At 47.0% G+C, this 271,431-nt stretch overlaps 3 protein-coding genes, 2 long non-coding RNA genes and 2 pseudogenes across 21 annotated transcripts; 4 read left to right on the forward strand and 3 right to left on the reverse strand.

Annotated features, from left to right (window-relative positions):
* The first annotated feature begins 2,683 nt into the window (after positions 1-2,683).
* LOC107507637 lies at positions 2,684-3,587 on the forward strand (annotated as a pseudogene).
* Positions 3,588-21,422: 17,835 nt separating this feature from the next.
* RAP1GAP2 (RAP1 GTPase activating protein 2) lies at positions 21,423-216,793 on the reverse strand. Of its 12 annotated transcripts, none has more exons than XR_001596195.2 (26): positions 216,606-216,792; positions 206,184-206,300; positions 183,313-183,348; positions 121,577-121,661; positions 80,787-80,822; positions 76,069-76,113; positions 75,243-75,275; positions 74,662-74,874; positions 73,356-73,459; positions 63,191-63,269; positions 62,443-62,496; positions 59,858-59,941; positions 54,227-54,327; positions 52,004-52,133; positions 49,610-49,765; positions 43,910-43,981; positions 43,373-43,459; positions 41,812-41,946; positions 33,656-33,793; positions 31,855-31,985; positions 29,251-29,364; positions 28,915-29,032; positions 28,329-28,450; positions 25,169-25,245; positions 24,751-24,789; positions 21,423-23,882 (listed from the first exon to the last, which is right to left on the reverse strand). XR_001596195.2 is itself a non-coding variant. In XM_016138875.2 (26 exons), exons 1-25 carry the CDS (start codon positions 216,653-216,655, stop codon positions 24,781-24,783), a joined length of 2,331 nt encoding a protein of 776 aa, XP_015994361.2. In that variant the 5' UTR covers positions 216,656-216,791; the 3' UTR covers positions 21,423-23,882; positions 24,751-24,780. The 12 variants fall into 12 exon arrangements, 11 of the variants coding, with proteins under 11 accessions (XP_015994361.2, XP_015994362.2, XP_036079619.1 ...); XM_016138875.2 differs by having other exon boundaries at positions 28,329-28,455; positions 216,606-216,791; XM_016138876.2 differs by having other exon boundaries at positions 28,329-28,455; positions 31,855-31,973; positions 216,606-216,790.
* On the reverse strand, positions 102,044-102,162 carry LOC118604500 (annotated as a pseudogene).
* LOC118604018 lies at positions 215,652-217,156 on the forward strand. 2 transcript variants are annotated; one of them, XR_004951617.1, is made up of 2 exons: positions 215,652-215,951; positions 216,131-217,156. It is a non-coding gene; the product is annotated as an uncharacterized LOC118604018 (long non-coding RNA). The 2 variants fall into 2 exon arrangements; XR_004951616.1 differs by having other exon boundaries at positions 215,932-215,997.
* Positions 217,157-221,022: 3,866 nt separating this feature from the next.
* Positions 221,023-225,709, reverse strand: LOC118604019. Its single transcript, XR_004951619.1, has 3 exons — positions 225,127-225,709; positions 224,462-224,546; positions 221,023-222,978 (listed from the first exon to the last, which is right to left on the reverse strand). It is a non-coding gene; the product is annotated as an uncharacterized LOC118604019 (long non-coding RNA).
* CCDC92B (coiled-coil domain containing 92B) lies at positions 223,658-239,075 on the forward strand. Its single transcript, XM_016138743.2, has 4 exons — positions 223,658-223,765; positions 231,611-231,763; positions 235,600-235,647; positions 238,055-239,075. Exons 2-4 carry the CDS (start codon positions 231,634-231,636, stop codon positions 238,639-238,641), a joined length of 765 nt encoding a protein of 254 aa, XP_015994229.2. The 5' UTR covers positions 223,658-223,765; positions 231,611-231,633; the 3' UTR covers positions 238,642-239,075.
* An 8,225-nt stretch (positions 239,076-247,300) lies between these two features.
* Positions 247,301-268,419, forward strand: CLUH (clustered mitochondria homolog). 5 transcript variants are annotated; one of them, XM_036223668.1, is made up of 26 exons: positions 247,301-247,443; positions 254,599-254,801; positions 255,652-255,823; positions 256,836-256,979; positions 257,177-257,301; positions 257,400-257,554; positions 257,628-257,753; positions 258,070-258,217; positions 258,436-258,528; positions 259,352-260,046; positions 260,757-260,980; positions 261,170-261,274; positions 261,425-261,525; positions 262,624-262,776; positions 262,862-262,924; positions 263,029-263,273; positions 263,506-263,590; positions 263,767-263,920; positions 264,002-264,141; positions 264,909-264,989; positions 265,069-265,194; positions 265,277-265,398; positions 265,691-265,784; positions 265,878-266,012; positions 266,100-266,173; positions 266,937-268,419. In XM_036223668.1, the coding sequence occupies exons 2-26, from the start codon at positions 254,613-254,615 to the stop codon at positions 267,121-267,123; spliced, it is 3,936 nt and encodes a 1,311-aa protein (XP_036079561.1). In that variant the 5' UTR covers positions 247,301-247,443; positions 254,599-254,612; the 3' UTR covers positions 267,124-268,419. The 5 variants fall into 5 exon arrangements, with proteins under 5 accessions (XP_036079561.1, XP_015994374.1, XP_015994375.1 ...); XM_016138888.2 differs by lacking the exon at positions 247,301-247,443 and adding an exon at positions 247,607-247,810 and having other exon boundaries at positions 266,937-267,357; XM_016138889.2 differs by lacking the exon at positions 247,301-247,443 and adding an exon at positions 247,608-247,810 and having other exon boundaries at positions 261,173-261,274; positions 266,937-267,123.
* The last annotated feature ends 3,012 nt before the right edge of the window (positions 268,420-271,431 follow it).

Below are 271,431 nucleotides of genomic sequence, written 5' to 3' on the forward strand. Positions count from 1 at the left end.
TTATATGTTTTGGATAGTAGCCCCTTTTTGGAGGCACTGTTTGCAAATATCTTTTCCCATTCAGTTGTTTGCTTCTGTGTTTTGTTGGTTTCTTTTGTTCAATTTATTCCTAGGGATCTTTTTTTCTTTTTGATGCTATTGTAAATGGATATGCTTTTCTTAATTTCATTTTCAAATTGTTTGTTGTGAGTATGAATAAATGCAACTGGTTTTTTTATATTGATCTTGTATCCTACAACCTTTTTTACTTCATTTATTAGTTATAGTGGTTGTTTAGTAAGATGTTCTAAATACAAGATCATGTCATCTGTGAATAGAGACGGTTTTACATCCTCCTTTCCAGTCTGTATGCCTTTTATTTATTTCCATTTATTTATTTATTTCCCTTGGGCTAAATTAAATTTTAATTTTAATTTTTTTGTATTCCTTGAGTTACACTGAAAATTTTTATTTTTAATCAACAGAGTGTAGTATAATAAAAAAACTATTTATATTTGGACTATCTTTTTAAAAAGTATATCTTAAATTATTGAAAAATTCCAACGAATTCCAAATAATAGATATTGATAGTAAATGAATACATGTTTAATACGGTTTCTAATGTAAACCAAATCACACCGAAAAGAAGATAATGATAACACACATACAAAATAAACTATAGATAAACCTCATTTATAAATATGACTAAAAAGCCTAAACAAAATATGAGAAAATCAATTTCAGTAATTTATTCAGGGAACGTTGGTATGTTTCACCAATAGGAAAGCTATTAACATAAGATATCTTGATAGGCACTGAAAAGCATTTGATGAAAAATGTAGGAGCCATACCTGATCTTTGAAATTCTGTTGGTAAAATACAAAGAGAAAGGTAGTAGCTAAATATATACATCCACTCTGCTTAAATCCATTTTCATTCACTATTCTGTTTAAAATTCTATACTGCATGTAGAATAAAGTTTTAAATCTTACCAAGGCTTGCGTGATCTGGTCACTGTTTACTGCACAATCTCATATCCCATTGATATCCTCTTCACCCAGCCATACTGGCCCCCATTTGGTTCCCGAAACACAAGACCTTTCTCATCTCAGAGTTTTTGCACATATAGCTCTTTTTCAGAAATGCTCTTTACCCAGAGCTTGACAAGACTGGCTTTTTAAGTCCTTCAAGTCTCAACTAAAAAGCAGTGGTTAACTGTCTCTACGTGGTAGAATTCGATATATTGATACTTCATTTTTTGGATTAATATTTTATTATATATACATTAAGTTTCAAAAGGAAAAAGACAAGTTATTTTATTTTTTCAACTTATTGAAGTATAATTGACTTAAAATTCTAAGTTATTTAAACTATACCTTACAATAAATTATTTTAATCTTTAGTAAATTCGAAATGTGTTTTGTAAGATACAAAACATTGATTTAAATTTTCTCCAAAAATAATTGACAGTTGTCCCAATGCCATTCAGTACAAAATGCAAACTTTACCTGTTTTCATAATATTCCATGCAATCCCACATGTAGTTGGCTCTGTTTCTGAAGTTCCTGTTCAGTTTTATTGACCTGTTCAGTCCAGCACCAGTACCACACTGTGTTAGAATCTTTTATATTTGACAGAGGAAGTGTCTCCTTGTTATTCTTTTTCAACATTTCCCTAGGTTATATTCATGCTTATTTTTAGATAAAATTTAGATTAGCTTTTGTTTCTTAAAAATCTTGGTAGCATTTTGAATAAGTTAATAGTAGAACATGCTCCTTTGCAATATTTTATCTTTCTATTTGGAATTTTGATATGTCTATTCACTTATTAAATTTTTACTCTATGCTTCTCTGGAGAATCTGAAGATCCTGCTTGACTGTTGTTAACATACTAATGAATAGATTTGTTAATAATGTGAATGGAATTCTTTCACATTATATTTTAACCTTCTTATTCCTTATTATCCTTTACATATAATAAAAGTCGATATTTGTTGAGTGCTTACTGCATACAAGTTCTTTGTGTTATTACTTAATTTTATCCATACCTGACTTATTTTTCAAATAAAGAAAGAGTCTTAAAGAGCTCTGGTAACTTGCCTGAAGTTTCACAACTAGAGAGTAGCAACACTCACACTTGAATTCCAGTGTTCGGACAGCACAGTATTAATCACTCACTATATGGCCTGCTGAGAGCAATATTAGCATGGGTGTAAATGGCTACTTTACTGAAATCTCTCTGTGTTCCTAATGGTATTTCAGTTGACTGTCTTGGGTTAGATCATTTGATCAGCAAGTGATAATTTTTTCTTTTCCCTTCTAATATTTTTATTTTTCCCCTTTGTCCAATAGCGCAATATTCATTTCCTATAATGCATATACCATTTTAAATATTTAAAATCTATACAATATCATAACATAACATACTAATCTGTATGCACTTCAAGAGTATTGGAAGATGAGAGAATTTAAAATAAGACATAGGCATTATTTCTATAATATTGAATATGCCAGATTAAAAGATTTTCCATGTAATGCTTTTATATCAGTTGTTACTTTGTTGCTTATGTAATATATATATATATATATATATATATATAATTTACTGTTAGTTTTAATGCTAAGACAATAGCTGACTGCTTATCTGAATGTTCTTATTCAACTGAGTACACTTAATGTTTGTTGGTGCTAATGATGCAGACAGTGAGGAAATGGATGGAGGCAATCACAGTAGGGTCTCCAAGTTCCTGCTCCCAGGGACCTCAGAGAGTCCTGAAGACCAGAGGGTCCTATTTTAAATGTTCTTATCCATGTACCTGGTCACAGTGGTGGGAAATGTCTCCATCATCCTGGCCGTCGGCTCTGAATCATGCCTGCACACTCCCATGTACTTCTTCTTGACCAATTTCTCCTTCACTAACCCCTTATTTGTCACCAACACAGTCCCCATGACATTGGTGAACCTTCGGTCCCAGAACAAAGCCATCTCTTATGTGGGGCATCTGATGCAGCTCTACTTCCTTGTCTCCTTGGTGACCCTGGAAAACTTCATCTTGGCAATAAAGCATATGACCATCTGCCGTGCCCTCCACTATGTCACACCCATGAGCCTTGGGCTCTGTATTTTGCTCCTCTCCTTCTGTTGGGTGATTTCCTCATGACCAGAGTGACCTTCTATGGGTCCCGGAAGATCCACTACATCTCCTATGAGATAAATGTCCTGCTGAGTCTCGTATGTTCCAACACCCAAGTCACTAACACAGTGCAGATTATCCAGGCTGTTTATTCTTCTTCACCCCTTTAGGGATCATTATTATGTCCTATGTCTGGATTATCAAAGCCATCCTCCGAATACAATCAGCCTCTGGCAAGTACGAAGCCTTCTCCACCTGTGCCTCTCATTTGGCTGTGGTCTTCCTCTTCTATGGCACTCTTTGTATGGTATATCTGAAGCCCCTCCATACCTACTCCATGAAGGATTCTGTAGCCACAGTGATGTATGCTGTGGTCACCCCCATGATGAACCCTTTCATCTATAGCCTGAGGAACAAGGACATGCATGGGGCTCTGAGAAAACTCTTCCTAGGAAAGGCTTCCCAGAGAGGTTGACATGAGGGTACTTTTGGAAAGGGCATTAAAGTGAAGACCAGGAATTTCCTACACCACGTGCAAAGCATTATCCTATGGGGGACACAGGAGTGATTAGGACATAGCTCTAGCTTAGAATGAGCTCATATAACGGTGATGAAGAAAAGACATGTTTGTGTAACCTAACGGCCCCCAGACCTCACAAGCCATGGCAATAAATAAGGTCACACTAACACTAATACTAGAAGTTTGCAGGATCAAATCCTTCAACTTACCTGACACAAGACCTCAGTCCCAGCCTTATCCAGATACATCCAGTTATAGCCTGGGGACGTCACTTGTGTCCTCTAACACACATCCACTCATGTTGGCCTTCTCTAAGGAGCCTACTGCCTATAAGCTATTTACAGAAGACTCTTTGTGCCACCCCCAGTGAAGGTGTCCTGGGTGAGGCCTCCCCTTGCCTGAAGCACTGCCAAGTGGAGCTCCCTGCTTCAGTACTGACCCACAGTGCCGCTGAACACAGCCCCTGTGGTTTAGACAAAAATAGTAAAAAGATTCCTCCCCTTTGCTCTGGGTTGACGTTTATCTCTTGAGCTCCAAAGCAATACTGCCTCTCTTGACTTTTTCTTGCATTGTTTTTCTCTGAAAGATGTCAGTCTTCTTCCTTGGGAAGTCTATCTTGTCTTTCATTTATGTGGCTTCTCACTTCTCATCTCTTCTTCATGCAACAATTCCACCCTTCTCTCGAAAGAAAACTCTCTAGCATATCAACAAAAATTTATGAACAGGAGCAGTGGTGAAGGCCATAGAAGAAGAGGAGGTAATTATGAGACCCAATCTCTACTTAGCTTCAACCTGCCCTGTGAAAATGCAATAAATAGAAAGTGAACAGTAACTGATAAGATGGTTAGTCCCTGGATTGTGGTGGTTTGAAAGCAAAGCAATCCTTTAGAGATCAATCAGCAGAACCAGCATTTGACCTTGACTTTGATAGGAAGAGTTGAACTGATTTGATGTTTATTCAGTCATTCATCAATTCACTCAATTGGTGATTACTGAATGCCCATTAGGGGCCTCAAATTGCATTACAAACATGAATAAAGATCTCAAACTCTACTGAGGGAAGTAGACAAAATTATAATAAATATAAATAGACCTAACTCATCAGTTAATAGGAACATTTAACAGATTGATTTAAAAATTAAACTCGGATATATGTATTTGAAAGACACACTGAAAATATAATACATAAAACCTGAAAGAATAGAAACAGACATGTTTAGAAAATACTAATCAAAAGAAAGCTGAGTATATTTTTTTGAATTATTTTGTTTTCTTCAGACAAATACCCAAAAGTGGAATTGCTGAGTTGTGTGGCAGTTCTATTTTTAATTGTTTGAGGAATCTCCATACTGTTTTTCATAGTGGATGCACCAATTTACAATCCCAGTAGTTCACAAGGGTTATCTTTTCTCCACATCCTCACCAACACTTGCTATTCATTGACTTTTTGATGATAGTCATTCTGACAGGTGTGAGGTGATATCTCAGTATGGTTTTAATTTGCATTTCCCTGGTGACGAGTGGTTTTGAGCATCTTTTCATGTTTTCTGGCCAGCTGTATGTCTTCTTTGGAGAAAAGTCTACATAGGCCATCTGCACATTTTTTAATTGGATTATTTGTTTTGGGGGGATGCTGAGTTGTATGAATGCCTTATATTTTTTGGATATGAACCCCTTATTGAATATATCATTTGTAAATATCTTCATTAAGTAGGTTTTCTTTTCATTTTGTTGATGGTTTCCTTCACTATGTAGAAGCTTTTTAGCTTGATGTAGTGCCATTTATTTACTTTTGCTTTTTTTGCCCTTGCCCAAGGAAACATATCCAAAAACATATTGCTAAAATTGATGTCAAAGAGTCTACTGCCTATGTGTTCTTCTAGGAGTTTTAGGTCTATGGTTTCAGATCTTACATTTAAGTCTCGAAACCATTTTGAGTTTATTTTTGCATATGGTGCAAAAAACTGGTCTGGATTTTTTTTTTTTTACCTGTGTCTATCCAGTTTGCCCAACACCATTTATTGAAAGGACTATCATTTCCCTATTTTATATTCTTGCCTCTCTTGTCATAGATTAATTGGAGGTCTCAATGTTTTTAAAACTCAACCCTTCCCAACCTGCAAGGTCACATTCCAGGACTGAACCCAGCCTATTGCCCCCTTATACAAATAGCTGCTATGGTCCTCTCAGGTCTACCCTCCAGCCTCTCAAGCTTTCAGCAGCCTTCTCTTCTTCAGAAACCATGTCTAACAAATCTACCATAAGGATCCAAAGTAGCAGCCACCATGGCTTCAGTGCCAACTAAGCCAGAGTGCCTGGGGTCTACAGCTCTAGCTTCAGCAACATTTGTGTCCTGATCCAGGAGTAGTTTTTATTTGAAGTAACAACTGACTGACAAACAATGGTTATTCAGATGAGTACTTAGCAGATAGCCTCAAAAACAAATGAAGTGAGCCTATCTCTGTTAGGATAACAACTGACAGCATCCATTGCTGATAATATTTGAGCTTTCAAGCAAATATCAGAATTTTAGAAAATTCATATCCAGCATGGTGAGCTTGACAGCTTCCTAATACTTTAGACCTTTTCTGATCAGACCAGTGACAATGACGATGATGATATATATAGATGTATATTCAACAACATATAATAAAATATATCAACAATATATAATAAAATGTTCTAACATTTGGAAGGTATGCACAACTCAGATAATTCAGTGAGCCAATATTTTCCAAATAACCAATGCATTATGTAACAAAGATCAATTCAAAATGCAAGAAAGACCAATGGATTTTAATGTCATACAAGGTAAAAAGTTCACTGATTGGTATCAGATTCCACATTGGTACTGACCTTTAAGAAATTACCATTTCTCAAGTTTTGATGTAGTATAATAGAAAAATATCCACAGTTAACTGAAAAGGCTGTTAAAATATTTCTCCCTTTGCCAAGTATTTATACATCTAGATTTTCTTTATATACTTCAACCAAAATAAGATATCACTACAGAATAAATGCAAAAGCAGGAATGTGTATCCATTTATCTTCTATTAAGCCAGATAGTTAAAAGATTTGAAAAAAAAAAAGCCATTCTTCTCACTAAATATTTTTTTTGGAAAGTATATTACTTTTCATTGAAAATCTTACTTATGGTAACATATAATAGGCAGATCACTGTTTTTAAGGTGAATTGATAAATAAATATATTAAATGTCCTTCTAATATGGCAATATTGGTAGATACAATCCATGTAAACAAAAGTTCTTTGGGTTTCGGGGTCCTCAAAATTTTTTAAAGCGTAAATATATCCTGAGACCACAAGTTTAAGAACTGTCTCCTAAAATACAAACATGCTTGAAAATGATTCACATCAAATTCAGGAAAATGGTTCCTTTGAGAAAGAGGACAGAATGGGAGGGAAGGAATTGGGATAATTCTTTAGTAGTATCCATAACATTTTAAACATTTTTTTGAGAGACATGACAAAAAAAGTAACAAATTAATATCATTAATTTTTGTAGGGAGTGCCTATGTGTCTAGAATTATTTCTCAAATTTTATTGTAAGTTTGAAAGTATTCATATTTTTTTTTAATTTTAAATGATCTAAAAGCTTGATTTGCCATTGATTTATTTCACTTCTAAATGGGAGGAATGACCAGATGTGGGAAACACTTTTTCCCTTCCAAAACATAGAAAATCTGGATAATATACTTTTAATTTTGAAAATAGTCAAGTTTGAAAGCCTAGAAGGAAAAACAACCAGATGCCAGAAGTGATGAGTCAACCCTGAGCAGTAAGGAGTTAAATCGGTGGTGGCTGGGACTACTGGGAACTTTAGGAGATGGAATTTTAACTCCCATAGCCACAGGCGTTAAAGTTAGAGGACTCATGTCAGTGAGATCTGGAACTGGGCTTCCTGTATACAAAAAGTAAATTAGCTGCGAAAACTCTGTGCATTCATAAACAGAGCTTAGTTTCCACCCTCTGACCCAGGGTCATAGCTGGAAGTGAACCACTTGCCCTCGAACATTTCATATTTCACATCTCTTTATCCCAATGTGTCATGTCTTAGGAAAAATCATCAGCTTGATTTTTACCTCATTACTTTATTCTTTGGCTGAGTCCTTTCTGCTACTTGGGCCATTTATTCACTTTTTAACAATTACAGTTTTCATTTGCACGATGGCTAATCAATACTTTTACATAATGACTGTTTGTTTCATGGATGTGCTACCCTCCCATATTTCTCTGAAGATACTGTTATACTTGTCTTAAAATCCTGTTCTTATGCTTTTTTGGGTCTATTTCCTTGGCAAGCTTCTCCTTTTTGTTTGTCTGTTGTTTATCATCACACTTTCATGGATTTCGTGCTTTTGAAATGGCTGGTGATTTTTAATGTATGTACTTTTGTCTGTAGTTGAGATTCCCTATTTAATTATCCTTTGTTTCTGGAAATCACCTGCTTGAGTCGGGGTGGAAGTTAATATGGAGACTTGCATTCCACACTGTTTTCTTAAGGATTGGGTGTAGATAAGAATTTTGGTTAGGATACGGGAACTCAACAGCTGCCTTCTGGGCAAGTGTTCCCTGTCTGCCCCAGATTTCACTAGCTACTCAGGGCATTTCTCTGTCTCCAAATCACAACCTTCCATTCTCTTTCCCTCCCACCTATAGATAATAAACCCATCACTGCTATCTGACCCACCGAGTTATATTGTGCCACTACAGAGCCAAAATTATTTGCCCTGTCAGGTAGTCCGGAGTCCCTTCCCGCTCTAGAGTTCATTGCTTTCGGGCGCAAAACACACTTCATACGGCACCCACCAAGTACAGCAGTGTTCTGTAAACACTGGTTGATGGGAGAGCAGAGAGAAGCAAACCGAGCCACCGGGCAGGACCAGGCAGGGGAAATGTACTCTGAGCCGGGTCTGGGAAGACCGAAAAAAAGGAGTTATGTCAACAAAAAGAAAGTAAGAAGGAACGGTGAGGCCGATAGCCAATGAGGAGACCGGAAAGGCGGGTCTTCCGCAGAACCAACTAATGAAAAGACCAGGAGGTCGGCGCTCTGTCCCGCGCTGTGCCGCCCGCTGTCTCACGAGTTCTGTGCGCCATCCAGTGGCTGACGGGCAAAGGTACCAAGCGTCATTTTTAAAAGCAAAATTCCGTTCTTCCAACATTTCTCAAATTCAGAAAAAAGGATGATTCTGCCTACCGTCCCACCCAACAAGAAGCAAAATAGTCCTACCCACCAGCACCACCACCAGGCACCCGCTCCCACAGCCAGGCTTTCTCACGAGTGAAGGCATTTGATGCAAGGATCTAAACGAAATACTATTGGATTAAGTACAGGATTATATTAAGAGAACAATGCACAATGACAATGATCAATCAGATCCTTAGACAAGCAAAGGCACTTGATAAAATTTAACATTGATTACTGAGTTTAAGAAGAAAAATGAAATTCTCAGTAAACTAGAGATTTAAAGAAACTTTAATTTAATAAAGGCTCAGAAACCACAATTTCATGATGTGTGAAACACCAGAAGCATTCCTAGTAAAGTCAAGATGAATACAAATATTTCTGCTCTCATCGATTTTATTTAATGTTTCGGAGAGCCTGACTGAGCTATAAGACCTTACAGAGAGCAGGACAGTAAAAACTGGAAAGAAAATATCATTTCAGATGAAATGATTTATACCTGAAAAATCAAAAAATCCAATAAAAACTAAAGAATTCAGTAAGCTATCTGGAAGAAAGATATTTTTGGGTGTAGAATGTGTTGTGTGTAGGTATAGATAAATAAGGGGAAAGAAAAGAAAAAGAATACTATAACTTTCCTCTCTGCTAGCATCAAAAACTTAAAAGATGTGGAGGAAAAAGATCCCCTTCATTGGAAGAAGGATGGCAAAAATGTGTAATAGGGAGGCTATGTGAATTGTATACTTGAAAAAAATAAAGTCCTTTGGAAACTACTACTAGTTACAATAATGGAATAGCATAATTTGGCTGGGGCAAAAATATCCAAAAATAATAATGTTTCCACATGCAAAGAACTGGGTAGAAAATATAATGGGAATAAAAAGCTCCCATGTATAACAGCAGCAAAAAAAAAAAGGAAAAATAAATATAAATAAATTTTACAAGAAATGTTCAGTTTCTTCTATAGGCCACTGAGATGCATAAAAGAAAACTGGAAAGAATAGAAAGATATATATACCCTGTTTGTGGACAGGAAAGCTGAATATAATAAAGATGCCAAATCTCCCTAAATTAAATTGTAACTTTAATGTGATCCTAATAAAAATTCAAAAAATTTGGGGGGGGGGGGGCTAGAAAAGTTGATCTTAAATTTACATGCGATTATAAACTTGCAATAAAAGCAAAGAAATAAAAATTTCTCTACCTTAGGTCACATACATCGAGGCTGAAAAGTTCACTAAGTGCCCAAAACAATGAAAGCAATCTATGTAAAACTCACACCAGGACTCATATACCACCAAGAAATTTCAGATCAACTGCATGTGCAGATGATAAATGCATCCAGAAAAGAAATACAGTATAATCAACTATCAAAGCTCAAGAATCAGAATGGTTATTCTGGTTGCTAGAAGACAGTAGAGCAATGCCTTCAAAATTCTGGAGAAATAAATATTTTCAACCCAGAAATTCCAGCCAAACTAATAATCTAGTATTATAGGCAGAACAGAGATATTTTCAGGTAAGAAAGGACTCAAAAAGTTTGTCCCCCATTCTTATTTAGAAGCTACTGGGGGACCAGCTCCAGCAGAATCAGGGAGTAAATTAACAAGGAGTTCATGTGATCCAGAAAAGTCACAGATTTAACCCAGGAGAGCGGCAGAACAGAAGTCCCAGGATAACGGCTGTACAGGAGGCTGAGAAAGCAACCAGGCCAGATGAAGCAAAAAACAAAGGGCTCCATGCCAGGATAAAAGGAGGTTCCAAAGCAAAGATCTTCAGGAAAGAAACTAGTCTACATATGAAAGAAAGTAGGCAAAGTAAAATCGAGGTAACTGTTCTCTCGGGGGGAGGGGGGGAGTAGACACAAAACTGAACAAGAAAATGAAATTCTACTTATCTTTATCGTGAACAAAATTTATATCATTATAATGACTAGTAAACCCTGATTGCTCACATAACTGAAAATACTGTTACATTTTGGGGAAATGAAAAACGGAAGAAAGCTATGAAAACTAACTCCGTATCTGTCCTAAGAGAAAGACGATGTCTAAAACTGATCATTCAATAAATAGCAGAATGCACATATTATCAAGCTATTTATTGAATGATCAGTTTTAGACATCGTCTTTAACAACCAGGGGGAAAATGGTTAAGGAGTTAAAAGTGACTGCCCCTGGTGCCCCTGGGTAGCAAAATCTAGAGTGGGAAGGGTGAAGTAAGATGACTACTTTTAAATCTACTTGTAGTATCTAAATTCTTTAAATTAAAATTTTTATTTTAATTTAAATAATAATATAAAGAATAACTAGGGGGCGGGGGTCTGGGAAATCAGAGAAATGGAGGACAGAAGTCCAACTCTGACAGATATTAAAAAAAATATTTTATTGAGTTACATTAAGTTAAATAATTGGGACTAGCATAGACTAATGTAAGAGAGTGCAGCTATGAACCTATGTATGAAAATTAAATAAATGACAAAGGTGACATTTCCAATCAATGAGGAAGCATTGAGATATTCAATAAATAGTGCTTGAGAAATTAGCTAGCCATCTAGAGAAAAACGAGTGAATCTCTACCTCACTTTACCCTTGATATCAAATCCAGATGAAACAAAAAATTGTTTTAAAAAAAATCATAAAAGTTTAAAAACACATGGAAAAAAAATTTTATAGTCTTAGATTAAGGAAAGCCTTTATATTTTAGCTATTAAACCATGAAACCGTTAAGACTGGTTTGGCAGGTGCTGCTAGTTGCCTCCCTAATATCCGTTCTCCTGCTCTTCCTCACTAATAAGCCCTGATTTTGGTGGTGGAAGGGAGTGAACCATGTGCCCAGAAATAATTTTCTTCTTTCTAGATTCCCTGTATTCAGGGGTAGCCATGTCACACAATTCTGATCAGTGACATAAATATGACTAAATAAAAAATAAAAAACTTTACACAGCATAAAATAGAATAAAAAGAGCCAAAAGGCAACAACAAGCTGAAGCAATACTTCCAACATGAATGACAAAGGACTAATTTCCTTAACATTTAAAAATCAAACCAGTAAAAGGCTAACAACCCATTAGAAAACAGCAAAAGGCATTAACAACTCACAAGAAAAGAAATGCAAGCAACTTTTAAAAGATGTTCAATCACACTTACAAGTTTTGAAAAATGTAAATTAAAACTACAGTGCAATACTATACTTCACCTATCAGATGTTTGACATTCTTGTAGAGGAGTAAATTCACATAGCTTATGTGAAGGACAGTTTGGCAAACCCTATCAAAATTCAAAATGTACATTCCCCTTGTCACAATATTACCACTTCTAGGCATTTATCCTATATACACTTGCCTATATACACAAAGACATGCATAGAAGAATATTCTTTGTAGCGCCATTTGGACTTGAAAAACTGATTAAATAACAACTCCTATATCCATAAAGTAGAATTCTATGCAACTATTTAAATAATAAGGTAAAGCAATGTTATAAAATATCAGTAAGACGTCTCTTTTCTCCACATTCTTCCCTTTACTTATGTTTCGTCTTTATAATAACCATCCTAACAGGTGTGAGATGATAGGTCACTGTGGTTTTGATTTGCATTTCCTTGATGATTAGTGATGTTAAGCACCTTTGCATATACCTGCTGGCTATTCATAACTATTCTTCTGAGAATAGTTTGCCCATTTTTTAAATCAGGCTATTTAGAATTTTTTTGCTATTGAGTTGTATGAGTTCCTTACATACTTGGATATTAAGCACATATCAAATACATGGTTTGCAAATACTTTCAGGTTTCTAAAGCAGCAGTCACATTAACATCTAAGGATCAGGCCACAAGTGTATTCTTTTGGAAGGGAATGACCTTCCCATACAAGTTCCTTTTAAATATATCTTTTTGACCTTAGGCTTCTGTGCTCCCATGATATCCAGTCACAGAATAGACACACAATGGAAATACCTTTCTTCAGTGGGCCCACATATGTCTCGCAAAGGAACAAATCCAATTGCTTGGTATGGGGCCAGCTGCCCCTCTCCAGCTTGTCGGAATTACCATGATGGGCATCACCACTCCAGAGGGGACTGGAAGGCCCTAAAGTAGTGCATTAAGGAAAAGCAACCTGGGACTCATACTCTTAATTCATCTGATATTCTCAACACTGATCCAGAAACCTGTTCTGTGCCACACACTATCAGTAACACTGACCATGGGTTTCTTTTTCTGTCTCTCAAACTACAGCAGCCCATCAAACTGCTGACCAAGGGGTCCTAAAAATACCACCATTTGAGCCATGACTGATCAGATATGGGAGAGATTTATATGGCCACCCTGGGTTATGGACACTTGAGCCCCACTGGGCAACCCTCCTACATTGGGAACAAAAACACCACTCTAAACAGAACAAAACCAGTTGCACTAGAAATATGAAATGGCTATCACTGGAATTATGCAGTCATTCTGTCACACTAAAGGATAGCAACTAGTCTGACGCTGACTGGTCACGCCACCAGGTAGCCCCAAGTGGGACCCAGTAGTTACATGGCACAAGTCTTTGGCCATGGCTTCCACCTGGGTGGTTGAGCTCCGTACCTGGGTTTTCCCTCAGCACAGCAGAGAATCTGCCCCCGGTAACAGCTATTGCCAACCTCCTTCTTCTCAAGTCCAGATGGATACATTCTGATTTCCACTGGTGTGATCATCTGGCTACCATTTTTGTTCCTTCCATTGGTCTAGAGGACATTATAACACACATAGAAGCCCTTACTAAATTCACCCAGCAAGCCTTACATGAGAGCCCACAAAGACTGTCCTTATTGAACACTAAAATATCTCTAATTTAAAAAGCTGTCCCCCAAAATAGGAAGCTTTGGACCTCACAAGGAAACACCTGTGCCATTACCCAAACAGGATATTGTATGTTCATACCTGATAAATCTGCTAATGAATCACCTCTATTAAATTTCATAAAGACAAAAGTAAACAATATCCCAAGTGATCTAATCCTAACCAAGGGGACTTAATAAATCAATAGTTTGGATCATGGAGCTCTTAATTTAAAAAGTTATTACTTATTTTGGAAATCACTAATTTGATGTTTTTGTTGTTTCTGCATGTGCCTATACTGTTGCCTGGGTATCTGCAGCCAGATAGCCACCAAACAAGCCACCTTAATGTCAGTGAAAGCCCTTGCTGAGCTCAGGGCACATAACAAAAGAGGAGGACAGGTAAGACCTTAAGAGCCAGTCATAAGAGGTAAAGTGTTGGAGGAGGTCATCGAGAGGACATGACCGCCAGTTGACCTTGGAGCAATCAGAAGCTCCTTACCTCCACCAGCCCTTGGAAAGGGCATTCTGCCTGCCTTCCCTTCACTAGAAGCTGCCCCAGGATCACTGCCTTGAGATAGTAATGTGTTGTTGAGACCCCCATCTGGACTGACTATATGCTTGAACTAAGGTGAAATCTCTATAGAAACATTTAAGATTCTGGTGGGCGGTTATAGAGAGCTACCCATGTTGGGGCTGCCCAAAACAAGCCTTGTAAGTAAGTTCCCTTGCTTATTAAAACTACCACCTACCAATCTGGAGTGGTCTGTTCTTTCTTCGGTCTCTCTTTGACCTCACTCACGTATGGGGGTCAATTTCCAGATTTCCCCCGGGACTCCGAGGTTACGAACCAACATGGCACAAGAAGAGGTTGTTACCAAGAGAAGCTGCTGGCCACTGAGTGATGCTGGCTGTCACGCATTGCAGGAGCTGGGCCCTGGAGAAGCTGCAGGAATCTGGGGCTGGAAGAGCAGACCGTGGTGCAGGAACCCGACCTAAAGCCCAAGCATGCTCCTGTAAGGCAGAGTTTACCAAGCAAGCACCGCAGAACCAGAAACAAAACTCCTCCCCTCCAGCAACGTCTCTCTTGCACCCTCTACTGACAAAGTTTAATATCGTGCCAACTGGCGGGGGGGAAAAAAAAAACTTTCCAAGGACCAGGTCCATTTCACTCACAGTCTAGGCAGTGCTAAGACCAGCTCAGCTGGTCTTCAAAGAGAGACTAAGGCTAAATAAAAAAAAAAAAAATTATCGCAAATCCGTAGGGAAAGACAAAATACTCAAAAGAAAGAAAATAGAGAGAGGCACAGAGAAAAGCCAAAAACAGAGGCAAGAGATAGGCAAGAAAGCTGATAATCTTTGTGACTCTTGCAGTGGCTTAGCTGCATCTCTGTCCTTGGATTCTAGCAGACAACCCAGTCTCTTTTTAATAAATGCCTCCTTTTTTTTCAGCTTAAACTAGCTTGATCTGGCTTCAAGCCCTGCAACAAAGTCATCCTAATAAATACAGGCTGGCAATAATAAGTCACTGAATTAAAATCTTAGATAATTTTATCATTGCTGAGTCCTTGTAATAGGTTGCAGATGTTTGTATCTGCTGGAATTTTAACCTTTCCAGTTTTTAGAAACTCTCTTCCTTAGTGGAAAATTCTATAATTAAAAAGCTTAAAATCTTTTCCATTATATTCACCATTGCAATCCAAGTGGTATAACTGGATTCCATCTGAGCCTTGTCCATTTTTCCTGGACTTTTCCTCAGATCCCTCACTAGTGATAAATTCTTGTAAAGCCTGCCAATTGATATTTTAGAGCGAAGCTATAAATACTTCCTTTTTAGTCTTATATTTAAATTTTTAATGTAATGTCTTACAGGGGATAAAATTTATCTGATCTAATAATTTGAGCAAGATTTCTACCCTCTTTCTCATAAATGCACCTTTCCATAATACAGTCTTGCCTGTGTCTATCAAATCATTCATTTTTGTTTAACGTGGAGCAGTTTATGTTGTAGCTTGTTTGTACTAGTTCTTTTATATGGGCTGTTTCACATTATCGTTCCACTTGATAGAGTCAATTCATCAACCGCATTCTTTACCTACTGTAGTTACTAGGTTATTTTGCCTTTAACATCATTAGTGACAGGGAACACTTTACCGATGGGTGTTCTCTTCGGCTCTTTCCAGCAGTTCTGTTTTGCTCCTAGGTTGCAAGTAGGTTTCCGCAGTCTCACATAACATCTTTAATCTAATAATTTGCTTTGGTTTGGAGAAGGGGGCTCTTGCTGTATCTTAATTTTCAATTTTCTCAGTATTTGATTTTCTTTCCACTAGATTCTTTCTGTTTCATGCATGGTGCTCACCTTTTCTCCCAGTGTTTCTTGTTACAGGATGCCCTTATCATTCACATAGCCATAATCCATTTCCACCCTCAACTACTACTTAACAAGCTTCATGTTTTATGTATATTTCTCTATTCTGTTCTCTCTAGTGATTCTCGTTCATTTTCCTGCAAGAACTTGTGTCTTACTGGGACATACATCTCTCCCACATTTGTGATAATGATCATGACATTGTGGGGGGACCAGCATCTCTCAACCCACCTGTACCCTTACAGTTTCCCACACCTTTCTCATTGGACCTGAGATAGAAGAGAGACTTACATAGAAACTGCAGACTGGACTAGTGGTTGCCAAAGTGAAAGACTAGATCAGAATCCTCTGTGTACTTATTAAATGCAGATTCCTGGGCCACACCCAGCCCAATTGATTTCTAACCTCTGAAATGGTGCCTGAAATATGCATGTTAATGATCTCTCTGGGTGATTTTTATGCACCTTACAGCTGAACTGCTAGAGAAGAAGGCTTTCCTCTGCAGATGGGAGCTGTACCCTGTTCTGGGATGGGGTTGCTGGTCTAAATTCGGGAACGACCATCTGCAAAGTTTCTCCAGACCCTGGTGCTTTCAGCAGGTATTCTGTCTGAAGAAATGGATACCAGATGTCCCCTTTCCAAAGATCACTACCCTTAGGTGTCACAACCACGCCTCAGAGCTCCTCTCTGGAACCTAACCTTGGCTCCCATAGTGTCTGCCATAAGAACACAATGTACACCATTAAATGTTTGAGGGCAGGTATTTGAAAGGGCCACAGCAGTAACCCACCAAATTCACATCTCAAATTCAGAAAAACATTGTAGTCACTGAAGCCAGCCATGGAGTCTCACCAGGCTTGCAGAGAGGCACCATCTCATCGGAACTAGCAATAAAATGGGGGGAAATAAAAAATAAAAAAAACACCTCATTCCCCAGGGAATTAAAGAGGAGGACTGGCTCCACAAGGAGGGAGAGCATTTGACCTGTCTCTCTTTATTCCTGCAAGATTGAGGGCCCTCCAAACACATCCCCCAATGGGTCATGGTATGGTGGTTGCCTTAACATTGCCAAGACGACCTGTTGCTGTTAGGGTCTGGAGAGAGGAGAGGGTAGACACAGAGTGAAGAGAAAGTGCTGGGATGCAGCAAAGAGCAGCAGACACTGCTTCCCACTGGGGTGATTAAGATAAGGAACATCCTGAGAGTTGAGAGGACACCAAGGAGGTCGCAGGGCTTCAAGTTCTTATACCATTAACCAAAGACTGCAAGGCGGACTTCTTAGAGCAGGGGCTGAGGAAGGGGTAGAAGTGGGTCTAGCCCAAGCCTTCTCTCTCATTTGAATGCCTACCAAGCAAAAGAAACCAATGGAGGATGGGTATTAGAGAGAGAGGGAACTAAGGAAAAGGGAGTTTCAGCCTCCCTCTGCACTAATGTGGGCCTAGTCACAAATGAGCCCCTAACCTGGAGGAGTGCCTCATCTAGTGGAGGACACCTGAACACAGACCTAGACTGAAAGGTGAGTCTGCAGGGCCCTCGGAGGGTGAAAGTTTGGAAGAACAGGAACTGGCCCAGCTGAAAGTTGTCTGTGCCTCCTACAGCACTTACCCATAGAGACAGAAAATATTCAACCTCCACAAAGACTCTGGGGAATCTGTGATCCCCCAGCTTCTAGAAGAAGGCTTGAATCCAGGAAGCAGCCAAACCATGAGGTGCAGATGGGCATGGGTTGTTTGTATAAAACATGCAGCTTCACTCAACAGACAGAACCTAAAACTCTAAGGAAGCCTGAAACCATGGGCTCAGGTGAGGTACCACGTAGCATGGGTGTGATGACAGCCGCCCAGGATGCTGCTGACTCTAAGCTGGACAAAGAAACCAAAGAGGGCTGGAAGGAACTTTCTCCAGAGCATCGCTCTGTATGTGGAAGCCACAGTATGAAATACAGCTTCATACTGAAGTCAGCACATCCATGTAGATCTGCATCAAATTTGGATTCCAAACTGAAAAAAATTTGATTCTGATTTCTTAAACGAAGTGGGGACGATAATATGCTTTAATGATGGGTTGTTTGGATGACTAAATGAGATAACACAGTTCTGCAGGAATACTTGTTTTAAAAATGGGAATTTGGTCCAATGCAATTAATATATTAGAAGAAAAATCTGAGTATAACAAATTGCTCTTTGATAATGCAACTCTTCCACGAGAAATAGTAGAGGAATACAGAAAATGCACCCAACTGAACTGTGCTGTATAGGAACACACAAAACCCACATGCGCACACCTCAGACATCCACCAGCTACCTCCGCACACCATATATTGAGCTACGCCCATCCATGTCTGGTGTTACTGCTCTCCATCTGACTTCAGAAAACCTCCCACTCCACTTTTTCACAATAACAAGCGGCAACCCTCCCAACACTCGCTTCCCCAGTCAAACTTCAGGTCTGTTTCAAAGTAAAATGCTGTGTTTATTGTAGTATTTATATATTTCTTAGTCATTTAAAATGTGTAAAAACTGTGCTACCATTTTCATTGCGTGGTGAATAAATTTTTATTTTTACATGTCACTGACAAAGATTGTGTTATATGCCTAGCCCTATTTTTTCCATTTGCACAATTCTGCATAGTGTTGATTTTTTTAGGAACTAGTATGTCATGTTATAGCAAAACTGACTGCATATGTAAAACACTTAAGCTCATGGTGAGCATTCAATAAGTTTCAGCTGCTGTTATTGTTTGTATAATAATAACCATTATTATTGAATAACACCTGTCATTTTTTCAAAGTTCTTTTCCAATTATAAATTTACTTTTTATCATCATGTGAGTTATTTTTCCAATTATACCTAAAAGAAAATGCCAATCCAGACAAGTTAAGTAATTTGCCAAAGATCACACAACCAAGTCCCAGCAAATAAAAGCCTGGTCCTTGCTTTAAAATTTCTTAAGGAAAAAAAAAAATACAGATATTACTTCTAAACTTACATCCAAATGTTGTAAAACAAAGCGTATGTACATAAGGGTGTGGCCATTCAGGAGTCAAAGAGGATAGGAGAGAGGGCACGTAATCGTAAAAGAATTCTTGAAGAAGTGAATTGGATATCTGGAAAAAAAGCATGCAGAAGGAAGACAATCCTAGGCTGCAAATATATCAGCGAATAGCAGTATAGCAGCGGTCTCACACTCAGATGCCCACAGAGAACAAGCAAATAATAATGCTTCGGGTGTAGACAATAGGGAATGGTGGGGACTATGGCACACTCAGGTCCCACCAAAGGGGTAGGATCTAGTGCGCTCTGACCAATTAGTCCCATTCCTAAGGGGTAGATCCAGCATCTAATTTTTAAGAGAAGCAGAAAATTCAGGTTTGCTGTAAAATTTCTAGGTTTTTAAAAAAATGTTAACGGCTGTCAGTTTTAAACATCAGGAACTAATTAAAACTTTTTAAAACATATCTACAGGATATGGCCCACGGGCTGCTGGTATTCAAACTCTGGTGAACTGAAAGGCGATGCTCAGTACTGGGGCCTCAAGCAAAGAAGTCTGAACACTGATGGACACAAAATATGTTATTTATTGTCAATTTCTGCAAAGACACATTTAAGCAACAAAATATACATTTGTTGACCTTTTAGAATTTGTTTTATACATTAACAAATACAATATGCTACCATAGCAATAAATTAAATGTACACTATTTACATTACATAGGCAGTCAGGGTCTACGACTCACCTCACAAAGAGGAAAGAAAGAAAAGTCATCACCACATGGATCATCACTTCCAAGCTACACTTCTTAGGTTCTATCACGCAGGGGAATCTCTTCACACTTAAACATCAGCACCCCCCGGGCTGGAATGTGGAAGGGGAATGCCATGACAGGGGAGAGTTGGCACACATGCTAAGGAGTAGGAAGTGGGGGACTGACCCCTCCAAGCGAAATGTCACAAAATCAAAGACGATGGCATTTAAACTCTAGTCTTCCAGCCAAACATCCTCTCCCCTGGTTGGTAAGGCACAGGACAGAGCCACTGCCCCAACAGCCTCTCACTAGGCAGGGCTCTGCTGTCCTTGGCCCTAGCAGGGGCTGTCTTCTTCTCTCAAAAGGGCACATGGCCAAGCTGAAGGGAGGGAGATGTGGGGTGGGGCGGGCAAGGGGCTGGTGGTAAAACAGATATCAGAGCTTATAGAAGTACACCCCAACCAGCACCCCCGCCCTGGACTACAGAAAGAGTCTTGGCAAACTCCACTGACTCACCCTTGCCTTTGAGAAAGGAGTGACTAGAGGCTGGGGGAGGAGCCGTGGGGTCCCAAGTATGGCTGAGTGGCCAGGTCCCTGCTGGCTACCAGCAGCCATAAGACCTTCCTGAACCACCACCGTTCCCCCACAACAGAACTGTCTCTGTCGACTTTGAATTGAATGAAGAAGGTAGTGTCTGTGTCGGCACCTTTAACAGTCAGGGTAAGAAACTGAAACAGGCTCTCATCCCACTTTGTCACTTGAATCTACCTTTGTTTAAGGATCAGGAAGAATCAAAGAGTTTTCTTCTACACTTTTCTTCCTAACTTAAAAAGGGGAAACCGAGGGTTGGTTAATTGCACCTTCGTCCTGGCCTCTAGCCCCCTTACAGACCAGGGATGAAGAACCGATGTCTCTGAGGAACAATCCATTGAAATCTCTTTCCCACTTCCTTTGCTTTGCCCAAGCTGCATCCAAAACCCCAGGGCCCTTACTGAAAAATCCGAGAGGATATCCCTCCTGATGGAAGGACAGAGATTGAGACCCTGCCAGCACCCTTGACTGCTGACACCTCCCAGTCAGTGCCAAGACACCAGCTAACAAAACTCAGGGCCCCAGGAAATGCAGTCATTTGTTTAATCGACCATGTAGGTGGTGCCAAAGAAAAGGCCCTGGGTTATGTGTTCTAATCCCAGCTTTGCCACTAGCTGGTTATGTGACCTCAAGCAAGTTATTGTCCCCTCACTGGGGCTGCAGCTACTCATCTGGAAGATGACATGGTTGCTAAAAGGGGCAGGAAAGCAAGGACATCAAGATGATACCAACAAGGCTGAACCAAAGAATACTTCCCGAAGAATACCAGTTTCCATTCATTAGCATAGACAGAGACTCTAGCTAAGACCTTCTATCTTGAGCTCTTTCTGAATCTGTTTTTAAGCATCAACTCAGCAGAGGCATATGGGTGCCCTACAGAGGCTGACAAACACAGCTTCTTCTATGAGTCAGGCAGTTCCCAGAGCCAGAGACATGCCAGGAAACACTTCTCCTGTGTCCAGGAGATCACATGCAGAATGCCCTAAGTACCAGCATGAGCACCATCAGAAGGAGTCTAGTCACAAGGACCGATGAGGCTTGAGCAAATCTTTGAGCCCCAAGACTGGGTGCAGCAATAAAAGGAAAGACATTTGGGGCCAGAGAAGATACAAGGGGAGCGTGAAGGAGGCAGCGTCCAGGAACACAAGCTGCCTGCCCATGGTCCCGAGGGGTGAGGGGAGACAGTTCTTATTCTCTTCCTCGCCTTTAGCCCTAGAACCTCAGGGGGCATGGAAGCCATCGGATGGACACCTCGAGATGGTGACACAGGCCCCAGAGGGAGGGACTACCATGAGCAAACAGAGGGTAGATACCAGTTCTCAGGTCACAACTGTGCCTCTCCGTTGCCCTGGATACACCCAGCCATCCTGGCCCCTGGCTCAGAGGTAGGAGAGAAACCCTCCCAGGAGGTGGGGGCTGCAGGGAGAGCAGCCGGAGCAGCAGGGGAAGGTGGGTATGAGGTTTCCAAGTAGGACAGAGTGGGGATGACCTGGAAACTCCAGGGGACCTCCAGACCACGACACAACACAGCACGACCACCAAGAGGCTGTAAACACCAGCTACCCAGAGAAGCGAGCCAGAACTCTAGAACTGTTTTCAAAGAAATGCAGGATGACCTTCCAAGTTCCTTCAGAAACCCAGCCAACAGAATGCTGCCAGAATCCCCGGGCCTCATTCCAACAATGGGTGCTGCTACAGTGATTTTTAATAAAAGCTAAAGACATTTGTTGACCTTCTAACTAGAATAAATTTTACTGGACTAGTACTTTAAGTAAACACAGTTCCCAAACAATGTGAGGGGAGAGGTCCGCCAGCCTGCAGATAGGGTCCCGCAATGTCCACGTGAGTGAGGGACAAAGGATCAAGGTTTTGCTCTAATGTCCAAAGCAATTGGGAAAATTGTCACATCAGTCAAAAACAAGTATAACATTTATTATGTGCCTTGACTTGGGAATAGGCCCAGATCCTATTGGAAATCCTTGTCATCTGCTCGTTAAAGCAGGAGCCCAGCCAGAGTCACCCTGGCAGCCTCAGGGTCACGGAGGCCCCATATACATTTGAAGCTGCAGCACCTCTAAGGGCCTGCTTTTCAGATCTATATTTTACTTGGAGGATGCCCACCTGAAACCCCACCAGGGCCAGTCAGCAGAAATGACCTGCAGACTGCAAAGGGTGAGAAGTGAGGAGAAAGCTGCTCCTCAGAGACGAGCTGGCTCACCCCAGTAAAGGTGGCTCTGGCTGAGGGTGCAGGGCGGCGGTACCCCAAATGCAGCCAGCTAGTGACTGGGTGGCAGGTATCCCACCAATGTGACAACTGCCTACAGATCCACAGTGGGAGAGGGGAAGAGGAGGATTGGGGAATCAAGCTCTGACATAGGCAAAGAGCACAGTAGCTGGAAAGAGCCCCCCAGGAAGCACCGGGCCCCCCACAGATGCTGGGAATGTAAAATGCAGAAGTACGCTCCCTTTTCCCCACACCTAAGTTCTATACTCACACCACACTGGCCTGACAAAACCTGACAAGTTACCCCCACCTCACCTCTCTAGCTCTCACCTAAGAGGTGGGTTGAAGTCTCTCTCACAAACTTCCACAATCAGCTGAGACCTGCATCCCGGCCTAGCCCTCGGGTTTGAGGTTCTACTCAGCCAAGGCCCTGACACTCACTGGATCGCTCTCTGCTCTCCGGGAATTCCTTCTCACTCCTGGCTGCCCACCCATTCATGGGAAAAACATCTGCTCAAAGGGGAGAGACTGACACAGGGCTCCTCCCACAGCAAACACACTGGGGCCTGTGTGAATTAGGCCGGCAAGGAAGAAAGTGGCGCCGGCTCCCACGCACACCCAGCTCTGTCTCGGCTTCAACCGGCCAGGCCGCTCAAGACACACTGGCGGCAGGGACGGAAGCGGAAGTGGCCCCGGGCCCGGTGTCAGCAGGTGGGCAAGAAGCTCCTAGCACAGAAGCAAACAGATTTTGGGAGCTCCAGAGATGTGAGAGCAACAGAGCCGATTTCTGTCAGGACATCTTTGAGGAGCTACAAACACTGGCTTCTGGAAGAGTGCCCTCTCCACCACCACCAAATGCGTCTGCTGTGCCTGCCACATCCAGGACTCCGCGCTGAACCTCCCCAGGCACAGTCCTGCTGTTGGCCTCGGCTCCCCACATCCCACTCTCTCTGCCTCTCTGGCCTCTGAGTCCCCAGCAGCCAGATACCCACCCCCCTTGCCCAACTCTTGCCCCTGCAGACAAAACAAGATGACAGTTGACCCAGTCACACAGCACACTGGGCGGTCAGGAGCCGGGGAGCCTGGAGGAATGAGGCCTTGTCCAGAGATGGGAAGAGGCTGTCAGGGTGTCTTGATGAAGGATTGGGCAGGGCTGTGGCCAGGCCGGGACACTGGGACAGACAGCTGATCTGGTGGGCAGGTGGCCAGCGGGGCAGCAGGCCTGTGATGGTCAGAGTAGTGGACGGCACCCCCAAACTGCTGGAATAGGAGCCTTCTCCGAGACAGAATCGGGGCTTCCCTGGAGGAGACAAAGAGGTAGGAGATGATGACCAAACGCTGGGTGAAGGAGGACGGGAGAACACATGTGCCCATGGCCACAGCCCACCGAACGTGCTTAGGACAGGCGAGGGCCGAATACAAGAGCACCACACTTTACACAGCCTGAGAAGCTGGGCGTAAACATGAATTTGGTGAACAGAGGCATGAGACGTACAGGATGGGAGCTGGAGGTGAATGTCAGCATTTCCACTTTCTCTTCTGATTTTTCACTGATCAGGTTTGTACAAAATGGGCTCAGCTCTGTGCTTCCCCTTGTTTCCAACTACAGCTCACACCCCTGGAGCCCCATGGCAGGGTGGGAATTCGGATGAGTCTCAAGTAACTTCACAGCAATAATTCTGGCCTTGAGGCGAGCTGGACCCAACGTCCTGCTCTGCTGAAAAGCGCGCGTTCCCCTGACTGAGGCTGGAAGCAGAAGTCCTCCCTAAGGTCATCCTACACAATGTTTAGGGGGCTAAGGCATCTCTGGGTGCTCAGGGAAGATATATCTTACCCCAGAGCCCTTGCCAAAGACACAAAGAGGGACAGGCTGCCTGAAGCAGAAAGGCCAGGGGGCAAACTGTGGACTCCTCCCTCCAGGGAAGGAAGGCAGGCTCTGGGCTACTGCTCCTCAACCAGCCTCCTCCAGGACAGGGAGACTGACTCAGTCAGTCTGGCCCAATCCTATCGGACAACCCTTCCCATCCACGCCTGAGGCCACCTGCCTTTCTCTCTATCACTGAGGCTTCCGAAGAGGCAAATGACCCTCCCCCAAGCTGTGAGAGTCTCTGTGGCCATTCTCAGGTTATCAGGCCACGTGGCCATTGCCGGACAAACACTTGACCTACCTTTGACAGGCAAAGGACTCCTCTTTCACATTAGTGACCCTGTTTCAAGAAAAGTCCATGTAAGAGTTTTAAAAAGCTAAACGACATAATCCCCACCAACTGCAGCTTCCATGTACTTAGTTCTTAACTCTCTGCTGAGCTTAGGAAGGGACTGGAGGCCCCAGAAGCCAACAGTTCACAATTGACATCTGTGTATGTCCAAGGGTGTGGCTGTCACACAGGACATCAGAGGTGGCTGGTGACCCCCAGGCTGATGCCTTCACCTTGCAGGGACTGACAGTATCGTCCCCAGTTCTGACCAGAGCTTTCCTTCCACTGCTGTGATGTGCCCCCAGGAAGGAAGGCTGGCTTTCGGAGGAGGTTAGAACGCAGAAGGCGGGAGGCTCCCCCTGGCACCCCCACACCCCAAGATCCTTACCGCACTAGAGCTGGCATGACTGAGCTTATCAAAGCGGAATTTCAGGTTTGACCTCGGGGAGTTTCTGCTTTTGGCATCTGGGGAAAAAAAGAATGCCATGAAGAGAGGGTGGGGCTGTGAAGGTCACTGGGGCTGTTGAGGGGGCACTGGACAGGGAGGCCAGGAGAGAGCGGCCCCCTCCCCTCCACTAGGCACTCTAGCAGACTTGCACCAATTCGCAAGAGCCAACTCTTAAATTTTTAGATATGTTGTGAGCTGGTTGTTACACATATTTTTAAAAAATTAAATTATGTAGGTTCATAAATAAATGACACTTGACAAAGGTAAATACTCAAAAGTCATCACTCCCTAGTTATTTCACTACATTTTACTACTACCTATTCTTTTAAGCTTATTTACATTGTTTGTATCTGTCCAGTAGTTCTTCCCAACTCCACATCACAGTGGTAGCTTGAGATCAGTCAAGGTAGGACTATTTATACCACAGAAATCAGCAAATGCTACTAATTAGAGCTTGATTTATTTTGTTGTCTAGAGTTAAACTAATGGAGAAAATATTAATAACATAGATTAAACTTGAAAATGTATTGTATCTATAGCTATTACATTATGAAGAGCACAAAAACCTGAGTAAATATTCTTCCAGTATTTGAAAACTATTGTTTGATTCTGCAAAGTTGCTCGTGTCGCTGACAAAATAATATCAATCACCACTCATGTCGGAATTACACTTGCTTGTCATCTGCAACCTTAAGCTGTCTACAAATACAAAGGTTCAGCAAACATCAACAAAAGTGTTTTAGGAGCATCAATTGGCTATGTGGGATTTATAGTAAAGAATACTGTATATATTATCATTGCTTATAAATTGTGTTCAGATCCTTTATATCAGTAATATTTATAATAAACATATATATGGGGTGTGAGGCAAGGGAGCTACTTGTTAAACATTTACCAGCACACCACTGGCAGGGGGGCCATTTGGCTTTCTGGTTCTCCTCTGGCCCAGGGAGGGAACGTACAGCTCAGTACATGCCGACTGGAGGCCGCTGACTTAGTCCTCGTGCTTCAATCAAAGGGTTCCACCCAGCACCACGAGCGCCTCTGTGTGACTCACCAATCCCTTCTCAGAGACCCAGGGAGCCCAGGTATGAAATGACTGACGGTAGGAGTGTCTGAGATTATGGAAGACTGATAGGCCCTTTAGGCCACCTCCCTCCCCTCAACCTCATCTCTCCACAGATACAGCCAAATAGCCTAAAACAGGTTTCCAGGTCTCCGCAGGACCAGAGTGGTTCTGTCGGTACCCAGAGCACGACTTCTGTAGGGTCGAGGGTGAGAGGCAGCCCCTTGGGGTTAAATACTGTGTGGGGAGGGGGTCATGTGGTACAGTAAGCACTGGGCAGGAGTTGCCAGAAGCATTTTAGGTCCCCTTCTTCTCTGGGTGACTTTCATACTCTCTATATCTCCCTTTAATCAAAACCTTATTTATTTTGAGACTGATTTAACAACAAGTAGGAGCCAAGCTTCATGACAGATTCTTTCATTTATTCCTTCAATAGTTAATTAAGCCTTACTTTTTTAAGTCAGGGAATTTGTATGACTATCCCACTTTATAGATGAGGAAACTGAGGCTCAGAGAGGTGGGCCTGTCCATGTCGCAGCCAGGATTAGAACCCAGCTCCACAGCTGCGCAGCCAAAGGGAACCGAGTGAGAGGAAACACCTGAGCCGCGTCTCCACCAATTAGAGTTTCTAACCTCAGCCTATTGACATTTGGGGCCAGACAATTCTTCACCACGGTGGCTGCCCTGCACGCTGCAGGGATGCTTAGCAGCATTCCCGCTAGATACCAGCACCACCCTCCTCCCACAATCCTGAAAATCAAAAGGATGTTTTGTCCAGAGATTGCCAAATGTGCCCTGGAGAGTGAGATCACTCCCAGTTGAGGGCCACTGATTATGCTATTGTTCTATTCCTATTATTTAACAAACACTTAGGTTAACAGTTGTAAGTTTCATGTAATCTTTACACAACCAACCATGAGATAGAAACTACTCCCCTCCCTCCATTTTTTGCTTGGGGAAACTAAGGCACAGAAAGGCTCGTTAACTGTCCAGTGTCACACTGCTAGCAGGTGGGGTATCCAGGATTAGGGCCCAGGCTCCAGAGTCCTACACCGGCCTCCACATGGGCTGCCCTACCCAAAGGCAAAACTGAGGTTCTGATTTCTGGACGCCCAGCAAGGCCTACCGTACACGTCCACCTGGATGCCCCTCAGGTGCCGACCCTCCATCCTCTCCACAGAGCTGGCTCCTCCTGCTCTGCCCAACTGCAGGGATCACAGAATCCGGAAAGGTCCAGACTCTTTACTCCCCCTGAACCTACACTACTGAGCCCAGAAGATTTTAATTCCTTGACATCTTGAATCCACGAGCTTCTCGCATTGCTCCAGACACTGCCCCGAGATCCACAGCCCATCACCCCTCACTGATTTCACTTCCCGTACCTGCTCCCCACCAATTTTTCCTCCTCAACCAGCTGCAGCTGCCCAGAATGGTCTTTCTCTAACTCCAAATGATGCTTCTCTGCTTAAGAACCTTCAAAGACGTAAGACCCTCCAGTGGCTTCACCAGAGTCTCTTGGCAGCCCCAGCCTGGCGCTCTGACAGCTGCCTCCGCTGCCTCCGCTGCCTCCCGTCCCCTCCATGAGCTCCAGCAACACTGACCCAGGTCCGGTCCCAGAACACAGCCTTTCCATGCGCTGTCCCCTCCACCTGCAACACTCTCCCCACCTCGCATCCTTGCATATTCAGGACCATCACTGTGACAGAGGGGTCCTGGGTCGGTGATGGGTGGAGTGAGAGGTCAGTGGAAAAGTCTCAGCTTTTGACTCCCACAATCCCATCTCTTTCCACAAATCACTGAATTCTCTGAGCCTCAGTTTCCCCCATGAGTAAGGCAAGGACAAGAACACAGGCCTCTTAAGGTTTGTGAACAGATGCAGTGCACTAGCAGAGTTCAAAGGCCTCGCCGCTTGGCATTAGAGAGAAAACTGGCCAGTTCAGCATGCCTGGGGCATGCGCCCCACAAACGGTGGTCAGGGCACAGCTCTAGCTCCTGCCCCTGGTCACATGGCACATACTGCCAGACGCCACTGACCTGTAGGACTCCGGCTCATGATGATGGGGGTGGCAGCTGCCCCCTGGCTGGGGCTCTCGCTGCTCGGGGACGGGCTGTAGACAAACACCTCCTGCTTGAAAGGCGAGGTCGTGGATGGCTGGCTGCTCTGGGGAGAGAGGCCGGGTGAGTGAGGCCAGCCCACCCTCGGCAGACCCAGGGCAGCCCCTGCTTCCCACTCCCCGCTTGAACAAGCTCTTTCCTTCTGCAGCCTCCAACTCTGGCTCCAACACCTCCCCTCCACCCCCTAGGAAGTGCCCCTGAGCCAGCCCCGTGGAACACAGACCCCTCTGCTTTCCAGCCAGGAACCCCATGGGAGGGATACCCACTTATTCTTGCCTCCGACCTTTTGCTGCTGCTCCTATGTCACTCCAGGGAGACCCCCTCAACAACTGGTCTCAGAGGGTAAAGACGGCTGACTGGGCCACCTCCTATTTCTACACTTCCCCTTTATCCACAGAGCCTGGATGCAGCTCTGCCCACAGCTGCTAGTTTAATGCACAGAGCAGATGTCTGGCTGGGCCCAGGTACCTTCTTGCTCCCCAGGGCTGGACAGGGCCACACCTACCCCACTGTCACACTCCTCCATGGCCTCGCCCTCCCCCGCCGTGCTGCTGAAGCTGCTGGTGCTGGAGGAGGAGCGGGAGATGTTGGCTCGGCCGTTCTCCTTCAACTTTATAAAGGGCCTGCAGGGAACAGGAAGGCCCACCCTGGTCACACGAGGACAGAGGGCAGGGCAGGCCTCACATGCAGAGATTGAGCTTGCCCACCAGCAGCTCCCCACACCCCTGCTTGTTGGCTTTGGTGCTCCAGAAAGTTCTCAAAGCAAGCGATGCCTGGGGCAGAGACATATTTCAGGGCTCCAAGTGGCTAAAGCTAGCCCTTCCCCCACCCTCACTCTTACTTTTCCTTGTTGGGACAGATTTCTGGAGAGCTGGGATTGGATGAGGTCTCAGACTTTATCTCCTGAGAAGAGTGTCCGCCATCCGGGGTCTTGGGATTGCTGGATGCACTGTCACTGAGGAAATGAGGATAAAGAAAAGTGAGGCCTGAGGGCCCATCTCCAACCCCTACGTCACGGCTAAGCCAGAGCCAGAGCCACCACCAGCTCTCAGCACAGGCCCCTTGCCAGAGCATGGCCAACGGGACTTCTGTTTCCACCCACGCCCCACCGAGATGGGGTGGGGTGGGGGCAGACAACAGGGTTTCCTGCTTTGCAAGGGGCTGTGCCAGGCTCCTAAGTGAGAGCCAAGAGCTCCCAGGCAGGAGCCCTGGCTTGACGCCCCCAAGCCCAAGTCCACCGGCAACCAACAGAGGCCATCCACCTGGCAGAGTGCTAGGTCAAAAGTGGGCCACAGAGGGAATGGAGTGGTGTCTGGGACATCCACCCCCACAGCCAGGTACACATGCTGGTGGGCCTAGGGATTCTGGCAGGGCCACTGCTGCATAAACCCAGGGGACACCGTTCACACGGACAACATGAGCTCCCTGGACGTGGGTGCCAACACAGCCTCGAGTGCTAGGAAGGGCGTCTGGGTAAACGGGCTCCTCCCAGCCCAGGGCCCTGGGGTTTCCTACCCCTGTAGTTTAACAAAGACCATGTACCGCTGCCCACTACTTGCCCTGTGCCTGCTCTTGAGGACATGATAGCCTGTCCTCAAGGCTCTTTTGTTTTTTTAACAGCTTTATGGAAATATAATGCATACACAATTCTCCCATTAAAATGTACAAGTCAATGGTTTATGCTATATTCACAAACATCACCACTATCTAATTCTTGAACATTTTTGCTGCCTAAAAGAAACCCCAGACCCATTCGCAGTCACTCCCCATTATCCCTCCCCCAGCCCCTGACAACCACTAATACACTTTCTATCTCTATGGATTTGCCTATTCGGGACATTCCATCTAAATGGAATCATATAATCTGGTGTGGATTTTTTTTTTTTATGAATGGCTTCTTTCACTTAGCATAGTGTTCTAAAGGTTCATCTATGTTGTAGCATGTATTCGTACTTTACTCCTTTTATGGCAAGATAATATTCTATTTTATGGATATACCATCTTTTATTTATCCATTTGTGAAGTGATGGGCTTTTGGATCATTTCCACTTTTGGCTATTGTGAATAGTGCTGCTATGAACATCTGTATGCTAGTTTTTATGTAGACACATGTATGCTCTCTCTTGGGTACACAGGAATGGGATTGTCGGGTCGTATGGTAACTCCATGTTTAACCCTCTGAGGAACTGCCAGACTGTTTTCCAAAGCAGCTATACTAGTTCACATTCCCACCGGTGATGCCCAAGGGTTCCAATTTTTCCACATCCTTGCCAGCACTTGTCCTTTTGATCATAGCCATCCTAGCGGCATGAAGTGCCCCAATGCACTTTTAATGAGGTCTCTAATGACCTCCTAATTGTCAGCCCAAGCAGGGGTTTGGGTCATTATGCTGGACTTCTCTGCACCACATCTCACCCCCCCTCCTGGAACGTCTCCTCTCCTGGCTTCTGAGGTTCCCCCTCTCCAGACTTTCCTACTCTTCTCTCATCTTCCTTCCCAGTCTTCTTCACTGGCTCTCCTTTCTCCACTTGCCCTTAAATGCTGGTGCTCCCCAGACAGTCTACACACACTCTCAGGTGATCATATTCGGTGATCCACCTTTAACCACCACCTCCACCCCAGCAACTCCCACCTCTCCTTCTCCAGCCAAGGCCTCTCTCCTAAGCTCAAGACCTGCAATTCTGACCACTCAGAATTCTGGACTTCTGTGGGATGGCCCACAAAGATTCATTCACATGTGCAGGTTGGAAACAGAGCTTTTCACCCTCCTCCATAAACCTGCCCCTCATCCTGCATGCCCAAGCTCAGGGGCTGGTGCCACCATCCAGCGCCATAGGCAGACAACTGGAAACCTGGAAGTCAACCTAAACACCGTCTTTCCCCTCATAGGACTATAAGCTTCTGTGGGCAGGATTATGTCTTCTGTAGCTTCTGTCTGAGCACTGAGCCCACCACATGGCAGACACTCAAGAAATGCTGCTTGCTGAGTTGAACAACGAATAGGCTCATTGATTAAAGGGTCAGAAAGACAATTAGCAAAAACAGGTTAAGTATGATATGAGAGTTGATTTAAAAAAAAAAAAAAAAAAAAAGCCCCAAAGGAAGATTCAGTTAACTCTGCCTGGCAGAATCAGGGAAGGCTTCCATAAGACGGGACATTCGAGTGAACTTTGAAAAAGAAAGCAAAGAGAGAAAAGAATCTAAGCAATGTTTCTAATTTGAGTAAAAATGCAACAAGAACAACTTTGAAAGTCTGATGCAGAGGCTGCCAAGGCTGCCTCAGTGGAAAAAGCTGAGCGAGGGACAGGGGACATTCAGGGGCCTGAAGTGGGAACCACACTTAGAAGAAAGCCACCTCCCGAAGCTGTGCAAAGCCTTCCCTGAGGTGGCCATCTTACAGCTGTAGCAGTGGAGGGAACTAACAAACCCCACACTGGACAGTTACCATCGTGTCCGGCTGTCCCCTTGGCCTTCAGAGCCCGTGTGCAGACGGGGGAAGAGCCCTGACCGCCGCTTGATGGGGCTCCGTGATTGGTTCTTCACCGTTGCCGCTGCCACTGGAGGCTGCCAATGAAACTGTCAAAATGAGTGCTCACACCCCAAACCCAGATATCCTTCCCTCATCCCCCTTCTGGTCGACGACTAGCCCCTGCAACCCTCCAACTGGTCTGGAGGAGATCCCAGGAAATAGCAAGACAGCTAGGAAGGTTGGGATCTGTGTAACAAGAGCTGAGACCCGAGGCTCAAGCCACTTGCAGCCTGTTTTCCTATCTTCTTAGGTCAAACCCTGTGGCCCCAGGTAACATTTTACCAAAAACTTCTTGGAGGAACACAGGGTCAGAGCCACGCTGAGCCCCACATTTTGAGAAGGACAGGGTGATTCAGAGGGGTCACAGACTGAAAACCACAGAGCGGAGAGAGCTCTGGGGGCGACCTGGCCCAACCTCTGGCTTTACCAGTGAGGAAGCTGAGAAGTGGAAGGGATTTGGCCAAGGTCACAGCAAATCACCGGCAGAACAAGCACACAAGAACCCAGGGCTGCTGACTCCCCACCCATTCCTTGCAAATAAATGGGCCCAAGCTGGATGTCACCAGCAAGACAGAACGACAGCAGCAGAGCCAGGTCCACACACACCCACAGGCAGGGGGTGCCTGTCAAGAACGTGGCTCTGCTTCTGTCACATGTGGGGGACAACAGAGGGGTGGGAGATTGAGAAGGGCGATATGAGAGCCTGCAGCTGATCTTCAGACCCCGCCAGACCTCTAACCCAGGCCCCAGCTTCTGCGACTCGCATGCTATACAGCCCTGGGCCAGTGGCAAAACTCCCTGGGCTTCAGTCTCCTCATCCACAGAATGAAGATAATTGCCCTGTCCTGCTTACTTTATAGATCTTCTGGAAGGAACAAGATTAATCTCTATGAAAATATTCGATAAATTAAATGAATTATGCAAGCCCATTTACAATACTAATTGTTAGTATCACTGTGGGTAAGCTCCGCTATTAAAAAAAAAGAAAGAAAAAGAAAAGAATACCCTAATCTACACAAATCCAAAGCCACTTTGCTTCATAAAAGGACCAACTATGTGGTTCTTTCACCTGGCCAGTCCCTGGTGCAAAGTGACCAGATCCAAACTCACAGACCTGCCAGGCTCTTTTCTTAGAGTATACACGATCACTAAGAGCAAAGACATGGGATCAGGTCAACCTGCCTTCAAATCCCAGCTCCTCAGCTTAACAGGGTGACCTGTAGCAAGATACTTAACCCCTCTTCGCCTCCTTTTCCTCACATGTAAGTGGAAAACACATCAGTACCTAACTTAGCTGTTACAGGGATCGGATGAGGTAATGTCCATGAATTACTTAATTCGGTGCCTAGCACACATTAAGCAGAGGACAGCTACTCTTAGTATTGATGACAAGGCAAGGACACCCCTCTCGCAGTCATGGGTCCCAAGTCCCTGGGCAGAAAAATGCATCCCAGGACCATTTTTGCAGGGTTGGCCCTAAGAGGGAGGCCCAGTTGTCAAGGAAATTCAGAGGATAGGACAACAGGAGGCTTCTAGCCTGGGCTGACCCCGGGTGCTGCCTGGGATGGAGGCGCCACTTCAGAAAACAGGGCCTGGGGTCACCCCTATGCAGCCTTGGTTTCCCTCCATCACCTAGCTCACCCTGACCTAGCTACCTGGTCCAAGGGTGGGGGAACACACCCCTCCCCCACTGGTCTAGGGGACCCCAGTGACTCACCGAAAAGGTGGTCTTGGTGACCTCCGTGCTGTTGTGAGAGATGCCTCCGCTGAGGCTGCCGGGGAGGCCACCACCGTGAGGCTTCTTCTGGCTGCTCACCATGGTCTCCATGGAGTGACTGCGTACGCGAATGGCCCTCTGTGCGGACGGAAGGTGACAGGGGCCTGAGATTTGGAGTCGGTCCCCTCCGATGACCCCGCCCTCTTGATGGGGTCTGCAGACAGCCCTCGACATGTGTGCAAACTCATGGACACACACTCTCTCTCAGTGACCCCACGCTCCAATCACTATAGTTTGCAGAGAATTTTCGTGCCGGCCAGGGAGTGTTTGAAGGGTCAGGGTCCCAGCTTCCCTGCAAGGTGGACAAAGGTTTTTAGTCCATCTTACAGGGAAAGAAAATGATACTTGAACAGCTCACCAAACCTGTGTGACCATGGTCAAGTGACCAACCTCTCTGAGCTGCAGCTTCCTTCCTGTAAATTGGAAATGACATGGTCCACGCAGGATCATGGGGGAATTAAACAGACATGTGCCTAACCCCAATTAGATGTTTTTGCAGAAAATTAAGCATCTCTCTATATTTAAACACAATTAAGCATCTCTCTATATTTAATCACTCCAAAGTGTGCTTTGTGCAACTTGGAATATGTTCACTGGTGGCGAACCGTGGGAGGGGCTCTTCCTGATTGGGGTCTTGGGCCACTGGGCCACTCGCTAGGGCTAAAAATGTTGTCAATATGAGCCTGCCACCTGGCACAGCTGTTGAAACAGGACATGCATGCTCAGGCTTGAGGTGCAGGGCCTCAGAGGGCCTGGAGTTGTTCAGGCCACATAGAGGCCTATGCCTATTTAGGGCTACCAAAGAGCAAAAGGCACACTAGAAAACAGTGAAGTGTCCAGGAGAGGACAGCCAGGACAGTAAGTGCATGCAACAATGAAAAAAACAGCTGAAATGAAGACTGCTGAGCCCACGGCAGGGATGGACCTGGGAGCCTGCTGCTCCAGATTGCTCTGCATTCTTTGGAAACCTGATCCAAGGATCTCAGCTCGACTCAAGGGAGGATTTCCTGACAGGGCAAGTCCTAGAGGATTCCACCTACCACATAGGTGATGCTCTCTGGTTTCAGAGGACTTCAAGACGACATGAGAGTTCTAGGAGGGCAAGTTTCTCCCCAGTAACCCCCAAACCCCACATCACTTCTCTTTGACCATTCATTCAGTCACTCAATAACACAGTCAGGTGCTCATGCATATAAAGCTCTTGGCAGAGAGCCTGGTATATCATAAGTACCCAATAACTGTTGCTTCTCTTATTGTTAATAACAAGCACTTGTCATGTGATTCCTGTGTGCCAAGAGCTGTGCCAGGAACAGGGAGACTTACAGGAGGGGAGTCAGAAAAGTGTGACACATGGTCCCTGACTCTAAGGAGTGTACAAATGAGCAGAGGAAATAAGACATATTCCTAAAATTAGGGCAATGCTAAAAGACCCAGGGCGTGTGGGGGTGCTTCCTCTGCATTAATTAGCTCTCCAGGGCCCCCAGGGCTTCAGAGCCACATGCAAAGACTCGTGGATGCAGATATTATTAGTTGCTCACATACAAGCCCCATCTCCACCTCATTCCTTGCTAGCAGAGCTACTGCCTGGTCCAACGACCCCTTTTCCTCCATGGGGCAAGGGAGTAAATTATGATCCATTTAAGGTGGTCACATAATCCTTCCCCTTGTTTGTAGAACATGAGGGGACATCTGCTAGGGCCTCGGGGAAAGGTTTCCTTAAGGATTCCCAAAAGAGATGTGACATGTCTGACCCTGGAATCACAGCAGCCACGCTGGGGCTGTGAGGGGCCAAACTTGAGGAACAAAGCTGACAAGCTGGAGATGGCAGAGGGGAAAGGGACAGGAACCTGGATTCTATGACCATGCTAAGCCATGAGTCGCCTTCTTACTAAGTGAGCTAATGGCTTTTCCTTATTGTGTAAGGCAGATGAGGTAGGGTGTCCTCAGAACCTCAACTTCAGAAAACTGTCACAGAAGGACAAACGTGTAGACATTGACCCCATCCTCACTAGGTTCATACCCACACGTACAGGAATGTGTCAGATTACACAATCCATGTACCAACATATAGACAGTATCATATGGAAGAATGAACCCCCTTCCCTCCCTTGAAGCGTCAAGGGAAGAACCTGGTCTACAGCACAGCAGTCCCAAGAAATTAGCAGGAATGCTGCTCCCAGCCCAAATAGCAGAGCCCCTGGCAGTTCTCCCCAAGGTCAAGAATTCTCTAAGGTTGGGAATAACCAAGGACCGCATTCTGCCTAGTTTTCTATCAAGGAAAGCTCATTCAGAAAGGAGGATCATTTGTAAATACAACCTCCCCACAGATGGGCAGGTATATTGAATGAGGCAGGGAGTCGATCAGCCTCGTACTCCTGATGTGACCTAGTCTTCTGAGCCAAAGATGCCCTCTGGAGAGACATGAAATCTCTCCCTTTCTAGACCACAGAACGGAGGAACTTAGCAACAGTTTCTAGCGACATGGTTGAGCAGCCAGCACCTTCTATTCATTCTGCCACTCAAAGATCATTAAGTCATATGCCCTTTGGAAAACTGAAAAGGTGTGGCACCAGTCTGAGGTGGCCAGTTTCCATAAATGAGTCAAGTGCTCCATCAAGCTCAGCATCGTTACATTCCATTGGCACCCTCCTGTGCGCCACCACCACCATTATCAACTGTGACATGTCAATTATTCATTCGTATTCTGATGTATTCCTCATTATCTGTTTCCAGAAAGGACTCGATGTGAGTCATAAGCCCTGTGCGATGGTATCCGGTCTTCTGAGCTTCACATACATGATCTCACTGAGTCCTTACAACTCTGAAAGCCATGGATAGAAAAGGTCCTGAAAGGTAAATGATTGCCCACGGTCACACCACAGGTAAGAGAGGAGCCAGGACCCTGGGCTTCAGGTGAAAGAGTATCAGTACCTCAAAAAGCAGTCCAGAGTTGGACATATATAATTCAACAGGTTGATGGACTATATGGGTGATTAGAAACCAAGTGGTTTCAGCCTCTCCTCAAAAAAAAATTCCCCAAGGCTCATGTCAAGGAGGAATCTTCTCAAATGCCCTTGGTGCTGCTGAGTCGGTCAGAGAAGTTTGAGGAGATAGTGGGCTGACAGGGAATTCCAGGGATGTGCAGAGTGGCCATCTGCCGCTCACAGCAAACAGGAAGGGGTTTGAGTCCTGGTTCTTCCCAGCATGGTGCGTGAACCTCTCTGAGACACAGTCTCCTCATCTGTACAATGACATAATGGTCCCTATGTGAGGATGGCATGACGTGTGCCAAATGCCTGGTGTGACACCTGCTTTCTCAAGGTCAGCTCTCATCTCCCATTCTTAGGGACAGAAAAAGAGAGCGATGATGACTACCTCGAAACCCTAAAATAATGCTCTTTTCAGATGAAATCACTCAGTGACATGGTCTAAACTATTTCACATTTCAATCTGATGTAGAGTTGAAAGCACTGCCCTTCTCAAACTGGGCAGAGTGTCAGATACAGGGTGAGAACGAGGACAGTGATATGGAAAGAGGGAGGCAGAAGAGATAAGGAAAGGCACATGAAGCCTTTGCATGGGCATCAGAAGGTCTCCAAGGACCATCCAGCCTCTCTCCCGCCCAGCTCTTTGTACATCCAGGCCACAATCCATCTACCCTCTTCCCAGGGACGGGTTGCCTGTTCCAGTAGTGGACAGCCTGACCTTTGGAAAGGTTGTCTATGCATCAAGCTGAAATCTTAACATTTTTAAACCCTGGAACCTGAGACAAGTCAATTCTATATTTCACAAGACTGTCCATAGCTCTCCTCAGATTCTGCTCTCCACACAGCTAATCATCTCTGGTTCTGCCACCCACCCTCAGTCACCACGATTTCCCAGCTCTCAGCACACCTCACGGCTTACCTTTGAACAAGTTCTCCTTTGGGAGAGTGAGAAAAGAGGAGTGGGGTCACTTTTCCATTACTTGTTTGTGTCACCTCATTTTAGCCAAGGGTCTGAACACCAGTTAGTGTCATGGAGGGAGCTCATCTCCTCTGGGCCAAACATAAACCTCCCTTCCTTACAAATGGGTTTCATGAGTTGCTTCAATTTAGCAAAGTCAACTTACAGGACCCAATGCACAGAGATGACCACTAAGCAGGATGTGCCTCTTTGTACCACGCAAGCAACAGAGGCAGGGGCCCTTGAAGAGAAAGATACGAATTTCTTGCCCTCTGTGATGCTCCTAAATGGGAGGTAATGAGGTCCAGAGCGGGGTGTTCTGTTCTATTAGCAGCACAAATAAAGGACGAAGGCTGAGGGAAGAAGGAATATCCTTCCACACCTCCACTAGTACAGACCTGCGCTCCAATCCATCCATGAGCAGCCCCAACCTGGGGGACTTTGCGAGGATTATCTGTAGCCTGGTGCTCCTCTTCTGCCACTAGGGGTCAGGTCAGACCAGTGCATTAACTACCACAGTTGCTCAAAGGCTGGGAGAAATTCACCTAACAACTCCCTGCTTGCAGGGGTCCCAGTTCTGGGTCCACTGTTTGGTCCTCTCCTCCCTGGTCCTCCATTCCCCCTTCTGCATGATGAGGTCGGCAGATGATTGGGCTAGTTCAGAGTTTCTGAAACTGTGGCTTACACGTGCTTTGTGTACATATCATGTTGATACCTCCTATAACATCACTGTTTCTTTTCATTTTATTAGAGACCAACAAAAACCCCCACAGCTGGCAGTGACTGAGAATGGCACTGGAGAACAATAGTCTAGAGATCAATATTTTTCAAAGGTGAGTAATGTACAGCTTCTTTATAAAGAAAAATATCCTTGCAAGACTCCAAGAATATGTCCACACACCCCCAACACCGGTGGTCCCACGGCTACTTTTGCAACATACCTACTTATTCATGTCTTTCAATTGTGAGCTTCACTGCAAAAGTTTAGTCTCTATAATTAGAAAGACATTTTTTATATCATTGGCTAAGTGGAAATGCAAAAATTTAAAGTGTTGTAGAACTTGCAGATTCCTGAGAATATCTCCAAGCACCCCAGTTTGAGAAGTAGGTCTGGATGTCCACAAACCAACTGTTCTCTCATGGAAGAAACACTTAAAGTAAAGGCAGTGGAACTGAAGCAAGATGTTAAGAAGAGCTATTCTAAGTGGCGTGAGGTGCCACGAGCACAACCTAGGACAGTCACAGTTCTGCTTCTCAAGAGAGAGACAAAGGGTCATCGCACTGCAGGGTGGGGACAAACAGTCATAAGAAGCAGGGGACAGATGGCTGTGATAGCTTGTAGCCCTGGGAATGCTCAGTCATGTTTCCATGTGCCTGTGAGATGAGAACTTTGACAGGAAGGAGATAAAACATGCCACTTTTCTTCCTGAAATCATTTCATGCACCACTTCTTGCAAGAGGGATTTCGTGGTGTCATGAGGAATGCCAATAATTCTGACGCCATAGCACTACCCAAAGTGCCCATGAAGAAATACCAAAACTAGAGACAGTTTCCGGAGCTGGGGCAGACCACAGACCCAGCCACGGGCTCGGCCCAAACATGAGAATCCCTCAGGCCACTGCGTGCTACTGTGCCTCGCCTGCCCTCGGCTCCAGCCGCCACGGTTCGGAGGACATGAGGGAAGTGACGGAAGGGATAGGGCAAAAGAACTCTTGTTCCCTGGCAGGGAGGAATTTTAAAAAGCTGCTCATAACTATCAGAGCCCCGAAGGCTGGCTCTGTGCAACCGAACGTGACAGCCTCCTCCTTCACTCCACGGTGCCACCTTGGACATAAGCATGGAGCAGAATGCAGAAACTAGTCTGTCTTCAGCTTACAGTTGGAAGGATTTGGGGTTGAAAAGGAAAATTCCCTGGATTATTGGATCAAAGAGAAGTAATGATAACATCTTGAAGCAGCGCGCGCGCGCGCGCTCGCTCTCTCTCTCTCTCTCTCTCTCTCTCTCTCTCTCTCTCTCGGAAACCCCATTAGTCAGCCCCGCTGGCGTCCAAACAGAGCAAGTGCTACTCCTGCCAGAGGCAAGGGGACTGGACAAATCACCTCAGGCCACTCTCCTTTAAACCCGCAACCTGTATGTAGCTGCTAGGCCATTTTATCTATTAGGCACCATGGGCAGAGTGCCCACAGCCTACAAGCTTTTTTGGGTTATAAAAATATTTGAAATCTGGAAAAACAATTGTTAACTCCAAAATATAGAAAGAAACCTGCAAAACTGAAAGCAACAAATATTTCATTAAATGTCTGCAGTCAACTGCAGCTCAAGTCATATATAAATTACATTTACTGTGGGATGTGGAAACGTTTGATAATACTTGATATGATGTGGGGAGGAGCCTATGAAGATGTTCCTATTTACAGGGTCTCGCATTCACCCCTCTCAGCGGGGCTACTCGACCTGGCTCCCTCTTTCCTCCCTGTTCCTCTTCTCCCTCGTCCCCCTTTCGTCTTGATCTCCCAGTTTCTCCTATTTCACCCTGGCTGCCACTGTCCATCAGGGCTGAAACAGATGCCCCAGGAATCTCCCACCAGCCTGGACAAGCAGCTCGCCTCCTGCCCGCACCCTCATGAGGAATCTCAGCAGCTGGCCCTGACTAGGCCCAGCAGAGTCCTGTCCTGCTCTCTGCGGTCCAGCCGGGCAGCAAAGGACAAACCCCAGGCTTGCCCAGGCCAGGCTAGAATGGGTGGAATTTTAATTGAGTCGGGAACTGGGAGGCAGTGTCATGTAGCCAGTAGGAACACAGGCTCTGGAATCTGGCAGACCCGGATTCAACTCCCGCATCTGCTGAGTGATTTGGGACAAATTACTGTGTCTTTTTGAGTCTTAGTTAAAATTACACTCATAATTAAAATTGGATATAAATTAATATACCAAAATCAGTACACCCATAATAATAGCCCTCCCCATAGGGCACAGAGGCCAGTTGTGAGGTTTTAGATGGGATAATGTGTGTTAAGCTTTTTTTTTTTTTAACAGGACAATAACAGCTTATACTTTCACTGAGCATTTACTGTATTCCAGGCTATGTGAACCTTTCTGGACTTTATTTCAATGAATTCTCCCAACAACTCCAACACAGAGCTCCTATTTATCATTCCTGTGTTGTTGATGAAAACAACTTAGTTCAGAGACTTTAAAGCCTGTGCCCAGGATCACACAGCTGGCATTCTAGTAAAGGCAGTTCTAACTCTGACCCTACACACCATCTCCAAAATGGTAGCTTTACAAATCACTCTGCAACGGGCAATTTAGCTGAACATTTGACCCAAGAACCAGAAAACCTGAGTACAAAACAAGGCTCTACCTCTAAGCAGGTGTAAGGTTTTGAGCAGTCCTGCAGCCTCTCCTCCTGTCCCCTTGTTTGTAAATAGAAATAACAAGACCCATTCTACCAATGGCACAGGGTAACAGCCAGACTCAGATCAGATGCTGAATGTGAGTGCTATGTGGACCAACGTGCATGTGGCAAGCGCGTGATGAGGAACCTTCTTTATGCCATGCCAGCTAAGTGGCTGTCCAAGCTCTGCCTGAATCCTTCCAGGGATGGAGAGCTCATAACTTCTTTAAGCAGCTCATTCTGGTTAAAAAGTTCTCCCCTTTGCAAAGTCCACAGGGACTTAACTGTAACTCCATTCCATTGGCCTTGGTCAGTCCTCAGTTGAGAAGAATCCTTAGAGTACCCCACACTGGCTACTGAAGACCCCTAAGACTTGTGTCCTTCCTCCTGCCATCCTGCCTTGGGTTTCCCAACCACAAAAGGAAGCAGGTGGAAGCAGTAATGTTCTTGGTTTACATTGGCTCTTCTCCTGCAACTTTCTCTTTCCTTGCCCCTACTCATCAGACTCCTAGCCAGGGGAAGATGAGCCAGACCAAGGAAGGATGTGGAGAATGCAGCGAACACTGTTGACTGCTTCGACCACTCACACTTCCCAATGCCCCTGTCTTCTGCAAACACCTGCAGTGTCCCTGTGGCTCCCGCCACCTCTGGCTGGCACTTGGGCTCTGGGATCAGGAATGTGGACCTTAGATCTCTTCCCTTGTTCATCCCATCTCTCCCTGCCACAGCAATCCTCAACCACTCTTGTACCCGTACCTTAAAAGACTCCAGGAATCCCCCATGGCCCCCATTCTCAAACTTGTCCTCTTCTGGGCCCAGTCCCAGCATGGCCTGTGTGTGGGCGTGGAGCTCATCGTGAAGATTGTCCAGGAGAGCGGCCCTCGTCCGGTCCTGGAAGAGAAGAGGGTAAGAGTTGTGAAACTGGGACTGAGGGCAGAGATGTGCCTTCTCCCTGGGAGCTCCAGACACCTGGCCTGGGGGTTGCTCTCCTGGCCAACTACATCTCAGTGACAGTGTGGACCTAAGGCCAGGCTAAGCTCCACGCTCACAGATGCTGCAGTTAACACTACAACTCCATGCCCAGCCCTCTGCTCTCTTCCCTCTACCCCTCCTCCCTCCCGGCTCTACCCCTGCCGACTTCCAGATCTCTGCCCCAAACTCCTTATCCATGTACCCAACTACCCACTGCTCCTCTCCATTTAGATGTTTAACTAGAGCCACACATACAACCTCCAGGGGGCACCATCCACTCAGACTAGGACTAGCCCTTTCATCAACCCCGGCTTTGCAGCACCTCCAGATCTGCAGGTCCTGACCGAGCTCATCTCCCAGCGGTCCCCATGTCAGCAAAGCTGAGACCTAAGATCCACCCCACAATTCCGCTTCCCCCCCCACCATTATAAACAGAAGTCCATCAAGTCCTCTTGACTGACCCCAAGTCATTTCCTCCTATGCCCGGTGTAAGTGAGCTGTCATCGTCTGTCTTAGACTTCTGTAATAGCTTCTAACTGGCCACCCATCCTGCCCTCCTCCCCTTCAATCTATCTTCTCCACCACTGTCAGAGTAATTGTCCAATATGCAAATCACTCTCCTGCCTAAGCACTTCATTAGGGCCCTGTCACCTCTAGCTCAAAGTCCTGCTTGATCTGACCCAACCAACATCTCCAGCTGAGTCTCCCACCATGCCATCCCCCACAGGAGTCCTTCCCTCAGGCCACATCAAATCCTCTGGAGCTCCTTCACGAAGTCATGCTCTGATTTTGCTCTGATTCTTTGCTCATGTTGTTTCCCATGCCTGGAATAACCCTCCCCATTCTATCCTCCTGGCAAAAGGCTCATCGAATATCCAGATACAGCAGCTCTAGGGCCATCTGCTCCAAGAAGCCTTCCCTGAACACAACCCCAGTCCCCCATAAGCAGAGGCAGTCACTATCCTGAGTCACAGCCCTTGTGCCGGCCTCCATCAGGGCGCAGTGCTGGCTACCTGTCTCTTTAGCAACAGCCCCTCCCACCAGCCTGTGAGCTCTGGCAGGGCAAAAACAGAGTCTCACTTATTCCCAAATCCCAGGGAACAGAACAAAGCCTGGCACACAGGAGGTGCTCAATAAATGACTGGTGAATGGTTGACTAGACCTGAAGTTTGGATTTAGCTGCTGAAAAACGAACGAGTTCCAATATCAACACAAGGCTGAAGTCTTAGAGGGGCAAAGATGGTGCTCCCCACCTTGAAGGCCCCCCCAAAACAGAACCCAACAGAGGCTGGCTAACAGGCAGCCAGGAGGACAGGAGGAAGGCCGTCAGAAATCGCACTCTCACCTCCAGCTTCGCAAACTTGTCCGACTTGCAGCAAGCATTCTCTGCGTTGGTGAGCTTGGTAAGCAGGAACTCCCTGAACTCCGGGCCCTAGAACAAACAAGCCCCGGGACTCTCCCGGCCTCAGCAATGGTGGCAGAACACGGAGTCTGGGACAGCCCCTGAAAGGCCCCTTCTGACACTGATCGTTTCTAGTCCAGCCAAGCCCACCTGCTAGGATGCCAACGGGAAATCAACCCTCCACATCCACAGTGGCGATGCCATGACTAGAGGTGATTTTTGCCCGAGGCTCCTGGGACTGGAGCATGGTATAAAAATGCTTCTTTTAGCACAAGGTCAAACACCTTGACAAGAGGTCCTGTGCTAGGCCTGGTTGGCAGCAGCAGGAGAAGGGGGGAGAGACCCCAAGTAAGGAGATGCCCCAACCCTGCCAAGGTCCGCCAACGTTCCCAGCCCAGCTTCGGCCCCACTCCAACCGCCTGTTCGGGTGTGGGGAGTTGGAGTCTTGGAAATGAGAGGAGCAGAGGGAGAGTTTCTTACCTTCTGAAACACAGGGGGACTGGGCAGAGGTGGGCCAAAAGCAGGCACGTCTTCCCGCGCAGTGACTGACACCTGAAACAGAGTCGGTGTGGGCCACGAGGGAAAAGATCCAAGCTGAGGGTGGTGACGCATTCCACATGCTGTGCCTGGCCCTCGTGGAGCCCCACTTCCCACAGCGGACCTGCCCCTACTCTCCCTTCACCCTTTGCCAGGATACAAATAAAATGCCCCTGTGAGACTCACAGACACTAAGAACTGGTGATTGCCAGATGGAAGGGGGATTCGAGGGCTGGGTGAAAAAGGTGAAGGGATTAAGAAGTACAAATTGGCAGTTACAAAATAGTCACGAGGATGTGAAGGACAGCATAGGGAATACAGTCAATAATATTGTAATAATGGTGTATAATGCCAGGTGGGTACTAGACTAGTGAGAGAAATCACTTTGTAAATTATATAAATGTCTAACTACTACGCTGTACACCTGAAACTAATATAAAACGATACTGAATGTCAACTCCAATTGAAAAATAAAAATTTTAAAACAAAACAGAACAATAGCAACAACAACAAAATGCTCCTGTGAGCCATCACCAGCAAGGCAGTTCCTAGAAGTGGGGCTGGACGTCATGGAGCCATTCACATGCTCTCATCTGCATTGCTGGAGGCCAGAAGCAAGTTTGGCAAGATGACTAGATAGGGCTAAGGAGCAGCCTGGGATCCTAATTCTAATGCAGCAAGAGCACCCAGGAGGCCTTATCTCATTACCTCATTGGATTGGGATACTAAGCCTATGAAGAAGATACAGTGAGAATTATTATCCCTGTTTCATTGATGAGGAAACAGATGCCCAGACACAGGAAGCGATCCCCAAAGGCACACAGGTGATTAGCCAGAAAGATAAGCAGAGAATCCAGACTCTGGTAGAGGGTTCTTACCGCTAACGCTGACTACCGAACCTGGCCACAGGTGGCCAAGAGGGCAGGAGGAAGACCTTGAGAAATAGCAGAATCACTTCCAGTGTTTAAAAAATAAATACCAATTGCATGGGCTCCACCCCAAACCTACTGAATCAGCGGCTCTGGGGTGGAGCCAGGAATTTGCAACTGTTAAACACTTCTGAGAGCTTCTGTGTAGCAGGCTAGTGTTTGGGAGCCCTGACCCAACACGCAGGGTCAGTCAGGCTGGGCGAGGCTTGAACTAATAAAGCTCAGGGTGCAGGCTTGGAATGGGGGTGGGGGAGACCAAAGTGTGCCGCCGAGGGGTGTACCAAGCTCTGGGTGGGTGTGCTCCTCTGGCCAGCCTGGCGAGGCATGAACCGATAGTGAGAGCACCTTCAACTCCCCTCTGCACGCAGGTGCCCTGGCTGCTTCACCTGCTTTCAGCCCGCGAGGCTGCAGGCCTCTCTGGAGACTCTGCCCTCTCCCTTCCCCAAGCAGGCGGCTGCTGACGTGAGCCTGGCCCTGGCATGCCGCCAGCCTCCCTGGCCTGTGAAGTAGGGCAGATGCTGAGAGTCTGCCAGACAGGGTGAGCAGGCCGCTCGGAGCCAGGCCAAGGAAAAGGCCCTGACAGGGTCTGGATGGGAAGGGATTGGGAGAGGGCTGGTCATTATTACCATGCTCGGAGTGGGAGAGGACTGATCATTACCACGCTCGAGGCTTTCTCTCCCCAAGCTCAAGGCTGTCTGCATGGCCCAAACTGCAGTGCCCAGAGTCAAGAGCTGGGGTATGTTTGGCTGCTTTGATTTCTGGCTGGTTCCAACTGCCAAACACAGTTCCCCACCACCACCCACAATGCACCTGTGACACAAGAATCCCACCCACAGAGCCAGAATCTGGGGAGGGAGTGGTGGGAAGTTCACTGAAAGGCTGCTGACTGGGACAAAGCCAGAGGCTTTCCCCTTCCTCCCACCTCAACGAGCCCTTCTTCTCAGGCTTGCATCAGAGTGGGCTGTGCTGCCTGGGTAAGTGACTTCATATATGCTCTTAAATCCACCAAATCTCCCGGCCAGACTAACTCACTGCAGTAGCCATGCCAGAAAAGAGGGGACAGAATCCTTCCTTGTGACAACAATTCATCTCCTATCTCCACTGTGTTCCTCTCCTGGCTCCTTTCTAACGAAGCACCAGGCCCCTGTTGTTCCGCCTTCTTGGGGACAGTTGGGTTGCTGGGCTGAAAGCAGAAGCTGCCTCAACACAGCCCTACCTTCCTGTTTTCTAAATGCAGTGTGGGCCTCCCAGCAGGGGCCAGGGCAGGGCTTAGAAGGAGCCAGGAGAAAAAGCCTTGAGCATGGTACTGACCAGCCCTCTCCCACTCCCTTCGCATCCAGACCCTGGCAGGGCCTCTTCCTGGCAGGTGACTCTGGGGAAGAGACTCAGCAAGCCTGGGAAGTGGAAGGAGGCTTGGGGCGTGTGAGTAACGAGGAGGATACACCAGGAGGTGGGGAACCTGAGGGCTCCAGACTTGACAAGATCCCCACAGTCAAGTGTGGCCTGGAAGCCTCAGAGAACCATGGAGGTCACTCAAGCACTGGATCGGCAGTGAGGTAGAAAGGGCACAAAGCCAGGACCCCTCCGCAATGGTCTGCTGCACATAAGATTCCTGAGACCTTTGCAGGATTTCAGGGGATAAGGGACAGGGTGACCTCAGGCAGAGAAAGGAGAGTGTCCTGGTGATGGCTCAGATAGAATTTCCTTCCAATCTGGCAGGATGGAGACAAAATTTGTCTGAAAAATAATTTCCTGTGATATTTCATGCACACCCATGTTTTAAAGGCAACTTCCCATCTTCTCCAATGGCTCAGTGATGACGACCACAGGCAGACCTGGACAGGGACTCTAGCTCCACTATTCCCGTGGCCTCGGGCCTTAAATGCCTTGTCCTCTGCCTCGATTCCCCACCTCCCACCCCCCTATAAAATAGGACTAATGAGAGGCACTGCCTGGCCAAGGGCTTATGAGAATTCAAGAAGAGTATGCTTTTAGGGGCCTAGCACAGTGCCTGGCATGGAGTAAGCACACAGTAAGGGGTAACCATTGTTACCCACTGCTTTTTTCCCCGCTTTCTCTACTGATCTATACCTAATAAAGAACACCTAAAATACTATAAAGTTCCCCAAACAACTTCTTAATCAATCTCTCTCTCTCTCCCTCTCCCTCTCTTTCTCTCTCTCCCCTCTCCCCTCTCCCCTCTCCCTCTCTCCCTCTCTCTCTCTCTCTCTCTCACACACACACACACCTGATTCTCAACTCCCCTCCTTCCTCTCCTGCAGTATGTAAGGGCTGGAAGGAACTCAGATTACCTAGTCCAACCTCCTCATTTCACACAGATAGAATCAGAGGCCCATAAAGGGACAGGAAGAAAATGGCCCAAGGTCACACGGCAGTCAGAGGTAAGCCCAGGCCCAGAACCCCAGGAGTCTGAGCCTCTCAGTATAGGGCCCCTTAATGGAGATTCCCATCCCATCCTTCCCCACTTTTCTCTTCTTTCTGTTGTCTGTTCTTCCCAGTGGGGGCCTTCCTGGGGCATTGCTCAGCCCCTGGGGAAACCCCACCCTCCTTTGCCATAGCCCCTAAGCCCACAAGGGTCAGCTAAGGTATCATTTCATCCTGGATCCCCTGAAGGATCGAACCGGCTCCTCCTCAGTCTGCTGATCACCTGGGATGCTGCCAGGGGTACAGATGAGACAGTAGAGGCCATGAAGCCTAAAATATTTACCATCCAGCCCTTCGCAAAGAAAGTTCTACAGCCTTGGAAGGCTGGCCTCCCCCACTGCCCCTTGACCCCCATTCACAGGTCTTCCCCTCCAACCTCTATGTTTTCCTGGCAGGTAGAGACAACCTGGCTCTTCCTCTGGGTCCTACATATCTGCTTCTCACCACCTCTCTGAGGACGGTGCTTAACCCTGGACCACGTACTGTGGCTGGGAAGACTTGGTTAAGACCTCTAGCACCAAAGCCAGAGGTGGGATGGTGTTTTTTTGGACCTCTGATTTTTATCCATATTGTTTCACTCCACGAAACTCTTGGGAGAGTGGAAAAGCCAGTTAGCTGAGCCCTATTTCCTATCAGAAACTAAAAACAAATACTAAGTTTCCATCGAAGGCCCCATTCTGCCAGCAGAGGCCCAGCAGAAAAGCCACACATATGTAATGACTGCCTGGCTGGGTCCGGGAGACCCTCCTATCACAGAGCTTTACTTTGGGGATCCCAATCAGAAGCTCTCCGCCTCTGCTGCCAGTTGTCTGTTTAAACAGCCAGGGGACTGAACTGCACTCGCTGCCTTTTCTGTCCCTTCCCTGAATGCTGGTTCTGCATGTCACTTCCACGTGCCCCAACCATGGCACACAGTAGGCACTGACTGAATAAAACCTGCTTCCAAGAAATCCCACAGCTGTTTAAAGTGAATGCCCATTTCAGTCAAAGCAGGTGATCCCGCAGGCTTCCGGGAAATACTCAAATCATGGCTTCTCCAACTTTTCAGCTAAAACTGCACAATGACAGGAGTATGAACACGGGCATGGAAAAGAATCAGCTCTCCGCAATGGGACAGAGGTGTGCAGGTCTGGGGTTCTTTTTTGAAGCCTCATATTTGGATTTAAAGTTGATGTGAATTTTGCACTTAATATATCTGGCTCTGTATTGATAAAATGATTACAGAACACCACTTCCCAAAATCTGCAAGCAAAATTGCTATTTTGTGAAGATGGCCATGAAACATTATAACTTCATGAACCCTATGAACCAGCATTAGCCTACGTTACGATACAGGAAACATTTTCAGGCCTCAGAGCCTCTCATTAGCAATGACAGGCTCTTTTTCCCTTCCCTATAATAGAAGTTCCTAATATTTTGGGGAGCAGGCAGTCCTTTGAGAACCTGAGCTATGGCCATTCTCCCCCAAAATGCAAAGAAGCACATAAACTCAACATTTCTAACATCCACCTTAAAAACCTTTCCTCATTCCATCTCCCTTGGGTCCCATCCTCCCCAATATCAGTGAGATATTGAGAAACTGTTCCCCAAGGTTGGGATTGTTTCTCGTGGAGAAGAGGAGGAGTGGAATGGTGATACAGCCGTCAGGAGCGGGCAGCGTGAGGGCTTCTGAGGATGATGGGCTCATCTGCAGTAGAGGATTTTGAGCCAGTCTGAAAGGCCACTAATTGGTCAGGAGACTGAGACCCAGGTATTCAGTCCCCCTGAGTCTTCTAATTAAGACAGACCATTTATTCCAGAACAGCTAAGCCAGAGAGCCCACCCAGTGCCCAGGGTCTACCAAGCCCCTGTTCTCCACCCTTCTCACCATAAACACTTCTCTTTCTTCCTTTCCTTTGGTTATTATCACCCTCCTTCCTCTTCCCTTCTTGACAGTCCTCTCCCCTTTCTCTTTCTTTCTCTCCTGCGGCTCTGCCTTACTCTAGAGAATGGCACTACCAGATGCCAAATAGGTGTAGCTGGGCTTCATTGAGCCTGGAGACAGCCAGATGGATGAGATGACCTCAGAAGGCACTCTCCACCAAGAGTCTAGCTCCCAAATCCCAGAAACCTGAGAACCATGGAAAATCGAACACCAAAAGCTAGAAGTGCCATTTTGGAGAATGGCCTGAGGAGCCATTGAGAGCTGGTATTCCTTGATACCACTGAATTCATAAAGTGTGGGGAGGTGCCTGGACCAGTACTTCCCCCACCGAGACTTCTTCTTTACCTTGTAGGATGGGGTCTCTGTGCTTGGGCTCTCAGCCTGCACCACGATGTAGGCATGCAAAAAGTTGGAGGCAATCATATCTGGGACAAATGGTGTGTTTTCTTCTTGGAAGATGATGGCCACGATGTCATTCCCAATGTGTCTCTTTCTCTGGAGCTAAACAAAAAGTGATCCATTGTTATAAGCCAGTTAGGAACATCCTGAAAGCAGACTAGATCTATACAGGAAATTCCTCATGATTCTATCTTTATACATAAACCCTGGAACTGTGAGACCTAGCTCTCCAGGACGCTTTTTCTTTTGATCTTTAGAAGACATCAAAGAGAAAAAAAAAAAAATGGGGAAGATGTCTAAGTTGTTAGGTAGAGGTTAGCAAGCATCTCACTGAGCTCTATGGCGTGCAGAGCCCTGACTCAGGACTGAGGGAGAAGAGTTAAAAGGTGAGGGCTGGCTTTCGCCTTGGTAGAGACTATACCTGATCTGGAAGAGACACAAACACAGATGAAGGCACCTGAGAACACAAAGCAAGCCACAAGCCAGCAAGCACTAAATCAGCTCCTGAACACGAATGCCCAGTAGTATGGGTACAGAGAAGAGGGCAAAGTCAAAGGCCTGATAGTAATCTGAGAAGGCTTCCTGGAAGAGGAGACTGGGGAAGGGGTGCGCTTGATGGAAATGTGTATGAGTCAGGATAAGAGGCAGATAATTCTATACCAGAGGGGAGGAGAGCCATGCTTAGAAAAACATCAGCAACCTGGCTTGGTGGAGGTCATGGGGGAGAGAGAAATCCAACCCTGACTCATTATCCCAAACTGCCAGGTGTTTCACAGGAGATCTTGATCACCAGGCACCTACTATGTGTCAGGAACCATGTTGAGCTGTTCCATGCGTGACTGCAAATGTTAAGGCACTCCTGAATACCAAGTCTTGTCTAGGTGCTTATATATGTATTTTTTCTTTATTGAGTACCTACTGCATGCAGGTCCTATGTTTCCATTTGAGTTGCTCATTTATTGAGCACCTGCTGTATACTGAGCCCCATGCTGGGCATTTTTACACAATCTGTCTCACTGATTCCATACACATCATCCCATTTCTTGGGAACAGAAAATTAATATTCGCTCAGTCCCTGCTGAGAGCCAAGCTCTGTATACTTCCCATTCAACATAGGTGAGACTGAACGAGAGCCAGGCAGAGAACAGCCTTCAGCCTCAGGCTGGGGGCGGGGGAGGGAGGGCTGTGAGGGAAAAGAGACTGAAGGTGGAACACTGAGAGAAAACCTACTTAGGATACGAAAGGAATCCTGCTCCCATTTGTTTCTGGAACATTCAGTAGTTATTTTAGAGCCAAATCGCAGTCTCATTTGCCAATTTCCTTTTTTCCAAAAAAGTCAGGCACTATGTTTACAATATGACATCTGTGCTCCCTCCCCAGTTCCCTGCTCAGAAACGGATGGGTCAGAGTCTGGTGAAGGGACTACCTTCCTTTTTTATTTTCCTAGAGACTGAAACGCCCTAAAGAGTGAGGTGGGGCAAATGGTACAACAGCCAGGGATCAGCAGCTGGTTTCAGGGCTAGAAGTAAAAAAAAAAAAAAAAAGCCAGGCCCTCCCTCGGACACGCAGCTGTCAGAAGCAGCAAAATAGAGGGTGAGCAGGAAAACCCAGGGAGCAGAGGTCTTGTCCAGGGTTCCCTGGCTGAGGCAGAGGCTGAATTCCTGCCCATGGGCAGGTATGATGAGGCTGTGAGCCTAGAAAAGCTGAGGGGCAGAGGCTATCTAATATAAAAATCAGCTTTCTTACTGGGATGGAAAGGAGTGTAAAAGTCTGTGGCCTGGAGAGTGAACAGCCTGCCACCAGCCAGGCATCGTACTGAGTCCTAAATTCAGAACCATATGTGATTCCCACAACTACCCTCTGAAATACATGGGGTTATCCCCATTTCACAGATGAGAAAAATGAGGCCACATGGTTAACCGGCTTGCCCAGAATCGCATACCCCTAAGCGCAGAGCCAGCTTCAAGCTGCCATCTGCAGACCCCACCATGTACTCTTCACCACCACTCTACATGATCAGGACACCCAGGCTCTCCTCCCAGCTCTGCCCCTAATCTAATGGGAAACAGTCCTTTAACCATGCTAAGCTGCATTTTCCTCATCGGTCAAAGTAAGATAACCATGAGGCCTGTCTCACCTCCCACACAGGGCTGTTGACGTGTGGCCTTGATGAGATAACGCAACAAAACATGCTTTGACAAGAAGAACACAGCTGAACAGACTGGTCTCTTGATTATGAAAATGGGGAGGCGGGCCGCAGTCCCTCAGGTAGATGGGACCAGAAGCAGGCTTTCACCTCACACAACTCCGGGCTCCCAGAGCCCTCCTGACCCAGGTTACCTGCTGGGCGTCTCCCTCGGTAAACGGCAGCTTTGTGGAGACATGAAACATGATCTCTCTGTCCCGGAATATTGTGTACACTGATTCCGTGCCTGTCTGTCCATGGGTCACATCCAGGCCTCCTCGGAAACTGTCAGTAAAGAAACAGGGCAAGTGTCAGAGAAAAAAAGACAGTGAGTGTTAGTGGGCAACTTGGCAACCTTCCCTAAGGACACAGGGGTGGAGAACGAATGAGAGGACATGCGTTGAGGGCTGAGAGACCGAGATGCAGAGAAAGCAGGCCGATCTGCTCTTCTGAGCAGACAAGCCCTGGCATTCTAACCATAAGCCCATTATATAAAAGACAAACACAGAACTTCCATTTCAAGCCTTGGCTGTGTCCCCTCTACACCATAAGTTCATGTGGAAAAGGAGGTTATCCACCCACAATTCTAGGCAAATGCTCTCCCAGGTGCCAGAGGCCCTCGAGGCTGGGCAGGAGCTTTCACTCTCTGCGCGGCCATGTTCAAATCCTCAGCCTAGAGCCAGGGCAACCAGACATCCTGCTGGATGATGGTGAACCTGTGGTAGCATCTAGAGTCTCCCTGACTTCTACCCAGTCAGTTCCTGATGTGGAGACCCAACTATAGCAGCACCCAGCCTGGAGGTATCCAAGGAGGTCCCTTCTCTGGCTATCTCCTCACAGGCAGGACAGAAAAGTACTAAGGAACTAGGTGGGCTTCTGGAAGCTGCCCCTTCTTTCTTTATGGAATAGGGCTGCTAGAATGGCTCATATTCTTCAGCAAGAAGAGGAGGGTACAGGTTCCTTTAGGAAAATGAAATAAAATAGACCCTGGACATCGGTCCCACCAGGCACTATAATATGAGCAAGAAAATGTGCTTGGTCCAGCACAGCAGAAAGCACAATGGGCCAGGAGTCAGGCACTCCAGGTTCTAGACCTGCTTCTGCCCCTAAGTCAGCACATGACGTTGGGCATATCACTTAATCACTCTAGGCCTCAGTTTTCTTTCTCTATAAAACAAAGGGACAGGATGACAAGATCTCTGGTGTCCTTCCTGGTTTTAATATATTTCATCAAGTCTGAGACACGTTTTTTCACATTTTAACATCTCTGAAATCAGAATGCATCTTATAAAGATGGCATCTCAGAGTCAATGGAAGGTGCTATAATTAGAACAATAACAATAATGACAATTAGTGCTTACTCTGTCTATAGCACTATGTTAAGCTGGTTTATTTTAATCCACCCACATTATCTATTTTATCTATTTTAATCTTCCAACAAACTGTGGGCTCAGTACTATCTTTATCTCCCTTTTTTACAGATGAGGAAACAGGTTTGCCAGAGGTTAAGCCACTTGTCCAAAGTCATAGAGCTAATAAGTAGTGGAGGTGGAATTATAACCCATGTGTGACTGATTCCAGACAGCAATGATGACCTTAAAGGGAAATAAAGATGGAGACAGATGGGGAGAAAGGGAGAAGTAAGAAGAGGAGAGAAGGAAGCAGAAGAAGAAAGTAATTACTGAACACCTACTACCTGCCAGGCACCGAGCTAGTTGCTTTCACATGTTAAGAAATCCTATTAATTTGGCTGCTGGAGTGGGGAATTCTAAGGGCTCAGCCATGTGCCAGCCAGAACTGGCCAGGCTGGCCAGTTCTGAAGGCCCTTCACAAATATTACCTTTGCCAAGGAAAATCAAGGGCCATAGTTTTCCAAGCAATAGCCTTGATACCGTTTCTTCAGGATAAATGAAAGAACCACAGACTATTGCACAGATTCCTGCCAGATGGATTACTGTATTTCCACCAACTCTTAATTACTCATTCTTTTTGTTATCCAAAATAGGTCATTTCCCCAAAAACTGCACAGAGCCCTCTTTCCTGAATGTCTGGCAGGTGAATGATAGGGAAGATAGATTCGTTTCACTGTCAAGTCTGAGCCAAATGTAATTAGGAAGGCAAACCTGAGGTAGAGCAGTTTCATCATGCATCCCAAGGCCAAATGTCAAAACCTTTCAGATAATCTGCCATTCTGGATTATCTCCTAGACCACTGTTTCCTTAGAAATGAGTGTTGATCATCACTTGCTGAAAAACAATCTCATGTTTCTTGTGTGTGTTTAACTCTCATATGCCCTCCCTGAAACTCGGCTGTTGCCCCTTGTCCTTCCTCTAGGGCCTCATCCATGGAGCTGGAGCAATCACTTGGCTAAAACTTACCCTTTAAAATCCTGCAGCGTGATCATGTTCCCCAGCTGGTCCAAGAATTCCTTGAAAGCCGGGCTCTCCTCATTGTTCCCAAACAGCTCCTCCTCCAGAGTCTGGAATTGAAACAGGATCAGGGTAGGAGTTAGGAAAAGTGTTTTTGGTGCCAAAGGAAGAAATGTGGTTTTCCAGATACCTGGTCCCTTTCTCCCAATCCTCTACCACATTCATCATCCAGTGGCTCTGTCCTCCACTGAAGGAAGGACTGAGGCTCGCTCAACACAGCCTGATTTTCAGGGCTAGTTAATGAGGGCTTTAGCTTTGAACAAAGGCTGCTGGTTAGTTCAGAAAGCCAAGCTGAATCAAAAAGTTCTTAGACAATACAAAAAGCACAATCCATAAATGAAAAATTAATAGGTGGACTTCTGACAAAGGACTAGTACGTAGAACATATAAAGAACTCTTAAAGCACAATAGTATACAAAACCACAATGAGATACCACTTCACAACCACTGGATGGTGAGAATCACAAAGAAAGACAGCAGCAAGTATTGATGAGGATGTGGAAAAATACACTGCTAGTGGGAATATAAAATGGTGTCATCACTTTGGAAAGCAGTCTGGCAGCTCCTCAAAAGGCCAAGCATAGAGTTACCATATGACCCAGAAACTCTACTACTAAGAATATACCCAAGAGAAATAAAAACAAGTTCACACAAAAACTAGTACCCAAATGTTAACAGCAGCATTCTTCATGATAGCCCAAAAGCAGAAACAACCCAAATGTCCATCGACTGACAAATGGATAAACAAAATGTGGTCTATCCATACAATGGAATATCATTTAGCCATAAAAAGGATGAAGTACTGACACATGCTACTACATGGACGAACCTTGAAAACACATACTAAGTGAAAGACACAAGACATAAAAGGCCATATACTACAATTCATGCATATGAAATGTCCAGAACAGGCAAATCCATAGAGACAGAAAGTAGATTTGTAGTTGACAGGAGACAGAGTGGTGATGAGGAGTGACAGCTAATGAGTATAGAGTTTTTTTGGGGGGTGAGGAAAATGTTCTGGAGTTCGATAGTGGTAATAGTTACACAACTCTATGCATATGCTACAAACCACTAAAATGTATACTTTATTGAGATGTAATTCCCACACCATTGTGCATGGTAGGGTGTATGAGTTATACCTCAATAAAGCTATTATAAAAAATTTTAAACTTAACAGTAAAAAATAATCCAATTAGAAAATAGTCAACAGTCAGCCTTCTTAATCTAGATTCTTTCTCTCATAATATTTCTGTATTGTTCAGAGATATATAAAATTGTGATTGTAAATAGTGGCCTCTTCTGCTTCTATTTTCTAAGGATTAAGATCTATTCCAATTAATCTTCAAATTAAAGTTGCTATTACCACACTAAAGGGGAAAAAAAGAAACCAGTCAAAAGACACATACACTCCTTTCACTCAGGAGAATATACAGATTGCAAATAAGCACATGAAAAGATGTTCAACATCACTAGTTATTAGAGAAATGCAAAGTAAAATAATGAGATATAAAAAAATGAGATATCTCTACATATCTACATATTTAGCATTATCTGCTAAAATAAAAAATAGTAACAACAGCAAATGCTGGCAAGGATGTGAAGAAAATTGATCAATCATACACTGCTGGTAGAAATGTAAAACGGAACAACCACTTAGAAAACAGTTTGGCAGTGCCTTACCAAACTAAATACATAATTATCATATAACCTAGCAATTGTACTCCTGACCATTTATTCCACAGAAACGAAAACTTACGTTCACACGAAAACCTGTCTATAAATGTTCAGAGCAGCTTTATTCATGATAGCCAAAAACTGGAAACATCTAGCTGGATCTCAGTGGGCGAATGGTCAAACAGACTGTGGTACATCCATACTATGGAATATTACTCAGCCAAAAAAGGAATGAACTATTGATATACTCCAGCACTTGGATTAATCTCATTGAGTAGAAAAAAAAACAATCCCCAAAGGTTAAATGCTGTGTGATGCCATTTAGAAATCACTTTTGAAATAACAAAGGTTTGGAAATTGGAGAACAGGTTAGTGGTTGCCAGGAGTTAGAGACTGGAGGAGGAAGGGAGCCCAGAGGCAGGAGGAAGGTTGCCATGGTTATAAAAGGGCAACACGAGCTCTCCAAAAGCAAAAAGGGTGATGGAATTCTTCTGTATCTTGACTGGGGAATCTAAACATGTGATAAAACTATATGCAATGAAACACACACACACACACACACACACACACACACACATACACACTCACTCACTCACTCACCTACCAAATGAGTACATATAAAATTGGGGAAATCTGAATAAGATCCAGGGATTATACCAATGTCAACATCCTGGCTGTGATATTACACCTAGAGGTTATTATCTGTGGGGGAAGCTGGGTAAAAGGTATACAAGATCTCTCTGTATTATATCTTAAAACTGCATGTAAATCTACAAATATCTAAAAATAAAAGTTTAATAACTTTTTAAAAACCAGAAAGCAAAGCTTAAAAACCACAGTAAGCTCTGCAAATGTGACAGACTTAAAATACTGAGTGGCCCTCCCTTATCGATAGGCTCTGCCCTCAGTGGCTCTGCAAACACCCATAGATGCCAATGAACAGCTTCAGATGACACAAAGATGCTGTACAATCACTTCACGGAGAAAGTCTCCAATTGGTGATTCTTTAACACCCCAATGCCTATTTCATAACAAGAAAAAACAAGATCCAAAGTTCCAAGCACTCAACAAGCAACAGAATCTAGATAGATTTCATTAACTTTTATTATTTATAGTATTCCTGCTTAAGATTACCTTTGTTTCATTCAAATGATACCAATTTTCCAATTAGGGTATCAATATAAAATTTCCTTTAAAAATAACAGCATTTAGAAATCCTACCATTTGCAATGACATGGATAGACCTAGAGGTTATTATGCTGAGTGAAATAAGTCAGACAGAGAAAGAAAAATACCATATGATTTCACTTATATACGGTATCTAAGAAACAAAAAGAACAAACTAATCAAAAACAGACTCACAAACATAGTGAACATTTTGGTGATGGACAGAGGGGAGGGAGGCTGGGAGGCTGGGAGAATGGGATGAAGGGTTAAAGAAGTACAAATCAGTAGTTGATAGTTGGGCACGGGGAGCATGGCAGAGGGAATGCAGTTAGCATTAATATGAAGGTAAGTGGAGGGCCAGAGGAGGGAGGGAGCAATTGGGGGGAATCGTTTTATGATCATTATAGATGTCTAACCAATGTACTATATACTTGAAATTAACTTAAATAAATTTATTTTTTAAAAAATTAAATTTTTTTAAAGTTTTAAAGAACACATTAAGTAGTTTATAGCAGAGCTGTAATAAAATCTATAACAGTGGAACAAATGATATACAGATAGTGAGTATGGTTTGTGAATATCTGAAGTTTGGGACACACTTCTCTCTAGCAGGGGTCTGCAAACTATATGTCCAGTAGGCCAAGTCTGGTCTGCTGCCTGTTTTTATAAATAAAGTTTTACTAGAATATGATCAAGCCAAATCATTTATGTATTGTCTCAGGTTGCTTTTGCACTACAAAGGCAGGGTTGTGTGATTACAACAGAGACAGTAGAGGCCACGAAGCCTAAAATATTTACCATCTATCCCTTCACAAAGAAAGTTCTACAGCATTCCAGGAAGGCATCCCAACTCTAGTCCAGGATCCTGTTCGCCCCAGGTCATTGGGGTAGAGTGTGGGAGAACAGCTGCCTGCAGGCAATCTACACTTTTTACTGGGAAAGCAATCCAGTTTATGCTCTGGGGTGTACACCTCTCTCCAGGATTTACACCCAGCCTGCTAACCTGGTTTTAGCATTGTCTTTATTTTTGTGCTGGCCTTGAACTTGATCATGAGCTCATGGAAGGGAGTTTTAGTTATCACTGTATCCCCCACAGTGCTTAGCATGGTACCTGACAAAGAGGAGAGTTAGATGAGCTTATTTATATCCTATGACTAGCATGCGGATTTCATGCAACAAATGTTCATATTAAATGTTTTTAAAAAGGTTTGCAAAATAACAATCTGCCGAGTTTTTCAAAAACATTATCTCCCTGCACGCCCCTACCTTGCCTTAGCAGCATCAGGTACATAAACAACAGACAGACAGACTCCTTCTCAGAGGTGGATGGTTAATGTTCTGTAATTATAACTTTGCTGGAACATTGGATTGTAATCACCTTATGAGATTTGCTATGGTACATTTCACAAGCAAATAACTTTAATTAGGTGAGTTATATTAGCAGAGCTGTAGAAAATAAAGATGCAATATGTGAAAATAATCAGAGCAGCTACCTAAATAATCTCCCTTAAATTATAAAGTTTATCTGTGTTGGTCTTTCAGCTCCTAAACTCTTCATTTAATTAGAGTGTTTTTTAAGCAAACACATGTCTCTTGTGGTCTAATATCTTTGGACAAGAAAGTCAGCTACCATCTAGCCCAGAAAGATACTGGTATGCAAAAAAGAAAAAAAGAAAAAGAAAAAGAAAGCATAGATAATACCGAAAGGTACTACTGACCTACCATTAGCAGGGCTAAATTTTTACTCATTCATCAATTTAAAAAACTATGAGTATATTTACATAAAGTCACTATGCTAGGATCTTGGATGATACAAAGATAAAATAGGTGTGGATTCTTCTTTCGTAAAACCTAGGTGAGGAAACATCGGAGTGTTCAGCAGACCGCTCTCAGGATGTTAACAAATATTCATGGTAGGAAAGGTAGGAAGTACGCGGTCAAATAAGTATGGGAAACACTGAGTTCCACAAAGTGGTAAAGAGTTCTTTACCTTAGGGGTTCTTAGAGTCTTTAAAATGTTCCTACACGACTGAACCCCCTCCAAGTCACTTGTTCACAAGAGTATGTCACCGGACTAGTGTCTCATGGAACACAGTTAGAAAAACATCACTCGGCCAACTAACTCCAAAGCAGCATGTAAGTGCTACAGAAGACAGGGGAGGGTGAGCGGCGGTGCACTGGTAAATTTTTTAACAACCAGCTCTCCAATGAGGGAAAACAGAAGCCCTAATGTTTACTGATTTTCATGGTAGAAATACTTCCACCACGGCTAATGTCAAGCTACAAATGTGATGTTGCTGAACACAGATTTGGGAAGAGAGGCACACAGTTGGCTCCAGCATACTACTGAAGTCTGGGGAGAAAAAGCTATTTCCAGGTGGGAGACGGTGATGGGCAAGGAGAGAGCTGCTTGTGCTAATCCAGGCCCTCTAACCAGTCTGATTTCTCGTATGACCAACAGGCCAGAGATAAAAATAAACTGAAGTAGCTGAAAGAATTAGAATTTACTGTATGGAACACTACATTACCATTTGAAGGCTTTGCAGGCCTTTGTGTGAAGAGTAGTCTGCCTTGAAGATTTTACCACCTCCAGTCTAACTCATACTTGAAATGTGATCCTTGTAACCAGAATATTTAAGAACTTAGTGCAGGGCTCCTGTGCTTGGGGGATGGAAAAATGAGTCCCCAGTGAGAAACCACAGCATCTAGTGACCGGTACGAATTTGAGGTTCTTACCTGCCTGGCTTTCTGATAAATGACTCCAAATTTGTACGTGTTCTTGACATCATGTTCATCATAGGACACAATCATTTGGGAGGCCTGGAAAATGTGGGAAGAAAAAAATCAGATTGTTAACTTGGAGGCAAGTGAGGAAGCAAATGGAAGGGGAAGCACCCGTTTCAGTGGAGAATGTGCCCAGCACAAGATATCCACACATGGAAAAGAAGAGAAAGAGTGAAGTCAGAAGGAGATGACCAGGATGACGCTCCCAAGGTCTTAGCTAGTTCTCAACACTGGGCGTCCCCCAGTAAGGGCCAAACCTCTGGCTTACCTATTACCCATCCAGATGTGCCAGCCAAGGCGTGGGCACACAGGGAGTCCGGCAGGACTCAGGCAACTGACTTCACCCCAGTGTTTTATCTGTGGTGTAAAAAGTGAAGCCAGGACCCCAAAACTGACAAGCAAGGATGATATTAGCTCTAATTCCACCTGCCATCAGCGATGTGACTTTGACGAGGTACTGCTCCCACCCAGACTTTAATCCCCCTTTATCCATAAATGAGAGGCCGAAAAGGAGACCACTGTAAAGAGGGACACACTCCAATACAATATGCAAAGAAAGGAAAAAAACCTGACCACTGGTTCTATCTAATTTTCTATTGTACTTCAAAGAGCTGGTATCACTAAACTCTAACTTTGGATCTGCCGCTTTTACCTGTGTAGCTTTCAAGTGAGCCAGTAAACTTCTCTGGGCCTCGATTTCCTCATTCATGAAGTAGAGATGTCAGGTTGTGCAGATTCATGAGATCAGGCACATAAAGTGCTGAGCACAGAGCAGCTGTCATTATCATTATCTATGTAACCACCACCCCCCTCCCCCTAAAGATCTGAGTGGAACCAGCTTTCTGGGAAAGAGAAGATTTGGATGCTACAGGAGTAACCTCTGAAATAAAAAGGAGGGATCTGACCTCGTGTTATGCTACAGAAAGAACAAACCAGGCACTACTTGTCGGCCAGAATGTGTGGCCCATGTTAGGTAGCCACCCAGTACATCCCTCTGTGAGGCTCTCAGCCGCCTGAGGAAACAGACGCATCTCAGCTCCCCCTGGAAGAGCACTGCTGGCTGACCCCAGAGGGAGCCTCCCACGCCAGCCTGGGATGAGTCAAAGGAGCAGAGCAGCTGCCCTGCCAGGGAAGAGGCGCCCAGCCATGGAGACGTTCCAAAGAACGTTCTAAACTCTGTGAATTTTAAAAACACACACACACATACACATATCTCAGCCAGATTCACATCCCAGCCGGACTAAGCAGTCCTTCAAATACAGAAAACATGAAAATACAGCTGTTCCTCCATTATTACCAGAGCGGGAGGCTTTCCAGCTTATAGAAAGAACTATGCAAATGAGCGTCATTGGGTTCTCTCGGTGGATACGATTTGACAACAAAAATTGCCAAACTTGTAGTTAAGTTAGGCCTTTATGATGGGGTTTAAATGTCTAGTTAAACCTCACTAATTCAGCTTTAATTATAAAAAGGAGGGCAGTCTCAATGATAGAAAACGTTCAGTGGAGTGTAGCATATTACTGCTAAGTGCCTACAGATGCTCCGAGGGCTAAAAAGAGGTGCTTGAGAAAAGAAGGGCTCTGGCACATTCCCCGTGCAGGAGAGGACCATGCCATGAGCTCAGCCACTGCACAAGGATAAATAGAACGTCCTGCCCAATCATGAACTTACAGCATTTGTTCCAGGCAGTTCTAGATTTCCCAACCAGGACGGGGCCTCTCTTTCCCACCAAACGTTTCACCTCGTAGTTCCTGGTGGTCAGAATTGGGACTTGGGGAATGGATTGAACCAGCCCCAGCAAGCCTCAGCTGTCGCCGAGCTGGCCCACAGTGCGAGCTCAGAGGCACAGCTCTGCTTCCATTTTCTCTCTCCAGACCCTGCTGGCTCATGCACGGGCTCTCTTCCTGTGGCCAATCTAAAGCAGTGCACTGTCCGTGGGTGATTTAAATCCTGTCATACTATAATTGTTTCAAGTGGGTTTGTTGGTTTGTTTTGTTATGATTGCTCCTCTCCCTACTCCCACGCCCACATCAGAACTGGGGTCAAGATCAGGCCAATGCTCAGGAAACTGATAACAGAGAACCAGCCAGTTTAATAATTAGGGCCAGGCCGGGGCCTGTAAGGGCTCAGAGCTGTGGTAGCATTGGAATTCTGCCTCTGCCCCCGACCCCTCCATGAGGGCTGGCTGGGTCTGCACCAGCCCCCCAGCCAGAAGTAGAACCACTCCCCACCCCAGCATTGGTCTCAGGGAGGTATGACCAGAATGAGGTGGAGAAACCGCGACATTGCTACACTTCTGCCACCCCCACACAGCAGGGGACCAGTTCAGGTGGCCAGAGACCCAGACACGGCTGAGGATGGGTTCTCGGTGGGTTGGTTTGTGAAGAGGTGGGCAGGAAGAGGGGAGACATGGAAGTTCATCATGGAGACCCCACAAAACCCCACCAAGACACAGAGACCTTCCTACAGAGCCACGGGTGTGCAAATCCATGCCAAGATGTAGAGCCCTGAGCAAGGGGAGGGGCAAAGGTGCTCACCTTGGGGTACAGGACAGGGCTGAATTTCAGTCCCACTGCATCATCACAGAAAGCCTGAGAAGGGAAAGAGAAACACACGGTTCAGGGGCCATGTCCTGGAGAACAACTGGGCTCTTCTGCCCATGAAAGAGTATAGGAAGCCAAGACCTGCAGAGCCAGGAGGCCTGGGAATTAATCCTGCCTCTGCTGCTCACTAACATGTGGACAGGAAAGTCGGCTTACCTTCCTGGTATTTCCTGATGAAGTGAGGCCAAAAGGTATTGGGCAAAATTCTGCCAGGCATTCCCACTCCCAGAGTGTGGGTCCAACCCAACCTAACTGACCATCCTTTTCACCCCACTTCGCTCAGTTCCCAAGTTCCCAGGGCTCGTCCATCTGAATGAATAGCCTGACCATCCTTTAGCCCAACTCTCTGCTGTGAAGGCTCCCTGGCCCCCCCCCCTTTCCTCCTCTGAAATCCTACTCTCCATATTTAGCCTTGTCTTTCTATGTCTCTGTATCCTGAACCAGCTGTAAACTTGGGGGCAGAGACCAGGGATTATACCAAGTAGCCTCAGCAGCAAGGATGAGCTGGGGGTGGTGTTAGAAGACAGAGGATCATCCACGCAGTCAAGGGGCATAGAGTAAAGTGGCCTACCCCTCCCCAAGGGTAAAGCTCCCTCCCCCAGGTCAAGTCTGTACCCTTTTCCCCAGAGGCCAACCATAGGCTAAAAGAAAAAGACACCTTATCTCAGGGGTTGGTTTTTACCTTTGCAATCTGAGGGATGCTGGGCAACTTGCTTAGTCCAGCCAAGGGGATCCGCTCATGCACTGTCTTCACCTTGGACCTGAAAAAACGAGAAAAGAGTAACCACAAGAAATGAAGTTGGCGAGGAAGGTGTCTGAGATTACACCAGACCACAAGGCAGGGACACTTGCCTCATGTCTTCCCAGGATCAGATCTGCCTCATTTCATCCAACCCATGCATTGGGCACCACACTCAAATGGGAGGAAAATGAAATCCTACTCAGTTAGGTACATCATGGGAGGTGGATACGTAAATAACTTGCTTGGTAAAGCTGCCCAAAACAAAAGTATGGGAGAAGCAAATAGTCAACTTCAAGTTCAACAATATTTTTTCCTTTGTGGGGGATTTTTGTGTTCTCCCAAAGAATTGGGCACAGCTTCTGGACACATTTGGGTCCTCACATACAACTAAACCTTTATGTAAAGAAAATCTAATATTTGAAAACCTGGGTTTACTCAAAATATAAATGGGATGAACGTTGCCTTATAAAGGGATTCATCATGAGACTCTAAATTTAGCCTGTTCCCCTGATTCATCTAGCACATTATGGAAGTGTTGAATTTTACTGAATGCTTTTCGGCATCTGCTGAGACAATCATAGGGTTTTTAATCTGTTAACCTGGTGGATTACATTTCTGGTGAGCCGTCTTTTCATTCCATGGGTAAAACTCCACAGGCTTATGTGTTATTTTTTCATATCGTGCTGAATTTGTTAATATTTTATTTAGCTATGTTCAATAGCAACACTGGCCTTTTTTTTTTTTTTTTTTTTTTTCCTTATACATCCCTTGTCAGGTTTCCATATCAGGGTACTATTCTAGCCTCAAAAAAATTGCTGGGGAACTTCTCATCCTTTGAACTAGTTTGTATGTATACCGTGGGGATTTTCTGTTCCTTAAAGGTTTGATAAAATTTACCTGGTGAAACCTCTAGGCCTGGGAGGACACTTTTGGCTACCAATTCAGTTCTTTAATGATAAATGTTTAGGTTTTCTATTCCTTATTGAGTCCATTTTGGTAATTTGTATTTCTCTATAAATTATCCACCAAATGCATTGATATAAAGTTGTTTTTGGTATTGTCTTAGGACTTCAACTCTATCTGTAGTTGTGTTCCTGTTTTCATTGCTATAATATAATATAATATCTGTATTTTTTCTCTGTTTTCTTTAATCAACCCTTGCTGGGGTTTATCTAGTAATCTTTTCAAGAGATAGCATTTGGTTTTGTTGATTGTCTCTTTGTTATTTTGCCTTCTACTTCATTAACTCATTCTTATCCTTTTAATTTCTTCCTTCTATTTTAAGTTTTTTCTACTATTCTTTTTCCAACTTCCTGATCTGCGTGTTTACACATTTAATCTTTCTTCTTTTTTACTTATGCATTTAAAACTATATATCTTTTTTCTAAGTACCACTTTATTGCATCTCATACATTGACAGGTTGTATTTTCATTGTCATTTAGTTCTAAATATTGTCAGTTTTTTTGTGAGTTCCTCTTTAGCCTATGAGTTATTTAAAAGGATTTTTTTTAACTTTCCAAATATATGGGTTTTTTCCTTCAGTATTTTAATTGTTGCTTTCTAATTTAATTTTTTTTATATTCAGGGAACATAATCTGTATGATATCAATAATTTGAAATTTATTGACTTAATACAGGAACTTTTTTCATGTTTAATGTGGACTTTAAGTTCAGGAAAGCATGTTATGAGATCAATTTTGTTAATTTTATTTTTCGAATCTTCTACAACCTCACAATTTTTTCTCTGCTTGGTTCATCAGTATGTGAAAGATGTTTTTAAAATCTCCCATTATAATCAAGGATTTGTCTACCTCTCCTTATATTCCTATCAGTTTTTGCCTTTTTAAATCCAAGCCTATGTTATTAAGTACAAGTTTGCAAGTTCATGACTGCTAGATCTTCTGGGTGTACTGTTCTCTTTACTGTTATATATAGGCTGAGGCCCCTGCAGGGTCTAGTAAATGGCATCTTTCCCTGCCCGGGTTATAAACAAATTCAAAAATAAATCAGAAATTAAGAGCAAGGCAGTTGGAAGTCAAAATAACTCTTCTGTTGCTGATGCAGGCCAAGAGGAAGCATACACAGCTTAGCCTGAAGATGAAATGAATGTTTTACCTAAACTCCATTTGACCCGCCCAGTCACAGGTAGTGTTGGGCAGGGGCAAGCCCCCTCTCGTGAGTCTGCTCAGGTGGACTTTTAGTACAGGAATAAAAAGAAGCCCTGATGACAGCAAAGTCCAAAAGGAAAAAGGGAAGGAACATACCTACACATGTCAAGGTCTTGCTCCCAAAGGCAAGAGATGCCAGAGAGCCAGGGGTGTTACACAGAAATGTTCCCTCCACCTGGCAGAAAACAGGAATAGGAAGAAGTGTTCCCAGTTTATAAAGGTGTGCTCCCTTTATCCCTGTTAATGCCTTTTTCCCGAAATTCTATTTTATCTGATATTAATATTGCTATGCCGCCTTTCTTGGTTAGCATTTTCCTGCCATCTTTTTTTTTCATTTCTTTATTTTAATTCTTTCTACATCATTTTTCTTTAGATATGTCTTTTATAAGCAGAATATAGCTGTATTTTTTAGTCCAGTCAGATAGTCTGATATTTTCATAGGCTACTTTAATCTATACTTATTATGATTACTAATGCATTGATTACTAATAATTTGGAAATTATTTCTATCATTTGGTGTTTTCTATTACCCTGTGTATTTTCCCTTTTTTTCTCATTTCCTGCTTTCAGTTTAATAAAGTTTTTTAAAATACTCTTTTTATCCCTCTGCTAGTTGAAGAGCTGTAGTGTGTATTTCTATAACTTCTAATACATATATTTATCTATTTTTCCAACAAATGCTAAACTACTTGATATCTCTCTCCTGAGGAGGGAAGAGTAAACAATAACTACTAAACTCTTCCTTTTTCACTGTCCTTCCTAATTTTGTTTATAAATTTAGTTCAAGTCTCCTTTTAAACACACAAAAACTTCTTTTTCTTGCCACTTTTTAATTGTATCTTTTCTTTTGATTTTTTTTTCTTCTGGCTGAGGTACATCCTTTAGTAATTCTTTCAGCGAGTCTGTGAGTGGTATACTCCCATTTTTTTATGTCTGAAAACAATTTTATTTTGCCTTTGTGAATAGTTTTTCTGGGTGTCGAATTTTAGGTTAAAAGGGTCCTTTCTCTCTTCTTTCTTCCCTGCAGCATTTTAAAGATATTCCTACTGTCTCATGGCTGATAAGAAATCTGCTCTGAGCCTTGTTGGCATTACTTCCTAGGTAATGTCTTTATCCTTAGATAAATTTAAATTTTTTTCGTTATCTCTGATGTTCTAATGTTTCACTTCAATGTGTCGAGAAGTATTGTTTTGTTTTAATGTCTTGCTCAGCACCATAGTGTGTGTTTTCTTTCTTCAATTCTGAAATATTCTCAGCCATTATCTCTTTGGATATTTCTTCTCCACTGGCTTCTCTATTCTTTCCTTCTGAAACTCTTTTAAGACAAATGCTGGGGCCTCTCAGTCTATTTTCCACATATCTTCTTTTTCACATACTTCATCACTATATCTATGCTGTGTTCTGGATAAATTCCTAGAAATCATCTTTCGATTCACAGATTCATTTTGACTCTAAACAGATTATGTTAGAGTAGATTTTATCCTGTGTATTGAGTTTCTTTTTATTTCGACAATTATTTTCTATTTTTGAAAATTCCAATTGTTTTCTTTTATACCTATGTATACCCATTCTTGATTCATGTCTATTCATTCATTGTATGATAATTCATTATCCTTTTTATAGATGCTATTCATTCTTTATTTTTTGAGGATCTTAAATATATTTAAGTCATTTTGAAAGTGTACCATTATTTCCATTTCATCAGAAGTAAATCCATCTCTCATTTGTTGATGTTTTTGGCTGTCCTTAATGTCAGTTTTCCCTGGGTATTTTAAATTTTTCCACCCATTTTTCTCAATTCTCAGTACAAGGCACCTGGGTTCCAGTTCCCATCAAAGCTTTTGGTTAGCATAGCTCTGGGGACACCATTCACGTTATACAAACTTATAGCCTATATAATCACCAGTGATAATCACCCGACTCTTCAAAGCAGCCTCTTGACTCATCTTCCTGCTGCTGGCTTTGCCTTCCCTTCAAGCCATTCCCCTTACTCTAGCCAGTGGCATTCTACACTGCAAATCTGATTGCAATACTCTACCTTCAGGAGCTCTCCTATTGCTCATAGGATAAAATCTAAGTTCCTAGAAACAGTCCAAATATGATTTAGCCTTTCCTTACCTTTCCAGCATGACTTCTCAACCTTACACACATAACACCACGCCACACACGTACACACTCAGACACTTCACATTCAAGCTCTTTTTGAACTGCTTTCGGTTCTCCCATACCATCTATCTTTGGATCACCCTCACTAGCCTATAATAATTCATGTCCACAGAAGACAAGTAAGACTAAGGAATAAGAATATCTAACATGTATGGAATGCTTACTATAGCCAGGTAACAAGAGCTTTTTCCTCACATTATCCCTATCCCTACAGAAAGTCTGCCATATATTATGTCTTGGTCAAAAAACACTGAATGAATAAATGAATTGTTAAAATCAACCATTTTTGCATTCCTAAAGTAACTCTTTCCTGGCTATAGTGAATTATTCAGTTAATAGACCACTTAGATTTGAGTCTCTGGAACTGGTATTTTTTTTAGACTCTTTACTTCTATATTCATAAGGAATACTGGTCCCTATTTTTCTTTCTTTTTTCATTTCATTGGTCTGATTTTTTCATGAGAATCTTTTAAGCATTGTTAAATTAATTGGGAAGCTTTCCATATTTGTTTCTCTTGAACAGTTTAAACACAATTAAATCTTTTCCTCACGAGTTCAAAATAACTACCTGTAAAACATCTAGATCTAGAAACTTTTGGAGAGATAATTCTTTGAGAACTTTTACAATTTATTCCAGTTATTGAGCTGGTCAGGCTTTTTATCTTGTGTTAAATTTGGCAATGTATGCTTTCCTAGAAAGGCATCTGTTTCAAATAAAATTTCAAACATAATAGTGTGGGTTGAATATAATATCTATTAGTAATTGTTTAATCTTCTTCACATCTGTTGTCATATGCATTTTCTAATGCCTAATTTTGTGTCTTTTTATTTTCTCTGTTAATCTATATTTGACTATCTAGTTACCTATTTTGTTGTTGTTTTTGTTCTCCCAAAAGAAATATATCTTTTTTATGCTATAAATAAATCTGTTATCTAGATTTATTTATCGAGTCTCACATTTTTTTTATTTCTAATTTATTTGTTTTGGCTTTAATCTTTATTAATTCTGTCTCCTTTTTTTCTTTAAGTAATGTTTATAACAGCAACTACCATAGTTGAGTAGCTACAATGTATCAAGCTCTGGCACATAATAAGCATTCAATAATTTTAAGGTGGAAACTACCATCACCATTATACAGATGAAGAAATTGAGGCACATTTACTAACAACAACTATAACAACTTGCAAGTATTATTATTTCATGTTTAATAAGAAACTATTTAATACAATTAATTTTCTTCTAAGTACAGCATTGGACACAACTCATAAGTTTTTATATGTAATATTATGAATGTCATTATTTTATAAATATTCTATAGCTTAAGTTCCTCTTTGGCCCAACAGTTATTTAGAAAGTATTCAGACCGTTTATTTCTAAGTGGTTAAACAGGTTTTTATTTTGTTATTAATTTCTAGTTTTAGTGTCAAAGTGTAAACAAATATATTTGGCAAAGTGTCTTCTTATTGAAATTTATTAGAGTTACTTTGTGCCTCAAAAGACTGGTTCCTAAATCTACCTGCTATCAAGAATTATCTGCAAGATTTTTAAAAATAGAAATTTGGACTAACAATCCAATAAAAAAAAATAAAATAAAAAGCAAAGCTTATGAACAGTTCATAGAAAATGAATACATGTAGTCCTTAAATAAGAGATGCCCAACATAATTCAATAAAATTATTGTAAATTTGAACTATACTTAAATACCATTTTTGCTTATCAGATTGGCAAAAATCCAAGTGTTTTATAAGATATTCTGTTGAAGAGGCTTTGGAAAAATTGGCAGTCTGATATATTACTGGTAAAAGTTCAAATTTATAGAGCTCCTACAGAAGGTAATTTGGCAATATCTGTTAAAATACAAATATATTTATGTTTTGACCCAGCTATCTCACTTCTGAGCATTATTTTAATCCATACAAATTGAAATTTGTACAAGGTTATTCATTGCAGCTTACCTGTGGTACCAAAATACTGACAATTACCATTAACAGAGGATCTATTAAATAAAGTATTTCACATCCATGTAATGAAATAATATACAGCAATAAAAGAAATTAAGATCTTTACATAGTAATGTGGAGTTTTAGATATATTGTTAAGAGAATCAAATTACAGAACAATATGTTCTACAGAGTGCTAGAAATAAGGAGGAAATAGGAATATATACTATTATCATGTCTTTATATATCTTACATATTAACATTGAAATATATATGTATGTATATGTTTAAATTTATATTGCTTTTAAAATGGCTGAATCTTAGAAGTCTGGGTTTTGTTTTTTGTTTTTTGCTTTACTTTAAAGTTCCAAGATGATTCTCTTGTAGCAGAGTCACAGAAAACCATTGCTCTACTTTACAATCAATTTGTGTAAACATTGCATAAGCACTTGAAAAGAAGCAGAAATCTCTGTTAGAGGATCAAAGTTTGATAGGTAAATATAGATATAGATACAGATAAAAATATATATAATTGGCATAAGTAATATTAAGATAATCCATATCCTCCCATTTCCTATCCTAGTAGATCTGTAAATGATAAAGTGTGTTAAAATCTATCACTACAATTGTATTCTGTGAATTTCTCTATATTGTATTCATCATATATGTATATACACTATATATACATATACATGTATATACTATAACAATAAAAAGGCTCATCAGATATCTTCATCGTGGATTTTATCTTTCATGAAAAGACAATAACCCTCTTTGTCACAATGATTGCTTTTTTGCCTTGAATTCTACTTTTCCATATTAATATTGCCAATGGTTTTAGTTTTGTATTTGATTGTTACAACTTTTTCTCAATGCTTTTCTTTTAATATATACTGAGCTACTTTATTTAGTAAAATGTAGATAGATGATAGATATAGATATAGATATAGACATAGACATAGACATAGACATAGACATAGATATATAGATATAGATATATAGATATAGATAGATAGATAAATTTGTGAGGTATTTTTTGAGAAATGACCAAAATGAGAATCTTTGCTGTTTAATAGTGGAATTTAACTATGTATTACACATCATCTATGTGCTTAGACTTACTTCTATTATCATATTTATTTGTGATTCCTTTATTTTCTACCTTTATCTACATGTTATGTTTCTTCATCTTCATTATTTGGAATGTTTTCATTCTACCAGTGATTTTATACCCAATGAAATATTAAATTTTCATCAAAATATGTCCAGCTACTAGTTTCCTTTTATTGATTTTTGTCTGATACTAGATGAGTCATTTTGATCCGCATATCTAAGTCTTCAGTTAGCTTAAGAACATCGGTTATTTATGTTTATTTCCTGTTCACTATCTTCCATATTCATTATAATTTTGCTTATCATTTTAAAGTCACATTTTCCTTTTAATTATGTCAGAGCTGTTTAAGCATGTTCTCAATGGTAGTAACTGGGTTTTCCACCAAATAGATTCTGTTCTTTACTGCTTCTAATGCTATTTAAAATTCTTTATGGACATTTTTAGTTTTCTTGTTTCCTTAATTTATCAGATTTTAATCTCATTTTGTTGCTTTATTTGATTTTTTGTCTTCATAAAGTTTATTTTTTCTAGAAGTTTCCTGAAAATACAAAGTTAATAGATATCTAAATTTAACTTGGCTTTCTATAATGAATCCTTTCCAAAACTCAGTTATTTTTCTACCTTCTAAGTGCTAGGTTGTACTTTTTTAGATGCAGAATCTTTTCTTTCCCCAACCTGTGAAGTTTTTTTCTCCTTCTTCTTTATATTCAAACTTGAAAATAAAGAAATCTACTCAGGCTTGTTATTTGTTTCCAAGTTGTGGGTAGATTCTTCTTGGCCACTCTCACAACACACACAGAGGCTATTAGAATATTATTCTCAGATTTTAGGCTGAAGAGTTGATTGTTATAAGACATCAGCTAAATAATACAGAAGCCTCTGGGGAATGAGGAAGAAGCTAGGACAGGAGTCACTGCCAGCAGGGGAATTTTATCTCTGCATAATTTCTTCTTTGTATCTGGTAAAGCTGCTAAGCCATGGAGTCAATTTTTTTATGTCTGGTGTTCGATTTGGCCTGGCCATCATTCCAAGTACACAATGGGATTGTCCAGCTTCCTAGCTGGTGTACAGTTTCTCTCCACCACTCTATTTACTGGCTCTCTATGTGAGAAAGCCACACTTGAGCTTGTCCTTAGGCTCCCCAGGGCAATGATTTCAAATGCAGTTGACTCAAAACGACAAAAGTGTTTCCATGTAGAAAGACCCCAACTGTTTCAGGGCTCACTCTCACTTCTAAAGGGTAAAGGATTCCCCTAAGAATTTCATATATTTCCATATTACATTGGTTTCTAAGGGGATCTTGGGTTCAACTCTCAATATCACCTACATTAGAGACCTAACTGCCCCATAGATTACAAAAAAAAAAAAAAATCATCAATGCGTGTGTTGCATTCCTGGCATCTTTCTTTAGTTTTCAGTCCTGATGCAGCATTTCAGACAGGATGTAATATTCAGAAAAGGGGGTGAGATTCTTATGTTCAACTGTCATCTTACTCAGAAATCCTACCTAATCTGGGTCTGATTTTTTTTTTAAGCAAGGAATTTTCATTACAGAGGTTCACCTAGCTCCAAATCCTACTCAGAAATGGGCTCCAGGCAGTATTCCCTCAGAAAATTGGGTCTAGTGGTTTAATCGACTCTCCTATACCTTGCAAATATGATTTCTAGGTAGGTTAACTTCAGTAAAGAAAATTGCTCCCATTCTCAATAAAAGCAAACCAAGATTGGGTGGGTGCTGACAACTTCCTAGTACCACCCCACCTCCCCCAAAGCAGGGCTCTGTGTCCCTCACCCCTCCCATATTTAACTCACCATTTGGGCAGAAAAAAAAAATATACATATATTGTTGTTCTTTTCTAAATACTTTCAAGGACTTCCATTAGATTCAACAAATAGGGACTGGGAGTTTGACAGATTGACAGCACCCTGCTAAGCACCAGCACGTGGCCTTCACACACGGCCCTCCTGGCTTCTCCACCAGGCCAAGGACAGAGAGAAACAAGACCCAAAGAAACAAGACACAGATTCTCTGTGCTCCCATAGTATCCTGTGCATATCACTTAAATAATACCTGTGACACATATTAAATTTCTGTTTTTCTCTCTCACTAGACCATAAACCTTCAAAGAACAGGGACCATGACTCAGTCACCATGGCATCCCCAAAGCCTAATCACAGTTCCTGGTACAAAGGACATTCTACAAACCTGTTAGTCAAACCAAACAGAAGCCAGTTCCAGTTCCTGCCCTTGAGGAGGTTATAACCCAGGGAGAGGTCCCTGGCTTAGTTGTAAACTGGAGCTCCTGTTGTGACTGTCATTCTGTCTTGGGAAACCCAACATACACAGATGCTTTGAGATCTATTTTTCCCAACTGGATGCCCACGATTGAGAGTGTTCTGGCAAACCCTCTTCCAGGATGATCTAGAGTAGTATCTCAGCAGGAAAAGCCATCCCTACTTGTTCTTCCCATCCTCCTTAGAGCCACAGTCCCCAGCAAAAGAGTCAGGTAGGGGTTTGGTCTAGGTGGCCTTGAGAATAGAATACCAACTTGACTCCAGAAACCAGCCAGTTGGCACAAGCACCCCATCTCCTGGACATAACCCCAGGATTCCAGCCAGTCTGTTCCCCCAGCACACCCGGAACAGACTGGCCAGACTGGTATTTCTGGGTCCCCACCACCAGGGGTGTGGCCTCCAACAGTACAGCAGCCCCACCTGAGAATGATCCGAAGGTATTCAATGCCCTCAGCCTCCTCGCACTTGATGGACAGGAGCAAGTTCCCCAAACTGCTGCCAGTACAGTAAAAGTTTAGATGATCCTAGAAACAGAAATAAAATGTTAGCAGGGAGTGAGGGGACCTCCCAAGCATTAACCCCAAAATCACTTTTTCACCATAAGTGAGTGGGAAGCCCCACAGCAAGGAGGAAGGGAGGGAAGCTACTGCTGTGGCTGGAACTGAGGAGGAGGAGGAGGCGGAGGAAGGGGAGTGGGGAGGGGAAGAGGATCACGGTAATGGGTTCTAACTGCCAAGTCCTCAGGATATGTCAAGTACTGGGCTAAGAACTCAACACTTATTATCTCCTTTCACCTAGACCACAACGTTATGGGGGAGATAACATCATCATCACCATTTTACAGATGAAGAAATCATGTTCAGGGGGGTTAAGTAACTGTCCAGGGTCACACAACTAGTAGGTGACAGATCCAGGGTTCAAACACACATCTGTCTTGACTGGAGGTCAAGTTCTTCACCACAAGATACCAAGTCTACTTCCTTGCTCCCAGGGGGCAGCTCCTGCCACTTCAGACTATATGTGAGAATAAAGCTAGGAGAAACCCTAGCATATCAACCCAAGTGCAGCAGGGAGGTCTCTGGACAGTGGGTCTCACCCTGGCTCAGGGAGCCCACCTCAGACCTGCCATATCAGGCTGGGGCCCTGGAGTCTGAATTTTAACAAGCTAGGGGTGAGGGGTCCTGATCCATCTTCTTCCTATGAGACTCAGCAAAGTTGCCTTAGGCTGGAGACTTCCAGAATCTGCCTTGGGACTTCCAGAAGCTTGCAAGTCTGAAGGGCAGAATATATTTAAAGAAATGTAACTGTCACTGCTAAGCAATCAGAGAGGCTCACAGGACACCATCCAGTACAAGTACCCGGGGGACCTTCTCAAGCGAAGACATGAGATTCGCATTATTTAGATGGAAATGGAGACTTCCAAGGTATTAGAACATAATTTTTCCTTCCACCCTCCTTCACCCCCAAACACTACCCCTTCCATCACCTCCTAGAACATTTGCTCATGGTGGTTCCCACAAGGACCTATCACAGAGAGCCTTCCAGATTTCCCCCTACCCAGGAGCACAGGCAGTCAGCCGTCTCCAGTGAGGACAGAGGCAAGCAGCAAGGACGGGGGCAGGACCAGGAAGGAACGGAAACAGAGAGAGGCACTTGAGAGGGTCGCTGGGCTCCTCACACAGTCCCACTCCGGCAGCTATTTGCACCCAGGGCCCCTCAGCCTCACCTTCCCTAGGAAGTGCCTGCGGTAGGCCCTGGCTTCGCTTTTGCACTCAAGCTTGTAGCCGAAGGTGCTGGGGCTGAGGTTGTCCTCTTCCTCCTCCTCACAGGTGCTGCTTCCCAGGGAGGTTGGTGTGCCTACATTCTCTGGGTCCTCGATCCAATAGCCCCCAAACTGGGGCAGGACGATCAGGGGGTATGGGCCTCCCTTCTCCACAACCTGGAAGCAGAGGGAAGGCCTCACGCTGCAGTCTGTCCTAGGTCTGCAGGGGTAGGGGAGGGGCGACAGTGGTGGTGTCTCCCCAACCTCTGAGCTGCCCCAAGAAGGGGGTCTCAGTATGTGAAGCCAAAGACAGTAACAGGAACCCCTCCTTTAAGTTCCACATTTCCAACTTCACTAGCCCTATAGCCCCAGGATTTCAAGGACCAGATTGGCACCCCTCAATTTAAACCTGGAAAAGCCGAGATCACAAAGGGGAAGAGGCCTCGGGCCCTAGGTTCTCTTCCATGTGGGGTGGGACAGGGACCGTCACCATCATCACCATCGGCTTTCCCAGCCTCACCCCAGAGACAGGATTCAGCTCCTACCTCATCGATGCTGGGGTATGGGATATAGTCATCCTGCAAGACAAACAAATAATGCCATCTTTAGTCCCAGCGGTGCCCATGAAGTTCGATCACTATTTCCATTCCCTCTCCCCAGCCTGGGGAGGGGGTACATTGGGGAATCCGGCAGTTTGCACCAGGGCTTTGTGAGCATCAGCAGGAAGAACACCAGATGCACAAACAGCATAAAAGCAGCCCTGGGATCTGGCTTCTCTTGAGTCCTTCCTTGAATTGACAGAACCTGAGTGCAAACCAGCCAGCCAAAGATGCAACACACAGAGGAAGCAAGATGCAGTATGAACTTTGTATCCCTTCTGGCACTAGCTTCTCACCCTTGGAGGCTCCAATAAAAAGCTTACCCCTGGTTCCACCCAGCAACTTATCCAGGAAAGGGGGCTGACTTCCAAGTGATGAACTGTACCTTGGAACTGCCTTGGAAATAGCCCCTGAAGCTGTAAGCTGATGCCTGCTGGATCCTGGAGCACAGAGCCTGACACCCCTAAATGCTGTGTGTGGTTCCCTCACAAGAGCGGGTGTGGAAGACCCAGGCGGAGCCACAAGCCTTAGGTCTTCCCTAAGGCCTCCACCCAGCCTCTTCTGAAGCTGCCCTAAAGGCATCAAGCCAGGGCCCGCCTTGCTGCCAGCCATGTCCCAGTCAATACACAGGCAGCCACTTATGTGGCTCTTGGTGAAAATCGGAGTTAGTGTAAAATAGGAGACCCCAGCATGCCATCCGCTCCACTCGCCTTCCTCTCACTCAGCCCCCTCACCGGGCCTACCTGGCTAACACCTCACCCACCCAGCCCACCTTGTTCTTCTGGGGTCCCGGCTTCTGCTCTTCGAGCTTGATCCCCTGCAGAAACAAGGAAAAGAGGATCCATAGAAAAGCAAGCGTCACAAAAAAGAGGCCGAACAGAGGAGTCCCTTGGGAGCGCCTGCCTTAGCTGCGCATTAGTAACAACAGGAACAGCTGCTGTGTTCTGGGGCCCTTACACATCACATACCTTGTCATCCTCAGACCTTACAGCAGTCCAGACGAGACGGCAAGGCAAGGGGCTAAAAGCATGGACTCAGCCAGATCCAAACACTGCCACTTATGACCTTATGACCTTGGGCAAGTCATAAACCTCTCTGTGGCTCAGTGTTCCGATCTGCAAAATGGTAACACCATAGCACCTACTACAGTTGTGAAGGTTAAATGTAGATAATGTGTTATCTACATTGGAAGAGTAATTGGTCTATAGCAGAGGTTCTCAACCCCTGAGCGGCAGACTGGTACCAGTTCATGGCCTGCTAGATACCGGGCTGCACAGCAGGAGGTGCCCAACAGGCAATCGAGTAAAGCTTCATCTGTATTTGCAGCCACTCCCCAGGACTAGCATCACCACCTCAGCTGCACCTCAGGCATTAGATTCTCATAGAAGCATCAGTCCATGGTGCCAAAACGGTTAGAGATCGCTGGTCTATAGCAAAAGCTAGGAATTATTATTATCACCAGGTAGGCTGTATTACCATCCTGGTGCTAAAACATCTCCCCCAGGCTCACGGTGGGATGAGGGGAGGGCAGAATGGGAACCCACATCTATGCAGCCCAGAGACAGCACTCTGGACCTCACACCACACTTCCCTCCCTGGATTACAAGGGTTCACCTGCAGGTATCTGGAAATTTCACTGCTGGAGCACAGTGCCTTGTCCAGTGGTCCTATAGTCAGGTTGACTTAACTGGGTTTTGTGGGACGAGAGCACATGGTGGTCCCAAAATTACTTGAGTCAATTCAACGAGAGTATGAGATGGTGGGACAACTAGGAGAAACAGGTCCCCTCTGGGGAGAGGAGAGTTTGGAAGCAGCGCTGCCTAATTATAACCCAGCGGGATTTGAACCTTCTACAGTGAGCTCCCTCTGTTGTCTCCTTTGAAGCCCTCAGCACCTTTTTGCCAATGAGGAAACTGAGGCCCAGGGAGCAAGTTGCTCCCCTAATGTCACACAGCTAGTGAGTGGCAGGGCCTGAATTTGAAGTCAGGCCTTCTGTTGACCAAGTGACAGGACCTTGATTTGGAGCCAGGACATGTGACCACACCCGGCAGCCCTCAGAGCCCAGTGCTCCTGCTCACTGGATTTCAGCTTTTCCGGATTTCTCCAGGCTGAGTCATCCTGCAGCACTGTTCAGGTGGGCGTGGGAAGGCCCGTCCCCCTGGACAGGTGCTCCTCTCCCCACACGGAGAAAACCACCTGGGTGGCCCTGCAGACCCTGTCCAAGGAGACAAACTGGGCAGATGGGGAGAGGGGTGATATCAAGAGTTTGTTTTATTTGTCCAGCCTTAGTCATCCCAGCCTAGGAACAGCCCCTGGGCAAGAGAACAAACCTTCTCCCGACCCCTCCCCCATGACAGAGCCACCGCCCAGCACTGGGCCCTCTCCCCTCCATGTGTCATCCTTTATAATAGGTATTATCATCATCTCCTCTTCCCCTGCCATGAAGACACTGCGGCTCAGAGAGGTAGACTGACTTGACCAAGGACACTCAGCTAGAGAGCATCAGGGTTAGAACTTGAACTCAGAACAGAAGTAGCTCAAAACTGTGCACTTAGCCCCTGCTGCTTCACAGGGACTGCACCCCTGTTCAAATTCGTAGACTCTTGGGCCGGGGGTTCAGGAGTCCGGGATTTTAGTTTCAGCGACTCACAACTCACAGAGCACCCTGGGCACCCGACTGCTGAGCCTGAGTCTCCACAACTGCAGCATTAGGACAGATGGCACCCACACTCAAAAACAGAATCGGGCCACACCACCCGCTTCAGCCTCGCTGGTTCCGCATATGTGTTTCCTATAGTCAAAGGAGCTGGAAACCATGCGCCCCCCAGAGGCTGGGGCCCAGTGGGCACATGGTAGGGACCTAAACCCTGGGAAGTCTGATTTCAGCCCCCAGCAGTCTCAACTAAGATGGAACTGACAAACCACTCATGGTGTCAGTGCTATGGAGACAGTGCTAAGGGAGCAAAACACCAGGCTCCTGCCCTCCAGAGGCTCCCAATCTAGTTACCAAGTTAAGCCCAGCAGCTCGAAACAACAGAACAACATGAAGCCAGTTAAGCTGAGCTGAATTATGTGCTCAAACAGAGAAGCCCTTTGTGGGGGAAGCAGCACACTCCACCTGGGGACGAGGGATGGATGGATTGTGGGAGCAACCAGGGAGAAGGCAGGGTGAGGACAGGGTGAGACACAAAAACCCTGCCAGCTTCCCAGAGTGCTGGGATTCCATGGGCTTGGGGTGAAAATCCCAGCTTTACTGCAGACAGCTGAGAACTTCATTATACATGGTCTCCCGCCACTCGCTGTCAAGGCACGTGCCATCCCTGTTTCCACAACCTGATTGAGTGTAAGTTCCCTAAATGCAAATAAACGCACATGAAATTAGTTTGTAGTCCACACATTACTGAGCACAGAAGAGGATCTTAATACTTTGCTCATGAAAATGACACAACCTCTAATATTTTTCCCTCAAACAGTCCCTCCCCTTCCCCATCCTTAGGGAGACCCAGCTTTCCCATGAGGACCTCACTGGCTCACAGCAGCAGCCATCTCAAGTGCCTGCATCTCAGGACCAGAGTGGGCACCTTCCAGGTCTCTCCTCCTACAGCTTCCAGACCATTCCTACAGAATCTTTCTTGCTTGAGCCTGGAGCCTCTACTTAGGGTAAAAAACTTCATAATATAATGAACGGCTAAGCCTTCTGGCTCTGAGCTGCTTGCTCGTCAGGAGCCCTTACACTGATTATCATTGTGCTTCTGCTTTCTCATCTGTGAAATGGGGATGATAACGATAATATAACTACTTCCCGTGGGCCTTGTCAGGAAGAAATGAGATAAAACCTGTCAATCTCTGACTCCAGACAAATGTTTAAAAGTACGTGTTATCAGCATCTTCCCAATCTTTTCGACTGTGTTGATTAACCTCTGGATCTCTCCCCATATTCCCTAGGGCAGTAGGTGTTACCTGTGAGCCCCGACTCCTCGGTAGAATTATAAAGGCTCCCCAAATCCACATTGAATACTGATTTCTTTTCATTGCTTACCAAATATTTACACATATTATCTCATTTCATCCCAGCAACCATGTAAGTGGATATTTTTATTCTTACTTATTCATAGAGTCTGTGATATTGTGATTTATAATAAGAAATATATATTTTGGTCTTCATCCCGTCCTTGGCACAGAACTCCTAAAACCCTTAGAATTTCCTACATGATAAGAGCAATCGAAGTATTTTGGAACATTTTTGTTACAGTATTTGGCCTTTTGCCCTTGGTTCCTAAAACAGCTTGAGAGCCATAAAGGTAAAAGGAATGTTATTCATAAGTTTATGTTAATGATTTTATGTTGATGAAGTGACTTTTGGGATATCCCTAAGGATGGAAGCTGGTCAACAGGGGAACCAACCACGATTAGAGAGTTGGAACTTTCAGTCCCAACTGGAAGTTGAGGGTGATATCAATGGAGGGTGATATCAATCGCCAGTGGCCAACAGTTTCATGAATCATGCGTATGCAATAAAACCTCCATAAAAGTCCAAAAGGACGGGGTTCACAGAGCTTCTGGGTTGGTGAACATGTGGAGGCACTCAAAGCGTGGTGTGTCCAGAGGGCACGGAAGCTCCAGGTCCCTTCCCACATACCTTGCCCTATGCATCTCTTCATTCTGGATGTTCCTGAGTTATACCCTTTTATAATAAATTGGTGATCTAGAAGGAAACTGTTTTCCTGAGTTCTATGAGCCACTCTAGCAAATTAATCACACCAGAGGACAGGGGCATGGGAACTTCTGATTTATAGCCCGTGGGTCAGAGGCACATATGACATCCTAGACTTGTAACTGGCATCTGAGGCAGTCTTGTGGGATCTGACACCAACTCTAGGTAGATAGTGTCAGAATTGAGTTGGATTGTAGGACATCCACTTGATGTCAGAGAATAGTTTGGTGGGGAAAAAAACAACCATGTATTTGGGGTGAGAGTGAGGTGAGAATAGTGCTGTAAGCAGACAAAAAAAACAGGAGCCAGAGACTTAGGAAAGAGAAGTAATTTGGCAAGCAAATGTTAGATGCGACATTTGGACTCAGGTCCGTCTCTCAACGGCCTCTCTGCCTCCCAGACACAAGGTGACTTTCCTAAAAAGGATCTTTCTTTTTCAGGCTTTCTTTCCAACTCATTCCAGGTACAACAGACCCTCTCAAACCCTCCCCAAATCTGTGGGGTTGATTGATGGCACCCCATCTGCTCTGCTGAGGGTTCTGTTTTTCATCTTCTCCCTGATCTTCAGGCAGGAGCCTTCCCAGAGTACTCTCTGCCACTCAAAACGGAAATGGCCTCAGGTTGGCTGGGCTATCAGGGCTGTGAGTTTTCTCTTCTCTGTCCCTCCCTCCAAGGCCCCCAAATTCTGTCTGTGGGTTCTGCCTGGGGTCATGTTCCCCGAGGTCACTACAGCACCCCCAACCAAGGCTCAGCTTCCCTACTTTTGGGATACTCACCTGCATTTTCTCCAGCATCTCGAAGAACTCCGCAGACTGAAAGACACAAAGGGGGTGAGGAGAGAGAGGTGGGGCATCAGCAACGAGGTCTGCTGAGAAAACCTCCTCACCGATTGTCTGGAAGCTTAGCCCAGGGCTTCCCCAGGGACAAAATCCATCTGAATCAAGAAAAGAGATAATTTTATTCTGCCTTTGCAGGGCTGGAGGGCCAGAACACCCCACACAACAAAAGAAAAAATAAAACAGCCCAGCTGGCAAATGGCCCTGGGGAGAGCAGCCACTCAGTCTCTGTCAAAAGAGAGGAGCCTATAGAGCCCCTGGGAAAAGCCAAATTCCCCCAAAACGCCTGTCGGCCCCAGGATTTGGCTTCCAGCAGGATGTCTTCAACCCAACAGCGGAGCCGAGAGGTCCACCACGAGTAGTTTTCCAACTGTTGTGCCAACACAGCTCTTCCATCTCCTTAAACAAAATCTCACTTAGAACTCCAATATATGAAAACAGTAAAAGCGGAATCACCCTGGCCAGGGTGGCTGTCGGGGCTTGAGCCCTGGATGTACCACCTCTGCCTGCCCCTGTCCCCTGCCTCCAAGGCACCTCTTCGGGACACTATAGCTTGTGAAGCAAAACCTAAAAGCCTCCAGGAGCCTGAATGAGTTATTTTAAAAATCTCAAACTATGTAAGTCCAAACCTTCGACCTACTTTGGTGCCACCTTTGTAAACACCAGGTAAGACAAAGAGGGAAAAAAGGAAATAGAATGCAAGGGTGAAGGGGCTGAAAGCTTTACCCTAACAAAATACATGCAGCAGTCCCTCAGACCTTTTCCTCCAATTCCTGCTCACGAACACAGGCACACTCTGCTGTCCTAACACCACTGCCCATATCTGGGCACTGGCAAGTTATGAATTAATAAGTGCCCAGAACAGACGGTACTCGGATGAATATGAGAGAAAAGAAAGCAGTAAGAAGGATGACCAAGTATGTCCTTGTCACTTCTTCATGCAGAAGTAGAACATCCAAATGCTCTCTCTCTCTCTCTCTCTCTGTAGGCACCAATGACCAAAACTGTCTGGAGTCTCTGCTGCCCTCAAAATTCTCAAAAGAGAACCTCCATGGGAGGGACCCCTGAGGAGTCACTTGGGGAGACCTAGCCTTGCTGCAGCTCCAAATGACCTCTCCGAGACTAAAGCTAGCCTGTCACAGGAAGAGTCTCTGACTCACCAGCAGTTCAGGTTCCAAAGTCTGGAAACACCACATGTGATTGTACAGGGTTGAGGACAAGCTTGGGCACCCACGTCAAACACCCTTGACCACGAGCAGCCACCAACCGCCCAGCTCCCAAACCTATCCTTCTACTCGCTCTGTGCATTCTTACCAACTCCAGGTTCCAAGAAACCAAGATCACTAGACATAAAGAACTTATACAAAGCAATAAGACTAGAAAGATGAGCAGAAAAAGGACGAGCAGGCAAAAACAATCAACATTTTAAATATACAGACCTCGGATCTAGCAATTCCACTTCTAGGGATCTAAACACACTTACACATGTACACAAAGATAGATACAATAAAATGTTCATTGTTCCATTGTTTGTAACAGTAAAAAAAAAAAAAAGAAAGAACATAATTTAAATGTCAATCTATAGGAAACTGGTTACGGTAAGCTACACTCATAGAATAAATACAAATATTATGATCAACTCTGTATCAATAAATTAGATAACTTGGATGGATGAAATGGTCAATTTCTAGAAATACACAAACTATCAAAATTGACTCAGGAAGAAACTAGAAAAATAAAAAAAGACCTATAAGAAACAGATTGAATTAGTTTAAGCAAAAAACTACCCACAAAGAAAAAGCCAGGCCCACATGGTTTCACTTATAAATTCTACCATTTAAAGAAGAATACTAATTCCTCACGAACTCTTCCAAAAACAAGAGAACACTTCCTAACATATCCTATGAGGCTAGTATCATCCTAACACCAAAACCAAAGACATTACAAGAAAACTACAGACCAATATAGCTTATGAACATAGATGTAAAACTTCTCAACAAAATAGTAGCAAACTCAATCCAATAACATATAAAAAGAATTACACATCATGACCAGGTGGGATTTACCCCAGTAATGCAAGGTCGGTTTAACATCCGAAAATCAATAAATGTAATATACCACATGAATAAAATAAAAAATAAAAACCACATTATCATCCCAATAGACATAGGAAAAGCAACTGACAAAATCCAAAACCCTTTGGGGATTAAAAACAACAACAACAACAAACTAGGAACAGAAGGGAAGTTCTTCAGCATATAAAGTGTACCTAACAAAAACCTCACAGCTAATATCATATTTAATAATGAAAGAATGGATACTTTTCCCATAAGGAACAAGACAAGGATATCCACTTCCTCATTTTTATTTAACATTGTACTAGATATTCTGACCAGAGTAATTAGGCAAGAAAACTATATGAAAGGCATTCAAATTGGAAAGGAAGAGGTGAAACTATATTCACAGATGACATGATCTTATATATAGAAAATCCTAAGGAATTCACTAAAAAAACCTTTAGAACTAATATAAGTTCAGCAAGGTTGCATGATACAAGATAAATATATAATAATCAATTGTATTCCTACATACTGTCAGTCAACAACCTAAAAATAAAATTAAGAAAACAATTCCAGTTACAATAGCATCAAAGAGAATAAAATACTTAGAAAGAGACAGGGAAAAAATGGCGTAGAGCATAGAGGCTTTCTTCATTCCTCTTGCAACCAAATCAAAATTGTCACAAAAACGCAGAACAAACAGCAAAGAAAGTCACCTGGGATTTAGACAAACAGAAGTACTACAACCAGGGAAAGAAATAACTAATCAACCTGCAATGGCAGAAGGTAGGAGGTGATGAGACACCGGTCCTGTGCGACTGAGTGGGAAGAAGGCTGCACAACGAGCAGCTGCAAACGCTTCTAAAAAAGGCCGTGTCCCTGGGCAGACTTTCCTAGTGATGGACCTGCTCTGAGCACCAGCACTGGGCTGGCTGCACGGAAGGCACCAGGGACTTACGGGGGACACTGAGTTACCGGAGTGAGGGTTGAAGGTGAGGCTCTCTCCTTGGCAGAAGTGCCAGCGGTATCCATTGTTCTTCTGTTGAGCCCTCCCCCTTCCCAGTGTGCAGACACAGCACCACCACAGCTGAGACGTCATCAAACTGGATAACAGAGGTCACTTACCCAGAGGATTCCCTGAAACTCCGCCTACCCCAACTAGAGGCCCCATCCAAGCCACATCCAGGTGTGTCCTCAGGGAGTCCTATGAAACTTGCTGAGCAACTCCAAGAGCCATACTGGTGGCAGCTGACCACAGCTTCCGGTGTGGCTTCTTGAGGCAACTATAAGCACAGCATCTGTTGATTGCTCACTGAATCTTAACAGGTGGCCCTGGAGGGGCACAGGCTGGGGCTAAACTTGGCCTGCAGCTGAACCTTTCTCAGGACTGTGCCACTGGACACCTACTAACAAAGCCATGCTAATAACACTGGGAGATTTAGGCACTTTGCCTAGTACATAGAAACAGACACAGAAAGGCAGCCAAAATGGGAAGACAAAGAAGCAAAAACCATATGAGAGAACAGAACAGAGATCCAGAAATAATGGAGTCAAGCAATCTAACAGATGCAGAGTTCAAAACACTGGTTATAAAGATGCTCAATGAACTTAGTGAAAGTGTAGATGAACTCAGTGAGAACTTTAACAAAGAGATAAAAAGCAAAAAAATGGAAATGGAAATTATAAAAGGGAATGAGTCAGAAATGAAGAACACATTATCTGAGATGAAGAGTATATTAGATGGAATTAACAGAGTGGATGAAGAAGAATATCAAACTACCAATATAGAGGGTGGGGAAGCCAAGGTCGCTCAATCAGAACGGCAAGAAAAAGGAAGCCAAGACTATAATAATAATTTAAGGAGTCTTTGGGACAAAATTAAGTGTAAAAAAAAAAAAAAAGACGTGTAATAGGGGTATCTGAAGAGGAGAGGGAGAAGAAGAAGTGGAAAAGCTGTTTGAAGAAATAATGATGAAAAACTTTCCTAACCTTGTGAAGGAAATAAACATACAACCCTGGGAAGCTCAGAGAGTCCCAAGAAAAAGGAACCCAAAGAGGCCCACACCAAGATACATCATAATTAAAATGCCAAAGGTTAAATACAAAGAGAGAATCTTAAAAGCAGCAAGAGAAACGTGGTTAGTTACCTACAAGGGAGCACCCATAAGACGGGCAGCTGATTTCTCAGAAGACCATGCAGGACGAAAGGGCTTGGCACAAAATATTCAATGTGATGAAAACCCAGGATCTACAATCAAGAATACTTTATCCAGCAAAGCTATGATTTAGAGTTGAAAGACAGATAAAGAGCTTCCCAGACAAAAATAAGCTAAAAGAATTCATCAACGCCAAGCCAGTATTACAAGAAATGTTGAAAGGACTTCTTTAAGAAAAAAAAAGTATCAAAAACATGAATAAAGAATGATAATAACTACATTCCTATCAACAAGTACCTCAAATGAAAAAGAATTAAGTGCCCCAACCGAAAGATAGAGTGGCTGAATGGATAAGAAAACAAGACCCCTACAAATCCTGCCTATAAGAGACTCACACCAGATTACAACACATATACATACTAAAAGGAAGAGGATGGAAAAAGATATGGCCTTGATGGACCTAGAAGGTATTGCACTGAATGAAAAGCGTCAGATAAAGACAAATGTTGCATGATTTCACATACATGTGGAATCTATAGAACAAAATAAACAACAACAACAAAAGCAGAAATAAACTCATAGATATAGAGAATATTTACAGGGATACTAGATGAGAGGAAGGTTGGGAGGGGAAAAGGCAAAGGGATTAAGAAGTACAAATGGATAGTTGCAGAATAGACATGGAGATGTAGAGTGTAGCATGAGGAAGATGGTTAATAATGTTGTAATAAATATGTAAGGGGGATGAAGGGTACTAGATTTAGTGGAGTGATGATCACTTTGTGAGTTAAGTGGATCTCTGATCACTATGCTGTACAACTGAAACTGGTATATTATTGTATGCCAACTATAATTGAAAAACTCATTGAATTGTACAATGTAAATACAAGCAACAAATTGTCTACTTTTTAAAAAGAGAATAAAATATTTAGGTGTAAATTTAACAAAAGTAACACAAATTTATACTCCGTAAAGTACAAAACATGGATAAAAGAATTGAAGAGGCTCTAAATAAATGGAAATAAATGCCATGATCATGATTAGAAGAGTCAATATGATTAACATAGCTGTTCTCTCCAATTGATCTACAGATTCAATGCAATCCCAGCTGGATCCTTTCTTGAAACTGAAAAGCTGACCCTAAATTTTATATGGAAACTCAAGGGGCCCAGAGTAGCCAAATCATTCTTTAAAAAACAAAAACAAAAAAACGAAAAACAAAAAACAAAAAAAAAACAAAAACAACAACAACAACAAAACAAAGTTGGAGGACTCATACTTCCCAATTTCAAAACTTACTACGAAACAAAAGTAATTAAGACAGTATGATACTGACATAAGGATAGGCATACAAATCAATGGAATAGAATTTAGAATCCAGAAATAAGTCTATATATATATGGCAACTGATTCTCAACAAAAGTGCTGAGACTATTCGGTGGGGTCTTTTTAATAAGTTGTGCTGGGAAAACTGGATAGCTACATACAAAGAATGAAATCAGACCTTTATCTCACACCATACACAAAAATTAAGTGAAAATGGATTAACAACCTAAATATTAAGAGCTAAAACTATGAAACTCTTAGAAAAAAATATAGGAGTAAATCTTCGTGACCCTGGATTTGGCAATGAATTCTTAGATAAGACACCTAAAGCATAAGCAACAACAATAAAAATTCAACAAATTGACTTCACCAAAATTAAAAATGTATGTCAATGGACACAAGAAAATGAAAAGACAACCCATAGAATAGGAGCAAATATTTGCAAATCATATATCTGATAAGGGACTCATATTTAGAATATATAAAGAATTCTTAGAACTCAATAATAAAAAGATACCTCAACTTAAAAATGAGCAAGGGATTCGAATAGACATTTCTCCAAAGATATACAAATAGACAGCAAGCACATGCAAAGATGCTCAATAACATTAGTCATTGAGAAATGTGAATCAAAGCCACTTTATGCTCACTGGAATGGCTATAATCAAAAAGACAAAATAACAAGTGTTAGTGAGAATATGGAGAAATTAGAACTACCATGAACTTCTGGTGGGAATGTAAAATGGTACAGCCACTGTGTAAAACAGTTTGGAAGTTCTTTGAAAAGTTAAAAATTTAACCCAGAAATTCCACTCCTCAGCATATACCTCTGGAGAAATAAAAACATATGTCCACACAAAAATGTGTGCTCCAATGTTCATTACAGCACTATTCATAATATCCAAAAAGCAGAAACAATCCAAACATCCAAAAACGCATGAATAAACAATTATGGCATATCCGCACAATGAAATAGTATTAGGCCATAAAAAAGAATGAAGTGCTGATACATGCTATAACATAGATAAACCTTGAAAATATTATCCTAAATGAAAGAAGCCACACAAAAGGCCACATATTATATGACTCCAACTATATAAAGTGCCCAGAATAGGTAAATCCATAGAGACAGAAAGTAGATTTGTTTTGCTTAGGGCTGAGAGAAATGGGAGATTTCAAAGGTGACAGTCAAAAGGCACGGGGTTTCTTTCTGAGGTGATGAAATGTTCTAAAATTGATTGTGGTGATGGCTACACAATTCTGTGAATATATGAAAAATCACTAAATTGTACATTTTAAATGGGTGACTTTGTAGTACACGAATTATGTTTCAATAAAGCGGTTCCGAAAAAACACTACGCAGCCACTCAAAAAGAAAGCAATAGATCTATATTGTTTACATAAGATGCTCTCCAAGATACATTAAGTATGGGGGGGGCCACAAATCAGAGATCAACACATAGAATATGATTCCGTTTTTATAAAAACAAAACCTAAAGTTACCCATATATGTGTACCTATGTGCATAGGAAATAATATGGAAGAATGTAACTCACACCGTCAAAAAGTGATCACGTGGAGAAGAAGAGGGAGAGTGCTGAAGGAGGTTTTGCTTTAGGTGCAGCCTGCTCCACAAGCATGTAGACCTACGTTACTTGCATAATTAAACTTCAAATAAATAAGTTTTGAAAGGGAAACGGAAAAATATGCAAAGGACATAAACAATTTGCTCAAGAAGATAAAATGACCAATAAACACAAGGAACGTGCCCAACTCCTCTAGTTATTCAAGATATTAAGAAACATGATAACATCTTTCATCTCTCAGATTGGCCAAGATTAAAAAGAAATCCCGGTTTTGGCAAGGATATTGAGTTAAGGACACAGGAACAATAGGTAAGTATGCGCCTGGTACAACCTTTCTGAAAGGCAATTTAGTACTGTGTGTCCAAAGCCTTAAAAACATTCATATATTTTGGTTCAATAAACCCACTCTAGGGAATTTACTCTAAAGTAATATTTGGGCAACTACACAAAGATATGTATACAAGGATATTTGTCAAAACATTGTTTACAGGCAAAGAAGTACAGACAGACAGCTGAATTATCCACCAATGAAAGAAAGAGTAAACATTACATAGGAGTATGCTTGTACAATAAAATACTATGAGAGGAGATCTGTGTTAACTCTGCTCGGGCAAAGATTCACACTGCGTGGCTTAAGGGAGAAAGATAGAGTTTAGGACATGGTCCCATTTTTTTCAATTAAATGTAAAAACCTATTTGGAGATTCATATACAAATATGCACATAGCACATCCAGAGAACTATATCTTGAAGGATACATGCCAAAATGAGTTATAGGTTAAGAATAAATTTTTTCTTTTTTGATTTTCAATATTTTAAAATTTTCTACAATTATAAATTTTTTTTTTTTTTTTTTTTGTAATTAATCAACATTTTTAAGACTTGAACACATAAGTGGAGGCTCTGGCATTCTTTCCTTTTCCCAACCTCTAATATAGGTCCTTCCCCCACCTTCATGACAGGGTATGTTCAGGGACACAAGGATAAAGCCAGAAGAAAGTCCCTGGATTCAGGCCAATTCAGGTCTAACCTGGGCTCTGCATATTATAGACTAAGAGGCTCTCTTGAGTCATCCCCAAATCCAGCTAACTCTGTTATTCATGCAAACTGGCAATCAAAAAATATTTTAGATGTCTTCTTAGACAATGTCTTTGTATTGGTTAATGAGTTAACTGCAAGGCAGGGGCTGGACATGGCAAGTACTAGGCAAAGGCCTGATTTCCAGGGTACTTGATCTTAATTATGAGACGAAATTGTCCAGGGTTTTATTACAGATGACAACTGCCACAGTGGTCCAGAGCAAGCATGAAGTGCTTCTGACTAGGAAGTCAAATGTATTCATTCTCTATTGCTGTGCAACAAATTACTCCTAGTGACTCGAAATAATTTCTGTGGGTCAGAACTTCAGAAATGGCTAAGTTGTGCAGTTCTAGCTCAGGGCTTCTCAGGTGGTTGCAGTAAGGATACCAACAGCAGCTACATCATCTGAAGGCTTGACTGGGGCTGGGGAATCTGCTTCCAAGATGGGATCACTCACAAGGCTGTTGGCAGAAGGCCTCAGGCTCCCATGGGCCTCTCCAGAGTGTCTTCAAAACATGGCAGCTGATGCTCCACAGAACGAGCATCCAAGAGAAAAAGCAGAAAGGAAGCTACAGTACCTTTTATAACCTAGTCTCTGAAATCATACACCATCATTTCTACTTTATCCTATTCATTAGGAGCAGGCATCTATAACCAGCCCACACTCAGAGGGTAGGGGAATTAGTTTCCACCTCGAAGTATCAAAGATTTTCTGAACATATTTTAAAACCACCACATCAAGGAAAGCTTCTTGCAAAATGTGGAATCCCAGGCAGATCTTAAAAACTAAGCAGAACATCTGATAGAGAGGAGTGAAGAGGGCATTATAGGTAATAGTGTGGATAAAGGTGGGAAGGTGGGGAAGCATGACGTGTATTCAATGAACGGTGAGTAGATCAAGTTGGCTGAACTGAGGTCTCTAGGTTAAAATCCTGAAGATCAGACTGGAAAGGAGGGCTGAGGTCTAGGCCTGAGAGACTCTAAATGCCAGGAATTCAGGCTTATTCTAGAAGGCAGTGGAGAGCTACTGAGGTTTGGGATACAGAAGCAGTAGAGTCCAATGGTCATAGCCAACTCTGGGGAGTGCCCACCTGCTACTGCCCAGCTGTGTGGCATGAGACATGTTATTCAATCTCAATCCCCTCACCTGGAAATGGAATAACATGACCTCTGCCTTTCAAGGCTCATGTGAGGATGAAGCGAGAACGTGAACAAGAGGTACCCAGCCAGCGCCTTGTCCACAGAGAGTGCTCAGTAAATAGCAACTACTGAAGTAACGATTAGAACGCTCCCTCTGCAAACAAGCCTTGTCCTGCTGGGAGGTGGTTAGCAGCTTTAGAATAGTTAGCTTTTCCTGATTTAGGACACTGAGCTTTTCGTAACTTCATTGGTCTTTCCAGAAATGGTCTGCTTAAATTACTGTTAAAAATGAGTGTTTCCTGAATGACAATGCTCCAAGGCCTTGGGCTGGCACAGGTGGTGAGATAAAAAGACTGTTTCGGCATCAGCCCTGAGTGACGCACTAGGTGGACGATTCCTGCGGGGACAGCGCCCAGGAGCAGAAATCGCCAGTGGCAACTTGGCCTCAGCTGGACTGACCCCACTTCTTGGTGACTAGTTGAAATTTCCAATGGGACAGTTCCAGCCTTGGCAAAGAGGGAGTCTCCTTTTCTACCCAGAAGCAGGGTGACTCAGGCCAGCCTGGAACAGCAGCAGCTCTGGCCACTTGGACCCACCCTTGTCCACACCCCCTCAGACTGCTGCACACAGCCAACGGCACGCAACAGGCACTCAATAAATGCTCACTGACTCACTGCTGTTGTTCCACAGGCCCTCTAGGACAGAATGAAGTCCTGCCTGGAACATCCTTAGGAAGGGCCCCCCATGGGAAAGCCGGGTACTGGACTGTCACAGAGAAATGTGATTTGGACTCATCAATCGCAGCATCCACTCAGCTGTCTAATTTATTATTAGCAACAGCTGTTGCCACCCAAATCAGAACCATGGCCAGCATTTCCCCGTGGGCTCTGCTTTAATAGCCAGTCAAGTAGGCCGTGAAATAATCGCACAGAGCCAGCACTCGGCCAAGGAAATTGCAGGCTGGGCCCCAGGGTTTGGTTTGGGTTCAATCCCTGTTCTCCTTGGCTCCCAATATAGAAACTTCCTGGTCTTCCCTTGGAAGGCCAAAGCGAGTCCTTCGGGGTAGAAAGCTGGAGGAGGTCTGAGGTAGCAGGAGCAGAAGAGAATAGGAGTTGCAAAGCCAGTCTTGAGAAATCTTCCTCATGTCCCTACTTGCTCTCTCTGGCACTAGTCCTCTGTCCAGGGAGGGAAGAAGAAGCAGCAATGGAATGTTCCAATATAGGAGGGGGACCACCACCCCTCTAACCACCCCACACCCTTCCTGGGGCAAGACCAGCCTGGCCTTCCTCCTTCTGGTCCACAGCAGCTCAACCCATGGATGTGGCCTTTCCCTGCAGACAGATGGCCACCTGTTCTTTTCTCCTTTTTGCATCGAAGCTCAGGAGTCCCTACCAGCACACTCCCCTCTCCATCCTCCTCTGATCCTAGTTGGAGAAGTGACCCCCACTGCCACACACCCAGTGCCCACCAGGCCCCCCCCTAGGCAACCTGCGCTAGTTCTGGGCTCCTCTCTTCCCATCCTGGAAGAGGGAGAATGTTTGTGTACGAGCAGCCTTCCTACACCTCCTTCCCAGAAAGTACCACACACCCACCGCTCACAGCACCGGATGACATTTTCTGGCACCTTGGAACAGGGCTAATAAAGGTGCTGACACACAGGGCTGTGATGGGATAACGTGAGCCAGTCTGCACAGCCTGGAAGAGCACCCGACACAGAACATATTCATGCACAGTTGCAACTGCCTCCTCATTCCTGCCCACCTGAATCCAGAGCACACACCAAGGGGTAAAGCCATGTCAACAGCAATGAGAAACACTAAAACAAGGATAAAGGACAGGCTGTTTTCCACCCCACACAGATCCCAGAAAAATGGGATGGAGATGTGAGCCAGGCAGTCCTGGGGTGGGGAGGAAAACAGGGGCCAGAGCAAGTTTCTCATCCTCACTGAGAAGGAAGATATCACAAAAGGATTGCTGGAGAGTTTTTTTTAAAAGAGAGTTCTAGAAAGCTGGGGGAGCTAGAAACCCCCAGCACACATCCCATTGAAAGCCAGATCAGATGTGTCCCAAAGATGCCTGTCCACAGTACACTCCACACTGCCTAGGCTCTGCCGTCAGCTCCGAGGCCCCTATCCTCAGGACAGGTAGAATGAAGGCCGGCTGGCCACATACCTAGCTGCCAAGGCCTGCAGAAAACATCAGGGCTATTCCTCGCAAAAAGGCAAAGGGAACACTAGAAAGGCACTGAAAGAGAAGATCTTCGAGGGCAGGGATCTTTTGTTCACTGCTATATCCCTGGGCCTAGAACAACCGGCACACAGTGCATTCTCAAAAAATGTTTTCTGAATGAATGACTAAATACCCTGCCCAGTAAGATGAGAATGAAGCAGGTCTGAGAGTCAAGGCTGGAGAGACCCATGTCCCTGCTAGTAAGCACTGTCTATTCTCTGTTCACAGACTGCACCCCTCACCCTGGACAGCCAACCCTATCCCAACAGATGTTCCAATGATAAGATGCATCCTGACACAGGTCCTGTTCTAACCAAGCCACCCTTCTTCCCTTCTCCATCCTACCTTCAAGCTCCTCTCTCCTTTCTTTGGTCTCCCCTCCGACCAGCTCACACCGAGCACAGCTCCTCCACTGCTAGAGTCCTTGAGAGGCAATGCTTCAGCTATGTCAGCTTGGGCCGGGAGCCTGCCAGGCTTTCTATCACCTGTGTCAATGCTAATGCAACAGAATCACCTGGAGAGCTTGTTAAAACACAAGTTTTTGGCCCCACCCCTAGAGTTTCTAATTCTTGGGCAGAAAATCTCCATTTCTAACAAGTTCCAAGATGATAGTGATACTTCTGATCCAGGGACCACACTTTGAGAACCACTAACCTACAAAATTAATTGTGTTTACTGCAGGTGATGTGTGAAAGGGACCAACTTGGCCAGAGCAGAAATGCGGCAGCGTAACTTAGAATGGGAGGATGCCTGGGTTTTTATAGAACATCTGAAAAATTAGGCAGACTTATGTTTAAATCTCAAGACAGGATTTGAAAATGCAAATGACTACAGGTACCAGGCAAGTAACACAAAAGAGTGAAAGAATAACAAGTAAAGAGATTGATTCAGTAATCGAAACTTCCCAACAAAGAAAAGTACTATTCGGCAACCTGAAAGTTCTAGCCGGAGCATTTAGGCAAAACAAAAGAATAAAATTGGAAAGGAAGAAGTAAAATTATCTCTCTTCTACCAAACATTTAAAGAATTAGCACCGATCCTTCAAAAACTCTTCCAAAAAACAGGAGAGTGGACACTTCCTAATTCATTCTATAAGACATCGTACAAAGAAACTACAAGAAAATTACAGACCAATAACCCTGATGGATACAGATGCAAAAATCTCCATCAAAATACTAACAAATATGGTTATAAACCACGGTAAAGTGGGATTTATCCCAGAAATGCAAGGTTTGTTCAACATAAGAAAATCATCCAATGTTGACTATATCACATTAATAGAACAAAGGAAAAAAAAACTCTTGATCTTCTCAATTGATGCAAAAGCACTTAACAAAATCCAAAACCCTTTCATAAGAAACACTCGGAAAACTAGGAACAGAAAGGAACTTCCTCAACATGATAAAGGACTCTTAAAAAAAAAATCCACAGCTAACATCATGTGCAATGACAGTGAAAGCATACTGAAAGCTCTCCCCCTAATGCCAGGGACAAAACAAGATGCCTACTATTTACTATTACTGAAAGTTCTACCCAGAGCAATTAGGCAAAAGAAAGAAATAAAATTGGAAAGGAAAAAGTAAAACTATCTCTATTTGAAGATAACATAATCCAATATAAAAAAAAAAAAACTCCAAAGAGTGGTCAAATATACAGTGATAGAAGGAGATTTAACTTTAAGTATGAACACACAATGCAATATATATTTGATGTATCACTGAACTGTACTGTTGAAGCCTATATAATTTTGTTAACTAGTGTCATCCCAATAAATTTTTTAAAATCTACACAAAAAAAATTACCAGAGCTAATAAAGGAAGTTACCAAAATTGCAGAATAATCTGAAAAGAAAATTAAGAAAACAATTCCATTTACAGTAGCATAAAAAAGAAAACCTAGAATAATTTAACCTAGGATACAGAAGACTGGTACCCTAAAAGTTACAAAATAATGATGAAAGAAATAAGATCTAAACAACTGGTATGACATCCTTTGTTCATGGGTTAGAAGACTTAATATTGTTGCAACTCGACCCAAAGCAAGCTACAGATTTAATGCAATCTCTATCAGAATCCCAGCTGGATTCTTTGTAGAAACTGAAAAGTCGATCCCAAAGTTGATACAAAAACTCATGGGACCCAAAATAGCTAAAACATTCTTGAAAAAGAACTCACACTTTCCAATTTCTAAACTTACTACAAAGTTATGGTGATCAAAACAGTGTGGTACTGGGATAAAGACAGATTTATAGACCAATGTAATAAAATTTAGAGTCCAGATGACACATTCATGGCCAACTGATTTCTGACAAGGGTACCAAGACCAATTAATGAGGTCAGAATAGTCTTTTCAACTGCAAGAAAAACTGGATATCTACATACAGAAAAATGAAGTTGGACCCCTACTCCTCACACCATGTAAGAAAATTAATTTAAATTAAGCAACAAGCTAGACCCCAAACCTAAAACTATAAAACTCCCAGAGACAAATAGGAGTAAATCTTTATGACCTTAGGTTTGGCAATGGATTTTAGGTATAACCTAGAATATATAAAAATCTCATAAAATAGATAAAGGACTTGAACAGAGATTTTTCAAAAAAAAAAAACATATACAAACAGACAATAAGCACATGAAAAGATGTTTAACATCATTAGTCACTGGAAAATGCAAATTAAAACAACATGAGATATCACTTCACACCCACTATACTCAGAAAACAGAAAATAACAGGTGTTGCCACAAATGTGGAAAAACTGGAACCTTCATACATTGCCAGTAGGAATGTAAAATGGTGCAGCTCTTGTGGAAAACAATTTGGTGGTTCTTCAGAAAGTTAAACGCAGATTTACCACATGACCCAGCAATTCCCCTCCTAGGTACATACCCAAAAGAATTAAAAACAGGTACTCAAACGAATACTCGTACACCTATGTTGTTCACTTGTACAGTGAAGGCAGCACTAATCACATTTGCCAAAAGGCGGAAACATTCTAGATTTTTTTTTAACACCTACAATACTTGGTCTTCCTACGTGTCTCCCATCCAAGTACTAACCAGGCCTGACCCTGCCTAGTTTCCAAGATCAGACGAGATCGGCAAAAGGTGGAAACATTCTAAATGTTTGTCAGTGGATGGGCGGATAAAAAATTGGGATGGGTGGATAAAAAATTGAGACATATCCATACGACAGAACACCATTCAGCCATAAAAAGTAATGAAGTGCTGACACCTGCTAGAATGTGAATGAATCTCAAAAACATCATGCTTAAGTGAAAGATATCAGATATAAAAGGTTAGATATAGTATGTTTCCATTTCTAAGAAATATCCAGAATAGGTAAATCCACAGAGACAGAAAGCAGATTAGTACTTGCCAGGGACTAGAAGGAGCAAGGAAGGAAGAGGAACTGCTTAATGGGGTTTTATTTGGGGGTAATGAAAATATTTTAGAACTAGACAGAAGTGGTGGTTGCACAACATTGTAAATGTACTGAAATGCCACTGAATTGTTCATTTTAAAATGACTAATTTTAGATTCTATAAATTTCACCTCCAAAACAACAAAGAGTAGGGGAGTGAAACAATGGTAAACAGAAGCATGTAAGCCCCTTCCAAAAGGGGCAGCTGCTTCATTTTCTATAGCCAGGCTGCAAGCAGAAATACAAACTCAACATTAGTAGAGTTTTTGACTTTTCGAGATAAGCCAGAAATCCAAATTTGAAGGCGAGCTCTCCCAATTCTTATACATAGATAACCAAGTCTATTTTTTAAAATCTCTGTGTAGATCAAACAAAATACATCTATGAGCCAAATCAGCCTACAAGGCACAAGTTCCAGGCTCGAATGTACAATAGGGAGCCACAGAATGTTCTTGAGCTAGAAATGAGATGATAGAAGTAAAGTTATAGGAAGCCCAGGTATGTGCTCTGTTGGGCACCCATGATGTGCCAGTCACTGGGCACTGAATCAGGCAATGCCACCCCATAAGCCTCACAAGAACCCAGGGAGGGGGATTAGAGGGTACAGGCCCAGAGGTGGTGCAGCAACTTGCCACCATAACCTGTGGACACAGTAAAGGCAGAAGCCAGATTCAAGCCAGCTCTATCTGGGTTAGCCAGCTCCACATCTCCAATGGCATCTCAGATTTAACAAAGCCCAACAGAATCCTCCCTAACCTTTTTCTTCAAACACCTTTCTCCGCCCCAGCCTGTCTCTCCATCCTCCACCCATCCTGAAACTCAGGACAAAACCCAAAGGGTCATCACTGATTTCTCCATCCCTCATTCCCCACACCCAATCTACCTGCAAGTGTACTGTCAAGATATGTCCCAAATATAAGCACTTCCCAACAGTTCCCCTGCCCACCATCTCTTGTGTCCTTCATGGGGACCATGTGGCAGCCCCCTCTCTACACTAGCACCTCCCTAATCAGCCACCCATTCAACAGCCACATGGTCTTTCTGAAAGATAAAGCAAATGACATCGGTCCCCCATTTAAAACCCTCCAACACACGACTGCCAAGGTCCAGAGGGCTCAAGCCATTTCTGTTTGGTAATAGGGCCACCAGGCTCGCCCCCAACCTGGAGCCAGTGGTGACACAGCCTGAGATTGAGGGAACCAACCCTCCTTGGCATGACTCCTAAACAAGTGCCCGGTCACTCCCCCGCACTCATCTCTAACCTGTTGTCCTCAATTCCCCTAGAGAAAGGAGGCTAACACAGCCAAGCGGGGGAAGAAAGGAAAGGACACAGCCCACCAGCCCTGCAGCAGCTGCAGCAGGCGGGTCTGTGAATGAGGAAGAGCCCAGCAGGCCTGACCCGGCCCAGTCAGTCTGGGCCCCCATGTTCACTGGGAGGGGAACAGAGGGGCTGGCAAAGCTGAGACAGGGGACTCACAGAGCCTCCGGGCATAATCTTACTTGGCACAAAAGGATGTTGACCCTCCAGGCCAGCCGAGAATGTCACACACACCACCCCCAAGTGTTAAACCAACCACACAGCTCTGAGACTCTGTGACAGGACACAGAGTCCCCGGCCAAGATCATTGCAGGCAACACACATCATGGCACAAAATGGAAAGGGGCTTGCACCCCACAGGGCTAGCCTGGCCAGCTCCGAGTGTTTGCAGCCAGGCGGAAGCCCAGCTAGAGTCCCTCCCTCTCTCACCCTGACACCCCCACCTGCAGCACAGCCTGCAGCAGGCTGTGGGTCCCCTGAGGCCCTGGCACAGCACCAAGAAGCTGTGTCAGAGGAGCACATAGATAAACTCTGCCCAGTCCCGTGCCAGGACCCCCACCTCAGATCTCCAGTCCGGGGAGGAAAGGCCCTGGTCCCTGTCTCTATGCCATGGCCTCTGGTGTCCCCCTCCACGCACACAGTCCTCTCTGCACCTGATGCCTGTTTCGCCTTCCCCTGAGTGACAGGCAGCTTCCATGCCCCATGGCAGGCTAACAGCCACCAGGGGCCCCCTGCCAGGTGACAGCAGAAGGGGCTCTGGCTCTGCATTCACCCACCCACGGGTGGGGAGAGAGAAGGGGACAGACAGGCAATCCTCCCTCCATAGCCTGGGCCACTCACCAAAAGATTCTTTAAGAAATCCATCATCTTCCACCAGTGCCTGTCCCCTGCGAGTCAGGGAGCCCCGTCTCTCCGCCACTGTAGGTGTGGCTGCTACCACCACAGCTGCTGCTGCTGACGTTGAACAACTTCCTTAAGATCAAACAAGGAACTACAGGATTTGGGTGTCCGCCCGGAGCTGTTATGCCACAATGACTAGCCATGACCTTTGACCCCTCCTTGGCCAGTGCCGTTTTTCTGGGGAGCCCAGAACTGGTGGAGTCACCATACCTTACACCACAAAGCAAGGGGTCTCTCTATGGGAAGGGGCACCATGCCAGCGGGTTGTAAGAGAAGACTCATTTAGGGGCCAAGGAAAGTCAGGGTGCAGGAAGCATTCCTGCCCTTCCATCCTTATCTTGAATGAATTCCCAGCACTGCTGGCCTGCAATGCAAGATGGAGGCAGTACTGGGGCACAGGTTACCAGCAACACTACAAGGCCTGAATATGTTGTGGGCCTCAAGGCACTTGCTTGGGGCTTAACCTTCCCACTCTGTGAACTGAGAAGTCCTGTGTATAAAGAGAATAAAAGTACTGAAAGAAAAAAAAGCAGGGCCTACGTCTTTAAAGGCATTCACGTCAACCTCATGGAACCTAAAACATCTCATTCAAAGGTTCGAAGGAACAGCTAAAAGCGTATGTAGTTCTTTTGCAGGTGGAGCTTAGGGGTGGCGGAGTACAGAGGCACAGTGAACTGTTTCCTTCACGAACAGCCTGGGTTTCGTTTTTTAATCATTGCATGTATTACTTTGGTTAAAAAAAAAAAATTTTTTTTTTACCTGCTTTAAAAAAGAGAGCTGTCCTCATGCCCTATGGCTATCCCACAAGAAAAATTAAAAATCGATAAAGCGAATGGCTTGAGAACACTCAGACAGCATCTCAGGCTCGGGGCCCAGAGGTGGTCGAGAGCTGTGCTGCTAACAAGAGCACAGCGTGGAGAGCGGGGAGCCAGGCCCTGCAGCTCGGCCTGGGGCTCACCTGGGTCTCAGGGTCTCTTTCCAACACTAATAAAAACGTCGCACTTAGTACTCATCCAAAGCCCTCGATCCTGTGCTGGATCAGAAGAAAAAAAGTGAATTAATAAATCTCTCAAAAAAAGGCACCGTGGTGTGGTAGAAGGAGCCCTGACTTAATGTGCCACAGACGAGGTTTTAACGCGTGGCTCTGCTGCTTGCCAGCTGTAACCAGTAGTAACCAGCTATGTGGCCTGGTGACCAGCCTCTGAGCCTTAGTTTCCATACCTGTAAAATAGGAGATCTGACCCACTCACTTTGCAAGGTAGTTGTACAGTGTGTCCAGCAGAGGGCGAGACACAAATACCCTTAGTAAATGGCAACTGAGATGATCATCATGGCTTCCTCCCAGCTCAGGCTCCCTGCTCACTCCTCATGCCCTGGCCCCCCAGGCAGTGTGAAAAGTACCCCACCACCTGCTCAGCCCCACCCAGGAATCCCACTGCTTTCCCTCCTCGGGTCCAGCTCACCACCAGGCACACATCCTATCTCCTCTCTCCAGCCCAGCCCCATCCTGCTCCTACTCAAGCTCGAGCAACCCCAACAGCACCCACAGGAGAACAGAGAAGCCAGGACATGTCCTCAGGGGCTGGGGAGGACACAACTCGATTGAGGTCAGAGAGGGCCTTGGCATGGGTCCAATCCCTGGGGCCTGAAGTGACACTGGAGGTCAAAAGACGAGGGGAGAGGAGAGGGCCAGCGTTCTGGGATGTGAACTGGGCCATCTCACAGATTTGAAGTAGCCACGTGCTAGAGGGAACCATGGCTGCAAAGAAGCTAGAAACGACTCTATTAAATTAAAATTCTGATAGAAAAGACCACGCATGTTAGGAGAAGAGATGCATCAAGCTCACCGGCCTCCCTGTCCCTGCAGGGGGAGGCAGGGGGCTGACTGGACTGTCCTAAATGAGCACCTCTCTCCCTCCCCTGGAGAAAGGGACCCAGGATAAGGCTCCTGCATCCTCACCACCCTCCCCGTTCCCTCCCATTATGCAGAGACCCACCCCACCCTGCCATGCCCACTCCTGCAGCCCGGCTCCTCAGAATATGCCATAACTGGAATACCTCTGCAACACCCTTGACCACAGCACCCCAGGGTCCAGGAAGCCTTGTGGGTCCAAGCCCCTGCCTCTGTGCAGGAATGCATTCATAGGCCACAAGGAAGGAAAGAAACAGGCAATAACTTACTGATCCCCTCTGGGCCAGCACTGGCTTGGGGCTGGAGACACAGCAAAGATTAGTCTCAATCCCTCTACTCTTACCCACTCCCCTTTATTTGGTTGACTCCTACTTGTCCTGTAGGCCTTAACTTGGAGATCACCTCCTCTGGGAAGCCTTCCCAGCCTCCACTCCTCCCCCAGGTGGTACTCCCACAGCATCCTGCACGTGCCCTATCGAACCACTTATCTCTCTGTATCGTAATTTCTTGTTTATCTGTTTCCCCCACTACATCTGTAACCTCAGCACATGATACCTAGGTGCTCGATAAATACTTGCTGAGTGAATAACTGAACAAAAGAACTGACTTCCATCTAGTAACTGAGACAATCAGAAGTAAATAATTACAACCCAATAAAAGAAGAACAGTACCCCGGGTAAGCCAACGCCTGCAGGGACACACAGAGGCTATGCAATGGCTATGCTGCAAAGGAAAGACTTTCCAGAAAAGGGTTACTCTCCCCAATTTGCAAGAAAATCAAATCCTGCATCTAAAGATACACAGTGGTAGAGCAGGAGTCAATATCCAGGCCTGGAATTCACTCTCACTACCTCCCATTGGTCCCTGATGATAATCCTGTTGGGAAGGAAGTGGGAAATGAAGCTCAAAGAGGTTAGCTGACCTGCTTAAGGTCACACAGCCTGTTAGTAGCACAGCCAAGGGTTCTAGAAAAAGAGGATGAGGTGAAGAGAATGGAGAGAAAGAGGGTAGGGAGAGACCGTAAGTGTTTTGCCTGTGCTAAGCTCAGATGTGGAAACTGGAGCCATGCCCAGCACACCTGAACTCTGGGTTTGCAGCTGGGACAGCAGAAGACTTCTGGGCCCTGCCACCAGCTCTCCACCTCTCCCTCCACCAAGTTAGTTTTGGGAACCAGGCACTGTAGACTGTGGTACCAATTGCCTCCTCCTCCAATCCTGGCCTTGATTTGTACCTTGGAGAGAGGAGAGACTGAAGAAGCAACTTCAGAGAGAACCTATCACAAAGCAGATATGGAACCTATGCCCTCCCCGGCAGACCCTGCTCCCCTTCCCTTAACTCAGAGGCGTCCCCTAGCCCGAAGCTCTCCCGGTACCTCCCCCAGCCCATGGGAGTATCAATGCCCTCCCAGCAGAGCCTAGCATCATCTCGGGGAAGCACAACATACCCAGCTACCACCGGGGAGGGTGTCCTTGTCCTGCCATTCACTCGGCTGTGACCGAAGCTCAGTTCACTCACCTCCAAAATAACGATTCATCCCATTCTCACTACCCAACTCACCCTCAGGCCTGTTTGGGGAAAACTGAGTGAGTGGAAGGATACAACTTCATACCATTTCTAAAGGAGGAGGCACCATATACTACGGCATATACTATATACCAACGAACCTTCTCAATGGCCCTCTCCTACCTCTGTGCTTCAGTTTCCACACTCATTACAGGGTATGCAGGCGACTGCTCTCCCTTCCCCTCCCTTGGGGATGAGCTGTCGCCCCAGAGACCACTGGGTGCCCTATCACCAGCTGCAGGCTATTGACTGCCCAGTGCTTGGCTGCTCTCAGCATCCTCTTGCCTAGGAGATGTTCTTAGCTAAACAAGATAAAGAAGAAAAACAAAGCCCCCCACACACCCCCATGCCTACATTAGCACTGTTAATAAGTGGCAAAAGCAAGGTTGAGAGATTTTTTTTTTTTTAAGTTTTTTTTTTCAGGTGAGGCAACTCTTGGTTGACCTCAGAGATTGCAAGGACCTTGTCAGCTTACAATCCCTTATATTTTTTTATTTTTTATTTTGGACACCTACAGCACCTGGTCTTCCTAGGTGGTCTCCCATCTAAGTACTAATCAGGCTCAACCCTGCTTAGCTTCCAAGATCAGATGGGATCAGGCTTGTTCAGGGTAACATGGCCATGGACTAGAGATTATCTAAGCCAGAATTTCAATTATCAGGACTCTCCCTGTTAATGACCCCCTCCACCCAGGACAATAGATTGCTGGGATTTTGCTGGAGCCAGCCCCCTTGCCTACCACACAGCAGGTTCTCATCAGATGTACTGGGCTGAGAACTGAATCAATCAATACATGTGCTTTTGTTTTGTTTTGTTTTGTTTTGTTTTGTTTTGTTTTGTTTTGTTTTGCTGTGTGCCTGGCTGAACAGAGGGCAATATCGGAAAAGTCCTGAGAATCTAGTCATTTTGGGAACTCATGCTCCCAACGGGCCTGCGAGATGCCATCCAATTCATCCCACCTCTAAAAGACCCCAAAACCTTCCCCTCCCCAGAGGGAGATGGTAGGAGAAAGGTTGTTGGGCGTTTCCTTTCAGGCTAACCTGCAGAAAGGGAACACTGGCAAATTGCACAAATTGCACGTTCTTTTCCTCCTCCCTCTTCTAGTTAATGATTACCTAAATAAATGCTTTCTGTCCCTAGTGACTCTAACAGTCAATCCCGGAGTTCCAATAGCCTAATTATATAAATAACCGTGTAAGGACTTCGATGCTGAACAGCTCTCTTCCCCATAAACCATATGTCAAATAGCACGATTGCCCCCACCCCCTTTGGCCAGCTAGGGCTGATGAATGGGCTACTGGGGCAAATGCAGGCCCCGACAAAGTTTGGGGTAGTGCCACTGGGCTGCCCATCCCAGGCCCAGCTGCTCCAGCTGAGGGAAGCATTTGGCTAAAAATACACTCACACCAATGCAGGGTCCTGCAGCATCCATTCTCAAACAGACACCCAAAACACAAGGATGGTACAACAGAGAGCTCCACAAACATCCACGTTCACCCCACACACACAATAAGCACTCGCTCATGCAAACACATGAGGCTTTAGGGAAGTTTATAGTCCCCCAAGGTAAGAACCATTATTATCTGTTGCTACTTGCAATTTGCCTGCCCAGTGGTCCCCTCTTCAAAAGCAGACAGACAACAAAGGAGGCACATAAAGCAAGGGAGGATGAAGTTAGAGACCTCAGCCTCTTTTTCATGATCCGCTTCCTTCTCTACCAAAAGAGATCCATGCGTCCCGTGGATGTGTTTGAAGTGGTGCGGGCATCTGACTCAGAGGGCTGGTGCCACCTTCCAGACCTTGCATGAAGCTGTATGCTGGGTGAGACTGTAACAACAGATGAGCCGCCATGCTGGGAACGCAGGACCCAGTAGCCGAAGTGCTCATTCTGACTGAGGAGGCTGCCAGATCCCCTACTTAGGCCTGCTCTCCCCTAAGGAGATATTCAGGGGCACCTGAGCAGTGAGGTTAGCAGTGGACACAGTGGTAGGGCCCAGCTCCTGGCAACCTGACCCTCTGAGTCTGTCATCCCAGCTGACTTAGCAAGTAACTGCTGGACTTGTCATCCCAGTCCCCTGCCAGCCAATCATCTGGTATTGATGGTATCGGCCACAAGAGGGCCTGGTGAGCCATACAGAAGATGTAGACCCATAGCTGGGGCTCCAAGCCATTCCCCTGTGATGTGGATGGATGCAGTCAACACAGGTGATTGCAAAGCAGATCTTGCTAAAGAGAGCCCTGGCTTCTTACAGTCCCAGACACACTTCCAGGACTCCTCCAGCTCCCCCAAAGAGCAGGTGGCATGTTGTGGCCCCAAAGCACAGCCTCATTTTCATTAAATTGGGAGTTCCTTTGGCCACATGGTTATCCAGAGGGAAGACTGAACTGGAGCCCTGGGAGTAACCAGTCTGAAAGCCACCAGGAGGCGAAATCATAACCCTGCTCTCCCAGGCATAAGGAAGGTACATCCTGATTTTGGCTGAACCTATGAGGCTTGGGCTGGGCACTCACCCTCGTAACCATTCTCTCCTAGAACCAACAAGCAACCTGGATCTGTTCTACCCTGGGAAACAGTGTGCCCAGGTCCTAGCCTCACCTTACACACAGGAGACCCCAACTTCGGCTGGAGCAGATGGAGTCAGAGTGTTCCTATGCTTGGCCACCCTGGTCAGCTCTATGGAATTTTGCACACCTTGAGTGACAGTCTTCCTGGGATTCAGAGAAGCCAATCGACCTGGCCCCACAGCTCCCCTGAGATGCTCTTGTCAAGGTCACCAGTGGCCTCCATGTTGCCAAATCTAAGAACTCTGGTCTTCATCTCTCAGCACCACCCTCCTTCTTGCAATGTTTCCCCCTCTGCGCTTCCACAACAGCCCTGCTCTCCTAGCTTTCCTTCGGCCTCCTCATAGGCTCCTCCTCCAATGGAGGCCCTCCTCTCATCTGTCTCTGCTGTCCTCCCATGCTACCCAACCATCCCCCAGATTTAATACCATCTCTATGCTGATTCCCCCACATGAATATCTCTAACTTTAACCTCTCCTTGGACCTCCACAACCACTTTACAATCTCAAGAGTATCTCAAAAATGTTGTGCCCTAAATAGAGCCCCTAATCTTCCTTCCCAAACCTTCCCAGGCTTCTCTATCGCAGAAAAATAAGACCAAACCACTATTTATTGCTCAAATCCCATCTAGAATGACTAGGCCTCTAGATTCCTCCCTTTCCTTCACCTCCCATGCCCAATCCATCAGTATACCCTGTTGTCTTGACCTCTTTAACATAACTTGAATCCATCCATTTCTATCCATCACCACTGCCAACCTCCTAGGTCCAAGCCCTCTCAAGTTTTTGTCCAGACTAGAGCAACAGCCTCCAATCTGGTCTCCCTCCATCTATTTTTGCTGACGCCAGATAAAAATCGTATCACTTTGCTGAGGAAGATCTAAACCCCTTCCAAGGCCCACAGGCCTGGCATGCTCTGCCTCTCTGTAACTTCCCCTCATTCACTATACTCTAGCTGCACAGGCCTTCTTTCTGATCCTCAAATTACAGATCCTTTCTGGCCTTGGTGCCTTTGCGCTTTTATTTCTGGCATCGAGGCACACCCCTAGCTCTTCACACAGCCATTCCTTTGCATCCTTTTGGGCCCAGCTTAAACATTACCTCCTCCAGAGGCCCTCTGTGAGTCCCCATGGAAAGCCATTTCTCCCTCCCACAGACACCGATATTCTCAAATAGCACCCTTGAAACAATGAACACCCAAACACCATGTTTGTCTTTCTTTCAGAGCACCAATCAGAGGCTGTAGTTTTGATGACCTTCCTATCTACAGTCTACCTCCCTCACTGGCAGGTAAGCTCCATGAGGGCAGGAATCATTTTCACTGCTGTATCCCCAGTCCCTAACCCATGGCAAGCATTCCATAAATATTCACAAAGTGAATGAAGGGATTTCACTGGCACTTCTGTGTGTAAGGTGTTCTTAGTGCAAGAGAAGAAGCAATACAAACTTTTGCCAGAGGGGTTCAGAGAAGGCTCCATGGAGGTGGTGGAATCCTAGTGTGCTTTAGAGTGAGGACATTTAGAAAGGAGGGAGATTGTACGGTGGTGAGGAGAAGAAGCCTGAGCAACGGGAGTAGCAAGCACGAAGCATATGCAGGGAAAATGTCAACCTCACTAGCTGTAGAACACCTGCTGCTGCCAAATGATCCCTGCAAGGAGTGACCATAGGACGCCATCCTATGGTCTCCCCTACCAAGAGCCCAGTGATGCCCCCAGGCAGCTATTTGTGTACTTCTAGCTAAGAGGAAGCCAGCCTGCTTTCCCGTCCTATACAGAGGAAGTGGATCTGCTCACCTCTACTGTTTCCCCACAGCTGCTATGACCCCCTCTGTAACCTCCCCTCATTCACTATACTTTGGCAACTTGTCGATCCCCCAGGAGGGAATGAGCCTGCCTGGGGGACAAGCCACATGATGCTCAGCGCCACACATGTAGTTTTTGGGACTCAACCAACTCAATGAGTTTCCCTTTAGCAGGACCAAGGCTAGCCTACAAAGTGCCTTTGTGTGAATTCGAAAAGCGTACCCCTCCATGGAACAACTGGAAAAAGGCACCCTTTCCTCTGGTCAGATGCAGTCTCTCACAGGACACCCTACAGATTGCTGATTTCACCCCCTACTCATCCCCTGTCCTGGCTTCTGGGTGTCCCATGAAGTGCACACATTCTACAGTGATCTTTTTGCAGTCAAAGGCAAAATATAGATTATCTGCCCCAGAGCCCCATGCCCTCGAAAGCTTCATCCAGCTGAGGAGTACAGGCCAGCCCCACGGTGTCTCAAGAGTCTTGCCCAGGTGACCAGGATGACAGTCCCCATGGGGCCGAGGCTATAACTTGCCCACCCCCTCCCCGTCCCTCATAACAACTGATGGCCAATTCCCAGAAGAGACCATCTGGGTCCTGGTGCAGAGCCTCCCACCCCACACTCATGGAGTGAGAAGAATTATTGGTGAGCTGGAAGGCCCTGCGGGTGTTTGCCTGCTCAGTGATATTGAATTGTAAACATGTGTGCCTGTTTACTTTCCCTGTCAGACCTCGCTGGCTGCCCCGTAGCCAGGCAACATTATCTGACCTGGGGGACCAGGAGGGGTACTTTCTGTGCCAGGCAGGTCACCTGGGGAGCGTTATCTAAGCATGGCCAGTCTCAGCATGAAGTGCCTCCCTCTCCTCCCACAGGCGTTCCCACCCTCACCCCCAGATGACCCTGGACCCACACAACGGACGGTGCCCTCTGATGGGAAGAAGCAGAGGGTGGCCCTGAGGACAGAAGCTGTGGCACTGTTATGATGATACAGAAGCAGATCGCCAGGATCAGGTGTGATCAATCAGGTGGGCAGCTCTGCTGTGTCACCGCTAGCCAAACAGAGAGCCAGCAGCTGAAACTGCAGCAAGATCCAGGTTGGATGGGAAGAAGACGACGATGTGTGATTGGAGGTAGGCGATGGCAGCTCCTTTCAAGGGAAGACTGGACAACTGCAGATCAGGGTTGGGTGAACCTCATGTATGACATTTTTTTCCTCAATGAGAGATTATCTTTTCACCTGGATGGGGGACCAGCCAGTTGCTGACTGAAGATAACAAAATCAAGATGATTTCAACTCTAGACAGACAGTGTGGTGTTATGTGGCCTTCTTTTCTCTGTGGAAAGCTTATGGATATACAACATATCCATCAAATCCCATGGTCAGAAGGAGGACATCTGAAATCATATAATCAGTCATGGGCTCAAAAAGCAATGAAATCAGGCAGAGAATCAGTCACAGAACCATAGAATCCCATAGAAGGAAGACCTACTGTGTGCTGGGCTTCTAGAGTTTCCACTAGAAAGTGGGTAAAAAAAAAAATTCCCCATCTTACAGATAAGGGACTCAGATCTAACAAAGCCTAGTCTCTCCCACTGAACCATAAAGGTGGCCTAACCTTGTCACAGGCTGAATAGTGCCCCACTACAAATGCTCTTGTCCTAATCCTCAGAACCTGTGACTATGTGACTATGTGAGGTTACATGGCAGAAACAGGTAATTAAGGTAGCAGATAGAATTAAGGTTGCTAATCAGCTGAGCCTGAGATGAGAAGAGGAGCTTGGATTATCCAGTGAGCCCAGTGTAATCACAAGAGTCCTTATAATAGGAGGCAGAAGAAGAGAACCAGAGAGATGACAGTGTGAGAACCTAGCTCAGTGGTTGCTGCCTTTGAAGACAGAGAAATGGGGCCAAGAGCAGGAATGTAGGCGGCCTCTAGAAAATAGAAAAGGCCAGGAAATGGGTTCTCCCTTTGAGCATCCAGAAGGAAAGCAGCCCTGTTAATATCTTGAGTTTAGATATTGACCCATTTAAAGGCCCATTTCAGACTTCTGACCTCCAAAACTAGAAGACAATAAGTCTGTTATCTTAAGCCACTAAGTTTGTGGTCATTTGTTTCAGCAGCTATAAGAAACTAACCAGATAGGGTTCAGGACAGACCTCTTGACAGGTGCAAGTCCAATAAGGCTTTGGGTAGAAAGGAACTCTGACACTCTAGCTCCATCCCTCTGACTGGGTAACCATTCTCCATTCCTCAAAGCTGAAATGGCACATACTCACAGTCTGTGGTGAACTTTATTTTGATATTTTGATAATTGCCATGAAGTTCTTTGCTGATCTTCAAGAAACCAGGTGTGGACTACTGACCACCACGGGACCTGGGACTCATGCAGCAAGGAGAAAGGCTGCCCACCCAGCCGGCAGAGGACCATGCCATGCACCCAGGGCACTGCATGTCCATGACGACTCCGGCTGGGTCGATGACCTGGGAGGCCTAGCTTCCTAGTTCCCACCTCTGTTGCCAGCACTCCCCTGGGCTACCTCTAGGCTCTGGATCCCCAACTCAGAACTGTTCTTCAGGTGACAAGGCTGAGCCCTGACACTTAATGGACCCTCCCAGCTGTGAAGACCCACCTTCCTGCTCCTCAGATCTGACCGTGGTTCCTGGTCTGCTTTCTGCTTCACTGTTCTGGTGTTTAAGGGGCTCACTCTGGGGCCTAAGGCTCCAGGATCGATTCCCTCATGAGAAAGCGATTGTGTAAGGGTTTCCTGCCTGTTTGCACTTACCCAGGCCACCGGTGCCTCCACACCCAATAAGGAACCACTGGAGCACTAAGTGGAGGTCATGTCGCACCTTAGTCATTCTCAGAGGGTGGTTTCTGGGGTTCTGCCTCCTCATAGCCATCATACGCTCCAAGAATATAGATCATACCTTCTCAGTTCAATAAAAGATCACCAAGCATGAGATAGAGATAAATAAGCCACAGCTCCTGCTTCCTGTCTCCCTCAGCCCAGATCTCCCAACCATGGAATAACCTCCCCAAAGGAACACTCAAGTCCTGTCCTAAACTCCATCTGGACATCCACAGGTGAGGCTGAGGAGCCATGAGGGAATTTAGTAGTTTTCTCAAAATCATTCTGATGTCTACCACGTCTCTGAGGTGAGATGCAATTCTGGCCACCTTGGAGCACGGGCAACCCCCCACAACCAGCCCCCAGGGAGTGAGAGCTCCAGAAACAGCAGCAGGGCATCTAGAAACAGCAGCAGGGTAAAGGTCTCAACACCAGCCAACTTCAGGAGTCAAAGAAGAACATAAGGCAAAACAGGAGTTGGAGAAAACACATCCCTCTCCATAGTACTGAAACGAATGTTTTAATATCATGTTGGTCAAACAAAGCATATCTGGGGACAAATTGGGCCCAGGCCTACCAGTTAATGATTCTCAATGAGGCAAACTCAACTCCTCCACCTCACCTCTCTCAATCCTTTTCCTTCCTTCTTCTACCGCCGCTGGCCTCTCCACTCCTTTCTACCTTCTTTCCCTCTTTCCTTCCCCTTGCCTCCTCCCTCCTCCCACATCCCCACTCCGCCCCCACTTTCTCCTCTTTCCCTCCTCTACAGCAGACGAGGCCACCTGGCCATCTATCCCTCACTTCTGGCTTCCCATTTAGAGCCAATCAGCCATCATATTCACATCTGACATCTCAAAAACTTCTTGGTCCTGCTGCCAAATCAAAGCAGCTTGGTCTATGTCTCTTCCTAACAAACCCAACTCACTCCTGCAACAGGGCTCAGCTTCCCTTCCACGTGTAACTGAGCTCAGGCTCTGGAATGCTCCCTTCACACAGCTGGAGATGCAGAGCCCATCGGCCCAGCCTCCTGGTAAGGGCACAGCCATTCCCCTCAAAAGCAATACGTCATGCCCTCCGAGAAGCCAAGTTCACAGGCTGCACTACCTCCCCACCACAAAATCACTTGGTTCTCCTACTTCAAATCAGGGAGCCAATTGCTATGTATAAAGCTGAAATAATTTAATTTTTAAAAATTAAGGTCTCTACCCTCAAAGGTTTTTTTAACCTTTTACCACATCTTTAGAGGACTCTTATAGGAATTAATCTCTTATGGAGAGGAAACATTTATCTAAACTTCGGCAATTCCTTCTGAGCCACCTGGTTTTTTCTTCACTGGTTAAATGCAAGTAAAATTGAATTTAACTCTTTTTATTACAAAAGAGCACAAATAATGCAATCCCATTTATTTATGCCTCTATCTCTGTGTATGATGCCAAGATGTCTGGTAAGGATGAATATGTCTGGGTGGGGTTTTTTTTTTTTTTACTTTATACTTTATAATTGCTTAAATTTTTTATAAACATATATCATTTCATTTAAAAATTGAGGGGGGTGCTGTTTATTGGCAAAAAAATAATAATGATAATAAAAAGTCCTACGAAAATTCTCCAAGAAAGTACTGGACTTTTTTGTTCAATGCAACATTCTCAAGGCTGCATCTAGCAATAAAGATTAATGAGTCACACTTTATGAGTATTTCTTAAGCACCAACTACTAAGTATTTATGAAGCACCTACCATGGGCCCCTTATGTACCAAGCCCTGTGGCAGCAAGGATGGAAAGAATACTCCCTGCCCCTCTAGACACAGAGCTGGGGTTGCGCTGGGCCAGCCCGGCCCCTGCAATGCCCAGCCCCTTCTCACATACACCCTGCTGTCACACTCGAATGGCATCCAACTATACAAGGGCGAGCAGGTGCTGGCATAGCCTCTGGACCTCCCATCAGGAGCTCCTAAGAGAGGGTGGCCTATACCTACAGTGGGTTAAAAAGTGTCTCCCACCCCTACCTCCCCTCCCCCTCCCCCCCCCCCAAAAAAAGATATATCTATGCCCTGGAATCTTTGAACGTGACCTAATTTGGAAACAGGGTTTTTACAATATAATTAAGTTAAGAGTCTTGAGATGAGATCCAAGAGGAATCACAGATAGGCCCTAAATCCTCATAAGAGACCCACAGAGCAGAGACAGCCAGGGAGAAGAGAAGGCTGTGTGAAGACGGAGGCAGAGAGTTGAGTTCCCAAGCCAAAGAAATACCTGACACCACCAGAAGCCAGAAGAAGCAAGCAAGGATCCTCCTGTTCTAGAGCCTCTGGAGGGAGCATGGCCCTGCTGACACCCTGATTTTTGACTTCTAGCCTTCAGAACTGTGAGAGAATAAATTTCTGTTGTTAAGCCATCAAGTTTTTGGTAACTTGTTATAGCAGCCCCAGGAAATGAATGCACACCCCAAGGCCTGAAACTCTATCTCCACTTAGCAGGGAATCTGCCAGGGGTTCGGGGCGGGGGGGGGGGGGGAAGCCAACCAGAGGGTGACATACAGGAGCTACCTGCTGGGGCTCAGAACTGCAGGGGTGATGTCCCTTCAGGAGCAAACACAGAATCCCTCATCCACGGCCCTCCCAAAGCAGCAGGCACACTGGGCTTGAGTGTCAGGTAAATAACGAGAACACATGGGGTGGTGGTGGAGTACAGCGGGACCCCCTCACCCCAATCCGGTCTCAGTGAAGACCTGTCTATGGCAGCTGGAGAGAAGAGTGGGATAAAAAATGAAACCACCCCACAAGCTATTAGCTCATTCCCCATGATAATAACCACAGTATCCACTCCACCTGCTTCCTCCTGTAATCTTCACAGCAACCCTGTGGAGTGGGCTCAGTTCTACAAATGAAGGAACTGAGGTTCATGGAAGTGGACTGAACTGTACAATATCACACAGTAGGTTACTAAATCCCAAGCCCAGGTCTCTGTGCTCCAGACCTGGAATAATCCATTAGGAAAAGCGGAACCCAAAACAAGCAGAATGTCATAGACCCGGGGGCTAAGTTAGGGAAGGATGGCTTGTCAGGCCTTCAAGGGCAGGTAGGTGGCTCATCTAGGGCTACAGCAGTACAGAAAGCAGCTCCACAGAGACACCCTGAACGCCAAGTGCTCTATAGGGGTACAAGGTCATTCAGTGTCTGTCTAGAAATATAGACTCATATTAATATTAGCCATAGGCAAAAGGAATAAGGAAGGAAACTTCCAATGGGGACAGATATAAAATGCATTCTAAGGCCAACCTCAGAACTCCCCATAGCCTTGAATTATCCAGTTGTCCACTCAGTCCAATCCCCAAATCCTTTATGAGGACACTGGCCTTGCAGAGTCTTCCTGTCCCCATTGGGACTGCTTGGCCTTTGAGCCCTGAATGATTCAGGGCAGCCTCATTACAGGAGTTGGGAGCATGATCGGGGGGGGGCGGGGCACTCGTCCTCTGAAGACCCCTTCCTGGGTCTGTCTGAGCTTACTGGGCAGGATTTTTGTTTTCAGCCTTTTTCCAATACTCTCACTGTCATCCACATTTTCCAGGCAGGGTTTCAAGTCTAATACACAGGACTCAGGTGGGGCCAATCTCACAAAATGCAATTTCTGTTTTTGTTCATTGAACACAGAGAGGCACCTCAGCCATGGGGACTAGGCAGGGCAAGAAATCAGGCAGTCCTGAGGAAAACGACAGAAAAATTGGTGTATGTCCTTCCAGACTTGCCCTCTATGCATTGCAGTTCTCTGCCAGAGTAACAACTAACATTTTTGCTACACATACTCCGTGCCTCTGTTCTAAGTGATAAACGTACATCATCTCAATTAGTCTGCATCACATTAGGCAGGTTCTCTTCTATCCCTATTTCACAAACTGTGGAGGCACAGAGGAAATGGAGGCACAGAGAAGTTAACACGGCTAGAAAATGGTAAAGCCTTAAGCCCAGGCAGAAACTGTGTTCTTCACTACTACTTGATATTGTTTCACCTTTTTTGAGAAAAAACCTGAAGGGGATCTGGGTCCAGGTTAAAGAAACTGGATTAGCCAATATGGTGGGGGAGACCATGTGGCCTGTCAGAAGGGAAAGTAGATAGGCCGAAGAATCAAAGGAGAGGGGAAGAGGGCTCCCAGAGAGAACATTCTAGAAGCCCAGCTGGCCTGTTCCCTAACACAAAGGAGAGAAGGAATAAGGCCCAGGTGGCCTGGATACCTAGGCCTGTGGCTTGGGCTCCATTAGCAATTTCTAGGAAGTAGGACTCCCCTTTGAGGCCTCCAGCTTGAAAAGCTAGGAGCCCAAGGTTACATGGGAGCAGGCGAGGGACTCTCATGTGCTGGTGGCTTCCAGTTCCCTAGAGAAAAGCTGTTTCGCAAGGGAACCAAATCATCAACATCATTATCATCCTCATCATCCTCATCCTCATCATCCTCATCATCATATCATCATCATCCTCATCATCATCTCATCATCCTCATCATCATCATATCATCATCTTCATCATCATTTTCCTCATCATCATATCATCATCTTCATCATCATAACCACTTACTGAATACCTATTATGTGTAGGTACTCCACTAGCTACTTCATGGATTACCTCATTACTCCTCACATCTACTCTTCTAGGTGGCCACAGCCCCTATTCCACAGGTGAAAAAGTTGAAGGTCAAGGAGATTAAGTAATGTGCTGAAATGATTCATGCAAAGCAGTCTGGAGCAGTAGATAAGACAGCACAGGCTTCAGAGTCACACAGGCAGCCCTGACTCCAAATCCTGGCTCTGCACTCACCAGCTGTGGAATCTTGAGCTAATAACTTAACCTACTCTGACAATTTCAATCAGAGATGCCAGAAGTAATTCATCTCAAATGTCAACTCCAGATGACTGGCAGTGGCTGCCTGCAGTGCTTTATTGGAGAGGATCCTGAAACCACGTCTAAATTCATGGAAAAGAATGCCATGATCAATTACTAATAACTACCGTAGGGGCAGAGCATAGAGTGAAATCACGTGTCACCTATTTTCCTTCTCTATTCTAGAGAAACACGTGGCTTCTAGAGACAGCTATACACATACGTGAGAGCACTTCCACAGCCGATGGATTTTTGACTAAGGTGCCAAAGCAACTCGTCTTTTCAGCAACTGGATATCTATATGGGAATAAATGGACCTAGACCCCTATATCAGGCTATACACAATTAAACTGAGGTGGATCTTAGATCTATAGCTAAAACTATAAAGCTTCTAGAAGAAAACATGGAAGAAAATCTCTGTGATATAGAATAAGCAAAGATGTCTTAGGACACAAAAAGCTACAGACATAAAATGAAAAATATCCATAAATTAGGCATCAACAAAATTAAAACTTCTGCTCATCAAAGACATCGTTAAGAAAAAGAATGAACTTGTGTCCAGAATAGGTAAGGAAAAACTACAAGAAGACAAATGACCTAATTTTAAAGGGGGAGAAGGGGCAAAAGAAACTATAAGAATGGTCAACAGCATGTGAAAAAGTGTTCAACATTATGTGTCATCAGAAAATGCAAATTAAAAACACAATGAAATGCCCCTACACACGCACACAAGTGGCTAAAATTAAATAGACTGACAATGGCAAATGTTGACAAGGATGTGCAGCGGTTGAAATTATCACAATGCCCAGTAGGGATGTAAAATAGTACAACTATCTGGCAAAAAGTTTGGCAGTTTCACATAAAGTTAAACATTTACCTGCCCCTTGACCCAGCCATTTCACTCTAGATATTTACCTATGGGAAATTAAAACACATGTCCAAAACAAAACAAAACAAAATTTCTTCATTAGAGCCAAAAACTGGAAACAACTCAAATGTCCCTCAACAGGAGAATTAAAAAACTGTGTCTTCATACAAGGGAGCAAATGCCTGGTACCCTCAGTAGCCTGGGCCAATCTCACAGATACTATGCCAAGCTGGACACAAAGGAGTACGTACTACGTAATTCCTTTTATATTAAGTTCTAGAACAGGTAAAACTAATTTACAGTGAAAAAAAAAATCAGAACACTGATTGCTTGGGGGAGGGGGAGGATTGACTATGAAGGGACATGGGGAACTTTATGGGGTGGCAGAAATGTCCTGTATCTGAATCAGAGTATGGGCTGCATCAGTATATCCATTAATAAAAGCATACAGTTAACATTCATGCATTTCAATATATCTCAAGTTTTTCAAATACAGTTGCACCTAAATTGCAAGAAGTGTAAGCTAGTTGGCCTTAAAACATGAACAAAAACATGAACAAAAACTACATGCACACACACAGAGACGTGCACACATGAGGGGTGGAGGATCCATGCAGGTGGTGCACACACAGACATCTCCATGCTCTCAAAGCCTCCAAGCCGCATCCCCTCAAAGGCAGATCGAGGTAAGCCCTTCCTCACATCTGCACTGCCCTTGGGCTCCCCGGCCCAGTGGCCTGTGTGAAATCAAAGTGCTCCTGAAGAGATAACATCTGGACAGGCGACCTAAACCGGGTCTGTGTGGATACCAGAGATGGCTCTCCCAAGGCCCACCAAGCATCAACAAGAGCTAAATTTCCTGCAGCAGTGGTAAAGGGAGGAACAAATATTTGTCCCCTCATGTTCCCCTCCAAGGCTTTCCTGAAGAAAGAAAAAAACCAAACCTTGCTGATATCCTCCAGCTCTTCCTGCCCCGGCCCAAAAAGGCTCCCAAAGTCCTTCCCACAGATTACTTCTCACCTCATTCATAAAAACAGGTAGATCCAAAGGGAGCTGACACACCCTCACTCGACCCTTCCCAGGGTGGGCAGGAGAGAGGGGTCGGAACCAGGGCAAAGTGAAGAGATGGCATTGGGTCTGGGGCTATGCTATAAGCTGAAACAGAAACCCCAGCCCGCCCCCAAGGAGAGCGACTTGCTGGTGGGCAATTGGTAAGCCTCATAGGGTGGTAGGAGGAGACCAGCACGGCTCTGCCCAGAGGGAATGAAGAGACTACAAAAGACAAGGTTCCTCTCACCTCCATTTTCTTCTCTAGCATCTGGAGACTTACACACCTGCCTGACCTTCCTCTCAGGGTGTTGGGGGCATTCGTGAGTCGTGGAGAGCAAAGTATCAAGGCAAAGTAGGAACAAGATTTTTCTCATGCCCACAGAAGGAACCCTGTGTGTCCTTATCCTCTTCTGGAAAAGAAAAGGTCTGAGCAGAGGCTGCCCTGAAGGGGGATGGAAAAGCCTGAGCAACGGTCACCTCCCAGCTGACCAGGCCAGCCAGGCCTCGTGAAGCTCGAGGCCAGTGTGCTGATTCAGATCAAGGTCACATCAAGTCTCATCAAGTCACCTTCAAAGAAATGCACTGCACACTTACTGTGAGCTGCAGGAGATTCAGGAGGGTTAACCCAACTCCTTCACATCACAAAGCCCAGGAAGGTTGTTGTGTACAGCTAGTCTCAGGGTGGGGGCGGGGGCTAGCCCAACCCCCACATCGCCACTAGGGCCCCTTCCGACTCCCCCACACCACCTCCCCATGAAGCTGTCCTCACTCCTCTCCACCCCACTGAGAAGCCACATGACGCACTTGAGGTTGTCACGTGCTGAGCCATATGGTTTCTTCTGCTCGGTTACGGCCCCCTGTAGACAGCAGGTTCTTTGAGGGGTGAGGACTGCAGCCTCGGTTTGACCCCATGGGGTCCAGAGCAGTGCTGGGCACACAAAGCCAGCCCTCCCTAAATATCTGTTGATCCGTTTAGGCACAAAAACCAAATCATAAAAAACAGGGGCCTGGAAACGATCCACAGCATTCCTAGGGAGACAGCCCCAAACCCCTCTCCCAGCCCACCTTGCGCCATCCACAGTTTGAGTTCTGGCTGGGAACTGGGCTCTCATTCAGCCCATCTGCTCAGCATCTCTTTGGTTGTTTTTTCTCAGTTTCATATTAGAAAAAAAGTCCCCTTGAAAAACACCACAGCAAAGAGGTGGGGGAGGGTGAGCAAGGGACCAGTTGCAACAGGCACAGCAGTGGGGGGCAGGGGACTGGTGGGGAGAGGTTCTCGGGGCTGGAGCCCAGCTACTGCTCCAGCAGTCCCTTCCCGGAGAAGCAACTAGAGGAAGGCCTGTCCCTGTGAGGGGCAGCAGGAGGGGGTTGAGAAAAGTACGTTGCCAAAAATAGTTTGGGTCTTAGAATTTATTTAACTTGATCTGCTGATTATAAGAGGAATACAATAATCAGGAATATCTTCAGTGGACCTTGGGCAAATCATTTCTTGTCCAATTTGCCCATAAAGAAAATGGATCATTCAAACCTAATATCTTTGACTCCCAAGCTAATTGGTACCAAAGTGGTATGCCTGCCACCCCTGTCCCAACCTGCACTGCCATGGGAACCAAGTGAAACCCTTCCCCACTACCCAGATAGGGGCGCTACAGAACCCCCAGAGCCAGAGACCCTAGAAAGAGTCCAGCCTTCCCCCCAGGTGTCTCAGACCTTAGTGTACAATAACAACCCAGGAGGTAGGAAGGCCTGATCCTGTCCTCATAGCAGGTGGGAGCCCAGGTCTGCACAGGTGACCCCGTATAACACTGACAGAGAAAGATGGAGCTTCAGTCCACATCCTGAAGAACACATGTCTACATACTTAATTTGGAAAAGTGTTACCTGGAGATAGAGCCTCAGCCAGGATATAAGATTTGGCAAAACCAAACAGGCACTCACCCCACCCAGGACTGGGGACCCACAGAGGACAGTTGCTGCCCCCAGGGAACTCAATGCAGGGAAGCTTGTGAGACCAGCAATATGACTTGACAAGTGTAGTCACAGAAGAGATGCTCCCTCTGTGGTGAATGGGCTGCGTGACATAAATGAGGATCATAGTCTTAAGTCCCTTATGGATCAGTTAGCTTTGCACAAAGGAAAAAAAAAAATGCCCTAGCCATAGAAAGATGTCTAACCACAGCCACAGGCTGTCTTAAGGTGTAGAATAAGCCCAAATGACAGTCACAAGCACACCACACACTGATCCTGAAAGCCAACCACAGGAGGGTCCCAACCCCAATGTGAGTCCCCAGGGTGACCCTTCACATCTTCCTCAGTTCCCCGTATTGACCTTGGCCTTGGGACTTTGGACAGTAAAGTCATAGGCTGGGAAATTCTTGAGTTCAAAGAAGAGAGGGACAAAGCATTTGGAGATGGGGCTGACTTCTGACTATAGGTCACTGAGATTTCTCTGCAGGTTGCTGCCCTGCTCTGAGGCTGCCTGGGGTCCCACGCAGGTCAGCCTTACCCTCCGACAGCCGGCGGGGCCTTGTGCTGGCCAGAGCAGAATAGGGCCAGGCAGATGTTCATAAATAATTTTTTAATAAATCAGTATGTTAACTAATAAATCCTTACCTGTGCCCCAAATTCCTGATCAGCCCCCTTCTCTCTACCTCCAAGTACCCTCGCGGCTTCCTCCTTTCAGCTTTTCCACACACTCAGGTCTTCCATTGTCTCACAAGCATTGTCTACATCCTCTGACTCTCACACTGTCTCTACTCACTCCTCACACACCCAATCCACTGTTCGCCCCCATCCCTCCCCATAACTGTTCTAGGTTATAACAGCAGCAACAACCAGGCCACTAAGCCCAGAGGCCACCACGTGCTCCACATCGTACTTGGCCGCTCTGCAACAGCTGACACAGCTGCCCGACGCTCCTTTGTGACACATCCCTCCCGCCATGTCCCTAGCCTTCTCCACACCAACCTTTACAAAAGGGAGGCGCTCAAGGTGCTACCCCAGGAATCCTCTTCTTACCCGACCCTCTCCCTGGAGAGTTCACTGCCCCCACCCACCCCTCCACCCCAAGCTTCAACTCCCATCTTTATGAAAATGACTCCAGATTTTTACCTCCAGCCCAGACCTTCCTTCTAAGCCTGGCCCCAAATACCCAGCTGTCCACTGACATCCCCATTGGTGTCTCAAGCATGTCCAACTTAAGCTCTCGTCCTCCCGGGTCACTTCACCTCAGAGAATGACTAACGTTTATCCAATTGCTCCAAACCTGAGGCTACTCCTACCTCCAACCTCTCCCCAAATCCTCCTATCTCCAAAATAACTCCTAGGAAACCTGAAATCCCTTCTGTGACTTCCAAATAATGTCAGGGGGCCCTCAGAGCCAGGCCACCATCCTCTCACCAGACTCCTCTGAAGGCCTCCCAACTCATCTCCCACTTTTTACTCTGCTCCTTCCTATACACTCTCCACACAACAGCCAAGGTGATTTTTCACAAGTCCCACCATCTTACTGCTCTGACTAAACTCTTCAATGATTTCAATGACCTTAGTTAGGATAAAGCCCAAAATCTTCAGCAAAACTTCCAAGGGTCTGACTCTTTGTCCCTAACTGTGGGATGCTCTGGCTGTCTGGTCTTCGGGTCTCTCTCCTGCCTCAGGACATTTCAGAGCCTACAGCAGTGCTGCTCAGAGCTGTAAAGCACATATGAACCGGAATATGGGTAACATGCAGATTCTGATTCAGTTGTCTGGGGTGAGGCCTGAGATTCTGCATTTCTAAGAGTCTCTCAAATGATAAAGGTGCCACTAGTCTCTTGGCCTCACTTTGAGTTGTAAGCATCTAGAACACTCTCCTCCACCCTGCCTGTACCTCTGCCTAACTAAGTCCTACTCAACTCTCAGGGTTCCACTTAAACATCATTTCCTCAAAGAAGCCCTACCTGACCCACTCCGGGATTAGGTTACAGACCTCATATTGTCCCCCAGCTACATTGTGCTTCTTCTTTGGAACATTCATCACACTTAACCGTCCATCCCTCACTCCTGAAATTATGTTTTCAACTTTCATCTCCCCAGCTAGACTACAAGCTCCAGAACAGCAGCCACTACTTGTTCACTACTAGGTCCCCAGCGCCCAGGACTGGGCCTGGCATGTGGCCAGCACTTGTTGTAAAAGCTGTTGGCCTTGCCTGCCCTGCATCTATTTCCTCTTCTTCTTATAATAACACCTCAGTTTTCCTTTGAGGAGCCACCCCTCCTCCACTCTTGGTTTTTAGGGTTTAAGAGGTGGTCATGAGACCCAAGTCTGGCCAATTGGAGCCTTCTACCTCTCTGGATGCAATGATGTTTCAGAGATAGACATGTGACCTAAGCCGGGCCAATGAGCTTCCTCCTTGGGACTGTCGTTAGAACTACTAGGGAAAAGAGACTCTTCTTTCCACCGGAGTTACTTCGCAAGTAGGAACAGCTGTCACCATTCTGCCACCGGAGATGGAGCATAACAAAGAATGAAACCAACATAGCAGACAGATAGAAAGAGACAGATTTCATGGATGCAGCCATGCCTGGTGTCTATACTTGCCATTACAAAGGCAATAAATTCTCTTTCAAGCTTAAGCCAAAGTGAGTTCTACTGCTGTCACTTGAAACCATGAGTCTTCACTAATACAACATTCAAATAAATATTGGGTGCTAAATGAATTAAATGAGTGTGTGAGTAATTAAAGCCTGCCAAGAGAACACAGACTCCTTTTGGAAACTTGCAGAGCTCTCCCTGCAAACTCCCGCCATCCATGAGCACAGAGACAAGCATCCCACACCCTACTTTGCAGGCCAAGGGGCTGAAACTCCCCTGTGCGAACAAATCGCCCCTAGCACCTGACTCAGATGCCAGTACTGTGACTAGGCTGATGAAGGTGGTCAGGTTTTCAATGCTCCCAGTTACCCCATCAGGAAGAGAGCCCTACACCTCACCCACTCCTGAACTCCTAATTTAACGAGGGCAGGTTCTGGCTGCCATTCTGTGATATCCCCCCTCAGTGCATACCACACAGTTCTGTGCACAGTAGGCATTCAGTACAGGATGATAATGGGAAGATGGTTTTTATCTGCTTCCTTTGGGGTTTCACTTTGCAACAGATTAGGTCAGAGAAGAGGGGTTCAATGGAGAGCAACAGGGAAGAACCCTAATTATTTTCCTGTGAGTCACCTCACAGCAGAGCTCCAGGGCAGAGATGGGGGTTGGCCTAGATGTCCCCTCACACGACTCAGGAGGCAGAGCTAGTCCTCACTGGCAAAATGGGAGGGATAGAGGAAGGGAGGGACGGAGGGGCACTGTGCCTTGGCAGGAATACTGGCTGAGCCAAAGTCCTCCCTGAGGGCCAGCTCAAGCGTTTGTGGCCAACCTGCCAGTGGGGATGGAAAGGTAAGTGGGAAAAGGCATCGTGAGGGAAGGATGCTGCCCCCTTGGCTCCTTTCCAGGAATGAGAGGGGCCTGGGTCTGGGGTCCTGGAGTATGGTCTCCCAAGAAAGAGCCTTGTGAATAAAGTGCCAATAGGAAAAGAATTACTAGCTCCCCAGAGCCTCTAAGGCAACTCTCCCACAGGGACTGGGGTGACAGGGACAGCCCAACAAGGAGGTCAGAGCCAGGCAGACCAGTATGCAAGTGCCATTTAAGTCCCAGCAGGGTCCCAGCACACAGGGTCCCTATCCCAGCTCCTGGCAGCCCTTTTGGGCAATAGCCCCTTAAGGCACCAGCCTGTTTCTCCTACCTCCTCCTACCTGGGCTCCTTGTCCCAGAACCCCATAGCTCCACAAGGCCTCCTGCTAATCACCAAGCATCCTGTCAACCCCATTCAACCCCAGTTCATTTTCTCACCAAGAACTAACACCTCTGAGTCTCAAAGTCACACTTTCCTCCTGCACCGGTGAGCTAAAGCGAACCCTCACAGGCGGCTAGGCCTGGTACCAAAACAAAGCAAGGCCTTGAGCGTCCCCCCACCTACTTACTTCCCTTCCTCGTTTATCAACTCTAAGCCTCTTACCTTCATGGTGGGAGGCGCAGTGAGAGGAGGGGACAGCGATCGGTCTGGGAGGGTCACATCTGAGCTGTTGGCCAGCTCCTGCTTCCTGTAAGGAGAACACAGAAGAGGAGAGTGAGAGCCTGCCTGCACCTTCCTCTCTCTCCTCTAAGGGTGGCTGGACTTGGGGACACACTACGCAAAACTTGAGTGGAGCTCATTTCATTGCTGGGAGGTATTAAAATCTAAAGCAGGGTTGTGCCAAGCATGGTCCCTGCTCTAGCAGCATTAGCATCACTTGAGAACTTTGAGAAACGCACACCAGACTCTCTGGTGATGGGGCCCAGGAATCTGCGTTTTAACAATCTCTCCAGGTGATTCCGATGCACCCAAAAGTCTGAGAATCATAGGGCTAATGAGATACAGGACTGAGGCCTAGGTGGGAGAAGAAGGGAAGAGGGGTAACCGTTTTCAAGTCACCTTCTCTGGCGCCCCTTTGTCCCTAAACCCACACACAGACACACACACACCCTGGACAGTTGACCTTATAGGGACAGGGCTGCCTGCTGTGGAAGCTGCAGGTAAAACTTATTTTAGTCCATGTGGGCTAGGACCATGGAGAGGCAGCTAAACAGAGTTGCGTCACCATGACAACATGATTACAAGTTCGCTGCTCTCACACACTCCCCACTTTCCATCTGGCCCTTGCTGGTGACCGGGGAATGCTGGTTTGCAGTCCCATCACCAGGCAGAATGTCTGCAATGGGATAAGACTTCGGAACAACAGTTACGCAACAGGGCCAGCTGGGCAGAACCTGGGGGAGTTCCCAGACAAGGGACTCTGGCGTCCTGGATGTGCCCTAGTTATATCCTGGGATGGGAGGGAAAGCAAGGCTGACAATACGAAGAGCCTAAGAAGACTGGGCTGAGCTATCAAAGCCTCCAACTTTACAACTGTGTCCTTCTCCAGAGACCCAGCCTGAAGCACATGAGTCAGCCCGACACCTGCTCCCACTTAAGTGACCAAAGGACCCTGCTGCCACCTCAAGAGAATGCTTCTGTACTTCTTTCCAGCTCACATCCTACCAATGGGGATAACAGCTCCAACCCCGACCTCCTTCATGAGAGAAGCCCACCTCTTGCAGAGCCCAGCCCTCAGCCTTTCCAGAGCAAGCCCTTGCCCTGAGGCCCACATACCACCCTGTCGTGACTCCCCTCAGCCAGGCAGGCTCAGTTTAAGAGAAACCAGGCCAGGTGCCATAGGGCCCTATCCACCCTGGCACAACCCCTGCCTGCCCTGCAGCCTGTCCTCTAGGAAGCCCAACAAGGAGACTACATGAACATTTGGCAGAAGATCCAAATGACCCCATTAACTTCAACCCTGCCAACCCCCCTCTCTGCTAGTCCGGCTGCCTCCTCTCTTCTGGGAACTTGGTCTCACTCTGATGGCTGGAGAGGGGGTCTGCTCCCTCCTGATCTAGACCATAACTAGCACAAGAATCAGTAAAGCCAAGACTCAGCAAGTGAACACGTGTGCACACACACTAATGAATATGGCTTCTAGCTCTCAGCCAGAGCCTCACCTTCCATTGTGGGGTCCAGCCCCTATGCTCTGGTCCTCACCTGGACCCAACAGAGCTAGCTGGGTCCAGCACAGGCTCATCCCCTCCTGCCACTCTGCCCTCTCCCAGCCACAGCTCTCCCTCAATGGGCCTGTGTCCCTGAGAGCCATGATGAGGGGAATGGAAGGGAGGAAGATCAAGAATGGGGAGCACCACCCTCAGGTTCCCCGGAGGTGAGGACAGACAAAGGCAGCTCTCCTTCAGGGCTGGGAGCTTGGTAAGGAAAAGCCTTCAGGGAGGAGAGGGAAGGAAGGTAAGCCCCCCAATTAGAGTCTATAGGACTGCTGGGGGTTAGCTGAGGACCTCTGCCCTACTCCCAGTAGAGATATCTTGATCAACAGCCACCCTGGAATACAAACCCTAGAGGAGGGCAACGTCAGTGGTCAAGGGATGCTCATATACATGGTCATACTGTCTGATTCTCTCCATAAGGCACAAGATGTCCACTCCCGTGGAACAGAGCAAATGCAATTCTTACCCACGGTCCTGCATCCTAGGCAAAGGGTCCCCATAACCAACCCTCCTTGGGCTGAGTCCCTTTCCCCTGCACCAGCTTGTTTTCCCCGGACACTGGAATAAGCTCCCAGGACCAGTCTCCAAGGAGTGGTGAGGACTGTCAAGTGGGAGCACAGGACATCCACCAGAGGGATTTCCCAAATGATGCTTTGAGCCTGCGAGGTGCTGGAATAGGAATGAGCATCATCTAGCTCCAGGGCTCTGTCCACGACTCCAGAGGAGACACCCGGGTGGGCAGAAGGCATGACTGCTACCCTCGAAAAGATCAGAACTCAGAGCACACACAGGCCCTTGTCCACAAATTAGAATCCATTTTGCCTTTGTACACAGATGGCTTGGAATGGCACCTATGAAGGGGATTGGCCACACTGAATCATCCCTACTCTTGACTCCAGCCCTCCTTCCAAAGGCACTTATTTAAGAGCTAACTGCCTCCTGTGAGTTGAATTATGTTTGTGGCCCCCCTAAAGGTATGCTGAAGTCTTAACCCCCCAGTACCTGTGACTATGACCTTATTTAGAAATAGGGTCTTTGCAGATATAATCAAAGTAAAATGAGGTCATTAGGGTGGCCCCTTAATTCATTGTGACTGGTGTCCTTAGAAGAGGAGAAGGTGGCCATATGAAGACACAGACACACAGGGAAAATGCCATGTGACGATAGAGGCAGAGACTGGAGTGATACAGCTAGAAAGCCAAACAATGCCAAGGATTGCTGGATACCACCAAAAGCTACAAGGGACAATAAAGGATTCTTGCCTGGAGCCTTCAGAAGGAACAAGGCCCTGCTGACACCTTAAATTTACACTTCCAGCCTCCAGAACTGAGACAATGAAAGTCTACTGTTTTAAGCCATCCCGTTTGTGATATGTGGTATGGCAGTCCTAGGAAATAAAAACACTGCCCAAGTCCCAGTTTCTAGTCTTGACTTTGTCACTGGAGGACCAAAAACAAGGAAGATGAAATCCCTGTTTCAATCTCACCTTTTCCTGCCCCAGCCCTAACAAGCAATGACAGTCACACATGACCTGCCCTCCCAAGGACAGCCAGATCTGGCCCAGCCACTGGCTGGTGCTGAGATGAGACAGTAAGAACTACAGTGCTCAATGCGATTCCAGCCCTTTCTCAAACAAACATATCACACGTGAGGAGGTGAGAGTGACACCATTCTATCCAGGGGTAACCTTGAATCTGCTCTAATTTATTATAGGCAAAAGGTAAATTATTAGCAGAGGTGGCACCCTTACTATTCTTTGTAACATCATCCTAGTGACCCACAGTGATCTTAACATGTGTCATGGCACTGAGACTGAAAACTTCCCCTCCAACCAAGGGTCCCAGATGCACACAGAGACCCACAAGAGGAGGAGTTGGTGATGGGAACAGAAGAGGGAAAAAGGAAGATTGAGAGAAGACAGACGAAGGGAGAGGGAAGATCATTCTCTCAACTAAGAAAAGGGCAGTAAAAACAGGTGAAGGGGCTCCTGCCTCTGGAGGCGCGGGGGGCACCACCCACTCAGTATCCCTCTGCCCCAGAGCCACATGGCACTGAGGTTCTCTACTCTGGGATTCTTTCTCCAGAGCGTGGGTGATCCTGGGGCACCTGGGAGGGCTCGGAGAAGCCAGAAGAGGTCCTAGCCAGCTTTAGCCAAATGTGAATCTCAGGAAGAAATGATCAGAGAGCCTGAAGTGGAAGCTGATAAACCAAGAGGATGCCCAGGGAGCACTGAGTGGTTTCCTCCACTCTTGACACTTCCGGCAGGATTCCTGAAGATCCAGAAACACCCAACCCAGCCCATTGTGTGGTCTCATTGATGTTCCTGCCGCAGGCCTCGGCTCTGGGTGCCACCTGGCCTGTTAGGGCTTTTCCGGCTCGGTGCCTTTTAACTGCTGGATTTTGGCCTTGATGGAAAAGGAAGTGTCTTCGATCTAAAAGCTTCCTAAAGCTCCCCTTTTCTCTCTTCTTCCTCTCTCCACCGGTCGATTCTCTCTCCCTTTTTGTCCTCTGCCCCTGTTTTCTCCCCCTCCCCTCTGTTCGTAGGGAACTGGACAGGCTTTGGGGGACAATCTCATTCACAGCACCCAGGCCCCCATGATCCTCACCCCCAGCCTCAGTTGGCTTTCCCTCAGACCACCTGAGATCAATGCGACCGTCATCTCTTACACATTTTTATGAAAATGTCCTACATTAAGGATCAAGAAATTCCTGGGTTCAAGTTTGGCTCTACCTGCTACATCACTGTGTGACCCTGGTTAAGTCACTTCACCTCTCTGTGTCCCAGTTCCTTCATCTTCAAAGATGCAGGTGATAATGTCCCAAGGAACTAAAAGTAATGGCTGTGAAATAAAACATAAAGTCCTATACAAATACAGATCATTACTACTATTATAATCATCATCTTTATTATTATCATATCCCACAAAACGATGATCTGGTCTCCAGGTAAAGAGAGAAGCAAGGGTCCAGGGTTGTTCAAATATCTCTGAAAACATTTCTGGCATCTAAAATAAATACCAGTTCTAGCCCTAGGGATCTACTCCCAGAATTATAACCATTGGTTAATAATCAACAGGAAAAATACCCACCTATCATCAGATGGCCCTGCAGCCAGGTTTAAGGACTCCCTCTGGCAGAGAGTTCTCCAAAACCTACAAACTCCCCTTGTCTGCATCTCCCAGTACACAAGCTCCCCAGCCGCCCCACTATGCTTGGCTCTACTTTCTCTTGCTTTCCAAATAGCCAAGCTAAAGAAATGCAGACAGCTGGCCACAGCAAAGAGCTTCCCAGGAAAATAAACCAAAAGGAATGAGACATATTATTCACAATAGCCAAAAGATAGAAATAACCCAAGTGCCCATCAACTGATGAACGGATAAAAAAAATTGTGGTCTAGCCATATGATGGAATATTATTCAGCCATAAAAAGGAATGAAGTAGTGATACATGCTACCATGTGGATAAACTCTCAAACATTATGCTTAAGTGAAAGAAGCCAGGCACAAAATGCCACATACTAAATGATTCCATTTACATGGAATGTCTAGAATAGACAAATCCAGGGACAGAAAGTAGTTAGGGTTGCCAAGAGCTGGGGGAGGAGGAAATAGGCAGTAACTGCTAATGGGTACGGTGGGGGGGGAGGTGGAGGGGATGAGGAATAATATCATGAGGTGACAAAAAACATTCTAGAACTACATAATGGTGACAGGTGAGGGAGAGCCTCCCAATGCCCCCTTGCAGAGCCCCTTGGGAAGGAGCAGGTGTTGCTCACCTGTCAGCACCTGCCAAGGTGGACCTTCGGTGTCACATCCCATCCCCGTAAATACACCAAGAGAATCCCAGAGATTCATAGCACAACTCTGGACTTTAAATAACTCAAAACTCCCCAGGGGATTCAAAATGGCAACCCCCACCCCACCATGCCCACCAAATCCCAGGTTCATGGATGCGAAGACCAGCAGCCCTGGGACAAACCAATAGAGGCCACCAACAGCCCAATCACACAGACAAGGACACTGAGGCCTGGAGAGGCAAAGATGCCCAACCCCACTGCTAGCCTCTCTCCTGTTCTCCAGAAAAGAGACACAGTTTCTAAGTCACCTCTGCACAAAGGTGAAGGTAGTGAGCAGGTAACATCTCAGGAAGTACAGCTGCTTTGTAAATAAACATTCATAAAGCATGAGTGCCAGGGCCCTGTGTGAGGGAAGAGAAGGGGCAGGGGGTCTACAGGTCCCCCATAAGGAATGGACTGACAACAGAGTCCAGGGTTGTGCAGGAAGTGTGCCAGGTGTGACTACACAGGCTGAGACCTGAGTAACGAGATGTGGCCACACATGGGACCAAGAAGGAAGACTGGACAATACTCCATGCCTGCAGCTTCAAAGGACCTTCTGGCTTCTCTCTGGGTGTGATGAGTAAGGACGACACTGTTGTTCCTTGGAAGACCCTGAATCTGTAAACTGGGCCGAGGGTAGGAGAAAGGGCAGGCACCAAGGGGAGTCAGGATACAACAGGGTGAACCAGCCCTGGAGACCCAGCCCTGGCCCCTGGTTGGGGATGACTAAGCCTCCTCCTGCATCGCGTCTCAGAGCTGATGGACCAGGTTACACACACAGACAGGCAAATCTCCACACTCCTGGGGAAATAAGCCTTCTTAGAACTGACTGATGTTATATGGTTCACACATGAGTAAGCAGAGACTCTGAGGAGTTCAGCGTGGGCCCCAGGTCACCAAGTCAGAAAATTCGAGAGTTGGTCCTCAGTCCTTGAGCAATTCACAACTCCAGTTTCGTGGTTCTTCCTGGTCACAATGACAAAGCCCACTCCACCCGGTGCGAGTGCCACAGCAGCATAAAAGAGAGGACTCTGGGCAGCACCTTCTCATGGCCTTTAAGCTTGAGTTCTTGAAGACCGAGGTGGGCGGTGTGCCTTCGCGTGGGTGATGACACCTGTATTATTTACAAGTATCTGAGAAGATAATCCAGGCAGGAGAAGTGAAAATGCAAAAAGCACCCTAGGGTACAGCATATCCATGTGAAAGACCCATTTCACTAGCGTTAAAACAGATATAGAATAAAGTGCCCTGGGCACACAAGGCATCACCGAGGAGGTGACAGCTGAGCCAGATCTGAAGGGAAAGGCCAGCCTCTGCCTGGGAGAGAAAAAGGAAAGAGAAAGCACAGCAGCAGAGGCATGGGGTGGGGGGACGGGAAGCAAAGAGCCCTTTGCGGGGACTGTCTGGTGTCCCCAGTGAGGAGGAAACATGCCCCTGACACTTAGCAGGCTCTCAGAAAGGAGAAGTGAAAACCAACGGTCTTCAGGGCCTATCCTGTACTAGGTGCTGTCCGAGCTGATCCCCATATCCTACTTCATTTAATACTCATGACAGCCAGCCCTTCACAGCAACATCATTAACCCCACTTTACAGAGGAGGAAACTGAGACTCAGAGAAGCTAGGTTACTTGTCCAAGTTCCCACAGCTGAAAAGTATCGGAGCAAAGTTTGGACCCAGGCAGTCTGGCTCCACAGTCCATGACGTGAACTGCTGTTCACCTCCCGTGGAGGAGCACAGGAGCCCGCGGCAGAGGAACGCCCACACCACACCACACTTCCCTAGAGTGGGGCGCATGCGTCTCTGCTGACAGCCGCGGTGACCTGGGGTGCTCTTGATTGTAATAGTTTTAATTGATCTTTTACAGTAACCTTCCATTTGTGACAAGGCCACGCTGGTTTTCCTTTCATGGCAACGACACAACATGGCCTTCTAAAAGTAAGTTTATTCCAGTTTTAAAAACAGCTAGTTACAAGGATACGATTAAGTAACTGGCACAGGTGGCGCACGGACGTGACAGAAACAGTGAAGGTAGGTCTACGGATCGCTGAAGTTTGGGAAACAGACACTACGCAATCTGAACTCTGTCTTGAGGGCAAGGGAGAGCGGCAGGTTTCAAAGGCAGGGCACGGCTGACCGGCAGGGCTCCATGACAGCAGAGCAGAGGACAGAGGGACTGTAAAGGTAGGAGACAAAGGGAGGAACAGAATGGCAGGGGCTCCACTGTGCTAATGGCCGTGGAAACGAAATGAGAGGGTGAGATCCATATGGTGTCTCAGAGGCAACATTAAGAGCACTTGGTGACTGAGAGTAAAGGAGGAAAAGAGAGCTAACTACATGAAAAGACTTCAGAAAACCAAATGATGGTTTCTTCAACCATGACACAGACCGAAGAGGAGAACCGGGTTTGTATGAGGCAGATGATAGGGCATGCATTCTGGACACACTGCGAGGCCCCTGGGACACCCGGGTGGGATCTGAAGAGAAATGACGCCTAAACAGAGAGACAATTATAAGGAGAACAGAGATGGAGGCTGAGACCACAGCAGGAGTGGCCCCAGGGAGAAAAGGGCGGGCTGAAAATGCAGAAAGGAACAGGAGCCCTTAGTGGGGCCCCAAAAGAAGAAGTGAGAGAGGGAGGACTGCACCGGGATGGAGAGGAGTACGGAAGCTGAGGGAAGAGCAAGTGCCAAGGAGGGAGTGGTGGGCAAGTCACCCCACTGTACAAGAGGCTCCATTTTCCCAGCGCTGAGGACACCACTAGCCTCCCGCACGTCTCACCCCGCCCTTAACGCACTGCATCACTTGCAAAGTGCCGAGTGAGCAGCTTCCCTCACAGGGTCGGTGGTTCTGCTTGGCACGGCGTGGCCTCAGCTCAGGGAGCTACATCATGGTCATCGCAAAGGCAGCCAGCTCACAAGGTCAGGCCTCAGACGGCTTCAGAATCAAAATCACAAAACCATGGAGTCACGGAGGCACACACAGAACAGCAGCACTGTCCCAGCCTATCAGTCTTTCTTGACCTGGACGGCAAGTCCGTGATGTCTATTTTATGATTCGGTTTGGATGTATGACATGTATCACAACAAAAAGTAATTTTAAATAGTTCTCTCTTACTTCCTTTAAGAGAGAGAGATATGGATATCGATATGGATATGGACATGGATACGGATATGGCTACAGATACGAATACGGATATGGATTAGATATGGATGTAGAGAGACAGATATAGCCTTAAGCCTCTTAAAACTTCCATGATGAACATCAGACTGACCACCTGCATTTACTTTGCTTCTTCTGAATCCTCCTAAGATAACAGTATTTTTAAAAAAGGAAAGTGTGAGCTAGCAGGAGTAAATGTAATAGAAGAGGAAAATTCAGCCTACAAGAAATTTCAGGTACCTGGAAGATGGACCAGGGATGGATGACCTGGGGAAGTGCTTGATACTTGAGACACTGGCCTTTGGACCACTCCTAACTCATCACTTCCTTGGGCAGGCCAGCCAGATGACCTCCCCAAACCTCACCACTGTAAGAAACTGAACGGTCCCTCAGAAAAGACATCTGGCTTCCTCCAATGGAAAGGGCAGCTTGCTATCCAATCATCACCCTGCATGGAAGCCTCCAACCCACTTCCTAGTGCCTCACCCTTGGGTACAGAGAGACAACCAAAGATGGCCAGACATTTGAGGAAAGCTTCCAGCACAAGGGAGAGACATCGAAATAATCGAGAGGAAACTGAAGGAAACAGACAACACAAGGAACCAAGGAAGACTTCAAAAAATACTATATATTAATATCCTCAGAGAGATAAAATTTTGTATCCATGACACAAGAAGAGAGTGCTATAAAATGGAATGATCAGGACACAAAAAAGAGATCTTAGAACATAGCAATATTATTGGAAGACTAAGTTGAAGAAGTCTCCCAAAAAGCAGAACAAAAACAAAGATACGGAAAATGAAAAAAAAAAGATAACAGCATCAGAGGATCCACTATATACCAATAAAGGTTCTGGAAAGAAGTAACAGAGAAGAGAGGGGCATGTGATAGCTAGCCTCCAAGTTAGCTTCCCAATGAGCACAACGCTTGGTTTCAATGCCCTTGTACCTGTCTTGCCTTGAATCTGCACTGGCCCTGTGACTCAGTTTTGACCAATAGAATGGGACAGAAGCAACATTACTTAACTTCCATGGCTGAGTCATAGGAACCCTTGAAGTTTCTACTTCAGTCTCACGGAAAATTCGCCCTAGAGAAAGCAAGCCAGCATGTAAGAAGTCCAACTATCCTGAGATTGACGTGCTGTGGCTACAACATAGACAGACTGAATTGAGAGACATCCAGTTAACTCCCAGATCATCCAGACATCCAAATCCATGTCAGTGAAGAAACTATCTTGAACATTCCAGCAGATGCCATGAGAAGAACTAGAAACCAAGCCGCAGCCAAGGCCCCAGACATATAGCTCCAGCTGAGCATTCCGGCCATCTCCAGCCATCTGAGCCACCAAAGATGAGGTCTCCGACACTGTGAAGGAGAGATGAGCTACCCATTGCCACAGCCAAGCAATAAAATGGTTGCTATTTCACCAAAACAGTAGCGAATTATCAGAGAATCAGTACAAGAACATTTCCCAGAACTGAAGCACCCGAGTCTAGGTCCACCAAGTACCCAGTACATGAATAACAAAAGATCTGTCTCAAACATTGTCAGGAAATTTCAGGACACCCGGGTAAATGAAAAATCCTCAACAATTCCAAAGAGAAAACATAAACACATACCATATGCAAAGGAATATAAATTGGCATATCATTAGACTTTTCAAGAGCAACTCTAGAATCTAGTAGGCAATGATGTGATAGCTTCAAAATTCTGAAAGAAAATTATTTTCAACCTAACATTTTATATCCAAACTATCAACCAAGTATGATAGTAGAATAAAGACTTTCTAGGATACGCAAGAGATCAAAAATATTTATTTCCTGCACTCTTTCTTGGGTTAAAAAGCAATTAAGTTCTGGAAGTGAGGTCTCTTGATGGAAAGAATGGAATTGGCAGGCTATCTAATGGATGCAAGTTTTTGGTGGAAAAAAAAAAATTTAAAGAATTAGGGTGGAATAAATAAAACCTAGTAAAATAGAAAAATACAGATACATAGAAAACTATGCTAATGGGGACAACATGAGTTAATCATTAGCTCCAGGAAAAAATAACTTTAGGAAAAATGAAAGGTTATACAAGAAAGAAAACATAATTATAGTACCAACCTTGGCTCAACAGTAAACAATATTTACACAGTCATAATGAGTAAACATTGACCACTGAATTGAACAAAAGAAAATGATGCTATTGGGAAAACACACAGCTTAGGTGTTCGAAGGTTTTGGCTGGATCCCCAGTAATCCCTAGGAGTGACGGAGACCTATCTCACAGTGCCCAGCACAGTGGTGTATGAAACCATCCATGCTAAGAAACTACCCAACAGTCTTTTGGCATTGGGAGTCAGCCATCACAGATCAAACCGGCAACCCAGCAAAGCCATCACTCCACCCTACTCTGACATTTTCTGCCTCTTAACTCTTCTGAGTAAGTTACTACTCAGTAACATACCAGATTAGAGATTTTCATCATTGATTCAAACTAAATGACAGTCTCAGTGGGTTCAGACCATAGCATTTCAGGGTAAATATATCTGGTCTAGTCAATTAATAATGTTATTCCATTTCCCTCATTAGAAAGACAAATGCTTGGAGCTGCTTTCCAATACCAAGACAGGGCATGTGGCTCATTCTCATTCTTGCATCACTGGAAGATCAATGTCCAGGGCATGGGGGTCCACTATGGTCAAGGAATCAAGGATAGCCAACTCAGCCCCCAGGGATCATGGCTGCAATTTCATCTTACCAATAACGTGCTCTAATCCAGCCTACACAACTCAAAATAGATGAACCAAACCCAGTGACATCAAACCTCTAGCATCCTCCCAGAACTGGCTTCTTTCTCAGGGACATTAGGAAAGGAAGGACAGGATAACTGTGACAACCTCCAGGAGCATAGTTGAATCTGAGTGTGACCCTAGTAGTATTCTGTGGCTGGAAGGTTCAGGGGAAAGGCTTGTAGCCTGGAGCACCACTAGATAACCACCATCTCCAAGTGATTAGCAGAAACCTACTCTGGTGGGCCAGGGCCCTCTCCTGACTCAGAGAGAACAGAGAACCCTGATGAACCTCCCCTATCTGGCCTTTTCAGCGGTCTCTAATGTGCATCCTGCCCACCTGCCCAGCCCTCAGCATGGTGGCTGGCACTGAATGAACTGAAAATTGAATATGCAGATGAGGAGCTCATAGACCCCAGAGCTAGAGGGCTAAGTTAGAGAAGCATGGGGCAAGCTCTGTTATGCCTCTGCAATTTTGTCTGTCCTCTGTTGTTGTGCTGACTGACCTCAGCTCCCTGCTCAAGTGTCTGAAACAGAGTTAACCCATTCCCCACCAGTTTCATCCCTGGTAACTGATTCTGCTCCTGCAGCCCTGGTGCCTGAGAGCCAGCAGCCGAGGCACTGAGGTCATTTATTAAACCCTCTGTTAGAAAAAGTAAAGTTCAAGGCCTGGGAATTCCCTCTTAGACCAATCTGAGGTCCGAAGGCAATGCTGCTTGGGATAGGGCCTGAGGTGAGTTGGTTTTTTAAAGAGAAAGTTATTTTTTTCATTTGCTAAATGCCTACAAAAATATCCTTAAAGTAAAAATAACCCATTCTGGACTGTTTCAAAGAACACCACTAAGTGAGAGACCATCTTTCTATTTCTAATTTTTACATCTTATTGTAAATATTAATACATACTTATTTGGGAAATAATTCAGAATACAGAGGCATCTACTGCACTGGACTGGGTGTGGGGAGGGGCCCTGCCATATCTGCTTTCTACTCCTCTGATGCAACCCATCAAACCAGAGCATGCAAGGCCCTAGGGAGCAGACGCAGCACCTGCCACAGGGAACCAGGGCTTAGAAAAGGCTGCTGTCTCGGCCTTCCTGCTGAATCATTTCCAGCTGCCCTGGTCAGTTAAGTGACAAGATGATACATCAATGTCAATAATGCTAGTAGGGTCTGTCCATGGACACAGCATTATTCTTCCCAGGAGACATAAAGGCAGCCTCCACAGGCAGCTGGGACCACTGAGAATTAAGGGTCTCTGCCCAGGGCCTCTGTCATCCCCTCCCAGATCTACTCTCTGACCTAGCTGACCAGACCTAACCGCAACAGGAAGAGGCCACTCCTAGGCCAACCAAAAAATTATCCAATAAATAGGCACTACCCAAGGCCCTGGACTCAGAACTTAGTGAATGTGGAAGGACGAGAAGACATAGCCTCTTTCTACTAGAGGAGCCAGGCACAGCTTCAAGACCTGGTGAGGCACCTGGGCCCTTTGCTGGCCTCCAGCACGACCCCACATGTCGTCTGGCTCCTGTGGGCACTCAGTAACTATCTGTTGAATGGACTGAAGAACTTGATGGCTGTGCTGGGTCGGTGCCCCAAGAGGAACCATGATGAGAACCTTCCCGCCAGATCCTCCAAGAAATGTGTCTATTTGCAGGCCAGGCTACAAGCACTCTAAGGACAGGAACTGTCTTAACCATCTCCAAAGCAGCATTTGCACACCATAGGCCCTCAGAACTGTCTCTTAGTACTAAGACCTTACGTTCAATAACAATTTGCAGTAACAGACATTTATTTTCACCTTCTCTGCCAAGCACAATTTTATGAAGATGATTAGGACAAGGAGTGATGTTCTCATCTTACATGTAGGTAAGTCAGCTGAGGCATGGGGAAGCCTTCGATGATTTGCTAAAGGAAGCACAGCAACTTACTGGAGGATCTAAAATTCGAACTCAATTCTGATTGCGAGATCCATGGTCCAAGCTGTCCTGTTTATTTATAAAGTGAATGAGTGGACAAACGGAGTAAAGGACGAATGAAAGGACAGTTGCAGCCCCCGATCTCACCCACTCTGCCTTCCCACAGCACACATTCCCTCAGCCCCACAGCAAAGCATGGAGTTCACTGTACTTAGTTTTCCTGCACAATCAGGGTCCTGCCATGTAAGGGCGGTTCTCACTAGCAGCGCAAACTCCAAGCTTCTGGGGAACCACACCCTGTTCTCCTTACACCCCCTACATCTCCCGCAGCACTAAACAATAAATTCCCATCTGGCTGACCAAAGGACAGAGCGGTGACTTTGTTGGGATAGCACCTGGTGCTGTTGCATGGCTTGCCTGGGTCTGCTTAGGGCAGGAACATGAGCCGCCAGGCAGAGGTGGCCTCCAACAAAACCTCCCTGCAGTCCCTGCACCCTCCCTGGGGAGAGGAGAGCAGGCAGAGGTTGGGTCTGCCAAGGAGCTCACAGTCCACACAGACAGAGGTGACTGCAGTAGCCTATCTAGCTTTGATATCGCTCAAAGACTGGCGGAAGTCTCCCAGTCCCCTGCCTGTTCTTTTTGGGACCCTCTCCAGATGAGAAGATAAACAAGGAGTATAGAAAAAGGGCTACCACCCAGCTATCTAGGTCAGAGCCTCTGAGGCCTGGCTGATGAGGCCCCAGGCCACATGGTAGCGCCCTGGGATTCTCTGCCACTTGCCACACAGGAACAGAGCTGACTAAAGCCCAAACCTCAAAAGCCAACTCCTAGGAATGACAGCAGCTTTATCCTGCTCCCAGCTGCAGCTAGAATAGGTAGATGACATTTTTAAATGTGTTTGTTTCACAGATTTACAGAACAGAGGGGAGGAGGAAAAAAAATGGACAGAGGACAGAAAAGGGAGAGAGAATAGACAGGAAAGACAGGTGGAGAGAGGAGGAAGAGAGAAAAGGGAAGCTTTTGGAAACTTTTAGATAGAAGACACTTCCTTTCCCATTAAGGCCAAAATCCATCAGTTAAAAAACCACACTCACTGGAAAAGCCCTAGCAGGCCAGGTAGAGGCCAGGTGGCACCCAGAGCCAAGATCTGTGGCAGGAACATCAATGGGACCACACAAAGAGCTGGGCTGAGTGTTTCTAGATCCTCAGGAATCCTGCTGGAAGTGTCAAGAGTGGAGGAAATCTCTGAGTGCTCCCTGGACATCCCCTCAAGGAGCAACGGGGTTTTATGTGGCATCCCAGGTCTACCCGCAGACAGGAAGTGCTTTTACCCCAAGCACAGGAACTAAAAAAAGGCCTTGCTGCCCTCACAGCTGCCGGGTCGGCCACTGACTAGACTCCTCTTTTCCTTCCACACACCCAGGTTCAGACCCTCACCCAAAAGGCTATTCTCTCTAGCTCTCCAGGCCCCACATTGTGACCTTGAAATAGAGGACGGAGGTGGTCCAGAGCAGAAAGCTGCTCTGCTGCCCATCCCCCACCTTACCACACTTCCACCTGAGTAACCCTGCAGTGTCCCTCAGAAGAGGCTGCCAAGGCCTCTTCTCACCCCACCCCTCCATGACCAAGGGCACCATTAAGGAGCAGTCACAGGAGGGGCCCTCAGTAAGGGCATGAAGAGCTTCAAAGCTCCCTCTTCTCCTTGGGAATTTGGCATTCCCTGAATATTACTAAGCACCCACTAAATGCCAGCACAGTGCCAGCCGCTAGGAATATGATGAGAATAAGTCATGCTTGAACCCCCTCACCCAAGGTTTCCAGTGTATCACTAAGTGCTCACCACCTCCCAAATTGGTTCCATTCTCTCCACCCCACTGCCACTGTCATCCCATCACCTCTAATTCTCTCTGGACAATGGCATCCCCATCCTAACCCATCTCCACCCAAAGGACCCCTCAATCAGCTCTCCTAGGCCTGTGCTGGAGAGGGAAGGGATTGACTGCTAATGGGCAGAGTCTATGTTTAATGATGAAAAAGTTCTGGAGAAGAATGGTGTTGATGGCTGCATTAAGTACATTCAACATTATGAATAAACTTAATGCCACTGAATTGCACACTTTAAAATGGCTAAAATGGTAAGTTTTGTTATGTGTACTTTACCACAATAAAATGATGAAGGTAAAAAATAAATGCAAAGTGGATCGTGATGCCCTGCTTTCAATGACTCCCAACAACCCTTGGAATCAAACCCAACTCTCCAATGTGTCCTTAAGGCTTTTTGTCTCAGCCCCATCCAGCCTCATCTCACCTCTCCTGCTCCCTCTCCTCACCTGCCTCCACCAATCCACAAAACCTGTCTGTTCTTCCACTAAGCCACCCTCTCACTAACATCAGAGCCCTCTGGCTAGACCCTTCTCCTTGCCCACATGGCCTCTCCAGACTTTGTCTACCTGTGTCCTATTCATGCCCAGGGTCTCTGCCTAAATGTCCCCACCTTAAAATGCCATGACCTGGTGCCATTCTGGATCAGGATCCCTGGGTTCTCTGCCACCTGTCACAGCACCCAGCCCCCCAACTGTAATGACCTGTTCAATGCCTATCTTCCCCACAGGACCACAACCTACATAAGGAGAGGCATCAGACCTACCTCATCCCTACTGGAGTTTCAGCACTTACCCAACATCAAGGACCTCAAAGTGTAATGAGAGACAGAGATGGAAGGGTAGACACTTAACGTTGCCCCTAGCGAGCCTACGGTCAGGCCCTAAAGGGAAGAGTGAATGGACGAGAGTCAAGTTTGAACACATGTGCACCAGCAGGATTCGGAGCAAGAGAGATCGTAGGGACTGATCTGAATGGAGGGAGAGGGTTCAAGCCAAGGAGAGGGACCAAGGAGGAAGTGGACCTCTGATGTGAGGACCTCTGATGTGGAAGTGGGGCCAAGCCAGGTACCCACAGGGGCAGGGAGGGAGAAAGTGGGCCAGGCCAGTGCCCATCCTGACTCTGTCTCACTCTTTAAAGATAATTATTATAACCTTGCTGAGCACTGGCCAGCTCCAGCCTCTGGGCTCAGCATGTTGTACACACCGTATGATTAACCCTCATAACCACTATTATTACTCCCTCACACAGATGAGAAAACTAAGGTCCAGAGAAGTGAACTGGCTTGCCCAAGGTCACCCAGCTACCAAGTGGCTAAGTGGGATCTGCGCACAGATTTGCCTGAGTCCACAATGCGGCCCCTGGGCATCAGGCACGCCCAATGCTCCAGGTCAGTTTAGGTAACGATTTCTCCATTGACAGGCACTTGGCTGTTTCCAATGTTTTGCTATTGCAAATAATATTGCCATGAATGAGCTTGACCTATGTCATTCCACATATGTGGAAATACACGTGCGGGACAGATTCCCAAAAGTGGCATAGTTGTGACAGGTATTGCAAATTGTATTGCTTATAAGATGGTATCAATTAAGTTCCTATTAAATCAGTACAAGAATGAGAAACCACGCGCCTACTCAACGTACTGTGCTAGCCCCACATAGCTGCAGCCAACATCAGAGCAGCTTCCGTCTGTGGTTTCTGCCTGCCCAAATCCCTTTCACCCCTTCCTCTGGTAATAAAACTCCCCACCTTTAATTTAGGGATCTATCCTCTCCCATTGTAAAGGACTCTTGCAGTCAAAAGTCCCACACTGGCCACAAGAATGAGCCCCTGACTCAGGCAGGGCCAATCCTAGTTCCCCATCCCCAACCCAATAAAGGGATTCATGCAGAGAGGGGTAGGTATGTGATCCAGGCCAATGGAACTGGAACTCTTCCTTGGGATTCGTCTAACTAGAGCTGGTGGAAAGAAGCTTATTTTCCCCTCTCTAGAAGAAAAAGGGTTAAAATGTTAAACCCACAATGGTCTGCAACCCTGATTGCAACATCATGGGGAGAGATGACCCAAGAGAATGTAGACAACACAAACAGATGCATATACAAGAGACAGAGAAGAGAGACTGTTCATGGTCCTGGATCCAGCTGTTTCTGAGACCTGACCCTTCCTACAAACAGGTTACGCCAGCCAATAGATCCCCCTCTTTCATTTGGCTAATTCAACCTGGGCTTCTGTCACTTGCCCCCATGAATCCTGACTATACTGTATATACATAAAGTATAATTCTGTATATACCATATATATACATAAAGTATAATTCACACTTTGTTGTAAACAGATGTAGATACAGATGTAAATGTATTGTATGGGAGGTTATGTGTTTGGATAGGAAAAAAGACAAGAAAGTATATTAAATGTTAATAGTAGTTATCTCTGCAATCCCCCATCTGGGATTGCAGATGATTTTTATTTTAATCTTTGTACTTTTCTGTGTTTTCCAAATTTACTGAAAGGAACATGGATTTTTAAACTATAATAAATATTTCTTTTAAAAATCAGATTGGCAAGCAGCAGCCCTGAGTGAGCTCAGAGAAGGTTCTAAGCCCATGCGGTAGTCAGGGACAGCAGAGATGTCCACCCTGGAAGCCTGCTCCGCATGATCAGCATACCCTGAAGTGGCTGTTGACCATCTCGGGGACAGCCACCAGGTCGCTGGGGCATCTACATTGTGTGCGCTAAACCCAAGCCTTCCATCTCGGGACCATGGGCTCTAGGCTACACCCACAGGTCAGCATAGCTCCTAGACTCTTCTCTACACACTCCTCCTGGAACTCATGCTGAGCCCCCAAAGTCCCCACCCACCACCAGTCCCCTCAAGGAGAGCCCCATAAGGCACTAGTATATGCCTATCCTTCAGCCCGTGACTACAGGAAAGAAAAGTGTTGGGATAAAAAAGGAGCTCATGCAAGGTGAACCAGTCCTCCAGCACCTGCTCCACAGGCTGACCTTCCCCAGTAACACATGACCATCAGTGGGGGAAGTGAGCTTGGGCAGGATAGAGACCTTGGGGACCTTCGACTTCAGAACATGGGCTGTTAGGGAAAGGAGGGTTGTCACGCTTCCTTGGATCTCCAAGGCAGGCTGGCTCCAAAAGCATCTCAGTTTTCATGGGGACCAGGCTAGAGCCATCTCCACCTGCCCATCCCATCTTCAACCAGGGAAACACTCTCTTCTACCTGTTTCACATATTCTAGGTACCTGCTATAAGTGGAATCACACAATATCTGTCCTTTTGTGTCTAGCTAAGTTCACGTAGCATAATGTCTTCAAGGTTCATCCATGTTGTGCCATACTTCCCTTCCATTTTAGGGCTAAATGACATCTCATTGTATGGATATACTACATTTTGTTTATCCATTCATCTGCTGAAGGGCAACTTGGGTTGCTTCCACTTTTGACTATTGTGAATAGTGCTGCAGTGAACATGGGCATGAAGATAGCTGTTCAAGTCCCTGTTTTCAGTTCTCTTGGGTATATACCTAGGAGAGGAATTGCTGAAGACGATTTTTGTTTGCACATCTAATTCCATTAAAGAACAAGTAAAAATCATTCGTTAGTCCTAGTCCTATTTCACAGATAGAAAAACTGAGAGCCACAGTGTGTATGCCATATACATTCAAAATTACATATGGTACCGCCTCCCTGGGTTTTCCATGAGCCTCAGGCTGCCCCTCTGCCCTTCTGCAGTTATTCTCTTGTTATCTAGGGGACCCCACCTCTTCTCATACCACTAAGAGCTCTGGTTGGCCTGGGCCTCCAGCAGTGAGCTAGATCACAGAGCACCAGACCCACCCTCAGCCAGGGCCTAGTGATCAAGCACCCAAAGCTATAGATGGCTGGAGAGGAATGGCCATCTCTATGTAAGGAACCCAGACTTTCGGGGTTAAAGGGCAACTGGGCCCCACTGAGCACTGACAGAAGAGGTTGGGGAAGTATTCTCCAACCCCAGAGCTGAGGGCCAACCCTGAGCATGGCCAGGCTGTCCTCCCAGATGAAGTCCAGTATAGTCACATGTCTGACTGCTTCAGTGTTCAGGATGGATTCAGGAATAAGGACACCTTGGGTGGGCTCTCCTCTCTTTTTGACATCCAGGATGCTGGAAACCTCTTGACCAGCACCTATCTATCATCTTCTGTCTTGGGTTTGCATTACACCTCTGGTCTCTCTTTCTGGAGCACAGGCTGCGTGAGGCAAAGAAAGTGTCTTATTTTCCTACTGGACCCTGTTGTCTGGTGCCTGGTACACATCTGGCACTCCACAAATATTGATGGAAGTGAATTGAAACAGCACAAATGAACGTTTGGAACACAACTGTGCCTGTATTTGCATTTGTGGAGGAGAAAGAGAGGACACATGCTGGGGTGGGGGTGGGGAGGGCATCAATTTCCAGAAAGTAGGGGAGTGGGGAGGCCCGGGGAACTGAGATGTGGGAACCAGGTGTCCCTGTTCCCATTACTTGCGCCAATGCCTGCGTCCGTGGCTATGCCCTTGAGGGACCTTCTCGGCTATCAGTAACTAGCCTTTGTTGATGTTATACTCAAAAGTCTTTCCCGGCACATTTGCAGATCTAGGTTTCAGACAGCCTGTTTCAGTTACCTCTTGATTTATACACTGTTTCTGCCTTTGCATCTCAGATGAAATATCATTAAAATAAGTGTTCTATTAAAATACAGATGGCACGTGTAACCCAGGCTCTAGCCCAGACCTTCCCAATCACACGGAGAAGCAGGAATTTCTGTTCTAATTAATGATAACTGCAGCCAGGAGACCTTTCAGCCTAGTAAGACAGACCCTTCTCCTCCACTCTAGGCTCCAACACCCGCCCCAGCTCAGGCCTAGTATTCAAAAGAAGTCCATCTGCCCAAGAGACCCATCCACTCCCTTCTTTAAGAAATAATAAGACTTTGTTAAGGTGCCATAGTTTTTAACGTTTTGAAGCTTTTTAATACAACTGGTATGTATGCATTACGGTCCACTTCACAGATAGTGAAAGTCAAGGGCAGATGGATCAACTAGCTCAGCCAAAGTCACCATGTAATTGGTGATGGGAGAAAAGGCATAGACTGGCATCAAGACAGACAAAAAGAGACAGATCTGAGTTTGAATCCCAGTTTTGCTGTACAAGCTGAGTGACACTGGCTATGTCACCCCTTTAGAACCTCAGCTTTCTCCCCCATGGGAATTTATATGAGCTCCACTCTTGTATGGGATTGGAGATGATGATAATAAGCACCCTGCAGAGAACAAAATGCAGTGTAAGTGCCAGCCCAATCCCATACAAGAGTGGAGCTCATATAAATTCCCACCCCGGAAAAATCCCCTCACTTGGGATTCCTAAGTTTTTATATTCTAATACCTAGCCGCCAGAAGTTTCTGTTACTTTATGTGGGGATAATCAGGGAGGGTAAAGGAAGAGATTTATCTAAAGCCAAATTAAGCCAGGCTGCCCAGGCCCCTCATTTCCAATCACAATGGACCTGCCCCAAACCAAAGGAAACCCCAGGGGCATGCAGGGCTGAGACCTGACCTCTGGCCTCCCATTCAGTGAGTTATACCACGAGCTCCTCAACCCCCAGACTCCTACTTCTCACACTGTACATCCAGTCTCCTCAGGGACACAGCAGGTAGCACAGGTGTGGCCAAGGTATGGGTGTTTCTGGGAACAGGAGGGCACCAGCCCTCCTGCAGGAATGCAGGCCCAGTCAATGTTGCCAGAGGTGATTTCTCAAGACTGAAATACAGATTTGTTACTTGCAGCCTTCCAATTTTAAAATAGCTTTAAAGGTTAAAAAAATATATATATGTGGGCCTAAGAAAGCCACTGGAGAATGAGCAAGGCTTTGTCCCAGTGCTGTTCCCTCATGTATCCCCAGACCCTAGAACACTGTCTGGCACAGAGCAGAGACTTCATGAAGAATTGGGGAATCTGCAGAGGTCATTTCCAGCCTCTGCCTCAGCCTGCAAATCCCCAGGTGCCAGGGGTGCTGCTGTCCCCACTCTCTGTAGATAGGACAGTGTAGTACTGCAGCACATGACAGTGAAAAATGTCCTATAAACCAGGCGAGAGCTGTGCCTTGCTCAGGGGCTGTTTCAAGTTGTAAGCACTTATAACAATCACACTGCCCTTATTCTACCACTCGCATTCAGTGTGATTGGTAAAGATCTTTATAGTTAAAAAAAAAAAAAAATGGGGAAAAGGGGAAGAACAGGGGAGGGGGCAGCTCTAATCGACAGGCCTGCTCCCTCTTGCCTTTGGAGAAGTGGACTAAAGGTGAGGCCTGGTAGGTCAGCCCACCCCCAGAGGGCTCCGGGAAGGACTTGGCTGAAGTTCTAGCCTTCACGAATCAGAGTGTTCATAACTGATAAGCTTAAAAGCAAGTGACAATTTTTCAACCCACCCTTGTTCCAAGGGCAGTGAATAAATACAGTCTCGGCTCCAGGTTCCCATTGAGCATGTCTGGAAGGAGAAGGGAAGGTGAAAGCAAGCTCACTCACTCCTAGAAATTGCGTGGATTCTTTGACACCATCCTCTCCAGGGTCGAAGTAGGACTTCTCATTCAGAAACGCCACTCGCAAAATCCCAGACATGCTATCCCCTTTATCACGAGGGTCAAGGCTTCCCCGGGTGCCACAAGGCAATGGGCCTGACTCCACAGTAATTAAAACCAAACTGTGGAGAGGTATGAGGGAACCTGCTGGGGTGCTAGAAGGTTCTATATCTTGGTCTGGGTGGTGTCTAAACAAGTGGATACATATGTGGAAATTCATTGAGCTGTACCCTTAAGATTTATAGACTTACTATGTATAAGTTACACTTCAATATATTCATAAAACAGAAGCAGCAGTATCTATCAAGCACTCCTCAGAAGCCAGGCACTGCATAAGCGCTTATCCTGGGTTCCAAATAATACAATAGTTAAGAGCATGTCCTCTGGACCTTCACAGACATGATGAAAAATCCCTATTCCTCCACCTCTGATTCTGCCCCCAGCAAGCTCCTCAACCTCCAAGGTTCTGTCCCTCAGCTGGAAAACAAAAATAATAACTGGTAGAATTAAGACAGATATGCGTGTAAGTAGGCCCTTATCACAGGGCCTTGCAAATAGTAAGCCTCAAAAGGAAAGGCACTGGCTCATTACAACCATTCAACCATCCCAGGGCATCAGTGCTATAGGGTCCATTTTAACAGATGAGATATGTCCCCTCTTCCTTACAATGCTCCCTAAACCACAAGCATTTTCACATCTTCCCAATTTTCCCCAAATCCACGTACCACCTATCACTTTTCTTAACACTTTTCTTTAAACTGACTCATGATATTTTACTCAAATTTACTTTTTAAAAATGTTATGTAACTATCATATGTGGAAAACCAGTATCACTTTCCAGGATTCTTTTTTTTAAATAGCTATTAAAATAAAAAGCACCTGTCTACCTGAAATCATCTTGTCTTACCTCATTTACTTTTTATGGGTTCAATAGACAAAGAAACTCAGTCTGTGTGGTGGGCATGGGGGATCAGGGTGGCCTCATCTGCTTAAAATGACTTACAAACTTCCTAAACAGTTCAGCAGCCCCCGTTTGCACAGAAGTGATTTCCGTTGGTTTAACTAAGCAGACCTGGAAAGCCCTCTATTTGGCAACATCCTGGTAACCAGCCATCTGTGAACCACGCGGGCTCCAAAGAGATAAAGCTGTATTTAGAAAAAATACATATTTGCTAATGGCGATGGTTCACTAATTCTGATCCCCACTGGCCCCTTTGTCATGGATGAAGGGAGCCAGCCTCTGCCCAGAGTTGGGACAGCCCTGGTTGCCCAGCCCCAGTTTCAGAATGGTCAGGACTGAGCCTGGACCCTCACGTCTATGGGCCCCAAACCACACAGAGGCAGGAAAGAACTTAAAGGAATAACAATGGAACTACACATGTGCAAGTGGTCAGTTCTTTTTCTCTCTCAAATCTCTTCTGAAAGGGAAAAAGGAGGAAGGGAATACTTTCCCAGTCTCAGACAAGAAAAGGATACCTTGACATTTGTGTTGGAGGGCACTGCAGTATTAAGGGGTAACAGGCGATGGGCACATTTCACCTGAGGAGGAGTCAGTCAACGAGTCTTGTGAGCACACATTCATTCATTCAGCAAATATTTACTGAGCACCTCCTATTCTGGACAATGGGGACCCAGAGGTGAAAAAAGCAAAGTCGCTGCTCTCAGACAGCTTACATTCTTAGGGGATAGAACAGTCAATAAATTATTTATTACATAAGCTAGATAATACCAGTTAATAAGTAGCATGGCGGAAATAAATCAGAGTAAAATAATGGCTAGAGTGAACAACTTAGATTAGGTGGTCAGGGGACCCTTTTGGAGGAGATGATATTTGACTTGAGAGCTCAATGATGAGGAAGTCCCAGTCTATTAAGTTGCCACAAAAAGCATGTGCAAAGGGCCCAGGGCATGTTCCAGAAACAGACAGAAGGCCTTTGCAGCTTCGGAGGTACAGTAATCACAGTGAGTGAGGGAGCTAAGGAGAACCAGAGAACCAGGCAGGGAGAGTAGGCCCAGCTTTGGAGTGTGCGTTTCATTTAAAGTGCAATGAAAAGCCTATGGACAGATTTCTTCAGTAGAGAGACTTGATCATAATTGACTTCTTAAAACTCCACTCCGGCTACTATAAGGAGAAAGGATAAGGGGGACAAGAAGTGAGGATACCAAATAGGAGATTAAAATAGTGGCTCAAAAGGAATTAAATAAATTCTCCCTTACCTCTAAGAGTCTAAGTCCTCAGACTCTCTGAGGTTAAAAATGGGAAACTGGTTAAAGGAGATGTTTGTTCTTTATAGCAACGACAGCCAACCGGGTGGCATTCAAATATCACACAAAAGAGGGCGAGTGACAGGCCCTTCCACAAAGGGCAGGATCCAGCTACCTCTTAAGAAGAAAACAAACAGCCTTCTGTTCTGGGGCCAGGGAGTGGATCAGCTCCAGCCTTGTGCCCCTTCCAGCCCCGGGACTCTGGGACTACAAGGCCAGGGCTCCTGGACACTCCACTGGCTCAGACCCCATACCCATCCAGCTCACAGGGCTGTCACTCACTCTCTCATGGCAGAATACAAACATCCTCCCTGATACCAGCCTTCAAACCGTAAGGACAAATCTATCAACAGCTGCCAACATCACAAAAACAGATAACTAGACAACTTCGAACAGCATAGTCTTGCCAAAAAAAAAAAAAATCAAACCCACATCTTATAGAGAGCCTCTAAAACTAAATAACAACATCAGTAACATTAAGGACAGCTGAATATGTTAAATGGCACCAGGAGACACCATCCACAAAATTATGACTGTAGGAAACTTGCTAAGACAAACAATCGCTTCTTTGACAATAAGAAAAAAAGAGAGAGAGAGAGGAGAAAACTTACAGATAAAGAGAATCCTGACTCAAAAAAAATTTTGGAAAACTTTTATGAGACAGGTAAATATGAATGCTGAATATGATATGAAGAAATTAGTGTTCATTTAGGGTGTATGATAATGGTAGTGTGTTTTTAGAAGAATTCTTATTTTTGAGAAACATACTGAAATATTTAAGAATGAAATAATATAATATCTGGGATTTATTTCAGAATAACCTTATGGGGGAGTGGGTTGGTAAATAAATGAAACAAGATTTGCCATGAGTTGATAATGCTGAAACTGGGTATCATATTATCTATTCCCTCTCTTTTTGGGTACATTCGAAAATTTCTACAATAAAAGTTGTTTTTTTTAAAAAAAAAAAAAAGCTAAAGATGGGCTTTTTCTAATAATTTACACAAGAATAACATATGGACATTATAACCCACTGGACATTCCGCAACAGAGGGATCAGATTCATCAGATTCACTGTTCCGCCCTCCAGAGCCGACCATCAGTGACTTGCTGAATGATGAGTGAATTTGTATTTTCCTCCTCATAAACCCCCTGGTGGGAGTTGTCCCGAAATAACTACCCCCTTTAAGAACTGGATTTCTATTTCACTTATGTTAATTGACCTCTCTCCAGAGGACACTGCTCCCCCCATCACCCACTTCTTCCCAAGGTGGTGCCCTTAGGCCTTACCCTGATCTGCCCCTCTATAAGAAAGCAGGCTATGAAAAGCAAAGCACTTTAAAGAAGCTCTTTATTGCAGCGGTTTCCAAGGAAGGCTTCATTCAGGTGCCTCCTTAGAACCAGGCTCAAACTCAAGCCCTCTCATTCACACCATTGCTTTTGCAAGATCCCAGGTGATGGCATCCCTGGAAGATGGTCAGAAAGAAGCAGAACCTCCAAGTTGTCCTACAACTCCCATGTGGAGTTGTCACATCAAGGCTAATGCAAACCACACCCACTTCTCCTGGAGGCAAACTGAGGCTGGAACTTTGAGCACAGTTCTTGGAACCTACCAAGAGTGTCTAGGAATCTCCTGGTTCTGGGCCCATATGGGATACCCGTGTCATCACTATCCTCTCGGCACACGTACTTGCCCCCAATATGCAATATTTCCAAGTGGCCTGGGGAGAGCGGAAAGATAACAAGGACCATGGGCCATCGCTGCAAGCCACAGGAGAAAATTTCATCCCATACAGCCAACGGCCAGGAGTGTTATCTGTACAAGCCTGTCAATTAGAGGTGCAGGGAAGATTGATGAATGGATCAAGCCTCTGTCAAGGTTGAAGAAGGGGCCTGAGTATGACCTGACCCTTCTATGAGGGGCGGAGGGGGAAGAAATCAGCAAATTTCAGACCCAGTATAGAGTTTGAGGAGCACTTAAGAAGGTTGGCAGCTGCAGCCTGTTCCAGGCCCCCCATGGCTGAGGAATGGTCAATGGTGTACACAGAACTGATTTCGGATGCTTAAAGAAAAAGAAACTCCAGATTACATCGAGGGAAGCAAAGGTCATTTAACACCAACATGAAATCAATCCTTCTTTCTCCTTGAGTAGGTTAAGTCCATGGCCAAAGCTATCAGGATGGCAGAAGCAACAGGAGAATGGGATGAAGGCAGGGGCTGGGAAGGTCACCAACGTCTGCTGTATTGCAAGGAAGAGCACAGTGCATCCAGGAAGAAGAACAAGATGCCTTGAGCCTGGAGCATCCTCACTCAGATCAATCCCTTCCTGTCCCCTGTCCAGGTCCTTCCATGTATCTCAGTGCCCCCACCTACCCAGGCCTATGCCTGCCTGGCTGCTTCCCAGACTATGCACTACTGGTTATGACTATTAGTGGAGCTGTCACCATCAGACATCTTACTTTGGTTTCTGGGGGCACAAGCCCAGGAAGAGGAGAATGGAGCAGTTCTGATGAAACCCCTCCATCCTCATGCAGCACTTCCTACCTTTCAGATGCATCTTGTCCCCATTATCTTACTTGATTGAGCCTCACAAGCCCTTTGTGTAGATGCATGAACTGAGGCTCAGAGAGATGAAATCTACACTATCACGTCACATGACTAGACCTCCCAGCTCTGGGTGCAGGGTCTTCCCCCCACCACACATTCTATACTCAGAGATATGTACCGGTCTAATGCATCTGCCTTTCTATCAAGCATGTCTTCCTTCTCACTCCTCGAAACAGGCCCAGGTAGTCTCAGTTCAGCCACCCCATATCCTCCTCCTGACTTTAGAGAGTTGGCTTATGCATCCCACCTCTACAGATAAAATGCTGATGGGCAGGGAATGGAAAAGAATCAAAGTATAGGTGAGAATGGGGCCTAGATCTGGAGCACTGGGCTCCAGAGTCCTGCTGGCATCTTTTTCCGTTAGACAACTGTGTCCCCAACAACAGCCATTCCTAACCCACCTGCAGGGTTTCCACCATTTTCTATACCATTTGTACTATAACTACTATTTCTATTAAAGAGACTCATTCTTGTGACTTATACATTCAATTCAGAGTGATGCTTTATATCACCACCACAAAGGGGAAAATCAGTACCACTGGCTATAACTAGGAGAGAATCCTAAAAATAAATAGTACAAAAACAACCTAAATTGTAGGCGGGCACCTGTTCCCCATTTAAAGGCCCTGAGCTAGAGGTCTGCTCTGTTATAAAAAGGAGATTAGCAAGTGTTTAAAAGGTGTTAAAGCCAGACTAGCAGCAACCAGAAACTTTCCTCTTGAAGAAATCACAAGGATTAATAGAGAACAGAAAAGGGAAGAACTTTCTCACTGGGTGACTCAATGTTATTTCTTGCTTAACCACCTCAAGTCATTTTACTGGAGATTCATCTTATGCTGTAGGAAAATTCAAATTCAACTGCATTATAGGAAGTGGGAGAGGAGGGATGGGAGACAACCGCAGCAGGGAGGCAACCCATGCCGGCTTCTCAAAGGGCTTCAGTTCGTTGCCTGCCACCTCCTCAAGACACACCTAGCTTCTGAGCAAGCCCAGGGGCCACCAGTAACCACCCGGGAGTCTCCCACTCCGCTGGCCTTGTCTTAGCCATTGTTTAATACAGAGCACGGAACCAACCACCCCAAAACTCTGGAGCTTAGCATCCAACAGGATGGATCAACGAAGGTTACCTCAACTACTCACAACAGCTCTGTGGACAGCCAGCTCCCGTGACCCCCAGTTGCTGGGAAGCTTGGTGTTAGCCAATGTGGTCTTGTGGACATTAAGCCTGCAGCTGGGAGCTGGAGCCCAAGAAGCTGCTGCCCCAGAAGCTCCTTTGCCCACCCAAAACCTCACCCCTCTCATCCCATATAAATCGTCCTGAAATAGCCCTAGAGAACGATTTTCAATACCCAGGAGCAATTAGGAGAGCAACACCAAGAAAGGTGAAGAGTTAAAGACAGAAAAACCCGAAGGCAGAGAGACACTGAAGAGGGCGGAAGGGGCGGGGGGTGGGGGTGTTGAAGCAACCTCCAGATTTGCTCCTTGCCTGCCGGAACCACATGCAAAGCAAGCAGATCCCGGCCTGGCGGGCACCTCGTGGGCTCAGCCAAGTTGCAGAGAAGCAATTGGCATCCCCAGAGCATTGAGCCACTCCGGGTGTGCCAGGGACTGTCGCCCGGATTGGATCAATGCTACCCGCGCTGCAGGTTTCGGAAAGGGAGCCGCGACTGGCAAATGCGGGAGTAGGGGGCTTAAGACTTGGTGCCGATCTGTTGGGGATGAAGCCCGAAGGGACCTCCCAGACGCCCTCCGACCCAGCCAATGCCCTTTCTGGGCTTTCTCGTCTAGTTCTGTGTCTGGAGCCAAGCTCCGAACTCGCTCCCCTGACAGCGCCTGGAGTGGAGGCTTTTGCCCCTCCAACTCGGAGCCAAACGCCCTTTTGGAAAAGTCGACCCCAAAGAAAACGGGATTTTAGCACAACAGCGGAGGGGAGGGGGGTGGCGCTGCCAGGCTTTACCTTTTCTCTTTATTCTGTTTTCGGGATTTGTGCAGGAGTCCGATGAGCACCACGGCGGCGCGGATCCCCGCCTTTCGGCAATGCATCCTCCCCGCGGGCTGGGACATGGCGAGGCCGCCGCGGGTGTCCGGCCGCGCCCTCGCCCTCCCGCCGCGCGCCCCCGCCGGCCCGGCTCCGCGCGCTCCGCGCTGCCTGCTCCCGGCCCTTGCGCCCGCGCCCCGGCCCCCGGCCGCCCGCCACGCATGGGCCCCGCCCCGCCTAGGTGCGCCCCGGGGGTCAGGTGACTGGGCGCTCACTTCCCGGCGACCTTCAGCGTCTCCTCAGGGCCCGCGGGACGGCCGGCGCCCGCTCCCTAAGCGCGGGCATTTCCAAGGCTCGCTCGGGGCGCGGCCGGGACGCACGGCTCGAGGGCTCCGGTTCAGACGCGCCGCCCGCGCCGGGACCCCGCCCTGGCCCTGCCTCCCCTGCCCAGCCCCGGGCGCCCGGGCTGCGGGCGGACTGGCCGCCCCGCCGCCAGCGGGAGGAAGCGGCCCGCTCGCGCTCGGCGCTGCCCGAGGCTCGGCGCCCGCGTTCGCCCTCCGCTCCGCGCCCGGGCTCCCGCCCTTCTCTCGCCTCTCCCTCGCCGTCCCCTCCTCTGCGCTACCCGTCCCCCGTCCCCCGCCCCCGCTGGCCGGGCCCAGGCTTCCTCCCTGGGCAAAGGCGGCTGACGCGCTTTCCCAGCCCGGCCCGCCAGGATACTTCTCCGATGCTGTCACTGTCTTTAAAACAGGGAGAAAAAACATGCACCGAGAGGAGACGCGCGTCCTCAGCCCAAGCGAAACTGCCTTCGCGCGCGGGCACCGCCGCGGACCTCCCCACCCCCGACCCAGGCTGCGGGGCTGTGAGAGGCGCCAAGCGCCCGCCCTCTCCCGCCCGCGACTCCCTAGCGTTTTGACTCAGCCGGACGCTACCTCTCCCCTCTTCCCAAGTCCGAGAAAGGACAGTGGAGCGGGGTGGGGGAGCCTCTCCAGCATGGGAGCCTACGGGGACTGGGGGCAGTTCCCCGGTTAACATTTGCTTTCCCCGCCCTGGAAGTTTAACACCACATAGGGTCAATGATCATTTTCACGGCAACTGCACCTCAGTCTCTTGTCTCAGGTTACCCGGGAGACGCAGGGGGTAGGACAGGAGGACACCCCACCTAACCAGCACCCGAGCTCTAGCCCTGACTAGAGCACACACTGGTTCTTCTCCTCCTGCGCCCCGCATGCAAGCTTCATTCTCAAGCCGACTCCTGTGGGAAAAGGGCCGTGACATGGTCTCTGCTGTGAGAGCAGGGTGCTCCTAAGCCCCACTCACTTCCACTTGCTACCAGGAAGTCTAGCCCCTCTCATCACCACCCCTGCACAACTACTAGCTTTGCTTCGCCTTCCAGCCCCCTAGGGGAGGAAATCGGCAGAGGGCTGGAGGGAATTAAAACAAGCCAATTAGTCCATCTTTGGAAACAGCCCTGTTGGGGCCAAAGAGGTCCCTGAGGCAATTTGCCTTGGTTTTTATACAGTCTGGTGTTCAAGCAAGCACAGAAAATCCAGACAAGGAAGGGGACCTTGCTGGAGCGATGACAGGGGCTGCAGATAAATTCAAGGGCCTGAAGCCTCAACCCTGCCCCTCCTGCGGGCACAGCTTCTTGCTGGCATTGGAGTTGGGGTGAAGGAGAGGGAGCACCACAGTGGTGCCAAAATGTGCCTGGTTTATTTATGAAGCATCCATTAGCAATGGCTTCAGCCCTCCCCCCCCCCACCCTGTCTGCCTGAATGGTGGGGATCACAAGTATGCCATAGACATCTATTTATAGCCAGAGAGTGAGTGACCCAGGCCCCACCCCTGGGACTGAAGCTGGGCCAGCTGCAAGGACCACACCAGTAGTGACTTGAGAATCAGTGTGGAAAAAGAATGGGGAAATAAGTGTCCTCGGTAAGGCAGAGGGCAGAGCCCAGCGCACACAGCCCAGGGCTTCTCCTGCCTCCAAGAGTACACAGAACTGACAGGTTGGTGACAGACTATTTTGACCAGGCTGCAGGGAAGGTGCTAGGGACACACCGGCCATAGGTCTAGTCCAGCAAGGAGTATATTTTATCCACACACAAGAGTAGGCTGCTGGTCTCTGTACAAGGCCTGACTCTCCAAGGTGGATGAATGGGGGTGCCTCCACTCATTCCTTACTGCCTGAGAGATATTTTAGGTCAGGGTGCATCAGTGGGCAACAGGGCCTTAGGATGACCATGAAAAATCTTTCCACCAAGCAGGTAACTATATTCATTGTTTTTCTGGGGTTCCAGTCCCTCTATGCACCCCTACAACCATAATTGTTTTCAGCCCTAATGTGGCTGAAAACACAAAGTGGTCCCCAAAGGGCCATACCTGGTCTGATTCCTAGGGTCCTAAGAGGCATAAGTTTCCTGGGTTCCTTTATGCTGTGGTATTTCCTGCCCACACCTCATACAGGAAACACCACAGCATAAAGGAACCCATGCACAGTAGAGAATGTAATGGTTATCTGTGCTAGACCTGCCCATTCCACCAACATCTATTGAACAAATAGGATGCGTCCAGCTTTGAGCAAGAGACTAGGATGAGAGACGGAAGACCATCCTTGCCCAGAATGAACAGGGCCTAACACACACAAAACCATCCTATTCTAGCCTAGCTTATTCAATGTGACCCAGCTACTGTTCCCCAAAATTATGCCATTCAAGTACCACCCTCACAAGTTTTTATCTTAACACCATACTACTATTTACTTGATATTTTGCTTTAATTAAATTAACTCACATCTTTAATTTTAAAAGAAAATATTGTTATCCACTCTAAGTGAAAATCCATTATTTTCATTCATACCATGAAAAGAAATACAAATTTATTAAATTTTAGCCCAATACTGTTGTCCGATGAAGACTCTGAGCCTGAAGCACCTTCGTTGAAAGAGAAAAAGAGACACATTTTAGGTGTTAGCTACATACTTGCACCAAAGGAAGACACTATCCTTGAGGAAATCACAAAATTTGAAAGAGGACCAAAAGCGAACAATTTTCATATTAGTAACATGAAGCTCTTCTAAGGACACATCCATGTGGCACTTTGGGATAGACCGAGAAGGCTGGACACATCCAGACCACAGGGATCAAGGTCGGTGAGGACTGCAGCAGAGAAGGGGTCATCTCCCAAATCCCAGTCTACCCAGCAGCTTATCCCCCGCAGTGTCCCAGATCACAGGACCTCAAAGGCCCCTCCCCCAAGCCCACAGCCCCTGAGAACAAAGTGTCAGGCAGCTGCCAGCCTGGGTCTCTGCCCTAATCTGAGAAAACTCAAAGGCTCAGGGGGCCTGGGTGGGAGTTGAGGCAGAGAGGGACAAGAAAGTTAATCATGAACGCAGGGCAGACAGCTGCTCAGCCCAATCCTAAGGGGCCAGTGGAGTGAGACAGACATGCATGCTTGGTCCTGAAGAAAAGAGCCTTCTGCTCCTGGGAACCTGGTCCAGGAGACACATCCATGTGAAACCGGGAATCAGCCTCGCTGCCAGAGCCTAGGTCTCAGAGAGAGCCTGGAGCCAGCGCTCCCGCTCCCTCGTCCCACCCTCTCCCCAGGCTCCCAGGGCCTCCACTGCTCTGCAAAATTATTGAGACTGTTCTTGGCTAGGATTGGAAGTAGGTGTGGGGCCAGAGGGGCTTTGGAGCCACAGAGTGGGGGCCTTTTAGGGAAACCAGACATCTTCAGATGGCCTGCCCCTCCTGTTCTGCAGGGACAGCGCCCCCTTCCATCCCGTGAATCACACAACCCTTGGAGCAATTCGAGAGTTATAAACAGACAACTTTAGACCCACTCAGAACTGGCAAGCACCCCTGCTCTCTTATGCCTTTGGAGGTACACACACCAGCTGGGAGAAATCACGCAGAAACCCCCCTCACCTCTCCTTTTTGCAGAGCACTCACACCTGTGCTTATAAAAAAAAGCCTGACATTCATTCTTGGCTGGTACATCAGCGCCCCCTGCTGGGACACATTAGAGCTGCGTCTCTGGGATACCACCCTATGAGGAACAGGAGACGGGAAAGGGAGAGAGAGGGAAGGCAGGGAGGGAAAAAGGGAGGGAGGAAGAGAGGAAGGGGGTGGGTAAGGGACCGATTGAGAAGGTCATTTGAGGTAGGGAAGCAGTTTCTGTTTTGAAGAGAGAGACAGGAAAACTCTTTGCCAACACCTTGACTCTCCTCCCAGCTCCAAACTCCCTTCAGAGCCCACGACCACACCCAAAGGGATCCATCCCACCACAACAGGGTCCTTCAGTGACAGCAACAGGCTATGCCCAGGCCTGGCTGGCAGGCCTAAAGTACAAACTTGGGAACCCCAGCTCAGCTGTACTTTCCTGGAGCCACACACATCATACTGAAGTTCTGGCGAGAAACTGGCTCAGATTTTGGAAATAGAGCTTGGCGACCTAAATGGCATTTCCGAGCCGGGAAAAGGAAGCCGTGCCCCAAGGAAACCCACAGATCCCACTCAATGGCAGGCATCCAGCTGTGGACTACACATCTTTGGTATCCTGAGCCTGCAATGCATGATGTCAATCAGGAGTTACAAACAAGAGGCAGGAGGAGGAAGAAAGGAGTTCTTCATCTATTTCTTGGGTTACCGAAGGCATTTAAAACATTTCTTTTTTGGTTCATTTATGGAATTTTGAATCCATGAATCTAAACAGCACAACTATAATTTTCCCCACAGTAGAAATATTCAAAAGGATTCTTCTGAGTATGTAATTTCTGATGAATGTGAAGAAATGAATTTTGCATGGAGGCTGCCCAGAGAATCAGGAACCATGAGGCCATGGTCTGCAGCACAGTACTCTAACTTCCAGCGTCCCCTGGCCCCCACCTCACTAATCACCAGACCTCCCCAGCTGCTGCTGCTACTGAGACCACTTCTAGCTCTAGGGTTTCTGGGGCTAAGTGGAAAAATGGGGAGGGAAGCTGTCTTTCCATAATATTAGCAACATTGCTTAGCAACATCTTTCAAAGCAAGAACCAGCAGACTTTCCAAAAAGCTATTTGGCTCTACAAAAAACAGAGTGGTTTCTTATACATGTTTTATTTATATACTATTCTGTATACCAAGTAATGCCTTCTGTGCCTAGCTTCCTCGGGAGATGATATATTACACCTAAGTGAGATTTCCAGACAACAGAGCTTAGAGTAGCAAAACTTTTGTTTGCTTGCTTGCTTTTATTATAATAACCTTGACTAAAAAGTTCTCTAAAATGCCTTCCATATTTTTGTCCTTTTTAAAGACAGGTTTAATGTAACCTTTTCTTGATGACTCAGAGCTATTATTAATACCAACTACTGTACTGAGCCAAAACTCAGTTATGAACTAACACACCATTAAGGTGAGGACCCATTTGTCCCTGTACTTAATGATCTAATCAGCTGTGGTGAGAATAAAAACTAAAAGACCCTACAATCAGACAAACCTGGGCTAGAATCCCATCTTCAGTTTTTACTGACTGTGTGGCCTTGGCGCTGGCTAGAAATTCAACTTCTCTGAGCCTCAGTTTTGTCATCTGTGAAGTGGGGATAACAACAGTATCATCCTCCTAGGGTTCTTACAAGGATTAAATGGACATGCACGATCCGCCCAAAGACTTGTATAAAAATATTCATAGATTTATTCAAAATAGACAGCCCATCAACAAACTGGTATATCCACATCGTGAAATGCCACTCTGCAACAAAAGGAACAAAACACTGATGAGCAACACCATGGCCAAATTTCAAAAACACTATGTTGAGTGAAAGAAACTAGATGCAAAATATACTTACTGTATGAGTCCATTTATACAAAGTTTTAAAATAGACGATCTAAGGTACAAAAAGTGAGAGCAGTGGTTGCCTCTGGGGGTCGAGGTTTTTTGGACAGATACTGTATATCAGGATAGGGTGGTGGGATACATTTATCCAAAATGTATAATTAAGATTTGGGCATTTCAACATATGTGGATTTTACATCAAAAAGGAACTGAAATTAATAATAGTAATAATAATTCCAGAGAGAAGGGAGGAGGGAAGAGGTAGATGGGGTAAAGGTGGTCAAATATGTGGTGACAGAAAGAAATCTAACTATGGGAGGTGAACACACAGTATAAATATATATATATATATATATATATATATGCCTTGTTAAAGTGTACAGCTGAAACTTATTGGATTTTGTTAACCAATGTTACCATAAAAAAAAAAACACTCTAAGCCAGAACTACCAAAAAAATAAATAATAGTAGTAGTAATAATAATAGAGTAGGGTGTGGAGTCGGTAGAGGTATAGATGAAATAATTACAGAATGTTGATAATTTTACATGTATAATATTCTATTTACTTTGTATATGCTGGACATTTTCCATAATAAAAAATAAAAGAAATTGTTCAGCATAAAAAAAAAGTTAATAGCAAGTCTCTCCAAAATTATGATTTTTATTGCTCTTTGTATTTTTCTTCTATTCACAAATTTATAAAGACTCCATATTAACTATGTAAAGGTAGATATTATTAAAAAGGTAGATATTATTAATTAACAGAGAATGCATGTGAAAGCACCTGGCAGGTACTCTTTAAGGGGCCTTTTCTCACAGTGCTGTTTCGAGTCTTTGCTCACAGTAACCCCTCACTGGGAAACCAAATAACTGAGTTCGACAAAAATCAAAGGGAGCATCTAAGTGGCTTTCTGACCCTAACTTTGGAACCTCTCTTTGGCATTTATCCTTCTGACTTGTATATGTTTGGGGCATGCAAGAGTTTTGAGAAAGACTGAGGTGCCGCTGTGTATGAGGAGGCCAGTGTTTACTGACACTCAGACACACAGACACCCACAGTGCCATCTAGGATTTAGGTGGCCAGTGCAGTGCATTTGTATTCCAGGCAGTGTGTGTGTGTGTGTGTGTGTGTGTGTGTGTGTGTGTGTGTGTGTGTGTGTTGGGGGAGCAAGGACTCTCCTTCACAACAGATTCTGGACTCATAGGCATGTTAATGGCTCTTTCCCATTCTGACATTAAGTCCTTTTAGCCTTAAAGACAAACAGTTTATCTTCCGTGTGGACACAGGCCCCCCAGCTCTGAGCCTCCCTCTGAGCAGCTATGTGTCTGCAAGCTGTTCACCAGGCCTGCTTTCTGGGGCCTTTCCACCTTTTCAATCAGGAAAGTTCTTCCAGCTGTCTGGCCTGCATCACTCTTGTAATCTAAGCTCTCTTTTGGTGAGCAAGGCCCCTCCACCCTTAGGGAAAACCTAATTTAGTTCCCACTACCTCACCCCTCCCCCAAGTCCCAAAGCAGCTTCAGAAACTAAACCCATTTTCCTTTAACCTCCAGGCTCCAAACTCTCTGCTTCCATCCATTTTCTCTCCTGCCACAGCCCACTTCCCCACCCCTGCCCCCAACACACACACACACACACACACACTCTCTCTCTCTCTCTCTCTCTCTCTCTCTCTCTCTCTCTCTCTATCATAGTCACAAAGCAGGCCAGGATTGAGTGGCACAGGTCACAATGGAGCAAATTATTTCCTTCTTCTTACTACATTAGAGCAGTTTCAAGGTTATGGGAAGCTGGGCTCAGCAGCCAGCTTTGTGTGAACATCATCCATCAAACTTGTCATGGCAGAGGACACATAGAGAAGGTGTAAGACTGTCTCCAGGCAAGGCCAGCAGTGACTTTCACGTGGCTCTGTGTCTGCTATGAGAACTCTTTCTTCATGATGCTGGGCAAGGTAGGGTCCTGTCTATGGAGAACCTGGAGAGAAACGGTCTCAACCCACTAGCCTGGTAAGGCAGGGGAGGCTGGGAATAAGTGTAGGCAGGGAAGTAATTGACAGTGTAATATAACCAACCAATCCATGGCAAAATTAACCAAGCTGCTTTCTCAGCTCTTGACCTATCCCTAAAGAATGTCCCCTGCCCAGAGAGGCCTTCCTTGACCACTCACCTAGAGCATACCCCTTGGGTATTCTACACCTAGCCCCTTCCTTCGTGACAATTACTCATTTGGATGGCGGAGGGGGAGCTTTTTTTTTTTTTAATTGATCTGTTTGCTTGATTTTTTTTTGGGGGGGGGGGGTTGGTTGGTTTGCCCCGCTGGAATGTAAACCCCATGGGGCAGACACTGTGTATGTCTTAGATGTCACTGTCACTCCCCCGACCCTACCCCCCACACATCCTACCCCAGGATGGTATCTAACATACTCTAACCCTCCATAAATATTGTTGGAAGTGAGGAAGGAAGAGAGGAGAGAGAAAGAAGGAAGTGAAGAAGGGTACTTGCCCCGCCAGGAGGATCATATGTCCTGGAGTCTGAGCTTATTTGGCCCCAGAAAAATCTTTTCTAAGCTCTTAACAGAACTGAGTTAGCCCGAGGAGAAGGCATCACATCCCAGGGATGGAAACCCACTCCTACCCTCTCACAGGTGCCAAAACAGCCTGGGTGGCTAAAAGATGCCAACCTAGTAGCCCCATGCCAGGCCGGCACGGCGCTGTGAAACTTCAAAACAGCATCTCCAAATCCAAGGTCTCCTTCAGGGCACCCCAAATCTCCTCGGCTGTTAGACAACCCTGCAGCCCCAAAAACATTATATTTCCTGTCAACCCTAAAGGGATTTTTAAGGTATTTTTTGAAAAATTAATGAGTATAACTCATTTTGCAACCAAGCGTTGGTGGCCAGTCCCTTACCTGTTACCCAGCATGGGCCCCAGAGTCACACTGAGCTTGTTCAGTGTTGGCCCTGACCACCGGCTGACCTAGATAGGTCTCTACTCCCATCTATAAACATGACAAGGATACTAACACCACCCGGGCTGTGGAGTAAATACTCATGGAAAGGCCTTTCTGACCACGAGCTGTAGGGAGATTCGAGACTTGGACGCCTTCAGAGGCGGCCTGCACAGAGCGCTGCTACAGGCACCCCCAACTCCGGGCAGGGTCAGGAGGACCAGGTGAGAGGGACAGGGGAAAGGTCGAGCTCAGGGAGTCATTGTGCCCATCCTTGGATGGCCGCAGCTCTTCCAGGCTGTTTGGAACTTCTCAGGGGCCACATCTATCCCTGCTCGTGAATATATACCTGCTTCCTATTTTCTGTCTTAAGGGGACTTTGGGAACAGGCCAGGAGCCTGAGGCCTCTGCATTTTCCTAGCCCATATTCTCAATATCTTCCTGCCTCCAGAGTTTCTTTAACATCTGTCATTCGATGATGGCTTTTCTGATTTTTGAGATGTCTACTTTATTTAATTTACTTAATTTATTTACCTACTTAATTATACTTACCTTAAAAAAATAAAAAGTAAAATAAAATAGTACATAAATGTTTTTAAAATACCTTAATTTAATACCAGAGACGAATATAATCATTTCCCACAAATACAAGGCAATTATAAAAGTAAATTTAATGCCCTACGCCTTGAGTGTAGGCTGCACATAGTGACTTCCTTCCAGAGAGTACGGTGAGAACTGGGGGAATAAAGAGTAACTTGAAAAATACTGCCTTAGCCAGGGGATCAAGGCCAACATCAACAGTGATACGTCATGTCGACAGCATGTACTTACAATGTGATGAAAATGGTACTTTACTGCTGTGGTCTTCCTCCCAAAACCCCATAACCCCAGTCTATCTGAGAGAAACATCAGACAAATTGAGGGACATCCTATAATCTCTCTGACCTGTAATCCTCAAAACTGTCAAGGTCACTGAGCTCTGAGAAATGACCACAACCAAGAGGAACCTAAGGAGACATGAAAACTAAATACAAGGTGGTCTTGAAAGGGATCCTAGAGCAAAGAATGAACAGTAGAGAAAAACTAAGAAAATTGGAAAAAACTATGAACTTTAGTCAATAATAATATATTAATATTGGGTCATTAATTATAGCAAATGTACCACACAGCTCCAATATGTTAACAAAACAGAAACAGAGTTCCCAGGTATATGGGAACTCTCTGTACTATCTTCTCAATTTTCCTGAAAATCTAAAATTGTCCTAAAAGATTGTCTACTTTTCAAAAAGTAAACAGGATGAAAATTAAACAATGTTGCTACATTCTAGCTGGCTAGACAGGTTGCCTGCTCAAGGCCCCGGGCCTGAGCCCCACTCTCTCTGGTAGTAAGGACTATGGGCCGGCGTTACAGAGGTGTTAGACATAGCACCTGAGATTTTCTCCTTGAGGCTGTGAGGAGCATGGAAAGAGAATTTAAAATGAAATGGTTTTCTTTCCCTCTGGTGACCAGTGTCAGGCAATGTACGACCTAAGGTCACTCTTCCTAGTTCCAACTTGGGAATCACTGTGCCGGCCCATGTACTTCCACCTTCTTCCTTTCCTCCTCTGAAGCTCAGAGAAGAAGCAACAGGCTCAGATGGTCCCCTTGTGGGACAGCGCTCTGCCCCATTCTATGGTCACCTCTGGAGGAGTCACTGCACCGATCCGGAGAGGTCCATGGCCTGGTGTAGGTCACCATCCCACCTGTCCAGGGAGCCACTCCAAAGGCAGGTTGCCCTGAGCGGAAGAATCACCTTAGAGGGTGATAAGCACCACCTACTTGGTACAGCATGGTACAGTCGCGAGCACTCTCACACCTATCACTCCACTGAAAACTCAGAGCTCTGTAAGGAAGGAATATTAATATCATTCCCATTTGCAAGATGAATAAACTGAGATCCAGACAGGTTCACTCTTCCATCCAGGATCACACAGCTACTAAAAAGCAGAGCTGGGACCCAGATACAAATGGTCCCCATACACACCAACTCCTACAAAATCCAATGAAGAGGACTAGAGACTCCAACTGATGAGGAGATAACTCAGCCAATCAGAGGCTCACCATGCCTGTCACCAGATGAAGTGGCATCTGCTCTCCTCCCTGTTCAGTATCCAAACCCCTCCTTCTGGTTGACAGACGTTGATTTCCCCTTGCTGTTGGGTTTGGTGGTTCAGGTGGGACTGTCCCTCTTTCAACCTACTCATCCTGAGATCTAGGGTGGGTGTGTGGTCCAGGCCTGGCCAATACATGTACTCTATTCAACAGTCCACAGTGATTGCCTCAGGGATGGGCATTCACACCTAGTTGGTCCAAAGAATATGAACACTTGAATTTTTGCTGGCAACATAGAAAGAAGAGGCTTACTACCTCCTGGGGTTTCCAAAGTCAGTAGCTGCCTTATGAGAGGAGAGTTGCCTGTGATTGAAGTGAATGTAGAGGAAAGCAGAGCCAAGAGATAGAAACAGATTGCCTGATGATATTGTCTGACCTACCTGGATCTAGCCATTCCTGAAGCCACCTTTCTTAAATGCATTAATTCTAAGAGTTTTCTTGGATTTGTTTTTCCTTTTGATGTCTTTCTTTTTTCTGAAGCCTTTTTGAGTTAGATTTCTGTCACTAGTAGTCCAGTTAATTAACATACCAGATCTCTACCCGATCGGCAAGGACACACATAAAGGAGCAAAATAGCAGCTTTAGGCGAGTAAGAAGGCCCCATCACTCCTTCGCCCAACAGAGCATCCCCCCAAAGAAGGCTGTGGACAAGACCTCCCAGGAGGAGCTTCTGGAGCTGCCTCCCCGACACCGAACGGACTCAGATGCACCAAACCACTCCATGAGTGACAGGCTTGGGGACAGTCCTCTCAACCCTACTCCAGGGGAAGGCAGGGTGGCACAAATCTGACTCTGTAGGTAAGAGGAATTTCTCCCTTCCCCTTCTCTGTCAGCATGTAGGTCACTCATTCTCATCTTTATTTAGTAAAATAAAGGACTATTCAAGGAAAAGTTTGGAAAAAAAGGAACATTCGGACAAATGTTCCAAAATGTGGTACATTCTACCAAACAACTTCGCTAGGTCTGCTTTTCTATATTTAAAGATACTAAAGAGATATGACAACCAAGTGCAATGAGCGACCATTAATAATAAGTCAGTAATATAATCTAATATATAATCTATATTTAAATTTGGGGAACACTCGAATATGGAATGTATATTAAGTAATAGTATTAATATTAATTTTCTTATAGGTGATAATAGCATTATGGTTATGTCAGCAAATGTCATTATTTTAGGGAGACACCTGATGAAGTACTTAGGTATGAAGTATTATGATATCTGCAACTTACCTTCTCTATTTTACTATCATTATACAGAGAAAGAACAACTGTGGCAAATGTTAGTAAGTGGTGAGTGTGAATTAATACAGGCATTCATTGTATTTTCTCATTTTTGCATAGGTTGATAATTTTTCAAACAAAAAATTGGAAAAAACACATCACCCTAGCTTATACCTGCCCTCAGATTTGCACGTACATATGTACATGTGTCCAGCGACCACACATGTACACACATGAATACATTCTGTGACACGTCAGACTGGCGTGCAAAGAGCACTGGATCAGAGTCATTAGAACCAGCCTTCCGAACAGATCTGTTCCCTCATTACTTATACATCCCTTTCCAAGTCTGTTGTCTCAGCTGTAAAATGAGAGCTGAAGATATAGTATGAGCATTTAGGAGAATGGGGCAGTAGAGAGAAGGGGGGTTAAGAACTAAAATAAAGGCAGAGGTTTAGATGAGATGGTACTTGCTATCTTAAGGTCCTTTCTAAAGAGGTGAATGTAGGTGACAGAAACCATCTCTTAGGTCACCCTCTTCCCACCCAACTGCCCAGGTCTCTCAGAGGAACCCAGTCTTTAGAACTTGACCTTGGGTTTGAGATTGGCAGGCAATGCCCCTGGACTAGCCCAAGGAGAACTGGTCTCTCAGATCAGTCAGGAAAGGAAATGCATTTAGGCTTCAAACAGCTTCCCCAAGAGACTCTCAAGCCAGAACCTATGACTTAATAACTGTGAAAGGATGAAAAGCCAAGGTCAGCCCCTCTGAACTCGACTGGAGTCAGTGCATTCAGTCTCACAATCAGCTTGCCGGCCAACCCCTTCCCCACTTCGGTTAATAAAGCTCTCTGGATTCTGAAAAGTGAGAGATTGAGGATATTCTCAGCAAAAGATCATCCTGCAAAGATCCCAGGTGGGTATAGGAACTTCAGAGAGTAACAGTCCACTGACTTCTGGGGGACTGAGCCGGAATGGCAGAGGGTGTGGCAGGCAATGCACAGCTGGAGAAACTCAGAGGGTGAGAAACCAGAGAATCACAATCATGACAAAGAGATAGGATGTTTCAGCCAACAGACTGGCAAAATGTACACACCTTCTAGTGGTGAGTGTAGAAACTGGAAAGCGATTGAGCAGTACTTTTAAAATAAAAAGTCACCTTCCCTATCACCTAGCAATATTGCCTTTCAGATTTACTCAAGTCTAGAGAAATGCATGCACATATGTATAGAGATGTTCACTTAGGCACTTTCTCTAAGAGTAAAAAATACCAGAAACAACCATTTAGAGGGGAAACATAAATAAATGGGATATATTCATAAGCGAGATACTATGCAATGGTTGGAAGGAATGAGCTGTCTACATACATGGACATCTATACTTACTTAAGATGCATGTAAAAATATTTTTTAAATATCTAGCAAAATATGTACTAAACTCTGAGTAGTAGCTATTCTGGAGAGGATAGGAAGGGACTGGCATTGCAGACTACAGGAGACATCTCACCTGGCAGGAGCCCTTAAGAGACGAAGCTCTTTTCCAACAGCCTTAACTCTGACAGATGACAAGTCAAGAGGTCAATACCAGGCTGTAGCCAGTTCAGCCTCCACTGAGAAAACACTCAAAAGGCTTATCATAAACACAGGGTAGGGTAGATGCTTTATCTTTGTCAATTAAAATGGCCCTTTCCTAGCAGTCCCTATGATGAGCTCTTCTGCTGTTTCATGTAATCTGTTTTGCTGTCCAGTTCTCCCTTCTTTCTCAGTTAAAGCCCTAGTTCCCGGTGTTAGGGATGACATGAAGCCCGGGCTCCTTGCCGGGGGAGCTGGCAGTGAGCAGAACATGGCACGGAGAGGCAGACCCAAGGAGTTATGAAGTAAGGGGTCCCAGAAGTATTCTCTGCTGATGGGTTTCACTCCTTTCATGGAGAAGCCAGGGGAAGCAGGGGTAGGCAGCAGAGATAAGAAACAGTATCTTCCTAACCCTAACTCACCAAGCCCTCCATCTGAGCTACATCAGGAAAGCAAATAATTAATCACTGAGACAGAAAGCAGCTGCACCAGGGAGCAACGGGAGAGGGGAGGAACAGAGACTGACAGAGAGCAAGACTGAGAAGCAAAGAGAGAGGGGAAAGACAGAAGATACCAACACGCGGGGCAGGAACAATCACTACGGAGGGGAGATGAACAAAGAAACACTGAAAATGACACCGCAGAGGGAGCAAAACAGTCAGGAAATCGTCACCTGCTCTTCTGGCCCTGGCCAGGTTTCCCATGTTCGTTCACCTTATCTCCCCAGAGGGCAGGAGCATACATCCTGAATTACAAACCAGAAGTCAGAGCACCTCTCTCTCACTTACCAGCCTTGCCACCTCCAAAAGCAGGCAGTCCTAGGCTCACAGCGCCACCTACTGGCTCAAGGGAGAACTGTCTCTGTTCCCATCTTGCCCAACCACCCAGGATGAGTGCCCACCAACCTCCCATTCCATCCCCAGCCCCTCCTTCTTCCTCATCTTCACACCTGCCACGCCTGTTCCCACCTCTAGGCCTTTGTACATACTGTTCCCATTGCCTGAAATGCTCTTCCCCCAGGTATCCTTGTGGCTGACTTCTCTTCCTTCGTATCTCCATTCAAATGTCATTTCTATGGAGAGTTTTTCCTGACCGGCCACCTAAAGTAGCCCCCTGCGCCCCAGCCCCCATCACCCCACTGTTCTGTTTCCTTCACGGTCCTGGACATTATCTGAGACCACCTAGGTTCTTTATTCTGTTCATGTCTACCCCCGCCCCCCAATAGAAAGTACCACGAGGCGCCAAATAGTGCATTTTTGTATGACTTGCTCTCAGAACAGGCCTTGGCAATAGTGCTATTGGATAAATGGTTCCATATTCATTCAGCTGAGCTCTTCTGAGCTCGAGAACCCAATTTCAAACTCCACAAAGACAACCCACAAGCTCTTCTAACTCAACTTGTTCAAGGCCAAAGTCATTATCTTCCCCTGCAAACTGAGTTTCTCTCGCACTCTCCGTAACCCACATGACAACTCTGCAAATATTCTGGGCATGAAACCCCAGTTTCTACTGGGCTCCTTCCACACTCCTCACATGAATCAGACACCTCGTCTGAGGATTCTACCTTCACATGGCCCTGGCCCAGTCCCTCCCGCCTGGCCCTGGCCCGGTCCCCTCCGCCCAGCCCCAGCCTGGTCCCCCCTGCCCAGCCACAGTCCCCTACCTCCGTGTTCCTCAGGATAAACAGTTTCCTCACCTCCCTAATACATCCCCAGGACTCCCAAAGCAGCCTCGGAGACAGGGAGACCCACGTCCCACTCTTCCAGGGCACCCTCTCCGCACCACATTCGAGACCTCGCTGAGCACAGTCCACTCTTGCCTCCGTACTTGACACACTGTTTCTCAAACAGCTCCATACACTTTCCTACCCTGTGCTTTTGCCCTTGCTGTTCCCTCAGTCTGAAAGTCCTCCTGAAACCTTCCTGCCCTAGGCGATTCCTTTTCAACCTTCAAATGCCTCCTTCTGGAAGCCTTCCCATAGTGATTCCACCAAAGGAAGAATTCACTGTTTGTCCCTTATTTCTACCAACATTGGCTGTTAAATGTCTGTCTCCCCCAGAGATTGTGAGCTCCTTGGGCACAGGGACCAGGTCCCGAATCACCTAACCACTCTAAGTGTATGAGCTCATTTAACCCTTAAACATCCCTCCAAGGTAGAGACTCACATCAACTTCACTTTCCAGATAGTGAAAGAGAAGCTCAGAGAGGTTTATCTAAGGAACCTCATCAGTGAGCGGCAGAGCCAGGATGCCCAGCACCTAAAACAGTGCCTGGCAAAGCTAGGTGTCCAATGAATATTTATCAGAAAAAACCAGCACCTTCACTTCTCCTGCATCAGACCTTGGTGGTGTTCACAGCTCGAAGGCATGAACACCCTGTGTTCTTGCTTTCTCTATTCCAATTCTGATCCAATTATATCTGCAAAGTTTCTCCTCCTCTCTTCTTCTCCCTCCTCCTGTCCAAACTGCAAGCCAAAAATGACCCTGCTGTGGCAGGTAAGAGAAACACTAATGATAAGCCTATATTTAAAGGGGGTTTGGGGGTGGGACACGATACATTTTTAGGTGAAAGTGGATGCTGAACAGAGGCAGCCTTCAAAGATTTCAGATGTTCCTTTCAAAACGGCCACAGGCATCTCACCTACCTCCTCCTCCTCTTCTCCAATCAAACCTCTTTACTTCTGCTCAGTTAACAGAATTTGTGACCAAGACACCATTTCCTATTTAATTTTGTTGTTTTCCCATTCTGTTCAATCAGTAACTGCTCCAGTATTCTTTTTGCACTCTTTCTAGCTGCCTTACATATTAAACCACCATTCAGGAACATGACCATCTTTTTTGACCTTCACTTGATGGGTATCTGTCTAGAGCAGTGAGTTCTGGACAGCTCACTCTGAAGGGAGCATGCAGTGTGTGGCTCCTTGAGAAATTGCAGTCAACCCACATTATCCCGTATGCTCAAGGCTTGTCCACAGCAGATACAATAGTACCTACTCAACACTTGCCCTTGACTAGGAGTGGACAGTGAGGCACTAAGAAAAAGATGATTTTTAAACTGAATTACAATCCTAAGTTTTTCCTTCTCAGACATTTGGGAGGCGGGGTGTGCAGACATTGCTGGGGCTTCCCTGACAAAGCCTGGGTCCCAGGTCACTCCGCAGAACTTAGGAGTGACTGGAATCTCGCTCCAACTCGTACTGGCTGTGCGACCAGGCAGGTCATTTAACTGCCCTGAGCCTTGGCTTTTTCCTCTTTGAAATGGAAAGAACTTCAGGATCCACTTCACAGGACAGTTGTGAGTATGAAATGAGGTGACAGAGCCAGTGCTATTTCTGTTGCTGTCATAATGGAATGTGGCATCAGCCATGCTTGTGCCTTTTTTGGGGACTGTATTTCTGAGAGTAGATTCGACCGGGAGAGTAACCATAAGCGACAGGTGTGTGCGTGTGGTCATAACTGAGTGCATGTACCTGATTGTGGATGTCTGAGTGTGAATGCAAGAGATGCCAGGGTCCATGACTATTACACTCGAACTGGATGTCCACTGGTTCTCTCCGCTCCTGTTCACAGGTCAAGGGAGCTGTGTGAGCTCCCAGCCACCGGATACCAGCTCGTGGCTCCCTTCTCAGTGCCACCTAGTGGTACCTGATTTGCGCAGCTCAGACATCTGACCTAGAAGTCTGAGGACATCTTGGCAGCATGTGACAAGTCACAGACTAGGTAGAATCTCTGGGCTTGTCTGGCCCTTGGAAGCCCAGGGGTGTCTGGCCTTCGATTTTGACCACTGTTATCTAAGAGAACTTCTGGTGATGATGGAAATATTCTGTATCTGTGCTGTCCAATACAGTAGCCACTAGCTGCATGAGACTGTGGAGTACTTGAAATTTATCCAGTGCTACTGGGGAACTGAATTTTTCATTGCATCTAAATGTAATTAATTTCTATTTAAATTGCCATGCGTGACTGTATTGGACAGCACTGGTCTGGAGGACTGTTTGAACCCTGGGATCCAGTTATGCCTCAAGGCAGACAAACTAACTCCTTGAACCTCCCAGTTACAAGAATTAAGACACTCTCTTTTCATGCCAGCTGGTTTCGCCTGGATTCTGGCCACTTCTGCAAAGAGTCCTGACCAATCAGATGATGACCAACTGACCAATCGGATCCTCGTCTAGGGCTTCTGCCTATAAAAGCACTCAGAGGAGGCAGTCGGAAGCAGTGGGCATCTGCTACGGAAAGACGAGAGGAGCCAAGACCCTGGAGTTGCTAAAGGGTCCCAGGCAGGCCTCTGGGATGGGGCACACCCCAATCCTGGAAGAGATGGAAGGCCACGAGACTGAAGCACTATCCAGGGCCTTTCTGCGCCTCCTAATGCAAACATGAGTTTTAAAACAGATAAACCTCGTTCAGTCCCCGGATTGCCAGTTGTGTGACCTTAAACAAGCTACAACCTCTGTGAGGCTAATTTTCCTCATCTGTAAAATAGGAATCAGAGCACATACTTCGCAGGGGTTGGCTGAGGATCCAGATTAATGCATATAAAAACATTTCACACAGCATAGTTGCAGAGTAAGCATGCAGTGTTTGCTAAAATTATTATTCTTTCTATATAGCTTTATGTCAAACCATCATCATATAAGTTATTATAACCTGAAAAAAACCTAAATAATAGAACAATTTCCTAGGTCACCCAGATGCCATGGTGGGGCATACTCTTTGGCTCCTCCTTTCCTCCTAAGTCCAGGCCAGCCTCCACAATTCACAGATTCTACCCTGTGGCATCTTGCATCTAACTGTCTGTTTCCATACCCTATTTGAAGTTACCTTCATATATCTCTTGAGCAGTAGCTGGTCCATGTCCATCCACTTCCAATAGGGTCCCATTGGATCCACTCTAGCAGCCACAGTGACCTTCCTACAAAGCTTAGATGGAGTCCCTCCACGCCTCTACTCAAAACCTCCAACTATCTCCCCATAGTTCAATAAATTCAACATACACTCTGCAGTCTGATCTTTGAGCTCCACCACCACAACCCAGCTCCCCGCCCTTTGAACCTGAATCCTCACTCTTCTGAGACCCCAGCTTTACCCGAGTTCACCTTAAACAAACCTTGTACTTTTTCACCTCTGAGCCTATACAAGATTCAAAAGATAGATCAATGGAATCAAATAGAAACTCAGATAGATATCTTTGTATACATAATTTAGTGCTGGAAATGGAAATATAAAGTGCAGTACTGGAACAAATTACTAATTATTTGGGGGGAAAATTATAATTTCATCTCTCATCTTACCCCAGACTAATGGATTAAAGAGTTAAATGTGAAAAGGAAATGAAACTATTGAAAGAAAGAAAGAAAAGAAAAGAAAAGAGAAGAAAAGAAAAGAAAAGAAAAGAAAAGAAAAGAAAAGAAAAGAAAAGAAAAGAAAAAGAACATATTGGAAACCATCAACTTTCTGGGTGGAAAAGCACTTTTCTAAGAATAAAAGTAACAAAAGAAGTCATAAATAAAAAAGACTGAAAGATTTTATGATCTTAAAATTTAAAACTTTTACACTAAAAGCAAGAGTCAAATTTATTGGCAAAGGGTAAACTGAAAAAGATTATTTAGAAATAAAAATATGAATGACAAAGGGTTAACAGCTTTAATTAAAAGAGAGTTCTAATGAAGCAATAAGAAGAATATGAACAACCCAACAGGAAAACAGGCAGAGCCATTAAGAAATACTTTCTCAAAAAAAATTTAAAACTAAATGTGTGAAAACATTTTACCTTTAGTGGTTGCCAAAAGAAATAATCAAAGATACATACGGATATTTATATTCAAGGATGTTTTTGCAGCATTATTTATTAATAGTTTAAAATAAAAAATAATCTTAATATCTAAAAATAAAGCAATTGTTAAATAAATTATCGAACATCATAATGACAGAATGACATGTGATATTTTCGTCATGTTTTGAAAGGATATTGAATGGTGTCGGAAATGTCAGTATATAGTAAGTTTTAAAAGGAAACTAAAGAACACAAAGAGATTGTAAAGAAACACATCAAAATGATAATATTTTTGGTGGTGGGTCATGGGTTTTCGTTTTCTCATCTCAGTATTTGTATATATTTTCTAAATCTTCTACAGTGAGCATGCACTATCTTTATAATCAGGGGGGAAAGCTATTTTTAAAAGGGGGGAAAAGACTGTACCAATATAGGAAAATGGTTGTGATACAACACAGTAAAAAGGAGAAGAGAAGCATATCCACCTGCACCTGCAGCGACTCCAGGAGGCCACGAGAGCATTCCTTTGCTGTGGCCCATCAAATCAATGTAAAAATTAAATATGAGTGAGGACATGGGGACGAGGACCCTAGTAGAATTCTCTCACACCCCAGGAAGGAGTAGAAATGGTCAAACCTCTCTTGAGGGCAATCTGGTGACAGACATCTGGCAGAGCTGTAACCCAACAGCCCCGCCTCCAGGTCCGTCCCCATATGACCTCTCAGGCAAATGCACCAAGAAGGGTCACAGGAGGGGACAGTCTCTACAGCGTTGTTTGCACTATTAGAAAATGGAAACAGCCTAAGAGTCCGTCAATAAGAAATACAATAAGGGAAACAAAAAAATATGATAATATTGTACAAACAAATACTATGCGGCCATGAAAAAGAAGGAACTCGATATGTGGCATCATGAATAGGTTCCAAAATCCATGTGGAGGAGTACGAAGGTAAGAACTATAATGGCACCAGCTAACACATGGAGTGCACTCTACGTCCCCACACTGTTCGAAATGCTTGACATAGGTAAGCTGACGTAATCCCCCAAATAACCTGACAAGAAGATTTTAGGTTTTACAATTCCCATTTTAAAGATGACTACACCGAGGCACAGAGAAATTAAGTAACCTGCCTGAGGTCTCACGGGTGGTAAGTGGCAGAGCTAAGACCTGAACCCCAGCAGTCTGATGCCAGAACACCACCACGACACCCACATAAATTCAAAAAGACATCATGCATGTGGGTTTTTAATACACACAAAAACTATATAGTGTTTCTAGATACCTATCTGTAAGTGTGAACATATTAAAAACACAGACTGAAAAAAAACACACCAAATTCCTGTGCACCTCTATGGACAGAAGAGACAGGGTAATGGGGCCAAGAAGGAGTGATTACAGGAACTTAAATTTATGTCTTACTTTTTTAATTTAAAAATAAAACTCAGAAAGTTAACTATAGAATTACCATATGATCCGGCAATTCAGCTTCTGGGTATAACCCAAAAGAACTGAAAGCAGGGACTCGAACAGATATTTCTACACTTGTGTTCGTAACTGCATTATTCGTAACAACCGAAAGGTAGAAACAACCTCAGTGTCCAGCAACAGATCAATGAACAAACGAAACGTGGTATATACAAACAATGGGATAGTATTCAACCTTAAAAAGGAAGAACCTGCTACAGGATGGATGAACCTTGAAAACATCATGCTAAGTGAAATAAGCCAGACATAAAAGAGCAAATACTGTATGATTACACTTATATGAGGTACCTAGAGTAGCCAAATTCACAGAAAAAACAGAAAGTAGAATGGTGGTTGCTAGGGGCTGAGGATGAGGGAGAGTGGGGAGTTAGTATTTAGTGGGGACAAACAGGGATAATAAAAATGTTCTATAAATGGAAAATAATTTCTAGAAAAGTTCTAGAAGTAGTGACAGTTGTGCAACATTATGAATATACTTAATGCCACTAAATGGTACATTTAAAAATGGTTAAAATAGTAAAATTTTACATTATGTATATTTTACCACAATTTTTTAAGAGGTTTGGTGAAAATGAAACAGAATGTTAACAGCTGTCAATTCTGGGTCTTCAGTACTCAGAGGCTTGCCATGTTATTATTGTGAAAATCAAACAAACAAAACAAGAACCTCAGCACAGCCGAGGATGTGGACACAGGGCCCACGGCAGGCCGGGCACCCCTCTAAGCCAGCTCAGGCCCTTTCCACCTCTTCCTTCCGCCTAGTTTTACCTCATTGTGGTTGCTATGGAAACAAGGGGCACCTTGGGCTCCCGGAGCTCAGCCCAGGTGCTGCTAACTCCAGGAATAATGTCAGAGTGTGAGTAAAATAAAAGCCCCGATCATCCAGGCTTCGTACACACACACATCTGCCCTCCTGATACGTTTATGGACTGACGGTGTGTTCGCACATGTGCCTGCAGCGACCCCATCACCGGCACATGTGTGTCCTCAGCAGCAGGCCTAGGTCTGGGTGCACGCCGTTCCAGTTTGCCCCTGTGGGTGTGCCTGCATGCATATGGACATATCACGTGGTTACATGTGTCCACACAGCCCAGGATTATTATTACTGATAACAGAAGTACTAAGGCAGGTAACATTTACCAAGTGCTAACTGTGTACCAGGCACCGTGCTCCATGCCTCACGTGGACTATCTCCTTTAAACTTCACAACAATAGTATCTACATGTAGTTACTATTATTATCCCCAGAAAGAGAGACCGAGGCACAGAGGTCGTGGAACTTGCCCAAAGTCACCCAGAGCACATGAATCCAACCAACTGAATCTGTACAGTTGGGGGAAGAGAGCTTTAAATGTCACCAGTTCCCAAAGCTGTAAACTCAAACCCAGCTGCCTCAGAAGCACCACCTCTGGCCCTGATAACATTCAGGTTTCCTGGCCCCACCCGGGGCCTGAGGAAAGCAGAGTCCCCTGCGTGCGTCTGCATTGCAACCAGAGTGGGCATTCACTGGTGAGCCGAGGTTGAGCTGGCTAACAGGGTTTGGACAGGGCATGGCAGGATGGGGATAGGGGCTGTCCCTATAAATCCTATTCCTGGGCCGAGAAGTGGGCAAGTGGGCCTGGGAAAGTCTAGAGCCTGAAGCTCCTCAGTTCCAGACGGCGTCTGTTGCCCAGAAGGTGGCAATGGCTGCCGTGTCTCTCTCTCTCTCTCTCTCTCACACACACACACACACACACACTCCAGGGCAGGGCTCCAAAAGTCAGTTATGTGGCTTTGTGGCCTGCCAGGCACGGATTTCCGCCCACTCCACCCTCTCAAAATGAGCTGGGCGTGGGGTGAAGGATGACACTGCGATAACCTGCGGGTTCACAGCACAGCCCGAGGCAGGGAGGGGCCAGTCACCTCACCTAAACAACAAAACAATGATGCAGCCTGGGCTGGGCACCCTGGAGGCTTCCACAGCCTTTGACCTCAAGGGGGAAAGGACACCGGCAGAAACCACTGGCCACCACAGGGCAGGAGAGAGAGAGAGAGAGAACTGAAGATGCCCAAGGTCACCCAGCTGATAGAGTCAGGATTTAAACTCAGGCTGCCTGTCTCCAAAGCCCACAAACTGACCACTAAGATGGGGTTCACTGTTGGAACTTCTTCTTCCGCACATATTTTAGAACACTGTCAAGGTGAATCTGGCTGGGCCTGGAGCCGTGGTTCTCAGCTTTTACACCTCTGCCCCAGAAACTCGGCAACATCTGGAGACATTTTTAATCGTCACTACTAGGGGGTAGGTTGCCAGCATCTCATGGGCAGAGGGGATCTTTAAACAGTACTGATGCTGGGTCCCACCAGAGACATTCTACTTTCTAGTTCTTACACTGGGCTCAACCTGGGCATCAGAATTCTTTTAGAGTCTCCTGGGTGACAGCAAAGTGCAGAAAAGTTTGGGAACTGGGAGAGAGGGAGAGGATCAAACTACCTGGTGTGGACCAAAGACAGAGGATGCTAAGGCCAGAAAGATGTCACTGGGGAATCAACACCAGCAAAGACTGCCCAGCCCCCCACCAACAGGAAGTGGGGCCGCCCCCGTGCCAGGGTTGGGGGGACAAGCCTGTGTGGAATCAGCACCAACAAGGTCTTCTATCAGTGCCAGAGAGGGCAGAGCTAGAAACGGCTTTGGGAATGATGAATTAGTCAGAGCTGGCAGAGCCTAGAGGAGGAGGTTAATTAGACACGCTTTGTCACCGTCTGGACAGGAGATAATGGGTCTTAGCTAGAAGGAGGGCGGGAGAACACCAAACCCCAGTGGCAACCCAGTGACAGAGGAAAAAATGGATTCGGAAGAGAGAAAAGGTTAATTGAGAGTGAGTCCAGTCTGGAGACAGAGCAGGAAATGACCAGTCAGCTGCTGAGGGACAAGAGTACCAAGGAAGGGGTGATCTGGGGAGAGGGACTCGGGAGTCCGCTAGGGGAAGAAAGGAGCTGAGACCTGAAGGGGATGACAGGCCCAGAGCAACTGTGGCACACTGATGACTCACAGGCTTAATCTGGCCTACAGGGTAGGCCTCGTATGGCTTTTGTTTTTTGTTCTTGAGTTAGTTGTCAAGATTTTGCCTAAAACTCCAGATTTCTAGCTTCTCTTGTGAAGTGGAAGATCTGGCAAGACAGGTGGCCTTCCGCCACAGCACCGCCGTGCGCTCGCCAGTTCCCCCGGGCCCCTCACGGCGGTGGTATTTGGCCCTGCCAGATCCCTGCAGACATCAGATCTGTCTTCAGAAAGAGGAGATGAGGTCCTCAGCCAGGAAGCTACAAAGATGGAGCACTTGACAGAGGAGCAGGAAGGTGCCAGGCATGGAGACTGAGAGCTGATCTCTCGTGTTCTGATCCCGTGCCCACCACCTTCACGCTGTGCATCTCAAGTTCGGAACATCCCCGCCTGGGGTGTCAGTGTACTGCTCTGTTAATAAGGAGGTTGAGGCCCATGACCTCTAGTTGTCCATCTTTACTCATGTCCACTGGGCTCCTGCAGGCAGCCCAAATCAACCCTTCTAGTCGTACTTTAGGATAAAGCCTGGAAAACCTGAACCCTTCCACCAAAGATCAGCCCAGGCAGGAAAAATTCCCAAATACAGCCGAAGGGGCCAGGGATAGCCAGCTGGAGAAGAGAAGACTCAGGAAACACCTTCGAAAGGAAACACCTTTCGAAGTCTGACGGACTATCAGGAGAAAGAGGGATTCGCCTTGTTTAAGGCTGGGGGATGAGGAACCAAGCAGGGGCAGTTACAGAGTCCAGATGAAAATAAAGGTCAGCTTTGAACAGAACTATATTGCAATACACCAGGCATCCTTAAAAAGCTGAGCTTCAGGAGACAAGCAAGAGGTAAGCAAGCTCAGACCAGATGACTAGTGTTAGGGGCACAAGGGGCACATGGTGGCTTATTTGATTTTTTTATTTCAAGCCCTAAGGTTCAAGGACTCCAGAGATCTGTGGGTCTCTCTTGAAGGCTCCCCATTCTCTCTCACACCACTCCCAGGGAATGCTGTCAGGAATTAGGCTCCAGACTCTACTTTCCAGAGAGAGGAGGTCTGGAAAAAGCAGGGAACAACCACTTCATTACTCCCCTTGCCTCTCACCATGATCACAGCCCACAGCCAGACCCGGCAAGCCCCTCAGCCTGCCCTATCCCAGCATGGCTTCACCCGGGGCCCCCTCAGAGGCAGAAGGAGCAGTTAGCTCCTGGGAGAAGACTCATCTACATCCCCTCCTGACACTCCTATCCCCACTCCCTGCTCCCAGCCCCAGAGCAGCCAGTAAGAGGAAGGGGATAGAAGCAAGTGCACACACACACACACACACACACACACACACACACACACACACCCTCCACTCCCAGACACCTCTGAGAGCTGCCTTAGCTCCTGTCCATCAGGACATACCCAGGAGTCCACAGTGTGAACAGGAAACACAAGGGATGCACATGTCAGGAGTCAGAGCCTCTACCCAAGCCCAGTGGGAACAATTCTTCCCAGCCCTGGCCAAATCCAGATCCCAGTGACACGCCAGGCAGAGCCCCCTGACCTCCTCTCCATGGGACCGTAAGCCTTACCATCCAGGCCAGGCCAGTAGGCCTCTGGGCCTGGCGAGACTTATGAAGAAGCTGAATGCATGACCGCAGACCACAGGACTCTTTCATGGAGCTGAATGGTGAGAGGGGGTCCCCTCAGTGATAGCTGACCTCGGGCTGGGAAGCCACAGGCTGCCGCATCTACATCCTGTTCTCCTGCATCCCTGCCTTTGTCCCCAGAAGTAACATAGTTAACCCTGTCCCCTGGGACCAACGAGGACCATCCAGCTCACCAGCCACACAGAAAACACCCTCCCAGGGCCCCAGAAATAAGCAGAGCCCCTCCTGGCCACAGTTCCATACCTGTCTCAGAAGAGCCCCAATGCCCAGTACCTACTGGCCACAGCTGCCAGCTGGCTCTCTGCCCGCTCATTAGCAGATATCCACAGACCGTCAACACCCAGGGAGCTGTTTGTCCACCAAGAAATCAGAATAGGGACTCACCAAGGCTTCCTAGGCATGCTGGGGACTGGCCAGGATGAGGGCCAGGAGCACACAAGTCCTTGGAGTTTGCAGTCCTAGCTGCCTGGCAAATGGCACTCCAAGTGCTTCCCCAGTGCCTGGCAGTGAAATCAGGCCACAGCCCAATTGCCGGCTAAGCACCCACCCGCTTTGCTTCTCCCTGTAGCCACTCACCCCCCGCGACTCCGATCCCAAAACAGACATGTTCGTGGTTACCATAGGAACTCACTAAAGCCAAAAATGGCACCACACAGTCACCCACATGGGCCCTCCAAGCTCATGTCCACCTGCACAGGCAAGCATACCACATGCCCACGCACACCTACACACGCCAACACTGTTCTCAGGCTCAAGGCCCATCCTAAAGAAATCAATGAACCAGGGCCCGATACTTGAGACAGAAATAGGAATGTTCCCCTTGGACTCATCTAGAATGTGTGTGAAAGTGGGTTCCCTGAGTGTTCGGTCTGGCCAGCTGTCAGTTACAAGGGCAGCCAGTATGTACCTGAAGCTCACCTGCCAAAGGCACTCCAGGAGCCGAGCAGGATGGAGGCCAGAGCCTAGAACCACCACCAGCTCTGCCTGCAAGGCCAGGGAGAGGGCCCTGCCTGGCTTGTTTGCCTGACCACAGATCAGCTCTTATAGTCTTCAAGATGCTGCTGCCGCTCCTCTCCTCTGTCCCCTTCTATTGGTTGAGGAGGGGGTGGGGCGGAGGAAGGTATAAGGGTCAGGATCTAAGCCAGCCACACAGGAGAGGAAGTGTCAAGAAGGGAACAGAAACTGTATGTTCAGAGCTTTACTCCCTCCCTCATCTCCATAGATGGGACCAGTATCCACCCAAGGTCTCACCTGAAAACCTGAGAGTCTTCATCTTGACCCCTCCCTGGCCCTCACCTCCCACAGCCAAAGCATCTCCATGCTGGGGAGTCTACCTCCTCGCTAGCTCCCCAGTCAGTCCACTCTCCTCAACCCCACTGCCCCTGTCCCAACCTCTCCAATGAGTTAGCAGAGAGCAGCCAGGGAAGCCCTCAGACACAAATCTGGCTACATTATTCCAGCTTAAAATCTTTCCATAGCTCCAGGTCACCCAGAGAAGGAAGCCGCACTCCTAGACATGGCCCACCCTGCCTCGGCACTCCCACCCTGGTTTTCCGTCTGGTATTAATGATTGCACCCAGATCCTTTCTGCCCCCACTGCCTGTGCACATCGCTGCTGCCTGGAGTGCCTCCCTCATCTCTGGGCTGACCTCATTCACCTTTGGAGATGACTCGGGCATCACCAGGTCTCCAAGAAGCCCTCCTTCATTCTCTCTGAGAACAGCTCTGTTAGCACCTGTCACATTCCACTATGATTATCTGTCTATATGTCTGTCTCCCTGCCAAGCTGTGAGCTTTCAAAGAGACTGTGTCTTTTTCATCTTTGCTTTCCCAGCAACCCTGGGACCTACCACTGGGCTTGGAATGTTGGTACCCAGTAAAGTGAGCTGAACTGATTCAGCCTTCTAACCCCCAAGATATCAAACTCTCCAGTCCTTGACAATTCCAGCAAATTCAGCAGATGTCCTAGGTAAGAGAGGAGTTGACTAAGATAGAGAAGCCCCAGAAGGTTGTTGAACATCTCTGTGGTGCCGCAAGGATTCTTAGAATTCACAGTAAACAAAGACATGGTGGAAGACAGGGAAATGGATTGGTGATCATGGCCTCAACCAACACATGAAAAAAAAAAAGCCATTAAATTGAAATAGAGAGGTAGACTGTGGAGGGATGGGCTTTCTGGGAGGAAGGCTAGAAAACTGGAAGCAGAGACTTGATGCACTGACATCCGGACCCGGACTCTGTTCTCTCCCAACAAGATGAGAATGTGGCTATGCTAACAACACCGAGAGAACTCAGAGAATCAAATGTCTGTAAAGGTAATATTTAGATTTTGTTCATAATTCTCAGAGAATGGGGATGGCAATGCTGAATTTAAAAGGGCTTTGACGTGGCAAGAAATTGAGCTTTCTAGATGAAGCAGGCCTCCATCCCCCATCCTGCATGAATGATGGCTCCAGCAGCTGCCATCAGCGAACCAGGGGGCCAAGGGAGGCTATGTCGAGACACATTGTGATTGCTCCTGCCCTGTGTGGTCAACTCACTTCTAATAGGATTTTCGATTCTTAGCTAGTGACATCTGAAACCTAGAGTAGGGGTGGCTATCTTCTGGCCAAACCCAGGACAGCTGAAATGCTGCCCCAGCCAGGTGCTCTCCTTCCTTCTCCTAAGGAAGAAACAACAGGACAAAGTCACCTCTAGGCTCCATGACGAGCTTTCTATTCAGAGATGCATTTCTAGTGACCAAAAGCTGGGACCACCAATTAAAAAGTTGGTGGTCTTTTTCCTACAAGGTTCTAGATCTCCCCATCATCAAAAGAGTGCATTATATTGTGTCCCCAGCAGTGGAGAGAGACTGCACTGAACCGTCCCCATGCTCGCCCAGTCCCATGATGAGCAGTCTCTGTGTGTCAGTCATCTTAGATGGCTGGAGCATGGCTTACCAGCCAGTGCAGCAAACAGATACACATATATCTTTCTTTGGCAAAGAAGCACGGTCTCTGAGAGGGAGAGTCATGGGGCAGCAAAAAGGAGTGGAGGAAGATATTTGAGGTTCCCAGATCAGGTCCTCACCCTCTGATGCTGCTTCAAAGACCTCCTTCAGCCAACCCCAGACACCTGGTCCTGCCAACCTCGTCTCTCCTCTGAGGGAAATCTAGTTTAACTATGGCTCGACTATTACAGACAGGAGCCTTATCCCAAGTTGACCCCAGAGGAGGCTGAAGAAGGGAGAGCCCTGCCTGCAGACCCTGCCTTTCTCTCCATCTCTCTACCTGCATGGAATGAGATAACCATGATGACCTCTAATCAACTCATTCAGCAAGTAGAGACTGAGAACCTCCAACGTGCCATGGTGTTAGATTCTTGGGAGCCAGAGATGAGTGTGCAGAGCCCCTGCTCTCAAAGACATCCATCCATTCATTCAGGCATGCATTCATTTATTCCACAGCAAGCATCTACCATCATCAAGGACCCCAGAGAAATACACAAGGACAAAAGTCATGAATGTCAAAGCTAGAAAAGAGCAAGTTAGACACTGGTCCAACCCTCCCATTTTACGGGTAGGGAAACTGAGGTTCTGAGAGGTTAACAATCTGCCCATTTGCTAGCCTGGGGCTGGCCCTCCCAACTCTTTCTCCTGCATATCCTGCCACTGCCCCCCTCTCCAGAGCTCTTGTGTGGCTCCATACCCCCTGCATGCCTTGCCTCTGAGGGTCCTTGTGATTCAAGCACCACAGATCCTTCTCAACCTGGGCCTCTGGCAGGGGGATGAGCCCTCCCACCCACAGCATTGTGGAGGCAGAGGTGCACTCTGTGGCCAAGGCACAGACTCTCTATATACATCAGGAAAATGGAATGGGAAAGTAGGGCAGGGTAGAGGCTGAGAACTTCCCAGCTCCAGCCTGGACTGAACCAGCCACGAAATACAGACCTGGATTCAAGCCCAACCGTGACTTAATTGCTGATGACCTCAACCACATTTCCTAACTTCTCTGAGCCTCCATTTTCTCATCTGTAAAATGCAGAGAGTAAATAGTAGCTGTCTCATGAGGTTGTTGTGAAACCTCAAGGAAACTGTGCAATGAAAACTTAGCACATACTAAGTGCCCAATAATGGTGGGGCCAGAACACCCATCTTCAGAGCTGCATGACTCAAGGACACCTCCAGGAGTCTTCATGTCAAGGACACCAGGTCCCTGGGGAAGGGGCCACTGCAATCAGGAACATGGACACCACAGCCCACAGGTATCTCGTGCTTGGTGTAGGAGTCAATGGGCTGCATTAGTAGAGAGAAAGATGTCTCATCCAGCAGAGGCAGAAAGAGGGAGTTGTCTTGGTGCCTGGGAGAGCCCTAGCATGTGCAGTTGGCTGCCTAATGCACCTGTCAGTGAGCATACTCTGGGCACTGGGGTAGAATTCCATATGAGATACTATCAGTACGGGAGAGAAAGGGAGAGGGAGCGGGTACAGATCCTCCTTTCAGTCCTAGTGGTAGTGGGGGGTGGCTGGATAAAAACTCCAATGGTGTCTGCCCAGTCCACAATCCATGTTTATTCTCTAAGAACTAACTCCCTCACATAGAGAAAGTGCCACAGTGGCCATCTTTTATCCATAAAACGTCATCTTTCCAGCTAAACTGATTGGACCAAGGGTACACAACTGACCTGAATTAGATCAGAATCTCTCTCTTTTTTAACAGCTTTATTGAGATGTAATCTATGTACCACGGAAGTCACCATTTCAAAGTGTATAATTCAAAGGTTTTTAGTATAGTCACAAGGTTGTACAATTATTACCACTACCTAGTTCCAGAACATCTTCATCACCTCAGAAGAAGCCTGTATCCTTTAGCATTCACTTCCCGTATTTTCCCAACAGCCTCTCTGGCCCTAGAAAACCAATATCTATTCTCTCTCCTCTCTCTCTCTCCCTCTCTCTCTCTCTCTCTCTCTCTAGATTTGCTTATTTTAGATATTTCATATAAATCGAATCATACGATATACATTTTTCAGACACTGACTTTCACTTAGCATAATATTTTCAAGGTTCATCCAGGGTGTACTATCTATCAAAATGTCATTCCTTTTCATGGCCAAATAATATACCATTGTTTGGATATGCCACATTTTGTTTTTCTCTTCACCTATTGATGGACATTTGGGTTATTTAAACTCTGGGTTATTATTAATAATGCTGCTATGAGCATTCCTGTACAAGTTTCTACATGAACATATGTTTTCATTTCTCTTGGATATATACTTAAGAATGGAAATGCGGAATAATACTGTTTTTTCTTACAGATGTTTAATCACTCTTGCTACCCTCAGTCTCAGTCTCTGCCAGTGTTAGCGAGTTTAGGCAGTGTCTGTCTGATTCCCCTGGGGCTCCACGGTGTTTGGTCTCGGAGGATATGGGAGGAGGGACCCTCAAAAAAAAAAAGAATGGAAGTGCTGGTCTTATGATAATTCTACGTTTAACTTTTTGAGCTGCACCATTTTATAATCCTGCCAGCAGTGTAAAGGGTTACAATTTCTCCACATCCTCACCAACAGTTGTTATTATCTTTTTGATTATAGTCATTCGAGTGGGTGTGAAGTAGTATCTCAATGTGGTTGTGATGTGCATTTCCCTGATGACTAATGATATTGAACATCTTTTCATGCGTTTATTATCCATGTATATATTTTCTTTGGAAAAATGTCTATTCAGATCTTTTGCCCATTTTTTAATTGTGTTGTCTTTGTATTATTGAGTTATGAGAGTCTCTATATATTTTAGATATGAGTATCTTATCAGATATGTGATTTGTAAATATTTTCTACACTCTTTGGGTTGTCTTTTCACTTTCTTGATGATGGTGTCCTTTGTAACACAAAGCTTTTAGTTTTAATTTTGATGATCCCTCCTGAGCTCTAGCTCCACCTCTTCCCCTTGGGTTCCACAAGGCACCCTAGGATTTTTTCCATAACTTCCATCTTTTGCTGAACCAGATTACATTGGGTTTTGTTTCTTGAAATCAGAAGAATCCTAACCAAGTACAGTAGAAACATGGTCCTACACATTGTCCCAAAAGATCACCTCAACATCACCTCCCCAGGGACCTCAGATTTATCCCCCAGGTACCCCAAAACTCCAATCTTAACATTGGCCCATGCACCCAGCCTTCACTCCACCCTGTAACTAGTTCCTTTCCGGGTTATATATATCATCTTTACCAGTTAAAACAAACAGGCCCTCAATAAATGCTTGTGAAATGGAAAAAGATGTCCCAAGACAGCACCAAAAGAAAGACTCCTACCAGTCTACGCCCTTTAGTATCTTTCCTTCATGCTTCGCACCTCATTCGATACACAGATAAGAAGCCCTAGGAATGCCAAATATTGTTGTCCCCATGGGACAAAGGAAACTGAAGTCCAGAGCAGTTGTGTCATGCCCAAGAGCGACCTGCCCTGAATAGTGGACCATACTGATGCACACCCTATGCCAACCAGCACAGGCTCAGGTGGGCCCATGGACCCATTCCATCTTTAAAAGCTGCTTGAGAAGCCACCTCCTCTGTCAGCCTTCCAGAACTGCTCCCATTGCATCTATGGCATCAACTCTACAGAGAGACTGAAAGCTTTCAGAGGGCAGGGACAGTTTTGCCATCCACCCCTGCCCTGCTAACTGCCCACCCTCACCCTTCTGAGCAAAACAAACCAGAGTGGGAAGCCTCTTATTTTGAGTCCCTTATATGCCAACTCTCAAGACTGGCTGTGTTTTGTCCAGCAACCTGTACCCAGGGGATACATGGTAAGTGCTGGCAACGGGATGGCACAGAAGAGGGAGGCCGGCCTAGAAAAACTTTTGATTGAGATGGAGGAGTTACAGGCAGGAAGATTTGCCTCCAAAGGAGGAATTTTTCATGCATGTGCTACTTCACATGTGGCAGGATAATACTTTGCACTAGTGGCCAATGCTCTTTGTCCCTCCTAGAATTGCCTTCCTTTTCAATTCACTTCATTGGAGCAGATCAGTACTCATTGCCCAAGGAAGGGATACAGATGGAAGTTGAATTTTGTTAAGTCTCAAGGGGAAAAGAGATCAGGATGTAGACAAGATGGCACAATTTTCAGGTAGGTGGTAATGTCAGAAAACCTGATAGGACTAAAGCTTCACATAAAACTTAGGGTGATAGAAAATACAATTACCTTCCTTACAGCCCTAAATTGTAGCCTAAAAGTGACACCACTATACACATTCCCACCGCTCTGGTACCTGCTGCTTCCATTCCAGCATCTGCCTTTCATCAGATACCCCAGGAATCGAGAGCCTGGTCTAGCCTCCTCCAACCCAGAAGCCCCCAGACAGCGATGGAGAATCTGACAAATGCAAATGCATGTTTCCTACAACTTAAGGAGTAACAAGGGCCCCAGAGGAGCTCTAATCTCTGACCTCTACATAACAGGAAGTGGCTACTTACTTGACCTTCAGGCTTGCCAGCATGGTCTTGTCGATCCTGCCAAGAGAAAAACAAGAGCTTCAGTCGGTGCCAGGGCTGAAGGCTCTACCAAGCTTCTGCAGGGGAAAGGTCCCTAGGCCAGGCCAGACCGCCAGACGACAGGGCACTGTAGGGGACAGCTTCTATAGCCCAGGAAGGGAGGGCTGTGAGCTCTGGGAGGGCTAGAGCCCCACATAGTCCTATGAGGTGGGTACAGTTATTCTCCCCGTTTTAGAAATGAGGAAATTGAGGTTGCGACGGGAAAATCACTGGCCCAGTTTAAATCCAGGTATCTGACTCCAGACCCAGGGATCTTAAGCATTTTGTATATAGCCTTCTCTTCATGACCCCCATTCCACAAGTAGACTCTGAAACCTAGATTCATTGGCCACTAGCAGCTGGACATTCAGCGCATTGATATTTTCTGGGATCTGCTTTGAAAAGATGCCAGCACCCCTAACACTCCCAGCACCAGGGACCCTCCTGTTCTGGGAGCTGCCAGTCCAGCCAAGGAGGCAGACCCCACTCCTGGGACAAAGCCCAACAGCAGGCCAGCGTGCACGGGGCAGTTGGGACCTGTCAGACCGAGGAGCTCAGAGCAAGGAAGATCAGGCTTGCAGTGGACTATCCCGGCAGCCAGCACTTCCGCCCCAGTCTGCACCCACCCTCGCTGGAAGACAAGGCAGCGCTGCTAAGCTTCTATTTTTACCCTCCACATATGTCGACACTTATGGTTGATAAAAGAGACCCCTTCCTCTCTCCGGAGACAGAAAGATGGGCAAGATTCCCACTGTCGGTGTCTCCTCTTGTTTAGGAGTCACAACTACCAGTGTTACCACCAGTGTCACCACCACCACCAGTGTCACTACGACCACTATCGTGCCCATCACCACCAGTGCCATCATTATCATCAGTGTCACTATCACCATCTGTGTCATCACCACCAGTGTCATCAATGCTGTCAATGTCACCATCACCACCAGCATCACCGTCAGTGCCACCAAAATCATCACCACCTCCGGGATGCCTAAAACCCTGGAAAGTTCTTTCAGCCACCCCTGTCCAGCCAGTTCAGCTCTGCCGAAAGCTTCTTTCCCATAGGGCTACCGGGGCCAGCGGGGAGAGGGGAGTGGTGTCAGGGGCCACATGGTGAGGGTGCAGAGCTGCTCCAGCAATCACAAGTCATCTCTGAGACCTTGAGCTAAGGGGTGGGATTTTTTTCACTCTGAATAAACTCAGAACTTTCTGATGTCAGGTCTCAAAAGCAAAGCAAGCCACACCTCAAGGCTCTTGGTCCAGGTCCCTCTCAGCTTCTTCCCACATGCCTCCTGGGCCCCATCCTTGGGGCTTCCACAACTGGTCCCTAAGGGTCCCGCTGGGCCCCTAAATCCCTCTGGGATATAGACCCTCCTTCTCTCCAATTCAGCCCACCAAATGGGGGTAGGTTGGACCCAGGTTTCAATCCCCACATTCTGCTGCAATATTTGTAACCCAGGATAACCAAACTGTAACCTCAAACAATAAGCCCTTACTTTTCATATTTTCACAAGAAATCTCTTTTAATTCTTTCAACATCCCTGTGTTGTGGGTAAAGCAGAAATCCCCCACTTACACGGGGGGAAACTGAGACCCAGAGAGGGGAAGTATACCGTCTGAGTTCCTCAATGAGTAAAGGTGGAGTCAGCACTAGAACACACTCCTGGTGTGGTGACCTCTCAACCCAACACCACACCCCCTGCCGGCACTCTGGGCCACAGCAGCCCATCCTGGCACCCACATTCACACGGACCCAGCACAGGGTTCCCACGCTGGGGTGTGGCCCCGAGAGGGTGGGGCCTATGGCTTGGGCAGCTCTGCAGCAGAGGAAGGGCAGCACTGTGACTTTTCCCTTTCAGGAAACCAAAGTCTCCAGGTTCTCCCTGGCACCTTCTCTCCCCACCCCAACCCCACCTCATTCACTCTCATTACCTTGTCCACCCCTGGCACAAGTGGCTATCCTCCCTAGCATCCAATGGGGCTTTTTAAAATACCACCCCCTAGACTCTGCTCATTGTCTGGACCAGGACTCCAGGAATCTGTAATTTAGTCCCCAACCAGCTGTTATATCCCCTCCCGGCTAATGGCCATCCCCTGATGATACCAACCCCAAACCACCAACCCACCAGGAAGCCCTGCCATCCCCTTAAGTTCAATGAGCCCCCAACCAAATGACTATCGTGGATAAAACACCATACTTAGCCATTCTGTAAGTACCTACTGAACACATATGACGTGCCAAGCACAGTCCCTCTGTCTGCTCCACGCTTCCCAAAACAGGTTGGGCCTTGCAGGACAACATCCTGTAGGCCCTGCCCTACAGGAATCCCACCCCAGCCTCACACACCATCCCTAACCAGAAAATAGACTAGGTGATTTGAACCCAGAGCCCACCCTCAGGGCAGCAGCCCCTTGGCCTGGGCATCGGGGCGGGGGGGGGGGGGCCATGACCAGGCGCTAGGCCACACTGTGCCACCCCTGGCATCCTCACTGCCCCCATCTGCCAAACATGAAGCACTCATAAGCCCTTCTTACCAGAGGATGGATGGCAAAGTGCTTCCAAAGAGAAGAAAAGGGAAAATGGAAAGCTGCACGCATGTGAGAGCAAGGAATGAGCCCGAGGAACACAGCCCGCCTCTTCCCAGACCCTTGTGCCTCCCTCCCCATCTCCCTTGTTTCTTGTGCCCCCAATAGCCCCCAGCTTCAACACCAGGACACCCCCCGGCCACCCTCCCTGCAGCAGCAGGAACCTGTTCTTTGACAATGCCCCTGGCCCAGAGCTGAAAGGAAACCGATAATGAAAACCACTAGACCCCGTTCCCCAGCTGAGGAGAAGCTGCCAGCAGCTGGTAACCAGAGACAAGCCTTTGACCTCAGTCTCCCCACTTTCTGGCCCCTTGGGGAAGAAAAAGCCTGTCCCTTGTCCTAGACAGAAGCTTAGTGGCAAAAGGTGGCCCAGAGGGGCCAGGCAAGAGGCTGTAGCACAGACCCAGCTGGGACGGAACTGGGATTGGCTGCCCAGGGTGAGGGAGGGAGAGGAAGGACCTCTGGAGACAGGCCTGTCCACTCCTCTCACAGCTCACCCTCTGCAGAGAGGAGGCAACCCAAAGGTTAAGCAGGCCACAGATTCCTCCTGCCACCAAGTCACAAAGATGACACAAACAAGAGTGTGACACACACGCACAGACGAGCACACACGGGTATAGAAGACCAGAGGTACCGACTGCCACCTGCTCAGAAACAAAGAGTGCGTGCACACACGGTCACGTGTATAGCCACACCCACCCAGCCAGGCACACATCTCACACACGGTCACACAGATTGGCCGCTGCAGACATGCACACTATGCACACTCTCAGACATGGACACACATGTTCACAATCATCACAGAGGCACATCCGCACACATAGGAATATAGGACAGAGAAACGCACATTCAACCACAGTAACACGCGGTCATACTCACACTGGCTCCGGCTCTAACCTTGTGAATTCCCTAGAAGACTATACCGGAGGGACAGTGAGAAAAGCTTACAGTGTCGGATGCCCCCACCAGGATCCTCCATCTCCATCAGCCAGGTGTCCGAAAGTGCACCCTACTGACCCAAGGGTTCAGGTACTACCTGAACCCCCTGTTCCAACAGGCACCTGCAGGGCTCAACAAGACTGCAAGGTTGGTCACACCCACCCCTTCAACCGCCACCCCGACCTGTCACCCACCATCCGAAACCCCCAAAGGACACACTGCGCTTCCTGCCAAACATGGTTGTGGCCACAGGGTCCCAGGTCCCAGTGATGTTTCCAGGGCTGTTGGCAAAGGGGCCGCGGTGCAGCAGGGTCAGCAGGCCACTAGTGTAGGGCAGGACACCCTATGTGGCACCTCCCCTGTCCCCAAACCTGCGCTTCCTGTGGGTGAGGTCGCAGGGCCAGGAGGTGTGTCCTGCACTCTGGGAGGCACCAAGACAAGCAGGGGAGGTTGCAGAGGACAGCTTCCCCACACCCAGAGGAACCCACAGCTCCGGAAGGGGCTCAGCTGCCAGATTGCACCACAGCCCTGGCTTCCCGGAATACAAAAGAGGCCCTCGGAGTCCCACACTGGGCCTGGCAAGGAGAGGAAGACCTGGCTGGGAGACTCAGGGATCTCTGCAGACCGGGGCACCTGCACACCCTCTCGCTGCGGCTGCCCAAGACAGGCTCTTTGCTTTCCTGCTCCACCATGGCTCAGCACACACCAGATAAACCAGCTCCACACATGTAATGATACCTGAACATGTGTGACATAGGGGCACGCACATGTGCACTTATATATGCACAGGATCCACAGGTACAGAGTCACATGCATGCTCACATGTGTCATTAGACACCTGCACATACATGAACATAGGTACTGCACACTCACGTGCAGGTCCATATAGCCATTAACAGAGACGCCTGCACACATCTCTCATATACATACCACTCTGCATGCAGACATAGCCTCACACATGGATGCAGACACACATACTCATGTACACACATCAACATACATGTACACGCCCAGGCACACAGTCAGGCTGCACGCATGCCTACAAGGTACTCTCGCATGTACACATCCACAGGCGCAGGCGCAGATCTGCACTTCTCAGACCCTTCGGGTGTCTAAACAGAGGTCAGCAGTGCTGCACCTCACGCCTGCGGTGGTGGAGGCGAGGGTGGCACCTGTGGCGGGCATGCTGGTCTTTTTAGCTAGAACTAAATGCTAGCCCTCACCTCCGCACGCATCAGTGCTGACCATGCTACGTACCCAGCAGGCACTCACTCAGATAGCACTTAGAAGGCTGTGGCACTTATGCTGCAACAGACTAGGGTAGGGTTGGGGGACGCAGAAGGGGCGCCAGGCCCCTGCCCCGCACCCAAGCACTGGAGAAAGGGAAACAAAGCTGCTGTGGCTGCCGCCATTGGCCTCTCTCACTGGCCCACGCTCCCCGCAGTTTCCTGTTTGGGGCCCCACTGTCACTCTGGGAGTTGGATCCATGCTATGGTGCCAGAGGGCCACCTATGGTTGTGGACAAAGGGCACAGGCATCTCTACTTTCTAGGCTCCTTCACAGCAGAAAACTCTAAAGGGGCCTCAGGCAGCAACATGGATGGGCTGCAGGAGCAGCTTCAGGGTCCCGGCCTGTTCAGGACTGCGGGTGGCAAGTGTGGGGCTCTCTCCTCCCAGGCAGCTAGCCTCTTAGCAGGGCCCTGGTTGTCCTTGGTTCAGGCCACACCCTCCACCCCCACCCACATCAGGAAGGGAAAGATTCTGTGGTTCACTCTCTGGGCTTGCACCAGGCCACTGGCTCCCTGCTAGACATCCACTCCACACCCAGACCTCTTAACCCTACTGCTCCCCACACCCAGGAAATGTTCAACAGGTACTGTGGATACCTTGGCTCCTGCTTGCCCTATATCCATTTGGCCTCTTGAACAAAACAGCTCTGTGCATCATCCGCCCCCTGGGGAGCAGCTGGTCAGGCCTGGCCAACCAGGGCATCCACACTCCTGACCACGGTGACTGGTTCAGGAGTGGACAGGAAAACCTAAGTGGATCCAATAGGACTCACTCCCAGAATGCTCCCTGCTCTTCTCCCTAGGTAGCTAAACCACATAAAGCACAGGGAAATGTAGCCAACCTAGAGGAAGGCAAGGAAAGGACTGACAGAGATGGGGAACGTGAGGAAAATCAGGTTCTAAAGACATCATCTGAGCCCCAGGATCCAATTGTGCTGGCAGCCAGATCGACCCCCAGGTATCTAAGAGTCAGTAATATGTCCCTCTATTCCTAAAGCCAATACGAGTTGGATTTCTCTCACTCTTTTCTTAGTTGGGACTAAGAAAGTCCCAACTAAGATAAAGAACTTGGTAAACAAAAGGATGAAGGTGAACAAACAGCCCATCAGCTGGCTCCCTCACTGACGCTGACGCCGACTCCAGGCAGGGCACTGTGCTGGGTGCGCAGAATACCGGGTGAGCCAGACACTGCTCATGGCCTCAGCCGCGTGTCATGTGGGTTACTCGTAACAAAATTCCTTTTGCAAATTACTTTCTTTTTTATCAGCTAGAGGGAGTTCATGACTATCCCATCATTGGATTGTAGTTTGACGTGCTTTCGCGTGGGAAAGAAAGAGGTGGGATGACAGTCACACCAAGCTTGGGCATTTCTGACCATGTTCTTACCTCCACACACATGCACAACATACGTGCATGTTGTCCATCACACGTGTTCTAGGGGAAGACACAGCTGAGGAATACTTTTGTACAAGCCCTCACAGCCTGTAGAGACACCCACATAAACATCCACGTAGGAACCCACCTGGTCCAAGTATTCACAGACCCAGGAAAAATGCAGGTCCAAGCCCAAGCATCTGAAGATTAGCAGAGCAGACCAGGGACCAGGCAGAAAGGAGCATTTCAAGGCCTCACTGCCGCCACCCCGAGGCTAGATTCTCCCACCTGGGGTTCTGGTCCCTTGCATGGTAGCCACAAAAGACAGAGTCATGGGATTCAGACACATAGCTGAGGAGTGGCAATGGCCTGGCCGCATGGCAGGGAAGGGCATAGAACCCACGATATCTTGGACTTCCTTGGGGCCACTGGGATCTGGGAATGTTGGAGAGCCCAGAAGGACCTGTGCCCTCCTCGTGCCCAGAGTGAGTGCCTGCAGAGAGAGAAAGGAGGGCCCCCGATGGCTTTTAATTTTACTGTTACGTTCTGGAGGGAGGTGACAGCCATTCTAGGGCTTCCCCCACTCTCCTCTCCTCTCAGTGCTCAATCTCCCAAGTTTCGGAGCTGTGTGACCTCCAGCAAGTTACCTAATCTCTCTAAGCCTCAGTTTTCTACCTTATGATATGGGGTAGCTGCCACCAACTTCTCAAGATTATAAATAAATATAAATGCTTAGCAAAGGGCTCCCACACCAATATGGGAGCTGTTATAATGATTATCTATTATGATTCCGGTCCCACTCAGTTTCCTGTCACCCCTGCTCTAAGGGGTGCATGGGCTCTCTGGGAAAGGTTGTGAGTCAAAAGAAAAGATAAGCACTCTGTGAGCCAGGACTAGCCCTCCTGCCCTACCCTCTGGTTCCCCCACAAGCATAAACCCAGCTTCCTCCCAGACCTCAGCTGACTCAGCATGCCAGGAGGTCATAGTAGAGATGAGGACAAGATATGGGGACAAGGGAACTGGGGGCAGTGCCTGTCTCTGTGTTTTTACTGTGGGCCAGCACTGACCTACCAGCTTAGCTCATTTCAGTCCCACAACTGCCTCTGAGATGGTACCACTGTTATCCCATTTTACAAATGGGGGCATTGAGGCTCAGAGAAGTTAAAGAACTTAACAAAATTTACCCAGCATAATGATGGTACAGCTAGGTCTGACTCCAGAGTACGAGTTCTCAGCTACTGTTTTGTACAATGATCTGCTTCAGTAAGTGCTAATCGCCAGATCAAACCTGCCCCATTGATTCTGAAGGCTACAGAAATGCACTACCCATCTACAGATAGAAAAACTAAGGCCCTGAAAGCAAAGCTCAGCTCAACAGCTAGAAAGAGAACAATGATGAGGGAGAAAAGAGAAAGTGCCAAGACCTCCCAACACTCGGCTAGACAGGCTTCTCTCTCTAGGTTACTCCTTGCCTATTCCGCAGAGCCCATTTTGGGTCACCAAGTCACCTGCCTTCCCTGGAGGAGGCCTGTAGGTGTTCCTGGTACCAGATGAAGGGGCAAGTCCCAGCCAGAGCTCCAACTCCAGCACAGAGCTCCAGGAAACCCACCCAGCTCTCTGGGCTTTAGAGGAATGTGGAACCCAGAAAGCTTCCTGGGATCAGAGAAGAAGAGGCAGCTCAAGCCCCTGCCAGCAGCCCCTCCATTGTGTCTGCAGGCCCTCGGGGACAGGAGGGAAGGAGGAGACAATGTGGTTTCCTCTGCTTGGGCAGCTCTGTCCTCACAGCCACCAGTGGGAGCTGAAAGATGAGACAAGCTCCCTTCTCAGGCATGGGGATGAGGCAGTTACCGGAAGCTCAGGAAACAGATGCCCCTAGAGAGGCGGGCACTAGATCATTCGGCCTAGATCCTCCCCCATTCCAGACGGAGTGAGTTGGCACTGATCAAGTACTGATCCAGTGGGGCTTGGCTCTCCTCCCAGATCGACCACTGAATCACCTTGAGCAGCGCATGTGCTCTTTTAGGACTTCAGCTGACCCTTCCTCAAAAAAGAGACTAGATTAGCCTCTGCTTCCTTTACAAGCCAGGTGAGAACATAGGACAATGGCAGGGGACACTCAGATCACCAGGAAAATATAACACAGTGCCATTCAGAGCCAGCAAATCCACACTGGTAAGGAATTCACACCTTGGAATGGAGATAAAATGACATCTAACGTCTGCTTGTGATTTACAGTGTGCTGATCACTTCCCCACGCTCACTATCTCAAGGGCTAGACTGAATTTCCCATTGTGCAAGTTCTGAAAAGCAAAATGATGACAAAAAATAAATTGCAAGACAAGTTCTTGTGAAAACTGAGTTCCAAGAGCAAGACCCAAACACATGATTGCACAGTTTATTCTGATCTATTCAGTAATGCCAGCCTACCAAGAGAACTACTAGCAACACATGGCTGTGGACTAAAGAAGCCACAAAATGCACTAAAATTTTAAAAAACTTCAAATAATAATGTGTCACTTTTTCCCATCAGAAAGTAAAAGTTAAAAAAATACTTGATAATTGTGTGAAGATATAAGAAAACAGGCACCCCCACTATTAGTATGTAGATATTTGGCAATATCTCTCAAAATTTTAAACGTACATACCCTTTGTGCCAACATTTTTGTTTCTAGAAATTTATTCCACAGGTAAACTCATACAAAGTGAGAAAATCTACCCACACAGGTGTTAATTATACCACTGTTGTAATAGCAAATCCAAAATAAATAAATAAATGACCATCATTTAACTATATTGTGGAACAAGCATACAATGGAATATTAGGTAATTGTGGAAAAGAAGATATAATTTATATGTGTTACTATATAGAGACATCCTAAAAACTCAGGTAAAAAAAAAAAGACAGAAAAGCTCATAAACTAGGATTCCATTCATTTGTAAATTCTTATATTTGCCTAGACAGTTTCTGGAAGGAGACATAATAATGGTCCAAGATTGGCTTTGTGATCTCTTTTAGGGAGAACCTCCTTCAAGCTCCTAGTGACCAAGCCTTTGTACAGATATCTCCAGGGCCACCAAAGATAATGGAGTATTATTGTAGTGGATTTCATTCCAGTATTTCTCTGAAGAATGGGACTGGAACTAAAAATCTAGGGGAAGGGATTTTTCTCTGAATGTGCTTCTGTGCTGATTGATTTTTTTTTATCATAAACGTGTTATAATTTAAAGGGGAGAAAAGGTTAGTTATATGGATTTATATGGATGGTTTGCTCCAGAAGAAGAAGAAAGAGGAGAAGAACAGAAGAAAGAGAACAAGATGAACATAGGAAGAGGAGAAACGAGAAGGGGGCGCTGCAGCAGCTACGAAGCCTTATTTCTTTAAAACCTTCTTGCACTCTTTGGAGCTCAAACTAACCACTGATCGCTGTCTTGGGACCACCTCTTCCACCCCGAAGGGAAGTCTGTCTTTCCCCAGAAAGGGAAGACATGAGTCTTTCTCTCACTGTCTGATTCCAGATGGCTTTACCAACCACTCTACTTTTAAGAAAAATGTTTGCACTTCAATCTTAGGAAAACTCAAAGGAGAGCAATACACAAGTTTGCTGGAGGAAATTGGACAACACAAATCAGAATCCTTACACGTATGCCAAAGGAATCTCTAGAGCACAGATCCTGGCCCATTTGGGAACCTCGGTTTTGGTTTTACTTGGGTGTGTCGAGTTTGTGTAAATTCATCAGCTTGTACATTTGCAATGTGCATACTTCTCTGTACGGATATTATGCCTCGATAAACAGGGCTTTTTTTTTTTTTTTAATATTATGTGCCTTTTGATCTGATGATTCCATTCCCAATTCTATACCATCCCATGCAGAAAAATTCAGCAATGTGTGCCAAGTTGTATTTTTAAGAGTCTCCAGCACATTGTTGTCTTAACTATGAAACACTGGGAACAACCCAAATATCCAACAGTAGGAGGAGGCAGGTTAAAGAAAGACAGCATCTCCTAACAGAGTACCTCTCTGCCAGGACAAAGTAGGTATGGAAGTACATGTAATGACATGGGAAAAGAGCTACAGAAAGTTTCTGAATGGAATGAAATATGCTCAGGGCCACACTGTATGGGGAGTGAGATTAAGGATCATGATTTTTTAAATTTTCTTTGTGCTTTTCAGAATTTTATATGTTTTCTGAAATAAGTCTTACTTTTATAATTAAAAGAAGGCAAACATTATTTAAAATAATGACAAATAAAAGGAAGCAAAAGGAGACAAAAAAGGTGATGGGCCCCGTGTTACAAAATAGTGGTTCTGAAATGCACTGGGTATGAGAATCACGTGGGGCTTGAATAGCATGGGGTCAAACCTCAGCCCTGCTCCTCACCAGCAGTGTGACCTCGGGCAAGTTCCTTAAGCTCTCTGTGCCTCAGACCAGAATCCTCAACGATAAAATGGGGATACTAACAGCATGTACCTCATACAGCTGTTGGAAGGGTAAATGAGTTAATACATGCTAACCCTTCAGAGCAGGGCCTGGCACAGAACTATCACCATGCAAGCTACTGCAACTGCTAAAACTCTGATTTCATCATTCTGGGTTGGGGCCAGAAAATCTGCATCTTTAACAAACTCCCCCAAATGATTCTGATCCAGTGAGAAATAGTGGAATGAAATCCACTACAATACTCTTATTAACTTTGGTGGTCCTGGAGTTATCTATACGAAGGCTTGGGCACTAGGAGCTTGAAGGAGGTTCTCTCTGAAAGAGATCACAAAGCCACCCCTCCATCCAGCTGAGTCACTCCAAACCCTCCCCTACCACTGCAGAGCCTTACCTCGATACTTTCCGCACCAGGATGGGGAGAAGGCTGTAATAAGTGCCCTCTACAGGCAAGTTTGAGTAGTGCAAGGAGAAAAGGGAGCGCCTTCTTGCTGGTGGTATTTCTAGGATGGCAGCCATACTGCCCTCTGGCAAAGAGATTGAGAAGGGACGGGAGAATTCTCTGTGCTGCAGGAGATAAGTAACAACCATTTGGTGTCAGAGCACCTGGGTTCCAGCTCTGGTTCTGACATTTAACATAGCTGTGGGGAAACCACTTAAACTCTCTCTGCCTCAGTTTTTCATCTGTAAAGAATAACTGCAATCATTTCTCGAGAAACTCCCATGAACCAGGTATGCCATACTTTTTATTTCATTTAAGCCTTACCACAACCATGTCCTTTTTACTGGTAAGGAAATGGCGCCTCAGAGAAGTTAGAAGACTTGTGCAAGGACACAGGGCTGGTAGGCGGTGGCTGCCAAATTCGAATCCAGAATTCCTCCTTTGAATCAAAATGACATTCCTATAGGGAAGGCTCACTACAGAGCAGGCCCCAAATGAGTGCAGCGCTAGATGTGAGATACTGCCAGGCTGGGCTGGGGCAAACCCCGAGATTCTTCCTGGGCCCCCTGCCAATGCCCAGCTGAGGAGCAGCCCCATCCTGGACCAGGATGAGGAAATGCTGAGATTACTCACCTAAGCCTGGCAATCTGAGCTGGGAAGTCATCACTCTGGCAGATGAGCAGTGACTCAGGTGGAGACAGGAGGGGGGACAGAGGAGAGGCAGGGAGCTCCCTCAGACACTTTTTTTTTTTTAAAAAAAAGGCCTGTTGCCCAAATATAGCGCATTCATGATGCACGTCTCCTGATTTTCTTGGACAAAGATGGGGGTGCTAGTGGTGTCTGCCCCGCCCCCAGGCCCAGAGGAATCCTGCTGGAGCCTCAGCATCACTGCACCACCATCGACACTTGTTCTTTGCCCCTCTGAAGGGCTGACTCAGAACAACATAAACTGATACAGAAAAGGCCGTTTCCACCCCAGTTCCCCTTTTCTCTCCCGTTACTGGCCCCACCCTCAGAAGCGCTCTGCACACTATGGTGCCTTCTTTATTACGTGAGAGTGGGTGGGGGGGGTTGGGGCTGGATCCTGTAGTTTGGTGAAAATCTGAAACAATGCCTCACCTGTGGAGAGGGGGATCCATGGGCAGAAGTGTACTAAAGGAATAATTAAGGAAATAACTCATGAGGTACATACTGGTGGTGTCCCCATTTTACAAATGTGGAAATTGGGGCACAGAGGGACTAAGTAATTTGCTCAAGGTCACACTCATAGTAAGTGACTGTGGCGGATTGTATTTTTTAAAGATGGCCACGCCATCCCACAATATACCCCCCATCCCACATGCTCTTCTCACCATGTGCATTGACACCCCTTGGTTAAGAGGTAAGGTACATGGTCCCTCCTTTCGGATCTGTGTGGAGCTGTGATGACAGCAGAAGTGATGCGACATCATTTCTAAAGCTAGGTAAGAAAAGGTGAAATAGCTTCTGCCTGGCTCTTTCTTGGGATTCTTGCTCCTTAACCAGCCACCATGCTGTGAGGAGGCCCAGAGAGGACACAGGGAGAGGCCCGAGTGGTAGGAAACTAAGACCTCAAGCCGACAGCCAGCATCAAATGCCAGACATACAAGCAATTGATCCTTCAAAAGATTCCAGCCCCTAGATTTTGAGTCACCCTGGATGACGATGGCAGAGCAGAGACAAGTATCCCCACCAAGCCCTACCCGAATCGCAGATTCCTGAGCAAAATAAACGTCACCATCATTTTAGGCCATAAGCTTTTGGGTGGTTTATTATGCAGCATTAGATACCAGAACAGTGGAAGAGCCAGAATATGAACCGAATAAGTTGGCTCCAGAGCCTGTGCTCCCTGCCACTCTGCAATGGTCCCTGTTGTGTGAGGGGCAGTGTAGAGGAGGGGTTTAGAGCTTGGGCCTAGAGTCAGACATATCTTAGTGTATTCATTCATCATCATTCATCAAATGTTTACTTTATCACTACTGTGTTCCAGGCTCTCCACTGGAGCAATTGAGGAAACTAGGGCGGTGGGGGGGTGGGGTGCAGAGGTAGAGGATAGAAGAAGAATAACTTTACGTAAGTATTTACCATAGGGATGATATGATCCATAGCAGACTGAGTGTGTGGGGAACCCTGTTTAAATGGGAGGTTCTGGGACAGCCTCTCTGAAGGGGAGACCGCAAGGGTGAAATGAATCCAGCTTTGTGAAGAATGGAGCAAACAGCGACAAGTGTCGAGAATAGACCTGGGTTCACATTCCAGCTCCACTAGTTACTAGTCGTGTTACCTCATAGAAGTAACCCAGCCTCTCTGAGCCTCCATTTCCTCATAAGATGGGGACGCTTTCAGAACTTACCTCATAAGATTGTTCTGAGAAGCCAGTGAGCTAATACATGTATAGCATGCAGCCCAGGGCCTGGCACAGGAAGAGCTCCATTAATTTAAACGATCGTAGTGATAGGAATTATGCTGAGGCCCAAGCCCCCAGTGGGATTCCCAGAGTCCCCAGAGACTACTCTGCTCCCTGTTGGAACCTATGCCAGCCTTGGGGGAAGAGAGCATGGATAACAGGAGTGGGGGAGCCTTCCCACTGCTGCACTGGCGCCCAAGCTTCTGCGAGTGGGTTGAGTGGGTGGGGGTTATACACGTCCCTGAAGCATGCTGACATACAGCCCAGCTTCTGCCCTACAGCCATCCCTAACTCATCTCAACCCAGGGCTCACCCGCCGGCCACCCCCAGATCAGAGCTCGAAGGATGGGGCTAGAGGCAGAGAGAGGGATAGGGAGAGGAAGCCTGAGGAGAGGGCAGAACTGGGAAGGGCAGAAGACTCAGGGGTTCCAGGGGGCCAGGAAATCCTGTTGGGGTAAAGTATCACCTGCCATCAAGCAGGCACGCCCTCATGGACCCTGGAGAGCACCCAATGGGCAGCCAATACACATACCCAGGGTAAAGAACAGGATCAAGCCAGATCACCCAAAAGTGCACACGGAGACATGCTCAGGGGACCCATACATAACCACACACAGAGATGTCCAGACACAGCGATCCAGTAACACACCCTCCAGGGACACACATCCACAAATATGCACACACAGACAGGCATACTTCACCGTGCCTGACCGCATGTCACTCCCCTCTGCTCTTGCTCACCTGTCATCTAATCGACAGGTCCCTGGTGCTCATGCCTGATACCATCTGCTGACCCAGACCTGGCAGGGCCCAGCCAGTGCCAGCACACCCAGCATGATCCAGGAAGGAAGCTGACAGTCCTGGATCTGAACTAAAGAATGGAGTAGGACATGAGCCAGCTTTAAGAGCAAGCTGCAAGTCCGGAACCCAAGTATGGGCAGGAAAGAGGGCTCAGCACAGCCTGGTCAAGTTCCCAAGAGCACAATCCTTGCCTTGGCATCCCACCTGCCTTGGGAGCCCCTACAGCTGCTTCACATCTTGAGTAGGTGGAGAGAACTCCCCTTATGACTATCTGGAAGTCCAGAAGGGTTGTGGCAAACAGAGAAAAAAAAGTGCAGCATAGCAGGCCGAGATCAGACATGAGGCAGAATTGCCCACTGGAGAAGCACCAAAGCATTGAAAGAGGTGTGGGCAAGAAGAGCATGCCATTCCGGCTCCATACAGATGCACTCTTGAAAAGGGAGTAGATGGATGGGCTAGCATTCCTGTTTTTGTTTTTCACTATACTAAACGTATTAAAAACAAAAGGAGTCCCAAACTGCAGAGGTCAGAGGAGTCTTTAAATGACTGTATATGAAGAGAGTGGCTGCTATAACTCCCCATCCTAGGCTGGGTATGACCTTGCCTATAGGCAGAGGGATGAACTCAGTGACCTTTTCACTGCCAGCCTGAGCTGCCTATGCATGAGCAAGAAGCAGCTAGACACCTTCCCCACTCTGTAACCTTTCCCTGAGAGGGTGGCATGTTGCTCAGAGATGGGAGAAGGTAGGGAGACAAGGGCCACCATGGTACCATGGCAACAGGCCTCAGCAGACATGGCTGTGCCTTCTCCAATCACCACTTACAACAGGACCTAAGTGTTTATAGACAGCACTTCCCCTGCCAAAGCCGGAGTGGCCCAGAAGGGACAGGTAGACACATTGGGGAAAAGGTACTTTATATGAAGCCTGCTCTGGCTTATGCCCTAGGACTCCCCAAATAATCCTCAACCACTGCCTTCCCCTCTATCACACCACCTCCTCACTCTCCCACAGACCCAGCCTGTTCTTACCAGCCCAGACACCCCTAATCCCATGTACCAAGGCTGCCCAGCTAGCCCGCAGCCCTGGTTCCTCCATAATTCTTGGCCACTCTCTGCCAAACTGCTTTCTCCTCCCTTCCTGTTTTCTATTTCCTCTCACCCACCCCCACCCCCGTGCCCTGTCCTCCCCCATGACTGTGGCCCAGACCAGTGCCCACAACCATCTGCCAGCTCCAAACACCCGCATCTGCCCTCCCCCCATTCTTCTTTCAAGCACCTGCTCCCAAGCTGCCTGCTTGTCGCCTCTCACTGCCAGGCTCTCATGTTCTCCTGAAGACAGATCCCGGCAAGAGGCACATCCGAGCAGCTGACCCAGGAGCACGGCACTGCTGGCTCCAAATCAGAAAACAGAACCTTTTAGGGAGTCTGGGAGACTGGGCCATAGTTCTGGGAGGAACTGACTGGGTCAGGTGTCTGGCCCTGGAGCCCCAGACTTTACAACTACGAGGGGGGTCTTTAGAGGTCACCTTACCCCGCTTCCTCCTCTGTTTGAGCAAATGAATGTCTGAGCCATCCAGAATATGCTGTCTTCCCAAACATACAGATACTCCATTTGTGAAGCCCTTGTTATGGATCCCTCACCACGTACAAAAATTTAATAAATATCTTATTTAACGCTCGCGACCCACAGATAAGGAAACCAAGGCTCAGAGAAGTTAGGTAATGTGCCCAAGGTCATGCAGTGTGTTGGGCACCTCAGTGTGCCACTTCTAATCCTCTCAGCCCCACTTTTTTCTCCAGCCACTTCTGCAACGACCTGTTAGTTCCCTGTGGGCCTCTAGAAACAGCTTACAGTGCCACATGGCAAAGCTTCATCTAGGGCCATGCCAGGCCTCCTTTGACGCTACAATGTGGGATGCCCACGGGAACCTACTTGGGCCTCACACATGTGCACTTGGAATCTCATGGGAATTGATGTCCAAAGAGAGTCCTTTTCCAGTAGGGGACAGAGCTGATGGGTAAACGCTCCCCTGTTTCTCTCTCAGACAGGGTGGTTTTAAAATGCATTCCATAAGCTCAACAGGAGATCTGCTCAGGACACAGTGGAGGTAATAATAAAAAGAATGTTTCCTTATGCTGCTGTCGCTTTCTCTCTTTTATACCTCCTGCCCCCCACTCGTGTTCCCTGAGACCATTTCCCAAGTGAATCACTCAAGTTCTGCTTTGGGGGGACACAGGTGGACATACAACAAGTGGGAGGCAGAGCTGGGATTCCAACCCAGGTCTGAGCGACAACGGAGCTTTTATGCTCTGCTGCTGCCACCACCATCTGTGCCAGGGTCGCTTTCCCTCAAGGTTCAAGTCATTCTGAATCACTATGGCTCAGCAACCTTGATCCAGACAGAGTCTTGAGAAAGAGGGAGGGAAGGATGTGAGGGTGCCTGAAGCCCAAGGGTTATCCTCTCTGGAACTGAAAAGCCACCTTGCACCAACACTGCCTCAACACCCTGGGCTGAGTGGCAGTTCCAGGTAGACGTGCTCTGGCCCTACCCAAATTTAGCATCTGCCTCTGCCCAAACTTCTGTGGCTCTTCAGCTCTAGTCCCCATCCCATCCCCATCCTGGCCCCTCAAGCCCCTCCCCAGTCCCAGTCCTCAACATCTTGGAAGACGCAGGGAATCTGAGGTAGCTTTTTGAAGCCTGAGTGGCCAGATCTAGCAGACTTCTACCCTGCCCCACCCCTGGACTCAGAAATCCCAACACACCGACTTGGAGGAGAGGGCAGAGCCTCCCCGGACTAGTGCCCAAGTTGCAAAGATGTGCTGGGACTTTCCTCGGGTAATCACTTCTTGGGACCTCAGGCCCCATTAGCTGTGTGAACTTTCTGTTTACACCTCACTCTGCTGCAGGAAGAATGGAGGAGGGGTGCCTTCTCCCCTCTCCATGGGAAACTGAGGCCTGCAAGGCTTAAGGGGTGGCCCCAGGGTCAAAGCATAAAAAGAACCAGAGAGCCCTGGCATCCAGCCCAGGACAACCCTATTATTCCCTGTGGAGGCTGCTCTGATGGGGGCCACTCAGAGGCAGATCCCAGCATTCAGAGCCCAAACCCCACTTGCATGTAAATGTCCTTCAGTTTGTTAAGAAGGGTGCAGAGGGAGCTATAGAAAACAGATGAGGGAAAAGAAGGATGTCCCCCCAACCAGCTCCCGGGTCCTGACACACGGTGTCTGGTGGTAGCAAAGCCAAATGGATTCTACACAGTCCTGAGGTCCTCTGAACATACCTGCCCTGGACCCCCACCCTGGGCTGGCTCACCCACGCGCACCCATTCAGGCCCTCCAGGATTGAGTATCAGCCTAGAGGTTGGCCCTGTCCCAAAGTCCATGAAGGTCTCTCTGCCAGCACCCCACCATCCTAGCTCCCCTCCTGCCACATGCACAGGTTGGAGTGAGGATGGGGTGGGGTTTATGACCTTTCAGATAAAAACAAACCAAGCTAGCCAGGCTACAGGGTCCTCTTGAGATTCCTGGCTTTTTCCTTCACTACCACCTGTAAACACCCACCTCTGACCTCCGCCTCGGTCATCCTCTCCAGCCAGAGACTTTGACAGGGACTGAGCAACATCGCACTCAGGCACACACTCCTATACATGGTGTGTGTGTGTGCGCAATGCCCCACCCGCATGGATTTCTGAGGACAGCCACCCCACCTCTCAAACATAACCCATCACGCTGAATTGCTCAGTGGAATCGCAGTACGGAGCTCGTACACCTCTATACGCTCTGGGTTTCTCTTTGCAAACACACGCATTTACACTCACAACATACACCTCAATCCCACATTCAGTCACACCCAGGACTCACGTCCAGATCCAGGCTGATTATGGAATTCCCACCCAGCCCTGGACCCACTGACCTGTGACGCTGGCGCCCAGACTTACTCCTCGACGTGGACGGAATGTCAACAGTCAGTCGCGGTGGCTGTCCCCGCCCGTGCTCCGGCAACGACGGCGTCCACCGTCTCCATCCGGACCCAGGCCCCCTCCTCCTCCCCGGCGGCGGGCTGCCGGAGCCGCCCGCCCAGCGCGTGCACCGTCACCGCGGCGCGCACACGCGCACACCCGGAGGCAGCTCGGAACGCACCAAGCTGCGTCCTCCGCCCGCGCGCAGCAGCCGCACACCTGGCGGGCGCCCCCACCCGCCTGAAAGCCCGCGCCGGGCCGGAGGTGGGGGTCCTCCGGCCTGCTGTAGGCGGCGCCCACCTCGCTCTCCCGACTCCCCGCGACGCTGCCACCCCGGTCAGACCCCGGTCCCGGCAGCGCCGACCCGGCTTGCCAAGCGCCGAGGCCGCTCAGCTGCCAGAGAGCGGGTAGCAAGGCCGGCACCCGGGTGGAGGAGGGCGCCGGGAATGAGAGGGAGGGTACCGCGGGTCCTGAGCGCCGCGCCCGCTGTTGAGATGCTAGTGTCGCAGCCACCAGGGGACTGCCCGAGGCGGCTCCTCGGGAACAAAGGCGCGGGGCGGGGCAGGCGCGCCCAAGGGACCCAGAACCGAAAGGAGAGACAGCCCACCTTCCCGCAGAAGTTCCTGACGGAGGGGGCTCTGGGGCGGTGGGGAACCAAAGTGCAGAAAGATCCATGGGTTCCTGGTCAATTAAGGAAGACACTCTGGAGCTCTCTCCAGCTCTGAGGCGGGTGGGACTGGGGAGGGTTACAATGCTATCTAGTCTTGGAAATGAGAGGCTTCCGGACTGCCAGAACCGACGAAACTGCCCCTGCTTTGGACCTGGCAGCCAGGAGCTTTCATTCATTCACTCCACATCAATCTCGGCTTCTGCCAAAACAAGGATGCTCATGAACTTCAAAGGGTTGAAGGAATGAAAGGTCTTCTAGGTAACCTTTATCTCAGTAACCTCTACAGAGGCGGCCTCTAAATATGGCTTGCACACGTCAGTGATGGGAAGCTGATTCCCTAAAGGGCAGCCTGTGCTGCTCTCAGGCAGCTCTCAGTGCTAGAAAGCCCTTCCTTTCATCACCCGCAAGTCGTCTTCACTTCTGTCTGTTGGCCATGGCCTCATTCTGCTCTGGCCACAATGGCTTTCTGCTTCTAGAACATACTTATGGCCTTGTACTTGCTGTTCCCCCCGCAGGAATACTCTTCCACTCCATCTCCAAAGCTCCTTCCCCTAGCTTTTCTATATAGCTGCCCCTCTGTGTCCTTCAGGACTCAGTTCAAATGTCACCTTCTCAGAGATGCCTTCCGCCTCTTCCAAAGTCCCACACACCGACTAGTCACTCTTTATCTCGATGCTCTGTTTTAGTTTCTTCAGCACTCTGACCATCTTGGGAAATATTCTTGTCTTTGCACCTATAGTCTGTCTCTCTCACTAGAATGTGTGTTCCGCGGAAGCAGGACCTTTGTCTGCCTTGAGACAAGTCACTGTAACCCCCAGGCCTGACCCAAAACGAGGTGAGAGAAAGAAAAAAAGGCAGGGATGGACTGCTTGTGGTCTGAGACCCCTCGGAAACCTGGTCCATCACCCTGAAAGGCAACCTGCTCAGCCATTCAAGAGTAACATCTGGCACAGTATTAGCAGAGGAAAAGTACTATATCCCTGTCCACCAAATAAATGAACAAAAGAACATTCCTCGTAGAGTCCGAGATTCAGAACAGATCCCTCCCTCGCTCTGGACCCTGCCCTGAGATCTTGAAGCCCCCAGATGCAAGAATTTTCTTAAAACCTAAAACATGGAGCCATTCCCAAGCTTCTAGTCAATTGGAATCCCTCCGACAGCTCTGATTCCCTCGCCCTGCTGCACAAGTACGGACAGGATTGGAGGTCAAAACAGACTTCCCCTTTATCCATGTTAAATCATACCCCCTAGATTTGGTCCCCGAATACAGCCTCCAGGGCGGTAAGGGTCCCAATTCTGACATCTCGCCTGTCGGAATGGTGCCCAGATTCCTGCCATCAGCAATGTCACCAGCATGCTATCCACATACTCCCTGATCAAGCCACTCATAAACACACTGAGCAGTACTCAGCCAATGGCAGCCCACTCATTAACCTCCCCCTAGTCGTGCCATCTCCCAGCCCACATTCCTCTGTGTCACCTGCAAGGCTCTGCTGGGAATAAAAGAACCATTTGTTGCTGAAACTCACAACTCCTGCTCCGATACCCACAATCTACTTTCTAGTCTGGAAACTAATCTGAAAAGCAAATAAGCTTTCCCAGCAGGGTGGATTCTCAGGGCATTCACTGCTGATGATCACCCACCTCTTCCTTTTCTAAGTCCCCCCCAAACCATTTCTTTAATAACAGACTCTCAAACATAACCAGAACTGATGCTAAGTTCACTTATTTATGGTCTATGGACTACTTCCTCTTTGTAAAGACAGAAATTACCTTCCCTATCTCCCGCCTCTGGGCATATGCCTTATTCTCTGAAAAGCGGTGTGCGCAGTGGCTGTGAGCACTACCCCTTACTAGCTGTTATTTAACCCCTGTACCTCGGTTTTGTCAGCTGAAAAATGGGAGGAACAGTAGTCCCTAGATCAGAGCATTGTTTTGAAGATTAAATTAATTTTCCTGAAAAACATTTACAATATGACACATAATGAGCACTCAAAAATAAAAATATTAATATTCTATCACAATGGAGTTATGGCAACCTCCTCTTCAAGCACCCTGGGATGTAGCCTTCCAGGTATGAAAACTGAAGTTATTTCAAATGACTCCATCCTCTCTTATGATGGCTTCCCTCATCCACAGACTCAACTCTGCTTCTGTGATTCTGAAGAGCATCTCTGTTCTTTGGTTCAGAAACAGAGCAGCTTCGTTAGTCCCAGGCCACCTGAGAGGGCAAGAGGTCTCACCCTCCTCTTCTGTCCCTTGCTCTGATTTTGGGCAGCTACGCCTCAGTCTTGGGGCTAGCCTCCCTACCAGTCTTCCTACAGGTTCTGAGCATTACGTTCATTTCTCATCCGTTCGGTGCCTGTTTAATGAGCTCCTTCTCTGGGTTAGAATCTCAGGATATAAAAGAGAACAAGATAGAAATGCCCTGCCATCATAGAGCTTACATCTCAGGGGCAGGGGTGGGGTACGGACAAATAAGATATTGTCTGTTAAGGTGAGAGCTTCGAAGAAAAGGAAAAAAAGATGAGAGAGAAGCTACTTTATGTCAGATGACATTTAGCTTGCAGTAGGCTTTGCATGTTGCCTGAAACTGAATCCCACCCTGTACTCTTCGTGTTCATGTGTGACTAGCATGGTCCCAGGGCAGCCGCAATGGCCTCTTTCTTTTTCCGTGCATGCATTTCCAACTGTACACTCAAAATTTTATTCTTGCACACTTCCTAATACTCTTACCTTAAGCTTGAGGGACTTTCCTGTCTTTTTACATTACTTGAAATCCACTTTCTGGAATCCAGAGAATGTGTCTGACCACCCATTCCCTGAATACCAAGAGTTCCCAGGTGGCCTGAGTCACCTTTCCCAGGTTTCCTGTCACTTCCACATCATCGTCTAATTATTTCCTTCTCTTTGGACAGAACTCGATCCAGAGCATCCATCTACCTCACTGCTTCCTGTACCTTCTGAAATCATCAATGAGATAAGAGGGAGCAGACGCACTATTCTTAGCTAAATAGGATTCCAGGCAAATGTATGAGGAGGTGGAGGTTCTCATCACTTCTAAACCTTATTCCTGGTACCAGTTGGGGAGCTTCAGTGAGATCATTATCCCTGCTCTCCTCTTGTCCATGTGTATCCCCCCAGATAACATCATTCCTACTCCTCTTCCCTTTAACCACCCCTGGGAGAAAAGGCTTGTTCATTCTTGAATTCAAGAGTCCTGCTCATTTAGAAGCCAGTGCAAAGAGATTTTGATGGGAAAGTGGGAAGAAAGGTCCAGAATCAGGTCTAACAGAAGCCTTGGGAATGGTTGTGGCAGCAGCAGGGCCAAAGAGGATGCCTCTGTTGACACTGGTAATGCTGGTCATAACTGTCCACAGTGTGGGTGAAGAATGGGTGGGAGCCTAGGCAAGAATCTGAGTCAAGAAAAGCTCTCATATTCCAGCCCCTCACCCAGACTCAGGGTCCCAGGTGGATTCTCTGGCACGGGAAAAGAGAGTCAAGGAAGGCAGAACTGCCTCTACCCAGGTCAAAGCAGGGGCTGCCCAGCAAATTTTCCAGCCACCCTCCCTCTTAAAGAGAAACCAGCTGATCTCCAGGCTTTGAAAATCTCAGCAGGCATCATTTCACTTGAGAATCATTATCTTCCTGATAGAAGGCAGAGAAAATATGATCATATCCATTTTACAGAGAGGAATTGGAGGCAGTGAGCTACCTCAGATGGTGCATTCATTCTAGGCTGGACAAACTCTTTACAGGACCCTGGGAGGCCTCTCCACCACTGAGAGCAAGGATTCCCCACTGTGGGTTTATGAACCAGTGTGGCTACATAAGTACCACTTGAGGAGGCCTAGACCCCAGCCAAAGAATGTAAGGGCTGTGGGTCCCTTTACCTGGAGGGAGACTCAAGGTCAGCACGGCTGAGGATGCGATGCTGCTGCGGGCTGTAGAGCCACTGGAAGGCTGTCAGCGTCCTCTCCTCGATTCGGAAACGCCCTTCCTGCACATACCTGAGGGCAGGACAAGAGAGAGTGAGGTAGGGCTCTGCAGAGCAATTTGGGGGAGTTGGCCCTGCTTACTGGAAAATAAGATAGATCAGGGATCCCTACCCCCAAACATCTCCCCTGCTCATCTTCCCGAAAGCCCTGTTTCCAGAGGGTCACAATTAAAATTCCCTGAAGAGGAGACAGCTACAGGGAACAGGTTCCAACTCAATAGCCGGAAAAACTTTCCAAAAGTTAGTTGTCTGAAGTTGAAAGGTGCCACTTAGAAGGGGTGAGTTTTCTGTTACTGGAGATATACAAACAGAGGGTGGGCAGGGGATTTAAGCATCAGACAATGGTCCATTCTCTAAGCCCCTCACAATACTGAGACACTGGACTTCTTGGTTTCACAGCAGGAGAACAGCTGCTCTGGAGAGAGGGCCATAAAAATAATTATTCAGGTGGGGAAAAGGGGGAACCGTTGAATGGAGGCACAAGAGAGTGACTTTTTAATAACATATCTTTTCATGCAACAGAGGTATTACCTATTCCAAATGCTTAGTGTGTGTGTGTGTGTGTGTGTGTGTGAGAGAGAGAGAGAGAGAGAGAGAGAGAGAGAGAGAGACAGAGAGACAGAGAGAGACAGAGACAGAGATAGACAGAGAGAAAGGGAGAGAGGGAGGAAGGGAGGGAAGAAGGAAGGAAGGAAGGAAGGAAGGAAGGAAGGAAGGAAGGAAGGAAGGAAGGAAGGAAAGAAGGAAGGAAGGAAGGAAAGAAGGAAGGAAAAGAAAGAATTACAAACCGCATAAAGTGCTATTTAAAAAAATGGTGCAGCTGCTCCGACACTGTTTCATGGGGCTCAGGCTATTTGCTGGGGAAGGGGATTTCCCAGAAGGTGGGGTTGCTGGAGAACACAGGGTTTTCATTGCTCCTGTGGCTTCCCATATGAGAGCATCTGGCCCCCACCTGTCTCCCTTCACTCTCCTCAACATGATCCAATGGTCATTTGGAGAAGATCATCTGGACTGCTGGGTGGAAAAGAGCAAGACAGCCAGGTTAGATGCTGTCACAGGGGTACAGGTGGGACAGCGGTGGCTTATAAAGGAAGATAGTCCTGGAGATGGAGTGAAATGGGAGCACTCTCAAGTAAGCTAAGGAGGTAGTGCTGGCTGGGCCTGGTGATGAGTTGGACATGCGTGAGGACGAGACAGGCAGCAAAAACTGTTCCCGAGTTCCTGGTTTTCGCAGGCGGCTGGCTGCAGTGCCATTCATGCTGGACAAGAAAAGGCTTGGGAGGAAAGATCCTGACTATATTTTGGGACGTGATCCTCCTCTGTAACCTGCTTCCTGCCCCAAGAGGATACCCCTCCTGTAAAACCTGACTCAAAATGTGGCTCCTCCAGGAAGCCCATCCTGATTAATCCCATCCTATTCTGATGACAAGTTTCCATGCCTTTCCCCATCCTTAGGCTCCTCAGGACTCAACCCTGAATGACATGCCATTTCTATGGGATTCGTTGATAATACCAATTGCCTCCAAAGAGGGGGAACTGAGTGGCCAAGCAACACCATACCTGCTTTAGCACTTTTTGAATTTGAATCATGTGAGTACACTATGTTTTCAAAAAGTCAATATCTTTTTTTTTAATTTGAGAACTCTGGTGATCATGAAGTCTTAGGTCATTAGGACCCCAAAAAAAACCCCAAGAAGTCACTCATCAGTCCAACAACTTTACTTTACAGATGAGGACATGAGGCAGTGGCAACAGGGCTGGCCAAGGCAAGCAAGAGACAAGACCTGATAGTGGTATCCCCTCACTCCCAGTCTGGTAGACCACAAATAGGGCTGTACTTGACCCCATCAGGTGCACACAGCTCCCAGAGAAGAATAGGCCTACTCAGGAACTGTGCCCGCCCAAATCCTCTTCTCACCCACCACTCACCCCTGCCAACAGCAGAATACAAACAATGTCAGCCACAAACACCATCTCCACCTCCTTGCCCTAGCCAAAACCCAGCCACCCCTCCCCGCCCCCTTCTCCCAGAGGCAGGTGGAAGGGACCGTCCTGCAGGCACTCTTTGCAGGCACTCTGACCTGGATTCCACTTACCAGATGTAGATGAGTGATTTTCCACTGTGAGTCCTAGATTCCTCATATGTCAAATGGGAGTAATAATGCCCACTTTGAAGGGTTGTTGCAAGGATTAAATGAGATAATGCAAAGGAAGCTCTTGCCACATAGCCATTGCCTTCCCTCCCCCACCATCCTCATGGGCCCTCACCAGCCACAGCTTTACGTGCTTCATCAATGACAGACAAACCCACTGTCTACATTCTCTCCTCTAAGCCTCACATCAAACCCCTCGAAACTGGTGAATCTCATGTTAGAGATGAGGAAAAAGAGGCTCAGGAGAGGGAAGTGAATTTGTCCATGTTTACTCACATACAAAGCAGCAGAGACTGGCCTTCCTTGCACCTTCAGCCCATGGTACCCAGTTTCCTCCTAACCAGTCCACTCCACACACACCCATCCTCTCCCTCCTCCGTACCTAGCCTCCACTTCCCAACACAGACCTTGTGAGCTCCTCCCCCACCCCAGAGGTCAGTGTCTTCCTACTGCATATCAAACATCATCGAACTGCTCCCCTTAGACATCTAACCCTTCCCCACTTTGTTCCCTTCCAGCCTTTCCCACCATTACATGCCACAGTCATCCACATTCACCCGTACAGATTCCCGCTTCCCTGACTGTCTGTCCTTCTCCAAATGTGCCCTGCCTTTTCTTATCTCAGAGTCTTTGCTCAGGCTCTCCTCTGACCTGAACTGCCCTCCCTCCATCTCTACCCCAGACCTGCCCACCCTGCCCCCAACTGCTCAAACCACACAGCCTCTAAGAATCTGTCCCCAACCCCCATCCAGAATCCAAGCCGGCTCCAAGGTTTCCCAGGATGCTTTGCTTAACCTTGATCACAATGTTGCTTTCTGCCTGCCTGTACGTTAGTTATTTGAGTGCCTGTCTCCCCACTAAAGTGTAAGACTGTCTGATCATCTCTGAAAACCCTGCAACATCTTCACACAGCTCTCTCACACAACTGAGCCAGTCTGCCATAAAAATCACGACAGCAACAGTGATTGTTGATTCATTACATCCTTGGGAAGCTCTGACATAGATTATCTCCATTAATAAATCCAATTTAACTTAGGAAGTATATTTGCTGAATTGGACCACGCTGAATATAAGGAAAAACACAACACCACCCATGCCTAAATATCTCACTTATTATCCTACCATGTTCCTGAAATTCTGTTAACCAGTACACCGAATACTGCAGAGGGTCAGCCCTGTAAACCACTATCAGCCATCAAAACTTTAGTAAGAATCAGCTTCTCAGATTCTCCCTGAGAGAGGAGTCAAGAGACCTGGGCACTGTCTGCAGGGAATGAGAAGAGAAAAGGAAGGGGAGGAGCTACTCATAGAAACCAGGCCCCAGGTTGTGGGGGTGGGTGGCACCTCCAGGAGGATGCAACCCATTCCCAGAGAGAGAATGGTCTGGCACTTTACAGAGTCCAAAGGAAGAGGCTGTATTTTTCCTGTTGAACACTGGGGTAGATCAGGCAGGCACTGAAACCTGAACCTTGAAAACATTATGCTATGTGAGAGAAGCCAGTCACAAAAGACCACATACTGTATGATCCCATTTCTATGAAATGTCCAGAATTGGCAAATCTGTAGAGACAGAAAGTGGATTAGGGGTTGCTTAAGACTGGAAGAGCGGGGGTTGGGAGGTGATGGAGGAGGAGGACTGCTAAAGGTTATGGGCTTTGTTCTGAGGACGATGAAAATATTCTCTAAAATTGATTATGGTGATAATAGCACAATTCAGTGGCTATACTAAAAACCACTGAATTTTACATTTTAAATGAGTAAGTTATATGGAATGTGAATCCTATTTCAATAAAGCTGTTACAAAAAAAATAAGTAAATATCTATGAGTGCATACCGATATAAATAAATAATTGAATAAATACATTGGAAAAATGAGGGAAAATAGACAAATCTCCCATGCAGAAGAATTCCAAACCATATTATGTAAATACTCTGCTCTCGAGAAGGTAGATCACAGCTCCACTCTACTTAAATGTGGGTTTCACATAGTAACTTCCTTCCAAAGAGTATGGAAAGGGGAGAGGGAATGGTAACTTTGCAGTGGAGAAGCCTGACAAACACTACCTCAGCCAAGTGATCAAGGTCAACGTCAATAGTGAAAACCATGTTGATAGTATGTACCCTTGACATGCTGTGATGAAAATGGCACTCCCTGAAACTAATATAAAATAACGTTGAATGTCAACTGTAATTAAAAATAAATTTTTAAAAAGAAAGAAAGTAACTAAGTGGCACTTTATCCCTGTGGTCCTCCTTCCCAAGACTCATAACCCCAATCTAATCATGAGAAAAACATTAGACAAATCCCAGTTGAGGGACATTCTACAAAATATGACCAGTACTCCTCAAAACTGTCAAAGTCATCAAAAATAAGGAAAATCCAAGAAACCGTCACAACTAAAAGGAGCCTAAGGAGGCATGACAACTAAATGTAATATGGCATCCAGATGGGACCCTAGTACAATAACAACAAAAAGGACATTAGGGAAAAACTAAGAAAATACGAGAAACCTGCCAACTTTAGTTAATAATAACATATCAATTTTGGTTCACTAATGTAACAAAAGTACCATACAAATGAAAGATGCTAATAATAGGGGAAGCTGGGGGTGGGGTGTATGGGAACACTCTGTATTATCTTCTCAATTTTCCTGTAAATCTAAAACTACTCTAAAATATAAATCTACTAAAAAGCAAAGAAGACTAATTTCCATGAAAAACAAAGATTTTACAGATCAATATGAAAAAATTGTAAGGAGCAAACCAACAGGGGAGAAAACAAACAAGGAAATTAATGAGTAGTTTACAAAAGTAGAAACACAAATGACCAATAAACATGAAAAAAATGCTACTTTCCTTTAAGTAAAGAAATGAAAATTAAAACAACAACAAGAAACTATTTCACTGGCGAGACTGGCCATGATTTAAAAGTTTGTTAATTCCCAATGTGCAAAAACTTGTGGGGACAGGGGCACCTCACACTGGAGATAGTATAAAAGGGTACAATTTCTTTGGAGGTCAGGTTGGTGGCATCTTTTACAATACGCACTTGCTTTTACTCTGCAATTTCACTTTGAAGACTATATCCAACCATTATCTCTGCATGTTTGCATGTAATGATGTTCATTGCAGCAATATTTGTAATGTCAAAATATTCAAAATACCCTAAAGAGGCTAGGTGAAGAAATTATGAAATAGTCTGCAGCCTGTAGAAAGAACACTGCCAGAGCACACTGCACTGCATTTCAACCACTCGCACAGCCTTGGCCTCTAGCTTCAGTCAGCTCCCACTCCCAGACTCAAAGGTTCGCCATCAGGAAGTGGGCCGGGCACAGCACAGGCCCTTAGATGTAGTAGGAATGCTGAAAAGCCATACATATTTAATAACTTAAGCTGATAAACCCAATCAAGTTCCCATTTAATTTTTGGTCCTTTATGGAGAGTTTGGAGGACAGTCTGAAGGAAGAAGGCCATTCTGGAAGGGTAAGTGGACATGAGTTGGTTTTTTTACCCATTTCCCATTTGCCCTGAGAATATTTACCAACGGCGCTTACAGCTGCAGTGTTTACCCCAAGATAACTCGCAGATTGCAGTCCTAACTTTACCCTCAAAGTTTGCCATGATATATCTCACTTTTGTTATTTTCACATCACTCTAGTATATCGATAGTCTTTAGAAACAAATGACATCATTCTATTTATAGCATTCTGTTTTTAGTAGAGATACTTCTATTTACAAAACAGTAATTCTCCATCACCAAAAATGTCAAATCCTAGAAAACATAGCATTGCTACGCATGACGTTAAATTAATGCTGGCAGGGAGCTGCACTTTTTTTCTAAATGGGAAAAGGGTTTAAAAATGTATCCATCATTATAACATCATACAGAGTATTTTCACTGCCCTAGAAATCTTCTGCCTATTCACTCCTCTCTCTCTCTCTCTCTCTCTCTCTCTCTCTCTCTCTCTCTCTCTCTCTCTCTCTCACACACACACACACACACACACACACACACACCCTAGAAACTACTGGTCTTTTTATTGTCAACTTAATTTTGCCTTTTCCCGAACATCATGTAGTTGGAATCATACAGTATGTAGCCTTTTCAGAATGGCTTCTTTAACTTATTGATATGCATTTAAGTTTTCTCTAAGTCTTTTCATAGCTTCATAACTCATTTCTTCATAGCACTGAATGATATTCCATTGTCTGGATATAGCAGTTCACTTGTCCATTCCCCTACCGAAGGACACCCTGGCTGCTTCCAAGTTTTGGCAACTATGAACAAAGATGCTATGAACACCTGTGTGCAGGTTTTGTGTGTATATAAATTTTTGACTCCTTTGGGTAAATGCTGACGAGTGTAACTGCTGGATCATATGGCAAGAGTATGTTTACTTTTGTAAGGAACCACTAAACTGTCTTTCAAAGTGACTGTACCATTTTCCATTCTCATAATGTATGAGAATTCCTGTTGCTCCACATTTTTGCCAGCGTTTGATGTCATCAGTGTTCCAGAACCTAGCTATTCTAACAGGTGTGTGTAGTGAGTGGTATTTCATTGTCGTTTTAAACCACTTTCTTTGAAAGCATACATTTCAACAGATTATTGATATAGTTTTTTAAAAATCCCAATTCTCCCACAAATTCAAACGTAGTAATTTGCTGCACTTAAACCTAAACAAAGGTTCTGCCTTGGTTTTTCCCTTTTTAAAAGCAAGCGAAGCATCTTTTTTTTATGAGAGAACCACTAAAGTCTTGCTCCATATTCAATAGCTATTTAGGTGTACCCATGCTCTTACATATTGTGAATATATAAAGAGGTTAGCCAACCTGAACAGCTAAAAACTTTTATGACCAAGGAGCTTAACAGCTATGCAAATGTATTCATTTCCTGTGGAACTGGCATGACCTATACCAACAGCTAAGGGTACGAATCTAGTGATATGTTATTTTTTTTCTAATTAATCACTTGAATCCTCCCATCCCCTTAAACTCTTTTATTATAAAGTTTCATATCTTGCTTTTGAATTTTCCAAAAGCCCAGAACCTTACTTAGCCCTGCTTCTGAAATACTGATGCTGAGAAAACTGGTCAAAAGCCATCTACTGCCCTTGCCTCTCTGCACCACAAGGCGCCGCTGTTGAACCCCAGTCCTGCACAGCCCCAAGGACATGGAAACCGCTTTGGGGAGGTCCTTGCTCTTCTGTATCTGCTATTTCCGCAGTGAGGTCCCACACTTGGGTTCCAGAGTTGGCTCTCTTAGTTCATGTTAGACATTATTCCTCCAAATGAGATCCGAAGCGGCATCCACAAGCTTTCAAGTATTGAGCTTCAATCATTCACCACCTAAGACTCTCATGTTTTCCTTGGTAAGCATTGTAAACCGATGTTTGTGTCCCAGTCTCTGCTCCCCTCCAAATCATAATTTGAAGCCCTAACCCTCCATATGACTGTATTTGGAGACAGGGCCTTTGTAGAAGTAACTAAGGTTAGGTAGGACCCTAATCCAATAGGATTAGTGTCCTTATAGGAAGAGACATCAGAGAGCTTGTGTGCTCTCTCTTCATCATGCGAGGACACAGTGAGAAGGTGACTGTCTGCAAGGCAGGAAGAGGGCTCCCACCAGAACCCAGCCATGCTGGAACCATGATCTTGAACTTCCAGCCTTCAGAACTGTGAGAAAATAAATTTCTGTTGTTTAAGCCACCCAGTCTGTGGTATTTTTTTAATTTTATTTATAAGAGCACTTCTAATGTTTAGCAAATTAATATTTAACCTGTTATGTGGAAATATTTTTATCCAGTTTCTAGTTTGCCTTTTAACTTTATTGTGGGTTTGCATGACTTGTTTTTGTTGCCCAATAATTCACCTTCATCACTCTCTCTCCCACTCAAAGCCCTCAGCTCCATGGGTTGGCACATAACCCAGCCTGACCAATCTAAGCAGTCCATCCTCCTGACCGCAGTGATTGGCTCAGGGATGGCCAAGTGACCCAAATCAGACCAATGAGATGACATCTTGAAACTCTGGCTGGAACCAATGAAAAAGGACTGCTCTTCTTCCATAATGGTCACTAACTTGGAGTGCTGCCTGCAACTGATAGCCACCTCGCCTCCACAAGGAAATAAAAGTGGAACAGAGGAAAGCAGAGGGACAAAGAGAATAGAGCATTGTTTGGTGATATTATTTAAGCACCTCAATGTAGTCGTGCCTGAAACATGGAAAGTTCCTAGAGTTTTCAGTTCTGTGAGCTAATAAAGGCAGTTTGAGTTGGGCAAACTTAATCTGAAATCCTGGAACCAGGGGCCAAGGATGACCATATTGGGAGCATGCCATGGGGTTCAGAGGGTTTCTTGCCTTCAAGAGTGATTCCTGCCAAGCTGCCTTGCCACTTAAGTCACATTTTCAGGACCTCTTTGAAGCAATGGGCTTTAATCTGGTGATGAAAATGACCCAAAACCTAATTAGGGTAATAACAATGATTCATGCATCATTAGGTCTAGCCCAAGAACCAACCCAGACAGGCAGTGCCAGGACAGAGAGAGAGAGAGAGGGTCAGAGCAGAAATCCAAGCTCTGCCCCTTTAAAACTCTTTCTGTTTCCTCCTGTGTAAAGTCAGGCAAGGAATTAAACTAAGCAAACTGATCTGGAAAGTCCCGGGGTCCTCTGGTGAAGCCTCCTTTCCAGGTAGAGGGCACTAAGTAATTGCTGGCTCCTCACCAGCTCTTCAAACAGATTAACTCTACATTTATCTGATTTGTGTATTGGGGCTTCCTTTGAAGAATAGTTCCACCACTAAATAATAATTTTGAATGTTTGGAGTTTGATTCTCGAATTCCTCCCAGGGTGGGGGTGGGTGAGCAGGCTAGAAACCCCGTGATTCCTCCTGCTCTGACATGCTGAGATTTTCTGACAACATGAACTTGGATGTGTGGCCAGTCTTGGTGGGATAGTCCAGAAAATAAGAAGCAAAACAGAGGATCAGTTAAGCCACTGAGACCTGGCTTCAAACCCCTGAATCTGCCACTTGCTTGTGGAGTGACCTTGACTAACCACTTCCCTTTTCTGAGCCTTAGTTTCCATGTCTGTAAAATGGAAGGTACTAATACCTTCCTCTGAGTATCACTGTGAAGAGTAACTGAGTCAATGCCTGGATCCTGACTGTGTGGAGCAAGCAGGAAGTGTTCAGGAAGCCCAGGCAGCTATTATTGACGATAATATTATTGTCGTTATTTGTATTCAAACTGCAGAAAGTACTTGGTGAGATATGTCTGGAATGCTACTTCAGAGATGCCCCTGGCCCTGGCCCGGGTGGGATATGTGGGATGGGGAGATGGGGAGGGGTCCTAGTCAGACATTCGCCTTTGATTCTTGGAGTCCTCCCAGGGCAGACTTAATTCTAACCTCCCCTCCTCCACACACACACACACGCACACACAAGCAGAGGTGAGGTCACTGGCTAAAGCAGCCCTCAACATTCAGACACCCTGGACATGGGCCCAACCCAGGTGAATGAGCTGCGCTGCGTCTGAAACCCTCTCAGCCTGCAGTCCGGTAACCTGACACCGGAAAGCTCTGATTTCCCAGCCTAGGCAGGACTTTGGTGGGGGGTAGAGGCAACCACTCCCTACGCTGGCACCTCTAGCCTCCTTCAGGAAGCCCCCATCCCCAAATTGTCCACTTCCAGGGGTCCCTGCTCAGGTGGACGAGAGCATCTCCTGAACAGAGGAGCTGAGGGATGCGCCCTCTCCGGGCCCAAGTCCGTGGCCCGACCCTGCGCAGCAGAAGGAATGGTGAGGTAGGCAGGGGACCCCCATTGCACAACTAGTAAAGCAAGGTGGGGGGAAGCGAGAGGAGGGGAAGTCCTGCTGCAGAGCCTGTGGCAGGAGGACCAGGGTCCCTCCAAAGCCTGACGTCAGGGACCGTGTCCTGGGTCCCAGCGCCGATCTCCCTGGAGAGCTGCAAAAAACTCGCGCAGGAACGCGGGATGGTTGTGAAGAGGCAGTCCAGCGCCTCTCGGTAAATCTGGCCCCGCAGCCTCACCTGGAGAAGAAACTTTGAGCCAGGGCCCCTGCTCCTTTCCACGCCCAGCGCAGCCTTGGGGCTCAGGGCATCTGGGTTCGCACACGCCCCAGGCCCCCCAACCCTCGGTGCCCACTCACCAGCGCACAAGCTGCCAGCGCTTCTCACCCGGCGCCCGGCGGCCCGCCATGCCTTGTCCCGCCGGCCGCCCGCTCCCTGCCCGACGCGGGGCGCACGGCGGAGGCGGGTCCGACTGCAGCAGGTCAGTGCCGAGCGCGCGCTCGCCGTCGTGCGGTGCGGCGCGGGGCCTGGCGGGCCCAGGCGGTGCGGCCGGTGTCCCCCCAGTGCGGCGGCCCGCCCCGCCCCGCCCCTGGAGCCGGGTCCTCTGCCGCAGCCACAGAGACCGCAGCCTGGTTCCTCATCGCTTTCTTCCTTGGAAGAGCAGCGCAGAAGAGCCAAGTGTCTTGGGAGCACTGGGCCAGGAGTCAGGCTCTTCAAGTTCTACTGTGAGGGAAACCTAACATGCTGAGTGACTGGAGGCGGTCTACTTAATCCAAATGTGCCTTACTCTCTATGACAACTGTTCTGCCTACCCAGAAAGTTATGTATTAAAATGTTAAACGAATCTAAATGTCTAAGATAAAGACTGTTGTTTCCTACAAATTATTAAAATATTTTAAGGTGACAGTAATTAAAATAGGATATCATTGGCCTGGCATACTGCCCAATCCTACAACCAACTCCTCCTAAGCTTTCGACCTACTTCGACCCCAGGATCACGTCATTCCTGGAGTTCAGCAGAAACTGCCCTGCCCCACGGCATCATGGGAGCATGCATCTCAAGCCTGGTTTAAAAGAGCTTAATTTTAGAAATATTTATAAATATATTTGTCTGTACATTACGCAGTGCCTTCCCAATTCACCTGCCTATCATACCAGGGCAACGCACATTCTTTGCAGGAGGGAAACATGCAGAAAGGACAAAACCGACCCCGATGTGGAGATCCTGGGAACTTCCTCTTGGGGACTGTAGGCCATTCCCAGAAGCACTGGAAAAGAGGAATTCAAATGCTACTGACACTTGTCATTATATCCATAGGTGCCCTTCCCACTGTTCAATAAAAATAGAAACAACATAAATCCTAAGAATCCTCACCTCCGCTTTCCACTATGTCCCAACTAAAGAAGTGACATCCTGTAAAAGGCATCCTGTAAAAGTAAACCGGGAAGGAGATAAAGAGAAGGTAGTTTGGCAGTTTGCCTTTAACCTCTGAGTGTAGTGTCTAGCAAGAGGCTAGCAATTGCCTTTGAGTATCCTTTCACTAAATTTCCCCAACATAATTAACACTGAGACCAAGGAAACAGAATAGAAGGTCCAGAAAAATCCTTGAAGGTGTATATGTGTGTATGATATATATGTTAGTGAGGGAAATAATAATGGGACAATTATAAAAATGTTTTACCTTAGCATATTACAAAAATTCAATAAGCAAAACTAAAAGGCAAATGTCAAACTGGTTTTTTAAAATGCAAATGTCAAACTGGTTTTTTAAAATGCATCTATGTTCATGCAGCATTATTCACTATAGTTGAGGGGTGGAGCAACCCAAGTATCCATGGGCAGATAAATAAACAACATGTGGTATGTACATACTATGGAATATTATTCAGCCTTAAAAGGGAAAAAATTCTGACACATGCTACAACATAGTGAATCTCGAGGACATTATGCTAAAGGACATAAGTCAGACACAAAAAGACAATACTGTATGATTTCACTTATATGACATACCCAGTATAGTCAGATTTATAGAGACAGAAAGTAGAATAGTGGTTACCAGCATCTGAAAAAGGCGCAGAGGGGTAGAGAATGGGAAGTTATCATTTAATGATCACGGAGTTTCAGTTTTGCAAGATGAAAGGAATTCTGGAAATGGATAGTGGTGATGGCTGCTAAGCAATGTGAACACGTTTAATACTACTGAATTATACTCTTAAAAATAGTTAAAATAGTAAATTGTATGTATTTGTATTTTATTATAAAAATTCAAATACCGAAAGTTTTATTATAAAGGAATAAGAAATGATAAACATTTTAATAGAGAAATGGGTAGACATGAAGAAGCAATTTACAAAAGAAATATAAATAGCTAATGTGCACATTTTAAAAATCCAATCTTGCTAGAAATAAAGTACTTGAAAAGTTAAATGTAACACCATTTTTTTACATGTCAGATCTGGAACAGTTGATCGTGTAGTTTTTAATTACCCCACACAGGGTTTGTATGGAGAAGAAAAGTGGGCTCTCCTAATCGTGACTGAGGTTGGAGGATAATTGGTCCAACCATTGCGTATGGCAATTTGACAGTATAATGAAAAACCATCAAATGTGTATGTCCCTTGATTCAGTTGGAATTCATCCTAAGGACATAATTAAAAATGAGAAAAATGTCTCTAGAAGAATATCCATTGCAGCATTATTCACAATAGAGGAAAACTGGAAACAATACAAAAGTCCAATGGGATATTATTAAGTAAAGAAGCTTGTTCATTTGGTGAGATATACAGCTACTAACAAAAAAACTTCATTGACATAAAAAAAATCAAGATATATTTTGTCGTAAGTAGGTGACTATAGTATGGCATATTTGCTAGTTGTTAAAAAAGCAGGACTTAAAAGTTTTCATCACTAGAAAAAAATTTGTAACTATGCGTGCTGAGGAATGTTAACTAGATGTATTGCAGTAATCATTTCACAATATATACAAATATCGAATTATTTTATACACTTAAAATTAATATAATATTATATGTTAAATATATATCAATTTTTTAAAGATATATTTGAAATGGAAAAAGTTTCCAAATAGAACCAATATATTAATATATTTTTAGAAAAATCTGGAAGAACTACAGGAACATATAAAAAAGTGACTTATCTCTGGATGGGTAAAGTCATAGTGACTTTTTTTGTATCCATATAGTCTAATTTTTCTAAATAAACATGTCTGATAAGAAAAAATGCAATAAAAGTCACTTTTTAAATGATTACCCTACCAGAATGTTCATCCTATTACGATTTATAACATGAAAAAGTAGAAATAATCTAACTTTCAAACAGTAAGAAATTGAATAGGCACAGTATACTGTGGTTTATCTATACAGTGGAATAATATTCTGCACAGGAGAAAAATGTTCATGCTGTATTGCTGAGTTAAAAAGCAGACTAAAAAATAAGATGTTAAAAATATGTATAATGTTTATACATACAAAGAAGAAGCAAAATGTTAGGAGGTGTTATGAATAGGAGATATAAATGGGCAATTTTGTTTTCTTATCTCTGCTTACTGGAACTTCTAATTTTTCTACAATGAATGATGAAAAATAATCTTTAAATATACAGGTATTAATTAGCAAATGAAAACATTTAATGATCTTTAGGAAACCTCCAAGATATAAGTGAAAAATGCACAGTGCAGAACAGAGTGTGGTACTGTATGATCCTGTCAGTGCCTTAAAAATATGTTTGTAAATAAAAAATTTCATAATCTCACCATCCAGATAATACGATCTGGGTGGTAAGATTATAGACTCCTTATTTTCTTCATTAGAAATTTAAAAAATCATTTTTAGATTATAATTTATTTCAAACAAATAGACAAAAACCAACCACAAATAATCAATTATATTGTAGAGGTTATTAGAATTGTGAAGACTATATGAAAAGATGAAAAAAATGTGGATGAAAAATATCAGATAATTATGCCATGAAAACAACTATGTAAATATGTGCAACAAAAACATTTTTTCCTTGAATATAAAAATACTAGAAGATAATCCACGAAAGTAATACTAGTTGCATTAGAGCAATAGGATTTTTTGTTACTGCATTTTTTAATCTTTTTGAGGTGTAATTCCAACACTTCTCTAGTAAAACATAATGCTAAAAAGAGCTGGCTGTAGGAAGTGATACATTTAAAGCAAAATGTGGAACGTCATGTGTGGCAAAGTTAACATAAAGTAAGGAGGAAAAAATAAAGGAAAACAGAGGCCACAATGACACCAGATTACCAAATATTTGGGAAGCTAGTTGCCCAAGATCATGTGGTCTGAAATGCAAGGATTTCAAACACAGGCAGTGGAACCTCTCAGGATCCCTCCAATGATACCTATGAGGTGAGCTGCTGAGCTCTCTGCCCTAGATGGACGAGGATATAAGCATAGTTAAAGCAGAGAGGATGCGTCTGAGGCCAAATTGTGGTCCATCACACACATGCATGCCACACGCACACACTCATGCACGCACGCACACACGCACACACCTCATTTCTGTTGCCATGCCAGTGGTTTAGAGATGACCGGAGATTCTGAAAATCAGAGCTGAGATTTTAGGGACTATTTTATCCAAATCAGGTATCTCACCACTAATGAGAGTGCGACTTTGCCCCAGTTTGATCTTTCCTTCAGTAGGTGAGCTAGCTAAGAGGCTAATCCACAGGAACCTCTGGTTGGCTCTATAGTCCCAGAGTTCCCAACATGTCATCCCTCTAGCCACAGAATCCCAAGGAACCTAGATTGGTTCCTGAACTGAGGAGGCCAGGACAGTACAGCCAGAGTCTTTGAAAAATAGAGGCTACCCCTGTAACACTGTCACCTGCCTCCTTATTGCATAGAGAGGGGGTCTTGGTGCCCACCAATGCTTGAGCACTCAATGGGCAGCAGTCTGGGAGAGAACAGCAAACACAGCACAACCTGGTGAGGAAGACTGTGCCAGATATCTTGTTCCTCTACAACCTTTCCCCACCTTTGTCCGCTCTTCTTGACTTCCCCACACTGAGAAGTCAACCTGTGTAAACAATGTCAGTAGAGTCCCTTAACTTCTAGCTTCTTAATGGGATTGACTGGAGGAAGCACCAGCAGGTGAGCAGTGTAGCCAGGATTCAAAGCCCAACTCACTTAAGGATAGAAGTGAGTTTCATCATGCCTCTCAGCAAGAATCCAACTATGACAGAAGGTATTCATAGTGATCATGAACTTTAGGGAAAGGTAAGTAAGTATCTTGAATGCCAGCTAGGAGAGTGAAATCTTGGTGACAGAGAAGGTCTAGAGGGTCCCTCCATATCTTCATGACAGCTTGGAATACTGACTTGCTGAGTTCTGTTTGGGTCAACTCTGCATGGGTCAGTGTCCTGGCAGGGAACAGACAGTACATTTGAAATGGATCATTTGAAAAGTGTTAAGGGACTATTTACAAAGCAGTGGGCAGAATTTAAGAACAGGGATAGGCAGAGTTGTTATCATCCCTAGGCCTGAAGGGACAGGAGAAAAAGGCAGTTATGGGAACTGGAGCTCAAGGAGGTTAAGACATACCCAGAATTACTCAACTAGTAAATGGAAAGAGCTCAGATCAGAACCCAGGTTTGCAAGCTCCTTCATACCAGATGTTTTGGGGATACAAAACATACCTTTAAACCTTCTTACCAATATCTCATGCAGTTGAGGGGTTGGTTCTTTGAAATGGATGATTAATCGGAACTATTGATGAACTGATGCTTCATCAGAACCTATAGCCCTGCTGGAGACACTTGCACACAGTGCATGCCCAGGAATAGTGCCCCAGGAGGGACAAGGGACTAAGAAATGGAGCTGGGCTAACCTTTCTGCTTCTCTCTCAGTGGTTTCCTCAGGAAAGACAGAGTGAAGAGCGGCCTGCCCAAAGCACAATGAGAAGCTGGAGTTCCCACAGAGTGGAATTTAAAACACGTTTGAACAAAATACAAATCCCACTGCCTGTCAAGCCACATAAGAGAGTCATTTTTTTAAACTTTTTGAGGTTCATAATCTTCCAGGAGCAGCTAAAGCTTTTATCCATTGACACCCAAGTCCAGTTAAGGCTTAGAAACTGACTGAAGAGAACAGGAAGGAAAGGGGTCCATTGAGAGAAGGCAGAGTGCCCTTGAGACCACTGAGTTGCTGAGACCCCCTCCAAAGCCCTCATGCCAGGGTGTCACAGTTCTGGAGACAAAGGAACAGGACTTCTCTGGATATTTGACCCGCAAAGTCAGGACAGAAAATAATTGGCTGGGAAAGGTCAGACAAGCCCTTAAGTCTGAATCCCCTCAGTCCCTTCCTCAGGTCCCTGAAGACAAGGGTGGGAATGACTCACCCAGAGTGGGTCTTGAGCCACCAGACACTCATACAATGTCACCTGGTCCCTTGAGATCATGAGCACGAATTCCTAATGAGCACTCAGCTCTGTTTTACACGCTTTACATATATGAATTCATTTAACCCTCACGACAACCCAAAGATCTTATGTGCTGCATAGACCATCATTATCCCACCTTATACATGAGTAGACTTGAGGCCCAGGCAGGAGGAAGGTATTGGTAGAGCCGGAATTAGAAGCCAAGCAGTGCAGCTCCAGAAGCCTTCTATGTGTAGTGAAATTGGATCAAAAGCAATGTTCTGGACTTTAGAGTTTTTAAAGTATCTTCTCTTGGCTCTTGGAACCTTCACATAGAGGAAAAGAGGGTATCTTATCAACTGAGGGCCCAGAGAGGTGATGTGATTCGCCCAAGGTCATACAGCTAGTGAGATGTCTGGGGCGGCTTTGCTGCCAACTAGGCAAAGGGTAGGTTTCCTGACCCCTAGTCAGTTCGCCCCCTACCCAACTCTTCCCTGAGCTAGTGAGGGCACTGTCTGTTGTTCCTATGCCAGGGGGTGGGCAGAGGGGCGGAGCGGATCGCAGCTTGCCGGCCTGGGCGCTGTCCGCGGTGCTGATCCTCCCGCCGCGCTCTTGCTGGCCAAGTAGCCGACCCGTTCCCGGGGTTTCCCTTCCAGCTCCCAGCCAAAGCCAGCTCCGCGAGTTCAGCGGCCCTCTGGGGTCCTTAGGCCTGGCTCTCGGGGCTCTTGGGGTTCCCCTTCCCCCAACTGAGCGCCACCCACATCCCTTCCCCCCCGCCCCGCCCACAGCCCCTCCCCGCCAGTCCCAGGTCCCTCCCCTCCCCCCTTATCTCTCCCGCCCCCCAGCTCCCCCCTACGGCTCGTTCGCCAGTTCCGGTCACGTTGCTGGGTGTTTACGCCTGAAGGCCGCCCTGGACCCCCCCTCGGCGCCCCGGAACCCCCCGGAGCCCCGGCCTGAGCGCCTCGCAGCCTCGTAGCAGCGAATGGCGCCGCAGCCAGGGCGGGCGCTGCGGAACCCCGGGCGCAGCTAGCTCGGGGAAGAAGAGCGCCTCCCCCACCCAGCCCTGCCCGGACCCAGGGCCCCTCTGGCCAGTCGCTCCCTCAGGTCCCGAAGGTGAGGAGGCCGGTGGGCATGGGGGGTGGGCGCCGGGGTGGCCCCGGGTGAGGAGCTGCGCAGACCGAGCTCCAGCTCCCCTGGGAGGGCTGGTTTGGAGCTGGGCACCGCAGCGCGCGGGAGGCGGACAGGACCCACGAGCTGCTGGCAGAAGTTGTGCTCCACCGCCCAGACTCAGGTCCTTCTTGGCTCTGGTGGAGACTCCAGAGCAGCAGAGGTCAAGCCAGCACAACCTCTTGCCACCCCCCACCACACACATCTTTCTTTCTGCCTGCCTTTCCCTGTCCTCCCTAGTACCTCTCTTCCCTGTCCTCCTTAGATTCCACATCCCCCACCCCTTCTCTGGGAGTCATATTCGAGGTGTAATCAGGGCAGAACATCAAGACTGAAGGGGTTGGGGCTCCAGTTTCCTCATACGTCCCACTCTTGTGTTTCTGGATCCTCAGCTTTGCTGAGATTGAGAGTCCTGGGATCTTAGTGGAGTGGGGGAGGCACGGCCCACTGGTAGTGGAGGACTGAGGCCCTGGAGTGGAGAGGACCACAAGACCCCTAGGCTCCACCACTAGCCAAGTGACTCTATCTAACAGAGTCCCAGACATTTGTCAAGGGCTGACTTCTTGTTCCCAACTTAAGTCCCCAGAAGAAGCAAGGACTTGGGGGTGCAGGGAGTAATCATTTTTTAATACATGCACTTACTTGCCCTGGTGATTGCCAATAACACTTAACTCATTCTCTCTGTTTCACCAACATTTCTTGTGCTCCCATTCCATGCAAGGGATTCCTGGAGACAAAAATCTGCCGTCAAGAAGCTTATAGCTTAGAGCAAAAGCCACACACACACACACACACACACACACACACACACACAAATGTGATACATGGTAGAATGGAATGCCTGGGGAACACATTGACAAGTTGGTGGGGGTCAGGGAAAGCTTCCTAGGAAAGGCAGCACTCGAGAAGGGTAGCATCATTCAAGTGAGGGATGTTCATGGGTATAAGGAGTTTGTCGTGAGAGCAGCAAGAGGTAGAATCAGATGAAAAGAGGAAGAAATCAGACTGCAAATGTGGCCTGTTTTCAGATTGCGAAGGGCCTTCGATGCCAGGATGAGCACCCAGTGGAGTGCTCCAAGTTGCCAGGCAGACAGTTGTGTATATTGGGCAAACTGCTTAACCCCTCTGAGCCTGTTTCCTCATCTATGGAGTGGGTATATGTACTAATAGAACCTTCGACGTAAGGTTGCTGTGAATATAAATGAATTACTATATGTAAAATGTTAAGAACAGTGGCAGCCATTTATTATTATTGTAAATATTATTATGTGTGCAATGATACTTATTGTTATTATAAATATTATTACCTGTGCATCTACATCTGAGAAAGACTTCTTGAGCTCCAGCTCTCTCTCCTATCCCAGGCTTCAAACAGGTAGTTAGGAGGGATAAGAAAAGTAAAGAAAATTTTAGTTCATTTATTTATTCATTTATTACCATGATCACTTAATATACTGCCCTAGCAATTAGGATGATAAAAATAAGTTTAACATTCTCCTTGAAACAAGAAGGCATAAAGAATTTTAACAAAATGTAGGTACTGAGTGTTCAGAACAGCGCACAGATATTTGTTGACTTGATCAATATTTTCAGTCCCAAAGAGGAAAAGAAATAATAAGAACGAAATGGAAACTGGGACAAGAGAATCAGTCAAGAGTGAGGGGTGGCAGACAATGCAAATGCCATGCAAGCAGAAAGCAAGAGGCTTCAGTTCTGCTTCCTCTCTTAGCCCTTGCATCTGCCTGAGAGAGAGACTGGACTAGAAAAGTGGTCTTCAGACTTTTGGGTAGTAGAAGCCTTTTCTCTAATGAATTTGTATGCACAAACCCATATAAAAGAGGGGTGAAAACAACAAAGCCTCGAGCCCTGCTCCTTGCACCCACCCCTTTTAGGACCCCTCTGCAGAACTCTGGGGCTCTGTGGAAATTTTGAAAATCACTGATTGAGATGATTCTAAAGACCCTTCAGAGCTCTGAGTGCCATGATTCTGTACTTTCTATGGTTCTTCTAATCCAAAGAGCTATGATAACTTAGGAAAGGAGAGAACCGCAATTTCCTACTTGCCAAGTCTGTTGTAGGCAGTTAGCTGGGAAGGAAAGTGGGTGTCCAGAAACTCCAAAGAGACAAGCAGGAGATGAAGTCGTTTTCAGGGATCAGGAGCTCAGGCCTTAGAGAGTCAGAATTGTGCCAGGGTCAGAGGGTTCCTTCGCCTGACACTTCATCTATGGTTGGAGACTTGAGCACAGAAGGCTCCTTCCACCAACTTCTCCAAGAGCAAAAATATTTATAACTTTCAGACAGATGAGAGGCATGTCAAAAAGACTTGGAATTGGAATTAACTCTATAACTTGTAAACCCTGTGTTACATGCCCTTTTTTATTCTTGATGACAATTTTTTTAATAAACATTTTTCATTAAAACAAAGGACTAGAAGCATGGAAAAGATGGACAACAGAAACAATGCAGTTCCTGAGATAGTTAGGACAGTGGACAGAGGCGGGGGACCCTTCTCACTTTAACCTGTGAGGCTGGGCATCTCAGGCTGGGTGTGGGGAGAAGATGGAGCTAATAGCTCTTACCCTCCAGCTGCTGCCACTGGCCTGAACCTAGTCCTCAGGCACAAGGTTCTAAAGCCGGGAGATTCCAGCTTTTCTATGTGAAAACCTGACAATTTCCTCCTGGGTTAGGCCTTCCGAAGCACATGTAATTCCTCAGCCACACAGAGAGGTATGTGTTGTCCCTGGTTCCCCCTTCCCCACTCCTTCTCCTGCCCTCCCCTACACAAACTAAACAATACTATCTAAGAAAGATTATTTGCCAAGATCATTTGTAACCCCAAGTTCTGTCCTGAGAAGCATAGCCTGCCTGGTTGGAAGCAAATACTCAAGTCCTTCCGGGAAGGCTCAGAAACAGCTGGTTGGCTCAGCCTGTCAGTATGGCCACGGTCCAGTCTCCAGGGCTATGTGGAAAGCATTTTGACTCTTCCAAAACATTTGCATATCGGCAGCTGGGAACAGACATTTTTTTTCTTCATTGTAAGCACAGGCCAACATACCTCCATCTTCCACTTGCACACGCAGCAGATACATAGATTCAAGAAAGGCAAGAACCCATAGTGACTACATGCACACATACATGCACTCCTTGAAGCATGGACACAGGCTCAGGGACAGACACAGGCGCACACATCCCAACATAAATAGACAATAATGCAGACATAGCTCACCTGTTCTTCTCAAGTAATGCCCCAGAATATTTGCCTGCTGACATCTGTTTCTCCCTGTTTGAGGTCTCTTGAGCACATCAAAACTAACATTTCTCAGGCTGGATCTTACCTTCTCTGTAAATCTGTTCCTCTACATCAGTTCGCGCCAACTCCACAGATTCACTCACTCAGGCATTCTACAGATGTTTACTGAGTATCTCCTATTTGCCAGATACTGTGCTAGGTACTAGGGAACAGGAGGAAACAAAACAGTCCTTCATCCTGTGTTGCCAACAACCTGGCAAGGGAAACAGATAATAAACAAAAATGTAATAATATAGCGTGTGGTGACAAATTCATGGAAGAAAAATAAAGCAGATTAAGGGAGTGGAGAGTGTCAGAGGGTTCTATTTTAAATCAAATAATCGAGAAGGCCTTGAGGTGATATTTGAACAAAGTTCTGAATGAAAGAAGGAAATGGGCCATGAGCGTATCTTAGCAAGGGCATTCCTGGACGAGGGGGACAGTATATACCAAGTCCCTGAGGCAAGGGTGTGCTTGGCATGTTTAGGAAACAGCCAGGAGCCAAGAGTGGTTGGGATGGAGCCAGCAGTGAGTAAACAGTAGGAGATGAGGGCAAACAGAGCCAGGGCCAATTACGTAAGAATTTAGGATTTGGTTTTAGGTGAGATGGGAAGCAATTCGAGGGTTTCGAGTGAGGGACCAGGTGACATTATCAGAATTACTAAAGAAACTCTGGCTGCTGCATAGACAACAACAGCAAGAGTGGAAGTGAGAAGCCAGTTTGGGGGCTACTGCTGTGGGACACTAGAGGGATGGTGATGGCTGGGGCTAGGGAGATAGCAATGGAGACTGCAAGAGCTAATTGGATTTAGGATTTTTTCTGAAGGTAGAGCCAACAGGATTTGCAGATGGATTGGCATATGAAAAAAGAAAAAGGAATCAACTATGACTCCTAAACATTTGGCCTGAGCAACCGAGTGAAGAAGCAAATAGCAGTGCTGTCTATCAAGATGGCGGACAGTAGGCACGACAGGTTTGTAAGTGTGATCACAGAGTTCAGTACTGAGACTTGTAAGTTTGAAGGACCTATTAAACATCCAAATGGATATATTATGTAGTCAAGTCTAGTGTTCAGGGGAACATTAGTTTAGGCATCAGCATATAAATAGAATTTACAGCTATGGGATTGGACAATATCACCATAGGAGTGATTAGATAGAGAAAAGGTCCAATGTGAAAGAAGGGGAAGTGGAGAGCCCAGCAAATGTGCCTTCATACTTGAGTTGCCCAAGCTATAAAATTGGCAGACATCCTGTACATCCCCTGCCCCATCATCATGGCCTGATACAATCCATCCCCGTATCCTGCCAAGTCTACTACCAAAACACACTTGGAACTTCTATCTTCACCTCCATCATCTGGTCCAGGCCTCCATCATCTCTCACCTGGACCACTGCTACATTCTTCCAGCTGACCTCTCCTTATCCACTTTGCCACTTCTAATCTGCCCTCCCACAGCAACCAGGGTGATCTTTTAAAAATGCAAATCATATCATGTCCCTCCCTGCCTAAAATCTTTTAATAACTTCCCAATTCACTTAGTATTAATCCGAAATTTTTAATATAGTTTACAAGACTTTGTGTGATCCTTCTCTTGCTAATCTCACTTCCTGTGACGCTCCCACAGTACCTTAACACCAGCCTTCACCAGCAATTGGCAATGTCTCTGTTTCTCAAAAAGACCATGTGAAGCACTTAACATAGGGCTTGGCACATAGTAGGCACTCAATAAATGTATACTATCATTATCCTACCTCTGGGCCTTCTCAAATGCTATTGTTCCCTGTTTGAGATGCTCTGTCCAGTACTCTCCTAACTCCTACCCCTCCTTCAAGTCTGTGTTACTTTTCTGTTGTTGCATAACAAATTACCACAAACTAAGTGATTTAAAACAATATAAAAGTATTTTCTCACAGTCTCCAAGGATCAGGAGTCTGGCACTTTTTACATAGGTCCTCTCCTCAGGGTCTTATAAAGCTGAAATCAAGACTGGCTGCATCTCAACAGAAGGCATAACTGGGGAGAGATCTGCTTCCAAGATGATTTTGGTTGTTAGCAGAATTTACTTCCTTGTGGTTGTAGGACTGAAGCCCCCATGGTCTTGCCAGCTCTCAATGAGGAACCATCCTCAGCTACTAGAGGCCTCTCTCAGGTCCTTGCCTGTGGCTTCTACCATAGGCTGTCTCACAGCATGACAGTTTACCCCTTTAAGGCCAGCAGAATTTCTCTTAGGCTTCAGATCTCTTCCTTCAGTTAGGGCCCTGTGAATTGGCCCACCCAGAATAATCTCCCTTTTGATTAACTCAAAGTCAAACTGATTAGAGACCTCAATTACACCCGTAGAATTTCTTCACCTCTGCCATGAACGTAATCATAGGAGTGAAATCCATCATATTCACAGTCCCGTGCATACCCAAGGGGATGAGATAATACAAGAGAGTATGACCACCAGGGGCTGAAAATCCTGGGGACTGTCTTAGAATTCTGTCTGTCATGAGGTGTCTGCCCAAAGACACTTCCTCAAAGAGACTTTCTCTGACCCCAAATGTAAAATAGGTCCCATTTTAAATTCTTTCATATTATCCCGTAGGTTTCTTTTATGGCACCTTTCACAGATTGTAATTATAAACTTCTTTGTATTATTATTTGTTTGTTTGATGCCTTATTTACTTGTTTGATTCTCTCCTCCTCATACTGTGAGAGCAAGAATTTTGTTCATCAAAGTGGCTCCCCAACCCCGCACAGCCGTTAGCAACAGTAAATCATTGAATGAATGAATGATGAACAAATCAGCAAATCAAGGCATGGGCAAACCTACTCACACATTAAACAGAGAAGGGATGTAGCACTGATTTATCCAGGTCATGTGCTAAGTGCTCTACCCTTTTTAATTTCATTTAGTCTTCACAGTTATCCTGGGACTATTACTATTAGTAGTCCCATTTTACAGAGAGGGGTAAAAGGATCAGGGAGGTTAACTTTCTTGCCCAGTCACACAGCAGGTAACTGAAAGAGTCAGGATTTAAACCCAGGATTGTCCTCAGTGTAAATATTGGGAACCTTCTTTGGATTCAAAAGATTTGATTGGAGAATTGGGTCTGCTTTCACTTTTTGACCATGTTAACTGGCATAAGTCACTTCAACTCAGAGTCTCAGTTTGTTTGTGAAATAAAGGTGGTCATACCTACTGAAGAGTGGTTGACAGAAGTAAGATAATATCTGTAAAATACTTTAAACATAGCAGATGGTCAGTAAATGTAGCCAGTGATTCCCAATTCCAAAGGGCCACCCTTGGCTAAAATGAAAGTCCTCTTTGGTTGGACTAGGGGGGATAGGGGGATATGAGGGAAGGGAGTCCAGAAAGAGAAGCCTATGAATGTGAAAGTCTCAGGTGGACCATCTTGAGGTGACTCTACAAATGAAAATCTGGATTTATAGAGACTTACATGGAAGCCCGTCTAGAGGGGATTATCTGCTGAACAGAGCTGTCCATCAACTGGCCTCCCTTTCCACTACCCAGGGAATTCCTGAGACCAGTGGAGGAAGCACCTTCAAAAGCTTAGGACATCCCTGAAAGAAAGGAATGAGTTCTGAGTCCTGGGCTCCAGAGATCTGGGCCTCCACCGCCCTCTGTCTCCTGGTTTTGCCCTCCGCCCCAGCTTTTCTAGGACCTTGAAGATCTCAAGAGAAACTCACTAGGAAAGGGGCAGGACCAAAAGAGGGAGCCCTGGAAGACCAGGCCAGCAAAAGGATTCAAGGATGCAAACTTCTCTGTCCTACCACAGTGTCTTAGGTTTCCACCATGGATTCACTGCATGGGTCTCTTTAGCACCTTTTTCCATTCTTCTTTTTAAAAGGGACTCTACCTCCTACCTTTAGCCCCAGAATCATTGTTAGTAAAACATTCATCAGATTTACTCCTTCATGACCTGAAAGAGCCCAGAGCCCTGAGTTGAAGTTAAGTCAGAGAAATGGAGTTGAACTGGGAGGGAGTATGCTCAAAACCATCCTCTCATCCTTCCAGGTGATGGTCACCCTTAAGCTAGGATACTTGCAGGATGACAGAGCTGGAAAAGACCTCAGGGTTCTTCCACTCCACAACTCTTTTAATTCAGCCCAGAGACAGAGAGAGCTTGCCTAAAGTTACATGGCTGGTTAAGAAGTAGAATAGAACCCATCTTTGTCTCTCTCTACTGACTCTGCTTCTCCATTGGTTTTCCTCTCTGAGAAGTAGAAGAGACCATGCGGCAGGGGAGTGAAGCCATTTTCCTCTGGGCCTCCAGTTCTCCATCTGTTAAATGGTAATATGTATACTTCCCTGCCAATGTATCCACTTGATCATGAAGCTTCAGTGAGTAAATACAGGGGAAATGACTGCAATGGCAGAATCATCTACCTAGTGGCAACAAGACCCAGCCTGAGAAGACTATGAGGGATCTGAGGGTGGGCAGGGCAGGTGGATGGGTCCAGAAGATGCAGATTCACCTTGTCATCCTCCCCAGGTAAGGCCCAAGCCTGGGTTGCCATGGATACCGTGTCCCTGGAGCATCAGATCCAGAGTGTGCAACGCCACATCAGCTTCCTGAAAAAAGAGCAGATGGCCCTGTTGAGAGACCTGCACCTGGAAATCCTGAGGCTGCAGAAACGCTGCTCAGGTGAGGTTGGGAGGGATAGATGGCTGGATGAGGGGTAGCAGGGATTGCAGAGGTGACTGTCATCACAATCATTGTCTCTGATGGAGTGCCCACCAGGAGCCTCTCTAAGCCTCACGACGATCCTGCCAGGTGGGTGTTCATCGCCCCTTTATCTGGATGAGGAAACTCAGTCTTGGGGAGGTGAGATACAAGTTTCAGTGCAAAGGGCTCTAGTTTGGTAGCATAGGGAAGCCTAGGAATCATTCCTGGGAGTTTTCTGTCCTTTTCTACCATACATATTTATCAAGTGCCTCCCAGTCCTTAAGAAGCCCTATCTAGGTGGGAACACACAGACACACAGACACACAGACACACAGACACACACACACACACACACACACACACACACAGAATACTAAGATACACAGAAAATAAACAAGGCCAATGGGAATTCATGGGTAGGATCCTGTCCTGCTCGAAGCATGGGTAATGCAGGAGACCAGGCATCCCAGGCTCCCCAGAGAGGATGGAAACATTTCCATTCTCTGAAGGATGAGTAAGATTTAGACATGCTGAGATATTATAGCGGAATGAAGGTGGAGAAAGCATTCCAAGTATTCCAAAAAAAGCATGGCCAAGTCCAGAGGTAGGAAACCAAAGGCTTAGGAAAAGTTCTCTTTGATGGATAAAACTGAGCTTAAAGGAGACTGGTGAGAAATATGGCTGAAGCCAGATCATAGAAGACCTTGACAAATGCCAGTACAGGTAAGAAGTGTGGCCCGTCTTCCTGAGTAGTGGGGAGCCACTGAAGGTTTTGAGCAGCATCATGCTACATTAAGAAACTCAACGTGGGAATTGTATGGAAAATGAATTGGTAGAAGAGGGAGGCAGGGAGGCTAGTGATAGGGCTGAGGAAATGGCCCACTGAAGGGATAAAGGGAGATGGAAAGGGGAGGATCAGTAGGAAGCAAATTAAAGGAAAGGACTTGGCAACCAATTAGATTTGCGAGCAGGACAGAGGAAGGCACCAAGGACAAAGCTAAATTCTGGGCCTGACCTCCCTCTTGGACCTCATGCCTCAGCTGCCTGGCCCTCTCAGAGGCCTGGCTCTGGCCCAAGTGCTCACTCAGGCTGAGTCTTCAAGTGCAGGCTTTAGAGCTAATGACTCACAGAATCTCTCAACTGGAATAGCTCAACCTCTTCATGGTATAAATAGATAAACTGAGGCCCAGAGAAAAAAAAGTCATATGATATGTTAGTGGCAGACTCAGGATTAGAACCCAGAGCTCCAGATTGCTGGTCCTGCATGCCTCTGCAGCTTTCTGCACATTCTCTCCCCAAGATGCTCAGACTTCTACCTCCCTTCCAGCCCCTGTCATGAGAGGCTTCTCATTCCCCAGAAGGAAACTGAGGCCCAAAGGGTTTGAGCCACCTGCCCAGCTTCTCGCCTTGGCACAAGAAACCAGTAGTCCTCACTCTCAGCCCCTACAGCCTCTTCTGGCTCCATATGCATGATTTAGTGGCCACATTCCAAGGCCAGGCTCCCTTCAATCTCTCCCAAAGCCTGGATGGCAGCAAAGGGCAGCCTCAAAGCAACTTGCCCCTGCCTGATGCCACTTTTTCATTACAATAACCTTAAAGAAAAATTGAGACAAGGGAACTCTAAAGCCCTACAGCTCTTCCTGTAATTTCTTTTTGTTTTGCCCTATTTATGAAGACCTGGGCCTTTCTACTTAGGATACAGGCCAAGATCCCAAGAAAGTGTAATAGGCAGGAACAGAGGGCCCTGGCCCCCACCACCCTTCTCAGATGGGTATGCGCCCTCTCCTCTTAGTTATCAATTAAGGAGATAAAAATAACTCTGCACTGTTCCGGGGCTGAAATGACTGAATAAGGCCCTCCCTCGAAGGGGTCGGGGAGTGAGGAGAAGAGAGTAGAACAAAAGAGATTTTTTTAAAAAAAGTAAATTCAAGAGGGAAGGGAGAGAGGAGTGGCTGGTATAGGAGCCAAAGGGACAGGGCTGTGGGGAGAGCCTGCCATAAAGATGTGACGACTCAGAATGAAGGACTTGAGAGGTGGGTGGTGGGCAGCTAGATAATAACAAGAACTGCTCCCATGTATTTAGCACTGACTCAGCCCTGGGTTGAACCCTCTGTTTATTTTCTCTCATTTAATCCCAGGAACAGCCCCTTGTGAGGCAGTTGCAATTTTGTCCCCATATTGCGGATGAGGAAACTGAAGCTCAGGGAAATGCTATCACTGGCCCAAGGTCACAGTGCATCTGATCTCACGGCATACTCACCTAACCTTGGGGACTCTGACCAAAAGATGGACTCTGATTTGGATGGGGGAGTTGGGCCCAGCTGGGAATCTGTCTCCCTTCCCCCAAGTCCTGTGGTTAAGGGTGGAGGAGAAACCTGCCCACAGGGAGTTAGTGGCAGAGTCAAAGTCTATGCCCTGAATCTAGTTCAGGGTCCCTTGGGCTATATGGCAGGGCTTTGGAGGAGGGGCCAAGTTATCCCCAGGAAGCCCTGGGGGGCAGAGGTATCACAGTCCTCCTAGGGGCCCCAGGGAGGAGGTTCAGGCTCCGGTCACAGCAAAAGGCCCAGGCGCCCCAGTTCTCTGTCTCCTAGCAATAGCTGGCCTCCCCCAGGAAGGTACCTCTAGCAAAACCTCTGATCTCTAGAAGGGCCAGGTAAGGGCAGAGAGGAGGAGCATGCAGAGGGCCCACAAGGCTGTCTGTCTCTCTACTGTAGGTGCTGCTGCGTGGTAGTCCCAGAGATATGTTACCCATCCCACCCCAGTTTCAAACCTACTCTCTTTGGGCATCAGACTTTGCCCTTGCGGGTATACACAGGTGCTCCCGAGTAAGTGCCTTCACATAGGCAGCTGTGGCTCCTCACCTCCCTCGTGCCCCTTTCCCAGCTCCTGGTGGATTTGGGGGAGCGAGGGTAGGACTGGAAAAATTAAATGCATCTGGCAGAGGGGTGGGGTGTTCTGGCTGTAAGGAATGGGGACTGGCAAGACAGGTAGATAGAGAGGTGGTGGCTGGGCTGCTAGTGCCCTGGAGGAAACCGCTCCTGCACCAGTGCCCTTGGCAGGCTCCATGGCTGCCTTGCCCCACCCCTCAGTGCAAAGCCAAAGGCTGTGCCAAGTTCCAGGTAGGCTTTTCCATCGCCAGGTGGTGCTGTCCTCCTTGAAGCCCCTCTCCCTGCAGTTTGGAAAATGGAGGAACCAGAGCTTAGAAAGGCACAAGGCTGGTGTTCAGAAAATAACACTGGCACAGCAGTACTGGCTGTGAAAACAGTGAAACGCATGTGTCCTATTAGTAAACAGCCACTGTTCTGAGTCTCCTTCCAGCAGCCAAAAGCAGTCCAGGACTCTCTAGCCTTCCCAGATTCACCAACTAAGCACTAAAGGGTCTGTGCCCTCCACAGCAGGGGGTCCTCCAGAACAGCTCTGGTTGTTTAAGTATTTGTATATCGCCTCTGGGAAAGGGCAAATACTCCCCCAGACCCAAAAGTAAGCCAGGCTCCTCAGCCTCACCAGGGTTGAACTAAACGTTGAATCCAGGCCACAAAGCTTGGATTGGGAAGATCTCTGGGCTTAGAATCAGGCATATCGGGCTCATGCTGTGCCTTGGCATCTCTTTTCCTCTCTTCCCCTCTCTGGGCTGTAGTAAAATAGGCATGGGGGGGGTGATTTGAATGATTTCTAAGGATTCTTACTGTCACTTTTACTGAGTCATGATTCTCTAATCACACACACACACATGCACGCACGCATGCACACACACGCGCGCGCGCGTGCACACACACACACACACACAAACCGTCTTTTCTTGTCTCTCCCCGCAGAACTGACCCATGACCTGGAGATAAGAGAGGCCCAATCTCACCAGCAAGGTAAGAGAATAATGACTGGTGGGGAAGTGCCATGGGGGCCCAACAGGTCACCTTTTCCCCACCACTTAGTAAGACCTGAGCTTTCTCTGTCCCCAGTCCAGACTTGATGACAGCCACTCCTCAGTTTGTTGAGCACAGTGCAGGTTGTCAGCCCCATTTACCCATTCAGCTGGATGACCTGGCAAAGTAGACAGCCTGCACCACTGTACATAGTGTCCTGTATCCATGTCTCTGGCCAAAGTAGGGGGAAAAAAGCAGGAAGGAGATGGTGTCCAGGAAGTCCAGCTGGCTGCATTCATTCCTCTCTGTGACCTACCTCCCCAATCCTTCCCATCCTTGCACGTGTGATTCCCACCTTCAGTGTCTATATCCTCCAAGATTCTGAATATTAATATGTAACACAATGACAATATGGGGTCCTTGACTTCAAGGACTTTAGCCTAGATGAGGAGAAAAGAGATACCTGTACATTAGCAAATCCTTCATTTTATAAAAAACATGATTTCTTGCTAATGTAGCAATTCCACTAAAATATTTTTATATTGTTATTTCACCCATATAATGGAGAGGTGGGTTGGAAAAACAGTGCTCAGTAAGTATAGAGTTTCAGTTTCTCAAGATGGAAAGTTCTAGAGCCCTTTTACACAACATTGTAATATACTTAACATGACTGAACTGTACACCAGGGTTGTCAGTAATATAGTTAACACGACTGAACTGTACACTTAAAATTGTTAGGATGGTAAATTTTATGTAGTTTTTTTTAACCACAATTGAAACTTTTTTTTTTTAATGGAAACAGTTGCATCGTTGAGATCTTAATTACCAGATTTTATAATCTCTGAGATCTAGGACTGGATGGTACCCATTGTCTTCAGTGAGAAAGACACATTACCTGACATGGAGAGGGACTGCATAAATGCTTAATTAAAAATGAATCACAAAAATAATAAATAAATAAATAAATAAATAAATAAATAAAAGAATTACAAAAACAGACTTTCTTAGCTAGGTGAAATTTAAGAATGAACTACTGTTATATTGATGTGCTGCTTATAGATCAAGAACTACATGGCTAAGAGCTGGGGATGGGGAAGGCTGGAAGTTGAAGGTAAAATGTTAGGAGCCCTACAATTTGTTTTGCATATTTGTGCATAAAGATCTAAACACTTATAGACTTGAAAGAATTCTGCCCACTGCTTAAGTGGCAACCATGGGCAAATTCTTGGTGCCTAGGTGCTTGGAGGAAGGGGGCACACATCCCAAACACCAGGTAACAACAATTCTGTGACATCAGCAGCTTTCACTCCACCTACAACCCTTTCTCTAAAAAGGCTTTTGGGGTCATCTGGGCTCAAGGCACTGCCCCCAGAGTCCTGTTTTTTATCTTCTCTCTCAGTGGGCTTGAGAACTCTTTTTGTCCTCTTTTTTTATGAAAATCACCAAGTGATTTTCACATCCATTCAAGAGTCACCTTACAGCTACCTGTGTCCCTACTCTCATTCACATGAGCCAATCCCAGGATTCTGTTCCTGCTGAACTGGAGTTTATAATCCAGCAGGCAGGGGTCCTCAACTCTGTGGGACCATTAGAATCACCTCGGGACGTTTTAAGAAGTGCCAGTTTCAATCCCACAGATTCTGATTCAGCTGGTCTTTGGCAGGGCCCAGAAAACTATTTTTTAAAGTTCTGTGAGTGGTTCCAATGTATACCCAGGGTTGAAATCCAATTCAATGGGCAATGGCAAACAATAAACAAGTAAACTAAAAATTACAAAATGTAATAAATGCTCTCTCTATTAAGGAAACAAGGATGGGGCACACTGACTTTCCTGCCCAGACTCCCAGTTCTTTCAATCCCTTGATCTTGCATGCCTCTCCTGTCACAGAGCTTTTGCACAAGTTGTTCCTTCTGTCCCAAGCACACTTCTCTCCCTTCTTCACTACTGTTCATCCTTCAGATCCTAGCCTAAGTTGCTAAGTGCTGAGAAGCCTTCCCTGATTAGGTGACATTCTCCTGTTACAGTCATGGCATTGTCACATGTCACGTGGCACAGATTATGTACTATACCTCTCCCACTACGCTTGCTACAAGCTTCATGAGGAATGTTTCTTATCCACCATATCTCCTAACAGTGCACATAATAAGGGCTCGACAAATATTTGAATAAATATTTGAATAAATAGTCAGGGAGGGTTTTTGCATTTAAGCTGAAACCTGAAGAATTAGAGGAGAGTTCAAGCAGAGGGTAGAATAGGTGCGAGGGCCCTGAGGAAGAAAAAGGAAGACCAGCGTAGCCGTGGGGAGTGCGGGGCAAGGCGTGTAACTGCAGAGTTGCAGGGCTTTGTTACAAGGATGGGTGAGCTGTGCAGGACTATCACCTCTCCCCTCTGTCTTCGCTTTCCAGAGGCGGCGTCTCGGGAGCTGGAGAGCAAGTGCCGAGAGCTGGAGTCGCAGCTGGCGGCGCGGGCTGCGGCCAACGCCGAGCTGCGGCGGGAGGTGGTGCAGCGCGAGGCGCTGGTGTCCGCGCTGCGCTGCAGCCTGCGCGCGGAGGAGCGCCGCTTTCTGGAGGAGCTGCGTCGCCGCAGCCACCGCGCCACGGTGCTGGGCACCGAGCTGCAGAAGCACACAGAGGCGGCCGCCTACCTCTCCTGCCAGCTGCACGCCGCGCGCCAGAGACTGCAGACGCCACGCCCAGGCCCTGGCGCCGCAGCGGAGCCCCGGTCCCGCCGACGCGCTCAACGGGCCCGCCGTCCGCCCGCCGCGGAGGCCGCCGCCAAGGGTCCCGGCCGGGACTGGGCCGCCTGGGACCGTGCAGCCGGCGCTTTGGACGACACCGACCCCATGCCGGACCCCGCGCTCTTCCTCTACGCCCGGAGGCCCCCGCGGCCCAGCGGCCGCAGCCCGCGCCATCCGCCTCCCCAGGAACCCCCGGACCAAGCCGACCCACTGGCCGAACCCAGACCGCCCAGTCCGCCCGGGGCCCCGGAGTAGGCGCGGGTCTGGTGGGGTGGAGGAGGGGAGGCCGGCCCCGGGCTAGAGACGGAGTCCCGGCCGCGCAGGCAGGTCCCGGGAGCCGAGGGAGCCGACCCCTCCTCCAGGGAGCCGGCAGAGGTGGCCCGTCTCCTCCATCCCTTCCAACCGCCCCCGCCTTTTGTATTTTCCTACGTTTCCGAAGCTTCGAGCTCTCCCCTCCCGCGAAAGAGCTCCTGCGCGGGGCTCAGCGAGTGCACCTTCTCTGTAGAGAGGACTCGCAGTACTGATCCTTATCTGGTCCCCACTCTGCCAACTAGGAGGGGAGGGGGCAATGGTCACGGCTAAGCCCAGAGAAGCTGACAATCGTTTTGGCGGGAGGGGTACGGCTAGGCTGGTCTACAGGAAGGAACCGGAGTGGCACTTAGCACCCTTAGGCCTTCCAGCTCCACCACTTCCGCCCGGCGGCCTTGCCTAGGCCTGCACGGCCACCCTTCCCGCCAAACCTTCCTCCAAGGAGATACTCGGGTTCCGGGGCTAGAGGCTGGACCTTTGTCCTCAGAAGCCGCTTCTCCTCCGCCTACTCCCCTTGATAGGTCCTTACAGGTGAGCACCTAACACTTTAGAAGACACCTCCTTCTGGAGCCCCTGGTGGGAAAGTTTGGCCTGATGGAAATTTGAACTTCTGGAAGATAGAGCCCACAGACCCTTAGAGAGGATTACAGGATGGGTTCAATGGCAGAACTTGGTCTAGAGCTGTCTCTAGCTCAGTTCCTCACCAGGATGCCATCTGAGGGATTTAGACCCGGAGCTATGCTGGGGAAGTAAGGGGGCACCAGTGAGTCTGCTGCTGCTCTTTCAGGCCTGTGGAAGGACAGAAACTGCCTTCAGCAGGTAACTGGGAACCTGAAGGCACCCTGAGAGTTTCTTAGTCTGTTTGTTGGTGTTAATTTTGCCCAGCTTCCTAATTTAGCTGGGTGCACCCAGAGGCTGGAAGAAGGGCCCAGCTTCTTGAAGGTGGCAGTTGTTGATAGCAATTTGAATTGGGGGTGGGAGGAATCCCCAGCCTGTCCCCCTCAAGGAATGCCCCCAGGCCTATCAGACCTGACAGTGATGGGGTGCTCTGTGCCCTTCTGTGTAGGTTGGGGAGTGGTGGAATGGAAAGTAGAATACCCCACCTCCTAACTGCATTTCTCCCCAGCTCCCCCTCATGACCAAAGGCAGTTCTAGTCCGGCTCATTGTCCTCATCCCAAGCCCAGCCTAGAAAGTAAGACAAACCTGTAGAGCCCCAACCCATGCCATTCCTTTCCTTGTTGGTCCTAAGTGCCTGTGATGTCTTCCAGGGCCTGCAGAGGGAGGACATGGGTCAGGGAGAGGCCTTACCTCACTCACATACACTCTATCCTGGCAGGTCCTGACCTTGGCTGAGGCCAAGCATTCTGTATCACCCAAGGATTCACAGGTGAGCAGAGTCAGTCTCTAGGGGTGATGAACCCTTCTCCCATCACAGCCCTATGCAGAAGAGGAAGGGGGGATTCCCCAGTCAAGCCCTCTAACTCTATCTGTTAGAGGAAGCAGGAAATCGGCAAGAAGCAAAACCCAGGAGCACACTCTGAGCCCACACAAATGCAGTCCCCTCCCCAGCCTGCCACACTCAGGACTGCTGAGACCACGGAGCAATAACCAGCCTGGTCTAGGTGTCCAGCCACTGGGATGCAGAAGCCAAGGCGTGGGTACCCTTGAAAGAGACAGTGCTCTCCAGTTTAACTTGGGCCACCATAGTGATGTAGAGTCCTTGCTCTGCCTGCCCCCATCCCTAACCACACCCCCAGTCTCTATGGTTGTGCCTCTGCTCTCTCTGTCTTCCATCAAGTGTATGTGGCTCACTATACACTCGTCCTGTCACCTCCCTTTCAAAGCATGTCCTTGTGAGGAAGCCTCGCTCCTCTCTTGGCTATACTCAACATGAAAGGGCCCAGAGGTCTACGGGAAGGAGGGAAATGGTGCCTTTCTGGAGGCTCCCACCCAGACCCTCATCTTCTACAACCACACTTTTTGGGTGAACAGGGTGACTTTGTTATATTGATTCTTCTACAGAGATAGAGAAGTACTTTATCCACCCACCCAACCACTAAAAGCCATACACACACCTGGCCTCCCCCCAACTCTATAGCAATAGCCCTCTTCCCCATTCCCTCCTGAACTCAAGGAGTCCCAGCTGGGGACCCCTATCACACTCCACCCCCAGAGATCCTCAGGTGACCTGCCTGCCTCTCCCCAAGTGACCCCCATCAGCACCTCCCAACTCCTGTCCCTCTTTTGACAAACAGAGATAATGACACTTAATTGTGGGGTGTTCGGAGATTCCTCAGATGAAAGGTCCTGAATGCTGGGACAGCTGACTCGACTCTCAGCTAAGGTGTTGGGGTGTCTGGGAAAGGAAATAAGTCAACCCTCCCCACCCCACTCAGCCAGCCAGGGAAGGCAAATACAGGGTTCTCATTTTAACAGACATTCCCCTTCCCTATCCCTCTCCTGAAAATAATAAACTAGAAATTTCCTTCCACCTGCCTTCCCTGGGGTTTGGAACAGAAATCTCAGGGCAGCAGAATGGGATTGGAGTCAGTGGCCTACCCTTGGCATCAGGGGTCCAAAACTCAGCCTTAGGGCCTAGAGAGGCCCTGTCCTCTTCCTTAGCCAGGGGAACCCACCCTGCCAAAGGAAGACCCCCTCCCACAAGCCTCTGGAACACCTATGTGACTAGAAAGGAAAGGATGGTTTCTTCTCCCCGTTCTCCCTCCCTTCTCCACTGCAGGGGTCCCCGTTGGAAGTGGGGCATGTAGACATGGACACTCAGGGGCCCTAGTTGGAGCTCCAGCCACACCCCAAGTGTGGACAGACCCAAGAAGAACTTCAGGTGGGGACCCCACCCTGATCTAGAAACCAGCCAGGGGCCAGTGGGCAATACAGCATGAGGCTCTGTACCCATGCCCCCTCTGTAACCCACTCACAGAGGCCTACTGTTTAGGGAAGCAGTCCAGGCTGGAGTGGGGTAGCCCTTTCCCAAACAAGCAGCAGAATGGTGGCCTCCTTTATGGAGAGGAAGGTGGCCTAGAGGGTGTGGAGCAGAATCTCAGTGCAGAGAGCCCAGGATCTTTAAGCACCTGTTCACTGAGATGCCAGCCTTGAATGAGGGACATGCAGGGCAGGGCGCAGCCATCTTGCTCCAAATTCTCTATTGGCTGTTAATCCACTGCTTTTCAGAGTGTATTCACTCACCCATGGAAATAGAGCCCTATGCTTTAGGGGTGACTGTCATATGCCTTATTCTTAATAAAATATCTGAAAAAAACACACACGCCAGACCTCTTCTCTGTGGCACTCCGCCCCAACACACCCCTGTTCCTAAAGGTGTGGGAGAGGATGTGAAGAGATATAGAGTGGTTTGGGAGTCAGCCATTGGGTTGGTTGATACTGGAGCTGAGACTCTGGAGTCCTCTCAGTAGATAGTCCTCACAAGAGCCAAAAGCTGCTCATTCGAGATGGCCCTGATGCTCAGGCTAGCCCTGTCCCTCTCTCCATACCACCCCAATTCAAATGAAAAAAAAAAATGAGACTTTGCATCAGAGGCTCCTGACAGGGCTGAGAGAGATAGATTGGATGTGCTCTGTGCCTGGAGTTGCCTGTTGTGCTGGCCCAAAAGGAATACTGGTATTCTGGCATCTTTGGCCAGGCTCACCCCCATCTAATCCAGCTGCAAGAAGCCCAGGATCCCAGAGAAGAGTCTTATTCTTATCCTCCGCTAATGACAGTTATCCTGGGATTGCAGCACCCATGAGAATTCAAGCTTGTACATTTTTAGTGGAGGTCTGTGGTGTGGACGGCTTGAGGAGAAAAAGTGAGAGCTCTGCATTCTAAGGCTGCAGGAAACATATTAGTTTTGCCTGCATTCCTTCTTTCAATAACAGGATTCATTGCTTCCTTGTGGGCAACTGCCCTTCTACCATCTCAGTCCATGTGTTGTGGGGGCTGGCCCCAGGTATGTGACCCAGATAAGGTAGGTCACACTGATTGGGTTGGAGTTGGGCACAAGACTCAGTCTGAGCCAATGAGAGTTCATCTCAAGACTTACTGGAGCCATTCACTCAACACTCCAAGTTAGGTGCTAGGAATACAACAGGGAACAAAATTGGACCAGGAGGACAAACTCTTGGGTGGCTAAAATAGCAGAATATCAGCCTGGAGGCCTGGCAGGCTGTTTCCCATCACAAAAGATAGGGCTACTTGAGTATGAAGCTCCACAAAAGAAGCATAACCAGTCAAAGTGGAAACAATTCCTGAGTATTAAGCCACCCGGATCCAGGTATTCCTGCAGGCCATATACCCTTCGCTTTTTCAGTTATATGAACCAATAAACCCCTCCCCCACTTTTGTACTTAAATGGTCAACAGTAATTTGTGTTTTTTTCTACTTTTAATTTTAAATTATTTTAGACTTAGAGAAAAGTTATAATAATAATAGAGTTCTTGTATATCCCTCACCCAGCTTTCCCTAATGTTAATGACTTATTTTATCATAGTACAATTATAAAAACCAAGACATGACTGTTAACTTAACCACAGACCTTATTTGAATTTCATCAGTTTCTCCACTAGGGTTCTCTTTCTTTTCCAGGATCCTATCCAGGATCTCATCACATTTAGTTATTTTTTTCTTGGCCTCCTCCAATCTGTGACACATTTTTTAAAGACATTTTGAGTTAAGTTTTAGTGCCTTGCTAACCTCAAGAGTCCTGATGATGTCCAAGAACAATCAGTGGGGGCAAAACAAGTGGACGTCAACCAATAATATACATTGAATAAATATTTGCAGAGTTCTGGGGAGGCAGTTACCACTTCCAGTTGTCAGGACTAAGAAGGAGTTTAACAGACACAATGGTATTTGAGTTTGACTTCGTAGACCTGGGATGGTTTCCATATCTATCCCAAAATGGTTGCTCAAGGTTACATAATAAAAAAGTCAGGAATGGAGCTACTTGAAGTCACATATTTTGATTCCTACCAGTGTGTCCAGGTGGAATAGGCAGGCAGGCCCAGTCTGCCCACCTTACTTCCTTGTTCTAGCCTCTGGTGATCAGGTTGAGCCCAGAATGGACCAGGTCCAGACCTACAGTAAGCCCAGGAAGTATGGCTCAGGCATCTGCTTGTCCCTGGCCTTTGATCTCCTAAGGCAGCTAGAAGAGGGAAGGCCCAGACCTGGGTAAATATCTTCCCAGGACTCTAGGGTCTCATGTACAATTGAGAAAAAGGAGAGAAGATGGGGAAGAAAGAGAAGGGATTAGTCTCAGGCCCCTGGGGGTTCTCTGCTGAGCCCAGCCAGAATCATAGTATAGGGTGAAGATGTGCAATGTCAGCATCAGATAACTCAGAGATGGTCTATGCAACCCCTTCATTTTACAGATTGGGAGACTGAGGCCTAGAGTGTCTTGCTGACTGTTATCCCTTCCTTCCTGGCAACTCTGCCCACACAGGTTTGGGGTTGAAAAAGGTGGAGCATTTCCTCTCGTATGGGTCTCTAGAGTCAGGCCAGTGAGGTAGGGGGCTACCTTTTGCTATCCAGAGGATTGGGGCTCCTGCTCACCATTCCAACCCTTTGGGAATTCTGAAAGGGTGGGGAGAGATAGGAATACCCAGGTGAGTAGGTGTATCCATCATAACAATAATTAGGGAAGTGGGAGGCTTTAAGCAGGCTAATTACGCGGGCTATGTCTCAGCCTCAACAAACCTCTTTCTGTACTTAGCATCTTCACCCAGGGGCCCTAAAGATAGGGAAACTGAGGTGCTCACAAGTGCCCCTCAGGGATCCCTGCGGATGGAGACTATGTAACAAGAGCCTGCTAGAAAAAGGTGAAGGGGATCCACGGAAGTCAAATTATAGGTTCTAAGGCTGCTGGGACCACTTAGTCACAAGCATCCATGTTGACCAGTAGGTGCTCACAGCACCTGACCATGAAGATAAGGAAGAAAGGGCAGGGCACAGTACAGGCTGGTGCCTTTCCAGGGCTCAGCCTGGTGGATCTTAGGCAGGCATTGTGGAAATGATCTGAAGCTTAGGATACAAAGGTCAAGGCATACAGTACACAAAGGGGATATCTAAAAGGAAAGCCTGGCTATTATAAATAATAACAGAGATCAAAGATAAAAGGCTGGGCTGCTAGATATGCTCCCCCCTCAGTACCCTGTGGAGCCCTCAAAAGGACTGCTTGGCATGCCCTACACCCAGGTCATCCATTCGACCAACAAATGGTCATTAAACATCTTTAGTGCATCGGGCTATGGAAAGATGCTGGGGACGCCCAGATAAATAAGTTATGGTCCTTGTCTTCAAGAAATCATCTGGTCTAGCAGCTAGACTCCTCACCTGAGAACTAGATATTGCAGTTTGGCCAAGACAGTCTTGGTTTACACCTGTTGTCCCAATATCATTATTAATAGTGTCCACTTTCACTCTCAAAAGTTTCCTGGTTTAGATGACAAATTATATGGTCACCTTAACCACAGTACAATGTATAGGTAATGGTAGAAATAATGAGAGAAAGTGGTAGGAGTAGTTGCTGTTAAGACTATAATAAAAAGACATTGACAGAGGCAGCTTGAAAGCAAGAAACAATCTGTTTAATATGTGATCAGATGTTAGACCACCTGACTATAAAATGGTCAGAGGATGACACTTTCGTGTGTATCTGTCCCCTGATTCCCAGGCTTGCTACTCCTAGTGTTAAAACTGAGCTATGCTTCTGATTATGAGTAACATTGTCAACATGGAGAGGGCTTCCAACTTCAACTACACTTGACTTGGTACAATTCTCCAAATTCCTTGTGTTTCGTAAATATAAACTAAGAACCTATCAGTCAAGAAACTGATTTTAAAAATTATGGTACGATCACACAATGGAAATATTATCCAGCCGTAAAATGGAAAGAGAAAGCTCTTTGTGTACTGATATGGAACAATCTCCAGAATATATTGTTAAATTAAAAAATCAGGGTGAAGAATAGCAAGTATAGTATGTTGTCATTTGTGTAACTCAAGAAATACACACACACACACACACACACATACACACACACATACATACATACATACATACCCACACATATACTTTTATATGCCAACAATGTCTCTAGAAGAATATAAAAGAATTGATAGCCTTGGTGATCTGGGGAGGGAACTAGGTGGCTGGGAGATGAGTGAGATTTCATTGCACTTTTGTACTTTATGAAGTTTGAACTCTGTGAATCTATTACCAATTTAAAATTCTGAGTAAAATTAAAATGTTTTTTTTTTTTAAATAACTAAATGAGTGAATAAATTCCTAGAGTCCCTTCTTCTGTGTCTGCCCATTTGATTCCACTGACTTGCTCATTAGAATCCTTTTTACCTTTCAAAGCTCAGTTCAGAGCAGCCTCTTCCAAGAAGCCCTCCCTGACAGTCTGCTCTGCACACTCAGAACAGCCTTCTTTAAAGGCCTTTATTCTGCAGCCTTGCTCATGAAGTTGCTGTGTGCATCTCACTTCATCCAACAGGTTGAAACCTTTCCTGGCAGGGACTACTGGATCTAGTTCATCTCTGATCTTCCTGTAGCACTGAGTTCTTGCAAGTGCTACCACCATGTCCTCCTAACAGCTGAGTCTAGGCAAATGAGTGTTTTTATTTGACAAAGGAAGCACTTGTGATTCGGTGGGGTAAAAGTTCAGAGACTTGCTTAAGGTTGCAAAAAGAGAAAGGTAGAGGTTGCAGAATGCAGATTTCTAGTGCAATCCAGTGTTAAGACATGTACTACCCTGGCTGCTTACCTTCCATGCACACCCAGTAGCCAAGTCTTCCCCTTATTTCCATCCTTCTTGTGCAATAGTCCTAACCCATCTCCCAGTAGTCTAGGTCAGTCCCCCTTATCCCCCTCACAGCAGCCAGAGCATTTCCCATTTCCCTTCCTCCTACTTAAATGCTTAGGGCTTTTCACTGGCTCCCCTTCCCACCATCTATACTCCAGGACAAAGTGCACTTTCCTCTGCAATTTTTATGAGGCCCTAGGTCCCGCCCTAGTCCCGCTCTGCAGCTGCAGCTTCCCAATCCCTATTAGATCCTGGAATATGTTAGGAATATGTTTTAAGTGATTCCCAATGGTTTCCTTGCAAAACCTGGCATGTCACCAGGGCAATATTCTCTAACCTCATTTCTCAGTCCTCGCCAAGCCCCAAATACCTGAAAATCTGAACTGTGGATTTAGTCTGACCCAGCTCTACTTGCTCTTTTTGAGGCCTTTGTTTCAGCTTCCACCACTTTAAAATGGGGGTAATGTACCAGTCTGGAAAAGAGGACTCATCTGGTGAGGCTGTCGAGGCCGCTGGCAAGGAGGAGCCTGTTGTGGCTCAGGACAGTTTGGTGGGTCCATTTCTGACACTTCATCCCCAATCGCCATTCTCCACCCTCACCTCCAGTGACCATGCCCTAGGCTGCCCTCCACCCCTTCCTCAAGAAGCCAGGCACCCCAGCTCCACCCCTTAGGCGGCAAAGGACAAGCTTAGGAAGGAAGGCGCTGACAGTCACGCTAACATCGCAGATTAGAGACCGCGTGGTCATTTGGCAGATTTGCAATTGGAAACAGAGGACATTGGGGGAGGGGACTGTTGGCAATGGCAGTCTTAGAGGAGTCTCCACTCAAGGTCAAGGCGCCTACTCAACGGGCAGCGAACCTCAAGGACGTCTACCTGCAGCCTCGCTTCTCCAGGGCCCGAAGCCTTTCTATTCCTTGAATTAGGGTACGTTCTCTTTAAGGCGTTAGAGAAAGTCACCACGTTGGTGGCCGGCCAACAAGGCGCGGCGCGTTTTGTCCCTTGTGCGCCGCCGTGGGCCGGGCCCGGCGCGGGGGCGGGGCAGAGGCGCGGCGGTAGGGTCAAAGGTTACGGCGCGCACCACGTGGGCCGGTGACTCCGTCCTTCCCGCAGCGGCCGCGGCGAGCAGGGCACTTGGGTTAGTGGCGCGGCGGGCGGTACGGACAGCTGAGCCGGACGCCCGCTCCCGCCACCATGGTCATCAAAACGGACGAGTTACCGGCAGCCGCCCCGGCCGACAGCTCCCGGGAGCCCAACTCGCAGGCCGGTGGCAAGGGGAGGCCGGGCGCGGCCGGTGAGCGGGGCTGGGGCCAGCGAGGAGCGGGGCAGGGAGGCTGGACCGGGATGAGCGGGCGGGCCGGTTTGGGGTTCCGCGGAGACCGCCGCTTTCTTTACGCGCCGGATTCGGTTGCTTGTCTCCTGGCCCTCCACTGGGCCGCCCCCGCCTTGAAGGTCACCTTCACTGTCGCCCCCGGCTGCGGCCCGGGCTTTGTACATGGGGTCCCGGGGAGAGCAGTGGCGGCGGGCACACGCGCGCCAGATCGCGGGGACACGTGCGCGCACACGCGGTTTCGGGGTGCGCCGCCGCCGCAGATGGACTCGGCGGCCCCACCCCCTCTCCTCTCGTGCACTGGGGAACTCTCTGGGTTGGGGTCGCTGACACTTTCTCTGTCAGGCACCCCTCCACGTTAGGATCCCAAGCGTTCCCTGTGCACGGGCTGCAGCCCTGCGAGTAAGACTACACTTAGGGACTTAACAGGTTTGGTCTGTGGAAGAGCGCGAGTTAGGCTGTATGTATTACGAACGGGTTTCTATGGTTCATTTTGAAGGCAAGGCTTTAACTCCAAGTCTTTAGGCTCTGATCATTGATGGGTTAGGGTTGGACTGGTCAGCGGACGTAGGGGTATGCCTGTGTATAGGGCCGAAGCCACACTCTTTGGCAGGAGGAGGTGTTCATGCCAGAACTTGATCATTAACTTGCCTTATTGCGAAAAGTGGGTCAGCCTAGAGCTGCTCTTTTTAAGGCAAAGGTCGTCAGTGTGGAGTGGAGCTCCTAGCTCCCCCATGGGAGTTGTGTGGCCGTGGCTTTGGGAGCAGCTGCAGCATTCTCTGGTGGGGCCTGCTTCTCTGCATTTCTCTTGGACCTCCTCTGTTCCCTTACATCACAACTCAATCTGGCCTTGAGGCCGAAGCTCCCTTCCTAGCCCATTAGTTGTCATCTCCAAATCTTCCTCAGAGCCCCAGGGCTGGACAGTGGACTCTGCCTTGGGTAGTGGTGGGAGGGCAGAACTACCCCTATCTCCTACTTCTTGCCAACTCTCCATAACAGGGATTTGTCATTTTTATTTCCTTTCTCAGCTTTGGTGAATAAGGATGGGAAAAGTGTTAGGTAGGCTCTCTGGCCCTGTCACAGTGGGTTACCTTGTGATAGCGGCTGGGTACTGTGGCAGCTTTGCCAATTGCCTAGACAAGGCCACTGTTTGGACAGATCCACAGATGCTGATGACTCCAACCGTCCAGGCTTTGCACTGATGTGGCTTGGAATCAGCGTGTCATGGTAGATAAGAGGAGGTAGATAAGAGGGGCTGGGTGATTTCCTCCCTAGCTAAGAGACCTGAAGAGAGGAAGCAACTTGCCCAAGGTCATACAGCAATTTAGCTGTTGAGAGCATTTGGATTTCCAGCTCAAGGCGGGCATGTCAAGGCTGCTGTGCCGGTCCCAGAGGAGACTGAGACAGGCATGTTTGCTGGGGTCATATGCTGAGAATATGAGGGTTAAGGAGGGGAGAGTCTGTTGGAGGACTTCTCTGAGGGCCTGCATGAAGCCCCCCTCAGCCATGTGCCAAGAGGCTCTGTCTGGGGCAGCCCGTGTCAGCAGAAGGGCACAGCTGTTCATTTTGGGGAAACTAAGAACATCCCAGTGGGTGGAACGTTAGCCCCTTACTCTCTAGGAAGCTAGTATAGATAGGCAGGACTTGAATTACAGCCAGCCTGAATCTATTCAAAGAAGGAGGGGGCATTGATGGAGTCCCCCAACAGGCTCTTACCCAGGTTCTTGACCTCAGGACCCAGCTCTGGAAGGCTACCTAGTCCCCTTAAGGAGGACATCAAGGCCTTTTGTGGGGGAAGCAAGGGTCAGTTGGGAATAAAGCTGCTTTCAGGGGTTAAGAGAACAGGCAGGTTTTTCGAGTTCATAGGGGAGGGCTCTTTGGAGTTGGGGCCCAGAGATGAGTAGGGGCTGGCAGACTGGGGAGGAGCTTGGGGGCTTAGAGGAGCTTCCTGACAGGATCTCAAAGCTTTTATCTTGGGTAGGTCACTGAAGAGTAGCTTAAGGAGCATTAACTATCCCCAGAACCTGCAGGCCTGCTTCTGGCTGAGGGGGAGGGGGGCAAAAGAGCAGGAAAGAGGCAAACAGGTGCTCACATCCTTGGGGTCTTCCATAGACTGCTTGCTTGCCTCCACCTCTTTCCCTTGAACCCCTGGGTTCCTGCGATGGGGTGATATGTCTTTTGAGGCCTTACTTCCTGCTGGAGCCTCACCTCCTGGGGCCTTGGCTGGGGCGGGGCCTGGCCCTGGCACAGTCTACTAGCAGGGCCATGCCAGGCTGGGGAAGGCACACAAAGGCCACCCAGGATGGCCCGTTTCTTTTCTAATTCCTCCTTTCTGCTGCTCACAGGGTCCCTGTGCTCCAAGGCCAGGGCAGGGCTACTACACTTCATCTCTTCATTGTGATCTGGCGAATGAAGATTGGGGGTGTGTCCACATTGCTGTTTGGACAATTCCTTCCCATTCTGCAGAGGTCCACTTTTTTCCCTTTCCCTAAAATGCACATACTCGGGACGCCCCCTGGGATGTGAGAGGAGTGTGCATGGCCCAGAGTGTAGAGGCTTGGGAGGGTCCTGTGGCTGGAGATAGATTTGTCTCCTGGACTGCATCCTGAGGCCTGGAGGAGGAAGAGAGTACTGTATTCGTGGTAGGCACTGCAGCCCGAGGGAGTGGCTGGCACTCAGAGGCATGGCTTTGGGCATCTGATGGACCTGTTTTTCTCTTGCCTTGGCTGCTTGCTGCCTCTGTGACCTTGGGCAGCTTGCTTACTAGCTTTCCAGAGCCTCAGTTTCCTCAGGTGAGATGGACTGGTCCAACTGATTGAGGAATCTGCTGTGGGCTGGGTCTAGCGTAAGCTTTGGCTTTACAGTAACCAGAATAGAGGCGGTCATCAGGGTTTATTGTCTGCCCCACTCCCTTCTTCAGAAGGTTAGGGTGTGTTTAAGGAGGGGGATAAGATTAAGAGGGATTCTGCCAGGGCCTGGCCTTTAGTACCATCTGGTTTATGCGGGCAGAACCCTTCGTGGGGGCTGTGGAGAGGCTGAGGGCCTGGCCTGTGCAAGGGCATCAGGTTCTGCCTGGAGTGAGACAAGACTGGAGGGAAAGCGGGCCTGGTGTGAGCCTGGTTCCCCACCCCCATCCTGGTTAGTATGAATGCCGCAACAGTCTTGGCTGGGTCCTGGCAACAAGTCAGAGGCCCTGGGAAGGTGCCCTGGCGAGGCTGGGCATGTTCCTGCTCCACATGTTACTTCTCCACAGCCGAATGGCCTTCGGCCTTTTGCTGCCAGCTCTGTTTTCCCCTAGGGGAGAGACTTGGTTTTTCTCTTGGCAGAGCAGGGGCTGCTGGGAAGGGAAGGCAGAACCTGCCAGCTTCTTGGTGGAGCTGGAGGCCTGGGGCACGGCTGCAGTTGTCCTCTGGGAGATTGGGGGCCCATCCCCCCTCCCACCAGAACCAGCGACTCTCAGAAGGGGGAGAGCTGCCAGGTCACCTGCAGGGGGCATCATGAGCCAGAGGTCCAAGCCAGTTCCTTGACCCAGGAGACAAGGCAGGGTACTTAGCGTCTAGGACTGGTGGACAGGGGGTGGCCACCTCATGGCCTGGGTCCGGGTCTGTACCAGCTGTTGCTGGCAGCTGGCTGAAGCGGTCATGCCCACTGGGGTTGGAGCCGAGGAGAGGACCCCCTTGCTGGGCCCTGTCCCTGCCACCCAGTCCCCGGAGTCTTTGATCCTGAAGGGGCCAGGTACCCTAAATGCTGGGTTCTCCTGCCCCCCTAACAGCTTCGTCGGCAGTGATCCCCTTTCTGGGGATTACAGGGAGGTAGATCTGAGAGCTGGTAGCAGCTCCTCCTGGGGTCCTGGAGCCACCAGGGCCTCCTGGCCCAGAGCTGTCCTTCTGGCCGACCTTGAGCAGGATGCGAGGCAGGGGGAGTGTGCCCTTCCTAGGGCCGCCCCGGCAGGCCTGGCTCTACTGAAACCCGAAGCCAGCCAGAGCAACAGCCCCGGGCCAACCAGCTGCATGGGGGCAAGGGTAGTGGCAGAGGCCGGAATGAGGGACACAGGCAGTGCCGAGCCTGAGCCAGAGAGCTGGCTGCCTTGCTGCGATGGTGGTCAAGAGACTCCAGAGCCCAGGAGAGGGGAACCACTGACTGAACCAGGTGGGCTGTGGGGGCAGTGAGTCAGGTGGCCAGCCTTTTGTGGGGAGATCACTTGGCCTTAATCCAGTGGTAGGGAGACCTTCAGGGTCCCTTAGAGGAGGGAGGAGGGGCAGGATAGACTGTCCTCAGGAGTGGAGGCCCCTGGGAACCAGCCACATTCCTTTGACATGTGATAAGGGATTGGGTACCCCCTGGGGTGGGAACCTGAGGCCAGGTGCCTTCTGGGCAGGCTCCCTGGGCTGCCAAAAGGGGAGTGGGAGCTGTGGTCCCCCTTGCCTTGTCTTCCTTGTCCTCCCCATCCTGACTCAGGGAATATAGGCTGGCTGCATGGGTTGAGTCTTGAGTTCCCACTTGTGGGGTCTCAGACTTCAAAGCTGTCACTCTGTATTATGTGGGGGCCCCTTCCTGCATCTCCCCTCATCCTGGGGTCTTACCAGCCCGCAAAGCTTTTCTCAAAGACCCAGCTGGGGGAAGTGCTTCCTCATATTTGCCATCCATCTTTCAAAATTTTGGAAGCATACCAACCGCCACCCTTCTCCCCGCCCTCCTGTCTTTGTCTGCTTTGTCATAGTGCTCACAAGGTTCTCCCTTTGGTCTGAGTGCTCACTTTCTAGGGACCACCCCAAGGTGGCTCTGCGGGGGGCTGTGAGCTACCTGGAAGGAGAGGTCCTTGTGAGTCCCTATAGTTCCCAAGAGTTTCACTTGTAGTTTGTAGAGGTGTACTGGGGACTGGGGTGAGGATGGTCAGTGAAGATCCACAGTGTCCAGGATGGAGGGGAGTCTGGTGATGTGGTGCAAGAATCCAGGGTCTGCTCTTGATTTTTGACCTTGGGTAAGGCTCCGAACTTTTCCGGGCCTCAGACATACTTATTTCGTGAGAAGGAGGAGGGGACTATATCTGAGCTCCTGTTTATCGCTAAGTTGAGGGGACCCAGGGAAGAGGGAGTGGCTTCTCTCCACATCCCTGTGGTGTGCCTTTCTGTGCTGGGCTTATCTCCTTTTCCAAGGCCCCTGCACCATGTCTCTGGTGAGTCTGGGTAGGGCTCATACAGCTCTGGGGGAATGCACCCCAATCCCACTCCGAATAGCTGAGTAGGGTAGAGGAATTGGGGTCTGGACAGGATGGGCTGGGGTCCAGAGCAGAGCTGGGTGAGCTACCCTGTCTGAAGCTCCCAAGTGAGCAAAGGGCCGGTTTGGCTACCAGGCAGACCCCGGATCAGAAGGCTCCATGGACCAAATGGGCATTCAGGCAGGCCTGGGTTTTGCTGGAGAGTTTCTGTGAGGAGGTACTTTGCTCCCCAGGGGCTCTCCTTTGTTCCCCTTAGTGCCAGGGTACAAATGGAAGGTTTTGTAACCTGTTCCCCCTCTCTCCACAGCAGGCGGGTTGGGTGCTGTACACAAATATTGGACCTAACTATGTGTTCACAGTGATAAATTTATTCAGTGCCTTTCTGTTGTGCATGGGCAAGACACAAGGAGGAAGATAGAGCTGCTGGTATGAACAGCCACCCAGAATGCAGCAGAACAAGTGCTTAGGAGATAGTGACCATGTCTCAGGGGACAATGGGAAGCAGTAATTCTTCTGTAGGGTCATTTGGACAGGCTTGAGAGGATAGGATTTATTTCACCTAGGCCTTGACAGATGAGTAGGAGTTTGCCCAATGGAATGTAATATTGGGGACAGAATAAACAAAAGCACGGGTAGGGGGGAAGATGTGTGGCCTGTTCTCATGCTTCCTAGTAGTTTGGTATAGCTACACCTTGACAGAGAGCAGGCAGGAGCTGAGATGGACTTATGCCTGAAAGTGTTGGCCCAAGAAGCTTGGATCTTGTAAGCAGTGGGAAGATTCTGAGTGGTGCTGTTAAAATAGGGGAAATGGCCTGTACCAGGCTGTGGCCACAGGGTCATAGTCCTGTGACTAGTGGAGATTAGGTTGGGTGACTAGATATGGGTGGGAGACATTCACGAGCAGGGGCTGGTTTGTGGAGGAAGATGAATTCTATGCTGACAAGATGTCTTTGGTGATGCCTGAAGGATGGCCACATACTGAAAAGCTTGAGCGAGGCCAGGATCGGTTATATGAGCTGTAAGATGTGAGTGGATTTGATGCCTTGGGAGAGGGTGAGAGGAGAATGAGAAGGGGCTGGAGCCCAGGGACACTGACAGCTTGGACTGCTAGAAAAGGAAGAGCTGGAGAGGGAGGAACAAGAATATTGGTGTCCATCAGGAAAAAGGAAAAGGAAGAGCTAGTAGTAGATGCTGCTGAGAAGCCAAACACAGTAAGCCCAGAGAAGACCTTTGGGCATGGCCCTCAGAGTGGCATTGGTGACTACAGAGAGAGTGGTTGGGTGGTATACTCAGATGAAAGATAGACTGGTGAACTTAGGAGCCAAAGGGAAGGAAGGGCCCGGGATATGGAAGGGTTCTGGCTGTGGCCTGTAGGCGGTGGGCAGAGGGAAGCTGTGTGCCCAGGGTGAAGTGGAACTGTGGAACCTGGACTAGGGCTGAGTCTTGGGATGACAGGCAGGCCCCATTTTATAGGGCATGAGCCCACATGACCAACTAGGCCCATCTTACCCAGTTCTTTTCTTGTCACCCAAAGAGCTGCCGTCAGTCATGCTACTGAATGGAGACTGCCCAGAGAGCCTGAAAAAGGAAGAGAGGGCCACCAAACTGCCCCGGGAAAATGGGCTGGATGACACTGAACCAGGAGAGGAGACCACTGGACAGGAAGTCATTGTCATTCAGGACACGGGCTTTTCGGTGAAGATCCTGGCCCCTGGGATTGAGTCCTTCTCCCTGCAGGTGAGATGGGGGAGAGGCACTGGGGACCAGGGCCTAAGCCTCTTTGAGAGGATAAGGGTAGAAAGCCAAGCCTTGCCTTCGCTCATTCTGGCCTTATGTTGTAGGCAGGAAACCGAGGGTCCTGTGCCTTGCCCAAGATCATTCCATTAGCATGATGGATATAGGAGTCCAGGTCATTGTCCCATTGCTAGGAGATAGCTTCCAGCTGGGACTACCAGCTTTGGGGAGAGAGATGGTAGTGGCTGGGCAGCCTTGGGGCCCCACGGCTCCCAAGGGGGCCCCACAGCTCCCAAGCCCTCTGCTCTGTACTGCCAGGGAATTCACTGCTCTCTGTTCTGGCTTCACCATTTTCCCAAGAGGAGAACGGTATTGGGTGGTCTCAAAGAGCAGAGTCAACCCAGAAGTCTTGCAAACTAGTAACTCATTGGGGAACCGGGCAGTGCCCTCATATGTCTTCTGTACCCACAGGCTTGGGCCCCAGAGCACCCCTTCTGGAAGGGGGAAGCCATTTGTTTTGGGGACTCTGACATTGAGCAAGGGAGAAGGCAAGATTGCTCTTTTCTTTCCCCTATTTTTGTATTTCTGCTGCTCTGCTCAGGGGCTTGCTCTTGGTCTGTAGGAATAGTTTAGGCCTGAGGGTGGTGGGGTGAGACTCTGTCATGCACAAATGTGTATATACACTGCATGCCCACACACAGGTGTAGATGGGCATGTATGTATAGATAGGGCCTGGAATTTAAAAGCCAGAAAATGGGAAACTAAGTATTTAGGGCATTGATTCTAGGCACCCAAGTACTTTGAGGAAAGTGGCACATCCTCACCAGGGTGGTTGGGTCCTTCTCCCTGGCAGGTGTCCCCTCAGGAGATGGTACAGGAGATCCACCAGGTGCTCATGGACCGTGAAGACACATGTCACCGCACCTGCTTCTCATTGCACCTGGATGGCAACATGCTGGACCACTTCTCAGAGCTGCGCAGTGTGGAAGGGCTGCAGGAGGGCTCGGTGCTGCGGGTGGTGGAAGGTTTGTCTGGAAGGCAGCCGGCCTGCCAAGGGAGGGCACATAGAGGCTAGGCCAGGTGGCACTCCACCCACCCTGGCTGGTCACAGATGAGTACACAGAGGCTCAGAGTGGTATCAGACTTGTGGAGGCAAGATTGGAGCACAGGTCTGCTTCTCAGGCTGTCACTTGTGCACCTTCCAGCTTCATGGGTTAAATATCAAAGTTGCGATTAAAAAAACAAACAAACAAACAAAAAAAAACAGACAATACCAAGCAAAGGCTTGAACTTGGCCCAATCATATTCTATTGAGATAAAAGTAAAATCTCTTAAGGAAACTAGAGTTTCACAGCTCTGGGCAGAGACATTAGGCCCAATATAGAGTGATCAGCTGGTGTGGTGAGGCTAGTTTAGTTGTAAAACAAAAGCTCCTGTGAACTTGAGTCCCCTGGGGAAAAGTGGCTCAAATTCTGGGCGTGCCATCTTGTTAAGAGGAAATGTGGAAAAAATGTAACCCAGCTGTGCTCAAACTTGCTTGATTATGGAACCTCTCTCTTCCTCCAACAGAGCCTTCATTAACATTTCCCAAAACACATATTGGCAGGGGCAGTGTTGTAGTTCAGATCCTGCAAGGTTCTCAAGCCACTTCTGGGCGAGGGCTTCCTTGGGAGAATAGGACAGAGGCTGCGGGGGCCCAGCAGTTCTGTAGGCCTTCTCACCCATGACACTTGTGAACAGAGCAGGGGGCTTTGTGGGCTCCCCAAGGCCATTGTGCACTTCCAGAGGCATTTCTTGTGCTTTTTGGTTAGAAGTTTCTTTGCAAATAAGGATCCCTGTACAATAGCAGGCAGGTGTGTATGTTGAAACCAGAACTCCAGCTTATGTGTTTATAATGGAATTTGTAAATGGAAACCTAAAATTGAAAATCAAAATGACCCTTGGTATCACCACGGCAAATTTCTCAAATTTCTCTCTGCTGGCGGGTTGTTGCAGGGAGCAGAGCCCTGGTAACGCTGGCCACTTTCCTCCCAACAGAGCCATACACAGTGCGCGAGGCCCGCATCCATGTGCGCCACGTCCGAGACCTGCTCAAGAGCCTGGACCCATCTGATGCCTTCAATGGGGTTGACTGCAACTCCTTGTCCTTCCTGAGTGTCTTTACTGATGGCGACCTGGGAGGTGCAGGAGGCATTGGGGCCGGGGTTGGGCAGAGGAGCCAGGAGCAAGTTGGCCAGGGGCTGGCAAAAAGGGCTGAGGCTAAGCCATCTCACCTGGAGTGGGTGGGGCTGGAGGCACCCAGACTGAGGCCAGTTTAGGCAGGGAGATGGTTGGCCCCTGGATGGCCTTGAGCTGACCACCAGTCTTGGGTCCCTCAGACAGTGGGAAGCGGAAGAAGGGCTTGGAGATGGATCCTATCGACTGCACACCACCTGAGTACATCCTTCCAGGGAGCCGGGAGCGGCCATTGTGTCCCCTGCAGCCCCAGAACCGTGATTGGAAGGTGGGATTCCTGGAGCAGAGCTGGGAGCAGGTGTCAGGTAGGGCAAGGGGCTGTTACACCAGGAGGCCTGGCTCACTCATCCTTGGCCATTCCTGTAGCCCCTGCAGTGCCTGAAAGTACTCACCATGAGCGGCTGGAACCCACCCCCTGGGAACCGGAAGATGCACGGTGACCTCATGTACTTGTTTGTAATCACAGCCGAGGACCGACAAGTCAGCATCACAGCGTCTACACGGGGCTTTTACCTGAACCAGTGAGTCCTTGCCCATTCCAGGTCCTTTAACAGCCACTTTTGGCACCCTGTGCAGTCACTGTCTTCTCTGTAGGTCCACAGCATATCACTTCAATCCCAAGCCCGCCAGCCCCCGATTCCTCAGCCATTCCCTGGTAGAGCTGCTCAACCAGATCAGCCCGACCTTCAAAAAAAACTTTGCTGTGCTGCAGAAGAAAAGGTAGGGCCTTTGCCCCATATCTGCCCCTTCTCTCATGTCCCATAGTGGGTGGAGTGAACCAGCCACCCTAAATTCTAGCATTTCTGCCCTAAAAAGCTGTGTCCCCAGCCCCCAGCATCCCAGTGCCTCTCTTTAGGGAGCTGTCAGCCAGACCCAAGACAACAATTTCAGGAGAGGCGCCTGCTTCTATCAGACTCCCCAAGGGCAGGTCTCAAGTAAGGAAATGCCAGAGCTGGTAGGGTCCTCAGAGAAGAGGCCCAGTGCAGGGTTCTGAACTAGGCAGGTTGCCCCATCTCCCTTCCTCTGCCTGCCATAGGGTCCAGCGCCATCCGTTCGAGAGGATTGCCACCCCATTCCAGGTGTATAGCTGGACGGCACCCCAGGCAGAGCATGCCATGGACTGCGTGCGTGCAGAGGATGCCTACACCTCGAGATTGGGCTATGAGGAACACATTCCTGGACAGGTGCCTGCGGCCTGGCCCTGCCCTCCCTGGGCACCTCCCTCCCCCTCCCTTGGTGGGTGCCAGGCTGGGTTCTGTGTGCCTCCCTAGAGGCTGCATCTACTTATCTGTCTTGTTACTTGGAATCCTATGGGGCCGTCCATGAGGAGGTGGAAGAAGGGACTGCCCAGAGCACGTTGTGTGGCACAGACAGAGCCAGTGTCTCCCTGGTTTCTTTTCAGACCCGGGACTGGAATGAGGAGCTGCAGACAACGAGAGAACTGCCCCGCAAGAATCTACCTGAGCGCCTCCTGCGAGAAAGAGCCATATTCAAGGTGCTCACATCCCCTCATGCCTGACAGCAGCCTCAGGCTCACCTGCCACCCACCAGCTAGATTTCTGGTGAATAGGAGGGAAGCTGGGATGGGTAGTCAGGGTATTCTGCTAGTCTTTATCTCCTGGCAGACAACCCAACTCATTTTTCAGGCCTGAGACTTGGAGTGCATGAGCAGGGATGGGACCTGCCTCCAACGTGGGCTATGTGACAAGGTCCTCCCAGCTTTCTGTCTTCCACTGACAAGCATCGGGTCCTCATCTGGGCACACATGCCTTATTTAGATGTTATTAGTACTCTTACTGAGATAAAGAGACATGAGGAAAAAAATTGTGCTTTCAAAAAAAAGTTAAAAATCTCCCATAATCTTACCACTTAAGAGATGATAATGGTAGAAAAGATGCGAATGTTTTGGGTGCTAACTTCTCCAGGGCTTTACCAGGTGCGTCATAGGCATTATGTCCTGTAATCACTTGGACACCTTGTAAAGATCGATACTTTTATTGTCAGTGTTTTATAGACAAGAAAATGGGTCCGAGAGGTGACCTGTCCAAGTTTACCTGACACGTAGTTAGTGGATCCCAAACCAATGCTGATTCTTCCACTCCTTGTTAATCACTAAGCTCTGCTGAGTATAAGTGATAAGTTTTTTCAAAAAGGGGGTCTCTTGCCCTTTTCCAAATGTGAGAAAAACAGACTAGAGTCCTCGGCCCCCAAAGTGGCCTACTTGCCTCCACCATCTGGGTGAGCTTGGCCAAGCAGGATGAAACCCAAGGCTCTAGTGGATGGGGCCTCTCTCACCCTCCCAACCTCGGCTTCCCCAGGTGCATAGTGATTTCACAGCAGCGGCTACACGCGGTGCCATGGCAGTCATCGATGGCAACGTGATGGCCATCAACCCCAGTGAGGAGACCAAGATGCAGATGTTCATCTGGAACAACATTTTCTTTAGCCTGGGCTTTGATGTCCGTGACCACTATAAGGACTTTGGCGGAGATGTTGCGGCCTATGTGGCACCTGCCAATGACTTGAATGGTGTGCGCACATATAATGCGGTGGACGTGGAGGGGCTGTACACACTAGGCACCGTAGTGGTGGATTACCGTGGCTACCGCGTCACAGCCCAGTCCATCATCCCTGGCATCCTGGAGCGAGACCAGGAGCAGAGTGTCATTTATGGCTCCATCGACTTTGGCAAGACAGTGGTGTCCCACCCGCGATACCTGGAGCTGCTGGAACGCACAAGCCGGCCCCTCAAGATCCTGAGGCATCGGGTGCTCAATGACCGTGACGAGGAAGTGGAGCTCTGCTCCTCCGTGGAGTGCAAGGGCATAATCGGCAATGATGGGCGCCACTATATCCTGGACCTGTTGCGTACCTTCCCCCCTGACCTCAACTTCCTGCCTGTGTCTGGGGAGCGGCTGCCCGAGGAATGCACCCGTGCCGGCTTCCCCCGCACCCACCGGCACAAGCTCTGCTGCCTGCGCCAGGAGCTGGTAGATGCCTTTGTGGAGCACAGGTGAAGGGCAAGGCCTGTGAGGGTAGGCAGGGCCGGACAGCATGCAGCCAGCAGGTGCTTCTGGGGCCTGATCTTGATTGGAGAAGCTTTGGAAAATGGAGAAAGAGCTGGCCCTGGCCACAGTCAGTATAGACTCAGCCCCAGCCCCACCCACTCTGACATTAGGTTCCGCACAGGGTCATCTAAGAGCTGTACGTTGGTCAAAAACTAGTGAGCAGCTAGACCAGTGAACATGTGGAAAATGGGGGAGGGGGGATGTTTTGGAAAGTCCCAGTGTCAAAGGCCAGAAGGAGGGGCAGGGGGTTAATACTAGTAGCATTTAGTGCTTAGGAGTCAGCCACATCAAACATCCCACACCACAAATCTCCCTCTCACAAAGCCAGTGAGATTCCTGTCATTCTTGAGAGCCTTGGCCTGCATGGTAAGCTATATCCCTACCTACACCACCCCCCCACCCCTGCCCCTGTCCTCTTCCTATCTGGGAAAATCTCAGTTTTTGCTGTGACCTGCAGCCATCTGGTAGAGTTGCTGGGTTGGCACACGCATGTATGCATTGACACTTGCACACTAGGTATATGCCAGCAGGGTGTCCAGCTCCAACATTTGTTAACCCCAGCAAGCCAGGAGCCTGGAGCCTGGCTCTGGTCCCCATAAGTAGCAGGAAGCTTCCAGGCCAGCTACCACATACCCTTTCCTATCCCCATCTCTAGGTACCTCCTCTTCATGAAGTTGGCTGCTCTGCAGCTGATGCAGCAGAAAGCCAGCAAGATAGAGAACCTTACCACCCTGGAAAATGGCAGTCTGCCCTCTTCGGAGTCCAAGTCTGAAGACCCTCTGGGACCTGAGGCAGGAAGTGAAGAGGAGGGCAGTAGTGCTAGTGGCTTGGCCAAGGTGAAGGAGCTGGCAGAGACCATTGCCTCGGACGACGGGACAGGTGGGGCTGCTGTGGTTGCTGGGGAGAACCCCAGACCTATCCTGGCCTCTGGTGCCTACTAAGGGCGGCTCATAATCCAGCTCCAAGAGAGGCATGCAGATGTCTCTGCGAAGAGCTGGGGGGAGGCTCCGGGCAGCTGGGCCCCACTGGTGGAGTGGGGCTGCCTCCTAGCAGGCCATATCTCCACAGCAGACCCGCGGAGCCGGGAGGTGATCCGCAATGCATGCAAGGCAGTCGGCTCCATCAGCAGCACGGCCTTTGATGTTCGCTTCAATCCTGACATCTTCTCACCAGGCAGGTGGTGGGGCAGGGCGGGCGGGGCACTGTGGGGTCATCTTGGGGCCTTGATGATGGTGGGCCTACTAGCCTACCTGAGCAATGACATCTGTCTTGTCACCTCTGCCTCCCATCCCCTGGCTCAAGTCTCTGTTCTCTCCTTCACAGGGGTTCGCTTTCCTGAGTCCTGCCAGGAGGAAGTTCGGGACCAGAAGCAGCTGCTGAAAGATGCTGCTGCCTTCCTGCTGTCCTGCCAGATACCCGGCTTGGTGAGGGCTGGTCCGCAGGGTTGGCAGGGTAGGGGAGCTTCAAGGAGAGGGCTGTTACAGGCTTTGGTGCCTGATCTATGACTCAAAATGCTTGTGGGACCTTCACAGGAGTGACTTCCTTAGACCCACTGATCTTCAGGGCAAGAGAGAGAGGCAGAGTGTTCAACCCCATTGTATAGAGAGAGCTGTTAACTCCGAGAGACCAAGGGAGACATCAAGTACAGGTTCTGCTCTGCTGAGCCCTCCATGTGGACTGGTGTCTGGGATTCTGGTCCTCTAAGCCAGAGGTCCCCAACCCCCAGGCCACAGACCAGTGCCAGTCCATGACCTGTTAGGAACTACGCTGCACAGCAGGAGGTGAACAGCGAGTGAGCAAGCAAGCTTCATCTGTATTTGTAGTTGCTTCCTAGCACTAGCATCACTGCCTCAGCTCCACCTCAGATCGTCAGGCATTAGATTCTCATAGGAGCACTGGTCTCTGTTGCCAGAAAGGGTGGGACTGCTACTCTAAGCCACTGTGTGATGGATGGCTGATGGAGGGGGTCAGGGATAATTTGGGAGAAAAAGCAGGGTATCCTGTCCTCTTCACCCTCATGAACTTTGTATGTAGGACCCTGTGGGGTGTTTGCTTCCTACTAAAGCAGCTCCATGGTGAGGTAGCACACTTGTCTCAGATCTTTGAGCTGAGCCCGCAGTGACAGATGCCCATTCCCTCTAAGTCTCAGCACAGGGGTAGAGTGAAGCTTTGGCCTCTGAGTAGTCAGTCACCTCTGCTCCTTCCTACCTGGTCAGAGGGGAGCCTGTGCTGCCTGTTGGGCATTCTCAGTTCACCCATGGGGGGCTTCCTCATCTCCGCTTCCTCGTCAGGTGGGCCTGGCAGTCCTTCGTTTTCCTTGGTTTGTAAGAAAGGCTGCGGGACAAGTTCTCATTTCCTTCCTGCTGCTTTGTCTCCTTGCCTCTTCCTGACTTATAACCGGTCTTCATTCCCTGCTTCCCTATGGGGCGGGCCTTGGGTTGATGTGAGCTCTCCCAGGAAGACCCAGGGTGGGAGGAAGCAGAAAGCTTGGGCTGGGGGGTCTGACTTGCTGCAGCCTACAGGTAAAGGACTGCACAGACCATGTGGTGCTGCCCATGGATGGGGCTACACTGTCCGAGGTTATGCGCCAGCGCGGCATCAACATGCGCTACCTGGGCAAAGTGCTGGATCTAGTGCTCCGGAGCCCGGCCCGAGACCAGCTGGACCACATCTACGTGAGTGGTGCTCAGGGAGGGCCGTGAGACGGTGGGGCCAGGCTGGAGGCCTGGGGCCAAGATTTCCCTTTTTGAACCTTCGTAGAAAATTGGCATTGGAGAGCTCATCACCCGCTCTGCCAAGCACATCTTCAAGACGTACTTACAGGTACCACCGCCCCCACCTCAGCCTGGGTAGTGTAGGGTCTTGGAGAAGAGGCCTGGATTGGGGCCTGAGGGCCCTCATGACTTTGATCCAAACTTTGCTCGCAGGGAGTCGAGCTCTCGGGGCTCTCAGCTGCCATCAGCCACTTCCTGAACTGCTTCCTGAGCTCCTACCCCAACCCTGTGGCCCACCTGCCAGCCGATGAGCTGGTCTCCAAGAAGAGGAACAGGAAGAGGAGAAATCGGCCTCCAGGGGCAGCAGATAACACTGCCTGGGCCGTCATGACCCCCCAGGAGCTCTGGAAGAATATCTGCCAGGAGGCCAAGAACTACTTTGACTTCAGCCTCGAGTGGTGCGTGAGTGACTTGGCAGGGGCATGGCAGGCAGATGGTCTTCTGACAACCCAAGGTGGAGAACAGGAGAGGAGAAAATAGGGAGCCATGGAGGAGCTTGTTTTAGGAAGTAGGGATGGAGCTGTTAGTCCTGGCTGGTGGGCGAGTGTGGCCAAGAGGGCGCCTCAGCTGTTGTAAAGGGGCAGAGATGGGTACTGGTCTGCTCAGATCCACCCGTCTCTTCTCCCCCAGCGAGACCGTGGACCAGGCTGTAGAGACCTATGGTCTGCAGAAGATAACACTGCTGCGGGAGATCTCACTGAAAACCGGAATCCAGGTGGGCATGGGGCAGTGTCCCTTCATCTCCCAGCTCCCGCAGGGTCCACAGGGCTGGGGCGGGGGGGGGGGAGTTCGGCTCCCTCTCCACACATGGGGGTGTATTGGGAGGTGCTGGCCATGGAGCCTGGGGCTGAGACTGCCTGTGGGTATGTGGGTGTTGGTTATGTCCCCCAGATCCTGCTGAAAGAGTACAGCTTCGACAGCCGCCATAAACCCGCATTCACTGAGGAGGATGTGCTCAATATCTTCCCTGTGGTCAAGCATGTTAACCCCAAGGCCTCGGACGCCTTCCACTTCTTCCAGAGCGGACAGGCCAAAGTACAGCAGGGTGCGTGGCCAGATGTGGCTGGGGGGAAAGGGGGCCCCCCAGCCAAGCCCTGACCTTGCCACCCTTGGGGGTACCCTGCAGGCTTCCTGAAGGAGGGCTGCGAGCTCATCAACGAGGCCCTGAACCTGTTTAACAACGTGTACGGAGCCATGCACGTGGAGATCTGCGCCTGCTTGCGTCTCCTTGCCCGTCTCCACTACATTATGGGTGACTATGCCGAGGTGGGCCTTGTGCACCCTCTGGGCTATGTCAGCAGAGGCCTTAGGGGCTGGCAAGTGAGGGAACTGGGGCTGTGTTCTCACCCCTACAGCAGTGACAGGCCTGCGACAGGCCTGCGGAGCTGGAGCCCTGTCTGAGGGGCTTAAGATGTTGCTCACCAGGGCTGGGGTGGTCGGGGACAGGGAGAAGCAGGCAGAGACCAGGGGGACCTGGGGAGTTGCTTGTTCTGGCTGGGTCTCCCTTCACAGGGACACTGGGAAGGATAAATTCTGAGACTCACTGCACCTAGTACCTTGTAAGCACCCCGTAAAGCTTCTAGGAGTGTCCCTGCTGTTGACTTCAACTAGTATGGTGTTTACCTGCCTTGTCAGCCCCCAGGGCTTTTAGAGGCTCTTCAATGGGACAGACACATTGTAGGCTCCCCACTCCCCTGCAATCACAGAGACTTTTTGTCTATGTGTTTGAAAAACATTATTAATACTTTATTTTTAGCACAATTTTAGATTTGTATATATGTATTTACATAGATTTAGTTGGGCAGGGAAAGGCTTAAGACAAGTGTTTAAAAAGATGAAAGTCTCATAGTGGAGTATAGACTTAAATGGTCACAATAGCTGAAATTTGACTCCTCTGCCTTCGTACAAAGAAAAAATAGAAAGTGTAGCCACAAGGGACAAGGCCAAGCTGCTATGGAGCTTGAGAGTCCAGAGCTAGGCAGACTCAGTATGGGGTGGCACCTGCCCCAGGATGACAACCCACACCTCTCCAGGCCCTGAGTAACCAACAGAAGGCTGTACTGATGAGTGAGCGAGTGATGGGCATCGAGCACCCCAATACCATCCAGGAATATGTGAGTGGCCATTGGAGCCGGGGCTGCACAGGTTGGTGGGGCCCATGACCACCCTGGCCTGATCTGGCTGCTCCTACAGATGCACCTGGCCCTGTACTGCTTCGCCAGCAGCCAGCTGTCCACGGCCCTGAGCCTACTGTACCGCGCCCGCTACCTCACACTGCTTGTGTTCGGGGAAGACCACCCTGAGATGGCACTGCTGGATGTGAGTGCTGGGGAGGGACAGCAGGATGAGCCTTAGTACCAGGGGAGTGGGACCTGATCAGGGCCCTCCTGACTGCCCCTAGAACAACATCGGGCTGGTGCTGCACGGGGTGATGGAGTATGACCTTTCACTGCGCTTCCTGGAGAATGCGCTGGCTGTCAGTACCAAGTACCATGGGCATAAGTCCCTCAAGGTGGCACTCAGGTGAGGCTGTGCTGGGTTAGGGGACAGGGGTCCATATACCAGAGCCATAAGGACAAGGTCCCAGGAAGTACTTGGATTGAGGGCGGATATGGTACCCAGCGTTCTCTCTTTTATCTGATTCCTGAGAAAATTTCTCTCGACTTTCATGCCTTTGCTAAGTCCTGGGCTTGTTTGTTTCCCTCGGGTAGATTCCAGAGTGGGATCTAGATTAGTTTGCATACCCTCCATCAGGGTCCCACTGCCTCAGCCCACTCATGTCCCTCCTTTGTCCCCTGCACCATGCCACCTGCAGCCACCACCTTGTTGCCCGGGTCTATGAGAGCAAAGCTGAATTTCGGTCAGCTCTGCAGCACGAGAAGGAAGGCTACACCATCTACAAGACTCAGGTGGGCCACGGCAGGGGCTTTGGGGTGCAGCTGGGTCTGTGGGCTCCACCAGCCCTGACCACTTCCTGCCTATGCCACTCTCACCCCCTGTAGCTGGGCGAGGATCATGAAAAGACCAAGGAGAGCTCCGAGTACCTCAAGTGCCTGACCCAGCAGGCTGTGGCCCTGCAGCGCACCATGAATGAGATCTACCGCAATGGCTCCAGTGCCAATATCCCACCTCTCAAGGTACATCCGGGACAAAGCTGGGGAGCCCCCCCCCATCCCAGCCTCCCTGTGCCCACACTGTGGCTCATCTTCCCTTATACCCCTCAGTTCACAGCCCCCAGCATGGCCAGTGTCTTGGAACAGCTCAACGTTATCAATGGCATCCTCTTCATTCCACTCAGGTGAGGCCCCTCTTCCATCTGCCCCCCACATCCACTTGGAAGCTGGCCTTTAGTGTGTTGTTTTTTAAAACATATCATTGGTGTGGCTCAGAATTGGAAAGTACAGCCAGGGATAAGAAGTTCCTTGATATCCTTTCAGAAATATTTTGCATAATCGAGGAAACATATCTGTAATCTTTTTTTCCCCTTTTTTGCACAAAAATGTAACCCATGCACAATAGGTATATTTTTCTTAATATAGCTTGGCTTCATTCTTTCTCTGGCTTCTTGCTGTTCCAGTGTAGGGAATGTCCCTTCTAACTGGACCCTCAGGCTCTAGTGTGCCTCTTATAAATAGTGCTGCCTTCTTGAGCCCCTCGGTCCTGTCTCCCCACCAGGGTGGGACATGGTTTGGTCATCCAGAGGTTAGGGCATTGACAGTGGATCTTCTCTTTGTTGTACGCATGCCCCACTCCCGTTTTCTGTGCATAACTGCTGTGGGAACAGCCATAAAGTGCAGCAGCCTTTAAGCTGGGTGTGAAGGCTGAGTGGGAGCCAGGCTTTAACTGAGGTTTCTGTTAACTGCATGGAGTGCTCACTTTTTTAGCACTTAGGGGCCTTTCTGCTTTGGGGAAGGAAAGGAAACACTTAATTTAGAAATGTCTCACTGAACAAAGCACAGAGCCTGATCTTGTCCCTTAAATTAAATTAAGAAAAGTCAGTAAAGTATCAGAGGGCCAAGGCCCGCTCTGACACCCACTCTTTACCCCCATCCTCTACTCAGCCAAAAAGACTTGGAGAATCTGAAAGCCGAGGTGGCACGGCGACACCAGCTCCAGGAGGCCAGCAAAAACAGGGATAAGGCTGAGGAGCCCATGGCCACCGAGCCTGAGCCAGCGGGGGCCCCAGATGATGCAGCCCCCCAGTCCCAGGCTGCCAAGGACCCTCCTTTCCCGAGCTTGCAGGGGTAGAAAAGGAGAGACAGAAGGACAGTCAGCTGCCCCATTACCCAGTGATCCAGGCTCCAGGAGAAGGGGACACGCCCTGCAGATGGGGAGAGGAAGCAAGTCCCTCTTCGTCCATGTTTCCAACCCTAACCCCACCCCCAGCATCATCCTGGGACCCCGGCCTGCCTGCCCCCAAGAGATGTTTTTGCACTGGTTCAGTGAATATATGATGCAGAAGCCTAAATGAAGACACGTGAATGGAGTGTATGGGCGTCAGTTCCCAGCTGGGGGGCAGGTGCCTCTCAGGCCCCTCCATCCTCAAGCAGATGTGTGCGAGTGTGTCCATGCCCGTGAGCATCTTGATCCGTCCTCCCTAACTTTGTACATAGCCCAGGTCAGATCGGAATGGGTGATGTGCAGATGCGATTTCTCAGGTCATTTGTATGTTTGACATGGCTGCTGCTTCTGCTGCCACTATCCCTGGGCCCAAGCTGGCTTAAAGTCCAGGTTGAAAGCCAAAAAGAGGGGAGCTTTCCTATGTCCTGGGATTGGGAGCCAGAGTTCTGTGGTAGGGCTAGAGGGCTGGGTGCACTTTAGCTCTGTGGCAAGGTGAGAGCTGCAGTAGCTTTATTAATTGTGGTTGGGCCTGGCCCAGCTATGCTTGGTTTGGGGGAAGGAGGGGTGTACAGTGGTGGTTCCCCAGTCACCCCTGTGCCCAGCCCCCACCTGTCTGCCCCCTGCTCCCCAGCTGGGGATACCTCGGGGGCTACAGTCTGAATGTATCCTTCTTCCCATTTTAACCTGAGCTGCCTAACGCACAGTGGGAGTGGGTAGGGCAAGGACCTAGGGGAACCAGGGTTGAATCATGGGTCCTTGGGGGAAGTTACTAGATATAGGACTGATTATCATTTATTTGTGGAGCCCAGCTTCCTACCTGGTTCTTGCCACATAAGCACCTTCAACAGAGAGTAGCTCTGGGGGTGGCACATGGGGGCGGCATGGAAGGTGGTGGCCCCCACAGGCCCCGGCTACTCCCTCTCTCTCCTGCCTGTGCTGCTTCTCTGTGCCTGCTGTTGGAGCCCTGATGGTGGGGGGAGACCGTCACCCTCTTGAGCTTGAGGGAGATGTTCTCTGGGGTGGGGCCTCTGCCTAGGGGGAAAGCTGCTTATGGGTATGGTCTGTCCAGACACCTTGTTTCAAAGGGAGTGGGGTGAGCTAGCAAGCGAAGCATCCCCACAGCTGATCAAGAACTTTTTCTTGTTTTTAAACCATCACGTCTTCATTTCACATTGGAATAAAGTGAGTTTTTGAAACCTGCTGCCCCAGCCTCTCCTGTGTGTTCTGTACCAGTCGCATTTGATTATGAGGGCAGTTGCCAGAAATATTAGTAAAAGTTTAAAGCATATGAATGTATATATTATATCAAATTCAGTTATCCTTATAATGTCATTTAAGTGGGGGAAAAAAAAGGGTGGAGTCACAGGCACTCAGCTAGTTTACCCAGCTGCCAGTCACTAGACCTATGAGACAGGCACGTAGCTGAATGTCAGTTGTTGGTCACAGGAGAAAGGCTGAGAATTGCTCCATTGTGGTTCAGGCTGGCATAAAGGCCAGTTGGAGTGAGGGGTGCTTACAGGGTAGGGGCCCAGGCCCCGGTTAAGCTGGCTGACCCCTGATAGGTTGCTGATCATTGAACTCTGGGCATGTGCCCCTGTCCCATTTGATTTGGGAGGAATGGGCAGCACCCCCAGAAGACCAGAAGTTGTAGAATGGAAGGGTGTCTAAAGTTTGCTATCCTAGGGTAGGTCTTAGGGTTAGCAAGACTCCTGGAGATCTAGTGAGGTGGGAGGAGGAGAGCCCACCAGGGCCAGCTTGAGGGGCAGAGCCTGTGAAGTGGGAGTAGGGGTGTGGAGAGGGCCTGTCTCTGAGAAGAGGGGAAGTCTCATTACAGGTGTTGGCTGCTGCTCAGCCATCCCTCTGAAGCAGGCAAGCCTTCAGCCCCATGCATACTTGAATGACTTTTTGAATACTTTGTCTTTAACATTGTGAAAAGAAAAAAATTACAATCTTAATATGTTAGTTTTCCTGAGCAAACTGGAAAACACATTCCTAACCTCCAGGTTTTCTTCAAGTGATGCCTGAGGATTGCCCTTGGCGACTTAACACATACTGCTCCCCCACCCCCTACCAGTTTCCTTTACAATCTCATGATTGTGTTCTGAACATGTCTTCCTATGGCCTTTATCCTGTGAACACAAGTCATGTGCTTCTCAGAACTTCTAGAAATGGGGACATCATCTTGTAAAGCTTAAAATGGAAGATGAGAATAGATCAGGTTTAATGACCATTTTACCTACTAGTCACCTGAGACCATTTTTCATGGTTGATCCCTTAAGCGTATTAGTGCTGTCAGATATCTTTTGACAACCCAAATGACAAAGGGCTGTTGTTTTATAAAGGAAATAAGAGGCTCCAAGTGTGTCAAATCAACCCTTCCCAGATTTCAATTTTTTTAAGAGGGTGAATAGTAGTAGTATCCAGGAAGTCAGTGTAAGAACTGGATGTATTAGGTCTGTGGATGGACAGCTGTTTAAGATGGACATTAAGTCTGTTTTGTGAGCCACACCCATCACATCTTTTCATGTCCCCCATGCTGGTCTTTCACCTTCTATTCTAAACTACTTTTCTTCCATGTTTGGATTTAACATATTACATTTAAAACAAAAATTTTTAGAATTTTAACCAAACTTTTTAAGGTACCATGTTTCATGCCCTCCAAACTGTCATTGTATTGCGAGAACTGTTAAAGAGTTCATTGAGGAATTCCTGTATATCCTGAAGCTGAGAATAAGGTATCTGGATGTGGCCCAAATATCTCCTCACCCCAACTTTCAGAGTCTAAACTACCAGATTAAATAATCAGAACACCTACAAAGGACAGGTGACTCTCCTCAAATGGAAATTGAAATACCCCCATTAAGCAGGCAAATCCATTGATTAAAAAAATCAGACACCAAGATGCAGACCATTCAAGACACAATTATCCTGAGAAGTTATTTCCCATAGAATGACTGAGGAGCCTTCCTAAATTGCAAGTGTGGGCAAGCTAATTCTTCCTCTTCCATTTCCAGCCTCCACCCCATTCTTACTGTCCATCCCAGAGGAGTTAGCAGTAGGGTGCAACATGGTGGTAGAGATGTTCAGGGATGAATATGAGGGCCTTCTCTGCATTATTAAAAGTTAAAAAACTGCTTGAAAGATGTCAAAGTCCTCCTTATACTTATATGTCTAGTAAGATGCTTTATATAGGCAGAACCAGATAAAGGAAAGAACAAGTATATTTGAGTTTGTGCCAGCTCGCCCTTTAACTTAATACCTTTTGATATATGACCTCACCTTAAGTGAACCTGTTTTGTCTATAAAAATGCACTAATATCTGTCAATAGGGGGCATTTGTAAGAATAAGGGTGCTTATTAAGAATAAGGTTAAGTGTTGGCAACTAACAGGTATTCAAATGTCAGGTCATTTCCCTCCTAGTCCTTCTACCTCCACTTTTACTGAAAGGGAGCTGGTGGAATGACAGCCATACAAAATACAAAGGTACAAACTCGATGAGTAAAAAAGGTGAAAAAGAAATCTGAGTTCAAACCCCAGCTGTGGGGCCCAGAAACCAGTGACTTTTGTCCCAATTTTCTTCAATGAATAGTTGAATCACTTAGATCAGTGTTTCTCAAACTTGAGCTTGGACCAGAACTGTCTGGACAGCTCGTTAAACGAGGTTTTGAGGGTTCCATTCCTGTTTTGGATACAGCAGGTCTGAGCTGGAACCGAAGAACTTACATTTCTACAAAGTTCTTGGGTTACTGCTGCTGCTGCTGCTGCTGGCCTGGGGAACACACTTTATCACTTTCCTAGAGGATTCTGGTATGTTAGCAGTTGAGGATTTTGTCTGCATGCAAGACATTTCACCAAAGACTAAACAGAGCTGTCCCATGGTGCACATGGATGCAATATTGCACCTAGTCTTCCATTTTTGTATTGCTCATCCTCCATTAGGGACAGACACAATCAAGAATCTTAGAGGAAGCTTGATGTGACATACCAGTTGAGTTATTCAACAGGTTTTCATCTGCTAACTGCATTTTTAGTGATAAGGCCAGAACTTCCACCCCTAGGGAAAGTGGTTAGACTCATAATCTGGGTCTTGACCTAGAGGAAAATCCTCAAAGTAAAAGTTGCAAAACACAGGAAACTGTAACATAAAGCAAATTATTTTGGTGCTAATGGCCCAGCTTCCCATTTGAGGAGTGAGTCCACTCCTATTAGGAGGC

The sequence above is a fragment of the Rousettus aegyptiacus genome, unplaced genomic scaffold (genome assembly GCF_014176215.1).
Source record: "Rousettus aegyptiacus isolate mRouAeg1 unplaced genomic scaffold, mRouAeg1.p scaffold_m13_p_6, whole genome shotgun sequence".
NCBI lineage: Eukaryota > Metazoa > Chordata > Mammalia > Chiroptera > Pteropodidae > Rousettus > Rousettus aegyptiacus.

Excerpts from the sequence above, each read along its gene's own strand:
- RAP1GAP2 (XM_036223723.1), bottom strand. The coding sequence starts at position 216,655 with ATGGCGGGCCGCCGGGCGCCGGGTGAGAAGCGCTGGCAGCTTGTGCGC. Across the intron at positions 183,349-206,183 it reads GACCTTGAGTCTCCCTCCAG|GATCGACAAGACCATGCTGG; the intron begins GTAAAGGGACCC and ends TTCTCTTGGCAG. Across the intron at positions 54,328-59,857 it reads TTTATCAGAAAGCCAGGCAG|ACTCTGGAGGAGGAGCTGTT; the intron begins GTAAGAACCTCA and ends TTTCAATTCCAG.
- CCDC92B (XM_016138743.2), top strand. The coding sequence starts at position 231,634 with ATGGATACCGTGTCCCTGGAGCATCAGATCCAGAGTGTGCAACGCCAC. Across the intron at positions 231,764-235,599 it reads GCTGCAGAAACGCTGCTCAG|AACTGACCCATGACCTGGAG; the intron begins GTGAGGTTGGGA and ends CTCTCCCCGCAG. Across the intron at positions 235,648-238,054 it reads GGCCCAATCTCACCAGCAAG|AGGCGGCGTCTCGGGAGCTG; the intron begins GTAAGAGAATAA and ends TTCGCTTTCCAG.
- CLUH (XM_016138886.2), top strand. The coding sequence starts at position 251,857 with ATGGGGGCAAGGGTAGTGGCAGAGGCCGGAATGAGGGACACAGGCAGT. Across the intron at positions 255,824-256,835 it reads GGTGCTGCGGGTGGTGGAAG|AGCCATACACAGTGCGCGAG; the intron begins GTTTGTCTGGAA and ends TCCTCCCAACAG. Across the intron at positions 262,925-263,028 it reads TCTTCAAGACGTACTTACAG|GGAGTCGAGCTCTCGGGGCT; the intron begins GTACCACCGCCC and ends CTTTGCTCGCAG.